Below are 259,633 nucleotides of genomic sequence, written 5' to 3'. Positions count from 1 at the left end.
CTCTTCCAAGGATTATTTTTGTCACTTATCACCCACTTTGGTTTTGGAAATATATTATTAATGTGAGAAATGCCATGTCACACCATCATCAGGCACCCACATAAAACTGTTCTTTCCCTTGTAATTGCCTGGGTAAGTTAGTTCAAAGATTGGAGTAAGATAGTGGCACAACTTAAGTATAACCAAGGTTAATAAAGTGTGTTAAAACCAACCTTTGGATGGATGACAGCTTTACCTTTGTATTACACTTGCAGGCTTCCCCTATTGGTCTGATTAAATTACAAGAAAATCATTGAGACTTCCTCTACCAGCCTCCACAATGAGTTGGGTAAACATGTGGCTCTGAATAAACCTGGGTTGTATTCTGTACTTAAGGGACAGATCTCACACTCGTAAAACCCTGTTACCCTATTTACCTGATTATAAGATAAGGTTTTTTCCCAAATTTGTTATTCGAAAAATACTATTATTGGGGTCATCTTACATTCACAGATGAAGCTTTGGTTATTGAGATTTCGTAAAAATTTATTTTGAGCAATTCTGAAGAGTATAGCTTAGGAAACAGTAGTACTTTCATTCGAATAGGCTTGAGATTTCCCAATACGCTGAAGTGCTCAATACAGTATTGATCTCACTCGAACAATCGTGACATCTGACTTGTGGCACTAGTGCAACAGATACATCAGAACTATGAACTAGCTACTACAACAATCTAATGCTCTGCTCAAAATATTGACAGTTTTGTGAAACACAGGAGCATTAAATTCTATCAGCTTACAAACTTTTGTTGCGTTTGAGCAGGTTTCCAATGGAAGTTCTCATACATGTATGGATAACATATTTTACATTGCTTTTTAAGTAAAGGTATCATTCAAAGAAGAAAATCTTGTCCTTCAAACATCATTATTTGATTCTGAGCCCAAGTCAATATTTTATTTGGTTGTGAGAAACTATTGATTTACAAAGGGGTTTACAAATAAGAAATTATGTTGCTGATCATATATTCAAATACCGGGGAAAAATGTTACCACATTTTTCTCAGCTTTGGAACGAGATGGTGACATACAGATGAAATGAGAAAGAAAATTAATCCAGAAATAAATGTCTAACAAATAAAACAAATCACATCCAGTTTGACTGCACTTGTTATTGCAAGAATAAATTACAGTGGAAAGACCAGTTGTGGAGACAGTATCAACAGACATCATTAGGTCACGGTATAAGTTAAAGTAGAGAAATGGACTGAATCGTGATTGCAATCTTTTATTTATGAATTATTTGCTGTTACATATGACGTGCACCCTTGAAGGTATTGCCATTCATGTTTCCCTGGTGCGCAAGCACAGCACTGCAGAAGGCTTGGAAGGTGAACAGTGATACCAGCTTGGCTGAGAACGATAATGGGTGTGAGGAAGAGAGAGGTGATTGGGCAGCATATTTCATCATGCTGCCAACCATGAGAATCTATGCTGTGTGCTTTGGCTTTTTATGAACATTTACCATGTTTAAACTGCAGTTTGCCTGAATCCATCTGTACTCGGAATCAAATAGCCTTTAAAATTAGACAAATACTCAACAACAGCACAAATTTCTGCAGGAGATCCTAAAAGTCTAGATTGGGGCCAGTGGCATACTTCTGTGTTACAAGCAGCAATGTTGTCGAACCTCATTGTGAGGTATGATGGGAACAATAAGGGGCGTGTCACCTTCTGGTTCTACACAGCCAATGAGTTGAGCGGTGGCAGACTGTGTTTGGAAGCAAAACACATTGTAACATTCTCATGTCAGTATAGAAGCGAAATGTGTTATGCATTCAGAAAAAATGAAATTGGAACATATTTCTAAGAAGCAGCCAAATATTTGTAACAAGAAAGATGTAAGTTTCACAGCTGCTTTGTTAGGATGATAATGGTCAACAGCAGTGGTACCCCAGACAACAGGCTAAGTAAACATAAAAAGACAGTGAAGATAAAAATTTCAATTTATTTTATTTCTCCGTGTATTATCAAAATGTAGAGAGCCAGTAAATGGCTAAGTTTAGAATAGAAAATCCAGAATGGAATGTAACAATAATAGAGAAGAGTTGAAGGTGTTGGTCTATGAGGGCAAAGATTCTCTCAGTGGGGGCACAGTAACCGGCCGCAATGGGGCATACTGGATGGTTGGGTTTATGGACTTCAGGAGTTTATGAACTCGTCGTGCCCTGAAATGAGAAATGTCCTGTCCACTATCCTTCCCACCCCACCTACAGTGGTATTCCACCATCCACCGAACCTACACAATACACTCGTCCATCCTTACACAACCCCTGCTCCCAATCCCTTACCTCATGTCTCATACCCCTGTAATAGACCAAGATGCAAGACCTGTCCCATACATCCTCCTACCACCACCTACTCCAGTCCGGTTACTAAAATGACCTATCCTATCAAAGGCAGGGCTACCTGTGAAACCAGTCATGTGATTTACAAGCTAAGCTGCAACTACTGTGCTGCATTCTATGAAGGCATGACAACCAACAAGCCGTCTGTCCACATGAATTGCCACCGACAAACTGTGGCCAAAAAACAGGTGGATCACCTTGTTGCTTAACATGCTGCCAAACATGATATCCCTCATCTCAATGACTGCTTCAAAGCCTATGCCTTATGGATCCTTCCCACCAACACCAGCTTTTCTGAATTGTGCAGGTGAGAACTCTCCTTGCAGTACATCCTACACTCCCCTAACCCTCTTGGCCTCAACCTTTGTCAGTCACTAGCCTCGCCCATCCAGCCCCATCGCTGTTCCCATTCCAGCAGTACACAGTCATCATTCCACCATCACACTCAGTCTCTTTTTACTTCACTCCTTTTCCGCTACTTCCCCCTCCCCTGCCCTCCACTTAACCTGCAGCACTTCACTGTCCACCACCCACGCCATACTATCCCTCCCCCTCCTCACCCCAGCCTCGTCCTTACCCCCACCCAGTCGCCACTCCCATCATTCACTGGTGCTGCTGCTCGCAGTGTGGTTTCAGTTGCCTGAGACTGCAGACGTTTGTGCAACTTGCGTTTGCGTGACTGTGTGTGTGTGTGTGTGTGTGTGTGTGTGTGTGTGTATATTGTTGACAAAGGCGTTAATGGCTGAAAGCTATAATTGTGTGAATCTTTTTGTTGTGCCTAGCGACTCATCATCTCCACTATATGGTGAGTAGCAACTTTCCTTCTGTAATATTGTAAGTTTAGAATAGGTGCGATTTTAACTTTTTAGGCAGATATCTTTACATCAAGAAAAGTTTGTAATTTCAATTAGTCAAAATATGTTCAAAAATAATTTTTGTCTCAAGTAGCCTCTTAAAAAAAATGGGGGTCATCTTATATTCAGGTTCGTCTTACGTTTGGGTAAATATGGTATATTTATTTAATACCAGGTAATTTCTCAGAGACATCGGATCTCTAAATGATTTTAAGAAATATATGAAAAGTTTCATTGAGTGAAATTAATTTTAAATGGGATTAACATGTAGTGTTTATTCAGTAAGCATCAGAACTGAAATTAATGGTGCCCATTACAAATTTACATTTACGTAAGAGTTATGTGCTACTAACTCACATAATTGAATTGGCATGCAGTAAAGTTTAATATTTCAGAACATGTGCAGAGCTGCTATCATTATTTCACACAATAAGTATGTAAATTTCAAGTGCCATTGTTTCTTAATTCACCAAAAATAAAACTTAGCAAAATACTGGAAAACAGTAAAACTTCTGCAAATGTACACTCAAATGAAATATAAGTTCAAGTTTCAAAATGCCTTACGCCATCCAAAGTTAAGAGTCCAAAACTTACATGAGATTTTGTATCATTGAATCCAGCAGTAAATTCAGCAAACTCCAAAATCTATGAAAATACAGGGCTATTCAAAAAGAAGGAACAGTTTTCAAACGTTTATTGCTTCCAAAGCACGAAAGATAGAAACACAGTTAATACGCTCCTGGAAAGTGAAAAGTTCAAATGTTTATGTACTCAACGTGAGCACCATGTGTTATCTAACAAATATCAAAACAGTGGCTCATTTCCAGCCACACGCAAAGCAAAGTCTCTTGTTATCAAATTCACAGCTGCTACAATGTGATGTTCCAAACTTCCAAGAATGTCAGGCATAGGGGGAATAAAAACGCGGTCTTTTACATAACCCCACATATAAAAGTCGGTGTGAGGTCTGAAGACCTAGGAGGCCACCGACAATTAAGTTCATCTTCTGCTCCTCCTCTTCCAATCCAGCATTCTGGAATGATGTTATTCGAGTAACGTCGGACATGCTTATAGAATTGAGAAGTGAGCCTATCGCCGATGATGTTTAATAGGTGCATTCAGCAGGCTGTGAAGGAACTCAAGAAGAAATGGAAACGCGCAGTCCGGAACCGCGGGACTGCTACGGTCGCAGGTTCGAATCCTGCCTCGGGCATGGATGTGTGTGATGTCTTTAGGTTAGTTAGGTTTAAATAGTTCTAAGTTCTAGGGACTGATGACCACAGAAGTTAAGTCCCATAGTGCTCAGAGCCATTTGAACCATTTTTTTTTTGAAGAAATGGAAAGGGAATTGAAGACAGCAAAGGATTTGGAGAGCAGCAAAGTAAGAATGGATAGTGTCTTGAGTATAAGATGAAAATCAAAAAAAGTAAAACAATGATAATGAAATGTAATAGAGTGAAATCAGGTAGTCCTAAGGGAATGAGATTAGAAAATGAGACAGTAAAAGTAATAGATGAGGTTTGCTGTTTGGGAAATAAATAAGTGATCATGGTGAATTAGGGAGGACATGAAATACTGATGGGCACTATAGTGGCCGGCACGAAAATAGGGCTTCAGGGTCATCTCGCTGTCTTATAGCATTGCCAGTTATCAATTTCGTATGTTCATAAAAATTTAAAAACAGATTGGGCAACTCTGTTTTTAGTTTAGAATATGATGGAGTACTTTCCCAAAGACAATTCTCACTAGCTGCTAGGAAAAAAAAAATGAAAACTGAAATTACAAGAAATTTTGGAGGATAATAATTTTTTTACTTCAACCTGTGGTAGCAACAGAATCACTAATGTAACTGGACTGAAAAAAATATGTATGAACATCCTCAAAGTTTACAGATGCATGTTCTGCGTCTTTTATTTTGGGAACATAAAAGTATTCTGAGATAAAAAATAAAATATTATGAGGTGTGAAACTGCACTGGCTGCGTAGCAAAAAATGTAGTACCTGATGAATTTTCATTCTGTGGGAGTGCAAAGAAACTTCCTGCAAGAAAGTTGTTAAGAAAACTACAAAATTATTTTTGGTAATATTTCAGACATCATTATTGCATTGTATCACATTCAGAGGCAAATTACTTATGGGATATTCCATGCACAGCAGCGCGCAAGTTGTAGGCTGTCACCAAGAGTTTTGTTCGGACGGCTCACTTTAATATGATCGAGAATATTCCCTACATCCCGAAAATATTTTACTAGCTGCTAATACATATCCTTCGTCGTTGCAACCATCACTCAAAATGCCAATATGTGCTACACAGAAGTAATTGGTAGTTCTTTTGAAGCCAATATTTTCACTGAAGTCGAGCAAAATATTTGTTCTAAAGGTTTTGTGAAACCCAAGTTTTATCTAAATTTGCTGTAAGCCTGTTATTCTCAGTATGCAATATGTGCTTGGTACACAAAAACCTGCAATGTCCCTGTCTCGTGTTACAAATTTTGTCCATCATTACAGTTTCTGAATTAAAAACCAAGTGGGCAGAGAAGACAGTGCATTGAATGTATTTCTCTAGCCATCTGATATTATCTTCTGTCATACTAAAGTAATACAATTCTACATTCTAGCTTTTTGTAAAAGTCATGTACGCTTTTCTTGGAGAATCAGAATAGGTGATGGGTCTGTTCTGATGTTACTGCACTGTTTATAGATACAGTCGATACAGAAGTACCACACTGTTTTGTCATTTTATGAACTGCATTACCCTTACTACGAAACAGCCAGTAAATCCTATGAAAAAAAATTTTGAATGTACAAGTAAACCGAATGCAGTAAGATTATAACCAAATGTAAAGACATTTGATACATGTTTTTAGGAAAAACTGTTGCTAATTAATGCAGGATTGACAATCTTTTTTTAATTGACAGTTACTGTCGAGTAAACTAATCACCACCACTTGTGATAAATTTATCAGACATCTACTGTAAGGGAAAAACATTCACAGTATGTCCTCTATAACTGAAATGAATAGACAAAATTTACATCAAGTCAGCTTTTTACATAGACGGCACTTACCTAAACTGAAGTTTCTTCTGGCTCTGTGTCTTCAGATTCACTGTCGCTTGTTTCAGCCAGGTGTATCATCACCGATTCCATTATGGTGTCTCTTAAACCATGGTTCAAAAAATCAGTTTCTTGCAATGCTTCTGCGTGTTTTACTCACCTCTCCCAGCCCTACTGAGTAACATTGTCAAGAGCTTCATGTGTTAGCTTCTCGACATCAGCAAGTATGAAAGTAGTATTAATTTTCACTACTTCTCTCTTTACTTGGGCCCACATCAATTCAATGGGATTATACTGGCAGTGATATGGTGGTAGATGTAGCACTTGGTGTCCCATTTTGTTTGCCAGTTGATCTAATTCGTAAGCCTTTTTGGCACCTACGATTTCTTCCTTAGACAGGAGTTGAGCCTTCTTTTTATTGACTGAAAATGAAACATTCTTTCTCTTTAACCACTCCATAATATCTGCCTTGCGCCAATTTGAATTTGGCATCTTTTTCTATCTCAGTGGAGTGGCAGCTGGCGTTATACATCACGATAATTGACAACAGTCGAATAAACTAATTCTTAAAAACTTCTCCATTCATTTCTGGATGGTAATCGGATTGGAAAGAACTTTTCCCACCACGAAAAACAAATTTGGCCTCTGGTATGAAGTCTATGGGTAATGAACCAGTGTGGGCAATGATTAATCAGCCACCTCTACCAGTAGGCACTTTCAAACTGCCCTTTCCTTTGAAGTCGTGCCATATATACTTATTGGAGTCGTTCTGTGAAACCCGAGTTTCATCCAAGTACACTATAGACCTGGTGTGTTCAGCACACAAAAACTTCGCTCTTGCTGCTGCAATGTCTCTGTGTTCCATTAAGAATTTCCATCCCTCATTACACTTCTTGAATCGGAAACCAAGGAAGCAGAGAAGATGAAGAATTGTGAGCCCAAATAATTAATTTTTTCATGGAGGTCAGCCTGTATTTTTTTAGCCTTTGGATACTCTCCTTTGTTGTAATATCCAAGTACAATTCTACGCGTGAGCTCTTTGTTAAAATCGTAAAAGTTGGTTGATTTCTATTCATGTTCAATCCCTTTCTTGGAGAATCGAAACACTCATTCATGTCTGGAGATTCTACCAATGATAAAGATTTGCTAATACAGCCTACAGTTGACTTGGAGATATCGCACGCTTTAGCAGTAAGCAAAATTTAAGTTATTCCTCACTTCTTCATTGTCGGTCGTATCAGTAAAAAAACTTTAGTATATTTAATATGATGATAATTTTCAATTGTTTATGAATGTCGTTCGACCCTTTATGCACACTGACCAGAAGAGTACTACAAGTAGACTGTTGCTCCTGCATTGTGGTTCACCACCAAACACACATCAAAGCACCTTTCTAAAGACACTGAGATCAGACACGAACAGTCGATATAGCGCGGCAACATTGAGCTTTCAGCTCCTCTAACCTACCGCACCGCTACCGGTACCTACACGGCAACAAAGCCGAGAGGCAGCAAATCACAGCCTGCAGACCCTGCTGGCGGCAGGCAGCAGCAATGACCTTGAGGACTCTACTTTCGTGCCAGCCACTGCCTGAAAAAGAATGGGTTAACATCTAATATTCATTTAAAAGTTAGGAAGTCCTGTCTGAAGGTATTTGTTGTGAGTGCAACTTTATATGGAAGTGAAATACATCCAGTAAGCTGTTCAAACAAGAAGAGGATAAAAGCTTTTGAAATGTGCTATAGAAGAATGTGGAAGACTATATGGACAACCAGATAACTAATGAGGAGGTACTGAATCAAACTGGAAAAAAGAAGGAATTTTTTGATAGGTAACATCCTGAGTCACCAAGGAATTGTCAATTTGGTAATGGATGAAAAAGGAGGGGATCTTAGAGAGAGACCAAGGCTTGAACACAGTAAGGATGTTTAAATGGATGCTAGCTGTGGTGGTTATGGAAAGGTGAAGAGGCTTATACAGAATAGACCAGCATTGAGAGCTGCATCAAACCATTCTTCAGATAGAAGACAACAACAAATAGTCCAAATTCGCAACATTGTGAAAGAGACAAATATTTTAAAAAATCAAATAAACTATCAATTACTCTGAGTCTTACCAAATTTTGGTAAGAGCCAAATCTTTTACATGTTAGTTGATTAATCATTAATAATATTATCTGAAAGCTCCTATTTGGACACATCAGGATGAAGATTAGGCAGAGCTTATTATAAATTTATGTTCTTAATAATGTTGATCACTGTATATGTGTGTTCCCGCCTTAATTGATTTCTTGTTGATTGAAATTGTTTTTATGCTGAAACTGGAAACAATACGTATATGTAAATTCTACCAGCACTGCTGAAACTATCAGCACCATTTAGATGATTTGTGACAGCAATAGTTTTATTGTTTTTATATATTTTCAGGGGTTAAAAATGTGCCTTAGATGCATCTTGTCAATATGAAGAGTTTATGATACTTACTTTTAATGTAGGTCATCGAATCGTGTAGATCAAACAGTGGAAAGTTTGGTGTGGAATACTGACAGTATTATGAAAAGGATAGATTGTTACTAACCGTATATCAGAGACACTGAGTTCCAGACGGGCCAAGTGAAATGACTGCTTTACAATTAAGCTTTCAGCCAAAATGCCATCTTCTGGAAAACACACACACACACACACACACACACACACACACACACACAGAGACACACACACACACACACTGGCCGTGGCAACCAGACTGTGGACTGCAACAGCACCTTATGGGAAATGCAGTATGGCATGGGGTGTGTGGGTGAGGAGGAGGCTGGGGCAGGGAGGGAGAAGGATAGCAGGGTAGGGGTGGGGGAAGGCGTAGTGCTGCTTGTGGAAGCATGCAGAGACATGGTGGGAACAGGGTAGGTTTGCCAGCTACAATCGTGAAGTTTGTTGGGTGTGGGTGGGGGGAGGGGGGGCAGAGGTAAGGGGAATGGGAAAGGAGAGAAACAGAGGAAGGGGGGGGGGGGGGAGGCTAGTGGGTGTGTTGGTGGAATAGAAGGTTGTGTAGTACTGGAATGCAAGCAGCAAAGGGGATAGGTAGGTGAAGAACAGGGACTAGTGACGGTTAATGCCAGTGGGATTATGGGAACATAGTGTATGTTGCAGAAAGAGTTCCCACCTCTGGCTGTGAAGCGTTCACTGAAAGAGCACATTGTGTTGGGCAGCATATTCAGCAACTGGGGGATCCAGGTGCCTCTTAGCCAGCCACTCAGGTGGCCAGACAGCTTGTTAATTAACAAGCTTGCACATGTAGAAAGTAGGACAGTAGCTGTAGCGCATAATGTAGATCACGTGATGCTTTCACAGGTAGCTCTGTCTTTGATGAGATAGATGCTTTGACCATACTGGAGAAGGTAACGATGGGAGGATGTACGAGGCAGGTATTGCAGCTAGGTCTATTGTATAGATGTTAGCCATGAAGCTAGGGGTTGGGAACAGGAGTAGAGTAGTGAAGAACAAGGATAGGGCTTAGATTTGGTGGGCAGCAGAATACCACTGTGTGAGGGGTAGACAGGATATTCCTCACTTCAAGGCATGACTGGTAGTCAAAACCAGGTGAAAAATGTGGTTCACTTGCTCCAGCACAGGAAGGTACTAAGTCACTAGGGAAGTGCTTCCATGTGGCTGGATTGTGGGTCTGGGAAGTGGTAAGTGACAGGAAAGACGTGGCCTAGGAGATCTGTTTCTGTACAAGGTTGGGAGGTTAATTTTGGTCCTTGAAGGCCTCAGTGATGCTCTTGGTATATTTGGAGAGGGACGCTCATGGACTACAGATACAACAACCTCGGGTAGATAGGATGTATGAAATGGGTGGCAGCTGCCAAAGTATAGAGATTGCTGGTGGTTGTTATGTCTGTTATGGACTGAGGTACTGATTTAGCCATCCTTGAGGTAGAAGTCAACACCGAGGTTCATAGGTGATGCCCTCATTCAAACGAGAAATAATTGTGGGTGAGAATGTGGTTGGTCATGGTGACCAGGAAGGAGGGTGTAGGTTTGGAGTCAGTAAGTCATTGGGAATGGTAGTATTCAATAGCAACAAGGACATGGAGATTGGGGATGTTATGTAGAGGCAAGTGGCATCAATAGTGATAAGCAGGGTGCCGTGTGATAGAGGAACAGGAACTGTGGAGAGTCAGTGGAGGAAATGGTTGATTTCTTGTCAATGGGGTGTAAGTACATGAGAGCAGAGATCCTCTAGCAAGGGTGCAGTAACATCCCACAGTGGGATGTTCAGTGTGGTTGGGTTTATGGACTTAAGCAAGCATATAGAAGCTAGGTTTGCAGGGATTAGCAGGGGTGAGAAGAGAGAGAGAAAATGTTGAAACTTGTCAGGATAAAAAATCTATTAAATCTGAGTACAGAAGGATAATAAACCAGTCAAAAATTCAGAAATTCAGGAAATTGCTCAAAGATATGAACTGGATAGATGTTTCCAATACTTCTGATTCAAATAGAAAATACGAAGCATTCATTAATAAAGTTACCTCGACTTTTGAAAATGGTTTTCCCCTAAAGGTAACTTGAATCACACAGAAGTCAAAAAATAAACCCTGGATTACACAAAGAATAAAGGTATCATGTGGGACAAAAAGGGGATGGTATCTACCATCTAGGAACAGCTCTGATGTTAGAATTGTAATACATTACAAAGAATAAAGCAAAATATTGAAGCAAGTAGTCCAGAAATCAAAGCAGCTTTATTATGAGAAAAATATGATTACATCAGGCAACAAAATAAAAACTGTATGGGATAGAGTGAAGACAGAGACAGGTGGGGCCCAAAAGGAAGAGGAACAGATAGCTCTAAAAATAAATGAGACTTTGGTAACAAGTACATGTAGTGTTGAAAACCTCTTAAACAAGTACTTCATTTCTGTTACTGACAACTTGGAGCTATCAGGTTCGGTGAACAGTGCAATGAAGTGTATGAGACCAGTCTTTAAAAATAACTTCAGTATAACGGAAATGACACTCACATATTTCAAAGAAGTAGCATCCATCATAAAATCCTTAAAATCTAAGTATTCCAGTGGGTATGAGAACATATCAACAAAGTAAATCAAAGAGTTCTCATGCGAGTTGAGTTCTATCTTAAGTTATTTGTGTAATCAGTCTCTTATCAGCAGAACATTTCCAGACTGCCTAAAATATGCTGAAGTTAAGCCTCTTTACAAGAAGGGGGATAAAGAGATACCATTGACCAATTTCACTTTTGCTGGCTTTCTCAAATATCCTTAAGCATCTGATTGCAAATGATATATTGTCCAAATCACAGTACGGATTTCTTAAGGCTTCTGATAAAGAGAAAGCTATTTACACTGACAGTGAAAATGTACTTAATTCATTAGATAATAAATTAGAGGCTACTGGCATTTTCTGTGACCTATCAAAAGCCTTTGACTGTGTGACCCACAGCATTCTCATAAAATTAGAATATTATGGCGTCACTGGCAATGCTGCGATATGATTTGAGCCTTATCCATCCAACAGGAAACAAAGGGTGTCATTGCTAAATACCTGCACAGTAAGCATTCAGTCTTCATCTGACTGGGAATTAATTACATGTGGTGTTCCTCAACGTTCTATCTTGTGTCCCTTGCTTTCTCTTGTGTACATTAATGACCTCTCATCTGTTACATTGCCAGACGATAAATTTGTTTTGTTTGCAGATGATACAAAAATTGCAATAAGTAGCAAGTCAAGTACAGATTTAGAAATACCTGCTAATCAAGTTTTCACTGACATTAGTAAGTGGTTCAAAGCTGATTCACTGTCATTAAACTTTGAGAAGACCCACTATATGCGGTTCAGAAACTGTAAGAGATTTTATTTTAAATTCAGTGCATTAGTATTTGTAAAATGACTTTCATATAGTGTTCATTAAAAAATGACGATCATTCCACTTGGGACCTGTGGAATGGTACATTAGCTTATTTGTTTTAGTTGTAAATATTTGTCATGTATTATTGTTTTTCTAACATGTTCCACATCCTGGAGGACCTCCTCACTACGGATCAATTGGAATGAAAGAAAATCTAATCTAATCTAATCCTTCCAGCATGTGAATAATGTATGAAGACATGCAGATTGAAGAGGTTGCCAGTGTTAAATTTCTGGGATTACAACTTGATAATAAATTCAGATGGAAAGCACATACCACAGAATAGCTTAAGCACCTAAACAACAACAGTGAGAGTGATGTCAGATGTAGTAGATATAAATATAAAAAAAATTGCAACTTTCATTCTATTATGTCATATGGGATGATATTCTGGGGCAACTCATCAAACCAAGCAAAACTTTTTAGGGTGCAAAAGCATGTGATAAGAATCATTTGTGGTGTAAATTCAAGAACATCACATAGAAACCTGTTCAAAGAACGTTGTATTCTTACCACTGCTTCTCAGTATATTTATTCCTTAATGAAATTAGTTGCAGGTAATACATCTCTATTTTCAACCAATAGCTCAATACATAGTATCAATACTAGGAATAAGAACATTATACATAAAGACATAAAATCACTTACCTTGGTCCAAATAGGGTTCCAATATTCAAGAACACACATTTTCAATAAATTGCCAGCAAACATTAAAAACTTGGTTTCAGATAAAGCATAGTTCCAACTGAGTTTGAAAGACTTTTTGATAGGCAGCTCCTTCAACTCCATAGATAAATACCTTAGCAGAGACTGTTAAGCCAGCTTAAGTAAAAATATCTGTTGTATTTCAGTTTTGACAGCACTTGGTCACAACAGTCAAAATTAAGTATTTTGTGTGTGATAAATTTATTTATAGTGCATAACAATGTTTCACTCTGACAGTGTGTTAATTCTGTAAATATTAGCTGTTCCAGTTTACCGCATTGTATTCACCTAGTTTGACAATCTCCTGACATATGATCAGGGTAGTAAGTATTATATTCAAATGTTTTATGTTATACTTTCTGACATGTTCCACACCCACGAGAATCATCTCATTTTTTGGGTCTGTGGTATGAAAACTGAATCTAATCTGATCAGCTTAGGGGAGAGGTTGTGGGATGGGCCTGCAGATTTGAGGAGGGACAGGAGATCCTATTGGATTTCTGGAATTGAGTCACTGTGGTAGGGTTTGCAGGTGGATGAGCTGACAGATGGTGGACTCCCCCTCAACAGGTAATCCGTGTGGTTCAAAACCATGATGGTGAAGTCTTTTTCAACAGTGGCTGATTTAAAGTCAGTGGGGGTGGATCATGGTTGGATGAAGGAGTGAACTGAGTCAGGTGAAGCTCTACATTGGCTTTGGCTCGAGTCTGATTGGTAGGGTTGGTGGTGGAAAAGTGTTTCCACTATAGGGTCTGGGGGAAGGAAAGAAGCTCTTTAACAAGTTCAGCATTATTGAATTTTGGACTGGGGTAAAAGGTAGAGCTTGTGGAAGGACTGCTACTTCTATGGAACTAAGCATTTTGGAGAAAACGTTCATGGCAGTATTTTGGATCTGTCTAGGATATGGATTCTGTATTATGGTTGGTGGGAGTTTCTGAGGGTGTGGCGAATGTGGTAAGTCTGCGAGGCAGGGTTTGCAGCTATGAGGAGATGTGGGTAGGTTTGGAGGCTTTTGTAGGGAGGATAAATAGTTATAGTCCATCACAGAACAGGTTGGAGAATTTTTTGACGCAGTGGCGTGCTTCCTGCTCTAAGTTCATGGAGTGTAAGAGTTTCAATGTGAGAGATAGGATGAAAGAATTTGGGATTACAGAGCAGGAAAATTTTACAGATGAAGGGGAGCTACTCCAAGATGGTTTTGGCCTGATTTACATATTATTGTAGGACTAGGTTGGTGAGAGCTGTGGACTGGTGTAATTTGAACAGATAGAGGTCATTATGTAATGAGAGGTTGCAGGTGGAGATGCGTGTGATATGCTCAGGCAACAATGCAGAAACAGTATGTGGAACTGGGTTCTGACTATGAATAGGGAAAGGTGTCTGTATTAGTGCAGAGGGAAGGAGCAAGGATCCCCAGTGGAGGATAAAAACATAAAAATATGTGGGGGAAAAATAATGAAAAGGGTGGAACAGATGATGTATGCAGAAAAAGATGAAACTCGAGGAAGCAAGGCCATTAGTGAAAGGCAAAAATGAACTAAAATTGAAAATACAGTGAGATAAAGAGAAAAATAAATTTAAAAATGACCATTATAACAGTGGGATGCAGGTCAGTGGCCAGTGTGTGGATGTGTGTGAAGAGAGGGGCAGCAGATGTAAATGGATTATGTGAGGTTATTATGTGTGTACTGGAGTAAGACAAGAGAGTGAAGGAGGGATGGGGTTGATAAGGTCATGGTTCAACAAGTGTGTATCACACAGAAAGCATGGAAAATAATATGCAAAACTAGAGAAGGGTGATTGAGAATGAGTGATCAATTTGTAGGTCTAGGATTAATTACATTGATTGGAATAATGTGGAAAATGCAAAGCTGCATCAACAATTCGAGCAGTCCTCAACTGAACAAGCCACCTTACTTGATGTTAACCTCCAGCTCCATGGTTGCTCCTTCAGTATGTCCATGAGTTCCATACCTACTAATCACGAGGAATACCTCTACTTCAATAGCTGCCACCCACTCCATACCAAGAAGTCCCCTCCATACAGCAAAACCACCCATGGTCTCACATCTGTAGTGGCAAGCAGTCCCTCTCCAAATATACTAAGGGTCTCACTGAGGCCCTCACAGAGCGAAATTACCCTTCCAACCCAGTAGATATGCCTTGTATGTCCAGTCACGTACTACCTCTCACGTATTCACCATCCAGTGACAAATGAGCACTTCCCTCATGACTCAGTACCACCCAGGAGCAACAGAATCACATTCTCTGCCAGGGTTTGATTACCAGTCATGCCCAGAAGTGAGGAATACCCTACCCACTATCCTCCCCCCCCCCTCCCCCCCGATCCACAGTGGTATTCTGCTGCCCACCAAATCTAAACAATATCCTTGTCCATCACTACTACACCTCTGCTCCCAACTCATTATTACCTCAAGGCTTATAGTTGCACAATAGACCTAGATGCAAGACCTGTCTCATACATCCTCCCATCACCACCAATCACATTCTCTCCCAGGGTTTGAGTACCAGTCATGCCCAGAAGTGAGGAATACCCTACCCACTATCCTTTCCCCCCCCCCCCCCCCCCCCCCGATCCACAGTGGTATTTCGCTGCCCACCAAATCTAAACAATATCCTTGTCCATCACTACTACACCTCTGCTCCCAACCCATTATTACCTCAAGGTTTATATTACCTCAAGGTTTATAGTTGCACAATAGACCTAGATGCAAGACCTGTCTCATACATCCTCCCATCACCACCACCACCTACTCCAGTCCAGTCACAGCATCTCCTGTCCCCTGTGAAAGCATCATGTGATCTACAATCTAAGCTGCAACCACTGTGCTGCTTCCTACATGGGTATGACAACTAATACGCTGTCTGTCCCCCAGAATGGCCACCAACAAATTGGGGAGACAGCTGGACCAACCAGTTGCTGAACATGCTACACCTTCCCCCACCATTACCCTGCTATCCCTTCCCATCCCGGCACCAGCCTTCACCTTAACCCCATCACCCACACCAGACAGATTTTCCCATCAGGTGCTGTTGCAGTCCATAGTCTGGCCATAACAGCCAGGTTCATGTGTGTGTTTTGTGCTCATGTGACTCTCTCTCTCTCTCTCTCTCTCTCTCTCTCTCTCTCTCTCTCTGTGTGTGTGTGTGTGTGTGTGTGTGTGTGTGTGTGTGTGTGTGTGTGTGTGTGTGTGGGCACATCTATCGTTCAGGCAGGTAGAGAGCATATTTTTGCAAGATAGTGTCCTAGTTTCATAGTGTGGTGGCGCATTTGGATGAGTCACAAATTACACAAGCAGAGGACTTCTTAAATTTACAGAGCTATGAGATTTTAAAAGCAGGTTTAATCAAAAAGTATTTTTTAAACCTGGAGAGCAGATTGCATAAACTGTTATAGGAGTCCATCGCTTTTTCTGCTTTGCTTAAGGGCATAGCTAGCACTATACCTGCAACAGAACTGCCTTGCCTGCCTTTACTGGTAATGCTTGGTTTGGGGCCATCAACCATTGTAGTCTGTTTGACAGTGTTATAACCTTTACACTCTGAATATTCAGCTATTGTCTTGGCTTTGTCAGCCAAAACTGCCAAGCATTGGTGGTAGCTGCCCAAGCCATAATAACTGAAGGGAAGTCTCAGGCAACAAATAATTACCAGCTAGTGATTTTAGTTGTGCCAGCATTTGTTTTGCCAGCATGTCACCAGTCAGCATCTCTGGTAAAAGTTTATTCAGTCTGCTCTGTGGGATTAAAGAATACCCTTTGATTAAATTTACTGATAAAACTGATTGATAAAATACTGTTACACTCTTTGATTAAACTTGCTTTTAGAATCGCATAATTCTGTGAACTTAACAAATCCTCTACTGCTGTAATTTGTGCCTCATCCAAGTGTGTCACCACACAATAGAACCTGTCAAGTGAAGCTAGGATGCCATGTTACAAAAATATCCTCTCTACCTGCCTGAACCCCAGGTGTGGTCATTTCATCCAGAAGGTGGGAGGTTTAACATGGTTGAAGCTCTTGCCATAAAATGTAGAGACTGTAAGTTCATTTTAAGAGCTTGCCTCTGCTATAGTGTCTCGTGTAGCTGCATTTAGATGTTGCTGCTGTGGCTCCAACTTGACAGTATTGTTACTCTTGATTCTACTTTGTCAGCAGGGTCACCACTTCAGCTATCTACCTTAAGCGGATAGAATTGATGGTGATAAAGAATAAGCCCCACACTTGCAAGGTACTTAATATATCTACAATAAAGTAAAAATTAAAAAACACTGTGAGTTAGCATCAAAACATATTTAGAGTGTGCACCAGAGCAACAGAACAAACAAGTATATACATAAAGATAAAACCCACTGAAACATATTGTTGCCATCTACATCCACTGATCGATATCGCTTCCAGCTACACCCCTAATTCTTCCAACTGCTAATTACAATTATTCCTATTGATACCATTTCCTTCCTTGTCTTTGCATATTTTTGCATTTTATTTTTCACACCTACCCCTTGCGAACCTCAACCTGACCAGTCACTCTTTCCCCCTCTCTTCCCTATCCCAAAACATGCATACTCCCTTACCTCATCTGTTCCTTTTGTCACATGTTTTTCTACATTTTTATTGTATTTTTGCATATGTAGATGTACTTTCATGCTCCAGTTCTCCTCCCAACTATCTAATTTTCATCTGACCATTTCTACATTATTCTCATTTCCCCTATGACATCCCTGCCACCGTGAACTCCTGCTCCATTTTTCTACAGCAGTTCAGAAAAGTAGCCTTTCCCCAGCTAAAACTGAGCCTCAATTCATGTTCCTTAAATGCTGAATAAACCATGGAATACCCCCAATGGCCTAACTATAAAAATTCCTTTCGCTGCATCTCACTCCTCCTTTCACAATGACCTTCATCTTTCCAGATACCACCAGTCCCTGACCCTCACAAACCTGGTACTGCAAAAATACATCTCCGTGGCACAAGCATTCCAGAACCACTTCTTCTACCTCCACAAGATCCTGCTACTGTTGAACTCCTACTACATACATCATGTATCTGAAATTGAATCCTTTGCTCAAGAGCAACGGGAGGGGCAATTCAGACACCACCTTCATAAGTTATCCAATCTGCTGACATCCTACTGCAGCCTCAGGGCACCACAATCTAACCCTTATCCTACCCACAGTGATCCTCCTTGTCAATGCCTCATAGCACGCAGACCCTGTGTAGATGACCTTTTCAGCTTGACATATCCCCAAAAAACCCCACCAATGTTCCACCAAATGCAAAGCCAAATCATTCCTGGAACAATGTTGTTCATCTTTCCATCAAAACCGTCAACCCCACAAAAGTTTCAGTCCTATCCAAAGGCCTCACCTCTAGTCCTGTGCCTACATTTAACCATGTTTACTAAGTTAAAATCTTCCAGGTTGTTAGGCCACATCATATTTCCTTCTAAAATAATCGACATTTCGACCCCTCTGCTGGAACCTTCTTCACGATGTTTCGATATCCACTATTGCTAGAACACTGTCAGAGACAAGTCTCGTATTCTCTTATAAAGGGGAGTTTTCCCTTTTTGTGCTGGAGAAGTGGGAGTATTGGTTAAAATTCTTGTGACAGCCATTGTTGGACCATGATCATTGGCTAATTTTCCCATTGTTGCAGAAGAAGGGGCGTTATTGGCTAAACTCATATGATATTATTGGTGGCCCATCATTATTCGATAGAAAGGCACTATTCCACACTTAGTGGAGAAGGGTTATTGGTTGAAACTCCTCCTACTGCTATTGGTTGGCCATTATCATTGGCTAGGTGCAAAACAGACAGAGCAAGAGAGGGGGAATGTTTACCAAAAATATTATTGTCAGCCGAGATGACTTGCAGCATGTTTTTAATATTGCTTGCACACCACAGCTGCATATTCACTTTCTTTATGGCAGGGAACCACGATGCCAGGAGCGTACAGCCATCGCCTCTATTGAAATTACGGGCATTCTTGGAAATTTCGACCACTTCCCGGACCTTTCTTCTATAAATGTTGGTTTCCTTAGCCAGCACACACACATTATTAAAGTAGATGTCAGAGCCACAGTTCTCATGATGTTCTGCTACTGACGACTTTACACTTTGTTTTAGCCGCGTATGTCGTTCGTGTTCCTTAATGTGTTCTTTATCAATTCTTCCCATTTCACCACTATACACTTTGCCGCAGCCACATTTCACTTGATAGATGCCTGCATTGTGGAGGCAATCAGGTGCATCCATTTTTCATCAGAAAAAAATCTTTTACTTTGGTTTGACTAAAGAAAGATGTCTGGATACCATTTTCCTTTAGAATTCTGCTTATGCGGTCAGTGACCCCAGAAAAGAATGGTAACCTAACAGAGGGAGAAGGTGGTTCCTCATCATTCTTATTAGTGTGATTAATATTCCGCTTAAAAGCCCTGTCGATTGAACAACTATCAAAGCCATTTGCCTTCATTGTCATTTTTAAAAAGTCCAACTCCAATTCGAAGTTGTCATCATCACTGATGCGGAAGGCACCTGAAGACAGTGTAGAGCACTGCTGGCTTCTGGGCTGGATGGTGGTGCAAAGTGGCATCTAAATAAGCAGGAGAGCTTCTGTAAAGTTTGGAAGGTAGGAGACCAGGTACTGGCAGAAGTAAAGCAGTGAGGACGGGGCGTGAGTCGTGCCTGGGTAGCTCAGTTGGTAGAGCACTTGCTCGCGAAAGGCAAAGGTCCCGAGTTCGAGTCTCAGTCCGGCCCACAGTTTTAATCTGCCAGGAAGTTTCATCTAAATACCTGTTTGTGTTGGTCGGCTTTCTATACGCTCTGTGCCCTAGAGTGTTATCAGATGTTATTTATACCAACACATCTAGAAACAGAAGACCGACCTCACTTGCAACCTCCAAAGTAAATTTGATTTTGGGGTGAATTCCATTTAAGAAATTGTGGAATGCATGAAGTTGTTCTTTGCTGTGTGGCCATATAACAAGTGTATCATCCACATAGCAGAGCCAACCCCCCCTGTCACCATGCACTCTCACATTCTATGTGGTCTGAAAAATCCACACACCTAACTATCCTGGATGCCCAATTGCAGATGTTGTTGTGGCCAGACTGAAAGAATTTTGGTCCTCATTGACCAATACCTCCAATCAATTGCCCATAATCTAGCCTCCCATGTTAAAGATACCAACCACTTCCTTCACTGACTCTACAACATCCGTAACTCTTTACGTCCTTGATCCCTACTCATCACTGTTGACACCACTTCCCTATCCACCAAGATCCCTCATTCCTATGGTCTCACCACTACTGAACACTACCTTTCTCAATCTTCAGACTTCAAACCCACTATTTCATTTCACATACACCTTGCTAACATTATCCTAACTCACAACTACTTCTCCTCTGAAGGGAAGGTATAGAAACAAAACCCGCGGCACCACCTTGGGCACCCGCATGGCAGCCTCCTATGCCAATTAGTTTATGGGTCATATAGAGACCTTCCTAGTCTTCCAAAACACCAAATCACTAATGTGGCTCAGGTTCAGTGACAATATCTTCAAGATCTGGACTCAGGGCCAAGACACCTTATCTTCATTCCTTCACAACTAGAACACCTTCTCTCCCATCCACTTGACCTGGTCCTCCTCAATTCAGCATACCATCTTCTGGGACTTTGACCTCATCTGCTCTGATGGTTCCACCCACATCTGTCTCCACATTAACAACCCCCAAAAGTACCTGCATTTTGACAGTTGTCATCCCATCCTCATGAAAAAAATCCCTTCCAAACAGCTTGACCGCCTGGGTACATCATCTCTGCAGTGACAAGTACTTTCTTGTCCAGTTTGCTGAAGGTCTCATCACGGCTTTCACAGACAGGCACTACCCCCAGACCTAGTTTGCAAACAAATTTCCCATGCCATTTCCCCACAGACCTCCAATCCTATCACTTCCAAGAACCAGTGACAAAGTAGTACCCCCATCAGCCAATACCATCGCGGACTGGAACAGTTGAACCACATCCTTCATCGGGTCTTTGATTACCTATCATTATGCCCTGAAATGAGAGACATCCTACCCAAGATCCTTCCCACCCCTCCTAAGTTGGTGTTCCATCACCCACACAATCTCCGCAACATCCCAGCCGAGCCCTGCACAACACAAAAGTAATCCAGGGCCAAACCCAAACTAGATCTAAAGCACAGGCCACAATATACCTCCTGGTAAACTCTGTTGAATATGATCTTTGAAATTAATAAAAATTCACATTGTACAACATAAAAAGGTACTTATTTGTTCACTCGGTATTAAATTCTCTACCTTCAGGCACAATTATTCACTTGCAGTTGTTGTCACATTCTTTCTGGCCACTTTGAAGTAAACATTAATAAATAAAACTCTTACTTTACCTTGCACGCAATGTAAAAGCAGAGGGATCATAAATGGCACAAGCTACAAATAAAGTGGTATGTTCACCCCAAGACTTATGAATTTGAACTTCTAACCATGGACAATAATTTTCTTCTTTAATCAACGTTATGTCAGCAATATTAATTCCACAAGAGTACAGTATCTTGGCAGTTTTTCCTCTTTCAACATTTTAGAAACACTTCATTATCACTTGAAACTGCAGCAGTCAGATGTAGTGTTTTCTGTCCACGTGAGATAGCAGCCAATCAAGCAGCTTCCCCCACCCTAAATCACCATCTGTGTGCCGCTTGGCAGGTACGCATAGAACCTGTTTAGTGGAGCGCATTAGTAGTGCAGTTTTGTTCCCACTACTGTTGTTTAATGATAGCACCAGTAAACCAAAGCCCATAATTGCCATCTTGTTGCATGCACTTCCATTACTGATAAGTTTAAAAATGTAATCCTATTTTTACCTATCTGCTCGGAGAGTTTCGTTGCTAATAAGTCAAAGAATTAAAAATGCTACCTAGATTTTTATCAGACTAGATTAATCTAAAAACCAAATAACTGTATCAAAAAAATTTGGAACTGATCATTCTTCTTAGAATTCTCCTGCAAGCCACAGTCAGAGACTTAACAGGCCCGTGGGCCATATATCGTGTGTCCCTGTGCTAGTCCATCCCTATGCCATTCCCAATACCAACATCTTGTCACAGGGATCACACCCCTGTGGAAGGCTCATGTGCAATGCCTGCCTAATCCTCCCATCCAGCACTTCTCATTCCAGTCCTGCCAAAGGTTTACAATAACCTGTCAGAAGCCAGGCCACCTATGAAAGCAGTCACGTCATATAACAGCTCTGCTGCAACCACTGCACAGCTTTTTATGTTGGTAATGATACCAACCAGTTGTCTACCAGGATGAATGACCATCTGCGAACTGTGACCCATACCAAAGAAGACCAACCTGTGAAACAAAATGCAGCTGAATATAAAATGCTCAGTTTCAATGGCTGCTTCACAACTGAGACCATCTTGATCCTCCCTGCCACCACCAGCTTTTCAGAACTGTGCAGATGGAGTTATCCTTACAACACATTCTCTGCTCCTGAAATTATCCCAGCCTCACTCTATGGTAACCTACTGTCCCCACACAACAGTTTCTACCCCATCTATTCTATCACCTTCTCCGTATTCACATCCCCTCAACCTCATTGTGTGCTGCCCTCCGGCAATGCACCCCCTTCCATTGTCCTTGTCTACTCCTCATTTCCCCATCCCCACCTCCATACCCCACAGGCTCTCAACACTGCACCTGATGGCAGTCTTCTCACACCTCCATCTAGTTCTGGCATGCTCCACCAGACAGCACTCTGCTCTCCCCCTTACCATGCTATACCTTCCCCTGCCGCCCCCTCCAGATTGCTGCTTTTGTTCACACACATTCCCATCTGAGTTGCTGGAGATGGTGACCATGTTTGAGTGAGGTGTGCTTGCTTGTTTGAATGAATGTTTGTATGTTCCCTTTTCTGAAGGCCAAAAGCTATATGTGTACTGTCTTTTTATTGTGCCAGATTATCACTCAGTGGATCATCTTTATGAAGATCCTTTTCCTTATATTGTGACTCTGTATTTACATGTTTAAGGAACTATTTTTCTTGTAAAATAAAAATGTAATCAAGTCAATATTAAGCTAGCAATATGAGATAAGCAGTAGTTATTCAGTATAATTAAATAATCAGCAGCTTCTTCTTTACTTTTTTTCTTTTCAAAATAGCACCTTCCTTTCTAATTTCCTCAGCTAAATTTAGTTGGCATTGACATAATTAGCTTTAAGCAGTACAATGATAGCCTATTGTCAATATAGTATTTATATTAAGTTTCTATGAGTTGTTTGTTAATGTATACCTTGATTCCTTCCACATCCCCACTCATAATTCTCATAGACATGATCCACAGAATGCAATGAATTAATGGCCAACCATAGTGATATTTATCATGAACAGCAGGTATAAACCACAGAAAGCAAAGTTTGTTGACAATGAACATTGTTATTTTTTTATGTAGCTAACAGGTATCTTCAATCAATTTGTCTAGATTATCACATAATTTCTAGGAGTAGTGGCTAATAAAGGTTTTGATTTTCATTTAAATTTAATGGAATTACCAATTTCTTGATTTATGTGTGATGCAAACTTGATAAAGACGTTAACACTAGAATACACAACCTCACTCTGAACACAAGACAAGAAAGTAAAGTCTGTATGGATATTGGCATTGATCTCAAACAATACATCATATAAAGAGGAGCATAAGTGTCAAAGGAAGGTGAAAATTGTAAACAAAACGTGTGCACTGAAATACTGAATCATACAGGCAATGAAACCAAAGAGCAGAACAGTCTCCTGCTTGCTCACAGCCATGATCATAACTTTGCCAGTATAATGAATGATTTTGTCCACCCAGGTTACCATGTCTCATCAGTTTACAAGCCTTGCACACTGTTAAAGGATGTGGTCTCAAATACAGACCAAAGGATGAAAGGTTTTTTTTATAAATGGTGCTGTCATCATTATTGGTGGAGCAAATGACACCAGAAGAAATACTAAGGGCTTTAAAAGTGCTATTAATGAATTTCTACAGGGAACAGTTAACACTAGAAGGAATGACTATACCAGGCATGGCATACATTTAGTTATGCAAGGAAAAAAAGAAGCTGTGCAGACATTTGAAGCATATAGTCCAGATCAGCTCGTCTGAGCCTGAAGTAATTAGTGTTCATTGTAAAAATACAGGCTGTTTCTAAAATGAATGTAAAAAATGAGAGTACTGGTAGAGTGGGTCGTAACAAGCAACTTTCAAATAGCAACTGATGTCTGCATCCCTTAGCATTCAGCACTGGCCATCATTTAACAGTGTCCCGCACCGCCACAAAGGTAGGCATACAACCTGCCACCTGAGTCAAAACAATGGCAGGTATTCTGGGAGGGAAAACACCATACACTTTCATGCGGCATTTGCTGGGACATGTACATATTGCATTTGGCAAAGCAAATGCATGTTTGGTTTGATGTTGCATGGACTGCAGCACCTGTGTCCACTGCAGAGTCAGGTCTGCTTTACATCAGTGTGTCCACAAACAGGGACACACTTGTGCTTGGTGCTGTGCTGAGCATATGGGAAAGGGTACACTTTTCTTAGGAGAAAGGGGTAGGCATGTACTGAGCTTATGGAAATGCTCTCACTGCTCAGTGGTTGTACGCTCAGCAGTCTCCAAATAGTCGAGTACCAGATCCATGCATGTTCACCGCTATCAATAAGTCCCTGAGAGAGAGAGGTGCTCTTGAAGTGAGCTGTCCACTGAAAAGGTGTCCTAATGGCCTTCATCAAAACCTGATGCATTCATTTTGTGATACAGATGCAAAGGCTGGATGGAAGTGATTGTCAATGCAAAGTGCACACACTGGAGTTAGAAGAGGAGGCATTGGCACCGCTGCAAAACACACTCTCCAAGGACACACAGAGTGTTGCTTGAGAAATGGGTGTAAGCGATTCCACAGTCTAACATGTGTGGAATGAAAATGATTTGCAGCCTTACAACCTTCAGAAAGTTAAAGCCCTTAACCCAGAAATTTTCCATGTTGCATTGATTTCTGCAAGTGGTTTTTGCAGAAGTGTGCTATTCAACCTGAATTCCCACATTTTGTATGTTTTATGGATGAGACATTCTTTACAAGAGTAGGTGTGTTGTTAAACGGCCACAATAAACATGTGTGGGCACAGGAAAATCTGCACACCATCTTCGTTTGTGGCCAACAAGAGTGCTTCACTGTCAGCATTTGGGTGCACTGGTAGGCAACTGGAACATTTGCTACTTAATGTGTAACTGCACACATGTTACCAACGTGATGGTGCATTTTTGCACTTCATTTGGGTAGTGTGAAATCATTTGGATGAGACCTTTGGTGAGAACTGGATAGGGCACATTGGGCCAGTGTCACAACCTGCATATTCCCTTGACCTGACGTGCTGGCAGCAGCTGAAATCTGTTGCTTATGGAACATCTATCAAAACAGATGAAGAGCTTATAGCGCAAATTATGGCAGCCTCTGATGCAATCCCCACTACGGCAGGGGTGTCTGAAAGGGCGTGACAATCATTGCCACACATTCAAGCAGAGGTTGTAATTCTGAGCAGTTTTTGTAACTGTTTGCAAATAAAGGTCACGAAACATCAATCCCATCACCTCTCTTTATCTTGCTGGCACAAAGAAATTGAAAATGTTGACCTACAGATCTGCTACATCTTGACTCAGATGGCAGAATGTATGCCTCCCTTCACAGCAGCATGCAACACTATTGAAATGACACCTAGTTCTGAGCGTAAGAGATGCAGACACGGGTTGCTACACGAAAGTTGCTTGTTACGACCCACTCTACCAGCCCTCTCATTTTCAACATTCTTTTTAGGAACATCCAGCATATTTTGGGTCTGTTTTTGTGGCAACTAAGCCAACAGCACCAAAAGCAGGGGCTGACATTGCAGAAATTCAAATATCTACCTAGGTCAGATAGATCTCAGCACTACGGACTGAGCTCTAATCAACCAAACGGGTCCCAGAATCATCACGAACTGCATCAGCACCAGGCCAGCAGCCGAGATGAAGACATGGGCCACAATCTTAAGATCCAGGAAGCCTATAAGCCTATACAGCTACTGGGTCAGGATATAGTATTTATTTTTTTACATACAGGAAGGAAAAAAGACAAAATAGTAAATATGAATATCAAGGTACACATTTCAAACATTGGAATCCTACATCAGAGAGGTCAGAATACTGTAAGGAAAGCAGACTAGATAGAAATGCTTACTGTTTCTGAGTCCCCAACATTTTCATTATTGCAGTGCGTGATCTACAAGAAAATGAAATATGGACTTACAGTGTAACTGGTTTCCAAGGAACTGATTCTTTTGGTAGAATGAAACATAAAGGTGATGCAAATGCTATATTCAACAGGTATTTTCAAGCAGTACAGAAATGTTTTTTTTTAAGACAGCCGCAATGGAGACTATGTTATAGGGACATAAATGCCTGATTCTCAGATTACACAGATCCCCAAGTGCCTTTGTAGACAGATTTCTTGAAGAACTAGATGTGTTTCTTCTAAATGCAGTGAGGCATATCCCATAGATTGCAGTGGCAGGAGGCATTAGTTAGCACTTTAACTGAAAATTCTTTTACTAGGCAGCTGTGTAATCCAATCAGCACTCCCAACTTAAAAACTTTGTTACATCAAATATACCATAGAACATGATGTACGTACAAATTATAAACACTGTAATAACAGAACACTATGGACTGCTAATACACACAACTGACAATACAGAGCACTAATGATATTTTCATGGAAGTCAGACTGACACATGCATCAAATATAAATTAATGGCATACAATGCTTGAAGTAGAAAACTGGTCAGGCATTTACACTTCTTGTTCATTAAACAAGAAAGAAAGTGGGGACAGCAAAGACTGTCTGGACTTACATAAATACACAAAGGAAAGGCTCATCTAGTATAGGGCATAGAAATATAACTAAGAAAGGACAATTTCTCAGACCTAAAGGACATCTGCTCCATTTTCAACTAGCACTATATACTTATTGTAAGCACACTGACAGGATGTAGAGCCCATAGAGTGAAGGAAGAAGTTAACACTGCTGAAGTAACAGAAATTCTGTTTCTGTTCCTAATAGTTGACCATGAAGTAGCAAAAATTACAAATCTTTTAAAAGGTAATAGTACAGAAGGACCAGATCATATATCTTCTAGGGTAATTAAACATTGTTGTCAGTATATGGCAGTACCTTAACTTTTCTAATCAACTTAACTCTGGAGCAAGCTATTTTTTTGTGAACTCTTCAAAAAAAAAAAAAATATATAAAAATCATTGCTTTATATAAGGGAGGTAGCAAAATGGACTCATAACCATTACTTCTGCCTGCAAAAATAATGGAAACTAATGAAAATCAATTAAGTCCATAGACAGACACAACATTCTAGGTGGAGCATAGCATGGTTTTCCAACAAATAGGTCAACTGAGACAGCAGTTGCTAACTTTGTATCATTTATTTCAAAAGTGTTAGATGAAAAAACAAGTTTTTAGTTTGACCTCTATAAAGCTTGTGACTGTCATGTCACATTCATGCAGAAAGTTCACCATTATGGTGTAAGAGAAAGTCACCCAATCATACAGACCTTTAGTAAAACAGAGTGAACATTGTTCTGAGATAAAATTAAAATAGATAACACTGTTATGAATACTTACTTTGGGTGCCATAAAGTCAAGTATGGAGCATCAGGATGTAGTACCTGAACCATTACTTTAAATTCCTTATGTAAATGACTTAAACAATATTGAAAGGGGCAAAGTCATCACATATGCTGATGAAACTTATTATTTACTGCAACTCAGTTGATAAACTTCAAAAACTTTGAGTATTGGAAAAAAAAAAAAAAAAAAATGTACACGAAGGCAGATTAGTCCATACTCATAGCTTTAGAATCAGTCTTGGAAGCCCAGACATACAAAAGGCAAACAGTTACAAGTTCCTGGGTGTGCTAGTGGACAGTTACATGAATTGGAAAACTCACACAGGTAAGACCTGCTAAAAATAAGCTCTGATATATTTCTTATTAAGGAAAAATATAAACAAAGACACTTTATAAAAATGTACTTCAGTCTCATATATCCACACTTAGCTTAGGCCTACTTCTTTCTGGCCTGTGATTGTGCAGCAAATTTGTGTATATAAAGCTTGTTAAAACTTCAAAATAAAGTCATATGATGCAAAAAGAGAATATATCCTATAATTTCTCGCAGAGATAAAATTAACACTTTCGAGGCAGCCCTCAGCAACTGTGGTAGAGGCAACCGCATGGCAGCTTTTAACACATTTATGACAATCACAGCATTGTAACTGCAAAAGCAATAAATTCTTGTTATGTGTCATTTGAAATGATGAAACCAGATTTAACTATTTGTAAACACTGGATTATGAGATACTCATAGTAGGAGACAAACAGTCTTATTGAACCTTGTTTTTATTCTGGAACAAAAGAATTGTACATGCCATTAACACACAATATGTCTAGGTGTGGTATGTTTTAAAACACTTCAGCATACAAAAAGCTACATTACAATTTGGAAACCACAAGAGTGTTTCTTTTTGGAACTTTTTCCCCTACTGGCTCTTACAGACAGATAAAAGCAGTGTGGACACAACAGCGTGCAAGCCGCTGTATTTGAGTACAGATAGGTCAGAATTTAAAAGCTTCATGGCAGCTCAAGGAAGAGACCCTTCCTTGTGCTTTCTAGGTGGTCACTGTAGAGGGAAGGAAGCACAATTGCAGCTATGAAGTTTAATTCACTGCATGAGCAAGACCTGGGTGCTGTCCATCTACAGTGTTACTTCACAAGTCCTACCGGGAACCTGTACAAAGGTGTTAAAGATTTCCAGATATTAACTATCCCAGCATTGTACACATTTGAAATCATTCTTTTCATAAAATAAATGATACTCATTATCACATAGAATGTAAAGGTTTAAAATTAATGGATAAAGACCCAGTAGGTGCAGGCAGTAATATATTCCCCCCCCAACAAGATTCAATCCAACATAAAGAATATCAGTGTGCTGTCTGGCTTCAAAAATAAATAAAACAGCACATGACTCTGGTTTGTCCACACATCAGTACGGAATACCTACATTAACTTTGTGACAGGAGACAGTCATGCATAACAAGTTAATAGCTTACAAGAATGCTCATTGCAGTTGTTTTTGTTTGCCAGCTGTACCAAGAAAAGTGCTTCGAATATAACACTGAGTGGTGCTTTGATTAGTTCTATTTCCCTGTTAGCTATGATATTGGTTTTGAAGTTGTTGCTATTGATATTACATCAAATGTAATTTACATTGGAGAGAACAGCAGTGAAATGTGGTTTCTCTGAGTAGGTTTTACATCCCTCACCAACCGTATTGATTAAGTTTTTCTGTGGTTTTCCCTATCTGCTGAGGCAAATGCTGCAATTGTTTCTTTGAAGATACTTCATTTCCATGTCATTGTAGCATGTGCTTTGTTGTACATATACATATATTTGTCTTAACATCTATGTAATCTTTTTACATTTATATGCAATTACATTTTTGAATAGGATAGTTGCTACTCACCATACAGCAGAGATACTGAGTCACAGATAGGCACAACAAAGAGACTGTCAGCAAAGCTTTCGGTTAACAAGGTCTTCGTCGGACATAGACAACATACAAACGCACACTCAATTGACCAACGGCTCATTTGCTGACGGTATTTTTTTTGTTCCTATCAGCGACTCAGCATCTCTGCTATATGGTGAACAGCAACTATCCTTTTCATAATATTGTTATATTCCAGCCTGGATTTTCCACTGTTCAATTACATTTTTTGTAATGTATTTCTTAACATGTCTCATACTGTAATTACAATGGTTCGTGGCAAACAAATAAATACTGCCTTACAGTTAAAAATATCACAGTTGTCATTATCAATAAACACAAGCATTGTCAGATAAGCATGAAAATTAATGGACAGTCTGGATGAATGTAACAAGTCAAAGAAGATAATCAACAAATTATTTCCCATACGACACCATTACTTAACACTTTTGAATGCCATGCCCGTAGTATTACATTGCATTCACTGCGGGAAAGAATACCATGCCCATAGTATATTAGGCACCTTAAGTGAGGGCTGCCACTCCTGTAATATTATGGGCATAGCAGTCCTCACCAAAATGTTCTTCCCAAAATATTACAGGCATGGCGTTCTTTCCAACACTGAAGGTAACTTAATACTACGGGTACGACAGTCAGTGTTAAACACATGGACAATTCAGGGAGATTGTAAGATCTGCTATTTTTTTTACTTATTACACTGTTAATATGAAAACACTAATTTGTAAGGTTACTTTTCTTTACAATGGTTAAGTATTTATAGGATAATGTACCCACAATGATCAGTGAAAAGCAATAACTAGTTGGTGCCAACAATTTAAAAACAAGCAAACTTTTAAAGAAGCACTCTTGTTAGACTGGTAAAATGTCTTTCCACCTAAATTAGGGAGTTCAAAAACATTGGAACCAAGCCCACTAATTCCCTTGTGGGACGAGGGCAGCCATAGTTCATTTTACCCTTCAACTATGCTAAAACCAAGCAAGGCAAAGAAATACCATTCTTACCCCTTGAGCAGATATATGAGGGTATGTCATTCTCGAAAACATGCAGTTACACTAAATGCAACACTTTTCATAAATCTAAAGAATCATATAAAAACTTGCAAATTTGCTAATATTCAACCTATCTCTTCGAAAAATTATGTTGTTAAGCATGATGATAAAAACTAAACAAGATTTAGATAAAGGTACTGCAGTGCCAACATAGTACTGCATTGGAAAAAAAATTACAGAATGGAACAATTAATCAAGAAATAAATATTTAATACTGTTTATTAGAAACATGTTTTTCAAAAAGAAATTTACAATCAGTGGCCAGGAATGTAGTACTAAATGCACACTCAGTTAAATGGTCAAGTGCAATATCTTTACAAGATCATGTGCATTGATTTGCGTAAAATTAATAAAACACCAAGTACCGCAACAGTTATGAAATTCTCTCACTGTCTAAATTTCATCTCCAGAATATAGGTTCACATTATGGAATATAGATCTTTCAAAAAAATATTTACAAAGTTTTAACAGATTATAACAATGTTATCCATTCACACAACAGTTTTCTGCACATAAAACTTAGCTGTCATAAATTAAACATGAAAGAATTCAGTTTGTACGAAGTTGGTAATCACCATTCTGAGTTATATACCTAACCCAAGGGAGCGCTTGGTAACCACTCTTTTCAATTATCTTAAGATAACGTACTTGTATTCCAGAAGTTGTGAAATATGGAATTTCAAATTTGACTTGAATAGGAGGCTTTCCTTCAACATCTTCGCCTTCAACACTTGGAAGACCAAAATGTGCACGCATGAGATACTCTTTACCACCAGGAAATGATTTGACAGTCCAGGTGATGGCATTCTGCTCTGGAGCATACTTCACACTCCCTATCGTTGTCTTGAATTTTGGTGAATCTGCATCAGCAGGCACAGGAATAACAATTTCAACATTATTTGCAGTGGATCTCCTTTTGAACTGTGACTTTGCTTTAATCATATATTCTACCCGACTGTGTGCATGCCTTTCAATAACAGATTCAATCCAAATTAATGGCTTCACGTGTGTATTTAAACGATAAGACATCAATTCAAATTCTCCATCTGGAGGAATGAAAGATATTGTACGATCATTCTCAAACCTGGATAAACGAACACACTGGTGAAATTTGACATCTTCCAGCTCTACTGACTTCGATTTACCTCTACCTGTGCTCTCAAAAAGAACTTTATCATTCAATCCAAGTCTCAACTCTGGCATCCCAGATAAGTACACCCTCATTTTTATTGCCCCCACTATTTCACTGCGGAGGACGTTTCCATTAGCATTTGCCAGCAAATTAACAGATTCAATGACATCCAAAAATACTTCGTTCTTCCTGTACTTTATACCCTCAGATCTCCATGACACTGCGTTTGTGACAGCCATAGGAATCCTAGGTTGAATTTCAAGTTTATGGCCTTCTTGTGTTATGTATTCTTGAAGAATTTTACTATCCGTAGTTTGTGGATAGCCAAAATCTATTAGCTCATCCAGCAACTCGTATATTACAACAAAATTGTCCCTTATACTTTCCTCTTCTAGTTCTTTGAAATATTCGATCATTACCTGCACTATTTTATGGAGAAAAACAAACACCAGGGCTATGTTAGCATTCTTCTTAGTGGTGGAAACAATATACAAGTTGTTATATTTTATATAGGCGAAAGTACATTCTGTTGTTTGTAGTATTGGTGTCAGCATTCCTTCTTCTTCTTTCTCCATAAGCAACGGCATAAATTTCTCAATAACACCAAGGTCTATGTCGCCTCGATAGTTCCTCGATATGAGAACTTTGCCTTTCACATCGAGTATATATACAGAAGACGACGACATTTTCTGTGAACTTCAATATACTGCTTCACAGTCACACAATAATCACATTCAACACTCCCTTTACAACTCGACACACACATAAAACCAAACAACTCCACACCTGCAAAGACACATTGTACGAATGCTACTCTTGTATGAAGATCACAGGTCACCAACGATAAGCAGACGACAATCCGGTCGGTTGACACAACTTTGTAAAACATTAAGACGCCGGGGGAAAAAAAGTTGCGGAAAGTTATCGTCAACGAACGTTTCAATAATTTGGGTCTGCTGTTTTTCGTTACTAGAAAATATCTTTAAGCTATAACAAAAAAACTTATTTAGAGATGCGAGAATCACGCGTTGCTACCTTGTTTTTGATTGTCACTTTGCGACTGCTGGTGAATGTGAATGTGTCAAGAGCAGCATCTGTTGACATGATGTTGATGATGCAGTTTATTCGGAATTGAGTCTGTAGTGCGTCGCTAAGCCTGTTGCAAAGTAAACGCTTTTATGAAAGTTTCCTAGAGGCACATATATACTATGATTTCAGTCGTTTACAGATTACCTGCGTACAAAATTCTAATCTGAAAATGAAGAAAAACTTATGTTGTCATTTGGGCATCATATAAGAAACTAGTTTATTTCAGTGTTTTGCAGCGAGTGGTGTTCCTAACGCCATTGGATTGTGGAAAGATGGAAGGCAAGGAAAGAAACGAGCACATTCTTGCTTTGAAAGGTAACGGATGGGTTTTATGGGTTGTTAACAGAATAATGCGAGTATCCGTATAATTTGCTTACGGTGATGTAGGATATGTGAAAATTTTATGCACCGTTTGATTGTTTTCTTTTCAAATGCCGTAAGCTTCCATCATAATCTTAACACGTTCCGCATTTTGCATACTGTATTGTCAGGGAGTAAGTTAGTTTTGTTACACTGCAAATTACTGCGTTTTGATGGAAGTCGCTCGTTTTAGGAAAATTTGTGTGTTTATTCACCCGACGACAATTCAGCACAACAGTATAGGACAGTTAAATTCCAGAAGTAATAATATATGTATACCAAGTAGGTGAAGATAGGGCAGGAGACCTGACATAACCTTATCAAAAAACCGTCTTAACATTCACGTTAGCAAGTTGGGAAAAATCTTGATCGCGAATTTCGGCCAGACGAAGACCTCCCTCCTTCCACAAGCGACACCAATGCTTCAACACTGCCGTAACGACTTCGCTTTGTATATAACTAAGAAAGTAGGTTACATGTAACTAGTCTACAACGAGCCAACATATTACACAAAAGTATATTCAGTGATATATCTAGACCATGAAACTGTTATGTTGCACTTCTGAAAAAAATAACAAATTTTATTACACTTCCGAAGGGTATATACATGCAAACACCCACATTATATCCATCTCAGCTACTCTTGCAGCTGGCACCATACTCTGTGGAGATATGTTGCATTGTATTTGAAACAGGAAATCAGAATTAGAAATATTTTTGTTCAATTACGCAAACACAACATAGATGGTACATCTGATAAGATTAAAAAGTACTCAACAGTAAATGAGGGTCTAGTATTTTTTCAAACTAAGATATTCACTTATGCTTCAAAAACACTTCCTAGCAAGAAATGTTTTTAACTCTGCTCTAAAAGAGCTGTTTCATTTTCGTATATCTTTATGTATGATGGAAGTGCGTTATAAAGTGCAGTTATAAAAAATGACACCAAAGCGGCTCACACACCTAAGTAAAAGTTCTTCTACATGGAGGGAACCAAAGGTTGTGTGTGTATTTATTTATTTGTTTGTTGGTCCTTTGAATCTTAAACAGTGTAAAAGAGATACTGGACCATTAATTACTATACACTTTTCTTGACTCTTACGTATGGTGTACCACCATTTTAGCAAAATTACACAATATATTATTGCTCTACATGCTTCACAGAGTCAATCTTAATTTGTGCTACAGTGTCTTCCACCCCATCCCCCCCCCCTTCCTCCTCTGTTTCCAAGATACACCTTTACTGTATTGAAACAGTGCTTGGCCCAGTAATTCTTCATGGTTGATTTTAAATTGTATCTGTTCATTACTGTTCTTGTGGATTGGGGTAATGCATTATACAGTTTGATGCTTGGAGAGTGTATGCCTTTCTGAAGAAGAGCTGTATTTTTTCATGTATTTGTACATCATTTATTTGCGTTGTGTGAAAGCTGAGTCAGATTTATTACGGGTGATGCATGGATTGCTGCTGTTTCATTTTCTTTTGTAATAATTATATTTTCTGGTATATAAATACATGGAAATGGTGGCATGTCATGTTTCCTAAATAGTGGCTTACATGTTGATTTTTGTCTATCCCTTCCATAGCTATAGTAATTGCTATTAGTTTGCGGGTCTCCATATTTAGGTCTTCTCATAAACATTTGTGTGTGTATAGGGAGGTTACAGGGGATTACAGAAGTATCCAATTCCACCTGTCAGCTTTGACACATGACGTCATCAATATGGCGGAAATGGCTATTCTTAGAATAGCATGATGTCACTACGGCAACAAATACGAAAATATGTATAAATAAGACAGTAACATTTCCCTCCAAAAATACAATCAAACTAATGGGGCAGCCACAAGAACTTGAGGGTTTTAGGGAGGGGGCAAGCTAAATATAACAGTAAAAAACACACACACCACAATTCCAAATCACACAAAATGACTAAAAAAAAAAAAAAATACTGGAATCGGACACTTCCGTTTATGTATGTAGGTAAATTGCAGCTGACGAAACGAAAACCACAAAAACATATATACCAACCAAAGTAAGTAGGTACACAAATCTGTTATCCAGCAATGGTAAACACAATATGCCGATCACACAGTCTCTCAAGTAGCAAGCATACACTTCTCAAACCGGGGACTCATCTGTATGGAATGCCATGTGTTGTCCCACCTACAAAGCCACATATACTGGTCACTGGTCCAAGGCGCAGCAACTTTGGTCAGTCTTATATCTTCTCCACAAACATTAACACTTCACACTTGCAGTTAAAGGTAATAACTGAAGGAATTTAATCTTGCTCAATATGTTGTCCCCATTGCAACAAGCAGGGACCTACTCATGAACTTCATTGTCACATCGATAAGTAACTAAAAACAAAACATAAAATTAAATCTCCAAACATAAACAGCACACAACAGTAATAATTCCAAACCTGAGAGCTGATCTATTGTGTATAACTGCCAACATCAAAGTAACTCACTAACGAACCACAACAAACTCTTCCAATATTAATACCAAATCAGCTCTCAAGGAGTTCAGTATCTCTAACACCACTTACAAATATTAGGAACATAAAAATCCTGCACTAGGGTGTGCCACTGCATACTCCAACTCACTCTCTCTCTCTCTCTCTCTCTCTCTCTCTCTCTCTCTCTCTCTCTCTCTCTCTCTCTCTGCAAACATGATGATACGTTTCAAATACACCACACCTCCATTACATAATTTGGTAGATCTTTTGTGCCAAAATTAATGTTGTCAACATTTGTAAGGGCGATCTCCTGCTGTTCTTGTGTCCCCCCCCCCCTTCCCCCCCCCTTCCCCCCCCCCTTCCCCCCCCCCCCTCCCACCCTCCCCCCCTTCGGATTGCTTGGCAGTGTTGTTATCTTATCTTTTCTTAGCAGTTTTGCCTTTGCAATTACCTGTCAATATATTTTCTTATAATTTTTCAGATATTCTACAAACAGGGTGCCTTTATGCCTTTTTTATTTGAGAACTGAGACTTTTTAGAGTCCTACTGGAAAACTTAATGCCTGCCGTATCTAGGTACTAGATGTAGTGGCCCCACATGAATGGGCTGTGGTTAGTTCCTTCAGAAAGCACATTTCAAAACTGGTCATGAATACTAAAGAGAAAGCATCTTTTATTATACATACAAGAGAAAGAATTGTATCAGGGTGTGAAAGCACTTCTAACATAACTAGCCTATTTTTCTGCAGAGAAATTCTCCTGTGACACACACACACACACACACACACACACACACACACACACACACACACACACAGAGAGAGAGAGAGAGAGAGAGAGAGAGAGAGAGAGAGAGAGAGAGAGAGAGAGAGAGAGAATATACACTTGTTTCATAGGGGTAGTTGGAATTGTAATGATGAGTGCATTATAATAATATAGCCCTATTGTAAAAAGACTTTCCGTTCTATTTGTTATTCTTATGAGGCTATTTATAAGAAGGAAACATGTTGAAGCTGTGCAGTATGCTAAGAAATAGTTGCTTTGGTACAGATCCATTCACAGTGTTTATACTGAAGTCCTCACAGGCAGTTATAGTGGCCTTTTCCAACAGAGACTGATATATTAATGAAAGTGTCTTATTTCCAGTTAAGTGACCTGCATATTGATATTATTATTACTACTTCACCCAGGTCCCCATGTAACTCTAATGCAGCACCTTCAAAATATTTTTTAATACACAACGTCACACCTCCTTTTATATTTAGCATTCCTAGAGAACTGACCAGCAAAATTGCAATGACTAATAATAACAATACCTATGTCTACAGTGTGTTCATTTCAACTGAAGACATTGAAATATCTCAAAAACTACACATTGGATAAAAAAAAAGTTGTAATTCCTGTTTGTCTCGAATTGTGTCATCCAGTGATACCACACTTGACCCCCCCCCCCCCCCCCCACACCACCCTGTGCATGTATGGTGAGGGGCAATTTTGAAATTGTCAGTGGGAACCACTATTTTTTTTTTTTTTTTATTGCAGATTCTATGGCAGAATCTACAGATGTTTTCTCTGAAGCATTTTCTTCATTTTACCGTAGATTGCTCTTTCACCGAAGAAATAGAAATGGGTACACAGTCGTAATTTATGGCGTGCTACTCTGTGGCCCTTGAATATCCAATGGCACATGGGACCCAATCTCCATGCTGTGAGGGTAGGACAGGCCAGTACTTCATAACTTCTAATTGGAAACCTCTTTCACAACATTGTATTTCTAAACTTATTGAACTTTGGACTACTTGATTCATCAGTGTGGCCATGGTTTGAGGCAAATAAACTGTCCTTTTCCTATTGTAGTATGTATTTAAACGTAGTACTACCAGCTCCTGTCCACTTAGTGATCTCTTTTAAAATAACAGTACACAGGATAGAAGCATATCTGGAGGAATATCAGCACAGGCATTTCTGATGCAGTCAACCATGTCCTCAGAGCCTGTTGACACTTGCTGGTACACCTTATCTTTTAAATGTCCCCACAGAAAGAAATCCGGCAACATCAGATCCGGTAGCCTAGCATGCCAATTAATAGGGGCACCTCAGCTGACCCACCAGCCTATGTAATCAAGGTTTAACACATCCCATGCTTTAATTGCGTAATGCACTGAGCAACCGTCATGCTGAATTCACATATGATATCAAACATGCAGGGCAGCATCCTGCTGTAGTACCAGTACGTCCTGTTCCAAAAACATTTGATATTTCCATCCATTCACTGTGCAGTTGATAAAATATAGACCAATGAGTTTGTTCCCCTTGATGCCACACTGTATGTTAACTGACCAAGGACATTGATGGTCAACTTGTCATAACTGGGGGGAGGGAGGGGGGGGTCTACACTCTAACAATGCATGTCATGCCTGTTAACAGTACCATTGTGAAAGTAGACTCACTGGAAAATAGTACTTAGCAAAGAACATGGGGGTCATTTGTATTTGTTGACATGCCCACTCACAAAACACTACCCAGTTACAAAAGTCGGTGCCTTGAAGTTCTTGATACAGTGATGATGTATAGTTGATACTTATGATGGTGTAGTATTATGACAATACTACCTATGAACCTACCGGAATAGTGGTGTAATTCTTTTGCTGGTCATTAATCCATGGGTTGTGGTGCACTGCCACTAGTACAGTTATTTCATTATCTTCTGTAACACGTTTGTTTCGTTTCTTTTTGCTGGTCTATATGCTGGCATCAGATATAAAGGTGTTCACAACCTTGTAAAAAATGAACAAGAGTGAACTTTCTGTGGAAAACACTTGGCATTTAAGGCAACAACAGCCTCAACATTTCTCCTACATTCTCTGTAAATCAGGATAATTTCATTTTTTTTCTTCTGTGATTGTAACAGTCATCGTCCACTTGCACATGTGTTCTCCAAATGAGAGATAGGTGTGCAGACAATAAACACTGTGTAAATATTGTAATGTTCAGAGCCACTATCTGTTCTAAGTGTGCACAAAATGTGAGCTCCAGTTGCAGTTTACTGCCATTTATGATACACTGTAGTTTGCTACATGGCCACAATGGCACATCGAATATGTTGGAGGAATATAATGTTGTGAACGAGGTTTCCACTTAGAAGTTACGAAATGCTGGCCTGTCCCACCCTCACAGCTTGGAGGTGTGGTCCCACGTGCCATTGGATATTCAAGGGCCATTATGTAGTACATCACAAATTACGATTGTGTACTCATTTCTTTCCTCCGATTATAGCGTCATCTGTGGCAGAACAAAGAAAATGTTTCAGAGAACATGTATGTAGATATTGCTGTAGAGTTGTAATCTGTAGTAAAAAATGGCAGTTCCCATTGAAAATTTTAAACGGGCACCCTACCACCCATGCATGAGGTGAGATGGCAGCTCGAGTATGGTATCTGTTGATGTCTCCCTCTGAGACAAACAAAATGAAATTTTTGATCTGATGTGTAGTTTCAGAGATATTTCAATAACTTCACTTAAAATGAGGGCCCAATATATCCCTGCAGCAGTGTTACATGTTACACATACAGTCAGTATTGGCATCATTAACTCAAAATTTAAGTTCAAAAGATTTATTTCTCAAAGTATAGGTATTATAGCTGAAATATGAAAACGTCTAGAACAGTTATACTAGTAACTGTTGTACTTATACTTCTCTGTGTCCCATCTATTGCTGTTTTGAGGTGGGGCACCGAAAATCCTTGAGTATTACAGATTGTAGGTACTTTTTAGATCTTTTCTTTGGTTGCATTGTAATGTCCACTGCAGCTGCTACTGATGAGGCTGGATTTAGTGCTGCCAGTAAAGTGTCTCTGTCTGCTGATGCCAGTACCAAGTCTCCAATTGCAGGCGTAGGGTCCTCCTTTGCAGTTCACTTGGCTTCAGCTGTAAGAGATCTAACACCATCTGCAGTGGGTGCTATATCTTCTTCTGTAGGTGATCTGACATCAGTGACTGTTGAACAGATATTTCACAGAATGTGCTGCCGTTTCTTTCTGTGTAGCCAAATTTGCAAAAGTCTGCCGAGACCAAATCAGGAGAACAAAGTAGGTGAGGAACATGTTCAGATATCAAATTATGTGTAGTCACCATTATGGCTACTGTAGTGTTGCTCTAGTGAAAGAGTACTTCCTTGTATTTTTTTGCAATCTACAAATGGTTCTAGTGAATCACATTAGAACCCAGTTATGTGTCTGTTTTTGTCCCCACAACGTAATCAAAATTAAATACTGGAAGCCAGAGGAATTGTCATTCCCAACCAACAAAATATTCCTTCATGAAGCCTCATAAGTCTTTCCCCACACTTTCAGTTTTTCTTGTAGGTATGATGACAGATCCATGTGTTCATATGAGTTACATAGTGGCTTCCATTGCAGTTTTCATAGTTGATGTGTATGTGCATAATATGCATGAAAATATCTGTAGCAAATTAATGTTTTCTAAAGTTACCTTCCAGTTTCTCTGTTATAGTGAAAATTGCCTTAAACTAAATGCAGTTCAAATGTAGACATTTAGATCCATTACAGATCAGTCCCTTGCCATAACCTTTATTTCTCAATCACATTTGTTGGCTTCACAAACTCTCAATCATATTGTCACCCTCCAAACTAATGCAGGTGTTGGGATAACATGTATGTTGGGACATGCTACATATCAGTCTGTCACAACAGCTAAGATTTTAGAGTGAAATTTGGAGGGGGTGGGTGGGTTGTCACTTGATTTTTGGGTTGGTAGCACTGGTGCCAGGCTAAAGCTGTGTTTGTGTTATTGGTTAAAAATAGTCAGTTTTCGTAGGATAAAGTGATTGTGCGAAGAATATTTTATGCATAAATTCATTTTTTATAACTCATTCATCTGGGCTGTTGAAGATCTTGGGATCAATGGTTTTGTTTTTAAATTGTCACATAAAATTGCATTGTGCTTAGGAGGCCATATTTTGCCGGAGTTATGTTTTTTAAGTGGAAGAATTAACTTGTCGTATTATATCGTACATCTGAATTGCTTTCCAGTAAGCCTAATTTTTGCATCTCATAAATTATGAAAATTTGTGGTACTGGAAAGTACGCTAATAGTTTTAATTAGATTTCTGTGTTTTTAAGTTGTGTTGTGGTGTGTGATAAGTGTGGTTGTTGCCACAGGGTAGTCAGGCAGAGTTGGTATGCGTAGTTGTGGGCTGGAATTTCACTGGGGCAACTGCGATGGAGGACTCAACAAGGCTCTCCCTCGGAACTGTAGGCTCTGCAGAAAAGATGGAGAATCGTCAAACAGAAGGAAAAGATTTGTACCCTTCGGGCCAAATTAGATTGTGCGAAATTTCAACTAGATAGGTTGAAGATGGAAAAAAACATCATGGGAACTCGGTTAAGGTAACAAGTAATGGGTGAAAGAGGAAACAGCTTTGCAACTTCATGTACATTTGACCTTTCTGTCTCTGGTAAATTTGACTTGTTACCTGAAGTAGGAGGGGAAGAGACTCATCTAGGTGTAGGTTACAATTGAGTTCAGCACACTTCTAGCAAAGAAACTAAGTGTAGGTTGTTATCAGTAAAGGGTATAAAGAAGAGTCTTGCTGCTAGGTAGTAGCCATGAGAGGGTGTAGGCCAGATGGTACAGGACAAATTAGGAAGAGGGAACCTGATCATAAGTATTGTGAAGCAGAGTGCTAGTCTTGTCCAACTGACAGAGGACACTGGGAATTTTTGTACAGATTTTGACTAGGAGGATCAGGTTATCTTAGAAGGTGGAACAGGGAACAGTGTCGCTAAAGGCAGAAATTACAGCAGTAGACGTGATTTTGATGAAATAAAAGTAACAACTACACACACAGGTATGACTTTTATGGAGGTCCCACAGCATCGCGGCCAGCTCTGTGTTATACTGCTGCAAGCCTTGTGAACACGGAGTTGAGCAGGCACTGCTGCTGCCAGAAATGAAATCACACATGAGTGCAGTGCTTGTTGCTACAATTGGGAGACAAGGATATACTAGCCAAAGCCTACACCTGAACCAGAGAGGGGAAGATAGGTTGGCTGAGCTTCTTTCAGAAAATGTGGTGGGGGGCACTATCACACAATGTGAGATCTCTGCGGTTATTGGTGTCCCAATGGTATCTTCCTTCAGTTAGAATCAGCATTCAGGCACCCTAGTATGAAGAAATTAAAATAACTGAAGAATCACATGAGGTGCTTAAGAATGCACAGAAAAGTAAGGCGTTTACCATACTTCATCAGAATATTAGATGACTGAGTAATAAAGTAAAAAAGCTTCTTGTTGGTTTAGAAAATTTAGAGCATCCTGTACCTGTATGAGCACACATAACCACAGTGTTAGAGAAGTTAAATATAAAAGATCGCTAGCATCTTACTCACGTAGAACTAATATGGGAAGAGGAGGAGTCGTTACATACATTAAGACAAAATTAAAGCTCAAATACATTGCGACTGGGAGCTTTTGTAGTGATTAGCACATAGAAGTGTGTACTTGTGCATTGATACTGAAAAACAGTTCACTTTTAATTGTATCTGTACGATCCCCACTGGGGAATTTTTAACTGCCTATGGGAATTTGGATTCCTTATTATGCCATCTGCCAGACAGTAGAAAGCAGTTAGTCTGTGGTGATATCAATGTAGATTTTATAAAAGATTCTGATAGGAAACCTTATTTATATCCTACAATTGAATTTCAGCAATCAACTTTCCAACACAAGCGGATAAAGATAATAGAACTCTAATGATAATGTCTTCTGTGTAGCTCAAAGCAAGGAAATAACTGCATACTCAGTGCTCTTTATGGCCAAGGTGGACAGCTAGTTAGGATAAATGAGATAGTTCTGTACATTGTAGGTACTTCTCAGTAGAAATCAGTGAGAATAATTAATGACTCCAGAACAAATCTTGTTGAAAATAGTTTGCAAGAGATGACCTGGGATGAAATTTACACACGTCAAAAAAAGTTTTGCATCACCCCGTTTCCCAGAACTCCTGAAGATAGATGTTGACTGTGGATATTGTATCACTGACACAGTCCTTTTGACTGTTCAGAGGTGTCCCAAAACCCGCCCAAACATGTAAACAACCATGCATGAGCAGTGCCTATTAGACGGATGGGGGTCAACAGCCGATCAGTTCAAGTCATTCCACCAGGAAGGAGGTACACGGCTTGTGTTGTCTGTTGTTCAACCACGCCTAGACCGTCAATACCATGGTTCTATCGCGTCCACATTGTTACTTTGCCCCAGGAAGGGCTCTCAACAATGGAAGTGTCGAGGCGTCTTGGAGTGAACCAAAGGGATGTTGTTCGGACATGGAGTAGAGACAGGAGCTAATGATGACATGCCTCCCTCAGGCCGCCTAAGGGCCACTGCTGCAGTGGATGACCGCTACCTATGGATTATGGCTCGGAGGAACCCCGACAGCAATGCCTCCATGTTGAATAATGATTTACTTGCAGCCACAGGATGCCGTGTTATGACTCAAACTGTGTGCAATAGGCTGTATGTTGTGCAACTTCACTCCTGACGTCCATGGCGAGGTCCATCTTTGCAATTGCAACACGATCCAGTGCGGTACAGATGGGCCCAACAACATGTTGAATGGACTGCTCAGGATTGGCAATACATTCTCTTCACCGATGAGTGTCGCATATGCCTTCAACCAGACAATCGTTGGAGACGTGTTTAGAGGCAGCGTGGTCAGGCTGAATGCCTTACACACACTGTCCAGTGAGTGCAGCAAGGTGGAGGTTCCGTGCTGTTTTGGGGTGGCATTATGTGGGGCCTATGTACGCCACTGTTGGTCATAGGAGGCACTGTAACAGCTGTACGATACGTGAAAGCCGTCTGACCGATAGTGCAACCATATTGGCGGCATATTGACAAAGCATTCATCTTCATGGATGGCAATTCGCACCCCCATTGTGCACACCTTGTGAATGACTTCCTTCAGCATAACGACATTGCTCAACTAGAGTGGCCAGCATGTTCACCAGACATGAACCCCATCGAACATGCCTGGGATACAATGAAAAGGGCTGTTTTATGGACGACATGACCCACCATCCACTCTGAGGGATCTACGCCGAATCGCCGTTGAGGACTGGGACAATCCGGACCAACAGTGCCTTGATGAACTTGTGGATAGTATGCCACAACGAATACAGGCATGCATAAATGCAATAGGATGTGCTACCGGTGTGTACAGCAGTGTGTACCACCACCTCCGAAGGTCTCGCTGTATGGTGGTCCAACTTGCAATGTGTGCTTTTCATGAGCAATAAAAAGTGCGGAAATGATGTTTATGTTGATCTCTATTCCAGTTTTCTGCACGGGTTCCAGAACTCTTGGAAATGGGGTGATGCAAAACTTTTTTTGATGTGTGTATAATGAACCAAATGCTGACATAGAATTTAATTTATTCCATATATATTCATAACATTATTTGAAAATAGTTTCCCACATAAGTTACTCAGAGAGGACATTAAACAGCCATGTAAAAACCCTTTGCTCACTTGAGGGATTAAATTATCTTGTGGAAAGAAAAGAGAATTGTTTCTCTTTGCAAGAACAAGTAAATATTGTGCAGTATTTGCACACTACAAAAACTACTCAGAATTACTAAGACAAGTTATTTAAAATCAAGGAACATACGCATTATGTCAGAAATCAGTAATTCAAACAATAGACTTACAGCTTTATGGAATGTAATTGAATGAGAGACAGGACAACTGACTAAAGAACAAGATCACATCACCATTGAATTAAATGAAGGGGCTATAAATCATGAGTCACAATAGCAAATGTGTTTAATAATTATTAATCATTTCTTAAATAGAGTAGAAAATATGAGGAGAAACAGTTCAACAGAAAAATCACAGCAGTATGTTGAAAAAGCATCTCTCACAGAATTCAGTCATGTGAATGTTTCACCAACTTCTCCCCCTAAATTAAGAAAACTGTACATTCCCTCAAAAATTAAGGCTCATATGGATTTGATGGTATTTCCAACCAGGTACTAAGATTTGTTCCCATATATTATGGCCTGTCTTATCAGAAATATGTAATGCATCGCTTACTCAAGGCATTTTTCCAGAGAGAATGATGTATGCCATTGTTAAACCACCGTTTAAGGAAGGTGGTAGGAGAAATATCAATAACTACTCACCTCTCAACAATAATGTCCTCAGCAAATTAAAGTTTGGATTTTAGAAGAGTTGCTGTAGTAAGAATGCCATTTACATGTTGACTCACCAAATTTTACAATCATTAAATAACAAAATAGCACTGATTAGTACAGGGTGACACATAACAGAAATGTTTGAAATGAGTAGTGGCAGCCGTGGGCAGGTGGCAGCACTGTGGGTTCTTGACAGTTAGCGAGTAAACTGTACACTATTTCAGTAATTATGGTGAAATGGACAGCAGCATGCATTAACCATAAAAATGGAGTGAGTTTCGACGTGTTTATAATTTAGGACGTTATGGTGCCATTCTGCCAATACACATGATAAAATGTTGGATTAATAACTGAAGAGACTGGATCCACCCACAAGAAGAAACCAACAGGATGAGCAAGAACTGTGCATTCTCCAGTGAACATCAATGTTGTACGTGCAAGTCTTGCTTACGGAGCCCACTGCGCTCAATTCGTAAGCAAGTAGCAGCGGTTGAAATGTCTCGGGAGTGTGTTCACAGAATTCTTCATCTTGATTAAAAATTTCATCTGTACGAACTACAGATGGTGCAACAAGTGAAGGAAAATGAATACCGGTTACGATTAGGATTCTGTCAACAAATGATAACAAAAATAAACAATTATGATGAATTTTTAAACAAGTTGTGGATGTCAGATGAGGCACTTTACATGCTAGTAAAGTGACAGTATTCAGATTATCGGACCATATTTTTTCACAAATGAACAGGGAAACACAATAACTTGTCAATGTCAATCGTTACATGGAAATGATATGAACTGTCATTACTCCTGCATTGAGCAACTTTCCAAACACTCAAGAAGCCTGGTTTCAACAGGACAGAGCGACATCACACACTGCATGGCAATCAATGGCATACGTGTGAGAATTTTTTGGCAACCGTGTGATCTTACAAATCGGTAACATTCCTTGGCTCCCTAGATCACCAGATTTATCTGTTTGTGATTTTTACTTGTGGGGCTACCTCAAAAGCAAAGTCTACACGACTCGACCAAGAACCCTGGATGAGTTAGACCAGAGAATTTGGGATGCAATTCACAGTATCCCAGGTGAGATGTTGCAGTGGTCAATGAGGAATCTCAACAGTAGATTTCATAAATGTATTCATGAGGAGGATGCCATCTAAAGGACCTAATTTAAAAAAAAAAAAATGATAAATGCTGTTTCTTTCCTTCATCACTTCTAGTTTCATTGGAGTGTGGAAATGTTCCCGTTTTTCTGTGTCACCCTATATTTTCTGTGGCCTACCTAAGACATTTGACAATGTGATCCACAATATCCTCCTAGATAAACAGAGGTTATATGCAATTTTTATAGCTGAACAATGGATAATGTGATATCTAACCAAAATAATGCAGAAAGTCATACTTGGGAATCCAACCAATGTAATTGGGGGGGGGGGGGGGGGGTTGTGATTCCATGTCAGTTCAACCAGGGGCTCGAGCTCATAGTCTCGGATTTGACTGGAATTCAGTACTCTAATTCTATGGAACACTCGTGTACAAAGTATTAGTTTCCCCTGCCAATTAGATCCAGAATTATAACTAGTGAAAGAAAGTGGCATGACCCGCAAATTGCAACCCGCATCTGGCAATCTATCTTCAGACCCAACTTCAGGTCTTAATAACTTTGGAACTATTCCACACAGTCTAGTGAAATTTTTACAACCCAGTAACATCCGTTTAGAGAACACACTCCATGAATCAAAACACCAACAACATATTTCTGAGGGAAAATAAAAAATTCCAAAATGTGATTAAAAAAATTAATATGTTGAAAGGTACATATTGTAGGTGCCCTCTATGCCAAGTATAATTCACTCAAAAAGGGTATAAATTTTTTTGTGGTAAGCTTAAGGTGGCCTAAACACACACAGAACTCATCATGCCCATATCAGTCACAAAAACTGAGTTACATGCACACAAAAATACAAAAATTTGAAAAATTGCCTGAAAAACATGGATTTTCAAAGTGTGGTAGCACAAAAGGGACAAGTGGTATCCAAGCCAGATTTCACACACTGCATAAGTAGACCATAATGATATATATCTGAAAATTTCAGCATGTTATTGCAAGACATTTGTGTACAATGGAAGTTGACAGATGTATTTGGTGATTGACCATTGTTCCACAACACAATTTTGTAAAAACATATTGTAAACTGTTCTGCTGCTTCTTATCGTCTCCCACAACTGTTTAATCACTAAGCAACAACGTATAGACAGATTAAGACAACCTATCATTAATGTTTACTGCATCTTAACTGCTAAAAACCAGTCGATTGTGCTTCGAACAGAAGTTCTCCCACTCTTTAGCTACTGTACTCTGTACATTGAGTGGCAAATTGTACTGTCTTCCTGACACTGTGGTAGGAACTGGAACTGTCATAAGAATATGTTCAAAAGGAATCCAACACCTGTCTGCCAAACATGGCCAATTAAATGATCTTGCTGGTGCCATGAAGTTCACAAATACATCACCTTCTGCTTCACAGCACTCTGCAACACATCCTAAGTACCATTTGTCATCATAAACACCTATAACATAGCAACCTGGTTGTATGTTGCTGCTTTTGCTTCTGAATCCTGAGTCAGACACACTGTGAAGACACATGTTGTGCATGAACCTTTAGTTATAACCAGATATTCTGCTCATCTGCTCATTGTCAGAGTCCACTGGAGAGAAGTGATGATGGCTCCTTGTGCCTGCAACAGTTTTAACGTGTTCTAGTCTGCTTTTTAGCAACTCTTCGACTGGTTTCACCTCATCTTTCGAAACATAGAATGATTGTATGCCAGAGACATTTTTCTGTACCCAGGTAAATAATTGAAGAGGTGTTAGAATGTGACCTTCTGTAGGGTGCTGCAGACTAGCTCGTGATGCCATGATTTGTTGTGAAAAAATTCCATTCTGTGTGAATCTGAAAATCATGGTAATGCATGCATAAATTTTTGAGATTTTTACAGTTTTTGTACTGACTAGCTGCCCCATCACTGAAGTATTTCGCAAAATGTATGTGAGGCAGCTTGTTTTTCACATGTCATGACAGTGCGAATGTGGGCATGAACTGGAATGGCATCATGAATTAAACAGTCACAAAAAATGCTCATGTTCATTACGGACACATCACCTACCTCTATAGTAAATCACAAATGGCTGGATAGTTGCTGGACTGTTGTCCCAATGATATCCTTGGATGGCATCTTGAACTATAAATGCATAATTTTCAGAAAAGTCTAGTATTACTATAACTTCATCTTGTTTCAAATTATCCTTACAAAACTGGAGGTAAGCCGATTCTGCTGTTGCTGTGAAGCTGTGTATGGTCAGTTTGTCCGTTTTTTGACAACACATTTCAACAAAATCTTCCACTGTACTTCACTTTGTTTCAAGACTTGTGCTGTCCATGTGTGTCCATTGTTTATAAGAAATAAGTTCATCGTCATCAATAACGAGTTCACCATACAGTTTGTTATTCATGTGTTCTGCAAGATTTGCCTTACCAGGACACTTTTCACACCTGTGTATCATGCACTGGTAGGAACTGATGTCACACACTAGCAGCTTCATTGCACCTTTGTAATCCAGACCAGAATCCTTTATAGCTGCAAACATCAGCTTAACATTTTGATGGGTCTCACATACACAAACATTATGTGTGCCCCTTGCACTTACAGGCACAACCCATTTTAGCCGAAGATTGAAAAAAGATGATAAACCTACTTTGGTATTGGGATACTTTTCCTTGAATTCTACATATAGTTCTGATATGTTGCATGGCAACAGTCTTTTTTGCATCTGTACACATACATTTCACATTTTCACTGTTACATAGTCTTTTTTTCCAGGCATTATTCGGCTGTAGTCATTATTTTCATAAAACTCTGACACTAGCACCTTTATTTCTGAACTCAGTTGCTTACCCTGATCCTGCTGAAGTTATGGAAGCATTCCTTGGGTTGCTTTGATTTTCCTAGCTTGCTTTACCATATATGTAGAAACATTGAGTTCCTTTGCAGTGTAGTCAATAGACCAGCTGGAAGGTGCAAGGGTAAGAATAGCTACTTTTTTCTGATGTGTGGATATGGCACATTTTTCTTTCAAATCATGCACAATTTTGCCCAAATCAGAGCATTTCTGGCATGATTTCTGTTCCTTTGGAGCAGATAGTTCTTCCTCTTCCACCATTAGTGTGTCAGCTATTTTGTGTTTTAATTCCATGCACTGATTCACTTTCAATACTGATTTTATATAAATTTCTCTGAGGCTACACTTCACTGTCTTCTTATGAATCCAAAATGGATCAAAACAACTTCTTTGTAGGAAAGAATACTTATCCAGAAACACTTTCATATGATGATAACAAACACTAAAGTTTCCTGTAACTCTACTTCTTGTGCCCACAGGGTGTATCCCGGATCTCCATAGCAACAAATCTTGGTCCGATTCATCCAGATCATACAGTACAAAGTGAATGCCACATTTTGTTCCATATGTTGTTTTATGACATTCAGATGCTTGTGCTCTACCAATACTGCAACTTGTTTGAACAAAAGTACCACTCGTACACTCTTCTGCCTCCATACAGACTTTCCACAACAGTATTGACCAGTCTGAACTAGAATCTTAAAAACATGAGTAACCTGTAATTCAGTACTTTAAACATAGCTGTGCTACAGCAACGGTTCCACGTAATCAGATTAAGAGCAGCCGACCAGTTGCAAAGGATAAAGTAATCTTTACCTAGGTTTCAATAGATATAACCTGTAATTGTCGCTTGTTTCCGTTGTTGTTCCTGCCTATGAATCATTCTGTCCCTGAAAACTACCATTGTTTAACTTTCTGTTCCCTAATGGTTCCCAACAATTGCTGCAGCTTTATCTGAAACAAGCTGTCTGCATCATCACTATTACTTGCTAAATCATGTTAAAAGAAACCTAACCAAATACATCTCTGTCAACTTTTATTGTACACAAATGCCTTGCAATAACAAGTTGAAATTTTGCCACATATTATATTATGGTCTACTTATGCAGTGTTTGAAATTTGGCTTGGATATCACTTGTCCTTTTTGTGCTACCACACTTAGAAAATCCATGTTTTTCAGGTAATTTTTCAAGTTTTTGTATTTTTGTGTGGATGTAACTCTGTTAGTGTGACTGATATGGGCAAGATGAGTTCTGTGTGTGTTTAGGCCACTTTAAGCTTACCAAAAAAAAAAAAAAAAAAACCTTATTGAGTGAATTATATTTGGCATAAAGGGCACCTACAATATGTACCTTTTAATTTATTACATTTTTTAATCACATTTTTGAATTTATCTTCCCTCAGAAATATGTTGTTGATGTTTTGTTTCATAGAGTGTGTTCTCTAAGTGGATGTTATTGGGTTGTAAAAATTTCACTGGACTGTGCAGAATAGTTCCAAAGTTATTAAGACCTGAAGTTGGGTCTGAAGATAGATTGCCAGATGCGGGTTGCACTTTCCGGGTCACGCCACCTTTCACAAGCCGTAATTCTGGAACTAATTGGCAGGGGAATTTAAAATTTTGTACATGAGTGTTCCGCACTTGGTAGCATTGGTGTGCTAAATTTCAGCCAAATCTGAAACTGTAAGCTGGAACATTTTCTCAAATTGGTTGAATTCACATGGAATGACCCGGGGAGGTTCCTCTGACTGGGGAGAAAACATAGGGAACTTGCCAAGGCTCAATCTTAGTCTGCCATTGTTCCTTTTACATGTAAATGATTTTCCATCTAATATACCATAGGCAGATTTTTTTTTATGGCACTAGTGTTGTAATCAGTCCAAGTGTGTGTAAAGCTATGGAAGAAATGGTAAGCAGTATTCTTAAAGTATTATTGGCCGGTTTTCTGTGAATGGTCTCATCCTCAATATTTTTTTTAAATATTCAGTTCTGCACATCTAGGGGTACTAAACCAATCGTGAATGTAACACATGATAAGGAAATGATAAATAAGGTGAAAATTTCAAAATTCTTGGATGTCCATAGTGATGAGAGTTTAAACTGGGAAGAGCACATTTTGCAACTCCTAAAACAACATATTTCATCCACATTTGCACTTAGAATCATTGCAAATCTTGTGGAGAGACAAATCAGTAAGTTTATAGATTTTATAGATTTTCATTTGATAGTCTCATATGGAACGGGGTAACTCATCCTTAAGAAAGTAAGTGTTCATTGCTGCAAAACATGCCATAAGAATAATATGCGGCACTCATCCATTATAATTTTGTAGACATTTGTTTAATGAAATCGACATCCTGACTACTGCTTCACAGTATATTGAATTCCTCAAGATTTCTTAAATAATCCAGTTCAGTTCAAAAGGAACAATGATGTATATAATTACAATATCAGAAGGAAAAACTACATTCATTATAGCACGTGAAGGTTATCTTTAGCACAAAACAGGGTTCACAGTGCAGAAACTAAAATCTTTGCTCACTTACGCAATGGTATAAAATGTCTGTCAGACAGAAAAGTAAAATTTTAAAACATACTGAGAAAGTTTCTCCAGGACAGTGTGAAAGGTGGTGGGTGGGAATCACTAACTCACACCTGTTTATTTAATAATAATAACAATAATAACAACAACAATAATAATTGCAACCATTCGAAATCAAGACTGGAGTGAGGTAGGGAGACAGGCACTTGTCCATTCTATTTAACTCTGTTTTGGTGAGAATAATCAGGACATGGGACAAAGGAGGGTTAAGGATGGGGAGACACAATGATAGAACCATCAACTTAAAATGTCTGACCTTTGCTGTTTATATAGCCATAAAAAAAAATAACAGAAAAGACGCCAACGAAACCCTACAGACATTACACAAAATCTCAGCAAAAATGGGACTACAAATCTCATATGAAAAATTGCAATACATGGACACACAATCCAAGAAAACCCATTGGTAAGAAAGTATGGAAAAATAACACAAGTAGATAGTTTACAATACCTGGAAGACATTGTACAAAAAACAGAACTGAACGCAACATCCAATGAACAAAGGATCGCAAAACTACAGAAAGTATACAAGCTTCAATGGAACCTTTACAAAAAAAGAGGTATTTCCATCAATACCAAATCAAGACACTGCAGTACATTAGTCTAGTCTTACCAGAGGCATTGTATGTCTCAGAAATAAACAGTAATAAAGGGAATAACAAAAGTAAAGGTGATAGAAAAACAAAAGAGGAAAATACTGAGAAAGATCTACAGCCCAATTCAGAAAGAGATTGTGTTGTAGCACTCTCCTTAACAAGGAATTAATAATAATAATAATAATAATAATAACTTATAAATGTAGCCAAGTGTACAAATTAATTTCCGATGTGCATGTAAAATGACTTGTTCCACATCATTACGATTTATCGTGCAAATAATCTGTGGAACATCAAACTTATTAACCAATCAACACTCTATGCAATGTTTCTTACACTTCGCAGATGTGTGTGAAACATATTGTGTATTGTAGCAAGTAATATCTATATTCTACATCCCCTTTTTATTGCAGCTGCCACTGAACATCTCCAGTGGAGAATATGTGATACCTACTAAATCGAAATGGCTGTAGAGTTTGATGACTTAGTCAGTTATTTTCAGGTCATCTATCGAAATATTATTAAGTTTTCAATTATTTTGGTGTAATTATATGGTGGTGTTACTATTATGCTTTAAGCCTGTGACATTTTTTGCAATCATAGTTGAACTAGATCATGCAGAAATAAATAGCTCTAAAAGTCACTGATGAGTTCAGATCAGTTAAATCTAGTTTATTCCTCATTTCATGAACCATACACATGATATTTCCTTATGATGATGAACATGTCCGTTTCTTTACTGAAATATACTTTTTTCAGTGAAAATATGGTAACACACTGACCATTTGCATGGAGTGACATGCTAAGAATTTATATAATTAGATTTTGCAAATCTCAGTCTATGTTATTGTACATTTAAACAATGGAAAATCCAGTATGGAGTAATGACTTATTATGTAGAAGATAGTTCCTGCTCACCATATAGCGAAGATGCTGAGTCACAGATTGGCGCAACAAAAAGACTGTCAAAGAAGCAAGCTTTCAGGCAAAAAGGCCTTCATCAGAATTAAACACACTCTCTCTCTCTCTCTCTCTCTCTCTCTCTCTCTCTCACACACACGCTTTCATGCAACTCACACACATGACCACAGTCTGGGTGGTGGGGGTAAGGAGGAGGTTGGGGTGGTGAGGGGGAGGGATAACAGGATAGGTATGGGAACGCTAAAGTGCTGCTTGTGGAGTATACAGGGTCGAGGTGGAGAGAGGGTAGGGCAGCTAGGTGCAGTTGGGACTTAGACGATGGGTGGGGGATGTAAAAGGAGAGAAGTAAAAAGACTGGGTGCCTCGATGGAATATAGAGGGGTGCGTAGTGCCGGAATGGGAATAGGGAAGGGGATATGTGGGTAAAGGACAATGACTGATGAACGTTGAGGCCAGGAGGGTTACACAAATGTAGAATATTTTCGAGGCAGAGTTCCAATCTGTGCAACTGAGAAAAGCTGGTGTTGGTGGGAAGGATCCAGATGGAACAGGCTGTGAAACAGTCATTGAAATAAACAACATTGTGTTAGGCATCATGCTCAGCAACTGGGTGGTCCAGCTCTTTCTTGGTCACAGTTTGACGGTGATTATTCATGTGGACAGACAGCTTGTTGGTTGTCATGCCCACGTAGAATGCAGCATATTGGTTGCAGCTTAGCTTGTAGATCACAAGACTGGTTTCACAGGTAGCCCTACATTTGATGGGATATGTGATGCTTATGACCAAACAGTCGGGAGATTAGACATAGGGTGGGGGTTAGCAAGAAGTAAAAAGATTGTGAGTGCATTGATGGAATAGAGAATTGTGTAGTGCTGGAAGGGGAACTGGGAAGGGTATAGGTGGGTAAAGGATGATGACTAACAAAGGTTGAGGCCAGGAGGACACGAATGTGAGCCCTCCCAGGGGGGCTCGCCACTCTTTAGTGGGTTCGTGCTTGGCTACCACTGGGCCCCAGCCTTTGCAGCAATTTTCCCCTTAAGTGCTGAATGTGTATACCCTTGGGAACATGTCTGGGGTATTATTGGGAATGTTCTGCATTCTGTTGCTGACATGCAAACAGTCTCACCTTTGTTTTTCGCTCCCTTTTCCTTTCTTTGTTTCCCTTCTACTCTTGTTCCTCCGCTTTGGCGTTTGAGGACCTTCTTTTCTTCTTCTTCTTCTTCTTCTTCTTCTTCTTCTTCTTCTTCTTCTTCCTCCCTGTGCACTCCTGAAGGCTGACCCATGCATCTGACGCGTAACAGTTGACTGGGTACCGCGTAATTCCCAGCCCCAAGTCGACAGGTAGAGTTCGCACGTACCCCATGGTACAGGCCAGGCCCAGGCAGGGGTGATTGCCTGAGCTGTAACCTTCCCAAATTGTCGATGGTCCCTCTATCAGGTGCTCGGGAGGTGTGACTTGAGATGTGAACAGCCACCAAAGGCTGGTGCACCCCCTTGTGAAGGGGGCCCCCAGTTGGAAGGAGCACACCATTAGAGACGCTGGCAATTGTGGGGAATTTCCTTGTGATGAGTCAATCAACTTTCCTCTTAGTGTCTACAAAACATAAACATAATGAGGCTATTGATTCGAAGACCCTTCCCACTGCCCCACAGTTCCTTGTGGTTTCAGGTACTAAGACGGTCAGTCCTTTGCCATGGTCAATCCGTTTATTATTCAGAAAGGTGTTGATGCAATTGCTGGCCCTGTGAAATCCTGCTTTCGTTTATGGAATGGCACTTTGCTTTTGGAGAAGGCTTCTGATTCTCAAGCGCAACTACTGCTTGCTGCCTTGCTTCTTCATGGTTACCCTGTTCGTGTCAGGGCCCACAGAGCTTTTAATTCTTCCTGTGGTGTAATTTACACCAGGCTGCTTGACGGTCTAACTGCTAAAATACAATGTTACCTCTCTGATCAGGGTGTCATTGCTGTCCATTGTGTAATGAAAAAATGAGATTCATCCTTAGTGCCCACCTACACTCTTTTCCTCACCTTCGATAGGGTGGCGCTGCTGTCCAAGCTCAAAGCATGCTATGAAATTATCACAGTCCGGCCGTACATTCCAAACCCAATGCGCTGCTACCAGTGTCATCGTTTTAACCACACCAGAACATCTTGTCTACACCCAGCCAAATGTGTAACCTTATCCCTGCTGTATCAACTGCAATGGCGGCCATGCCGCCGCCTCTCGGTATTGTCCCGTGTATCTAGATGAGTGGGCTGTCCAAGAGATTCGGATAAAGAGAAAAGTTCCTTACCCAGTAGCTTGCAAGTTACTGGCTAGTTGCAAACCCTGGGTTCTCCCGTCTGGCACCTATAGTTCTGTTCTTGTTACCCCTTGCTCCATGAAGGACATAGCCACACATACTTGCAACTTCAAATTCGGCTCTTGAGGTTGTGAAATCGCCCAGTGTCAAGGTACCAACGCCACCCCCCGTCCTGCTGTGCAACAAACCATCAAACTCTCACGTCAAGAGGTGAAGCCACTGCCTACACAACCAGTAGGCAGGAAAGGACTGAAGGAGTACTCAGATGAAGACTTCCTCCGTTTCTCCATCAAACAACACCAAAGTCTTCCTCTACCCGGAAAGGCTCGAAGAAGTCCGCTAAAGGCAAACAGTCTTCACCTTCGCCAACTCGAAGGTTCTGTTAGTGTTGCCACATGGTGCCTTAGGCCGGCCGGCCTCTGTCTCACCGATGCGCACCACCAACAATTTTTCAGCGTTGGACTCCGCAAACCGACCTTACAAGCAAGCCAGTGCTTCTGTGGACCCCATGGAGCAGGATCCTTCTGCTCCTGTGCCCTGTAATAACGACTCTATACCGGCTGTCAATTGGCGGTCGCCAAGTTGACACCCCTCCATCTCTTTCCTCATGACTGTCCTCCAATGGAACGTTCACGGCCTTCGGTCACACAAAGATGATTCATGGCTGATTTTAGCATTGCAGCATCCCCTTGTACTCTGCCTTCAGGAAACGAAATTGGGCCCTCACGACTGCTTTGAGCTTTCACATTACTTTCCGATTCATTTTGCCCTTCCCCCTGAGGTTGGCATTCCATCTCTTAGGGGCGTCATGCTGCTCGTACAGGATGACCTTCATAGTCAACCCATCTCCCTGACTACCTGTCTTCATGCTGCTGCAGTTCAGCTTTTCCTTCCCAGCCCGACTTTCCCCCTCTGTACCATTTATGGACCTTCGTCCTTTGATGTCACCAGGGCAGACTTCCTTCAGCTTATTGGGCAGCTAGTGCCCCCGTTTTAGCTACTCAGTGACTTTAATGTGCATCATCCCCTTTGGGGTTCTCCCAGGACCTGTCAGAGAGGTGCCATCTTGGCTGACGTTCTTAATCAACTTAACCTCTTCTTCCTTAATGCTGGAACACCCACTTTCATTACTGAACCCCTCGCATACCTATTCCCATTTGGACTATCCTTTTGCACTGCCCAGCTTGCCCATTGTCTTGAGTGGTCCGTTCTTTCAGACACCTACTTGAGTGACGATTTCCTGTGCGCTCTCCATTTGCTGACTCATAACCTATCTGCATGCACGCACAAATGGCAGCTTACTAAGGCTGACTGGCAGCTTTACTCCTCCCTGGCGACCTTCGCAGAACAAGATTTCCCCAGTTGTGATGACCAGGTGGACTATCTCACCGTTATCCTTACTGCTGCAGACTGTTCCATTCCTCGCACTTCCTCTTTACCACATTGTGTTCCAGTCTCTTGGTGGACTGAGGCATGCCACAATGCAATTCACCCACAGAGACGTGCTCTCCGTGTTTTTGACCATCATCCTATGATGGCAAACTGCATTCATTATAAACAGATGCATGCAAAGTGTCATCACATTCTTTGGGAAAGGAGAAGATCTAGTTGGATTTCATTCCCTGGTTCTTTTAACAGATCCACCCCTTCTTCTGTCGTGTGGGCCAACCTCCGATGGTTCTCTGGGACCAAGATCCATTCTCCAATTTCCGGCCTGGCAGTAGCAGACGATGTTATTGTGGACCCTATTGCTATCTCCAACACCTTGGTCCACCATTTTGCGGAAGTTTCGAGCTCTTCGCACTATCACCCTGCCTTCCTCCATCGGAAATGAGCAAAGGAGGCTCAGGCGATACCTTTCTCTTCTCCAAATCATGAGTGCTACAATGACACCTTTACTGTGAGAGAGCTCAATTGTGCTCTCAGTTCATCCTGATCCTGTGCTCCAGGGCCAGACACCATCCATATTCAGATGTTGCAGCGCCTTTCTCTTGCGGGCAAGCACTTTCTGCTAAACAAGTACAACTAGAGGGAACATTTCCCAGACACTGGCGTGAAGCCACTGTTGTATCCATACCTAAGCTCGGCAAGGACAAAAACCTTCTTTCTAGCTACCACCCCATCTCTGTTCTCTTACCGGTTGCATTTGCAAGGTGATGGAACTTAATGATTGATGCTAGCTGGTATGGTGGCTCGAGGCTCACAATTTACTGATGAATGCACAGTGTGGATTTTGAGCACGATATTCTGCAGTTAATTTGTCCACTCATGTCGTGAAAGGTTTTCTGGGGAAATCCCAGACTGCGACTGTGTTTTTGGATTTGGAGAAGGTCTACGACACCTGCTGGAGAACTGGCATCCTCCGTACTCTTTACATGTGGAGCTTCCGTGGCCGCCTGCCCTGTTGTTTACTTCAGGTATTTTTACAAAGTCAAGTTTTCAAGGTGCATGTGGGTTCTGCATTGTCAGACACCTTTATCCAGGAAAACAGTGTGCCTCCTGGTTATGTCGTGAGTGTCATCCTCTTTGCTATCGCCATTAACCCTCTCATGGCCTGTCTCCCACCGGGCATCTCCAGCTCCATTTTTTGTTGACGATTTTGCCATCTGTTGCAGCTCTCCATGGACCTGTCTCACTGAGCGGCATCTTCAGTGCTATCTTGATCATCTTGACTCCTGGAGCATCAACAATGGGTTTCGCTTTTCCCCTGACAAAACCCTCTATATGAATTTCTGGTGGTGCAAATGCTTTCTCCCACCATCTCTACATCTTCGGCCTGTTGCCCTTCCATTCGTGGAAACTACTAAATTCCTGGCACTCATGCTTGATAGGAAACTCTCTTGGTACTCCCATGTGTCTCCTGGCAGCCGCCGTACGCGATCCCTCAAGCTCCTACCTGTCCTCAATTGTGCTTCCTGGGGTGCTGATCGAACCACCCTCCTCCGTTTGTACCGGACCCTAGTCCGTTTGAAACTCCACTATGGGTGCTTTGTTTGTGTGTCTGCATGCCCATCCCTCTTACGCCGTCTTAACACTATCCACCATCATGGACTCGTTTGGCCACGGGCGCCATTTACACCAGCCCGGCCAAGAGTTTGTATGCTGAAGCTGCTGAACTACCACTGTCCTACCACCGTGACTTCCTCCTCAGCAGCTACACATGCCGTTTGTCATGTGTGGCCACCCCTCCTATGCCTCTTTCTTTGATGATTCCTTTGACGGTCAGTACAGATGCTTGCCCTCTTCTCTGTTACCTCCTGGAGCCCGCTTTTGCCACTTGCTACAGCGGCTTAACTTCACACTACCTGCAACTTTCCCGGTGAGTGTGAACCTTTGAACACCTTGGCTTTGTGAAGCGGCCCATATTAACTTTGGCCTTCATTCCCTTCCTAAGGACATTACTCCAGCCTCGGTCTATTGCCTCCAGTTTCACGACCATCACACAGAACTTGGTGATAGTACCTTTGTCTACACTGATGGCTCTCGGACTGACCGTGGGGTCAGGTGTGCCTTCGTCATTGGCACCCATGTCTTTCGATATTGGCTTCTGGCACACTCCTCAGTATTTACAGCCAAGCTTTTTGCCTTGTATCAGGCCACGGAGTACATCCGGTGACACACCCTTTCCAATTTTGTCCTATGCTCAGACTCGCTCGGTGCCCTCCAGAGTCTGTGCACTGCACACTGCTCATTCCTTAGTGTAGCCAGTCCAAGAAAACTGTCACTCGCTCACTCTTTGTGGAGCCCATGTCATGTTTATGTGGGTCCCTGGTCATGCTAGGAAACGAGGCTGCTGATGACGCTGCTGCCAAGGCTGCAGTCATCACAGCTCAGCCCACGAGTACCTATATTCCCTCCATTGATCTCTACGTTGACATCTGTCAGGAGGTGGTGTCCCTTTGGCATCACCAATGGTCCTCCCTTCACGGGAATAAGCTTCGGCTTATTAAGCACCTCCTTGCACCTTGGACAACTAGCTCTCGGCCCTCCCGCTGGGAGGGGATTATTTTAACTCGGCTGTGTATCAGGCACTGCCTTTTTAGCCATCGTCATTTGCCAAGTGTCACTACCTCACCACTTTGTACACATTGCACCAAAATTTTAACTGTCTGCCGCTTCCTGCTGGAATGCCCTTTTTTTAACAATTTATGTTCCAGCTTGGGTTTGCCATCTGATTTATCAGCCATTTCAGTGAATGATGCGCGGGCTGTCGACTGTGTTTTACTTTTTATCCACCGAAGCAATATGGCAAAGGCCATTTAATTTTTAGTTTTGGATCTCCACTTCTGTATGGTGTTTTTTTTTAGCCCTCTTTCCAGTTGCTTGTTTTTAGCTGTCTCCTATTCCTCCATTGGGACTGGCGTACAGTCATTTAACTCCTCTCTGTGTTCGTGTTCTGTAGTTTTGACTTGGGCATGTATGACCTCAGTTGTCTTTTGCACTGTAAAGCAAAACAAATGCGAGTAAAAATTTTAACAACTTGAAATTATTTTCTCCCCATCTCCTACAACATGCATTACACTAACCTCATCTGTTGTCTGTCAACTTACAGCAGCATGTCTGATTAACTGAAAATGCAGTCTCTTTGCATCCCTCAGAGACTACCATCTGGTATTGCATTTAAACATTTAGCAAATCTGCAAAGAACACTCAGTCCAATCCCATGTTACCCTTTCTGGTTTCTGCTCCTGTTGGATTGAACTTAATGATACCAGTTGGCGGTTTTGACCTGTTATGTAATGATGATTTCAGATTGGAAAAATGATGACTGTGTAGTAACAAGAAGCTATTTGCTGAAATGAAGATTGTGATGAAAAGGTGATCAGGAGGTGAACATTAGGTGAAAGGTACTTTGGTTGTTTCTAATTGTGAGGTGGCAAAATTTAGTTGTTATGAATTTAGATTTTGGTGACTGGTTTGTCTGCCACTTTCATGATGTCAAAGGTTAAAGAAGGCAGGTGATATAGAACAGATCAAGATTTGTGCTGCCCTGTTGGATTTTAATTTGTCATCTTGTATGCAAGGAGGGCACCCATGTGCTTTCCTATGTTGATTTTATCATAGGATTACACAGTCATTTTTTTTCCATAGAGTAAAGCTTTTCCCGTAACACAGTTTGAAGCAGAAGAGGAACATAATTTATACTTACAAATCACTGAACCTTGAGAAATGAGTAACCCATCTGAAAGAAAACAAAAGCTATTTTCAGTAAGTTAAAATTTGATACTGAGCCAAAATATGAACCCAGACACTTGCCTTTTGTATTCAGTGCTCTTAAAGTAAGTGTAGTTTTCTACTATCTCAGACTTCTAGCTTACCACTAGCTCCTCTACCATGAGTTAATGAATTTAATCTCAAAAATACACAATGTAAATTATTATTGTTATTATTATTGTTATTATTTTGAAACTTGCAAGACACTGTTGCTATGATCAGAACTAGAGATCATTACAGAAAATGGAGCACAGGAAAGGCCTTAAAATATCAGTGACTCATTCAGTGTACTGAATATACCTGATTACACATGAAAATATCTGACAAACAACAGGAGTGTTTTCCTTCAGCACTGTTTAGGAGCTCTTGAATAGAGTTAAGTAGTCAGTTACAAACTTGTAAATGACCAATTTACATTCAATTGTGTATGAGATATTTTGTTCAGTTGACATGTTCATCATCCATAAATCTTATTGTGAATATTATCTATGGAACTAACCAAGCAACATCATCTCTCTAGCAAACAACTACTAAAGCTGATGTGTTCACATTGGTAGACTCCATTAAGGCACATGCAGTGGGATAAAATAGAGTAGAATCTTTATTTGACTTTAATATGTTTTCCATACTGTTGGCTTCATCAGTGTGTTTAATACATAAAACAGTACTATTATTTATTTTATGTAAATATGCATATGCATTACAAGTAGGTATATATGCTAAAATAATAGTGATGATGCAAGAATCATATGAGGGGAGTTCAATAAGTAATGCAACACATGTTTTTCTTGGTCAGTTTTGGTTGGGAATATGCAAAACTTGTGGGACATTGTGGAATATTCCCACATCAGTCCCTGTTCAGATAGGAGACTGCACTATCGTAGCCTTGAAAATAGCATCTGTAACAGAGGTGCGTTCCAAGCAGAGAGCTTCATTGAGATTATTTTGGCAGCAAACCAGAGCATCACAGATATTTATAGACTCTTGTAGAATGTCTGTGAAGACCTAGCAGAGAACAAAAGCACAGTGAGTCATTGGGCAAGGCGTCTGCCATCACCACAATGAGGTCGCATAAACCTTTCTGACCTGCAGCGTGCTGGCCAGACACGCGCAACTGTGATTCCTACACTGTTGGAATAGTCTCATTTGAGGTGATCAAAGGATCACAAACAAACTCCTTGCTGCACAGCAGCATGTCTCTGTCCACCAGTTTTGGTACTCAAAGGTGTGTAGCTACTAGTTTCCACACTAATAGAAGACAATAAACAAAGGACCACCTCTGTGTAATTGCTTGTGAATTATGGGACTGATCATAACATTTTTTGTCCAACTTCATCAGAGACAATGAAACACGGCTTCATCGCTTTAAACCAGAAGCAAACTGGCAATTAATGGAGTGGCACCACGCCACCTCGCCCCTAAAGAAAAAGTTCAAAGGAGCACCCTGAGCCAGTAAAGTTACGGCGACAGTTCTCAGGGACTCTGAAAGGGTAATTCGGTTTGATGTTGTCACTCATTGTGCAATGACCAATTCTGAAGTGTATTGTGCTACCCTCAGGAGATTGAAGAAATGACTTCAGTGTGATTGTTGCCTCAAAAATGCAAATGAAACTTCTCCTCCATGGCAACGCAAAACCTCACTCACCTCACAAAATTGAGCACATGCAAGAGGAGCTCACAAAACGCCATTGGACTCTTCTCACTCATCCACCCTATAGACCGGATCTCTCACCTTCCGACTTCCGCTTGTGTGGGCCAATGAAGGCTGCATTCTGCAGGAAGCATTACATGAGTGGTGGGGAGGTTGTTGATGCAGCGAGATGTTGGCTCTGATGTCAACCAGTAGAGCAGTACCATGCAGGCATACAGGCCTTCCCATTAAGTTTACATAAGGCTGTCACATTGACTGGAGATTACATTGAAAAATAGTATTGGAATCCTGAATAAAACCAACCTGTTTTCAGAGAAAAATGTTTTGAGTTACTTATTGTTGCCCTCGTACATACAGTGGTACTATAGAGTGTTAATATAACAATAATTATTTTAATAAGACATTATATTAATCACATGTACAATAGTATAATACATAATTGTGTTTTGTTTTAAATATCCATGTAAAAAAGTGTGAATAACACATGCTTATACATTATTGTCACTCATATGTAGTTCATAATGTAATTATTGGCTTCTTATTGCATGTGTTATGTGTGTTGCTGTTTACAAACTCATCAATTGAATAGAATTGTGTATTCTGGAACTACTCTTCTGTGGTATGCTTGAATCAATTTGGGGATGGATTGCACACTGACTTTGGGAGTTAGTTATAGAATTTCAAACTTGAGTACTTTGCATCTTATGTGTTGATGTCAGTCATGAGTATGGAAGATGTACACTGAAGAGCCAAAGAAATTGTTAGGCCTGCCTAATATCGTGCAGGGCCACTGTGAGCATGCAGAAGTGCCACAACATGATGTGGCATGCACTCGACTAATGTCTGAAGTAGTGCTGGAGGAAACTGACACCATGAATCCTGCAAGGCTGTCCATAAATCTGTAAGAGTACGAGGGGACAGAGATCCCTTCTGAACAGCATGTTGCAAGGCATCCCAGATATGCTCAATAATGTTCATTCTGGGATGTTTGGTGGCCAGTGGAAGCGTTTAAACTCAGAGGAGTGTTCCTGGAGCCACTGTATAGCAGTTCTAGACGTATAGGGTGTCGCATTGTCCTGCTTTGAATTGCCCAAGTCCATCAGAATGCCCAATTGACACGAATGGTTGCAGGTGATCAGGCAGGATGATTACATGTCACCTGTCAGGCATATCTAGACTATCAAGGACCCCATATCACTCCAGCTGCACACTCACCACATTATTACAGTCCCCTGCTGACATGCAGGGTCCATGGAGTCATGAGGTTGTCTCCATACCTTTATATGTTCATCTGCTCAATCCAATTTGGAACAAGACTCGTCCAACCAGGCAACATGTTTCCAATCATCAGCAGTCCAATGTCAGTGTTGACGGGCCCAGGCGAAGCGTAAATCTTTGTATCCTGCTGTCATCCAGGGTACATGAGTGTGCCTTCGCATTTGAAAGCCCATATTGATGATGTTTCATTGAATGTTTCACACGCTGACACTTTTTGATAGCCCAGCATTGAAATCTGCAGCAATTTGTGGAAGAGTTGCACTTCTGTCAGGTTGAACGATTCTCTTCAGTCTTCGCTGGCCCCATTCTTGCAGGATCTTTTTCCAGCCACAGTGATGTCGGAGATTTGACATTTTACCAAACTCCTGATATTCAGGGTACACTGGTGAAATGATCATAGGGGAAAGTCACCACTTTATTACTACCATGGAGATGGTGTGTCCCATCACTCATGCGCCAACTATAACACCACTTTCAGACTCATTTAAATCTTCATTATCTGCCATTGTAGCAGCAGTAACCGATCTAACAACTGTGCCGTATTCTGCCTGTTTACATATCTCCTTTTTTGAATACACATCCCTATACCAGTTTCTTTGGTGCTTCAGTGTAGGTTACTATTATTTTGAGTATGAGTGGAACACACTTGTGATCTTAAGTAAAAATTCTTTGTTTTCTTTAGCATCATTTAAGTGATTTTTGCAGCTGGGTAAGAAGACGTCTGGTTCTACATTGTCTGTCACCTTTGCTGTATAAGGAAAAGCAATTCCAGCAAAGGAAAATCCAAGACGGAATGTAACAATTATGAGAAAGGAAAGTTGCTACTCACCATACAACGGAGATGCTGAGTTGCAGATAGGCCCAACAAAAAGACTCTCACAATTAAAGCTTTTGGCCCTTAAGGCCTTCATCAACACTAGACACACACACACACACACACACACACACACACACACACACACACACACACAGACTGCAGTCTAAGGCAGGATGGATAGCACAATTAGGGTGAGATTAGATTAGATTAGTTTTTCGTTCCATAGATCTGTGCTGAGGAGATCCTCGTGGATGTGGAACATGTCAGTTTTATTTCTTTTATTTTTAAAGCTGAAATAACAATACTAATAGTATGAATATATACAATACATCATTTGTTTCTATTAAAAAATTCGTCAATGGAGTAGGAGGAGTTGGCTAGTAGTAAGTCTTTCAGGCTCCTTTTTAAACTGATCTTTATTTGTAACTAAATTTTTTATGTTTGTTGGCAAATTATTGAAGACGAGTGTTCCTGAGAAGTGGGCCCGTTTTTTAACTAAAGTAAGTGCTTTTAAGTCCTTGTGCAGATAATTTTTGTTCCTGGTATTGTGTGTATGAACTGAGCTGTTTGTTGGAAAAAGAGATATATTATTTACGACAAATTTCATTAAGGAGTAAATATACTGAGAGGCAGTAGTTAGTATACCCAGTTCTTTAAGAGGTTTCTACAGTATGTCTGTGAATTTACTCCACAAATAATACGTATTGCACGCTTTTGAACTCTGAAAACTTTTGGCTTGAAGAGTTACCCCAAAATATTATACCATATGACATTATGGAATGAAAGTAGGCAAAGTATGCAAGCTTTTTCATTTTTATGTCACCTATGTCTGCTAACACTCGAATTGCAAATAAAGATTTTTTAAGGCGTTTCTGCAGTTCTGTGGTGTGCTCCTCCCAACTGAATTTATTATCTAGTTGTAATTCCAGGAATTTAAGACTGTCAACCTCTTCTTTCTGCTCTTCTTCATACTTTATGCATATGCTGGGTGGAAACCTCTTACAGGTTCTGAATTGCGTATAGTGAGTCTATTCGAAGTTTAATGTGAGTGAGTTGGCTTTAAACCATTTATTAATATCCATGAAAATATCCTTAGCAGATCTTTCTAGAACTACACTCGACATACTATTTATTGCAATACTTGTGTCATCTGCAAACAAAACGAACTCTGCTTCTGGCAGTATAACTGATGAGATGTACACAAGAAAAAGCAATGATCCTAAGATGGATCCTTGTGGGACACCACATGTAATTTCTTCCCATTCTGATGAAATTCACTAGTCCCTTGCACCGACACCCTTTGTTTCCTGTTAGCGACGTATGACGTGAACCATTTTGCAGCACTGGCCGTGACACCATAGAATTCTAATTTATTTAAAAGGATGTTGTAGTTCACACAATCGAATGCCTTTGACAGATCACAGAAAATACCTGCAGCTTGTAACTTGTTAATCCATTAAATAAGTACATTTTCACTGTAGGTGTAAATAGCCTTCTCCTTATCAGAACCCCTCAGAAATCCAAACTGTGTTCTTGGTAATATGTTATTTGTGGTCAGATGATTTAGAAGCTGCCTGTACATTACTTTTTATAAAATTTTTGAGAATGCTGGCAAAAGTGAAATTGGTCTGTAGTCTGATGGTATCTCTTTATCCCCTTTCTTGAATAGAGGCTTAACATCTGCATATTTTAGCCAGTCAGGAAATGTCCCAGTTATAATTGACTGGTTACACAAGTAATTTAGAACTGTACTAAACTCACAAGAACATGCCTTAATTAACTTTGTTGATATTTCATAGTAACCACTAGAATGCTTTGTTTTTAAAGATTTTATTATGGAAGTTATTTCTTTTGGTGAAGTGAGTGACACATTCATGTACCTGAAGCTATTTGTAAAGGCTAGTTTCAGATATTCAAGGGCATTATTTACTGATCCTGACAATTCCATTCCATCAGTAATGGATATAAAGTACTTGTTAAATAGATTTGCCACACTATGGCCATCGGTTACTAATGTGTCATCTACCCTTTGTGCTATTTGCTCCTGTTCCTTTCTGGTTCTACCAGTCTCCTGTTTCGCTATATCCCATATTATTTTTATTTTGTTCCCTGACATTGCTATCTTCTTCTTGTAGTGCATTTGTTTAGATGTCTGAATTACTTTTTTTAATGTTGTACAGTATTCCTTGTATTTAGCTAAATCATCAGCATTGGAGCTATTCTTGGTCGACAGATACGTTTTCCTTTTTGTCCTACAAGAAATCTTTATTCCTTGCGTAATCCATGGTTTTATTATAGACTTCTGTTTAATTTGAGTAACTTTTAGAGGAAAACAGTTTTCAAACATGGTACTGACATTGTTCATGAATGTGTTACATTTTTAATTCATGTCATGAGCACTATAAACATCTTTCCAGTTCATATCTTTGAGCAGTTTTCTAAAACACTCGATTTTTGGTTGATTGACTACTCTCCTGTACTCAGATTTAGCAGTCTTGATAATCTGCTTAGAATTTACATCTAAAACAAGGAGCTGCATGTCATGATCTGATAGTCCATTTATAACAGGTTTTATGATATGATTTTGTTCCTTTGATTTGTCTATAAAAATGTTATCAATTGGTTATCATTGGTGGACAATGAAGTGCTGCAGATCAGATGGTGGGTAGGAGTGATGTATGGAGAGGTAGAAGGAATGGAAAAGGAGAGAAATAAAAGGACTGGGTGTGGTGGTGGAATGGCGGCTGTGTAGTGCTGGAATTGGAACAATGAACGGGCTGGATGGATGAGGACAGTGACTAACAAAGGTTAGGGCCAAGAGGTTTACGGGGACGTAGGATGTATTGCTGGGAAGTTCCCATCTGCACAGTTCAGAAAAGCTGGTGTTGGTGGGGAGGATCCAGATGGCACAGGCTGTGAAGCAGTCATTGAAATGTATGAAATGAAGGCTGTCATGTTTGGCAGCATGTTCAGCAACAGGATGCTCCACATGTTTCTTGGCCACACTTTTGTCGATGGCCATTCATGTAGACAGCCATCTTGTTTTTTGTCATGCCACATAGAATGCAGCACAGTGGTTGCGGCTTAACTTGTAGACCACATGACTGGTTTCACAGGTAGCCCTGCCTTTGATGGGATAGGTGGTGTTAGTGACCAGACTTGAGTAGGTGATGGTTGGAGGATGTATGGGACAGGTCTTGCATCTAGGTCTATTACAGGGGTATGAGCCATGAGGTATAAGGGATTGGAAGTGGGGATTGTGTAAAGATGGATGAGTGTATTGTGCAGGGTCGGTGGGTGGTAGAAGACCAGTGGTGGGAGGGGTGGGAAGGGTAGTGGGCAGGACATTTATCATTTCAGGGAATAAAGAGAGATAACTGAAACCATTCCGGAGAATGTAATTCAGTTGCTCCAGTCCTGTGTGGTACCGAGTTATGAGGGTAATGCTCCTCTGTGGCCAGATGGTGGGACTTTGGGAGGTGGTGAGAGACTGGAAAGGTAAAGCGCAGGAGATTTGTTTTTGTGCGAGGTTGGGAGAATAATTATGGTCAGTGAAGGCTTCAGTGAGACCCTTGGTATATTTCAAGAGGGACTGTTCGTCACTGCAGATGCAACGACCATGGGCTAGGCTGTACGGAAGGGACTTTTTGGTATGGAACAGGTGGCAGCTGTCACACAATATACTTGTCCATCCATACACAACCCCCATTCCCAGTCCCTTACCTTGTGGCTCATGCCCCTGTAATAGACCTACATGCAAGATGTGTCCCATACATCCTCCAACCTCCACCTACTCTAATCCAGTCAGTAACATCACCTATCCCATCAAAGGCAGGGCTACCTGTGAAACCAGTCATGTGGTCTACAAGCTAAGGTGCAACCACTGTGCTGCATTCTATGTGGGTATGACAACAAAGAAGCTGTCTGTCTGCATGAATGGCCACCGATAAACTGTTGCCAAGAAACAAGTGGACCACTTTGTTGCTGAACATGCTGCCAGACATGGCATACTTCATTTCAGTGACTGCTTCACAGCCTGTGTCATCTGGATCCCCCCCACCAAAACAAGCTTTTCTGAATTGTGCAGGTGGGAACTTTTCCTGCAATACATCCTACATTACCATAACCCTCCTGGCATTAACCTTCATTAGTCACTGTCCTCACCCATCGAGTCCCTTCCTTGTTCCCATTCCAGCACTACACAGCCGTCATTCCACCACCCTACTGTCTTGTTATTTCTCTCCTTTTCCGCTACTTCTCCACCTCTCCTCTGCCCTCTGTTTGACCTGCAGCACTTCACTGTCTGCCACCCCAACCATACTATCCCTCTCCCTCTCCCCGCCAGCCTCCTCTTCATCCCCACCCAGTCGCCACTCCCATCATACACTGGTGCTGCTGCTCGCAGTGTGGTTTCAGTTGCCTGAGCCTGCAGTTGTGTGTGAGAGTTCCTTCTCATAATTGAAAAGCAATTCCAATATTTTTTATCCCGCAGGGGGCTCATGGTTCTTTCGTGAGCTCGTGCATGGCGCACACGGGGCCCAGAGCTATTGCAGCCATTCCATCCTTGGCCTCATTTCCTTCATGCTGCCCTCCCTCCCTCTCCTAATTTCATCCCCGTTGCACCCTCCTGCCCCTCTCTCAGTGTTCTGATTTGCGTCGACCTAGCTATCCACCTGGTTCCCTGTATTGCTTACAATTCTGTTCCTTCTGCCTGTTCTTTCATCCTTTTTGGCATTTAGGTCACCGCTTGAGGTTTGACCTCCACTTCTAAATTTTCTGTTTTTAGTGTGAGTTATTTGGGGAAGAGCTCCCTCCCTAGTGTCTATGGTGTGAATTCCTCTCCCCCCTTCCTTCTACCCTGTTAGGTCACTAGCACAGGTACCCCTTCCATGTGGTGGGGCTGAGCCTCCTGACAACACAGGGATCACACTATTGACACCTCAGCTGTTCACTCCCCATGTATGCCAAGGAGTGGTTCCTTGTCTTCTTGGAGCATCAGAATTCCCGACAATAACTGCCATGCCAGGTGGCCCTTGCTGTGGCTGAATGGCGCCCATAGGGAGAGCCCCTTGTCAGAATGGAGAATATCGAGGGCGAGATTGGTGAAGTGGAGCCTCTTAGTAAGATGCAGTTGAACTCCCTCTTGATCAAAGCCTTTTCTGCCACCCAATCTGCAGCTACTCGTGCTTGTGATCGTCTTGGCAATGTCGCAGTGTCTCTTACTCTTCACAAATCTCTGAATATGGTTCAGGTAGTGGTTTTTCATAGGGTCCTCATCCTGCAAATTGATGAGGAACTCTAGGCTAATCTGGAGTGATGCGGCGTTCATTTTGTTCGACGTGTGCAGATGGGTCGCAAAGACAACCGCACCAATACTAGTGCCTTCATCCTGCCTTGCGGAAGGGGTACCCTCCCAGAGAAGGTCAAGGTTATGTGACATGAAGCTGTACACCCCTCCACCTATGCGGTGCTTTTGGTGCTTGCGTTTTGGGCATATGTCTTCCCTCTGTACGGCGAACCCTTTGTGGTGACTGTGGCCACCCCCTCCATGAGGCAACCCCTTGTGTTCCGCAACCTGTGTGTGTTAATTGTGCTGACCATCACTCCCCTCGCCCACCTGATTGCCCAGCTTACAAGACAGAAAAGAAGGCACAAGAATATAAGTCCCTGAATCGCCCATCTTACACTGAGGCTCGCCAAAAGTATGAGAGACTCCATCCAGTGTCACTTATATTCCACTTTTGCCTCTGTTACATCCTTTCCCCCTCTACCTCTTCCTTATTCCAGCCCCGTCTCCCACTCCCCTCTCCCTCCCTTGCAGTTCCCACAACCTCCCATCCCAGAGTCACTTCCCCTCCCAGGCTGAAAGGCTGAAGAAGTGCTCCCTTCTTCGGCACCTGCCGGTGATCAGGCTGCCTCCTAGGACCCCTCTCCCAAGTGTGTCTCAGGCCGGAATACTCCTACCACCACTCGGCCATGAGATGCACCATCTGTGCACTCCAATGTCGTCCGCTGTCTTTCGGTTCCAGATCTTGCTGATGCCTGTACTCCCTCTGTGTCCTCCCCTCCTCCATCTATGAAAAAGAAGAAGAAAGAGAAGTCTCAAGACAACCCCCCCTCCCCCCGCCCGCAACCTGAGTTATGGATGTCCCCCCATCCTTGTCGGTGATGACCACTGATCGAGTGACGTGACCTCCTCTTGGCTTCTTTACATCTTACTTGGACTCACGGCACACAATCATCCAGTGGAATTGCAACAGATTCTATCGTCACCTACTGGAAATATAACATCTTGTCTCCTCATATTCTGCATTCAGTCTTGTTCTTTTAAAAAAAACCATTTCCCTGGTGACCACACTCCAACATTTCTTGGTTATCGGGCATTCTGTCGGAACCCTGTGACCCCAGGGTAGCATCTGGTGCGGTCTGCACTTTGGTTTGCTCCGATGTCATTAGTGACTGGATCCCCCTACATACCAATCTGGAAGCAATAGTGGTTCGAGTGCAACTGATTCTGGCAATCGCCATTTGCAAAGTCTACTTCACTCCAGGCAGGACACTTCATTAGATTGAACTGTCTACCTTAATCCAGCAACTCCCACCCCCTTTCTTCTCCTTGGGGACTTCAGTGCTGACCACCCACTGTGGGGGAGTGCCACTTCAGTAGGTAGGGGTCTCCTAGTTGACCAACTTATCACGGACCTCGATTTGTCTCTCTTCAATGATGGTTCCCCTACCCACTTCAGTCCAATCATGGCACCTTTACTGCTACCGATCGCATGATCTCCTCCCCTGCTCTTGTCGCTTCCCTACATTGGTCGCCCCATGATGATCATTGTGACATTGACATTTTCCAGTGATTCGATCGTTACCCTGTCGCTACCAGGCAGACAGGCCCCTTTGTTGGGCATTCCACAGGTCCAGTTGGCCTTCATATAGATCTGCTATTCACTTTGACACCTCCCTGTCGAATTCCATTGATGAAGTCACGCACGGCGTCTCTGCCACTATTCTTCATGCTGCTGGCACTGCTGTCCCCCTATACACAAGTCGTCCTCATTGTTGGCCGTTACAGTGGTAGACTAAGGATGTCACAGTTGCTGTCGAGGGTCTCTGACGGGCACTGCAGAGATTTGAATGACACCTTTCAGACACCAACCTCCTCGCTTTTAAGCTGCTCTCTGCTAAGGCTCATTACCTTAATAGGTAGAGTAAAAAGAAATGCTGGGAGCACCTTGTTTCCTCCCTGGGGACGTATGCCTCTTCACGACGGGTTTGGTCCAAGCTCCATAGCCTTCAGGGCTGCAACAGTCCAGGGTCTTAACCTCCAAGGTACTCTGTGCACTGGTCCATTTGTCCTTGCAGAACATCTCACAACACACTTTGTGATGCCATTGGTGTCCTCTTCCTATCCTACTACCTTTCTCCAGCAGAAAAGCCGAGTTGAAAAGACGCTCTCTGTTTCATCCTGCACCATGTTGAGCCCTATAATGAACCCTTAACTGAATGGGAATTCTTGCAGGCTCTTACCTATTCATGAGACACAGTCCCAGACCCGGATTCCGTCCACAGCTAGCTGATCCAGAACTTGGATATTATCCAGAGGCAACATCTCCTCAGGGTCTTCAAACCCATTTGGCTCATGGGTGCTTTTTTATCAGAATTGTGAAACACTATAGTTACCCTGTCCTTAAGCCTGGGAAGAACCCAACGTCTTTTGGCAGTTACCACTGAGTTAGCCTGATGAATGTACTTTGTAAACTGTTAGAGAGAGTGGTTAACTTCAGACTATGCTGGGTACTCTAATCTCGGGGCCTTTTGCCCCCATATCAGTGTCACTTCCGGGAAGGACGATCTCCAGCTGGCCATTTATTCAGATTGGAAACAGTCATCTGATGGCTTTTACTATCACTGGCATCTTGTCACGGTCTTCTTTGACTGGCATATAACATGGCTTGGTGTCATCACAATTTAGTTACCCTCCATGGCTGGGGCTTCCATGGCCCCCTTCTGATTTTTATCCGCAAGTTTTTATCTCAACGGCTCTTCTGGGTTTGAGTTGGCACTTCACTCAGTACCCCTCCGATTCAGGAGAACAGTATCCCACAGGATTCTGTATTAAATGTCACAATCTTCCTCATAGCCATCAATGGGCTTGTAACCTGTGTTGGGCCTCTGGTTAACCCGGTGTTGTACGTTAACGATTTTTGCATCTGTTGCAGCTCCCACTCGGTAGCATCTGCTGAGCACCAACTCCAAGGCGCCATCCAGTGGACCTTTGCATGGGCTCCCAGTTTTCTCCCTCCAAAATACGGGTTATGCATTTTTGTCAACGACCCACAGTACCCCCTGATCCAGAACTTTATTTAGGCACCAGCTCCTCTATGTTGTAGTACAGTCCCGTTTCTTGTTCCTTATTTTTGATAAAAAGCTGACATGGCTGCCCCATATTTGCCACTTAAAGACTACATGCATGTTGAAGCTTAATGCTCTCCGCCTCATATTCCACACATCTTGGGCTGCAGACCGTACCATTCATCTCCATCTTTACTCTGCTCTGGTCTTGTCCAGAATAGATTATGGTAGTCAGGTTTATGGTTCAGTGGCTCCTTCCACTTTGCAGATACTTGACCATGTTAACCATTGCGGGATGAGTCTGGCTATTGGTGCCTCTTGCACGAGTCCCGTTGACAGTATCCTCATAGGAGCTTGGATTCTCCATCTACAAATACGACGGAGCCAACTCCTGGTTTCTTATGCAGTCACCAATTGCCAATTCCCTGGCCATACCATGTACCCTGTCCTATTTGCAAATGAGGGGTGTCTCCCTCCTGATACCCTCCCACGGGTGGGATTGCCAGTTGGCATGTGTCTTACTTCCCTCTGTCAGGATCTCCATCTTCACTGACTGGAATGCATCCTGTTTATTTCCTCCCATACCCCCCTTTGGATGATGCCTACACCGTGGATTAGGAATCTGTCGCTTCTATGGTTTTCCAGCATCTTGTACATGCCACCCTTGCAGGGTTCCAGGGTGCCCCCTTCTTCTACACTAATGGTTCTAAGACAATCAGTAAGGTGGGATACGCTTTCACGTCTCATACTGGCTTAGAACACCATTTATTGCCAGGATCGTGTAGTGTGTTCACAGCAGAGCTTCTAGACATTCACAGAGCCCTCCATTTTGTTTTTCGGGCCTTCCTTCACAGCATTTCAATTTGTACTGACTCAATCAGCAGCCTGCAGGGTTTGAACGAATGCTATTCTCATCACCCTTTGGTCTCTGCTATTTCTGACCTTCTCTCTGCCCTTGGCCATTCTGCCTCCTCAGTTGTCTTTCTCTGGGTCCTAAGTCATGTGGTATCCCAGGGAATTAACTGGCTAACTGTTTGGATCCCCATTCCCTTTCATGATTCCAGCTGTTGGTATGCGGATCTACGTCAGATCTCTCTTTGCCCAAAAATGTAATGAAGTTTGGTGCGTTACTGCTCATAGTAATAAACTCCGCGCAATCAAGGAGTCGGCTGCAGCTTCGCTCTCCTCCTTCCGCTCCTCTCGGAAGAAGTCAACTGTTTCATGCCATCTATGCATTTGTTATACCAGGCCACCCATTGTGTTTCTTCCTATGTAATGGACCACCCCCACAATGTGGTTGTAGAGCCTGACTGACAGTGTCCCACACATTGGTGGAATGTCCTGTTCTTGTGGCCCTTCGTGCTAAGTATAGTTTCTCTGATTCCTTAAATATTAGCAGACAATTTAAGGATAGTTGAACTGGTCCTCAGTTTCCTCCGTGAAAGTGGTTTTTGTTTCCAGATATAAGGTTTTACATTACTCTTGGAGCAGGGGCAGGGTGATTGTGGTGGGGACCTCTGTGCGTGTCTTCTTGGTCTGGGACCCCTGACTACTCTCCCATGGAAAACTGCCCCTTTTTTCCAATTTTTAGATTTGGTCTCACTTTTTATGCTTATTACTATGTGTGTTTTAACTTCATTATTTTATAATTTGACTCCCGTAACTGGATCCATCCACCTTTAGTGGACCCTCTTTCTTCCATGAATAATTTTGGATTCACGGGACAGGTGACCTCGCCGCTTGGTTCCATAAACCCTTTCAATTAATCAATCAATCAACAAACATTTTGTAATTATTACACGGGAAGAATGTGTGATTGTGTGTTCACCTGCTCCAGTAACATACAACTGCAGAAAGTAAACTTAAAGCAAGCGGATCATGAAACACTGTAGGACTCAGATAACAGTTACACTTTATTGGTGCCTAAAACTTCAAAGAAATTTATTTTAAGTCAGTTTCATATTTGCAGAAAGTGTAATAGAGGTGGTTGTAATAATAATAATAATTTTTATTATTATTTTATTGTCGTTAGACCAGCACAGCAGTAGATAATGTTATATACATAATACAGTTAATTGATAATATGAAAGTACAATAGCTTAGGTTTTGATTTTACAGTTGCCTTATTTGACAACAGTAACACTCACACTCTACGCATCAACCTCAAGCTTGCATTCAACATTGCTTCTGTCTCGGGTTTGTTTCTCTGGGAGTGTTAGTTGTACATTAACAAATATATATGAAGAGTTGGCCAATATGAACCTTGTGTATGGGTTCTCTGAATGCGTGTCATGACATCACTAAGGTGAGCTGCTCCTGAAGTGATAGCAACCACATCACCTTTACGTTTTCATGTAGGTGTATGACAACAGGTAACAACTGAATGAATCATAATTACATTATTACTCTGTAGTGAACCACCAGAGATCACAGGTGCCTTGTACCTAAATACCCAGAAAATTTGCCTCGAGAACAGGTTCACATTCCAGAAATTTGGTGCTGTCATGATTTTTTGTTCAGAAAACAAAGGTTTACAGTGTACTGTGTAATGAAGAACAAGAAATTACACTAATAGCTTTAGTCTGCTGAATTGAGATGTCATGCACACAGCTAGGATTTCCCACAAAAGAATGGTACATGATGATATCCCATGGAAAAATAAAGCTTTCAGATTCACAGTTCATAAAGCATCTTAACGTATGAATTACTGTATGCGGTTTACCACAAATATATTATACATGTTGACCTAAGATAATTTATCATCTAAATATCACCTAAGAACTGAATACAACGAGGATCATATGTGGAGAAATTTGGTTCTAAAGTAAAAATCACCAACGCCCCTTTCCCCTCCCGGGCCCCCTACCCCTGTGACTCTTTTGTGTTCATTCATCAGGTATCAGTTTTCTCTAAACCAATAAGATATTTGAGTGATTGCATTTGCAGCACAAGTACTGAGATCATAACCGCTGTGAAGAAAAGGAGCTAACAAACAACTGGACATTTCCGTAAATAAGATAGTACCTTAGTAATTCTCTCTCTCAATGCTGTGGTTTCCTAGGAGTTGCCTAGGATAATAAATAACCAGAATGGTTGTGCTATGTTCTAACACGAATATCTAATGCAACCATTTTTATAATTGTGAATTATTGTTTATTCTAGGGCAACTCATAGGAAACCATTGTATAATTCATTTTGATGAAAGCACGAAAAAATCGTCTGATAATGAATTGTGAAAAATTCAAAATTGATAATGATACTTGATTCAAAAAGTATCCTAAAGTCAGTTTGCGTCTGGTTGCTGCACACCATCAATAATTTATTACAGGAGTCTCCATCTCTCCTCTTTATAGCAACCAATAAGATGGAGAACAGAAACCTCTTTCAGGTGAAGTGGGGCACCAATGGTGTCATGTACGTAGTGCGCAAGTGACTGCCTGAGTTCAGAAGGCCCCCACTGAAAAATGAACGTGCCAAGGTGCAAGAAAGTGGCATAAGCATGTTGTGAACTGTCATGACTGGTAAGTTTAAGGCCGTGATAGCTCACCAGCATGGCAGCATGTAGGTTAGCTTGTCCTCTCAATGTCTGCAGCAAGCACAAGGACAGTGGCAGAACCGATTAGCACTGTCAGCATCGCACCAATGCTAGCCAGGGGTTTTACCAAACCCATCTCTACTCCAGGGAGCAGCAGAAGAAAGGGTGTGCTTACTGGAAATGATACCAGGGCCAACATGCTAGAGGAGGATCAGTGAGATGATCTCCCTTGGGGGAAAACCCTGTAACAGTAAACATCACACCATGGCATGTGACAGCAGCGGCAATGCTATGAACCGCCATACATGCCAAGGAAGCATTCCACCATGCTACAGCTGCCACTGTTCCAAGTGAAAATCTAGTTTTGTTAATCGACTGCAGACAATGTTCTGCACCTTGCCGAGATGTTGCAGTGGGTCTCAGAAGACATAAAATCTGAAACAGGAAAAGGAGAAGACATTGCAAAAAGAGAAGTACAGGTTTATACATTTCACAGATCCAGAGGAGTAGCACATTATGCTCAATCTCCACATTGACCAGGGAAGATTCATCACCTGAAGGAGATCCTAGTATGCCCTTGCCTTTTTACCTCCGATGATGTCTCCTGCAGTTGGAGACAAAACTTAAGAATAGTTTTATGTATCAACCACTGCCTTTCAGCCCAGTGGTTTTAACTGAAATAAGCACCAGCTGTGAAAGCCTACATTGCGTGATTAATTGAAGCAATGAATAAAATAATCCAGAGAAGAATATACGCTGACTGGTACGAGAAGTGCAACATCTAATAAATGATGTGTAATCCTTGTGCTGTTAGCTATTTAATCAAAGTGAAGCACTTTAACTAATTTTTTGAGACGAGTGATATTATTGACGTTGCTTTGCAGGTAAACTATGAAGTGTTGATTGTTTATTGCTCTAACCACGGTTGTTGACTAATCATAAAATCCATGGTAAGTGCCACAACTGCTGTTTTGAGGAAATCGCAAAAAACTTCCAGAAAGCATTCCTTTTTGATATCCTTATTTTTTCATACCCTAAACAAATGAAGGCAGTTACTCTACAAACATTTTTTTAGAGTAAAGTTACTGTAAAAGATTTAACAACAACAACAAAAATTGTTGATCGAACAAAACAAGAGCAGGGTTATGTGCCAACCTCTCTAACATAGAAACTGGGCTAAGTCTGCCACTTATATCTGTAAATAAAGGGGTGTGGGAAGGATAATAATAATAATAATAATAATAATAATAATAATAATTATTATTATTATTTCTTTACTTTCTCAGACGTTAAGTCTGGTTAAAAATGGAAAGTGACGCGGACCTTGATCAAGCGTCACTTCCTTTTAACTGTATGGCATGTGTTATATTGCATTTAGGAACTTTCGGGTAATTGAACATGTATCAATAATTACAGATTTCTGTAGTTGTATATACAAGTTTGGATGCAGCTGTATTGCATTGATGTACTGGTGAATATTGTGTGGTATGACTCCTGTAGTTGATAGTATAATTGGTATAATGTCAACTTTATCCTGATGTCACATGTCCTTGACTTCCTCAGCCAGTTGGATGTATTTTTCAATTTTTTCTCCTGTTTTCTTTTGTATATTTGTTGTATTGGGTATGGATATTTCGATTAGTTGTGTTAATTTCTTCTTTTTATTGGTGAGTATGATGTCAGGTTTGTTATGTGGTGTTGTTTTATCTGTTATAATGGTTCTGTTCCAGTATGATTAGAATTCATCATTCTCCAGTACACTTTGTGGTGCATACTTGTATGTGGGAACGTGTTGTTTTATAAGTTTATGTTGTAAGGCAAGCTGTTGATGTATTATTTTTGCTACATTGTCATGTCTTCTGGGGTATTCTGCATTTGCTAGTATTGTACATCCGCTTGTGATGTGATCTACTGTTTCTATTTGTTGTTTGCAAAGTCTGCATTTATCTGTTGTGGTATTGGGATCTTTAATAATATGCTTGCTGTAATATCTGGTGTTTATTGTTTGATCCTGTATTACAATCATGAATCCTTCCGTCTCACTGTATATATTGCCTTTTCTTAGCCATGTGTTGGATGCATCTTGATCGATGTGTGGCTGTGTTAGATGATACGGGTGCTTGCCATGTAGTTTTTTCTTTTTCCAATTTACTTTCTTCGTATCTGTTGATGTTATGTGATCTAAAGGGTTGTAGAAGTGGTTATGAAATTGCAGTGGTGTAGCCGATGTATTTATACGAGTGATTGCTTTGTGTATTTTGCTAGTTTGTGCTCGTTCTAGAAAGTATTTTCTTAAATTGTCTACCTGTCCATAATGTAGGTTTTTTATATTGATAAATCCCCTTCCTCCTTCCTTTCTGCTTAATGTGAATCTTTCTGTTGCTGAATGTATGTGATGTGTTCTATATTTGTGGCATTGTGATCGTGTAAGTGTGTTGAGTGCTTCTAGGTCTGTGTTACTCCATTTCACTACTCCAAATGAGTAGGTCAATATTGGTATAGCGTAAGTAGTTATAGCTTTTGTCTTGTTTCTTGCTGTCAATTCTGTTTTCAGTATTTTTGTTAGTCTTTGTCTATATTTTTCTTTTAGTTCTTCTTTAATATTTGTATTATCTATTCCTATTTTTTGTCTGTATCCTAGATATTTATAGGCATCTGTTTTTTCCATCGCTTCTAAGCAGTTGCTGTGGTTATCCAATATGTAATCTTCTTGTTTGGTGTGTTTTCCCTTGACAATGCTATTTTTCTTACATTTGTCTGTTCCAAAAGCCATATTTATATCATTGCTGAATATTTCTGTTATCTTTAGTAATTGGTTGAGTTGTTGATTTGTTGCTGCCAGTAGTTTTAGATCATCCATGTATAGCAAATGTGTGATTTTGTGTGGGTATGTTCCAGTAATATTGTATCCATAATTTGTATTATTTAGCATGTTGGATAGTGGGTTCAGAGCAAGGCAGAACCAGAAAGGACTTAATGAGTCTCCTTGGTATATTCCACGCTTAATCTGTATTGGCTGTGATGTGATATTATTTGGATTTGTTTGGATATTAAGTGTGGTTTTCCAGTTTTTCATTACTATGTTTAGAAACTGTATCAATTTAGGATCTACTTTGTATATTTCCAATATTTGTAGTAACCATGAGTGGGGTACACTATCAAAAGCTTTTTGGTAATCAATGTATGCGTAGTGCAGCGACCTTTGTTTAGTTTTAGCTTGACATGTCACCTCTGCATCTATTATCAGTTGCTCTTTACATCCTCGTGCTCCTTTGCAACAGCCTTTTTGTTCTTCATTTATAATTTTTTTCTGTGTTGTATGTGTCATTAATTTCTGTGTAATGACTGAAGTTAATATTTTGTATATTGTTGGTAGGCATGTTATGGGGCGATATTTAGCTGGGTTTGCTGTGTCTGCTTGATCTCTAGGTTTCAGATAAGTTATTCCATGTGTAAGTGTATCAGGGAATGTGTATGGGTCTGCAATGTAACTGTTAAATAATTTAGTTAGATGTGAATGTGTTGAGGTGAACTTCTTTAGCCAGAAATTTGCTATTTTATCTTTTCCAGGGGCTTTCCAATTGTGAGTAGAATTAATTGCTTGGGTGACTTCATGTTGCAAAATTATCTCTTCAGGCATTTGTGGTATCATCTTGTATGTGTCTGTTTCTGCTTGTATCCACCGTGCATGCCTGTTATGTTGTACCGGGTTTGACCATATGTCGCTCCAGAAGTGTTCCATGTCTGTTATGTTTGGTGGATTGTCTATTTTAATGTGTGTGTTATCTATTGTCTGGTAAAATTTCTTTTGGTTTGTGTGGAATGTTTGGTTTTGTTTCCTTCTATTTTCACTTTTTTTGTATCATCTAAGTCGTTTCTTGTAATTTCTGCTTCTTTTCATCTAATTGCTCTATCGCTTCTTGTTGTGAGATTTTACCTAACCTTTTTCGTTTTTTTTTTTTCTGACATTTCATTTCTTATAAATTGTGTTAGCTGTCCGATGTCTTTTCTCAGTTTTTCTATTCTGATCTGTAGCCTGTGTTGCCATGCTGGTTTTGTGGGTTTCTTCTGTGTGTTGGTTGGTTCTGATCTCTGCCTAGTGTGTATATTTAGTGTAGTGAGTGCTTCTATATAAACCAGTAGTTGTAACTCTTCCATAGTTGTTTCCCTTTATTTTGTTGTGTATGATTGTGTTGATAGTTTTTATTGTTGTTTCGACTTGTGGGTTATTTGGCGGTCTATGCAAGAATGATCTAATGTCTGTATTTGTGTATTTGTATTCTATATATGTCAGCTGAGATTTTTCTTCTGTATCTAACATGTGTGTCACTTCGTGTTCTATTTGTGCTTGTTCTGGTGACTGCCTTAAGATTTCGTTTTGCTCTGATTGTTTAATTGATGCGTGTTGTTCTTTGTTTGTTTGCCCTGGGATGTTTGAGTCCATTACTGTATTTTCTTCTTCTTCTGATTCCACATTATTTTGTTCCAGTATTTGTTGTACTTCTTGTTTGATGTTTTCTAATTCTGACTGGGGTATCCTGTTATTTTTGATTATTACACAGATCTGATCAGCTAGTCGTTCTTCTGTCAAAAATTTTAATTGTGGGTATCTGGTAATAAATGTTATGTATACTTGTGATCTGTATCCAGTTGTGTTGGTTCCTAGGTTTGTTGCTTGGTAATAACAGAACATGAGGTGTCGATTAACTTCATCTGACCATCTCATCCTCTGTCTTTGTTTTCCTTCTAGGGTGGTTGCAGGAAGCATATCCTGCAAAACACCTCTATTTGGATTTAAATCATTTTCCAGTTGGCTAGCAGTGTCGTTACCATTATGGGCGGGCATAGGGTTCAAGCGTCGTCCCCGACCATGACGGCGCTTGTCCGGGGCTTCTTTAGTTCTGTCCTGAACCAACTAATCACACTAAAAGGGGGGTTAGCCCTGTTAGTGGTTTGTTCTTTTCGTCGCCTTTTACGACTGGCAGAACATACCGGGGGCATATTCTTTTCCCGGGCCTCCACGGGGTTTATTATTATTATTATTTTGCTATTATAAAAATCTGGAAACTACTGTTTACAGTTTTTCTATAACAACTATATTATTATGAAAAGTCAGTCAGTCCTACAGAAGTGCTGTGTTAGCAAACAAACTAGTTAAAGAACAAAGACAAAAATCAAGCACATTAATGTGTTCTTACAAGTTTTATTTCGAAATAAAAGCCTTTTACAAAGTTTAAAAAGTTACATGTTGTATTAATTTACCACTGTTTACTAACAAAATATTACAGTGTTACAGTCTATAAACAGCTGCTGTGTTTACTCAGTCATATTTTGGTAAAACAGTTTGTTTTCTTGTTTGAGATAAGGTATCATCTTTAAGTCCTCCTCCTCCTCACTTTTCAATCTGGCTGTTAGCTCAAACCGGGGGAGATCTAAGCCTTTCATGGTTTCCACCTTCACATCTTTTTTGAATACATTTGTTTGCTTTCACATTTCAGCTCCATTGAATTTTTTTTATTCTTGTCCTGGGTTGGTTTTGGAAACTTGAGCCAAACAGCCTTGGAAATTTCTAACTTTTTTGTGATGAAATGTTGTTTAGCTTCTTTGAAGAAGTCATAAAAATCATCATAGTGGCTAGAAAAGGAGTTTTGCTATTGGCATTACACAAAACTCTCACAAGATCCGAAGGAACTTCACATTTTTCTGCTCTGTTTCTTTTTTCAATTAGAACAAAGGCTCGGACACAGGATAAGTATGAGTGTCCAGAGACGACATACTTGTGGTGAACTTTGTCAAAGAAATCATTACGGACGAATTATAACCAGAGGAACAATACCATTGGATTTTTGTTTTGGCCACAGCTGTTGTCAGACCACACTATTAACTTTTTTTTCTGGGTAATTTTACTTTCAATCCCCCTAAACACAGCTTGCTATTTCGTTGCCTCCCCTGCCACTCATGCCCTTGTGCCAAAGAAACAAAAGACCTTTATTATTATCTGTCATATGCAACCCCAAATTGTAACAAGAAAGTTGACGTAAATAATACATTTGGCAGTGTGACAATGTTGGCAGAGAGAAAACCTGTTGCAAATCTATGGATGCTGTGCATGTATCACTTGTAGAAGTTGTAGAATATATATGATCATGCTCCATCTCTTCTCTAGCTTTTTCACTGTGTCTATGATGAAATTCTAGTGAAGTACATTGTACAGCTCTGTTGGTTGAGTCATTCAACATTTTACTTTTAAGCAGATCACGTCTTACAGGTATCTTTCCGTGGACTGTGAAATCTCCGTTTGGCAAAGTATTCTTTCAATAACTTTTTGTAGTACAAATATCTGATGTTTGAGTTTGGATAAAGCGTAACAAAAGCCTCATACATTCTGCAGTAATTTAAATCTTGGCTTGAAAGTAGAAGGGAGCTTTTAGTCCTTGTGTAATGACGTACGTCCTTAGGGAAACTTTTGATGTGTTCAACAATGCATTTTACATCAGCAGCCTTATATTTCCTTTCTTTTTTTTAATTTCCCCTATGTTCAATGTAGGTAACATCACCACTCTTTTTTGCATTTACCAAGGTTTCCACTCTTTGCCTGGTAATTTTGTGTATTTCCAGAAAGGATTTTTTGCAAACTTGAAAATGTCTATCTTCGTCATCAGGAACTGTATAAAAAACCCTAGCCTCTCTGCGACTCTCCTGTGTAAGAACCATGATGCCTTCTTCTAACATTGCATACACTTCAGTTTTTCACCAAATAAGAGTTTTGTTTAACATTATCACCTAGTTCGTAGAACTGATTGAATATGTTTAATTTGTGTTCCAATGCAATGTCTCTACATTGCGATCACGAGCTCAATTCAACGCACAGAAATATAAACCCAAATTTGTTCCCCTCCCTGGCCACACCATGGGGGGAATGTCAGGCTAAGGATGGCAGCAAATCTTATTCGCCCCAGTACCGTATGTTCAAGAGCTGATGGAGAATCTTTCATGACGATGAAGCCTCAGTTTTTTGTTGAGCGTTTAGAGGACAAGTTTGGGGAGGTGGAGGGCTTGTTCAAAATGAGGTCTGGGTCAGTCTTGATGAAAACAGCATCCTCTGACCAGCCACAGGAGTTACTCGCTTGTGACAAGCCGGGGGATGTTTCTGTAACCATCACGCCCCATAAGAGCTTAAATATGGTCCAGGGTATCATATTTCACAGAGACCTTCGTTTGCAGTCCGGCAATGAGCTGCGTGCCGATTTAGTGTCGAGGTGTACATTTCATCTGGCGTGTCCACTGGGGTCCAAAGGATAATCATATTACCACTAGTGCCTTTATCTTGGCCTTTGAGGGTGATCCATTGCCCGAGAAGGTCATGGTGATGGTCTACCGGTGTGATGTAAAGCCCTATATCCCTCCCTCATAGCGGTGCTTTAAGTGCCGGAAGTTCCGCCATATGTCTTCCCACTGAATTTGTAGCATCACATGCCGAGATTGTGGACGCCCATCCCATCCCATCCCATCCCATCCCAATACTCCATGTGCCCCGCCTCCCATCTGTGTCAACAGCGGTGAGCACCATTCGCCTTGCTCGCCTGACTGCAGGATTCTCCAGAAAGAAAGGAAAGTCATGGAATACAAGACTGTGGACCGACTGACCTACACTGAGGCTAAGAGAAAATTTGAACACCTGCATCTTGTGCGTATGACATCGTCTTATGCTGCCCGTACATCAGTTCTGCCACCATCATCTCCGCCAACCCAAGTTACCTCTCAGAGCCGGAAGACTACACGTGGCCCCTTGATAGTGAGGGCATTTCCCTCCCTGTTGCTCCAGCACCACCTACCTCAGTACAACACCCCTCCCTCCCCCCCCCCCCCCCCCCAAACCATTGGGGCCGTCCGTCCCCACTTCTAAGCTGGAGACACATAAGTCTAGGAAGGGGTCCCTTGTGTCACTCCCTTCCCAGGTTTCTGCTAGTGGGGAAAAAAGACAACCGCCAGTGGCTAAAGAGCTCAAAAGCAGCTGGTCGTAGGGCTTCACGCTCATCCTCAGTCCCGGGGACTGAACCAGTGAAGTCCTCCCAGCCAGGGAAACCCAAGGAACAGCGAGAGGGGGGCAAGCATATTCTATGAGAGCACCTCTGCCAATTACCCAGCCGTCGAAGAGTTCATTTAAATGTGCACATCACGACTGTTATGTGTGGGGGCCTTATTATGCTGCAACCACGTGCGTAGCCATATGTCCAGGTGTACATCTTCCAGCAGGTCAGATAGAGTTTCTTGCAAAAAGGGAAGATAATTTGCCCCAGTAAGTTGAGGAGTTAGACGGACCATCCCAATCAGATTGTCACCCACAATGCCTGCCCAAATGTTGAGCAAAAATCGTTCCTGATGTCTGTGGATGTACGTGACATGATGATTTCCCCTTGCCCAGTAATGAATGTTTCAAGTGTTGTAAACGCTATCCTGGTGGAAGTTACACTCGTTGGTAAACAACACAATGGCGGGGAAGCTAGGATCTCATGCAACACGTCGTGTAAACCATTGGCAAAACCCTAGCTTGTGTTCATAGTCCACCACAGGATTTTGTGAGTGCCACCCATGTCATGTCCAGCTGCTTGAGTTCTTGTCGTAGGTGCTTCCTCGAAGCATTCAAGAACAGTCTCTTCAAATGCAGCATCCTGTTGTGTTTGAGGTCTTCCAGCATAACCATGATATCCTGCTAATGAGCTTGTTTCACCAAGTCGCCAGTGAATTGCTGTAAACGTTTTCAGTTGTGGGTGGTGTCTTGGTGCGTACCATTCCTCATACAACCGTCGAGCTTCATGTGCGTTACCATCAGCTAGTCCATAAACAAAAGCCATATCTCATTGTTCTTCAAACGAATACTGTGGTGCCACGCTTACTGTATGACTAAATTACAGGTGACGCGTGTGTTCTCCAATGCGAAGCTTGCATGTGGAAGCCTCTGATGTGAGGTAGAGACAAATAACAAGACCTATTTGACATGTGTGCTTATCACATTGGGGCAGTGACGGGGGAGGGACGTTTGAATATGTGAACCGACAACTATAACGCTGCCCATCAACGGAGTGTGTGGCGCCAAGTTTCCATAGTTTAAAAATGGTGCGTTGTCAACCTACACAACATTTGTAATTTTCGTTTCTACTGGCATTAGGTATCCAAGGTTAAAATTTGTGACACAATTTTTCTCCACCCTGTGTATGTCCATTTTGCTGCTCCGTACAAGAAAGTACGAATCTATTCAGTTTTGTAGCTCATTATTTAAATTTTGAATGCCTTTATTGCATGTATTACTTTTTATTTGGTGTTGCAGAACAATGCTGAAAAGAGAGATGTAGTAAGTAATGAAGAGATCCTAAATTGAATTGGAGAGAAAAGAAATTTATGGCACCACTTCACTAAAACAAGGAATCACTTGGTAGGAAACTTCCTGAGGCACTGAGGAATAGTCATTTTGCTAATGGAGGGAAGTGTGGGTAGTGTAAAGGGAGACCAAGACTTAAGCAAATTCAAAGTGATAGACATTGCAGTAGTTTATGCAGAGATGAAGAGGCTTGTGCAGGCCATACTAGTGTGTAGAGCTCTGCACCAAACTAATGTTCAAACTGAAGACCACAACAAAAACCATGTTAGTTCTTATCTCTGTTACTGTTTATCAGCAGTATTGTGTTTTTGAGTAAGTGAAACTTCTATGAAATTTACTTTTGTAAATATTGATGTACGGAAGCTGTCGGCTTTGCTATCACAAACCTTAAGCAGCAGCGGCAATAACTACTACCTCATAAATAATGAGGTTTGTTAACTGTATGCAGAATTTGTAATGCAGTCAAATCCCTGATGGGAATTACTTTTGTGTATAGTAGCTGTATTGGCAAAATATTACTACAGTCTTATTTTATTTATTCTATAAGCATTCTTGGTAATTTAGCCATATTTAGGTATGCTCATGTGAAAGTGCCAATTCTAGACTTCAGAAATTTTTATTTAGAGCTTAATTGACGGGAGCTGTTTCAATTTGTATGATTTGTTTTTACTGTGTAAATGTGAATTCACCAGGAATTAATTGTCAGTAGCTCTTATGTGCACTGTAAAAATTGCCATTGTGTTTCATGTCAAATTTTTAAATTATTGTGATACTGGAAGGTCGTGACTGGAATCCAAATAATGGAAAGAAAAAGTATAAGCAATCACCATATAGTTGATGAGTTGAGCAGTTGACATGTACCTAAACTAATTTCAAAACATTGCTGAACATGTGAGCAACATCCTTGTAAAGAACTCTAAAATACAAAACACAAACAATGGAAAATATAGGGAGAAATTATAACAATGTGAAAAGGCTAGATTAAAGACTGCTAGATACTATTAGCTGTTGGCCAGTGCCCGAGCCCATGCATGCCTGCACTCTCCTCCCTACATCCCCCCCCCCCTCCTCCGTGCCCCCCCCCCCCCCCCCCCCCCCCACACACACACACACACACGCATGTTCTGTTTTGTCTACATCTGATGAAAGACCTAGTTTGATAGCTAATAATATCTGGTAGTCTTTTTTCAATGTCTCTGCTTGCCACTCAGCACCTTTTCTGTGTGGTGAGTAGCAATCTATTCGTTTCATATTGTTGTAAATACAAAAAACAATATTGGGGAATTATTAGTGACTATAAAAAACGAAAGGAGTAAATATACAACTCACCATACACACAGCCTGACAAAAAAAATGAATCTTCTTGAGAATGTGGTCAATTGTCAACATAACTTCGTACAGGTACACATCATCAGTGTGTATGTAAATTGTTAGATGCAATTCTCTGTGAAAGACAGAATGGCCTCCAGAGAGTATTCATGTGGTTCATGTTTAGTGTAGTTACCAGGCTTGGTAAGGTATATATGAGGCAAGAACACCAAGAGATACTGAGTGGTAACTGTGAAGGACACGGAGATGCCATGTACTCATATGAGCCAGAATTATCGGCACCTGAAAGTGCTGAAAGGGGCCTCATTGTGGGTATCCATTTTGTTGGATGGTCAGTCATACAATATCCAGATTTCTACAGCATTCAGATATGAGAGAGGATTGTTGTAATCCAAGCACATCATAACTCAACATCTGCACCTGTCAAGTGAGAACAAGTAACAGACTTTCTGAAACATTCTGTGTCTCAACATTCTTGGTAAACTCACACCCTTGGTCATATATTAGTAGCATCTGAACCAGGAAATTAATGTCCCATGTACAGAATTATATTAACACAATAACACAAAGGGCTTTTTTTGGAGTGATGACGGGGAAATGTGGACAGCCAGTTAATGGTGTCACATTGTGTTCAGTGATGAATTGCAGTTCTGCACTACCCTGAATGTCCATTGTCAGCAAGTATAGTGGCAACCTGTGTGGAGGTTTCAATGTTTTGGAGAGTATTGGGTATGACTTCAGGTCATGTTTAGTAGTGATTGGTGGAACTCTGATGACACAGTAGTATGTCACAGATGTCCTGTGTCCTCATATGTTTACCTATCCTGTGGCAGTATCATGGTGCCATTTTTCAATAGGACAGTGTTTGTCCATGCATGGCATGTGTGTCAATGAATTGTCTGTGTGGTGTTTAGGTATTGTCATGGCCATCAGGGTTCCCAGATCTGACCCCAGAAGAATGTGAGGGTCTACCTCGGATGCAGATTCCGTCCCATTGCGAGTATCCAGGATGTTAAGGACAAGTTCCAACAGATATGGGATAGCTTGTCTCAGGAGATTGTTCAACGGCTCATGACACCCTTCCCAGCTGAATCAGTGCATGCATTGAGGCACTGGGTGATGAATAGGTGCATAAACGAGAATGAAAACATTGTTGAGCTGTTGATGATGTCTTGTGTAGAGTAACAACAGACTGCAAATAAATGCATTGACTTACGTGGTTACATTGCATGGCCATTTAGATTTACTGTCACTGCAGCTAGACTAGTGTGAGAGTTTGTAGGTAGGGTGGGTGGCAGAATACTAAGTTGGGAAGGATGAGAGAGACTTTGGGGGGAGAAGTTCCTTATTTCTGGTTGTGGTGGTTGGTAACTAAAGCCTTGGGAAAGGATGTTGTTATGTTATTCTTTGTTCTTGTTGGTATTGTCTACTCTACAGAGCTAATTTCACATTTAGATATGCTTCTATTAAGAATATTCGTAAATCAAGAACATGCATGGGAAGCCAATCATAAGGGAAGATGAAGTAAATGAAGATGAGATGGTAGGTACAATACTGAGAGAGAAAATTGAGAACACTGAAAGATGGAAGTTGAATAAAGCCCCTGGAGTGGATGTCATTCCCTCAGAATTAATGAGACCATTGGGAGATATTCACAAAACTATTCCACTTGGTGTGCAAGGTATGCGAGACTGGCAAAATACCATCAGACTTAAGGAAAGTGTAATAATTTCAGTTCCAAAGAAAGCATATGCTGGAAGGTGTTAATACTACTGAGCCATAAGATAAAAAGTCATTGTCACAAAATACTAACATGAAATGTTTGCAGAAGAATGGAAAAACTGGCAGAAGCTGATGTTAGGGAAGACTGGTTTCAATTCCGGAGAAATAGGGTAACAACTGAGTTGTGTTGATACTAACCAGACAGGTTATTAGTTTAGAGTGAGTTTTTGACAGTATTAACAGCAAGACAGTGTTCGAAATTTTGAAGGTATCAGGGATAAAATACATGGAGTGAAAGGTTACTTACAAATTCTGTGGAAACCAGACTACAGTTGTAAGAGTTGGGGGGTGAAGAAAGACAAGCAATTGTTGAGAAGAATGTGAGATAGGTTTGTAATGATTTCCTGATGTTATTCAGCATGTATGTTGAGCAGGCAGTAAAGGTAACCAACGAGAAAAAATAAAAACTTTGAGGTTTGCAGACAATATTGTAATAATGTCAGAGACAGAAAAGGACTTGGTAGAGCAGCTGAATGGAATTAGAATGTCTTAAAAAGAGTTGGTAAGATTGACATCAATAACAGTAAAACAAGGGTAATGGAGTGTGGTCAAATTAAATCGGGCAATGCCAGGAGAATTAGACCAGAAGATGAGACACTAAAAGATGTAGATGAGTTTTGCTATACAGGGGGCAAAATAATTGGTGAGGGCCAAAGTTGAAAGGGTGTAAAATGCAGACTGGCAAGAGCAAGAAAATCATTTCTGAAAAAAAATTTGTTAATATCTCGTGTTAGGAAGTCTTTTGTGAAGGCATTTGTATGTAGTGCAGTCTTGTATGGAAGTGAAATGAGGATGACAAGCAGTTCAGATAGAAGAAATCAGAAGCTTTTGAAATATGAAGCTGTGGAAGAATGCTGATAAGATGTTGTTGTGTTGTTGTGGTCTTCAGTCCTGAGACTGGTTTGATGCAGCTCTCCATGCTACTCTATCCTGTGCAAGCTTCTTCATCTCCCAGTACCTACTGCAACCTACATCCTTCTGAATCTGCTTAGTGTATTGATCTCTTGGTCTCCCTCTACGATTTTTACCCTCCATGCTGCCCTCCAATGCTAAATTTGTGATCCCTTGATGTCTCAAAACATGTCCTACCAACCGATCCCTTCTTCTAGTCAAGTTGTGCCACAAACTTCTCTTCTCCCCAATCCTATTCAATACCTCCTCATTAGTTACGTGATCTACCCACCTTATCTTCAGCATTCTTCTGTAGCACCGCATTTCGAAAGCTTCTATTCTCTTCTTGTCCAAACTGGTTATCGTCCATGTTTCACTTCCATACACGGCTACACTCCATACAAATACTTTCAGAAACGACTTCCTGACACTTAAATCTATACTCGATGTTAACAAATTTCTCTTCTTCAGAAACGATTTCCTTGCCATTGCCAGTCTACATTTTATATCCTCTCTACTTCGACCATCATCAGTTATTTTACTCCCTAAATAGCAAAACTCCTTTACTACTTTAAGTGTCTCATTTCCTAATCTAATCCCCTCAGCATCACCCGATTTAATTTGACTACATTCCATTATCCTCGTTTTGCTTTTGTTGATGTTCATCTTATATCCTCCTTTCAAGACACTGTCCATTCCGTTCAACTGCTCTTCCAAGTCCTTTGCTGTCTCTGACAGAATTACAATGTCATCGGCAAACCTCAAAGTTTTTATTTCTTCTCCATGGATTTTAATACCTACTCCGAATTTTTCTTTTGTTTCCTTTACTGCTTGCTCAATATACAGATTGAATAACACCGGGAAGAGGCTACAACCCTGTCTCACTCCTTTCCCAACCACTGCTTCCCTTTCATGCCCCTCGACTCTTATAACTGCCATCTGGTTTCTGTACAAATTGCAAATAGCCTTTCGCTCCCTGTATTTTACCCCTGCCACCTTCAGAATTTGAAAGAGAGTATTCCAGTTAACGTTGTCAAAAGCTTTCTCTAAGTCTACAAATGCTAGAAAGGTAGGTTTGCCTTTCCTTAATCTTTCTTCTAAGATAAGTCGTAAGGTCAGTATTGCCTCACGTGTTCCAGTATTTCTACGGAATCCAAACTGATCTTCCCCGAGGTCGGCTTCTACTAGTTTTTCCATTCGTCTGTAAAGAATTCGTGTTAGTACTTTGCAGCTGTGGCTTATTAAACTGATTGTTCGGTAATTTTCACATCTGTCAACACCTGCTTTCTTTGGGATTGGAATTATTATATTCTTCTTGTAGTCTAAGGGTATTTCGCCTGTTTCATACATCTTGCTCACCAGATGGTAGAGTTTTGTCATGACTGGCTCTCCCAAGGCCATCAGTAGTTCTAATGGAATGTTGTCTACTCCCGGGGCCTTTTTTCGACTCAGGTCTTTCAGTGCTCTGTCAAACTCTTCACGCAGTATCTTATCTCCCATTTCATCTTCATCTACATCCTCTTCCATTTCCATAACATTGTCCTCAAGTACATCGCCCTTGTATAAACCCTCTATATACTCCTTCCACCTTTCTGCCTTCCTTTCTTTGCTTAGAACTGGGTTTCCATCTGAGCTCTTGATATTCATACAAGTGGTTCTCTTCTCTCCAAAGGCCTCTTTAATTTTCCTGTAGGCAGTATGTATCTTACACCTAGTGAGACAAGCATCTACATCCTTACATTTGTACTGTAGCCATCCCTGCTTAGCCATTTTGCACTTCCTGTCAATCTCATTTTTGAGACGTTTGTATTCCTTTTTGCCTGCTTCATTTACTGCATTTTTATATTTTCTCCTTTCATCAATTAAATTCAATATTTCTTCCGTTACCCAAGGATTTCTATTAGCCCTCGTCTTTTTACCTACTTGATCCTCTGCTGCCTTCACTACTTCATCCCTCAGAGCTACCCATTCTTCTTCTACTGTATTTCTTTCCCCCATTCCTGTCAATTGTTCCCTTATGCTCTCCCTGAAACTTCCTACAACCTCTGGTTCTTTCAGTTTATCCAAGTCCCATCTCCTTAAATTCCCGCCTTTTTGCAGATTCTTCAGTTTCAATCTGCAGTTCATAACCAATAGATTGTGGTCAGAATCCACATCTGCCCCTGGAAATGTCTTACAATTTAAAACCTGGTTCCTAAATCTCTGTCTTACCATTACGTAATCTATCTGATACCTTTTAGTATCTCCAGGATTCTTCCAGGTATACAACCTTCTTTCATGATTCTTGAACCAAGTGTTAGCTATGATTAAGTTATGCTCTGTGCAAAATTCTACAAGGCGGCTTCCTCTTTCATTTCTTCCCCCCCAATCCATATTCACCTACTATGTGTCCTTCGCTCCCTTTTCCTACTGACGAATTCCAGTCACCCATGACTATTAAATTTTCGTCTCCCTTCACTACCTGAATAATTTCTTTTATCTCGTCACACATTTCATCAATTTCTTCATCATCTGCAGAGCTAGTTGGCATATAAACTTGTACTACTGTAGTAGGCATGGGCTTTGTGTCTATCTTGGCCACAATAATGCGTTCACTATGCTGTTTGTAGTAGCTAACCCGCACTCCTATTTTCCTATTCATTATTAAACCTACTCCTGCATTACCCTTATTTGATTTTGTATTTATAACCCTGTAATCACCTGACCAAACGTCTTGTTTCTCCTGCCACCGAACTTCACTAATTCCCACTATATCTAACTTTAACCTATCCATTTCCCTTTTTAAATTTTCTAACCTACCTGCCCGATTAAGGGATCCGACAGTCCACGCTCCGATCCGTAGAATGCCAGTTTTCTTTCTCCTGATAACGACGTCCTCTTGAGTAGTCCCCGCCTGGAGATCCGAATGGGGGACTATTTTACCTCCGGAATATTTTACCCAAGAGGACGCCATCATCATTTAATCATACAGTAAAGCTGCATGTCCTCGGGAAAAATTACGGCTGTAGTTTCCCCTTGCTTTCAGCCGTTCGCAGTACCAGCACAGCAAGGCCGTTTTGGTTAATGTTACAAGGCTAGATCAGTCAATCATCCAGACTGTTGCCCCTGCAACTACTGAAAAGGCTGCTGCCCCTCTTCAGGAACCACATGTTTGTCTGGCCTCTCAACAGATACCCCTCCGTTGTGGTTGCACCTATGGTACGGCCATCTGTATCGCTGAGGCACGCAAGCCTCCCCACCAACGGCAAGGTCCATGGTTCATGGGGGGCTGATAAGATGAGTAAAGTGAATAACTGATCAGTAGGTACTGAACTGAATTGAAGCAAAAAGAAATTTATGATACAACTTGACTAAAATAAGGGATTGATTGATAAAACCCATCTCAAGGCATCAAGGAATTGTCTATTTGGCAATGATGGTAAGTGTGTGGGATAAAATTGGAGATCAGTAATTAAGCAGGTTCAAGTGTATGTAAGGTGTAGTGGTTATTCATAGATGAAAGAGCTTGCGTAGAATAGACTCACATGGAAAGCTGCATGAAACCAATCTTTGGACTGAATACCACAACAATTATGTATTATCAATCATTATTTCATATTATATATCTAAAAACAAAGATGATGTGACTTACCAAATGAAAGTGCTGGCAGGTCGACAGACACACAAAAAAACACAAACATACACACAAAATTCAAGCTTTCGCAACAAACTGTTGCCTCATCAGGAAAGAGGGAAGGAGAGGGAAAGACGAAAGGATGTGGGTTTTAAGGGAGAGGGTAAGGAGTCATTCCAATCCCGGGAGCGGAAAGACTTACCTTAGGGGGAAAAAAGGACGGGTATACACTCTCGCACACACACACACACATATCCATCCACACATATACAGACACAAGCAGACATATTTAAAGACAAAGAAAACTCTTTGTCTTTAAATATGTCTGCTTGTGTCTGTATATGTGTGGATGGATATGTGTGTGTGTGCGAGTGTATACCCGTCCTTTTTTCCCCCTAAGGTAAGTCTTTCCGCTCCCGGGATTGGAATGACTCCTTACCCTCTCCCTGAAAACCCACATCCTTTCGTCTTTCCCTCTCCTTCCCTCTTTCCTGATGAGGCAACAGTTTGTTGCGAAAGCTTGAATTTTGTGTGTATGTTTGTGTTTGTTTGTGTGTCTGTCGACCTGCCAGCACTTTCATTTGGTAAGTCACATCATCTTTGTTTTTAGATATATATTTCCTACGTGGAATGTTTCCCTCTATTATAACCATATCATTATTTCATATTAAGATGATATAATTCATATGATTTTCTTTTACTGTAATTCTTTTAAGTAAAGTGTAATCTGTTATACACATATACAAAATGTAAATAATGCAGTGGCTTTCTCTCAGGTAGCTATTATCTTTTTATATGATACATCATTGTTTAGTGAATATTTGTTACACCTAACACTCAGCTCATTTTACACTCAAATTGAAGTATACAAGCTTTTAGGTTTTGAGCTATTTGTAATATACAGTGGGTGTTTAACTCTTCATTAATGCCTAGTAAACTACCTAATAGACAGCAGACACTAATGATATCAAACAAAAAGATACCAGTTGTGATTTACATTAGACTAAAAGAGCTGGTTTGACAGAAAACATTAATTACTTCATTTGTGACAGCTTTGAATCATTGTAATCTCATCCCTGTGCAAGGATAAGGTGTCAAAAAATTATTGTTTAAAAGTAAGTTTAGAGCTTTAATGAGTAATGTAGTAGCAACTTCTGACACCAAATGTAACAGCAACACCAAAAGTAGTGGGAAGAGGGAGAAGGCACCTTATTAATACTTGTCCGAGCTTTCCAAGTGATTTATTGTTTACAACTACAGTGCCGCGTTCCCCTCGGTCTGCGTCATTGGGTCCCACAATGTTGAGGACACCACTTTGCTGTCTGTGAAACAGCTTGGCGCGGAATGGCTGCCTCAGTGACCCGTGCAACACTCCGCTGTATGTCGGCCTTGTACAGCCGCGACTCAGGATGCGCTGGCAGTCGACTCAGTGGTCTTCATCCCTGCGTCAGCGGCGTGCCGCACTGCGTGCTTCTTCACCGTCGTGGTTAAGATCGCAGTGACAACAAGCGCCCACGATCCGGCGTCCGAATCTATGGCCCTTGCCTCGGGATGCTTCCGGCATGTGTTGGGAGCCAACAAGACTGCCCGCAGTAGCAAGCCGTGGCGTGGCCCACCGCTGGTTGGCTACGGACCCTGCATTGGCCTCAGAGGGTCAAACCAACGACCTGCCGTGGACTGGAATGCTGGCACCCCATCTGCTGCTGTGTGTAGCTGGTGGTGTGATATGCCCCGCCGTCCAGGAGAGCTGTAACACTTGAATGCTTTGTTAGTGAACTGGCACCTATTTACATGTGGCTATGCACCTCTGTTTTGCTAAACGCGCCACTCTGCGTCACATACTCATAACACGTTGGCCAGTGGGCCTCTTCTACCTGTGACTTGCGCCATACAAAACACTGTGTGTACTTTTTCCGGCGGTTTTATGCCCCTGTAGCCTCCATTTTACTTTGCAGCTGCTGGTGAGCATAACTCACTGTAAAAAGGCCCGCGCCTGGCTGTAACTTACACGCTCAAAAATATTGCACCAATACTGACTTTTCCTATCCCGAATGGTAGTGCCACTACAGTAACTAAACGGACAATAGCAACAACAATCTCTATCCTTGTGTGGCAATTCTCAGTTATTCAAAAGTGATTGTATGTTTATAGTTTCACTTTGTTGTAAGATTACTGAGTGTATAAGGGAAACATCATGCACCAAAGTTATCATAAAGGAGCTGTTGTCGTGTTTGAAAAGGATTTTTATTGGTATGTTTGTAGCATTTTGGTAATTAGTTTGGTTTTATACAATATGAGCAGATGTGTGGTGCACTTTGTACACATGTAAAGAATAGCTGTTTTTATGTTACCAAGAGAAGCATGTATGAGCAAAATTACTGTTTAATCTTGGTTTAATTAAAAAATGATAAAATAAAGTTACATTATATGAGCTATATCACTCTTTAATCAAACAAGAACAAAATAAACTGTCATTATATTGTTCTGTTGCCACATACAATGGCTCAATCAACGTTAACTCCAACTATAATTAGCTTGCAGACAACTGCCTCATTGTGAGTTATTGCTGCTGGGTGGGAATGTGGATCTTTCCTTGCACGGATCATAAAGTTTTTCTCACCTACTTTATATTATCGCTGCTCACTTAGCACTGTTTTAGCTGAAGCTATAGTGAAGGAATAGGTAGATGCTTACAGTTGTAAAACAACAATAGAACAGTACAAGACAATGTTATTTGTGGTTGGCATGCTTTACATATAGATGCACCCACTCAAGGGTTAACACAGAATAACTACCATTTATTCTCCAAGATGTATTACGTGTATTTTCTTTATATATTTGTATAACAAAGTAATGAATGGCACAATGGTAAAATTATATTGTCCTCAAATTATACAGTTCAAGCTCCAGACTGTGTATGGTCAACACAATCTGCGATAACACTCCGTTAAAGTTTGTTGTGCTTATACTAAACACCATGCCACAAATTTCAATGTTTTATTGCATATTTGGTGCAGTAATTTCTGCTGTCGGTATTCTTATCTAATATTTTTTTGTTCTTCCTTACAGTTATGCGACTTACAAGACCAACTTTATCAAGTCCATTAATCGTGACAAGTGATGCGAAAGATCTGCCAGGAAACCTGTTCAACAATGATCTGAAGCATGACATTACTTCTGTATCAAGTGTTGAGACACTAGCTGCTGGACAGTTTCTCCTGTTACCACAAAGTTTTGGGTAATTATTGATCTTGATTAACATTGTGCAGCCTGCTCTCATAAAGTTTTGTTTCTTGTGACAACCAGGACTACTTTTTTTCAAACTGTACATTGACATTTTTAAGTGTGCACTTGTATGCATAGTTAATTATTTTCATGTTCTATTTGTCTTACCCATAGTATCTCTACATCAACATCTACATAAATACTCCACAATCCACCATACGGTGCGTGGCGGAGGGTACCTCGTACCACAACTAGCATCTTCTCTCGCTGTTCCACTCCCAACAGAACGAGGGAAAAATGACCGACTATATGCCTCTGTATGAGCCCTAATCTCTCTTATCTTATCTTTGTGGTCTTTCCGCGAAATGTAAGTTGGCGGCAGTAAAATTGTACTGCAGTCAGCCTCAAATGCTGGTTCTCTAAATTTCCTCAGTAGAGATTCATGAAAAGAACACCTCCTTTCCTCCAGAGACTCCCACAAGAGTTCCTGAAGCATTTCCGTAACACTAACATGACCAAACCAACCAGTAACAAATCTAGCAGCCTGCCTCTGAATTGCTTCTCTGTCCTCCCTCAATCCGACCTGATAGGGATCCCAAATGCTCGAGCAGTACTCAAGAATAGATCGTATTAGTGTTTTATAAGCAGTCTCGCTTACAGATGAACCAAATCTTCCCAAAATTCTACCAATGAACCGAAGACGACTATCCGCCTTCCTCACAACTGCCATTACATGCTTGTCCCATTTCATATCGCTCTGCAGTGTTACGCCCAAATATTTAATCGACATCACTGTGTTAAGCGCTATATTACTAATGGAGTATTCAAACATTATGGGATTCTTTTTCCTATTCATCTGCATTAATTTACATTTATCCATATTTAGAGTAAGCTGTCATTCTTTACACCAATCACAAATCCTGTCCAAGTCATCTTGTATCGTCCTACAGTCACTCAATGACAACACCTTCCCGTACACCACAGCATCATCAGCAAACAGCCGCACATTGCTATCCACTCTATCCAAAAGATCATTTATGTAGATAGAAAACAACAGCGGACCTACCACACTAACCATCGAGGACAACGTACTGGATTCTATTAGGGGCACAGAGACAAACGCTTTGCAGAAGTCAAGGAATATGGCATCTGTCTGATACCCTTCATCCATGGTTCGCAAGATATCATGTGAAAAAAGGGCAAGTTGTGTTTCACAGGAGCGATGCTTTCTAAAGCCATACTGATGCATGGACAGCAACTTCTATGTCTCAAGGAAATTCATTATATTTGAACTGAGAATATGTTCGTGAATCCTGCAACAAACCAATGTTAAGGATATTGGTCTGTAATTTTGAGGATCCGTCCTTCTACCCTTCTTATATACAGGTGTCACCTGCGCTTTTTTTCCAGTCGCTCGGGACTTTACGTTGGGCAAGAGATTCACGATAAATGCAAGCTAAGTAAGGAGCCAATGCAGTAGAGTACTCTCTGTAAAACCGAATTGGAATCCCATCAGGGCCTGGTGATTTATTTATTTTCAACCCATTCAGCTGCTTTACAACCCCAGGGATGTCTATCACTATGTCTTCCATACAGGAATCTGTACGAGACACAAACGGCGGTATGTTTGTACAATCCTCCTGCATGAAAGATTTCTCAAATGCGAAATTTAAAATTTCAGCTTTCATTTTGCTGTCTTCCATTGCCAGGCCAGACTGATCAGTGAGTGACTGGATGGAAGCCTTCGACCCGCTTACCGATTTTATGTAAGACCAGAATTTCCTTGGGTTTTCAGCAAGATCTTTTGCTAAGGTATGACGGTGGTAGTGGATGTATGCTTCGTGCATCGCTCTTTTTACAGCAGCATGAATCTCTACTAACTTTTGCCTGTCCTCATTCTCCCGACCTTTCTTGTACCGCAAGTGCAACTGTCTTTACTTCCTGAGCATTCTCCGAATTGCGCTGTTAAACCACGGTGGGTGTTTTCCGTCCATAACCCACATTTTCGGCACATACTTCTCCAATGCGTGATTTACGATGTGTTTAAAATTTGCCAGTAATTCTTCCACGTCCATCGTACCGGATTCATTTACTAAGTAGGATGCTAACAACTGCTTATCTGCTCTTTCTAGTAAGAATACTCGCCTGGCCTTCTTGACCAACTTTTTAACTTTCGTAACCAGACATAATGACAACATCATGATCACTAAACCCTGTTCCAACACTGACACCATCGATGAGGTCAGGTCTGTACGTGGCTACCAGATCTAAAATATTTCTATTACGCGTTGGCTGTCAATTTAGCTGCTCAAGACAGTTTTCGGATAATGTGTTCAAAAGCAATGCACACGACGGCTTGTCTGTACCAGCTGTAATGAATCCATAGACATCCCAGTCTATACTAGGTAGGTTGAAGTCGCCTCCGACTAATATAGCATGATCCGGGTACTTCTGCGATACAGTGTGTAGACTCCCTTTCAATGATTCTAGAACTGTCACGGTGGAAGCTGGTGACTGGTAATAATATCCAACAATTAACTTTATATCTCCTAGCCCTGTTAAACGTGTCCAGATAACTTCACAATCACACTCTACTTCGACCTCAGGACACACAATATTTTTGTCAACTGCAATGAAGACACCACCACCTACGGTGTCTAATCTGTCTTTCTGATACACGTTCCAACCCTCACTAAACTATTTCAGAACTTCCTATCTCAGGGTTCAGCCAGGTCTCAGTCCCGAGTATAATTTGTGCGCCACATGCTTCGTGGAGGGCAGTAAATTCAGGAACTTTATTCCGAACACTCTGAAAATTTACTGCCAATATCTTGATAGCTGAAGTGTCTTTACACTGAGCGTGTCCGGATTTCCCTGCCTGCACGTTGACTGCTGAGTGTTCATCAGAACACCTCGCACTACTGCCTAGCCTAAAATCCCCCATGTGCACGCCACAAGTACTCTGCTAACCAAGTAGCCACTTCCTTTGTGTAGTGCACCCCTGACCTATCTAGGAGCGACCTACAATTCCCCACCCAATAGCGCAAGTGTAGAAATCTGCAGCCAAGACCGTCACAGATTCGATGAAGCCTCTGGTTGAGACACTCCACTCGTCTCCAAACCAAAGAACCCCAATCCACTCTGGGAATGATGCTGCAGATAGAGAGCTCTGCTTGCACCCTGCGTGCGAGGCCAGCGGTCTTCACCAAATCCGCCAGCCGCCTGTACGAACTAAGGATCACCTCAGAACCCAAGCGACAGGCATCATTGGTGCTGACGTGAGCAACTACTTGCAGACAACTGCACCCCATATGCTCGATAGCCGCAGGCAAGGCCGCCTCCACATCTTGGATGAAGCCCCCCCGGCAGACAAACCAAGTGCATGTTAGAATTCTTTCCAGCCCTGTACGCTATTTCCCTAAGGGGCTCCATCACCTGCTTAATGTTGGAGCTCCCAATAACCAGCAAGCCTTTGCCCCCGTGTGCCTGCTCGGGCCCTGCTGAAGGAGCGGCTACCTGCCCACTGACAGGATGAACGGGCGAGGCCAGGCAGCCAGCCTCCACATTGACCCTCCGCCTCGAGTGACTCGAACGCGTTGCAGTCCACCACTCACCCTGAGGTGAGGGTGTCCCCAACGCGCCGGGTACACAAGAAGGTGCCTCAGTGGCTGAGTCAGCGGACGCAGCAAGCTACACCTGAGGTGTCTCAAGCGACGCGCCAGACCCTGCGCCATTGCTGCACCTCGAGGCAGCAGCCTGAATGCGGCTGACCGTGGCCAACAGCACGCTCAGCTGCTCGCGAGCCACGGTCAGTTCCTCCTGCGCCCGCACACAGCACGGACACACCCTATCCATCCTATTGCTAATATCTGGATGTATAGAGTTGCAACAGATGAAACAGCAATATGCGACTGCATAGTTGCGTCACCAGCACTAGATTGAGCTGCGATGTATGAACAATTACTTATGATCAAAGCAATCAAATGACCATGACTACACCACTATGCAGATATTACAATGCAATCCTACCCCTGTCTTAGTGCAAATGACAACCGCATATGCGATGTTACACTCTACTGTTATTAAAATTTGATACTACACCTTTCTAATCCAAAAATACGCAACGTTCCAAACAATTTCACCACACAAACACACAAAGTAATTTGAATTAAACGTGCAGAACTTATACGAAAAACTGAATATATGACTAGTTTCTGCTACTGCTGCTCGCACACGCCACTCTGCAAACACAGATGAAACAGCACTGGCCTCTGTCCGCTGCTAACTGACTCTACAAAATAAACTGAAAGCACTGGCTGTCCAAAACAAACAACTGACTAACAACTCTGCGAATTTATAATTTACAGCTATCAATAAACAATGTAACTCCTCTCAAATACGAGAATATGCAAGGATTTTATGTAATTAAATATGCAAGTGCACAAACACTAAGAAAGAAATTAAGAATCAAACTACAAAACAAATATGAAAGCTAAATATGCGACTCCCTGCTGCACTGCTGCTGCACTGATACTTCACCAGCGGCTGCTCAAAGCTCTCATTTATATCACACACACATACAGTGAAAAGGGAAGGTGAGGGTGGCATTCAGAGCACAGGTTTCCTTCATCTATGAGTAATTTTCCGTTCCACATTATTGAGCTCACTGCTGTACTTAGGAACAAAAAAAGGCAGAGAAAAAGCCACTATTTTGTGTTCTGATGACTTACTGTATTGTTGTGCATTAGGCGTTAATGGATAGGTAGGTATAAATGGATTTTTGTAAAAGGTGATCCTCACCCCTGCACTGATTAGTTCATTCACAATAAAAAAAACACACACACACACACACACACACACACACACACACACACACACACACACAAAGGTGTTACAAAGAACAGTTCAATTGAACTGAAGTCAGTATTCCCAAAGTACAACCCAAGCCACATCAGAGTTCAGTCTATTACAAATAAAGGACACCAGAAAATACCATGTTAGGCAGGATAATAGCAATCGCAGCACCATGAAGGCCATCCGTGGGCTGGTTTGTATGCCAGAGTCTGGTGTGATCCCTTCAGACAGTGTACCTGAGGGTCAGAGCCATCTGAATAGTGGGGCCATAGTTGTAAATAGTAATAATGTTGCACCAGTACTCATGGTGACTTTGGGTGGCACCTTCCCTCACCTCCCCACACCCCTCACCACCCCACACCCCTCACCACCCCACACCCCTCACCTCCCCACACCCCTCACCTCCCCACACCCCTCACCTCCCCACACCCCTCACCTCCCCACACCCCTCACCTCACCTCCCCACACCCCTCACCTCACCTCCCCACACCCCTCACCTCACCTCCCCACACACCTCACCTCACCTCCCCACACACCTCACCTCACCTCCCCACACACCTCACCTCACCTCCCCACACACCTCACCTCACCTCCCCACACACCTCACCTCACCTCCCCACACACCTCACCTCACCTCCCCACACACCTCACCTCACCTCCCCACACACCTCACCTCACCTCCCCACACACCTCACCTCACCTCCCCACACCCCTCACATCACCTCCCCACACCCCTCACATCACCTCCCCACTGCCCACTTCCCACCCCTCACCCCCCACCCCCCACCCCACCCACCTCTCATCTCCTCTCCCTACCCAACACCACCCCACCCGACCTCACCCCTCACCACCCCACTGAGAAACTAGATGGTCCCACTTACAAAGCAGTTTTAAATGCTGGCTATCTTGTACTGAGCAGTATCTGTAAGTAGGTGGTGTCTCTTGCCTTTGGCTAAAATCTCATAGCACCCCTTCATATGAAAGCAAAGCTGCACAGTGCTCATAGCCAGGTAAATGTCATACAGTGATTGCAGTCACATTAACCGAATGTCACGGTTGGCCCTGCTTCTGATGGGGTAGAATATACCAGTGACAGTATTGCAATAGTGTTAGAATGAGCACAAAAAATAAGTAAGTATGAATACAAAATTGCATGAATAAGGCAATTACATAAGAGCCTCGCATTTCAGTACATAGTTAAGGTAACACTGCAGAGTATACAAAACAGTCATGGAGCTCTACTGGACTCTGTGCAGTGTACTGTGCAGCCAACATATACACACATACAAGATATATGGACAGAAAAAAATTGCAACACCAAAAATATTTAATGCAAAGTAATGAAATTTTGGAAATACATTTCTCTAAGTAAAAAACAAACAATGGAAAATCCAGGCTGGAATGTAACAATATTATGAGAAAGTTGCTACTCACCATATAGCAGAGATGCTGAGACACAGATAGGCACAATAAAAAGACACTCGCAATTAAAGCTTTCAGCCATGGGCCTTCGTCAACAATAGATACACATATGCATACATTGGTGAGTAACAACTATCATAGTACATTACAATTCTCTAGGTAACATATTTAAGTGATTAACATTGCAAGATCACAGGTCACAGGTTAATGTAAGTGTGAGATAAGCCTTTGAAATGTGAAACGCTGTCACATTAATAACAGGTGTAACCACCAGAATGTTGAATGCAAGCATGCAAACTTGCATGCATTGTGTTGTACAGGTGCCGAATGTCAGTTTGTGGGATGGAGTTCCATACCTGTTGGACGTGGTCGATCAATACTAGTATGGTTAATCCTGGTTGTCGATGACACTAGAGCTGTCCGATGGTGTACCTTATGTGCTCAGTTGGAGATAGATCTGATTATCAAGCAGGCCAAGACAGTGTGTGACACTCGGTAGTGTGTGTTAGATTACAACAGCAGTATATGGGCGAGCTTTACCTTGTTGGAAAACAACCCCTGGAATACAGTTCATGAATAGCTGCGCAACAGGTCGAATCACCAGACTGATGTTACAGATTTGCAGTCAGGTTACATGGGATAACCACAACTGTGCTCCTGCTGTCATTCAAAATTGCACCCTAGACCATAACTCCATCTGTAAGTCCAGGGTGTCTAACTTGCAGGCAGGCAGGTTGGTGGCAGGCTGTCAATTGGCCTCCTGCTAATTGACACACGGCAGTCGCAGCCACCAAAGCAAACCCAACTTCCCTCAGAAAATACAACAGACCTCCACTGTACCATCCAATGAGCTCTTGCTTGACAACACTGAATTCACAAATGGCAGTTGTTTGGGATCAGTAGAATGCACGCTACAAAGCATCTGGCTCAAAGGTTCCTGGAAGTAACCACTTTGTAACAGTTTATTGTGTCACTGTGGTGCCAAATTCTGCTCAAAATGCTGCTTCAGATGCAGTATGATGCCTCAGAGCCATACACCAAACACAGTGGTCATCCTTCATGATAGTGCCAAGTGGCTGTCTGGAGCCTGGTCTCCTTGTGACTGCACATTCTTGTGACTACCATTGCCAGTAGTCATGTACAGTGGCTACATTACAGCCAAGTCTTTCTGCAATATCACAGAATGAACATCCAGCTTCTCATACCCTATTACACAATCACATTCTACCTCAGTGAGGCATTCTTGACTCACATCAATGAACCAGGTTCAGTCTCAATGGTCATTGACTCTCACAACCATTACAACATGTATTTAAAGCAAACTTCGTTCGATTTTTCATAGTGGCACAACTCGCATGACTCTTACGCTACTGGCACGAAATTTTATAGACATTATCTTTCACATGTAGAAACATGCCTACCAACTTTTGTGTATGTCACACATCTCCTCTATGGTGGTGTATTATTTTCTGTCTGTGTATATTGTTCACACATACCCAACACACCCCTTTGAAAAAATTTTGAATGTGACTTTCACGTGTCGAACCATATTGTTTCATTATTTTCTCAAATTTTCCCTTGTTCTAGGATTTAGTTAGTAGGTCAGCCGACGTCACTTCTGTGCATCAATACTCGACTTTGGTATTCCATTGCTCTATGTGATCCCTAATAAGATGGTGCTTTATATCAATGTGTTTGGTTTTGTCATTAGTAACATCATTTTTAGTTCCATTTATAGCTCCCTTGTTGTCACAGAAAATCTCGGTGAAATCCATACCGATATTTGGCTCTATCTCACTTATTAGAGTCCTGATCTACAATGTGTCTTGAATTGCATGTGACATAGCAATGTACTCAGCTTTTACAGTGCACATGGCTAATGTTTTGTGTCTTCTACAGAAACAGGATATAAGCCCTCCAATTAATCTAAAACAACATACTGTAATGGAATGTCCTATAACTCACTGTGCCAGTCTCCATCACTATAGCCCTTGAGTTTTATATTTCCCATTTTATATTATCTTAATTTATAGTATGTTGTTCCCTCTAGGTATCTAAATATCAATGTAATATTTTTCCAGTGTTTCTTTCTTGGACTTTTGCAGAATCTACTTATAAATTTTGTGGTGAAAGCAACATTATTATTGTGACAAATAAGAAAGGCTGCGTACTGCCTCTACATAGGGTACATTTTCATTGCACTCTACATCTTATTATTTGGTTGTTAATTTGGCTCCTGGTTTCAGTGGTGTAGGAATGGGTTTGCAGTCACTCATCACTCATACCAAACTTTAACAAAATTTTCTGTGTGTATGATGATTGGTCTATGCATAACACTTCTGTCTTCTTGTTTTTAATGTTCTTCATACCCAAGTATTGCTTTATCTCTCCTAGGCCATGCATACTAAATTTGGTTTTTAGTTGTCTTTCAGAATTGTTCATTTAATCTTCTTCTTTAGGTAGAATGAAGAAATCATCCACCCATACAGCCGTTATTGTGACCCCCTCTTTACTAATTGTATAACAGATACTGTGATCTATCTTAGGCTGTTTCGTACTCATCTTTATCAAGGTTTTGTGCAGATGTCTGTTCCAGCAGCAGCCACTCTGTTTCAATCTGTAAATACTTTTCTTTGTCAAATCTTCTCTTTTCCTAGGTGAGCGTTTCAGCTTCATCTGGAAGGGTCACACATATTTCCTCATCTACTTCCCCATTTGAGTAAGCTGTCTTCCAACACATTTGGTGTGTGTGTGTGTGTGTGTGTGTGTGTGTGTGTGTGTGCGCGCGCGCGCGTGTGTTTGTTAAACACCCATGAACCATGGACCTTGCCGTTGGTGTGGAGGCTTGCGTGCCTGAGTGATACACGTAGCTATACCGTAAGCGCAACCAAAATGGAGGGGTATCTGTTGAGAGGCCACACAAACCTGTCGTTCATGAAGAGAGGCAGCAGTGTTTTCAGTAGTTGCAGGGGCAACTGATCTAGCCCTGTAACATCAACCAAAACAGCCTTGCTGTGCTGGTACTGCAGACTGCTGAAAGCAAGGGAAACTACAGCTGTAATTTTTCCTGAGGGCAACAGCTTTACTGTATGGTTAAATGATGATGGTGACCTCTTGGGTAAAATATTCCAGAGGTAAAATAGTCCCCCCTTTGGATCTCCGGGCAGGGACTACTTAGGAGGATGTCGCTACTAGGAGAAACAAAACTGGCATTCTACAGATCGGAGCATGGAATGTCAGATCCCTTAATCGGGCAGGTAGGTTAGAAAATTTAAAAAGGGAAATGGATAGGTTAAAGTTAGATATAGTGGGGATTAGTGAAGTTCAATGGCAGGAGGAACAAGACTTCTGGTCAGGAGAATACAGGGTTATAACTACAAAATCAAATAGGGGTAATGCAGCCGTAGGTTAAAAAAAAATGTGGATAAGCTACTACGAACAGCATAGTGAACGTATTATTGTAGCCAAGATAGGCATGAAGAAATGTATGGTGTCATAAAAGAAATTATTCGGATATTAAGGGAGATGAAAATTTAATAGTCATGGGGGACTGGAATTTGATTGTAGGAAAAAGAAGAGAAGGAAAAGTAGTAGGTGATATGGCGTGGAGATAAGGAATGAAAGAGTAAGCTATCTAGTAGAATTTTGCACAGAACATAACTTAATCAATAGTTAACACTGGGTTTAAGAATCATGAAAGAAAGTTGTATGCGTGGAAGAGGGGTGGAGACAGAGGAAGGTTTCAGATTATATAATGGTAAGACAGAGATTTAGGAACCAGGTTTTAAATTGCAAGACATTTCCAGGGGCAGATGTGGACTCTGATCACAATTTATTGATTATGACCTGTAGACTAAATCTGAAGAAACCGCAAAAAGGTAGAAATTTAAGCAGATGTGACAGCAATAAACTGAAAGAACCAGAGGTTGTAGAGAGTTTCAGATAAAGCATTAGGGAACGGTTGCAAGAACAGGGGAAAGAAATACAGTAGAAGAAGAATGGGTAGCTTTGAGAGATGAAATAATGAAGGCAGCAGAGAATCGAGTAGGTAAAAAAATGAGGGCTAGTAGAAATCCTTGGGTAACAGAAGACATGTTGAATTTAATTGATGAAAGAAGAAAATATAAAAATGCAGGAAAAAAGGAATACAAATGCCTCAAAAATGAGATGGAGAGGAAGTGCAAAATGGCTAAGCAAGGATGGCTAGAGGACAAATGTAAAGATGTAGAAGCATATATCACTAGGGGTAATAAACATAGTGCCTGCAGTAAAATTACAGAGATCTTTGGAGAAAAGAGAACCACCTGTATGAATATCAAGAATTCAGATGGAAAACCAGTCCTTAGAAAAGAAGGCAAAGCAGAAAGGTGGAAGGAGTATATAGAGGGGGTCTATACATGGGTGATGTATTTGATGGCAATATTATTGAAATGGAAGAGGATGTAGATGAGGATTAAATGGCAGATATGATACTGTGTGAAGAACTTGACAGAGCACTGAAAGGCATATGTTGATACAAGGCCCTGGGAGTAGATAACATTACATTAGAACTACTGATAGCCTGGGGTGAGCCAGCCCTGACAAAACTCTTCCATCTGGTGACCAAGATCTATGAGACAGGTGAAACGCCTTCAGACTTCAAGAAGAACATAATAATTCCAACCCCAAAGAAAGCAGGTGTTGACCGGTATGAAAATTACCGAAATATCAGTTTAATAAGTCATGGTTGCAAAATATTAACGTGAATTCTTTACAGACAAATGAAAAAAGTGGTAGAAGCCAACCTCGGGGAAGGTCAGTTTCAATTCCATAGAAATGTTGGAACATGCAAGGCAACACTGATCCTATGACTTCTCACAGAAGACAGGTTAAGGAAAGGCAAACCGACATTTCTAGCATTCGTAGTCTTAGACAAAGCCTTTGACAATCCTCTCTTTCAAATTCTGAAGGTGGCAGGTGTAAAATAATGGGAGCAAAAGGCTGTTTACAGTTTGTACAGAAACCAAAAAGCAGTTGTAAGAGTCGAGGAGCATGAAAGGGAAGCAGTGGTTGGGAAGGGAGCGAGACAGGCTTGTAACCTATCTCCAATGCTATTCGGTCTGTATATTGAGCAAACAGTAAAAGAAACAAAAGAAAAATTTGGAGTTGAATTAAAATGCATGGAGAAGAAATGAAAACGTTGAGGTTTGCCAACGACTTTGTAATTCTGTCAGAGACATCAAAGGACGTGGAAGAGCAGCTGAACGGAATGGACAGTGTCTTGAAAGGAGGATATAAGATGAACATCAACAAAAGTAAAACAAGGATAATGAAATGTAGTCAAATTAAATCAGGTGGTGCCGAGGAATTAGATTAGGAAGTGAGACACTTAAATTCGTAGACGAGTTTTTCTATTTGGGGAGCAAAATAACTGATGATGGTCAAAATAGAGAGAATATAAATTGTAGACTGGCTGTGGCAAGGAAGGCATTTCTGAAGAAGAGAAATTTGTTAACATCAAGTAGAGATTTAAGTGTCAGGAAGTCCTTTCTGAAAGTATTTGTATGGAGTGTAGCCGTGTATGGAAGTGAAACATGGATGATAAACAGTGTAGACAAGAAGAGACTAGAAGCTTTTGAAATATGGGGCTACAGAAAAATGCTGAAGATTAGATGGATAGATCACATAATTAATGAGGAGGTGCTGAATAGAATTGGGTAGAAGAGGAATTTGTGGCACAACTTGACTAGGAGAAGGGACTGGTTGGTAGGACATGTTCTGAGGCATCAACGGATCACCAGTTTAGTATTGGAGGGAAGTGTGGGGGGTAAAAATCATAGAGGCTGATCAAGAGATGAATACACTAGGCAGATTCAGAGGGATGTAGGTTGCAGTAGTTATTCAGAGATTCCAAGGCTTGCACAAGATGGAGTAGAATGGAGAGCTGAATTAAATCAGTCTCTGGACTGAAGACAATAACAACACCTATTGTGCCTTTAACAGTTCTTTCGTTTCTGGTATTTTAACCAATTCAGAAGCTTCATTTTGCTGAAATTACTCCAGTTCACTTTCCATAGCTGCTTCTCTCTATTGTTGAGAATTCAGAACACTCATAGCCTCTTCAACTGAGGTTCACAATTAAAAGGTTGGGCTACATCATCGTCTACTTGTGTGAGTGAATGGTGTGTGTTTCTCTATTCCTGACAAAGGCTGTGGCTCACAACTTATGTGTAATTGTCTTTTAATTGTGCCTGCCTCCAGCTTAGCATGTTATCTTCACAGTAAATAGTAGTCTGTTTTCCTACATTGTAGACTTCAGTCATTGCTATTCTGAGTGAAAGTGAAGAAGAATTACAATGAACAATCTAATGTGTATAGAATGTGGATTGAGAGTAAATTGAAGAAAGATGAAAGAGACACTTAACATCAGGATTGATAGTCACGAAGAAGAGGAAGTTAAAGAATTCTGCTACCTAGGCAGTAAAGTAACCAGTGACGGATGGAGCAAGGAGACATCAAAAGCAAAATAGCAATGGCAAAAAGTGCATTCCTGGCCAAGGGAAATCTACTAGTATCAAACATGGGCCTTAATTTGAAGAAGAAATTTCTGAGAATGTACATCTGGAGAACAGCATTGTATGGTAGTGAAACATGGACTGCGAGAAAACCAGAACAGATGGAAATTGAAGCATTTGAGATGTGATGCTACAGACAAATGTTGAAAATTAGGTGGACTAATCAGGTAAGGAATGAGAAGATTCTGTGCAGAATCGGAGAGGAAAGGAATATGCGGAAAACACTGATAAGGAGAAGGAACAAGATGATAGGACATATGTTAAGACATGAGGGAATGACTTCCTTGGTACTAGAGGGAGCTATAGTGGGCCAAAAACTGTAGAGGAAGACAGAGATTGGAATTCATTCAGCAAATAATTGAGGATGTAGGTTGGAAGTGCTATTCTGAAATGAAGAGGTTGGCACAGAGAGGAATTCTTGGCGGGCCACATCAAACCGGTCAGAAGACCCATGACACAAAAAAAGAAAAGAAGTATAAGCATACATTACAACATTTTTAGCAAAAGGCAGATCACAACAGTAACATACCAATAGCATCATTTTAAAATGCAATTAGTGTGGTGTTTGATATTGGACTGCTTGAATTCAGATGTGATGTTGAATGTGATAAAGTGACTTTAGTCAGAGGTGCATATCGTTCTGTTCCACTTCATTGAAATCCCACATGTGCACTTTGAAGATTTGAATAGCTGTGTAATGCTATCAGGCCAGTAGAAAAATTTGTTGATCAGTTAGATAATTATATTAAGTAGAGGGAAGTGCATCAGTAAGTCACAATATTGAAATGTGTGTGTTTTCGATCCTGTAAAAATTTTTTTTTTTTCCTCTCTCCAAAGCTCTTCTCATAAACCTGGAATAGGTTAGCATTCAGATGTCTTTTGTGGTAAGATGCGTAGTTTTGCATGCAAATTTCTCATACTGCTGTTTTTAGGATGAGCGATTTATATTTTAAGCACAGTTTCATGTGGTTCTGAGTATTTAAAGTAAAACACTTCCCTTGTAAGGACAGTGCCTCAGCCACATAAGAACTACAGATTCACTGATGACATGTTTGTGATGTAGCAGTATGTGGTGGACTCTCCAGATGAATTCCTTGACTACTTCAATAAGATCCGTAAAAATGTTAAATTTACCATAGAAGTTAAGAAAAACAACTGACTGCCATTTCTGCATGTCAACCTGCAGAAGAAACTTGATGGCACTTTGGGAGCTAACTCACCTGTATCAACCACCATCCAGGAAAGTGCCACTCCTCTCTGATGAAGCAAGTACACAGTGCAAAGGCCATACTTGATGATAGCAAATTACTGATAGAGATGGATTGCCTAAAAAAGGCTTTCATTTCCAATGGCTATATAAATGAAGAAATTAAGAATGTGCTGGGGGATACTAAGAAACACATACATGATGATAGCAAATTATTGATAGAGATGGATTGCCTATAAAAGGCTTTCATTTCCAATGGCTATATAAATGAAGAAATTAAGAATGCGCTGGGGGACACTAAGAAACAATGACAAGCCCAAAACGGAGGAAAACAATGGAAGAGAACGAAAACTTGTATTCCTGCAATACATGGGTACAACATCTGCAAGAATCAGTTGAGCTCTGTCTATGAAAGGTATCAGAATTGTATTTTAACCACCTGCAAAAATACAGAATCTTCTGGGCAGCATCAAAGACTTCCTCAGACTGAATACGGTTGGGGTCCATCAAATTATATCCCCTTCCTTGCTCACACTCAAGAACTACATAGGAATTCTATTTCGCTAACACACCTATGTATTCCTTTCCCCTTTTTTACATCTCTCCCCTCCCTTTCCCTCTCTCTCTCTCTCTCTCTCTCTCTCTCTCTCTCTCTCTCTCTCTCTCTCTCTCTTCCTTTCCCCCTCCCACTCCATACTGTTGCCACCACGCCCCTGCCTGCTCTCACAGGCAGCACTAGTATCTTCTCTGAATCCTACCATGCCATATTTCCACGCCCCTGCCCCAAAACTTCCTTACCCGTACTATACATCCCAGCTAGATTGCTGCACACGTTAACGTGTGTGTGTGTGTGCGCGTGCGCGCGCGCGCGCGCGCTTTGGAAGAAGGACCTGATCCAAAAGCTTAAGCATTTTAGCATTCTTTTTCATCATGCCTGTCTGTGATTCACCATCCCCTAGCCCCCCTGTGGGTCTGGTGGTAAGAATAGCCCCAAGGTATTGATTCCTGTCGTAAGAGGCGACTAAAGGAGTTTCACATGTTTCAGCCTTTATGTGATGGTCCCCTGTATGGTTTGAACTCCATTTTTCAAAATTTTCCAGAAGAGCGAGCCAATTGGGGAAGGGTGCCTTACATGGTGCATAGTGTCCATCGTACATTGAGATCTTTAGCCGACTTACACTGAGGCTAAGAGAAAATTTGAACGCCTGCATCCTGTACGTATGACATCGTCTTACGCCACTGCTACGACAGTTGTGGCACCATCAGCTCCACCAAACCCCAGCCACCTCTCAGAGCCAGAAGACTACACCTGCCTCCATGATGGTTGGGGGCATTTCCCTCCCTGTTGCTCTCGCACCACCTACTTTGGGAGCAACACCCTCCCCTTCCCCAAACCATCGGGGACATCCGTCCCCACTTCTAAGCTGGAGAAGCATATGTCTTACTTGGCTTCTCTCACTAGGAAGGGGTCCTTTGGGTCACTCCCTTCCCAGGTTTCTGCTTGTGGGAAAGATGACATCCACCAGTGGCTGAAGAGCTCAAAAGCAGCAGGTCATACGGCTTCACGCTCATCCTCAGTACTGGAGACTGAGTCAGTGAAGTCCTCCCAGTCAAGGAAATCCAAGGAGCAGTGAGACAAATCCAAAAATAGGACCCCTAAGACCAAGGAAATTGCAGTGACACCCACACCCCCACTACCTACAAGCTATGCGTCTGAGGATGGGGTGAAGATTCTGACTTCCATTGAGGACCTAGATCTTGCCTGACCCACGGACGCAATGGATATAGACTGCTCAGGCAAAAAGTCGGTGGCAGCAGGTGACTCTGAGGCGTAAACTGCCTCATTGAATTTTCTATGCCTTACCAGTCTCGCGATGATATCATCCTCCAGTGTAATTGTGGCGGTTTTTCCCACTCCCTGGCTGAACTATGGCAACGGTTAAGCTTTAAACCTGCTTTCTGCATTGCCCTCCAGGAAACGTGCTTCCTGGCAATACAGAACCCTGCCCTCCATGGCTATAAGGGATATTACAGGAACTGTAGCGACTGTAATTGAGTGTCAGGTGGAGTTTGCGTTTACATCCTAAACTCAGTCGGTAGTGACACTGGGCCCCTTCAAACCCCTCTTGAAGCTGTGACTGTCAGAATAAGGGTGACACAGGAAATAACTGTCTGCAATGTGTATCTTCCTCCAGATGGTGCAGTCCCCCTGAATGTATTAGCTGCACTGATTGATCAACTCCTTAAATATTTCCTACTTTTGGGACATTTTACCGCCCAGTGGGGTGGCACTGTACTTACTGGCCAAGGCAGAGATGTCGAAACTTTACTGTCGCAAGTTTACTGTCATAAGTTGCTCTCAACGTATGGTGTGTCGGTAGTCGGGTCGGGTCACTCTGCCACTGATAATCTTGTGTCCCTCGAGTTTCCCATCCAAACAGCCTTTTGTGGACACCAACACCTGTTTGCTGTCTTTTTTGATTTACGTAAAGTATACAATATGACCTGGCCACATCATATCCGTGTCACATTGTATTAGTGGGGTCTCTGGAACCCCCGATTTTTATCTAAAACTTCGTATCACTCCGTACTTTCCGTGTCCAAGTTGGTGCCTCCCACAGTTTCCCCCATATCTAGGAGAATGGTGACCTACAAGGCTCTGTATTGAGTGTGTCTCTATTTTTAGCGGCCATTAATGGTTTAGCAGCAGCTATCGGGCCCTCCGTCTCACCTTCTCTGTATGCAGATGCCTTCTGCTTATCATACTGCTGCTCCAGTGCTGGTGTTGCTGAGCAGCACCTACAGGGAGCCATCCACAAGGCGTAATGATGGACTCTATCCCACGGCTTCCAGTTTTCAGCCGCAAAGTCGTGTGTCATCCACTTCTGTCGCCATCGTACCGTTCATCCGGACCCAGAACTTTACCTTGATGACGATCCACTCACTGTAGTAGATACCTATCGATTCTTAGGACTGGTTTTCAACGCTCGATTGATGTGGCTTACTCATCTTCATCAGCTTAAACGTAATGCCCTCCATTCTCTTGAGCAACACCAATTGGGGTGCAGATCACTCTACACTGCTGTGACTCTACAGAGCCCTTGTCCAGTGCCAAATTGACTATGGGAGTGTGGTTTATGGGAGTCCGGTGACCAGCGTACTGGTGAAGGTTGGGGTCCCTCCATTGCAGATCAGATGTGCACAACTGCTGGCCAGTTATGCTGGACACATTTGTAGTTCTCCTGAGCATCCAAATTACCATCCCCTTTTCTCGCCCGCGGTAGTCCATCTCCCACATCGGCGCCCCAGGTCGGGACTAACGATTGCGGTTCATGTGCAATCCCTTCTCTCCTAACTGGAGTTCTTCCCTTTGCCACCTCCACTAGCGGTCCGTTCACGTACACCTCCATGGTGTACGCTCCGGCCGCAGCTTCGTCTGGACCTTTTGTATGGCCCTAAGGACTCCGTTAACCCCACCACTCTCCGCTGTCACTTCCTCTCAATTCTTTACGTGTTCCGTGGCTCTGATGTGGTTTACACCAATGGCTCAATGGCTGATGGTGATGTAGGCTTTGCGTATGTTCATGGAGGACATATTGAGCAGCACTCCTTGCCGGATGGCTGCAGTGCTTTCACTGCAGAGCTGGCGGCCATATCTCGTGCTCTTGAGCACATCTGTTCATGCCTTGGTGCGTCATTTCTCCTGTGTACTGACACATTGAGCAGCCTACAAGCTATCAACCAGTGCTACCCTCACCATCCTCTGCTAGTGTCCATCCAGGAATCCATCTATGCCCTGTTTGTGTGGACACCAGGACACGTCGGAATCCCAGCAAAGAACTTTCCGACAGGCTGGCCAAACATGCAATGCGGAAACTGCTTCTGGAGATGGGCATCTGAGAAGCTGACCTGCATTCTGTCTTACACTGCAGGGTTTTCAGGCTTTGGGAGATGGAATGGCATAACAGTATGCACAACTAGCTTCGTGTCATTAAGGAGACAATGAATGTGTGGATGTCTTCCATGCAGTCCTCTCGCAGGGAATTAGTTGTCGTCTGCCAGCTCCGCATTGGCCATACATGGCTAATTTCATGGTTACCTACTGCGTCGTGAAGATCTTCCTCTGTGTCGCTGTGGCTCCCAAATAATAGTCGTCCACCTCTTGCTGGACTGCCCACTTTTAGCCGCTCGGGCTTTTAACTTTCCCAGCTCCCTACCTTCGGTGTTGGGTGATGATGCGTCAGCAGCAGCTTTAGTTTTACATTTTATTCATGAGAGTGGGTTTTATACTTCTATGTAGGTTTTAGCGTACATCCTCTGTCCCTCTGTGTCCTCCACCCTAGTGCTTTTAGGGTGGATTTGTTGCAGAGTGGCTGGCTTTTCCTTTTTATTCTCATGGTCGGCCACCCACTGTAATCTGCTTTTTTGTTTTACTTTCCTCTGTTTCTAATGTCTCTCTGTTGTTTTCCTGTCCTCTTTTGTTCCTTTTAGGGTTCATTGCCTCTCCTTCGTTCTTGTGGTTTTTGCTTTTTTCCTGTTTTGTGTTATACGTCTCATCCGTTTTATTCTCACACTTGTAGCATTGTTTTATTAAGAACAAGGACCGATGACCTCATAGTTTGGTCCCTTGCCCCCTTTTTTAAACCAACCAACCATCCCCTCTGTGTGGTTAGTAGCCATGTATCGTTTCCATATTGCTGTTATTCCGTCCTCAACTTTCAGTTGTTTGATTCTGCACAAATATTCAGTCAGATCTTGACAAGATTAGCATTGTGCTTTAAATGTACATAAATGTACAGTTATATATATTCATGAAATAAAAAGTAGTAGTATCCTAAAACTATAATATCAAAGAGTCACAGTTGGAATTGTTTAGCTATTAAAAATACCTGGATGTAACAGTTTGTAAGAATATGAAATGGAATGTAAATAGGTTCAGTTGTATGTAAAGCAGGTGTCAGACTTCAGTTAATTGATGAATTGATGGAATACTAGTATACAAAGAAGATAGGTTACAAAATACTCTCATCTAAACCCACATTCTGCAGACCACTGTGTGGTGCATGGAGGAGGGTACCTTGTACCATTATTAATAATTTCCTTTCTTGTTCCGCTTGCAAATAGGGTGAGGGAAAAATGGCTGCTGTATGCCTCCATATGAGCCCTAATTTCTCATATCTTCTGTTCGTAGTTGTTAAGAGAAATTTACACTGGCAGCTGTAGAATCATTCCGCAGTCAGCTTGACATGCTGATTCTCTGAATTTTCTCAATAGGTTTTCATGAAAAGAATGTCGTGTTTCCTCCAGGGATTCCTATTAGAGTTCATGATGCATCTCCGTTATATTTGTATGTTGATTGACCTACCAGTAACAAATTTAGTGGCTCGCTTCTGAATTGCTTTGATGATTTCCTTCAATCCATCCTGTTGGGGATCACAGACATTCAAATAGTATTCAAGAATGTGTCACACTTGTGTTCTATAAGTGATCTTCTTTATAGATGAATTACACTATCCTAAATTTATTCTCATAAATCCTAGGTGGCTATTCACTTTCCCTAATATCACACTTATAAGCTCATTCCATTTCATACTGGCTTGCAACGTTACACCTAAATATTTAATCAGCATGTGTCAAGTAGCACACTACCAATGCTGTATTTAACCATTACAAGATTGTTTTTCCTACTCATCTGCATTAACTTAGTTTTCTATATTTAGAGCAAGCTTAGTCACTCAATGACACCTTCCCGCACACCTCAGCATCATGAGCAAACGTTGGAGATTGCTGTCCATCATATCATTTGTGCTTTTAACTATAAGAGTGGTCCTATTGCATTTCCTTGGTGCACTCCTAGTGAGGACGATGCACTGGGTTCTATCACATAAGAAGTCTCAAAGCCATTTACATATTTGGGAACTGATTGCAAGTGCTCAGACCTTCATTAAAAGTTTGCCGTGGGGCATCACATCAAATGTTCCTGGAAATCTAGGAACATTGAATCTGCTTCATGCCCTTTATCCATGGTGCACAGGATATCATGTGAGAAAATGGCAAGCTGAGTTTTGCATGAGTGACATTTCGTAAGTATGTACTGATTTGTGGATGGAAGCTTTCTTTCTCGAGAAAATCTATTATATCTGAACTCAGTGTATGCAGTAGATTGATATTAAGGACGTTGATCTGTAATTTTATGGGTCCATTTATTTTACCCTTCTTGTATATTAGAGTCACCTCTTCTTTTCTCCAGTTGCTTGCGACTTTGTGCTGGGCAAGAGATTTATGATACAACCTAACTAAGGGACTAACACCGTCGAGTACTCTCCGTAAGACTGAATTGAGAGTCCGTCCAGACCTGGTGACTTATTTGTTGTCAGCTCTTTCATTTGCTTCTCTATGCCAGGGATACCTATTACTATGTCTTCCATACAGGTGTGTCTGTGATGGTCAAACTATGTAATGTTTGTACAATCCTCAGACAGAATGGCTTCAACCTGAATTTTAAAACTACTTTTGCTGTCTTCTATTGCCACACCAGACTGGTGACCAAGCCTTTGGCCAACTCAGCAGTTTCACTTAGGACCAGAAATTTGTCAGGTTCTCAGCAAGAGCTTTTGCTAAGATATGACAGTGAAAGTTGTTGTATGCTTTACACATCAAACTTTTTATAGCTTTACAAATTTCAGACAACTTTCGGCATGATCTTGCTTCCTGGCAGATTTCTTATCAACTCACTCTCTGCTGCAGAGTAAAAATTTCATTCTGGAAACATCCCCCAGGCTGTGGCTAAGCCATGTCCCCGCAATATCATTTCATCCAAGAGTATTAGACCTGCAAGTTTTGCAGGAGAACTTCTGTGAAGTCTGGGAGGTATGAGGTGAGGTATGGGGGGAAGTAAATCTGTGGGGATGGGTCAAGAGTTGTGCTTGGGTAGCCCAGTTGGTAAAGCACTTGCCCGGAAAAGACAAAGGTTCCAAGTTTGAGTCTCAGTCCAGCACATGATTTTACTTTCAGGAAGTTTCAGCATAATTGGTATTTTTCTGAAAACAGAAAACTTCCAGAAAGGCTTCAAAACCTTTGTATTGAAAACTGTTTTAGAGAAGTATTCTCACCTGTGGTGATTGTTAAAATGATGTAATTGGCAATAGGACTAAAATATATCTGGCTATTATGATTTGTGGTACACTGTAATCAAAGCATGCCTCCTGATTTAATGTCGGTACTACTTTCTATTACCTTTACACCCCTAAAGAATCTTATAAATCAGAGAAAATTGATCCTCTTTCCCTCAAGAAGTTGTTATATAGCACGTCAGGGGCTGTTACAGTGAAGCTTCGTGTGTTCAGGTAAGCCGGCATTGAATGTCTCACAGTGTGCTGCCACATCGATTGTTGTCCCCAGTAACATGACATCCTGTGGATTTCTTGGATGTGGAACTGTAGGAGACCATGATGATATTGGCGTAATAGACAGACTGCAGACATTTTTGTGTTGAGGTAAGAATGGAATAAGAAAGCTGGTACAACATTATGAAAAAAGATTCAGTTGCCATTGTTAACGTGTAGAAAAATAGTCTATATATTTGCAGAGTGTGTTTACATAAACAGTTTCTGATCGTCACATTTGTGTTAATTTCCATCAATATCGCGGGGTAAAAGATAGTTGAATATAATATATTCTGAAGTTCTTTTGGACACAGCTTTTGGAAAACTGTCTTGAAGGATTAGTTTGAGAGCCCACATGCAGTGAAAATATTTTAGGCCTTGCAGCTACAAACAGGCATGACCTTATTGATGGCAACAGTATACAGACAGGGCTTAGTGATCATGATGGCATCATAGCAACAGTGTTTACTAAAGTTAATAAATCAATCAAGAAGTCTAGAAGATTATTTTTTCTAGAAAGAGCATATAAGCAGTTGTTGTTGTCTTACACTGAATGGACATCATTTAGTTCCACTATGATGAACATAGAGTAATGATGGATGAAGTTTAAATCTATAGTAAATTGTGCTCTGGAGGAGAAGTATGAGCATAGTAGGTAGATTAAGCATGGAAATGACCCACCCCAGTTTAATCACAAAATTTGGAAAATGCTGTGGAAGCATAAACTGTTACTCTCTTGGTTCAAAACAGAATGTGTAAATGACAACAGGCAAAAGTTAGTGAGGATTCATGTGGCAGCAAAAAGATCAGTGCGCAAAACGTACATCTACGACCACCGTCATACCATCAAGAAAAATCTGATCCTACATAAAATTGCTAAGCAGGTCAAAGTCTTGTATCCAGCCACTCATTGACCAGTCTAGTGTGACAATACAAGATAGCAAAAGGAAAGCTGAAGTTTTAAATTTCATATTTAAGAAATCATTCACACTGAAGGATTGTTCAAACATACCAACATCTGACCATTGCAGAGACGTCCTTATGGAGGACATAGTAACAGGCATCCTTGGTACAGAGAAGCAGCTAAGAGAGCTGACAACAAGTAAGGCACCAGGTCGAGAAGGAATCTCATTTTAGTTTTACAGAGAATCCTCTACTGCATTAGTCCCTTATAGCTTGCATTCATTGTGAATCTTTCCCCATGCTCACTGTTCAAAGTGACCAGAAAAAAGTCAAGTAACTCCCTTATAAGAAGAGTAAAAGAATGGATCCGCAAAATTACAGACCAATATCCTTAACATTCGTTTGCCACAGAATCCTCGTAGATATTCTCAGTTTCAGCATAATAAATTTCCTGCAGATGGAAAAGCTTCTGTCCCCAAATCTGCACGGATTTAGTGAGCTTGCCGTTTTCTGACGTTATCCTGTGAACAATGGAAGAAGGGGCAACAGGCAGATTCCATACTCTTTAAGTTTCCAAAAATCATACGGCATAGTTCTCCAATGCAGACTATTAACAAAGGTATGAGCTTACAGAATAGGTTCCCAGATATGTGAGGCACGCAAAGACTTCCTAAATAATAGAATATAGTATATTGTCCTTCATGGCAAGTGTTTATTAGAGACAAGGTTATCTTCTGGTGTGCCCCAGGGGAGTGTGATAGGGTCACTTTTATTCTCTATATACATAAATCATGTGACAGACAGGGTGAGGAGCAATCTGCGGCTGTTTGCTGATGATACTATGATGCACAGGAAGGTATCATCATTGAATAACTGTAGGAGGATACTAGATAATTTGGACAATATTTCTAGTCGTTGCGATAAATAGCAGCTAGCTCTAAATGTAGAAAAATGTAAGTTAATGCAGATGAGTTGGCAAAACAATTACATAATGTTCAAATACAGCATTAGTAGTGTGCTGCTTGACACAGTCACATCGATTAAATATGTAGGCATAATGTTGCAGAGCGATATGGAATGAAATGAGCATGTAAGAGTTGTAGTAGGTAAAGCAAATGGTTGGCTTCAGTTTATTGGCAGAATTTTTAGAAAGTGTGGTTCATCCGTAAAGAAGACAGCATACAGAATACTAGTGTGACCCATTCTGGAGTACTGCTAACGTGTGTGGTATCCCCACTAGATCAGATTGAAGGAAGACACTGAAGCAGTTCAGAGGTAGGCTGCTGGATTTATTACAGGTATGGTCAGTCAGCACATATGATACAGAGATGCTTCGGAAACTCAAATGGGAATCGCTGGAGGCAAGGTGAAATTCTTTTCGACACTATTGAGAAAATTCAGAGACCAACTTTCAAAGCTGACTGCACAATGATTCTACAGCTGCCAGTGTACATTTTGTCAAGGAGCACAAAGATAACATAAGAGAAATTGGGCTCTACAAAGACATATAGACAGTTGTTTTTCCCTGGTTCTCTTTGGAAGTGGAATAGGAAAGGAAATGACTAATAGTGCACCATACAATAGCTTGTGGAATATGCATGTAGGCATAGAAGTAGATATTCTGATGGAATAATTGGTATGTCTGTATGATTCAAAGGACATGAAAACGTTTTAAACAGTATTTGCTTGCAAATAGAGCAATCTGCTGATAAACTGCTGTTCTATGTATTTTCCATGGAAAAACTTTCTTGAAATTTACATTTTTTATAAAAAGTTACAGTGGATATGATCTTTTGTTAGTTAAAGAATCTATTGTCGGTCAGTAGAATTATAAGCAAGCTCTTTTTTTTTTTTTAACTCAAGAACTACAAAGAGTAGATCTATATAAAACACATTACATTCTGCTAGTCAGCTGTTCTCAGATGTTTTCCTAGTTGAAGATCAAGGAAAATATTACATATTTTGCACAACCAAAGATTTAGTTACAATATTGTAATTACAAGTTTCCTTGAACGACTGGCTTATTTCACTAACTCAGTATTAACTGCAGTTCTTGATGTGAACTTTGTGTTAAATGCTGTGTTGAGTATCAAGAAAGACCTGTGTGGCTTATATATCTGGGACTCGTTTTCATCAGTTTTGGTATTGTGAAAGTTAATTTTTTCTTCAATGATTATGCTGTTATTACCTAGTAGAAGTTTATATTTGTAGCAAATAGATGCTGGCTTTGTAAGACAATACTGAATTACTTTTTTATAAAAACAGATTATGTCACTTCTAACAGTGGAAAATCCAATATGGAATGTAACAATGTAATAAAAGGATAGGGCTACTTGTCATATAGCAGAGATGCTGAGTCACAGATAGCCACAACAAAAAGACTGTCACAAAATAAGCTTTTGGTCAGCAAGGCCTTTGTCGAAAATAGTGCATCCGCCCACTATCCTTCCCACCCCTCCCACCTCACTTTCGGGAGGATGACGATTCAATCCCGCTTTCGGCCATCCTGATTTGGGTTTTCCGTGATTTCCCTAAATCATTTCAGGAAAATGCCGGGATGGTTCCTCTGACAGGTCATGGACAACTTCCTCCCCCATCCTTCCCTAATCCACTAAGACCAATGACCTTGCTGTTTGGTCTCTTCCCCCAAATCAAATCCAACCCCTTCCACAGTGGTATTCCACCGTCCACCGAACCTACACAATATACTCGTCCATCCTTACACAACCCTTGCTCCCAACCCCTTACATCATGGTCCATACCCCCGTAAGAGACCTAGATGCAAGACCTGTCCCATACATCCTCCCACCATCACCTACTCCAGTCAGTGGAGGGGTGACAGCAACTAAGGCAGCCAAAAGCATTTGTGCAGATACGAGGATAATGCCATTGGACAGTGCATGGTCACTAACATCACGTATCCCATCAAAGGTAAGACCACTTGTGAAACCAGTCATGTGATCTATAAGCTAAGTTGCGACCACTGTGCTGCATTCTATGTGGGCATGACAACCAACAAGCTGTCCATCCGCATGAATGGCCACTGACAAACTGTGGCCAAGAAACAAGTGGACCACCCTGTTGCTGAACACGCTGCAAAACATGACATCCTTCATTTCAATGACTGCTTCACAGCCTGTGCCATATGGATCCTTTCCACCAACAATAGCTTTTCTGAATTGCGCGGTGGGAACTCTCCCTGCAATAATACATCCTACATTCCCGTAATCCTCCTGGCCTCAACCTTTGTTAGTCACTGTCCTCACCCATCCATCCCCTTGCCTGTTCCCATTCCAGCAATACACAGTCATCGTTCCACCATCACACTATCTTTTTACGTCACTCCTTTTCCACTACTTCCCCCCCCCCCCCTCCCCTGTCCCTCCATCTAACCTGCAGCACTTCACTGTCAACCGCCCACGCCTTACTATCCCTCCCCCTCCCCACCCCAGCCTCCTCCTTACCCCCACGCAGTTGCCACTCCCATCATTCATTGGTGCTGCTGCTTGCAGTGTGGTTTCAGTTGCCTGAGACTACAGTCACGTGTGTGAGTTGCATTTGCTTGTGTGTGTGTGTCTATGCCTGTTTTAGACAAAGGCCTTAGTGGCCGAAAGCTTTATTTATTTGTGATAGTCTTTTTGTTGTGCCTATCTGTGACTCAGTGTCTCTGCTATATGGTGAGTGGTAACTTTCCTTTTCATAATATTGTTACATTCCATTCTGGATTTTCCACTGTTTGCTTTTCACTTCTTATATATATGAATTTTATGTCCAAAAAGATATGTAGCACCAGTGTTTTATGGCTGATGAAATGTGTTACCAAAGCAGTGAGAAGCTTTTTTTTCTTTATTTTCAGAAATATTTATCTTGGCGAAACCTTCTCAAGCTATATTTGTGTCCACAATGACAGTAACCAGGTAGCAAGTGATGTTTCTGTCAAGGTAATGATTTTTTTAAACTCTTGTGTTTCGTTTTGTGCTAGATATGTTGTTTGCCACATACACTTTCATTATGATGGAAACTGAACAGATTGTTCATAAACAAAATGCCCCAATGAACTGAAACAAATGTACAACATGGCCTAGTACTGCAAGTCTATGTATTTTTAGATAAAAAAATCCACTACATTGCAGTCTCTTTTTTGGGCAATGAACTTTTACAATTAGTAGATTGAAAATCAGCTTCAACTGTGAATATATCTATTATTGCACATCTAGTTTAGGAATTCCATAGCTCAATTGTCAGGTGCCACCCATCACATGGTTTCTTAAGTCACAGGGTGCGACAGGCAATCCAGTTAATTATAAATATCTACCAAGTGTACAAGTATGAAATGCAGATTTCAGACAACAGATGTCGCACCAATGCAGTGTGTGCTATAAAGATTTGACATTGTGCCATTTTGTTGTATCATAAACAAGTGAAAGACACTCACACGAGTGATAAAATGGAAACAGGTGTGTGTAGCGTTGTGTTGTTTGTTCAATATGTTGAAATTTGTACCGAACAAAGAGCATTCACAGGCAGAGTTAATTTTTTGTGTTCATTTGAAGAAAACTGGTGCTGAATCATACCAGTTACTTAGAGAAGCTTATGGTGAACATGCTCCATCGCAAAAAGTGTGTGAATGATGGTTTCGGCATTTCAAAAATGGTGGCTTCGATGTTACGAACAAGGAACGTGGAAAACTGCCAAAAAAATATGAAGATGTGGAATTGGAAGCATTGTTCAATGAAGGTATTCACAAACACACAATCGACTTGCCGAGCAATTGGATGTTAGTCAACAAGCTGTTTCCAATTGGCTATGAGAGATGAGAAAGATTCAGAAGACTGGTAGATGGGTGCCACAAGTTGAACAACAGGCAAATAGAAAAGTGCAAAAAAAATCTGAAATTTTGCTCATTCGGTAGTATAAAAGGAAGCCATTTTTGCGTTGTATAGTTACAGGTGATGAAAAGTGGTTCTATTTTTGAGAATTCCAACTCGTAGACAAAATGAAACAGAAAATTGAATATGCAAATAATCGTGAAAAAATTCAGTTACTTGCTCTTGTGCCACGAACTTGGTCTTGACAGAAAGTCAGTTCCCAATTTCAGGTTTCTGAATATTTGGTATGACAAGCAAGAGCTCTTTTAATGAAGAAGGGTATTTAATTATGGCTGAGCAGAAAAGAGGAAAGACATTGTCACATGATACCGTGCAAAGAGTAAAGAGTTTTTATTTGGATGATGAAAACACAAGAATAACGCCTGGGGGAAAAAAGACAAAGTGAGCACCACCAAAAATACCCATGAACAAAAGCATCTTGTTTTAAGTAATTTAACTGAACTGCATTCTCTCTCAAAAAAAAAGTATCCTGAAGACAAAGTAGGGTTCTCAAAACTTGCTTCTCTTTAACCAAAACAGTGTATACTTGCAGGATCATCAGGAACACATACTGCATGTGTGTGCATTTACCGCCAAAACATTAAATTGCTTCTGAATTCCATTTCTATTAAAGAAACATACCAAGATCTAATTAAAATAACAACATGTGATATAAATAGCCGAGCCTATATGTTTTGTCTGTGTGGAAAAGTGCCCCACCAGTTCATTGCCTCAAACCCACTTAGAAAATGAAATAGAAGACTATGATCCTGATGAGGTGGTTCAAATACAGTCAATGGGCATAAACTGATAGAATGACTTCTAAAGTGTTCAAATCAATTCTCTATCAGAATTCTGTGACACACTAATTAAGAAAATTGAAAAACTTACTCTTCCTTTTTTTTTCTCAATTACAATCTGATTATATGAAAATAAAGAAGGAAACACTCGATGAAGGATCACTGTTAATTTTAATGGATTTCAGTGAAAATCTCAATTTTGTTGCTCAAGATGAACTGCAGGGGTACCATTGGAACAATGGCAGCTGCACTCTGCACACTTCAAAAAGGACACACATTTGCATGCAAAAAGTATTTGTATTGTTCCTGATGATCTAGAACATGAGGTAGCCTTCTTGTACCAGACTAAGAAGATAATATTGAATTTTTTTAATTGTGAATTTCCAGAAATTTATCTTGTGTATGTTGAATATTTCACTGATGGTTGTGCTGCACAATATAAAAATTGTAAGAATTTCAGAAATATCTTCTACCATGAGCACGACTTCAACATAAAGTGCAGCTGGTCCTTGTTTGCTACCGGCAATGGCAAATCTCCCTGTGATCGTATTGGTGGCACTGTTAAGACTTGTCACAAAAACAAGTTTTCAAAGAGTTTATAAAGGTCAAATACCTACAGCTTCACAGGTATTTGAATTCTGTCACGAGAACCTGCAATGCATTTCAGTTCTCTTTGTTTCAAAAGATGAAATGGTACAAGTCAGACATTATCTTTCTCAGCATTTAACAAGTGCAAAAACAATTCTGTGCATCACATTGTACCAATACCACCAACCAAGATGGGAGCAAAAAGGCTGAGCTGTGGTAGGGATTTTACTATTGTGCATGATTTCTCAGATGCTCTTCTGCCACTAATGCCAGAATGCACTGTGCAGCCCAACTGCTATGTTGCATGTGCATATGGTTCTTCTTGGTATTTGGGAATTATTGAGAAGGTGAATTGCGAAGGAGGAGATGTTACAGCAAAGTTCATATGTCCTCGTGGACCAGCCCCATCCTTCTATTGGCCTGATAATGATGTTTGTGATTCTTTCTCTCATGTTCTGTGTGAAGTTGTCACAACAGCAACAGGCCGTACTTGTTCTCTGAGCAATGAGTCCTCAAAGTTGATGGAAGAAAAGTGGTTCTCGTACAAGAAAATATTGTCTAAGCATCAAAGTGTCTCGTCACATGTGTAGTTACGAACCAACTTTAATGCAGATTGCAGCACCAGCACTTAGTGCAGTGTCGACAATATTGGCTTTTGACAAAATGCTTAAATATTATAAACAAAATGCTATGTATTTTTACATAGAGTTAATTTGAGTTAATTTGGTTATGGCAGAGGTAAGAAAGTGTTCATATGTCATATAATGTACAAGTTGCCCTATATTTTATAATGTGTAATTTTGTTTCGTATATTGCAATTTTTGTTTAATTTGGATATTGTTATGTGTACTTATATTGTTAAAGTCTCTTGGGTAGTAATTTTATTTCTCTCTAGTGTGTGTGTGTGTGTGTGTGTGTGTGTGTGTATTCCCCAGTGCCATTCATTTCTCAAAACTGATTTTTTGTGTGATGAAACTTTATTATTTGTAGATCACTTTCCAATTTTTTTGAGTGTTTTCCAGAGGGGGCAGTTGTCCAAAATATTTTTTATAATTTAACAATAAAATTAAATAAAATTAATTTAAAAAAGTTTAATTGGACCAGTCTAACATGTTTTCAGAAACTGCATGTCCGAAAGGATATTCAGGGAGAAAACTGTCAGCTTACCATTTTTTATTTAAAAACTACAGCCAATTTTAAAATTTTTACAGTTTGCTTTGAAGTAACGCATTGCATAAAACTTTCAGCAATTGCTACCAACAGAATGTATGTAAAGCAATAAAAATTGGCAAGAGTTAATGATATTAGATACAAAAGCATTACACCAAATATCAGTTCACAAATAGATAATGGGTGTCAGGCCTGGATGACTTTACATGGAATGACCCTGAGGAGTAGATGGCTACCTTTGTGGCAATGCAAGAGCACATGAACTAGGTAGCAAAATAGTTCCCTGCCGACAGCACTCTGATGTGACAGACATGGTGCCTGTCGGCAAGGTTGGTGCTCTCAGACACTGAGGAGATGACATATAACTTTTTGGTAAACAGCCAGGCCATACAAGGAAAAATCTATTTATTGGTGAGAGCCATTTACATACTTCCTCCTGGCAGGGCGACTGCTTGGATGGGCTGCCCGGTGTGCCGAGGAGTCAACTACCAGGCAGATAAAACATAAACGCAAAAGTGCGTGGCTATTTTTAGAACAAGTACAGATAAAAACTAGAGTAAGCTAAGGTAGCCATAGGCATATTCAACACATGGGTGCATGCTCCTGAGGCTTGTTAGCACAGAGCTGGTTTCTGTTTTTCTGTCAGTTTGAACTGTTAGCAGATTTATTTTATATTTTACTGCCTTAATGAGCACTACAGACAGTTGTGTTATATATTGTAAGATCTTACTACTCCATCACCCTATTTTATTGCTTTAGTATGGGGGTTTTTAATTTAGTATACAGTTTTTTGTATGTATTATTTATTTTTATTGCTTAAATATGGAGTTTCATTTTAGTATGATTTTTTGCATGTATTACTGATATGTTTCACATTATACCGTGATTGTGTCTCCTCTTTATTGTCTGCACCTTTTAATAATGTAAGTGAATGATCCATCACTCGGGCACTTCTATAGTTCCCACGATTTTCTTTCCATCCCCAGCCACACAGTTCATATGCTGGTCACCTCTGCTGCCACACCATTTAGTTCATTGGATACTGGTGGGGCACGCACTCCTCTCACTGCTCTGGCACTTTGAAATGTGGCATATGCACGAATTAGATCTTTTGTGGGTAATTGGCCCACCTGTCCCATACCTATGACTTAACAAACACATTTGATGTGTGACACCAGGTGATGGAACTATAGGTCTCTGAAACTAGTCATGCAGTTAAGGATACATCATTCACAGCTGAAGTGGGTTTTCAGTCTAGTCAATATGATCCTCAGTTGCTATTGTTCTTCTGAGCAAAGGTTGTTTACGTTCACAATATTTTGCTATACATAGATTCCACCCTTTAGGTTCAATTCCAGTTCTCCAGAATACCCACTACAGATACCATAAACTGTTCATTGGAACCAAAATATTTTCCAGTCACAAGTTTCTTTATATATGGGAATCAATGCAAGTGAGTAGGATGCTGCGTGTGACCATGTTCCAAAAATACATTCTTCAAATGTCTTGGTTTTCATGTTGGCAAAGTGCTCTTCCTTTTCAGTTTCAGGACTTTTAATGCTGTTAACCCACATGTTACCACTGTCACTGAAAGCCACCTATATCCATCCTCTCCTGTGACTCAAACATTCTCTACCCCTCCTGGCTCCACATGTGTCCCCCCACCCTACCATCTGACTTAATCTTTTTCATGTTCTCCCACACCCAGGTGCTAAGTTGTGGGGTACTGTTCATAAGGAATCAGTGTGTGTGTGTGTGTGTGTGTGTGTGTGTGTGGTATTGGACACACCTTCCATGATGAACCGCACAAGCACTCTGATGTGCAGTGTTCCTCAGACCATTCCACCATAATTCGGGAACAATAAGTGGTGCATCAACCTTGTTGAAGATACAGATCACTTGTGGTATGGACAAGCCATTTATTTGAACCTCAGGTGCTGTTTCCTCTTACATTTCCTTCTATTTATTTTCATTTTTAATATTGTGCACTGACGTGACAGAAGCCATGTGATACCTCCTAATTCATGTCGGACCTCCTTTTGCCCAGTGTAGTGCAGCAGCTCAATGTGGTATGGACTTAACAAGTCGTTGGAAGTCCTCTGCTGAAATATTGAGCCGTGCTGCCTTTATGAACATTCACAATTGCAAAAGTGTTACCAGTACTGGTTTTTGTGCATGAACTGACATCTTGGTTATGTCCCATAAATGTTCGATGGGATTCATGCGGGCGATCTGGATGCCCAAATAATTCGCTCAAATTGTCCAGAATGCTCTTCAAATCAATCATAAACAATTGTGGCCCAGTGACATGGCGCATTGTCACCCGTGCAAACTGCATCATTGTTTGGGAACATAACATCCATGAATGACTGAAAATGGTCTGCAAGCAAAGATCCAGAGTGCACAGTCCGTTCCATGTAAACACGGCCCACACCATTATGGAGCCACTACCAGCTAGCACAGTGCCTTGTTGATAACTGGGGCCCATGGCTTCATGGGATCTGTGCCACACTCAAACTCTACCATCAGCTCTTACAAACTGAAATTGGGACTCATCTGACTAGGCAATGGTTTTCTAGTCCTTTAGGGTCCAACTGATATTGTCAAGAGTCCAGGAGAGATGCTGCAGGTGATCACATGCTTTTAGCAAAGGCCCTCGCATCGATTATCTGCGGTCACAGCCCATAAATGCCAAATTTTGCCACACTGTCCTAACAGATTCCTTTGTTGTATATCCCTCACTGATTTTTGTGGTTAATTCACGCACTCTAACTTGTCTGTTAGCTCTGACAACTTTACAAAAATGCCGCTGCTGTTGGTTGTTAAGTGAAGGCTGTCAGCCACTCTATTGTCTGTGGTGAGAGGTAATGCCTGAAATCTGGTATTCTTGGCACACTCTTGATACTGTGGATCACGGAATATTGAATTCCAAACAGATTTGGAAATAGAATGTCTCATGCATCTAGCTACAACTACCTTTCCTTGTTCAAAGTCTGTTAATTCCTGTCAAGCTGCCATGATCAAGTTGGAAGCCTTTTCACGTGAATCATCTGAGTACAAATGGCAGATCTGCCAATAGACTCCCCTTTAATATCTTGTGTACATGATACTACCACCACCTGCATGTGTTCATACGGCAATCCCAAGATTTTCGCCACCTCAGTGTATTTTACCTTACATCATATGATGCACAGTATACCTGATACTCAAGGTGCCAGTCCCTGCTTCTCAGATGAATAACACATAAAGCTTCTCTGCTACATGTCATTATATGTAGTCACTTACCCTTCCTTCTACATTTACAATTTCAGTGCTGCTTTGTTAATAGTCTGCAAATATTCTTGATTTATTATCATAGTAGGGTCTAATATTTTCTTTCAAAAAAACTTTCCACTGAATGCAAGCTTTCAAGACCAGTATTTGCATCATTACTAATATTTATGTTATGGACATAAGGCCATCATCCGACACAGAGAATTATACCTTGGACGACAGCCCACAAAAAAATATCGGCAATAATATATCCATTATTTTTTCAGTATAATATGATTTAAAAACATTTTTCTCTGACTTGAACCTGCCTTCATTTTGCCTCGCCATTTCAGATGAACTACCTTCATCCTGTCTAAAATGCAATTCCATGTATACTTCGTGAGAAAGCCTGCCTGGCTCTTGATAGCCCTCCCATTAGATTTATTGTAAAATCACTATCTGACAGTGACCTGTCCAGTATATAAGAATTCACCATTGTTGTCTCCGTTGGTTCCCAATTCCCTCAACACTGTAATCCTATAAAGTTATTGCACTGAAGTGCACACCTTACTTAACTGTTTCTGCTGTCTTTGCTAAATCCTTTCAGTCTGTGACAGGCATTTCCAGTCCCCCATATCTGAAACTGAAACCTTGTCCTGCAATAGCTGGAACTGAATATTCCCTATGCCATCTGTGGAAACTAATTAAAGTACTTACATTATACCCCCATCTGGTAGTATTACTGCCCATCACCAAGAATAATTCTCTCAGGCTGACCCCTCCCCAATCTTTGACACCCACAGCTTTCAGACCATACTTTTCAACATACTCTGCTTCATATATTCCCAGAAACTCTCATCACATCCTATTAAATTCATTACTCTCACAAATTCTCTCCAGACTCTAAGTACTGTTGCTGGTCATTCCTTTGAGAACCAAACTGACACAAAAAAAGGTGGTAGCAATGTCCAACTCAAAAAATTTAGATTAGGGCAGGCCCTACCAAGTAGACGAACATTTCAACAGCATGCTAAATTCAGGAGAAAGCATAACAGATAACTCTAACAGACATTACAAAAGTGTTTGTGGCCACATGGGAACAAGTTTGCTTCAAAGCCACAGCGAAGAAGATCATATCATTCAAACAAAGAACCTAATTTGATTATCCAGAAACTTCTATACAACCTGGTGACATTGTATATTGGAGATTTGTTAGTGAAAGCTGTGCATAGGTATTTAACGTCCGTTTTAAAGAACAATGCAATAAACTAAGTTGATCCTTGACAATTACAGTGGTGCAGCTGCACGGGCCTACCTCAACCAGTAAATAACACTATTTTGTAAATATCTCCATGACAATAGCTCAGTGTTGTCTTAGCTCTGTAGATGGCTGCTGGTTGTATCTGCATGGTTGACAGAATGACAGGTGTGTGTTCTACTTATGTTTACATTTGTCCTCAGTCAACATCAACATGTGGATGTGTTCCATTACTCTGAGTGGCTGCACTAAGCGCTGGGAGCGTCAATGTCAATGTTGTGTTATGTAATTGATAATGTTGTGTTTCAGTGAATTGTGCACTGTGATACATTTTATGAATAGGTCTTTAGGAGAGGAAATGAATTACCGAATAAAAAAAATGCAGGGTGCCATTTAAAAAAGTCATACTGCTGGTCATATCTTTGTAAAAAACAAAGCTACAATGAAGGCAATCATGCTGATTGATGTCCTCCTGATGGCTAAAGAACATTTGCCTGAAACATTTTGTAATTTGCATCTGGACAAACAGTTATTTAGGGTGGTCAAGATAAATGGGACACCCTGTGTAGAGAGGGAGATTTATAATTAACTAGCTGTTTCCTGTACACATTCGATACATATATTTCACCCAATTCCTCCTCCCTCTCTCACTGTACACCCCTTCCTTCCCTCATCTCTCTGAGTACACCCCTCCTCCTCCCCCTTCCTCTGTCCATATCCACTTCCTTCTCTCTGCCCAATTACTCCTCCCCCCTTCTCTCTATCCATACCTGTCTCCCCTTTCTGTTCATCTATTCCTCCTCCCTCTCATTCTGTACATCTCCTCTTCCTTCTCTCTTTCTGTTCTCCTCCCCCCTCCCCCAAACCATCTTTCTGCTCATCTCCTTCCCGTCTCCCTGTCCATACCTTCCTCATACATCCTCCCCTGTCCATCTCCTGTTCCCCTTTCCCTTTTCATTTCCTCTTGCCCATATATCTCTCTATATCTATCTATCTATATCTATCTATCTCCTACAGTCCATTTCTCCCTATCCATCTCCCCCTTGCCCTATCCAGGTCCTCCTCCCAACTTCTCCCTATCCATCTCCTCTTCTCTCCATATCCAACCATGTTGTTCCCTTTCTCTGTTCATCCCCTTCTCTAGCCATCTCAACCTTCCCCCACACATGTCCATCTGCACATGCAGCACCTGCAAAACAGTTCAATAAATCAAGCTGATACTACTCCCACAACACACCTGTTGAGCAAGGCAAGCTATATGTCAGAAGTTGGAAAGCCATTTTTTGCCCCTTCTGTGTAGGCTGTCCTGCAAAGCAGGCTGATAAAGAAAAAAAAATGTTCCTTCTGTGTCTCCACTCCTACTGCAAGTAGGAGGTTATAATTCCCACATTGCTGATAGTTGTGAATATTGCTGTGTGTGTGCCAAATTTGGTTGAAATCAATTCAAGGGTTTGGGAGAAGATCCCCATCCCCCCCCCCCCCCCCCCACACACACACACACACACACACACAAAAACAAACATGCACGCCTTCTCCCACAGCTTTGCCCGTGTAGGCATTCAACACATACATTGCACACATCTGCTCCTTGATCCTCACTGTATCTACCTCTTTAGTCCCCTTTCTCTCTGTTATATTCTCCTTCCCTCTGTTTGTCAATGTCCTCCTCCCATCTCTCTCTATAAATCTCCTCCCCTCCTTCTATCTGTCACTCTTCGCCTCCCAACTCTCTCTATGGGTCTCCTCCACCCCCTCTCTCTGTTCATCTCCTCCTCCCCACCAATGACGTGTGGCGCGCCATCCAAAGTAGTTCAATAAGGCAGGCAGGTACTACTACAGCAAAACACACCTGTCAAGCAGGGCAGACTACAATTTGGAGGCTTGAAAACCATTCTTGCTTTTGACCTCTGTGCTGCCCTGCAGACAGGTCTGTAAGGCAGGCCTATATTATCCCCACACAACACAACTATCATGTTGGGCAACCTATGTAGCAGGGCTGAAAAAAACCTCATTTCTACCCACATTTCCTCTCCTATTGGATCTAGGATATTATAAACCCCACAGTGCTGATACTCCTGAAGTTTTTGTTTGTGTAACAAATTTTGTTGAAAACACACACACACACACACACACACACACACACACACACACACACACACACACACACAGTGTGTCTGCTTTATATAAGGGGCATTCAAATGAAACCTGGCACTGGTGTAAAGTAATGGTAATGATTTTATTAACTCAAAAATGTAGTTATACACAGTCCACATACTCAAAAATAGTCGCAAAAACTGCTGCAATGTCATCTTCACCGCATTGGCTGTGTGTGGGCGTGGATTATAGTTCAGTAGGATAATGCCATTGGACAACATGCCTCGGTGTTTAGACTTGATGGCTCATCTAAGGTTCTGTAAAGTGGCTTGATAATGCTGGGCATTGATGGTGGTTCCCCGTTCCAGGAACTTGACAAGCAGTGGACCCTTGTGGTCAAAAGAGGACATCATGACCTTACCAGAACTGGTTTGCAGGGCCTTTGGTTTCTTTGGAGGTGGTGAAGTTCCACTGCTTGTTCTGATGCTTGCTTTCCGGTTCAAAATGGTGATGCCATGTTTCGTCACCTGTGACAATAAGCAACAGAAAGCTGTATTCCTCCTCATGATGACATTGCAGATGACTCAAAGACAGTGCCATTCGAGTATTGCGCTGTTTGGCAGTCATTTAGTGGGGAACCCACTGTGCAAAGATTTTTCAAAAGTTCAAGGGTTGATGCATTATGGTGTGGGTGGTGACCACGTCAGTCTCTCTACCAATAGGTGACGCCACCATACGCCCAATTACGTGTTGCCACCTTACATGTAAGGCAAACGTAGACACATTGACAAGGTTTCATTTGAATGAACCTCATATAATACAAAATGTTTAATAATGCACAGAAAAGTAAGGTTACCTTAGAAGAGAGAGTAGTAAGGTAGAAGAGCTTCTTGTCTGTTTGGAGAGTTTTGTGTGTTCTGGAGAGATAAATATCCTATGCCTGTCTAAGCCCCACATAACCACATGATTGGATAAGTTACATATACAAGATTACACTATTGCAGCTTACTCATGTAGAAATAACTGGGAAAAGGAGGAGTTGTTAGTACTTAAGGCAGAATACAAGTTCAAAAACATTGAGACAGGGATTTTGTAGTGATTAGCACATAGAATTGTGTGTTAGTGAATGAATGCTGAAAAATAGTTCACTTGTAATTGTAACCATTTACAGATCCTCGACTGTGAAATTTTGAACTATTTATGAGGAATCTGGAATCCTTGCTGTGCTATCTGTCAGACAGCTGCAAGCAATTGATGATATGCAGTATCTTCAGTGTAGGTTTTCTAAGGGATTCTGATAGTAAAAATGATATGGAAATTTTGTTTGGATCCTGCAATTTAATTTGAGTAAATGACTTTCTAACATCTATGGATAAAGACAGTAGGACCCTAATTGATAATGTTTTTGTTGATGACACTCAGAGCAAGAAATAACTGTTTACCCAGTAAAAAAATGCTGTCTCTGATCATGATGCACGGTTGGTTAGGATAAATAACAGTGCCTTACAGTATGGATGCTCCTCAGTGGAAACAGAATTATTAATGACTTGAAGACAAATGTTTTTAAGAACAGTTTATAGGAGATGACATGAGACGTAATTTGTAATGAACCAAATGTTAACATAAATAATCTGTTCCACGATAAGTTCATATCATTCCATGAAAATAGCTTTCCGCATAAGCTAATCAGAAAGGATGCTAAACAGCCATGTAAAAAACTGTGGATCACTTGTGGGATAAAGTATCTCCTGAAAGGGAAAGGGAAATGAATCTTTTGGCAAGAACAAGTAGGGATTGAGCAGTAGATGCATACTACAACTATTACTCAAATTTACCAAGAAAGGTTATTAATAAATCAAGGAACATGCACTTAATATCAGAAATCAGCACTTCTGCCCACAGACTTGTCTATATGGAATGTAGTGAAATGAGAGGCAGGACAACCAGCCACAGAACATGACAATGTCACTATTGAACTGAATGGAAGGGCTATAAATAATGACTCACAGGTAGCAAACTCATTTAATAATCATTTCTTAAATATAGTAGAAAGCATAGGGACAAACAGTTCAAGAACAAAATCACAACAATATGTTGAAAATGTACTTTTCACAGAATTCAGTCATACAAATATATCAGCAACTTCTCCTTCTGAAATTAAAAAAAATATATTTTCTCTCAGAAATAAAAGCTCATCTGGTTTTGAAGTTTTTTTTTCCAGTGGAGTACTAAAAATTTGTTCCCATTAGTAAGCCCAGACTTACCTTAAATAACCATCACTAACTCAAGGCATTTTTCAGAGAAACTGAAATATGATGATGATGATAAACATCTCTTAAGAAAGGTGATGAGGGAGATGTCAATAACTACCAACCTGTTTCACCCTAGATATCCTTTTCCAAAATCTTAGAAAAGGTGATGTGTTCTAGATAGTATCTCAGCTTAGCAACAGTAATATCATCAGCTAATCACAGTTTGGGTTTCAGAAAAGTTGCTCTACTGAGGATGCCATTTACACATTCACTCGCCAGATTTTACAAGTGTTAAATAATAAAATAGCTCCAGTTTGCATTTTCAGTGACCCCTCTATGGCACCTGACACTGTAAATCACAGTATTGTCCTACATAAATTGATGGTACAGTCAACCAATGAATAATGTCATATATAAACAAAAGAATGCAAAAAGTTGTACTTAATAATTCAAACATGTAGTCTAGGGACATAATTCTGACCGCAAAGAAATCACATATGGCATTCCTAAGGTTCAATCTTAGCTCCAATACTTTCCCCCTATACATAAATTATCTTCCAGCTTAGTATACAACAAGCAGAATTAGTTGTTTTTGCAGATGGCGCTAGTATTGTAATCAATCCAAACATATGTACAGAAACAAAAGAAATGATTAACAAAGTTCTTAAAACTATCATTGACTGGTCTCGCCCTCATTTTTAAAAAGAAACAACACATTCAGTTCTGCACATTTAGAGGTAGTAAACCAATGATAGGTGTACATGGTGAGAAAATAATGAACAGGGTGGAAACTTCAAAATTCTTAGGGATCCACATTGATGAGAATTTAAATTGGAAAAATCACATTTTGGAGTGCCTAAAACAACGTAGTTAGCCATATTTGTGGTAAGAATCATTACAAATCTTGGGGAGAGACAGATCAGAAAGTTTACACATTTGGCATATTTTCACTCAATAATTTCATATGGAATAATGTTCTGGAGTAGCTCATCTTTAAGAAAGAAAGTCTTCATTGCACAATAGTGTGCTGTAAGAATAATATGTGATGCACACCCACAATTATTGGTAGACATCTGTTTAATGAGTTGGGGATTCCGATTACTGCTTCAGAGTATATTTATTCCCTCATGAAGTTCATTGTAAATAATGCATTACAGTTCAAAGGGAACAATGATGAACATAATTACTATACCAAAAGGAAAAATGACGTTCATTACTCCACATTAATGTTGTCTTTATCACAAGAAGAGATGCACAGTGCTGAAACTAAAATTTTTGATCACTTACTCAATGGTATAAAATATCTGACAAAAGTAAAATTTGAAAACAAACTGAGAAAGTTTCTCCTTGCAATTAATTTGCAGTGTGAATGCAAAATGACTCATTCCACATCATTATGATCTATGGTGCAAAATGACTCATGGACCGTGTAATTAAAAAAAAAAGGACTCTGTCTTCAGGCCACAAGTGGCCGATCGGAACCATCCGACCCCCGTGTCGTCCTCAGCTAAGCATGCAGATTGGAGGGTCGTGTGGTCAGCACAGCACTCTCCCAGTTGTTATGATGGTTTTCATTGACTGGAGCCGCTGCTATTTGCTCGAGTAACTCCTCAATGGGCATCACGAGGCTGAGTGCATCCTGAAAAATGGCAACAGTGCATGGCTGCCTGGATGGTCACCCATCCAAGTGTTTGCCACGCCCAACAGTGCTTAACTTCAGTGATCAGATGGGAATCGGTGTATCCACTGCAGCAAGACCATTGTCTAACATGTAACTAAGGAACTAGTATTTTCCCCACAGCTTTGCTCATGTACCTGTTGGACACACACATTACACACATTGCCTCCTCTGCCCTCTCTGTGTCCACTTCTTCTCTCCTCCCACCCTCACCCCCCCTCCCCCACCCCATCTCTCTGCCCACCTCATCCTCTCACCTCCATCTATCTGCCCCCCCACCCTCCCACCCTGTCCATATCTTACTCCTTCTCTCTACCTGTCTTTGCCCTCTTACTTTTCCAATTGCCCACTACCTCTTTACACCTTCCACCTGCCTCCTGCAACTCCCCCTTCCCCTCACCCCCTGCAACTCCCCCTTCCCCTCACCCCCTCATCCCTCTCTCTCCGTCCGTGTCATTCTCCCCTCTCTCTGCCCATCTCATTCTCCCCCCTTCCCCTGTCCACCACATCACCCCGTGTCACACTAGCCTCCTTCTCCTTCTCAGCTGTGTCCATCTGCACTTTGACTTTTAGCCCTGCAAGGTATGTTGATACTACTGGTACAACGTGCCTCCTCCCTCTCTGGCTGAACGTGTCCCCTTCCAATTCTCTCTGTCCATTCTTTCTGCCCCCCCCCCCCCTCTCTGACAATCCCCTCTTCCCTTCTTTCACTGTCCACCTCATCCTCCTCTCTATCCATCACCTATTCATGGTAACTTACACAACTGGTGCTTGAAAATCACCTCACCTCCCCCCCCCCCCCCCTGAAAGCTGATTTGTAAGGCAGGCCTTACTAATGCAACACATTACACCTGTCATGCCTATGTGGTAGGAGCTAAAGAACATGTTTTTCCTGTATCTTCACCCATATTGGAGCTAGGTTATAAACCTCACAGTCCTGATACTGATGAAGTATGCTGTTTGTGTGCCCAAATTAGTTGATATCCGACGAGGTGTTTAGGCGGAGAACACCCCCCCCCCCCCCCCCCCTCTCACACACACACACACACACACACACACACACACACAGTCTGCTATATATAAATTGAACAAAATAATACTGTTGAAGTTAGGTCCACTAAAAAGAAAGGTATTTGAAGCACTAATGCAGAAGTGCTTTTGCTCGGTGGGTAAATTCATAAATGAACTGGTAATTTGTTTAAAACTTGACTTCTTGCTAATTAAATATGAAACAATGTATAGTCCAGGATGGAATAACAACAATATGGAAAGGACAGATTGCTACTCACCACATAGAGGTGGTGTTGAATCACGGACAGGCACAGTGAAAAAGACTGCTAAAGTATTGAGCTTTCAGATGAAGACCAACGTGCCCCAGCAGCTGGAGAAGTGGACACACACACTTGTGTGTGTGTGTGTGTGTGTGTGTGTGTGTGTGTGTGTGTGTTTCTTCTCTGATTTGTTATTGAATTTGTACATGAGAAATTTTATGTTACAGTTTCCATAACTAATAGTCCTTGTATGTTTTTCAATAGGTGGATCTGCAGACAAATTCCCAACGTATACCTCTATCGGGTGGCCACTCAGAAGCTGTCGCTAAAGAGCTTCATCCACAAGAGACTGTTGATGATGTGATTCATCATGAAGTAAAGGAGGTTGGTACACACATGTAAGTATTGTTCCAGATAATCTGTATTTTATTGAAATGAATTTCACTGATATTATACCATTTGAAACCATTTAACAACACAGTAAATTTATGTCTACTAAGTGAGATTGCTATTTAATTTGATTTTATAAGATTCAATTACATGTTGGATAATTTTTATGTTGTTGTTGTTGTGGTTGTCGTCTTCAGTCCTGGGACTGGTTTGATGCAGCTCTTCATGCCAATCTATCCTGTGCAAGCTCCTTCATCTCCCAGTACCTACTACAACCTACATCCTTCTGAATCTGCTTAGTGTATTCATCTCTTGGTCTCCCTCTACGATTTTTACCCTCCACACAGCACTCCAATGCCAAATTTGTGATCCCTTGATGCCTCAGGACATGTCCTACCAATCGATCCCTTCTTCTAGTCAAGTTGTGCCACAAACTTCTCTTCTCCCCAATCCTAGTCAATACCTCCTCATTAGTTACATGATCTACCCACCTAATCTTCAACGTTCTTCTGTAGCACCACATTTCGAAAGCTTCTATTCTCTTCTTGTCCAAACTATTTATTGTCCATGTTTCACTTCCATACATGGCTACACTCCATACAAATACTTTCAGAAACTACTTCCTGATACTTAAATCTATACTCGATGTTGACAAATTTCTCTTCTTCAGAAACGCTTTCCTTACCATTGCCAGTCTTCATTGTATATCTTCTCTACTTCAACCATCATCAGTTATTTTGCTCCCCAAATAGCAAAACTCCTTTACTACTTTAAGTGTGTCATTCCCTCGTCTAATTCCCTCAGCATCACCTGACTTAATTCGACTACATTCCATTGTCCTGGTTTTGCTTTTGTTGATGTTCGTCTTATATCCTCCTTTCAAGACACTGTCCATTCCGTTCAACTGCTCTTCCAAGTCCTTTGCTGTCACTGACAGAATTACAATGTCATCGGCGAACCTCAAAGTTTTTATTTCTTCTCCACGAATTTTAATACCTACTCCAAATTTTTCTTTTGTTTCCTTTACTGCTTGCTCAATATACAGATTGAATAACATCGGGGACAGGCTAATACCCTGTCTCACTCGCTTCCCAACCACTGCTTCCCTTTCATGCCCCTCGACTCTTATAACTGCCATCTGGTTTCTGTACAAATTGTAAATAGCCTTTCGCTCCCTGTATTTTACCCCTGCCACCTTTAGAATTTGAAAGAGAGTATTCCAGTCAACATTTTCAAAAGCTTTCTCTAAGTCTACAAATGCTAGAAATGTAGGTTTGCCTTTCCTTAATCATTCTTCTAAGATAAGTTGCAAGGTCAGTATTGCCTCACGTGTTCCAGTATTTCTACGGAATCCAAACTGATCTTCCCTGAGGTCGGCTTCTACCAGTTTTTCCATTCGTCTGTAAAGAATTCGCATTAGTATTTTGCAGCTGTGACTTATTAAACTGATAGTTCGGTAATTTTCACATCTGTCAACACCTGCTTTCTTTGGGATTGGAATTATTATATTCTTCTTGAAGTCTGACGGTATTTCGCCTGTCTCGTACATCGTGCTCACCAGATGGTAGAGTTTTGTCAGGACTGGCTCACCCAAGGCCGTCAGTAGTTCTAATGGAATGTTGTCTACTCCCGGGGCCTTTTTTCGACTCGGGTCTTTCAGTGCTCTGTCAAACTCTTCACGCAGTATCATATCTCCCATTTCATCTTCATCTACATCCTCTTTCATTTCCATAATATTGTCCTCAAGTACATTGCCCTTGTATAGACCCTCTATATACTCCTTCCACCTTCCACCTTTCTGCTTTCCCCTCTTTGCTTAGAACTGGGTTTCCATCTGAGCTCTTGATATTCATACAAGTGGCTCTCTTTTCTCCAAAGTTCTCTTTAATTTTTATGTAGAGATGGTGAATTTATAGTATTTCTTGTGAAACATGGTACACCATTAAAATGACAGCTTGCAGCTAGTAATGTTTGTGTTGGGGGGTGATGTAGAATATCTTTTTTTGAGCTTTACAGCTACATTACTTTCAGCAGGTTTTTCTGAAAAATGCAAAATTTAAGTACGTAATTAATTTCATACTTTTTCACAATAAGTAATCCTCTCTCTCTGTTAAATTTCTGAAGGGTGTAGCTGAATAATAGTTGCAAAAATAATTTAAGAAATCATCAAAACAATAAAATAGACAAATGGCAAATAGTAGTAGATTGCAAATTAACGTATCAAAGTTAATAAACATGAATCAGGGAAAGAGATTGAATTTAATTCTATCAAAGGAAAGTGCTGCCAAGAAAATAAATTTGAGACAGAATTGATGGTCAGTACTTCAGATGGCAAAGTGTTTAGTAATGCTGGTGGACACACATGAAAGTGATGACATTATCCTAGCTTGCAGAACTATTAGTTACTTCTCTGAGGAGGCAATAGGTTCAAAATAGGTTAAAAAGGAAATACAGGTCACTCACACCCCAGGATGAAAGAGACCCATCTGTAGTATATGTACATACATACTCAACAAGCTGTCACACAGTGCATGGCAAAGAATACCTTTTATCACTATTAGTTATTCCCTTTCCAGTTCCACTCTCAAATGGAGTGAGGGGAAAAATGACTTTCTATACACTTCTGTATGAGCCCTAAGTTCTCTTATCTTGTTCTCATGGTCATTATATAAAAATTACATTGGCAGCAGTAGAGTGATTGTGCAGTCAGCCACAAATACTGGTTCTCTAAATTTTCTCTGAAATGTTTCTCAAAAATAATATCGTACTCCCTCCAGGGATTCCCATTTGAGTTAAGAGAGCATTTCTGTAATACTTGTGTGTTGACTAACTTACTGGTAACACACCCAGCACCAAGCCTCTGAACTGCTTCAATGTCTTCCTTTAATCTGACCTGTTGGGATCCCAAACACTCAAGCACTACTACAGAAGAGGTCACGCTTGTGTTCTACAAGGTATCCTTTATAAATGAGTTACACTTTCCGAGAATCCTCCCAATAAACTGAAGCTGAGCATTTGTCTTCCTTGTTACTACCCTTACGTGCTTGTTCCATTTCATATTGCTTTGCAACATTATGCCTAGATATTTAATTGAGGTGATTGTGTCAAGCAGCACCACACCAAACGACATTCGAACATTACAGGATTGTTTTTCCTACTGATCTGCATTAATTTATATTTTTCTCTATTTACAGCTACCTGTGATTCATCACACCAAATAGAAATTCAGAGCCCTTCTGGATGCTCTTGCAGCCACATGGTAATGACACTTTCCCGTACACTACCATGTCATCAGCAAATAATTGCTGATTGCTGCTCACCGTATCCCTTAAATCAATTATGTACATAAAGAACAAGAAAAGTCCAATCACACTTCCCTGGGACACTCTTGACAATACCCATGTCTTTGATGATTGCTAGCCATCCAGGACAACATATTAGTTTATATTACTTAGGAAGTCTTCTAGCCACTGACATATTCTATAAACATATTCTGAAAACATATTCTGTATGCTCGTAGCTTCATTAACAGTTTGGAATGGGGAATTGTGTCAAATACTTTCCTGAAATCTATGGATATGAAATATGCCTGCTGCCCTTCATCTATGGTATGCTTTCTTTACTTACTTAGCTTTTTTTTTATGGGTGTTATTTATAAGGTCCAGAAACACAGCTGGTAGTATGTCTTTTGGACAAACTGGTAAAACCACAGTCATCAGCTTGAAAGGTAAATAGTGATTTTAATGTATTATTTTTAATGCTGTAATGCTGCTGATGACAGAAATCCAAGCATTCAACTTTCTATTAATAATTGAAGCATGTGCATGAATAATGCCGTATGGCACATTTTGCATCACCTTGATTCACTCACCATTCTAGTAATACACAGCATTATTTGTGCAGAGGTGCAAAAACTAAGAGTGTCTCCTTGTTGTTAAGTGCCACCCTTGGATGATAAATGGGTCAACTGTTACAACAGGTGATGCAGACTGCCATATACAACACTGTTCCATGCATTTCTACAAAATGTGCCATACAGCTTTATTCAAGGACATGCTTCAATTGACAAAATCTCATTCCCCCCCTCCTCCCACCAGTCATCTTGGCATGAAGAATGTAATGTTAGAGCTTAGCAACAACTATTCAACATGGTCTTAGATTGCACTGAATATGCTAGTGAATGTAGTGGCCATCAGTTTCAATCATTCTTGATATTGATACATACTTCTATTGACAATGGGTCATGCTTGGCCCAATCATCTGCTGTCTTTGTTAGTGAAATATGTGTGTGTTTCTGTCTTTTTACATCTGAATTCATTGAGTTGATGAACAATTTTGATGACAGTCTGAGAAGAATCTCCAAATCAGTTTATTCAAGTCACTGATTCCTCCTCCAGCACACCAAAATCATAAACAGGCATCACACGAAAATTTTGCAGTTGTTGTTCTACAGCTTGTACTGTCCAAACATTATGCCTTTCCACATGAAATAGTTACACATTGTTTAAACTTGCGATGAGAGATTAGATTGTATGACATGTGTCAGTGAAGTAGAATTTGATTATATATTGTTATACCCTAACTTCCTGGTGAACTTCATAGAGAGACAGTTTTTCAATAACTAAATGATGTGACCAGATCCAGATGCGACCTGTCATGATCTCAAACATCAATTTCTCAAATACACTCCTGGAAATGGAAAAAAGAACACATTGACACCGGTGTGTCAGACCCACCATACTTGCTCCGGACACTGCGAGAGGGCTGTACAAGCAATGATCACACGCACGGCACAGCGGACACACCAGGAACCGCGGTGTTGGCCGTCGAATGGCGCTAGCTGCGCAGCATTTGTGCACCGCCGCCGTCAGTGTCAGCCAGTTTGCCGTGGCATACGGAGCTCCATCGCAGTCTTTAACACTGGTAGCATGCCGCAACAGCGTGGACGTGAACCGTATGTGCAGTTAACGGTCTTTGAGCGAGGGCATATAGTGGGCATGCGGGAGGCCGGGTGGACGTACCGCCGAATTGCTCAACACGTGGGGCGTGAGGTCTCCACAGTACATCGATGTTGTCGCCAGTGGTCGGCGGAAGGTGCACGTGCCCGTCGACCTGGGACCGGACCGCAGCGACGCACGGATGCACGCCAAGACCGTAGGATCCTACGCAGTGCCGTAGGGGACCGCACCGCCACTTCCCAGCAAATTGGGGGCACTGTTGCTCCTGGGGTATCGGCGAGGACCATTCGCAACCGTCTCCATGAAGCTGGGCTACGGTCCCGCACACCGTTAGGCCGTCTTCCGCTCATGCCCCAACATCGTGCAGCCCGCCTCCAGTGGTGTCACGACAGGCGTGAATGGAGGGACGAATGGAGACGTGTCGTCTTCAGCGGTGAGAGTCGCTTCTGCCTTGGTGCCAATGATGGTCGTATGCGTGTTTGGCGCCGTGCAGGTGAGCGCCACAATCAGGACTGCATACGACCGAGGCACACAGGGCCAACACCCGGCATCATGGTGTGGGGAGCGATCTCCTACACTGGCCGTACACCACTGGTGATTGTCGAGGGGACACTGAATAGTGCACGGTACATTCAAACTGTCATCGAACCCATCGTTCTACCATTCCTAGACCGGCAAGGGAACTTGCTGTTCCAACAGGACAATGCACGTCCGCATGTATCCCGTGCCACCCAACGTGCTCTAGAAGGTGTAAGTCAACTACCCTGGCCAGCAAGATCTCCGGATCTGTCCCCCATTGAGCATGTTTGGGACTGGATGAAGCGTCGTCTCACGCGGTCTGCACGTCCAGCACGAACGCTGGTCCAACTGAGGCGCCAGGTGGAAATGGCATGGCAAGCCGTTCCACAGGACTACATCCAGCATCTCTACGATCGTCTCCATGGGAGAATAGCAGCCTGCATTGCTGCGAAAGGTGGATATACACTGTACTAGTGCCGACATTGTGCATGCTCTGTTGCCTGTGTCTATGTGCCTGTGGTTCTGTCAGTGTGATCATGTGATGTATCTGACCCCAGGAATGTGTCAATAAAGTTTCCCCTTCCTGGGACAATGAATTCACGGTGTTCTTATTTCAATTTCCAGGAGTGTATATATGGAAATTACATGTTGCATATGTGATTTTTTGCTGTGAAATTGTGACCCAGCTAAGGGAGTCCAAAGTCTACATAAGAAAACCTATCCATTTAGCTCAGAATATGAAGGAAAATTTAATTTCATAACTTTATCTGATTTTTCACATGCCTGACAGTGCTGAGACACTCACTAATTTTGACAGCTATGTTCCGTTCTCTCTTACCTGCTTCACAATTATTTGCTAAAATGAGAGTTTCATATCTCCTTTCAAGGTTTGCCATTGATTCTCAGTAATAATTAATGTCAGTTGATTGCTGTGCTAAAATATTGATTCATATAAAGTATTTTAACTGATCATTATTCGAAAAGTATGAACCATTTGTCTTCTTTATGTTCCCACTCATAAACTTGTACCATTTCTTTGCAGACTACTTTGTGAAGTGAGCTACAATTCACCCATGAAGAATCATTTATCATTTCGCAAGTTTTTTAAATTTGAAGTATTCAAACCTTTGGATGTAAAAACAAAGTTTTATAATGCAGAGGTATTTAACATAATTTTCTTATTTTCAACTAGTTCATTACAACTAAACATTTAAAAATCCCCACTTCAATATGAAGACAATGCTGACTGTCAGTGCTTTTAACTTCATGAAGTGCATCTTATAAACATCTATACAGGCTCAGTTTTAAAAGAAATTTTGGTATTAATGGAATTTTAAATGGCTAATTTAAGACTTTCTTTTGTTATAAGTGACATGTTATAGAATTAATGATAACCAGTCATATGATAGCAATGATGGAATAGTTGAATGATACTTAAAAACATTTTAATCATTCAGCACCTTTAAAGACTGTTCATCATTTATTTCTGGGTTTGCAAATTTCTTATAGAGTTGGTCCAATTGTTGATGCACAGGGTGTGTAAAAAGGTATTTTGTCTTCTCTGCTGACTATTAAAATTAAAACACCATGAAATGACATGCAACAAATGTTAACTTGCCTTGAAGTGTACTACATTTGCTTTCATATGCAAATGCTTAGCATTTCAGTGCAACTGTAAGAAGTAGGTAGGAGTAATGCCATCTGCATTTTGTATATAATGTAAGATCTCACAGCATATTTCTCATTCAGAAACTTCATTTGACTTTAAGCTATTTGTGAAAAGACAGTGTTATGCCTCATGTAAGAACCAGAAATGTTCGCCAGAATTTGTGCGAATTTGACAATGGCAGTATCATGTCCTATTGAGACTGCACTTCATCATTGTGCAATATTGATGTTCCCCTTGGTTGAGATCCCATGACTGTCATGCAAGTATGGAAACAGTGGGTATGGGAGGGGATACTCTATGCCATACAGGAGCTCAGCAGACCCACATCATTGCAAGAAGTGAGTAAGAAGAGGGTAATATCAAACAATGTAAACTCCAAGTAGGAATATCAACAATGTAGCAAATGATAGATTGCTACTTACCATAAAGATGACACACTAAGTTGCAGACAGACACAGTTTAAAGACTTTACACATAAGATTTCAGCCACAGCCTTCATCGGGAAAAGAAAACACACACCATTTATTGACACAAGCAAGCACACCTCACGCACATATGACTGCCAACTCCGGCAGCTCAGGCCAGAATGCATTTATCATGTAGGATGGAAGCAGCAGTCTGGATGGGGTGGGGAGGGGGAAGGGATAGCAGTGTATTGGTGGGGGAAGAGAGAAGTGCTGTCTTGTGGAGTGTGGAGGGACTAGAATGCCAACAGGTGCAGCATCAGGAGGTTGTGGAGCAGGGACATGGGAAAAACATTGCAAAAAAGGAGAGGAGTGGGGAAAGACGGGCAGGTGCGTCGGCAGAGGGTGGCAAACAAGGAGGATAGAAGACAAGAATGGAAGGAGATGACAGGACAGAGGGGTGGAAACTGTTAGTTGGAGGGTGTGGGGACGGTATGTTACCATAGGTTGAGGCTGGGCTAATTGCAGGATTCCTTTGGATTCTCCTCTCCACCACCAGCTTTTCTGAACTGCACAGATGGGAGTTATCCTCACAACAAATTCTCCACTCCTGTAATTATCCCAGCCTCAACCTACGGTAGCATTCTCTCCCAACACCCTCCACCTAACAGTTTCCACTCACATCTGTTTTACCATCACCTCCCCTTTCTTGTCTCCCATCCTCTGCCAATGCACCCACCCATCTTTCTGCACTCCTTTCCTCGTTTGCTGTGTTTTCCCCACCTCGCTGCCCACAGATGCCTGATACTGCACCTTTTGGCATTCTAGTCCCTGCAGATTCCACCAGACGGTACTTCCCTCTCCCCCGACCCATAAACTGCTATCCCTCCCCCTGTCCCGTCCCCTCCAGATTGCTGCTTCCATCCCACATGATAGTTGTGAGATGCCGGAGTTGGCAGTCACGTATGCATGAGGTGTGCTTGCTTGTGTGAAAGAATTGTCTGTGTACCTGTTTCTCTTTTTCCAACCAAAGCTGCGGCCAAAAGCTTATGTGTAAGTGTCCTTTAATTGTGCCTGTCTGCAACTTAACGTGTCATCTTTACAGTAAGTTGCAATCTATCTTTTCCTCTGTTGTTAATAAAAGGGTAAGATTTTTCATTCAGAAGTACAGCACTGTGCGGTCTTGTCACACACCTTGAATCGTGATAAGAGTTTGTTTGCAGCAAGACAAGTATCGGCATCGTCAGTGCTACAACTGCTGGAGCATTAAAGACTGTTTGCACAGCAATCTATGTTGTGCCTTCCTTCCACATGGCAACTGAGGGAAGCATGCCAAAGATGGTGCACCTAACAACAACACTGGACGCAGGAGTAGCAACAAGTCATTTTTCAGAGTAATCAGAGTTCTGCATACAGCATCAAATTGCAGGTCACCAAACTGCAGGTATCACTTTGCTGATGTTCAGAGTAGAACGATTGTTGCCACAATGCATTAGTCATCATCATATGGGTCCAACACATGATGTGATGTAATTGGATGCCACTGAGTACACAACATGATCACTTACGATTCAGACAGCATTAGCTATTACATTTTTGAAATAAGGCCAGAGTGTGTGCCTTATCTTTGAGGTCTCAGTGATGGTATCTTTTAACAAGATAATGCCAGACCTTATATTGCGCGTGTTGCCCTGACCTACCTTGAAACGGGGGTTGCTCAGCTGTTGTCCTGTGCAACACCTATTCCAGATCTCTCAGTCCAGAATGTCTGGTCACTGGTTGCTGAGAGATATGCAGGCCACTGCTTACCAGACACTATAATTGATTAACTCTGGCACAGAGTTAAAGTTGCATGGATTGTTGCACTTTTACCCATCATCCAAACTGTGTTTTACTTTTTTTCCAGACAGACTATAGGCAGTGTTCTGCCAGCAGTGACAACTCTATGTAGTAAATGTTGCGTCATATTTACCCCAAAATCTCCTACAAATGTAATCGTATATTCTTCCCAGTATATTGTGTACTCGCAGTAAGTAAAATTTTTTGTGTGCCATCTTTCTCAACATTTTTATTTTAATGGCCTATGTTATAATTACAGTTTGTATGATAACATTTAGACTGTTTGTTGTGGCTGTGGACCCTACTGCTACAAAAAAATCTGTTCATTGAAATGATAAAAAATCCTTTTATAGCTTCTCTGGTTAAGAAATTCTTAGCCATATTAGCTCTATTTTAAGTTATTTCAATGTAAAATCAGTTTATTTATATGTGATGGTCCCAGCCAAACAAGAAATTTTTGATTTTCACGTGTCACAGGTGCAGTAATTCCATGCTGTGTTTGCACCAGAAAAAACAATACAGGGCATGGTACCACTTCAGTTAAAATTCGGCCACAGTGATGTGTCTCTTAATGCTGTGTTATGTTTCCTCTATGCCCTGTTACTATGAAACAATAATGGGGAAATACTGTTTTGCCTCCAGAAATCGAAAAAGAAAGCATTGATTATTAACATGAAACATAATCATGTTAATCAGTATACATGCACAAAGTTTGCTGTTGCCCTCAATACTTGGTGTACAAATATTCTTACATTTTAGGTTGGAACTGAAAACTTTTAAGCCAAACCAGTTTTTCAAATTTCAGTCTTAAAAGCTGGAACTTTGAAAAATATTGAAAATAATCAAGACAGTAATTGTGGCTTTCTGTTTAGTCATACTCTATATTCTAATGGGTGGGCACCCTGAAGAATTTCTTCCAGGCAGACGAAGTTTAGTCAACAAAGTGAACATATAGCATTCAGTATCTGTAAACCAACGAAAACTGCATGAGGTACTGTTGCACTCTGGCTTATTGATAGTTTTGTGTGGAGTCCTGTGTTTTTGGAATTGCAAATTCCCTAAAAAACATAAAAAAGGTAAAACAGTTTGAATTCAGAATGGTATGTGAATATCTTGGAACATTTTGTTGAACCACACATGTAATGACTTGGCATTGGCCTGTACTTTTAACGTGTTGAGTGATGCTCCAGACCACATACAACATTATTGCCATTTGAAAATGAAGATGTGAATTGTGCTAGTTAAATATTCTGTGGTTGTCTTAAGTATTCTGAAACAGCACTCAATAAAATATTTTTCTTTAATTGAGTCAACATAAGAGGATCCCTCACAGCTAGGAGCACAGCTGTCAGCTTTAAGCTGTGAAGCACTGTGTATGGAGGTGTGTGAACATTGAGGCACAGCCTTAGAGAGAGTTACAAAATCACCTTACGTGATTGGTTGAAGTAGATGGGTGAAGGTGCTGCACCCAGCTGCTGTCAGGGATCAACGTAGGCTGACTCGACTGCAGGCCACCAGGGGAGCTTTCAAATGTTTTATTTCTTATTTTAAGTACATCTTTAGCATGCTTAGTCACTGAATCTTGCTGCCTCGACTACTTTCCTCAGTAGATTCCTGAAAACCATAATGTTTTGGAGGGATGTCTTGTTAAAGAAATCGGACCATCCGTTCTTGATTGATCAGGATCCAAGTAGCGTTCATTCATCACTGTGTTCTGTAGATCCCATCGAGAAGGGTAACCTTGAGGGATATTTATAACATTGTGAAGAAACACTAGTGAAAGTGCACTACTTCAAAAGTAGGTCATTTCTGCTACATAGTTTTTTAAACATAAGCATCCAAGTTTTAGATGGCAAATTGCCTGTGTCATTGAATTCAGTTATATTATTGTTCATTCATCCGTGTTTCTTCTTTGCCTTATCACCCTTTTGGACTGTACCACTAAGCTTGGTGCCATCTTCTATAAGAATTTTCTTTCGAATTAATTACTGGCATTACCTCACTTCCTTCAGAGAACTGACTGGATCAATTTCAACAAAGACTTGGTACAGACATCATTTTCTGTGTGGAAAGAAGCACTGCATGAGTAAGAACAACCTACGTTCCATAGGGGTGGTGGTTGTGGGTGAAAATGGAGTGACAGAGAAGCATAATTCAGGAATGTCTGGAGCAAAGAAATTTCAATTAAATTTTGGTCTACGTGACTCATTATTTACATTATATCTAAAAACAAAGATGATGTAACTTACCAAACGAAAGTGCTGGCATGTTGATAGACACACAAATAAACACAAACATACACACAAAATTCAAGCTTTCGCAACCAACGGTTGCTTCATCAGGAAAGAGGGAAGGAGAGGGAAAGACTAAAGAATGTGGGTTTTAAGGGAGAGGGTAAGGAGTCATTCCAATCCCGGGAGAGGAAAGAATTACCTTAGGGGGAAAAAAGGACAGGTATACACTCGCGCGCGCGCCCACACACACAAGCAGACATTTGTAAAGGCAAAGAGTTTGGGCAGAGCAAACTTATAAAAAAAATAAGAGACCTTACTTTTAGGATTGCCCTCGTACATAGTGTGTATATTTTCATTGGGGAAGGCCACATTAAGTATATATGTTATTTGGAGCAGAAAAGGCAGAGAGAAAATGACTGAATAACATGAAAAAGTTAATATGTTTTTGTTGAAATTTATGGTATTTTATAATACTGTGGTGCATGGCTAGTTGAATAGAGGTGCTTCATTAAATTAGTATTGTAAGCAATGTGTGAAATTTTGCCTTACTCAATGGTGAACTTACGGTATCACAGTGTATAATAAATTAGAGTGTTTTATTAACATTTTTGATCATTTTTATTAACATTTATTATAGAATAAAATTTGCTATTAATTTATACAAAGTAACATGTGTGACATACTGGAAACTAAATTTTACATTCATATAATCTTCTTTTTATGTTCACTGCATGAATCTTGCTGGTGCCTGCATGCTGCATTGCATGTTAAAAGGACTTCATTGTAAGTTTAACGCATTTTATTTTGGTTTTATTACCATCTGGAAATATTTAAATTTTTTAATCAAAATACAATCATCTTTAACAGTTAAGTACTCTTGTCATGTGCTTCACCTAAGTAATATTTTTTTTTCTATGTTACTGGGACTAAGGTTTAGTTCTTCCGTAGGTAATGTTGTAGGCACATTTTCATTGGCATTTATTAGTGGAGTGGGGTTTTTATTCTATGATTAGTGCATAGTAATATGGTGTCTAATTCATTTTTGTGCTGATGGCATCCCTATATTGGTAATATTAATCATGAAGATATTAACGGGTTACTTGTAAGAGATCGGGTTTTCTGTTTTTGGTGTCTTGACTAATAATCACCCTATCAATTGGCCAGTTTGGACACTTTAGTTATTATGAAGCATCCATCATAAATTAGACTGTGTATCGTGCCCCTTACAACCTGTTGGTATCAGGGTAAAATTGTGATAAAACACCATGAGAAGAAGCACTTCTGGGACTCAGTACGATCAGATGGAGTGGACTCACAGATGTGATGGGCAACGTCTGTCAGTACATAAAATGATAACAAAAACAATATTTGGCAATGGGTAGTGAGAACCAAGGACATGTTGTGGTGCTGCGGAGTTCTGAGAAACTGGTGTCTGGGGGAAGAACCCAGATGGCGCGTGTGATGAAACAGGCATTGAGATAATGATTGTCATGTTGTAGAGCATGCTCTGCAACAGGATATTGCGTGTTGCCCGTATACACCCTCTGCTTGTGCTCCTTCACCCTAATTGATAATTTGGTGGTAGTCATGCTGATGTAAAAGGCTGAATAGTGTTACAACAGCTTGTATATCAAGTGTTGTTTCACAGGTGACTCTACCGTAGATAGTATATGTTTTGCCAGTTACAGGGCTGGTATAGGCAGTAGTAGGAGGGTGCGTAGGGTAACTCTTGCAGCAGAGACTGTCACAGGGGTAGGAGCCAAAGGGTAGGGAGATGGGTGCAGAAGGAGCATAGGGTCTGACAAGAATATTGCAGAGATTGGGAGGGCGGCGTAAAGCTGTTCTAAGTGTGGTGGGTAAAATCTCAGGCAGAATAGCTTTCATTTCAGGGCATGATTTTAGGAAGTTATGGCCTTGTTGAAGTAGCTGATTAATACATTCCAGACCGGGATTTTATACTTCCAACAATTAATTCACCTTTGAGGGGCAGACATACAAACATATCAGGGGTATGGCCATGGGAACCAGAATGGCTCCTTCCCCTGCCATCCTTTTCATGGATCACTTGGAGGGGGCTTTCCTGGGATCCACAAGTCTTCAGTCCTTGGTTTGGTTTTAGATACATTGATGACATCTTTACCGTATGGACTCATGGTGAGGCTGACCTGTTAAAATTCCTGAAATCTCTTAATAACTCACTGAAGGCCAGGTACACTCTTCTGTCCACATTAAACCTACTAACAGACAACCCTACGTACATTTTGACAGTCAGCATCCTTTTCATGTCAGACGTTCCCTCCCATACTGCCTTGGCATTCAGGCCAGACATATTTGTAAATAACTATTTACAGCAATACACCACCATTCTCACTTCAGCCTTCACTGGATATAATTGGTCCTCCAGTCTAGTTCGAAAGATGATTTGCTGGGCCAGCACATCCAATCTTGGTATTGCTGATCCCTCCAAGAAATAACTTCTGAGCACACCACTGGCGATTCAGTATTATCCTGATCTGGAATGTATTAATCAGCTACTTCACAAGGCTATGACTTCCTAAAACCATGCCCTAGAGAGAGATCCATTCTGTCTAAGATTTTACCCACCACACCTAGAATAGCTTTTTGTTACCCTCCCAATCTCTGCAATATTCTTGTCAGACCCTGTGCTGCTCCTGCATCCATCTCCCTACCCTATGGACCATCCCCACTGTGAGACTTGCCCAATGCATCCTCCTACCACCACCTATACCAGCCCTGTAACTAGCAAAACATACACTATCAAAGGGAGAGCCACTTGTGAAATGACACGTCATACACCAGCTGTTATGTAAACACTGCTCAGCCTTTTACATCAGCATGACTACCACCAATAGTATGAATGGGCATAGGCAGAGGGTGTATACTGGCAACACAATATTCTATTGTAGAGCAAGCTCTACAACATGACATTCGTGATCTCAGTGCCTGTTTCATCACATGCACCCTCTTATCCTTCCCCCAGACACCAGTTCCTCAGGACTCTGTAGGCTGGAATTAGCGCTACAACATTTCCTTGGTTCTCGCCACCCACCTGTCCTTAATTTACATTAATTTCTCCTGTCACGGCATTTCTTCACAGTAACTACTCTTTTCTTCACTGTTTTTAGTTTTCTACATCTTTCATTGTCTTACCCATGTATTTTTCATCACCCCCCTCCTACCCCTCTTACGCACAATGCACTTAGCTTTTCATACTTATCAACTCGTACATGTTTAAACAGTAATCTCTCTCTTGCATATTACCTTGTCTTCCACCTATAAGCTATCAGGTTTTCAAAACTTGTCTGATGCAGTCACCACAATCAGTCTTTCCTTCTTATCCTGTACGGTAAGTCTCCTTTGACCTGCGGTTCTGGATGACTTTCCCGAAATCTACCCCTTTTCGTAGACTTGTCGAGTCCTTTTCCTTCACCCTTCATCCATTTTCCTACCCTTTCAACCCTTCTGTCTAAAGAAGGTGCCACAGGCTCCAAAATCTTACCTAATTTTAACTTCCTTTTACGTGTGTGTTCTGCTGCCACTTGTTGAGTAGATTTTTTTATCTGTAAATTATTTAGTACATAAAATGAATAAGTTTCTATTACAGGCTGCAATTAGAGAAAATTCAGTGACAAAAATATTGTTTTTATGGACTTGGAGACTGTCTTAATATTTGAGAAACAGTCTGAGAGTGTTTCATTTGGAGTAGTTTCATTGGAATATGTAGAAGGATACTGGATCCGTTATGAAACTGTAGCAGGCATCAGAAAGTGGGAGACATATAGTGGTAAAAAAAACCAAGTATTAGTGTAAATTCATGATAGGAGTCGGCACAAAGTGAAGAGAAGAGAAGGGAAGAGAAATTAGCATGACGAGTATCAAGGAACTTTTTAGAACAACTATTTCAAAATTAAAGTGGCTCAGAGCAAATACAGTGTTAAGATGTAGATAATAAAATTAATATTTTTATGTAACATAAAAGTAACACAATGGCAATTAAAGAAACAGCAAACTGAAGAAATAGGCTGAAAGTATTTGAAGCAAACAAATAGTGGAAGTGCTTTACAGACATATAGTTGGGGATCCCCAGACCTAAGTAACGGCGGGGTCAGGGATTTTCTCTGCCTCGTGATGGCTGGGTGTTGTGTGCTGTCCTTAGGTTAGTTAGGTTTAAGTAGTTCTAAGTTCTAGGGGACTAATGACCACAGCAGTTGAGTCCCATAGTGCTCAGAGCCAGCCAGACCTAAGTAAACAAAACTAAAAAAAACACACACACACACACACACACACACACACACACACACACACACACACCTTGCAGACACATGACCACTGTCATCTTTGAACACTGAAGCTGGACTAAGGTTACTGGTGATCTCAGCTGGGGTGGGTAGTAGGGTGAGGGAAACAGTGTGATGTGAGAAGGGGAAGGACAGCAGTGCAGAGGAGGAGAAAGATACTGTAGTGCTGTCTGTGGAATTGTGCAGGGATATGGAGGAAACAGGATGATGGGCTGGTAGGTGGAGGATCAGGAGGCTCTGCTGAGAAGAAAAAAGGGAGAGGAGAGAAGGAGAAAGAACTGTGCAGGTGCACTGCAAACGTAGAAGTCAAGTGTGATGCTGGAATGAGGGTAGGGAAGGTGATAGAGGCAAGTGGAGGACAGGGATAACCAATGGTTAAGGCCAGAGGGGTTACAGGAACAAAGGAAATGATGCAGGAAGAGCGCCCACCTGCATATTTAGGAAATCTGGAGTTGATGGGAAAAATCCAGATAGTACAGGCTCTGAAGCAGTCATTAAAATCAAGCCTCCCATGTTGCTCTACATGCTCATCAAGTGAGAGGTCCAGCTGTCTTAGTGATAGTTGAGCGGTGACCATTCAGGTGGACAGACAGTTTATTAGTGGTCATGCACACATACTATTATGCACAGTAGCTGCAGTTAAGTTGGCAAACCACTTTTCTGCTTACAAACGTAGCCATGCCTTTGATGGAGTTTGAAATGCTTGGACAGGACATGTTGATGGTGCAATGCAACACTGTGTGCTTGACTGCAGCAAGTGATTCACAGCCCATGCCATCTGGATTATTCCCACTAACACCAGTTTTTCTGAATCACGCAGCTGGGAATGATCCTTGTAATAAATCATTCATTCCCATTATGAGTCATTGGCAGTTAATTGGCTGCTATCAGGGTAGCTTGGCTTGACTCATTGTAATATGTGAGGGGTTGGCCATGCACCATTGCTAGAACCCCATACAGTAAACCCAAAATAAATCCTTCACCATTTTAAACAAAATATATGTAAATAAGAAAGTGGCTGGATAAATTCCATAGAACTAATGAGATTACAGATTTAGACAGTTACAGTTTAAACAAAATAAATGTTCTTTAACCAAAATTTTTGCATATGAGAATGGTGTCCTCACACAGATTACACATTCATAGGGAAAACAAGTAAACAATAATGTATGTATGTAGGTAGGTAGGTAGATGGGTAGGTAGCAGGTAGTGAGGTAGCAGTGCAAGCATCACATAGAGTACAGAAAATGTGTAAGCAAAGTTCATTTAACTGCACAGTAATACAAAAAAACAACAGAAAATACTCAGTCAGAAAGTGTAATTCCCCACTATCTATTGTGATGGAAACTAAAGTAATTTTATTCTAAATAACGACTGCAAGGAAATAGTGAAAATTTAAAAAAAATTATGCAACAAGTCCATTACACATGAATATAAATATAAAATGCAGAAAATAATTGTAGCTCACAGCTGTCTCAAATCCCTTAAACAAAACTGAGGTTCATACAGTTGCACAAAATCAGTCACTGTCTGTAACTCTTGCTCACAAAATCATACTTAAGAGGAGACCCCACAGTGATCATATGTCAGTCCACAGAAGCAGTCAAATTCCACTTCAAAAATTCTTGAGAAAATTGATTTTGCTGTTTTCTGAGTGTCTTTAATATCCTGAAGCAGGGTTGGTTGGGTTTTTTTACAGGCCGCATGCCTCTGTACAGGAATGTAGACTGCTCACATTGCATGAGGGTGGCACAAGTTCAATTCCCAGCTTAGGTAAATTTTTAAGCATAGAGCATTCAGTGAGCATTTCTGTGAAGAGTAAAATACATGAAGATGAAAATAAATTTGTAATTTAAACAATCTTTTATAAGCATCAGTGATTAAGGAGTCAAGGCAGTTGCCATTCTCAAGTGGTACTGATTCAGTTTTCTTTTTTTCTTTCTTTCCTTTTTTTTTCTCTATATATTTTAAGCTTTGTAATAATTCTACATCTACATTTATACTCATCAGGGTAAGGTGGGTGTCGGAGGATACCCTGTACCACAAGTCATTTCCCCTCCTGTTCCACTCGCAAATAGAGCTAGGGAAAGAAACAACTGTCTATAGGCCTCTATATGAGCCCTAATCTCTCGTATCTTATCTCTGTGGTCCTTACGCATGATGTATTTTGACAAGAGCAGAATCTTTCATCAGTCAGCTTCAAATGCTGGTTCTCCAGATTTTGTGAATGGTATATATGAAGATGGTATCTGTTCTTTCAGACATGTCTGAAAGAACAGATACCATCGGTGACCGTGCAGCTTGTTAGAATGAATTTACAATTAAATTAATACAATGAAATGAATACCCTTAACTGCATACAGACGTTGATATATGTCAACGGGGACAGTTGAAAATGTGTGCCGCGACTGGGACTCAAACCCAGGATCTCCTGCTTACATGGCAGACGCTCTATCCATCCGAGCCACCGAGGACTGCAGGGACTTATCTGTGACATGCCTCCCGTGAGACCCATATTCCCAACTTATTGTCCCGCACTATATTCATAGTGCCCCTGCCCATTACACTCATTACTCGTGGCTTTACCGATTCCTGTAAGAGTTTAGGCAATGTGTGTGTGCATCTGCTCAGAAGATGGTAAAATGGCCGGTGAACCTTAACTATACATATGTTAACTATATATCTCTTAACTATATATCCGTTCTTTTGGACATGTCTGAAAGAACAGATACCACCTTCATATATATCTGTTCTTTTGGACATGTCCGAAAGAACAGATACCACCTTCATATATATCTGTTCTTTTGGACATGTCTGAAAGAACAGATACCACCTTCATATAAATAGTTAAGGCTCACCATCCATTTGACCATCTTCTGTGCGGATACACACACATTGCCTGAACTCTTACAGGAGTCGGTAAACTTACGAGTAATGAGTGTAATGGGCAGGGGCACTACGAATATAGTGCGAACAATAAGTTGGGAATGTGGGTCTCACGGGAGGCATGCTGGAGGTAAGTCCCTGCAGTTGCACTATCCTCTGTGTCCTCAGTGGCTCAGATGGATAGTGTGTCTGCCATGTAAGCAGGAGATCCTGGGTTTGAGTCCCGGTCGGGGCTCACATTTTCAACTGTCGCAATTGACATATATCAATGCCTGTATGCAGCTAGAGGTATTCATTTCATTGTATTGATTTAATTGTAAATTTTTTCTCAATAGTGTTTCCCAAAAAGGATGTTGTTTTCCCTCCAGGGATTCCCGTTTGAGTTGCCAAAGCATCTCCATAATACTTAAGTTTCATTTGAACCTACCAGTAACAAATCTAGCAGCCCTCCTCTGTATTGCTTCAATGTCTTCCTTCAATGTGACCTGGTACCAATCCCAAACATTCAAGTAGTACTCGAGAATAGGTTACACCAGCAACCTATATGTGGTCTCCTTTACAGGTGAAACAATCTTTCCTAAAATTCTCCCAATAAATCAAAGTCGGCCATTTGCCTTCCCCATCACAGTTTTCACATGCTTGTTCCACCTCATATCGCTTTGCAACATTATGCCTACTTAAACAACTTGACACTGTCAATCAGTACACTAGTAATACTGTATCCGAACATTATAGGTTTATTTTTCATATTCATCCGCATTAACTTACATTTTTCCCCATTTAGGGCTAGCTGCCATTCATCACACCAACTGGAAATATTGTCTGTCATCTTGTATCTCCAAACAGTCACTAAACTTCAACACCTTACCATACACCACAGTATCATCAGCAAACAAGTGCAGATTGCTGCACACCCTGTTTGCCAAATCATTTGTTTATACAGAGAACAACAGCAGTCCTATCGCACTTCCCTGGGGCACTCCTGACAATACCTTTGTCTCTAGTGAACACTTGCCATGAGGACAACATAGTGAGTTCTGCTATTTAAGAAGTCTTCAATCCACTCGCATATCTGAAAATTTATTCCCTTCGCTTGTACCTTCGTTAACAACCCTCAGTGGGGCACCGTGTCAAATGCTTTCTGGAAATATAGAAATATGCAATCTGCCTGTTGCTCTTCATCCGTAGTTCGCAGTATATAATGTGAAAAAAGGGCAAGCTGAGCTTCACATGAGTGATGCTTTCTAAAAACATACTGATGCGTGGGTATAAGCTTCTCAGTCTTGAGAAAGTTTATTATAATTGAACTGATAATACATTCAAGGATTCTGCAGGAAACAGAAGTTAGGGATATTCGTCTGTAATTTTGTGGGTCCATCTTTTTACCTTTCTTATATACTGGAATTAACTGTGCTTTTTTTCCACTCGCTTGGGACTTTGTGCTGGGCAAGAGATTCACAATAAATGCAAGCTAGGTAAGGCGCCAATACCATAGAGTACTCTTTGTAAAATCAAACTGGGATTCTATCCGGACCTGGTGATTTATTTGTTTTCAAATGTTTAAGTTGCTTCTCTATACCAGGTATGGTTATTTCCCTGTTGTCCATAAGGGAGTCTGTCCGATGGTCAATGATGGTACGTTTGTATGGTTTTCCTGTGTGAATGATTTCTTGAACGTCAAATTTAAAACTTTGGCTTTCGTTTTGCTATCTTCAACAGCCATACCATACTGGTCAACAAGGGAGTGAATGGAAGCCTTAGACCCGCTTACCGATTTTACATAAGACCAGAATTTTCCTCTGCCTCATCTTTTCTAAGGTGTGTGCCGGTGGTAGTTGTTGTATGCTTCATGCATAGGTCTTTTCAAAGGCCCACAAATCTCTGCTAACCTTCACTAGTTGTCATTTGTGTATCCGCTTTTGAACCTAAAGTGCAACAGCCCCTGCTTCCTCAGCATGTGACGAGTTTCATTATTGAACCATGGTGGGTCTTTTCCATCCGTTATCCACTTACTAGGCGCGTAACCCTCCAGACCACAATTTGAAATCTGCTTAAACTTTGCCCATAATTCCTCTGCATCCATCGTACCAGTACTAAGTGATGCCAAACTGTCTGAGTAAGATGTTAATAACTGCTTATCTGCTCTATCTAGCACAAATACTCTCCTGGCCTTCTTAACTGATTTATTAACTTTCATAATCATAGTTGCTATAATGACATTGTGATCACTGATCCCAATTTCTATACTGACATTGTCAGTAAGGTCCAGCCTATTTGTAGCTACAAAGTCTAATATATTTCCACAGGGTGTGGGCTGTCGAGCTAGCTGCTCAAGACAATTTTCAGAAAATGTGTTCAAAAGTACGAGGTATGTCCACAAAGTAAGTTCAGTTTGGTTATATAAAACAAACGTGTAACAGATATAGAAAAAATATTTATTGTACAAAAATCTAAAACTGTTAAATTACTTTTCTACATAGCTTCCGAAATTTTGTAGGCACTTGTCATAGTGTGGTACAAAATTTTTTATGTCTTCTACATAGAAGGTTGCCGCCTGCGTATTTAACCATGTGGTAACATGTTCTTTCAGCTCATCATCATCATTGAAGTGTTAACCACAAAGGACAGATTTTAGGTGTAAGAAGAGATGAAAGTCGCTAGGAGCGAGGTCCAGCTGTACAGAGGATGATCAAATGTGTCCCAGTGAAATTCCTGTAAGAGTTGTTTGGTCACATTCACTGTGTGAGGTTGGGCATTATCATGGAAAAAAACAACACCTTTTGACAGTAATCCTCGGCGCCTGTTCTGTATTGCGCGGCGCAATTTCTTAATGGTCTCACAGCAGCCATGTGCATTGATTGTTTGGCCTTGTGGTAAGAAATCGATCATCAAAATGCCTTATCTATCCCAAAAAATGGTGCACATGACTTTTTGAGGTGTCCATATTTGCTTAGGCTTAACCTTCGCTGGGGATGAAGTGTGCCTCCATTCCACTGATGGCCATTTTGCTTCACGGGTGTCGTACGACACCCAAGTTTCGTGCCCTGTGACTACCCGAGAAAGAAAACCATCACCTTCTTCATTGTAGCGTGTGATTTCCCTAAATCGTTTCAGACAAATGCCGGGATGGTTCCTTTGAAAGGGCACGGCCGATTTCCATCCCCATCCTTCCCTAACCCGAGCTTGCGCTCCGTCTCTAATGACCTCGTTGTCGACGGGACGTTAAACACCACTAACCTTCATTGTAGCATGTCAAAAATTAAAATGCACTGCCCGTCCCTTGTTTTTTGTATTGTTCAGTAAGAATTTTGGGTACCCAACGTGAGCAAAGTTTCCGAAATTTCAGTTTTTCAGTAACAATTTCACAAATTAGTGATAGTGAGATTTGCAGAACTTCTAGGGCATTAAGTGTAAACTTACAGTTGTGCTTGATCTTCTCTTCAATTGTGTTAACCAGTTCATCAGTAACCACAGACGGGCGACCACTTCGTTCTTTATCGTGCACTTGATCGCGTCCTTCATTGAACAGTCTGACCCCCATCTTCTAACCATTGAATCACTCATAGCATTTTTTCTGTGAACCTCGCAGATTTGGCAATGAGTTTCCTTTGGTTTAACTTTCTTTGCATTTAGAAAACGAATCACAGATCTGATTTCACACGTGGCGTCATTTTCAATCATGGCTGACATTATAAAGAAGCACTACAGAACACATGTCGGCAGCAGCGATCTGAAAATCGCATACATATCTTCTCCTTGAGTCAGAGTTACTGCCGCGCATGCACAGAACTGCGATCGTAGCGCGTAGCGCTGACATGGATATAAATAGAAACGGAACGTACTTTGTAGATGACCCTTGTATTTCGCATGATTGTCTGGCTGTAACACTCCCCCCCCCTCCCCCCCCCCTCCTCCCCCCAACACACACACACACACACACACACACACACACACACACACACACACTCTCTCTAAATGAACCCATTGACATCCCAGTCTATACTCGCAGGTTTAAGTCACCTCCAACTAGCATTGCGTGATCTGGTTATTTACATGCTATTGACCGTGGACTTTCTTTCAATGACTCTAAAACTTTCACAGCGGAATCGGGTGACCTGTAAAAAGATCCAACAATTAAACTGGTTTCACCAACGCTCTTATGTGTGACCAGAGAACTTCACTGGCGCACTCTACTTTGACTTCAATAGAGAGAATCTGTTTTTGTCAACTGCAGTGAACATTCCACCTCTTATGGCCTCCAATTTGTCTTTCTGATATATGTTCCATGATTTGCTACATATCTCAGAACTTTCCAGTTCATGTTTCAGTTAGCTCTCTGTCCCAAGAATAATTTGAGCATGAGAACTTTCCTGGAGGGCAGTAAATTCGGGAACTTTATTACAAATACTTCGGTAGTTCACTGATAAAATTGTGACAGGTGAAGTGTCTTTATTCTGAATGCTGTTTGACTTCCCTTGCTGTGAATCGACTGGCGAGTGTTCATCAGAGCACCTAAAACTACCACCTAGCCTAAAAAAATCCTCACGTGCATTCCACAAGCACTCTGCTACCCAAGTAGCTACTTCCTTTGTGTAGTGCAACCCTGAACTATCAGGGGGAGTCCTACAAATCTCTGCAAATTTAACGCAGGTCCAGAAATCTGCAGCCAATACCATCACAGAGTCAATGAAGCTTTTGGTTGCGACCCTTCACTTGGCTCCAAACCAAATTGGAATCAACTCTGAGAACGATGCTGCAAATTGTGAGCTGTGCTTGCACCCCACAAGTGAGGCCAGCAATCTTCTTCACCTCCGTCAGCCACTTGTACGAGCTGAGGATCACCTCAGAACCCGTACGACAGGCATCGTTGGTTCTGATGTTAGCCACAACTTGCAGAAGATCGCACCTTGCACGCTCGATAGCCACCTGCAAGGCTGCCTCCACATCTCAGATGAGACCCCCCCCCCCCCCCCCGACAGACATACTGAGTGACAATTGGCTTCCTTTCTTGTCCTGAATGCTATCTGCGTAAGGGGCATTAGAGTTCCCACTCGGGCGACACGAATGCGTTACCACACGCCACTCACCCTGTTGTGAAGGCAGATCCACCGCATCATATGCTGTAGGAGGTGCCTCAGAAGCATAACCCGTGGGCAAAACAAGTGACACCAAATCTCCCTTGCAACACACCATATTCTCCGCCACTGCTACACCACAAAAGAGCAGCCTGAAGGTGACTGACCGTAGCCAACAGTACATTCTGTTGTTCGTGGACTGCAGTCAGCTGCTCCTGTATCTGCACGCAGCATGCATGCATCCTACGTGTCCTAGCAAGACTAACTGAAGAAGTGAACTATAAAAGCAATCCTAGATATGCAACTTGCTACCCACCTGGTGTCACCAGTGGACACTGATGGGTTAAAGATGGTGTTCAGTGGGCAACTATTGCGTTAAGGACTAAATGAATTTACACTCACAAAAATGCGAGATTAATGCTCTTAAACAGAGAAACATGCACAAAATTTAATATACTACATGGATAACACAGAGAAGGATAAACACTTAACTTGCTGCTCTGTATATGTACTCGTATCACAGCTGAGAGCTAAAGCCTGACTTATTCTCATAGAGCATGCACCTTTGTTGAAAATTTCATGTCGGGAATCAAAAACGGGTCACCCACTTAGCGGCCAAGCAGAATCGTACGACCCAGCAAAGAAGCAACTTTGCTTTACTGTATTAAAAATGCTCATTGTCCTTTAGGCTCCTCGCAAGCCCGACAAAAACTCCATAACTCCCACACTGCTTGGCTGCACAGCCATTTGACAAAAGCACTCTCATCAACACCAACCAAATACGAAGGAGTGCCAACCAGCAAAAGGTCCTGTGCATCCTGCCACTCCCCCTTAAATAATTTGTAATGTCACACACTGCTGAATCAAGTTAGACATTTTAAATCATGACCACTTGAAAAATTTAAAACTAATTATTGCAGTAATTTTTCATCCTCCTATTAAAATAACAGGACAGTATTAAAGAAGTTATGAAAGGATATTCCCAATGCATGCCGATGTCTGGTTTCGCAACGTGACAAGACTTAAAATTATGAATATGTATGAAATAGGAAGTTGTGGTTATTCAGCCAGTAGGAATATTAGGTAAAGATCTGGGAAACTTGTGCTGACTTCGTGCTGCATGTCACAGTTGAGGATTTATAGTTTTGACACATATGCTTATCGACTCATAATTAAATCATCTGTAATTCTTTATACATATGTCTAATTTGAAAAGAAGTTTGTTAGGTAGTTTTCCTACATTGACAGCTTTCATGTGACACGTCACGTGGTCAGATTTCTCCATTGTCTTATTTGTTATTACTTGTATAGTTACCGTAACAAAAACAATAGTAACTTCCTTAACCCCTTAAGCCTGAATAAAACTCTAGATGAAAGATAAAAATTAAAAATTGTTTTGCTTTAGAGCTACCCAAAACACTTGGAACGATGCAGCACTTGTCAGAAGTGTTGGTAGCTCCTCGGAGAATCAGCATCTACCAGTGCTGGCATTCAAAAACAGTTAACCTTCCAGTTATTAGCACAGCATTGGTATGATGCAAATTCACGACACTCGGGATTAAAGGCTTAATAATCCTACAGTCATGCCATGTTGCAATGATCTCGTCTCAACACTGTAGAAAGGGTCATGTTCGTTGTTCTGCATAATATGTTGCATACCAGGCATGTTTGAGCAAATTTTCCAAATGTAGTGCTGCAAACTGACAATGCACAAACATCTGAAGTTTAAATCTGAAATGCCAAAGAGCTATAGGAAATTATGTTATCTGACCATTTAGGCTGTAGAATTATTTTTTTATTTTTATTGAGAGGCTGAATCGCGCTATTAGTTCTTGATGGCATCCAGTTCACATTAACAGCTTTTTGTTGTCCTCCTAAAGACATGTATTGGTGTGTCCAGACCAAGAGTTCAACAAAAGCACTGAATTATTTTCTGCAACCGGTAAGAACACGTATCGGCTGCAATACTGAAACTTATTCTCTCCCATTTTTCTAGATTTTTCTTCATCAATTGCATCCTTGATCTTTCTGAAGAAAGATGCGGAAACAGTAACCCACAGATCCTAATCACTGGCATAGTTGTATACAAATGTGTCATAGCATTCATTGACTGCAAAGTGACTGTCTTTTTTCACTCAAAATGATAAAGCATATTTAGTGTGCAGTTCTTGCACAACACCTGACTCATTGTCTATATACGCCATACTTCATGGGGTAACAAGAAACTTCATCTTATGTCAGCTATGAAATTCTCTATAGTATTACCTATTAACGACATCTTCTCTACAAACATACTTGAAGTAAATTTCGTAATTTTGTGACTGCCATTCCTGTACAATTTCCTGAATCTGAAACTGGGTGTAAGAATTCTGGAAACCAGTAATGTTCATCTCAGTTGCGATTCAGAGGGCCCAGTTTCATACGTCTCTCTCAGTGATGTTACATTGTCTCTCATGTGCAGTTCTGAATCTTTTGAATAGTTCTTCTTTCATAGTTTCACAAGTTTCATTTTGGCATGTATTGCGTAGTTTGTGTAAATCTACCTTCCACTTATACAATTCGCGTTCAGATTTTATGAAACAAAACTGGCTTTCCCCACTGCTTCATTACAACCATTTTTCTCCCCCCTTCGTTCAACCAAAAATTTCATTGTTCAAACCACAATTCACACAATTGTCAGGGTTATTTCCTGTTTCTTGTAATGTTTCCAAAGTTTCTAACAAAATAATGACATCATTCAAATGAATGTCCCAGAAATAAACTCTAATAATAAGTGTGTTGGTCTTCAGGAGAATGGTGATTGTGTCTGTGTTCTTCATATTTCATCTTTGTGAAGCTAAAAACATTAATAAGATTCCACATTAGTGTGAAACTCTGGAAATTGCACAAAGATGGATGCTATTAGCAGGCATATACGAAGAAACCAAAGAAAATTAATTCAGTTTTTATCTCCATTCGTAACAGTTAGCAATTTCTCAAAGGCAACTGCTAATTATTATGGATATCAAATGAGCTGTTGATTAAAGCGAATAGTAACAGTGAAGAATTGCATCAAAGACACTATCAATGGACACTGAAATCTGCTTTACAAATTATAATTAAATTATGCTGTGTCATCTGTTTCCTGTTGCACCAGCAATCAAGGCTGTGCACCTGCCATGCTGTGTGTGTGCTGTCTGTTATAGTTACAGCAGGGTTGTACATTTCTACAGCTGCCAGGTGAGCTATGAATCACAATTTTCAAAATAAAAAATTAAAAAAAACTTGTAGTGTGTCTTAGCAGCAAAAATTTTGGCACAGTGTTTCTTTCAGTGTATGCTTTGTGTATAAATAATTTCAGAGCAGGTTTCGACACGTCAGATTGGACTGCTCCCTTGTAACCGTATATCAAAACAGTAGGCAAATGAGAAATGGAGGTGGTGTATGTAGCAGCCACAGAAACTAAAACCCACTGAGATAGAAATTGACTTTACATACAAGATTTTTTGGGACAGACTTGATATCAAGGGTGGTAGACTCACTCCCAAATGTAATCAAAAATTGTCACAAACTCCACAGCCCACTGGTGCATATGTACCCCTGTCACACTGTCCTTATTGGTGCAGAGTTTCAACACCCAACAGTTGAATGGGATAATTGCAGTTCAATATGTGGTGGACATGATACATTCCTTCCAAACAATACTAAATGCATTCTCAGAAAAGTACCATGAAAAGGTAGATTAGAAGCCCACTCATTATGGAAACCTGTTAGATCTAATGGCAGTGAATAGGTTGACTTCTTCTATGGCGAAACTTATATCAGTGAGCGTAAGGCAGTTGCACCAATAATGATTAATAAAGTACAATGGGTAACCAAAATAAGTAGAAAGATTTACATGTGTAATGAACTGGGTAGAGAGGCAGTAATGTAGAGGAATTTAAAATGCATAGCACTGGGCAGGAGCACTTAGAGAAACTGTGGCTGAAGTTTAGAACAGTTGATAAGCACTGAATTGATAAACACTTAGTAGAACAATTTGTGATAGGAAGGACCATCCATAGTAATACAGCCTCTGTAAAGAAACTTTTAAATTAGCAAGGACAACTACTATGTAATAGGTGTAAAGCAGAGCATAGGAGTAAATATAGAGATATTCTAAATGAAATGTGTTTGACAGCCAAAACAGCACTGTGTAAAGCCTTCTTCAATAATTACCGAAGGCCTTCTTTGCTTTTAAAGAAAACAAATATAAAACAGTAAGTTAAAACTTTTGATCTGTTATATATAACATTGCAAGTTGCTCATTCTTCAGGAGATGTCACTTTTTCGTTGTTTTGCTTGTTATAGTTACAGATAGCTTGTCTTCATAATAGTAGCCACTAGCCCAGCAAACAAAACTGTATGCTTCAGGAAAATGACATCCATATCTAAAGCGTCTGCTTTTGTAATTCATAAATGCTTTCTGCTTCTGTGCTGCTATAATTGACTGTGCACGTACACACACACACACACACACACACACACACACACACACACACACACACTGATATATATTCACGACTCGCTGTTATGATATAGCATATGCATGATGTTAGCCAGAGAAGCTTGCAATTTTGTTTATTGACAATATTATGGAAAGCATAGTTGCTACTCACAATATAGCAGAGATGATGAGTTGCAGATAGGGGCAACAAAAAGACCATCAAACAAAGCTTTTGGCCAAACAGGTCTTCCTCAGACTAGACAACATACACACACACTTACACAAATGAAACTTACATGCAAACAACCACAGCCTATGGCTGCCAAGGCACATTTGCGTGTGTGTGTGTGTGTGTGTGTGTGTGTGTGTGCGCGCGCATTTATGTTATCTATTCTGATGAAGGACTGTTTGGCCAAAAGCATTGTTTGACAGTCTTTTTGTTTTGCCTATCTGTGACTCGCTCTCCACTATATGGTGAGTTGCAACTATCCTTTTCGTAATACTGTCATTATTTCATCCTGTGTTTTCCATTTATTTTATTTATTGATTATTATGATGAATTGCTTCATAAAATTGTGATATTATTGTAAGTGTGCTAATATCTGTAAAAAAATTCAATTCTTTCCTTATATAGTCTGACGAAGTTTACCTAGAAGCCCAAGTACAGAATATTACGTCAGGCCCCATCTGTTTGGAGAAAGTATCTTTGGAATCTTCACATCTTTTTAATGGTATGTATCATCTTAAAACTGTAACACAGTATATGTTATAGGTTAAGAAGATTTATGTTTCTGACTGGTAACCCTTTTGTTTGGTATTTCACACAGAGTATTTTGGTCTTCAGATGTTACTTTCCCACACTTTCCTTAAAGCAGTATTACTGCTGCCTTTGAAAGTAATGAGGTTTCTTGATCACTGTAACAACAAGAAAAATTAAATGTTAACATTAGTATTGTGCTATAGTGGCAGATTAGAAATAAATATTGTAGGGAATTGCTGTTAGAATATGGTTCTAATGACATAAGAAAAAAAAAAAAAAAGATTGAGCCCTTTAATCCATACTGATGCTATAAATGTGAAAATAACTGTTACGTTTTGATGAAATTTAATATCGAGATAGCTTGAACCCTGAGGAAGACCATAGATTACTTTTTTAGAAAGTGGGAAAAAAAAACCATCTGTTGGATGGTGAAGTAAGGAAAGGAGCATCTGTTTTTATATCAGTGGACATAAACCATGTTAGAAATTCATAAAGTTTGTTATAGCTTGTAGACATGTGCTCTTCCCCGTGCCCCTCTGCACACCCCCTCAGAGGGCACAGCATTTAGTTGCTGGGTACGGGCTTGGCAACTCCAGGGTCCCTGAACTGGGGACTGGGAAGTGCCACCAGTCCTCAGTACCGTAAGCTCTGAGCGTGCTTCAATGGCCACCGTAAGGCGCGACGGTGGAACGTTGTACGCTACAGAGCCCGGGGATCTTGGCTTAACTGCCTGGGTCACGAAGATGGTATAAACCTCTATTAAAAAAATCCTCAATCTCAAGGTGTGCTGTACGCTGACGAGACGCATGGCTGTTAAGGTAGAACAGTTGCCAGCGGGCGGCCTCTGGGGAACCTGCCGCCGCCCCCCCCCCCCCCCCCCCCCCCCGCCCCTCCCCCGGTTGTATTAGGCTTACCCAGGCAAGCGGGGCTCTGTCTGGGTGGACATTCCTTCCCCTAGCTGCTCATGGGACCACCATGAAACGAAATACGAATAGTGTGCAAGCACGAGTCTCTAAGAAAGGAAAGTTCAATGCTTTACAGTATGACCCCCAATCGTTTCCTTCCCTGTCCACACCAGGGGAGGAACAGCGGTCAAAATTACCTGATGAGACGTATTCTCCTCGATTTCTGGTTTGCAGCCAAACAGATAGGGACTCATTTTTGGCCACAAAGGCTCAGTTTTTTGTGGAAAATTTAGAGGACAATTTGGAGAAGTTGAGGGCCTGTCTAAAATGAAGTCTGGAGCAGTCATCATACAGACAGCATCCCCAGCACAGTCGTGGGCATTGCTTGCTTGTGACAAGCTCGGTGATGTTGCAGTCTCCATTGCGCCCTATAAGAGCCTCAATATGGTTCAGGGACTTATTTTTCATCATGACCTGTTGTTGCAGTCTGACAACGAGCTCCGTGCAAATCTGGAACACCGCGGTGTCCACTTTGTACGACGTGTCTTCAGGGGACCTAAAGATAGTAGGGTTGCCACCGGTGCCTTCATCTTGGCTTTCGAGGTAGGCATCCTGCCCGAGAAGGTCAAGGTGATGATACATGTGATGTTAAGCCTTACGTCCCTCCTCCCATGCACTGCTTTAAGTGCTGGAAGTTTGGGCATATGTCATCTAGATGTGACGCCAACCCTACCTGTCGGGATTGTGGACGTGCCTCCCACCTCAACATGGCGTGTTCGCCGCCCCCTGTTTGTGTCAACTGCGGACAGAAACATTCACCTTGCTCGTCAGACTGCTCGGTTTATCAAAAAGAATGGAAGATTATGGAGTGTAAGACCTTGGACAGGCTCACATACACAGAGGCTAAACGCAAGTACGACCGACTTCACCCTGTGCGCTTTTCATCGACGTTTGCTGCAGCAGCTTTGATGTCGCCATCCCTGGCGATGAGCCCCCAAGCTCAGCCGCTTTTTGTGGGCCCTCCAGCCCGGCCGTCTATTCCTGACCCCTAGGTAGTTGGGGAACACCCTCTTCCGTTGCTCCACTGTTATGAACATCGGCACTAACTACCCCTCATTCTTTGGGAACTTCAGTCCCCACCTCTGAGCCGGAGAAGTGCGCGCCTCCTCCGTCTCCCCTCGTGTGGAAGGGATCGCTTGGTGCCCTCCCTTCCACGGTTACTGCCCCTCCAGATGTCAGCCAGTGGCTGAAAAAGCCACCACCTGAGGGCTGTAGGGGGGTCCAGGTCTTCTTTGGTCCATGAGCCTGGGTCAGAAAAGCCCACCGAGCCTGATAGACCGAAGGACAAACGGGACCCTACCAAAAAGAAGAAAAAGCAAAAGGAGAAGGACATAGAGACAGAAAAGGAGTTCACCACTACACCTGAAGATGATGTGGAGCATCTAGCGTCCCCCCAGGAGCTAGATATTGCTCGACCCGCAGCTCCTACGGATGTTGATCCGGCTACTTTGCAATCGGTGGCGGCGAGTGCTTCCTAAAGCGTAACCTATGCCCCCCCTCCCCCAGGTTCTTTCATGTCTTCACAGTCTGATACCTTTATCCTTCAATGGAATTGCCATGGTTTTTTCCACCACCTTGCTGAGTTGAAACAGCTTTTGTGCCGTTTCCCTGCCACTTGTCTGGCCCTACAGGGAACCTGGTTTCCTGTTCGGCGAACCCCATCCCTCCGTGGCTACCGGGGTTACTATAAGAACCACGTAGAATATGACAGGGTGTCTGGCGGTGTCTGTGTTTATGTTCTTGCCACTGTTCCTAGTGCCCCAGTGCCACTTCACACGGCTCTCGAGGCTGTGGCTGTTAAGAGTCTGGGCAGGAATGGGAGCTTACCATCTGTTCCCTTTACCTTTCCCCCGATGAGGTTGTCCCTCTTGCCAACCTAGCTGCCTTGTTTGCCCAGCTCCCCCCACCATTCCTCCTTTTGGGGGACTTTAATGCCCACCACCCTTTGTGGGGTGGGCCCCAGATCTCGGGCCAGGGTAGGAACGTTGAGACACTCTTGGCACAGCAGGACATTTGCCTCCTTAACACTGGTGCTCCCACATATTTTAGCTTGACTCATGGCACATACTCAGCCATTGACCTCTCTCTTAGTAGCCCAGGTCTTCTTCCTTACCTCAGTTGGAGGGTCCACGACGACCTCTGTGGTAGCGACCACTTTCCTGTCCTGGTTTCTCTTCTTCAATCCCAACCCCCTGACCAGATGCCACGATGGTCTCTTCGTGGAGCTGATTGGGCAGCCTACACCTCAGCTTCTACGGCCATTGCTCCGCTTCCTGGTGACATTGATTTGGAACTGGACGAGGTCACTATGGCCGTTGTTTCTGCTGCCGAGGCAACTGTCCCCTGCTCTTAAAGTACCCTAAGGTGTCAGTCAGTCTCTTGGTGGACACCAGAGATTGCAGAAGCTATCCGGGACCGCCGGCAAGCCCTGCAACGACACCGGGTCATCCTTCCCTAGAGAATCTGGTTGCCTTTCAACGGCTGTGGGACGGGCCCAGGCTCGGCGGTTAATCTGGCAGAGCAAACAGGACTTCTGGGAATGATATGTTGCCACCATAGGTTCTCGCACCTCCCCATCTCAGGTGTTGTTGCGGGTTCAGCGCATTTTTGGCTTTCGCCCTCATGCATCTGTCCCTTGCCTTTCTCTTCGGGGTACAATTTGTACTGACCCAATCGCCATCGCCGAACATCTGCCAGAGTACTTCGCTCGTATTTCTGCGACAGCAGGCTACAGCGCAGAATTCTGCACCATTAAAGAGCAGGCTGAGCGTATGCAGTTGTCATTTCGCATGCACCGTTGGGAACGATACAATGCCCCGTTTAGTGAATTGGAGTTCCAAAGTGCCCTTACAGCTTGCCCCAATACCTCTCCACGTCCAAACTGAATTCACAACCAGTTTCTTCGCCATCTCTCGGCACACTGTCAGGGTGAATTACTCACCCTGTTTAACCACATCTGGACAGAGGGCGTTTTCCCAACTCATTGGCAGGATAGCGTTACCATTCCGGTGCTGAAACCTGATGCAGATCCACTGGTGGTTGATAGCTATCACCCTATCAGCCTTACCAATGTTACGTGCAAACTCCTGGAACGGATGGTGAGTCGGCGGCTCATGTGGATCCTCCAAGCTCGGGGCCTCCTAGCCCAGCAACGGGGCTTCCGTCAGGACCGTTCAGCGATCGACAATTTAGTCTCTCTAGAGTCGGCTATTCGTAAAACTTTTACTCAGGGAGAACATCTAGTTGCTGTTTTCTCTGATCTTTGGAAGGCGTATGATACCACCTGGTGCCACCATATCCTTGCTACGCTGCACGAATGGGGCTTACAGGGTCCACTTCAGATTTTTCTACAGAATTTTCTCTCCAATCGCTCCTTTTGGGTTGGAGTTGGAACTTACTTTAGCTCTGCTCAAATTCAGGAGAACAGTGTCCCGCAGGGCTCGGTTCTCAGTGTTCCCCTCTTTTTGGTGGCGATTAATGGTCTTGCGGCTGCGGTGGGCTCATCGGTCTGTTCTCTATATGCCGATGACTTTTGTCTTTATTACAGTTCCCCAAGCATCAGTGTTGCTGAACGGCGGCTGCAGGGAGCTATCCGTAAGGCACATTTTTGGGCATCCAACCATGGTTTTCAGCTCTCAGCTTCTAAGACCCAAGTGATGCATTTCTGTCGTCGTCGAACGGTCCACCTCCATCCAGAGCTCTACCTTGCCAATGAACTTTTGAGGAGACGCATCGCTTCCTTGGCATGCTGTTTGACAGCTCACTTGGACACCTCATCTTCGCGAGCTTAAACACCTCAACATCCTTCGCTGCCTCAGCCTCACCCTCACCGTTTGGGGGGCTGCACGAACAACCCTCCTACAGCTCTATAAGGCCTTAGTCCAGTCCTGTCTCGACTACGGGAGCGTGGTGTACGACTCAGCAGCACCTTCAACATTGCAGATCCTCGATCCGATTCTCCATTATGGCGTCAGACTGGCGACAGGTGCCTTCCGCACTAGTCCGGTGACTAGCCTTCTTGTAGAAGCTGGAATCCCTCCCCTACAATTCTGCCAACAACAGTTTCTTGCGTCATAAATCGCCCACTTCCATGCCTTGCTCCACCATCCAAACCGCAGGCTCCTTTTACAATCTTCTGCACTCCCCTCTCCGTGACGGCGGCCTAGGTCAGGTCTCCCAATCGCGATCCGTGTTCATTCCCTTCTCTCGTCACTCGAGTCCTTTCCCCTTCCTCCATCCTTCTGGCCCTCTTCTTCTACCCCTCCTTGGTCCATCCCTCGCTTGCGGCTTTGCTTGGATTTGTCCTGCGACTCCAAGTCCTCCGTTCTACCTGCCAGTCTTCGTCAACAATTCCTGGCTCCTCTTGCCTCGTTTCGCGATGCAGATGTAGTCTACACTGATCATTCTGTGGTCGATAGATGCACTGGGTTTGCTTACATCCACAGCGACTACGTTGAGCAGCATTCCCTGCCTTGTGGGAGCAGTGTTTTCACTGTGGAGCTGGTTGCTCTTTATTGTGCACTCGCTCACCTTTCCTCCTGCCCGGGGGAGTCATTTGTCATATGCAGTGACTCTCTGAGTGGATTGCAAGCACTTGACCAGTGTTTTTCTCGGGACCCTTTGGTGCGTGGTATTCGAGATTTTGCTCTCGCCAAGTGTGGTCATTCAGCAACATTTGTGTGGACCCCACGCCTAATCAGCATTCCAGGAAACGAACGTGTTGATCAGTTGGCCAAGCAGGCCACCACTTCGCCACCCCTGGAACTTGGTCTCATGGAAAGAGACCTCCAGTCAGCCCTACATCGCAAGGTCCGCGATGTCTGGAGCTCTCAATGGTCTGTCTTGAACACGCCAAATAAGCTCCACATGGTCAAGTCGTCCATGGTCGTATGGAACTCATCCTTGAGGGGCACACATAGGGACTCAGTTTTTCTCTGCCGTCTCCGAATTGGACATACACAGTTGACCCACAGCTATCTCTTTCAACGTGAGAACCCGCCCAAGTGTCGCTGTGATGCGGGTCGGACAGTGGTCCATCTTCTGATGGACTGCCCCCTTTTAGCCCCTTTGCGGCAGTCCTTTAATTTACCAGCTGCACTTCCTTTAATTCTCGGTGACAATGCCTCTATAGCTGACTTAGTTTTACGTTTTATCCGTTCAGCTGGGTTTTATCACTCGCTCTAGTGTGGGCACTCTCGCATGGTTTCTAAGGCTACACCCATTCCAGCAACTTTTAATTGTGACGTGGATACCAAAATAGTGTCTCTTATGGTTACAAGTTGTGTTGGTACCTCTATCAATGCTTTCCAGCTGCAGGTTCTTGCGTCGTTGAGTGGTTGACCTTTTACCTGATCCATCAACCACTGTAGTCTGTTTTACTCTAGTCAACTATTAGCTCTGCTCCTTTCAAGTGTCCTCTATTTTGTGTTACTGCGGTGTTCCTTTTAGCCCTGTACCCCTTGGTGTTCCCTCGCTCTGGGTGTAGGGGCTACACTTTTACTGTATAGGCCTTTTACAAGTATGTCTGTTTGAAACTGGGGACTGATGACCTCAATGTTTAGCCCCCATCAAACCCCAAAACCAACCAACCTCTGCACACACCTCTTGGTAGCAATGCTGTGCATGCTGCACTGTGATGCATTGGGGCAGTTGATTGCGGGGAGGGGGGAGGCATATCGTGAGCTGTGCCTACTCAAACTGGCAGACACAGATGAGGCTGCATGAAGTTATTCCATGTAGAAATATTACAAAATTTACCCTGCACTGAACTAAAGGTTATTAACTTACTTTCTTTGACAGTTGAATGCTATTTAATAATTTTAAAAAGTGCACACCTTGTTTTCTTGAAACGGGAATCCATTTTGTAGTAGATGATAAATATTTTGTAATTTTTAAATTTATTTTTGATAGAATAGTCAAAAATTAAACAAGGTAAATCTTTACATTCTTGCAAAAGAAGGCAAGATTAAAAATGTTTATTGAACTATGTTAACATCATGCAATTAATAATAGATAAGAAAAGAAAGATTTTTTTAGTTCGTAATATTTTTTTATTACGATTTGACAGATGGCAAAATAAAGTGACAGCTATAAACCCAGATACTTGTAAATTACTAACTTAACACCCCTGTCTGCCCCCTCCCACCTCCCCGTCTGCCTCCTCCCACCCCCCTGTCTTCCGCCCCCCCGTCTTCCCCCCCCCTGTCTGCCCCCTCCCACCCCCCCCCCCCCCCGTCGGCCCCCTCCCACCCATCCCCGTCGGCCCCCTCCCACCCATCCCCGTCGGCCCCCTCCCACCCACCCCCCCCAGTCGGCCCCCTCCCACCCACCCACCCCCAGTCGGCCCCCTCCCACCCACCCACCCCCAGTCGGCCCCCTCCCACCCACCCACCCCCAGTCGGCCCCCTCCCACCCACCCCCCCCAGTCAGCCCCCTCCCACCCACCCACCCCCAGTCGGCCCCCTCCCACCCCCCCCGTCGGCCCCCTCCCACCCACCCCCCCCGTCGGCCCCCTCCCACCCACGCCCCCGTCGGCCCCCTCCCACCCACCCCCCCCACGTCGGCCCCCTCCCACCCACCCCCCCACGTCGGCCCCCTCCCACCCCCCCACCCCCCCCCCCCACGTCGGCTCCCTCCCACCCACCCCCCCTCCCGTCGGCCCCCTCCCACCCACCCCCCCTCCCGTCGGCCCCCTCCCACACCCCCCGTCGGCCCCCTCCCACACCCCCCGTCGGCCCCCTCCCACACCCCCCGTCGGCCCCCTCCCACACCCCCCGTCGGCCCCCTCCCACACCCCCCGTCGGCCCCCTCCCACACCCCCCGTCGGCCCCCTCCCACACCCCCCGTCGGCCCCCTCCCACACCCCACGTCGGCCCCCTCCCTCCCCCCCCGATTGCCCTCTCCCAACCCCCCGTCGGCCCCCTCCCACCCCCCGTCGGCCCCCTCCCACCCCCCGTCGGCCCCCTCCCACCCCCCGTCGGGCCCCTCCCACCCCCCGTCGGCCCCCTCCCACACCCCGTCGGCCCCCTCCCAACCCCCCGTCGGCCCCCTCCCAACCCCCCGTCGGCCCCCTCCCAACCCCCCGTCGGCCCCCTCCCAACCCCCCGTCGGCCCCCTCCCAACCCCCCGTCGGCCCCCTCCCAACCCCCCGTCGGCCCCCTCCCAACCCCCCGTCGGCCCCCTCCCAACCCCCCGTCGGCCCCCTCCCAACCCCCCGTCGGCCCCCTCCCAACCCCCCGTCGGCCCCCTCCCAACCCCCCGTCGGCCCCCTCCCAACCCCCCCGTCTGCCCCCTCCCAACCCCCCGTCTGCCCCCTCCCAACCCCCCGTCTGCCCCCTCCCAACCCCCCGTCTGCCCCCCCCACCTGTCTGCCCCGTCCCCCCCACCTGTCTGCCCCCCCACCCCCCCACCTGTCCGCCCCCTCCCACCCCCCACCGTCTGCCCCCTCCCACCCCCACCCCCCGTCTGCCCCCTCCCGCCCCCTCCCACCCCCACCCCCCGTCTGCCCCCTCCCAACCCCCACCCCCCGTCTGCCCCCTCCCAACCCCCACCCCCCGTCGGCCCCCTCCCACCCACCCCCCCTCCCGTCGGCCCCCTCCCACCCACCCCCCCTCCCGTCGGCCCCCTCCCACCCACCCCCCCTCCCGTCGGCCCCCTCCCACACCCCCCGTCGGCCCCCTCCCACACCCCCCGTCGGCCCCCTCCCACACCCCCCGTCGGCCCCCTCCCACACCCCCCGTCGGCCCCCTCACACACCCCCCCGTCGGCCCCCTCCCACACCCCCCGTCGGCCCCCTCCCACACCCCCCGTCGGCCCCCTCCCACACCCCCCGTCGGCCCCCTCCCACACCCCCCGTCGGCCCCCTCCCACACCCCCCGTCGGCCCCCTCCCACCCCCCACCTGTCTGCCCCCTCCCACCCCCACCCCCCGTCTGCCCCCTCCCACCCCCAACCCCCGTCTGCCCCCTCCCACCCCCACCCCCCCGCCTGCCCCCTCCCACCCACCCCCCCGCCTGCCCCCTCCCACCCACCCCCCCGCCTGCCCCCTCACACCCACCCTCCCGCCTGCCCCCTCCCACCCACCCCCCCGCCTGCCCCCTCCCACCCACCCCCCCCCCCCCGCCTGCCCCCTCCCACCCACCCCCCCCCCGCCTGCCCCCTCCCACCCACCCCGCTCGCCTGCCCCCTCCCACCCACCCCCCCGTCTGCCCCCTCCCAACCCCCCGTCGGCCCCCTCCCACCCACACCCCTCCCGTCGGCCCCCTCCCACCCACCCCCCTCCCGTCGGCCCCCTCCCACCCACCCCCCCTCCCGTCGGCCCCCTCCCACCCACCCCCCCCTCCCGTCGGCCCCCTCCCACCCACCCCCCTCCCGTCGGCCCCCTCCCAACCTTCCGTCGGCCCCCTCCCAACCTTCCGTCGGCCCCCTCCCAACCTTCCGTCGGCCCCCTCCCAACCCCCCGTCGGCCCCCTCCCACCCCCCGTCGGCCCCCACCCACCCCCCGTCGGCCCCCTCCCACACCCCGTCGGCCCCCTCCCACACCCCGTCGGCCCCCTCCCAACCCCCCGTCGGCCCCCTCCCAACCCCCCGTCGGCCCCCTCCCAACCTTCCGTCGGCCCCCTCCCAACCTTCCGTCGGCCCCCTCCCAACCCCCCCGTCGGCCCCCTCCCAACCCCCACCCCCCGTCTGCCCCATCCCAACCCCCACCCCCCGTCGGCCCCCCCACCTGTCTGCCCCGTCCCCCCCACCTGTCTGCCGTCCCACCTGTCTGCCCCCTCCCACCCCCACCTCCCCGTCTGCCCCCTCCCACCCCCACCTCCCCGTCTGCCCCCTCCCACCCCCACCCCCCGTCTGCCCCCTCCCAACCTTCCGTCGGCCCCCTCCCAACCCCCCGTCGGCCCCCTCCCACCCCCCGTCGGCCCCCACCCACCCCCCGTCGGCCCCCACCCACCCCCCGTCGGCCCCCTCCCACCCCCCCCGTCGGCCCCCTCCCACACCCCGTCGGCCCCCTCCCACCCACCCCCCCTCCCGTCGGCCCCCTCCCACCCACCCCCCCTCCCGTCGGCCCCTCCCACCCACCCCCCCTCCCGTCGGCCCCTCCCACCCACCCCCCCTCCCGTCGGCCCCTCCCACCCACCCACCCTCCCGTCGGCCCCTCCCACCCACCCACCCTCCCGTCGGCCCCCTCCCACACCCCCCGTCGGCCCCCTCCCACACCCCCCGTCGGCCCCCTCCCACACCCCCCCGTCGGCCCCCTCCCACACCCTCCCGTCGGCCCCCTCCCACACCCCCCCGTCGGCCCCCTCCCACACCCCCCGTCGGCCCCCTCCCACCCCCCCGATTGCCCCCTCCCACCCCCCGTCGGCCCCCTCCCACCCCCCGTCGGCCCCCTCCCAACCCCCGTCGGCCCCCTCCCAACCCCCCGTCGGCCCCCTCCCAACCCCCCGACCTGTCTGCCCCCTCCCACCCCCCACCGTCTGCCCCCTCCCACCCCCCCACCGTCTGCCCCCCCCCCCCCACATGTCTGCCCCGTCCCCCCCCACCTGTCTGCCCCCCCCCCCACCTGTCTGCCTCCCCAAACCCCCCCCCCCCACCTGTCTGCCTCCCCCACCCCCCCCCCCCCACCTGTCTGCCCCCCCACCTGTCTGCCTCCCCCACCCCCCCCCCCCCACCTGTCTGCCCCCTCCCACCCCCACCTCCCCGTCTGCCCCCTCCCACCCCCACCCCCCGTCTGCCCCCTCCCACCCCCACCCCCCCGCCTGCCCCCTCCCACCCACCCCCCCCCCATGCCCTATGTACTAGAGTTTTAAGAACCCCATTCCTCTGTGAAGGGTGGTGGCACGTTCACAGGAGCTCAGTCCGTCAGTTCACCTGATGATGGCGACATGTATGATCGCTGAAATATTGTGCCCATTGGACACTGTAGGCCGGCAGTACACCTGTGGATATTTTTATTATAGAAATATAGTGTTGTAATCATGTGAAAATTCTTAAAAAGGACATATTTCTCACATAATTGTACAATGAAATTAAAGAATGATTGTTTTGAATGAGGATTGTCCTGCTGCTCTCAAAAATTTTAAAAGAGCTCAATTAAGTTTAAGCCTGTAATTAACAGTAACAGTAATAGCTTATTGTGACATTTTCAGATGTTCAAAATTTCACGATATATTGCAATACACACACTGTATGCAATATATCATTAACGCACATAAGTTGTTTTCTAACCATAAATTATCAATAATTTTGCTTAGTAAATATTACTTCAGAAAGGCCAGTTTTTAATATTTGGACTTTTATTGTGGAAAATGATTTTCAGTGACAGCCTTAAACTCAACTCCAGCTGGAGAATCTGTTTTTGGCCGAGTGAACGTTCTTCAGCCACAAGCAAGCCGACAGTTTCTTTATTGCCTTGCTCCACAGCCGTCACTGACATCTGATTTGAGACTACTTGCTGGTGCTACAAATATAGGAAAACTTGATATAGTGTGGAGATCTAACCTTGGGGAACGGGGAAGATTACAGACAAGTCAGTTGCAAAGGATGGTAAGAGTTTCTATAGTCTAACACATTTATCTTTGATTCATTGATATTTGTGCCTTCTTTTTTAAACTTAACCACTCATCTTATAGTTGAGACATTAACTTTGTTTATTTATTTATTTGTGTTTATGTGGTCTCTATACAATAACCACCTTTCGGACATTATCATGACCTTAGTTTACATTTATGGTGAGATACAAGGTTCTACTAATTGTAATTATCTGTAAATTATAAATTCATACATTGATATAAAAACAGAGGATCAGTAATTATCAGGTTTCTCTTACAAAAACAAGCTAATGCGTATAAACACTAATAGATTTACAAGGGAACATTAAAATTTAGAATCTTGTGTTGAATACAATGATTTCTCTATTAACAAGTGATTTAGCTAATTCCTTAATTATTTACATCAGTTGTATTGGAATCAAATTGTAGTCTATTGTAAATAAAAATTGTCCCTATTATATGTGGACAGTGGTCTGCAGCCTTTTTATTACTTGTAATACTGTGAAAGTTTTCCCTTTCCTGTGGGTTGTAGTTATGTACATTACTGCTTATTACATTATGTTCTGGATTTAGTTTCACAAACATGTTTAGCTGCAGAATGTACACAGTATAGTTGGAAAGTATTTTATATTTTCTGAAAACATCTCTACAAGGCTCTTTCCTATTTACCTTGGTTACCATTTGTAATACCTTTTTGCTAGTCTAAAAATCTTGTCTATATAGACAACAGGCACATAAACAAAACTGAAAACGTTCACACACACACACACACACACACACACACACACACACACACAGCAATATTCTCTTTGCCACCTACATTGTCTAGGTGTTGCAACTTGACTAGTGCTTTTCCACCCTCTATCACCATCTGATGCTCTTGCGTAAAACTTTTTCCTAAAGCCCCTTAGTCTCCAATCATCTGATTGAGCTGTGCTCTTTCTCAGAAGAACCTGATAGCTTGATACCATGTTAAACATTCCTGAACTCTGTACCTACAACTCACTATGACTACTGCCTAACAACAGTACTTCAGTCTTCCTAATCTCCATCATTGTTCATAAGTTCTTAATCGCTTTAGGCGTCTGCTCAAAATTTTGTACTGATACAATACCGTGAAGTTCTGAGTGAACAATGAAAGGGGAGACCCACTCATTGTATAGACAAGGCATTGAGTGACTTGACTAGTGCACAAACAAGACAGAAATAGTTGCTAAGTTTTTGTGCAGTCTCATTTCTTGGTGATAAAAATCGAACAGAAACAAACACACACACACACACACACACACACACACACACACACACACACACACACACACATCACTACTATGTTGTAGTCGGACTGGTGTGAGCAGTTCTTAGGTGAAGTGGATGAGAGGTACATAAAGGAAGTGAAGAGTAAAGGGAAAAAGGGTATTAGGTGGAAGAGAGAGTCAACAAGGAAAAAGGTTAGGAATATGGCACTGAGCTTGGTTCAAATGGCTCTGAGTACTACGGGACTTAACTGCTAAGGTCATCAGTCAAATATGGCACTGGCAAACCCACCATCATGCAGGGGAAATTTGAATGTAGCTCACAGTGAGTTACGCAGGTAAGTTGGGGAGGGGATGAGGGATTGGGAGGGAGTGAGGGATTGGGAGGGAGTGAGGGATTGGGAGGGAGTGTGTTGTGTGGGCCACATATATCTCTTCTTCTCCCACCACTCCACGCTAACTAGCTGCAAAGAGCACCCCCTTCATCCCTTTATTACCCAATATAATCCCAAATGGAACATTTAACCAGATCCTATGTGAGGGTTTCAGTTACCATTAACTGTGCCTTGAAAAAGAAAATCCTCCGTAAAATCCTTCCCACCTGACTGAAATACCCCTCCAATCTACAAAATATCATGATCTATCTTTGTGTTACACCTGTTTCCAACCTCTTGCCACCTGGGTCACATTCAGTGGAAAATCCACATACAAGATGTGTCCAATGCATCTTCCCACTATCATCTATTCCAGTCCTGTCACAGGCTGTCCTCATCAGAGGCTGGGGAACATGTTACAGCCATCAATCTATCAATGTTGTACACCAACTGTACTGCGGCTCCTTGACAGCCTTTCATGTGGACTTCATTATAGACAAACAACCCATCCAATTGAGTGCCACTGCCGAACTGTGACCATGAACGGAATTAACCACCCAAAGCATGCCACTGGCAACATGTTCTACTTCAGTGACTATGTGACAGCCCATACCATCCTTATCACTGAGCCCCACTCCCTTCCCAAATACTAAGGTTCTCTGTATTATGTAAATGGTAATTGTTATTACAACAAATCCTTTAATCGTGCAATTTTCCATCTCTGCTAGACTCTGTCCCACATCTACCTCCACTGGTTCCCATTCCTCTCACTTTACTCCACTAATTTGTGCCCACACTGTATCTTCTGCAGTTTCCCTCATCTTTTGTCTTCCCCCCTTACCCCCCCCCCCCCCCCCACCACCCACCACCCACCTCTCCCCCTACTACCCATCTCAACCACCGAGCCCTCCACATCATTGAGTAACACACACTTCTTCCCCTGTCTGTGCCAGGGAAGGTTCATTGGCACTTCATTCGTTTCTTTGTTCCTGTACTATCTCTCTTGCAGACCTCATCCTCCCTTACCTCCAGTCATTTCTCTTCATCCTCTCTTCCTTCTGCTCTCACATGCTCTCCTCATCCGAGTTGAGGTGCTGTGCTAGGTTAATGCACAATTCTGTTTGGAGATGCTTTCAACTCAACTGCTACTGCTGGTTGACTTTTTGTTTTAATTTTTAAAATATTTTTATATTTTTTTATTATTTGAACAGTAAACTGCAAATATGTATTCTTTCTGCCTGCCTTGTTATCAGTAATTGTGTCATCCCCCCATTCTCTAAATTGTATTCTTGTGCAGTTCTTTCTCAGTTCCTTCCACTTATATCCAAGCCTCAAATCTTCCCTTTCCTGTCCCCTGTTAGCTTTTTTCAAATGCCTGACCTGCAGTACATTGACATAGTCTCATTGGTTTTTCCATTGCATTCACCCCTATCTAGCCCCCACCCCTAGTCCCACCACAGTTGAACTATTTACCACAGATAAACAAAACAATCACTGTATAATCCCCTGCAAAAATTCTAACATTTAACATTGGAAAATCCAGGATGGAATGTAAAAATATTATGAAAAGGATAGCTGCTGCTCGCCTTATAGAGGAGATGCTTTTGAGTTGCATATAAACACAACAAAAAGACTGTCACAAAGTAAGCTTTCAGCCAACAAGACATTTGCTGAAAACACACACACACACACACACACACACACACACACACACACACACAGTCTCTGGCAGCTGAAGCCAGACTCCGGCTGCAACTGCATGAGATTGTTGTGTGTGTGTGTGTGGGTGGTGGTTCAGTTTTTGGCTGAAGCTCACTTTCCGACAGCCTTTTGTTGTGCCTATCTGCGACTCAGCATCTCCGCTATACAGTGAGTAGCAACTATCCTTCTCATAGTACTCTCATATTTAACATCAATGCTAAAAGTAAGTGTGTGTGTGTGGTGGGGGGGGGGGGGGGGTGTAGGTAATGCTTGCTGTGTCTCTGGTATTTTGTATAAAACCACATATGCTCCCCAGGTCATTCTAAATTACAAGCACCTCAGGAAGCCTAGCTTTCATTTGCTGGATATCAGTTAGCGAACTTGGGTTGCCTGAGCTGGGGACTTGTAAGCACCACCATTTCCATGTAACCATAAGTCCCAGGCATGCTATGGCAACCACGGCACAGTGGTGAAGCGTTCTGTGTGATACAGAATCGGAATCTTGGTTTAACTGCCCGGATTGCGAGAATGGTATAGACTTCTATTAAAATGCTTGGGACTGAGATGGACCCATCAACCTTATCAACTCACAGTGCAGTGGCTGCATTACTGGGGCGTATCAGCATCTCACCTAATAAGAGGGCTCATGTCACCAGACTTGACATGTGGATTATTTCCATATATCGTAACATTACACATGCTGCTAAACAGAATGTGTCTGTAATAGTTAAAAAGAAAGAGGGCAGTTTTGAGGAAGTTTCACTTTTCTACACTCAAAAGGTTTTAGAAGGCAATGTTGACTCTTTAAAATCTATAAAGCAATTGAATACTGTTAGTTGAAACCTCTAGTTCCCAACAAGCAACAAGCCTCCACGCAACCGTAAGGTTGCGATCAAAAAGTTTCCATTTTCGAAGGCCATACAGTCCAGAATTGGTATGCCAATCAGGAAAAATCACCGTGAACACCAAGGCAACCATCGGACCAATGCAGCACATTGAAGATACCCTTTTGGTAAAACACTGTGTCCTGCTGCATGAAGAATCCTGTAACTGCGTGCTGCACATCTTTGACAGGGGTCATTGACACTGCGAGACCTTTTTTAAGGGACTTAATATTGGTAATTGCGTGAGGAGAGATCAGGACTTTAGGGCAGGTGCTCGATTGTCTTCCACTTGAGTTGGCATAACTTTTGTGTTACAACATTTGTGATATTGGGTGTCTTGTGTAAAACTGCAGCCAGCACGGAACTTGGCACACCATTCCACAAAAGTGGTTTTTGACAGTCTGCCCCATACGTAATTTTTATTCTCCAATTGATGTATGCCAGGGTTTGTCCTTTGGCGCCAAGAAAAGAGTAATAGTACATTTTGTAAATAGTGTCACCATAGTTCACATTCTCACATTTGCTCTAATATGCCCACAAAGTGGTTCCGCTATGTTGCACATATGCTGCAACGATGTCTTCAAATGAAAACTTTTTGATCTTCCCATATAAACACCTCGGGGAACATGCCATCGAAAAAGAGTTATACGAGGTGTGGCTAGAAAAAAACCGGACTAGTACTGGTGAAACAATAAAACGAATGCAATAAGGCTGAAAGTCACGTGGCCTGTCACGTGACTCTCGCTCCGCCTACTGCTCGAGTTTCATCTGCCTCCTGCACTCAGTCTGCCCGTGGCGTCTGTTTTAAGTAGTTGACGTTTTGTCTGTGCGTCGGAAAATGTTGAGTGTACAGAAAGAACAACGTGTTAACATCAAATTTTGTTTCAAACTAGGAAAATCTGCAAGTGAAACGTTTGTAATGTTACAACAAGTGTACGGCGATGATTGTTTATCGCGAACACAAGTGTTCGAGTGGTTTAAACGATTTAAAGATGGCCGCGAAGACACCAGTGATGACACTCGCACTGGCAGACCATTGTCAGCAAAAACTGATGCAAACATTGAAAAAATCGGTAAACTTGTTCGACAAGTTTCCTTGTCAGCTCCTGTTAACTCAGACACTGCTCTGATTGTTAAACGGCGATCTTGTCGAACAAGTTTACCGATTTTTTCAATGTTTGCATCAGTTTTTACTGACAATGGTCTGCCAGTGCAAGTGTCATCACTGGTGTCTTCGCGGCCATCTTTAAATCGTTTAAACCACTCAAACACTTGTGTTCGCGATAAACAATCATCGCCGTACACTTGTTGTAACATTACAAACGTTTCACTTGCAGATTTTCCTAGTTTGAAACAAAATTTGATGTTAACACGCTGTTCTTTCTGTACACTCAACATTTTCCGACGCACAGACAAAACGTCAACTACTTAAAACAGACGCCACGGGCAGACTGAGTGCAGGAGGCAGATGAAACTCGAGCAGTAGGCGGAGCGAGAGTCACGTGACAGACCACGCGACTTTCAGCCTTATTGCATTCGTTTTATTGTTTCACCAGTACTGGTCCGGTTTTTTTCTAGCCACACCTCGTATAATGCCTTGAACTACAGTAAAAAGTTGTCTTGTAGAGATGTTACAGGTATTCTAAAAGAGGAAGTGAAAGGCGAGTAGGCGCAAGAATGTGTCATTAATGTGTAAAGTATAATAAAATGGGTAGATGGTGAACTTGTAAAATCAAATGCCTTTATTCTTACATTCAGTAGCACAACACTCAGAGAGCATATCAAGGCAGGTTTTATTTACTTAAATGTGAGGCATGATATTCCCAACCTAGTGTGCTGTTTTAAATGCCACTGCTTTTAGTCATCACTTTATCATGGAAGGGAGAAGCCACTTGTGGCAAATGTGGTAAAGCCACCCACAATGATGTCATTTGTTAATTTCCTTTGAAATGCATTAACTAATCTAGTTATTACTCTGTCTGGAGTAGAGACTGTAGTGCATACCTTGAGGAAAGGAAGATAGAGGAGCTAGAAACAATTAAGTGTATCCTGTATGGTGAGGCCAATAAGATCTATAAAACCATGCAACCCCTCACTTACACCACTTCATTTACTTCAGCTCTTGAAAAGCCTATTCAGAAAATCGATGCCTCTACACAGACAGAAATTGCTAGTGTCTGCATTACTACCTGTATTCATTAGTGTAGATGCTGTTATTACAAAGCCTAAGGCATCACCCAGAGAACATCAGAAAATGTCAAAATTGCTGAATTGTAGAGCTTCTGGCACCTCAGTAGGCAGACTCTAGTAAACACACCAGCACTGCCACTGCTGCTGCCACAAACATTCATTTGAAGTCTCCTCTGGCAAACAAAGCAAACAGGAAGTATCAACCGCAGTAGAAGACAGGCCATAAACCATTGGACCATGTAAATCGCACTTTATCTGACAATTCTAATGATTTGCCTTATGAAATCTGTGTTGAGCAACCATCTAGTCCCTGGTCTCAGCCTCCATTCATTGCAGGGTCCCTACCCCAACAGAGAGACAGGATGAAAGGAAAACCTCATTGATACATAGGGTCCCAGACTTAAACATAATGTCTGTAGGTTCAGGATGCATGTGGAGAAACTGAAACTCCTAGTGCAGGGACCATCTGCTGCACTTATTGCAGTTGAAGTTTGTGTGGGTCAGAGGATCACTATACGCTCACGTATTTACCACCACAAGAAGCGTTAGATTCTGAGGTTCTCACAGATCTTATAGACCAACTTCCTCAAGAATTTCTTGTACTGAGAGACTTATTATGAGCCCCAAATTCTACTTGCCTCAGGGGTTGAATCTTGGAAACCATCATAATGTGTCTGGAACTGTGCTTCCTCAGCACAGGCAATCCCATTCATTTCAACATGCTACTGGATTATCCTTAACCAAGGACCTCTCTTTCTGCTCCCCAGCCATCACAAATTATGTTCAGTGAGAAGTTGCTGATAACCTTCATTCCAGTGACCACTCCCTATCCTGGATCCACCTGCCAGAAAGAGCAATCCTTGAAAGGAAGCCACCCATGTGCATGATCAGCAGAGTTAACTTAATGAAGTTCTGCTACCTGGCTGTGTTTGAACTAAGAGACAATGTCGAAAAATGGGTATACTAAGCTACAAGTGTGATCCACCATGCTTCTGACTATCTATCCGGAAGTTGTCAGTCCACCTGTAACTTGATGTAGGTAGCTCAGCTATCCTGGTCAGATGTGCAGCTCTGCAATGGTTTAAGTGCTACCCAGCAGCAGAAAACCTCACAGCCTTCGAGTAGTGAGAGCCGAAGCTTGACATATAATTGTGGAGAGCAAGAAAAGGTCATGGCACATTTTCCTGAATCCTACCATAGTTTCACTTGCTGTAAAAGTATGGGAATCCATCAAGAGGATTTCTGGCAAAAGAAATCAGTTACTTGTAGCAGAGATGCTGAAGTAGTTGTGCCTCCAAACAACACCCAACACCCACAGACATCATCCAGACAATGGCAGAGCATTTTATAATGACTACTGCTACTGGCAGCCAGGATCCAGAGTTTCCCCAATACCATGTGACCACAGAAAAGGTTGAGTTGGGCTTCAGATCCATCAATTCTGAGTCTTACAATTGCTCTTTCTCCATGTGGCAGCTGAATTCAGCACTGTTTGAGGCTTGTGGTTACTGCACCCAGTCACAACCAAATCTTATACAGCATGTTGCAAAACTTTCAAATAGAATCACATGAAATACACTTCGAATTTTTTTAATTTGATGTGGTGGACAGAACAGTTCTCCAGTTCAAGGAGGTAGGCAGTTTTGGTACCCTTCCTCAAATCAGGAAAGGACCAAACATGTCCCAGTAGTTACTAGAGTGTTGCTTTAATAAGCTATGAAGGAAAACCCTTATAGGAATATTTTGTTTTAAGTTTGTCTGCTGTACAATGCTACTTGGGGCACAGTATTCTAGGACAGCTCCACCAGTCAGGCTTTCGTGGTAATATCCCCGCATTCGTTCAGTCCTCTTTATCAAAACTCTTTTGAGATACCTAGTTGGTGATGTACTGTCATATAATTTTGAAACACAGAATCGTGTTCCCCAGGGAAGAGTTTCAAGTGTTACCTTCTTTGCTGTAGTAATAAGCAGTATAATGTCTATGGTAAGGCATCTTCTGCAGTGGTCCTTATTAGTGGATGATTTTATGCTTTTCTGTTCCTCCTCCAGCACTGCAGCAATGAGTCATCAATTACAACTTACAGTGAAAAGTTGGAGGAGTTGATTGCCTAGACTGGTTCTAAATTTTCTGCAGATAAGTGTGTCCATTCTCAACAAATTTTTAAATTACCTAGCTTGCATATGAGGGGCACCAGTCTGCATTTTAAGAACTCTGTGAGGTTTCTGGACCTCATTCTTTATTCCAAACTGTTTTAGCTACCACACGTAATGGACCTGAAGACAAGGGCCCGGAAAGCACTCAATATCATAAGGAACCTTAGGCCACAGGTCATGGGTAATGAACAGATTGACTCTGCTCCAGTTATGTAGGGCTTTTGTGTGATCATTGCTAGACTGTGTGTGCGCAGTGTGTGTGTCCATGGGGCCTTCTTACCTCAAAATCATTGATGCTATCCACCATGAGAGGATCAGGTTGGCCACAGATGCATGCAGGACCAGCCCCATACCTATTCTCTGTGCTGAGGCTGTGGAACTGCCTCTGACTGTGCAGAGGCAACTCCTCATGGTGCGTTAGCATAGAACGTCCTCCTTCACTGTTCCCAATTTGTCAGCATACCATACTGTTGCTCATCCAGCTGTGGAATGCCTTTTATCGAAGCATACAGAAGCAACAAGGCTGTTTGGGATCTGCATACAGCATTTTCTGGAATTGCGTGGTGTAGGGAAAGTACAAACCCAAATCCAGGGTTGGGATCATCTGTTACCATGCTAGCTGCAAAGGCCAAGAGTAATTTTAGATTTAGTTCAGTACCGGAGAAGCTGCACTCTTCCATATTTTTTGACGTTTTAAATGAGCACCCCAACTATGTAGCTGTATTCACAGATGGATCTAAAATAACAGACTCCATTAGTTGCTCTGTTGTTTTCCCCGATCATGTCCTCAAGATCAGATTGCCTCAAGAATTCACTGTGTTCAATACAGAATTATATGTGATCTTGAGGTCACTGGACCAAAAGAGATGTGTTGCAACTGCCGAATTCCTCATCTGTCTTGACTCTCTGAGTGCCCATAACTATTTACAGTACTTGTACATATCAGATAAAGTAGCTCAGAATATCCAGAACGTCCTCCTCACCTAGAAAGTCCTGAGGAAGGAGATTTCTTCTTGCTGGGTACCAGTGCAGGTTGGTATTAAGGGAAACAAAATGGTGGATGTAGCTGCCAAGGAGGCATGTCACGATAATCAAATAGTTCAGTATGTGATTCCTCCCCATGCTCTCATCTCACTGTTGAGATACAAAATCATATGTAGATGGGAGATAGTGGCTGGAATTGACAAACAATAAGCTGTGTCTAGTAAAGTAAATAATTTAGTCATGACATACCTCCTTCCAGCCACACAGAGGGGATGAGGTCTTTCAGTCACCTTCACATAGGACAGAGCCCTATGACACATGATTTCTTTGTTCCGGCAGGAGGACCTTCCAATGTGTGCATGCTTGTGGCACATGGCTCACATTGCACCACATTTTATTGACTAATATATATCAATGAAAATAATCAGTTTTTTAAAATATAATGTAACTGGACAGATAAAAAAGCAGAAGCAGCAGCAGCAAGGGAAAACAAACATAAAGTTATTTAAATTTGCAAGCTTATGGAGGCAGTGGCTCCTTCTGGCATAAAGGTTTGAAGGGGAAGGAAGAGGGTTGAAGGAAAAGGACTAGTGATGTTTATGAATTGGAGAGTGTTCAGTAAAGTCATCCAGAACCTCAGGTCAGGGGAGACTTACCAGATGGGATGAGAAGGAAAGAAGACTGTTGGAGACTGCACCAGAAGAGATTAGAAAACCTGAGAGCTTAAAAGTGGAAATACGGTATATGCGAGGCAGAAATTACTGCCGAAACATAGTTCATGAGTTAATAAGAATGGAAAGCTGTAAGTGTAACTGGAAAAACATACACAGGGTGCAGCAGAAAGAACCCCCTTTTAAGGAAGTTAAGAAAAACTAAACCAAATAAGGTAGGACATTTTCATTTCTACAAACACAAGAAAACAATATTAATTTGTTTCAAACAATACATCACTCAAATGGCTGCCTCCATTCTTGATCTATTGGTTGAGCTGTTGTGTGAAATTGTTCATTACTCTACAGGTAATTTAGAGCATGATTCAACTTCTTTAGTTACCATTTCCTTGAGGGCCTCTATAGTTTGAAGGTAATGTTGGTGCACCTTGGACCTGGGATAGACCTTAAAAAAAAAAAGTCACAGTGTGTGAAGTGTGGCGAACGTAATGGTCCCCCAATATCACCACGCAAAGAAATGGCATGTCCAGGAAACATTTCCCTCTCCAGTGCATGTGATTGACACACTATGTATGCTATAGCACCATCTTGTTCGAACCACACATTCTCAAGGTCAAGATCATTAAACAGTTCACCTAGTTTTTGCCGTAGGAAGTCACGGAGCAGGGCACAGTACTGACTGCTGTTTACAGTAACAATCTCACCATTTTCTTCAAAGAAATACAGCACACCACATTGTTACTTTGGGAGTATGGAGTGGTCATTGATGGAGTTCCTGGGGGTTGTTTTCAGACCAGTACCTGCAAGTTTGCTTGATTACTGCACCTGACAAATGGAAAAGTGCCTTGTATGAAAAAATCACATCTTCTCGGTGAACGTTCCCAAAACATATTTTGACACAGTGTTGTACTGACTTCGTAATCACTTCCACACAGTTGTTGAATCAACACAATCATGTAGGGGTGCATTTTAAAATCTTGATGCAATATTCTTCTCATGCCTCTATCAGATGATAGTGTGGGTAATGCACGCTTTCTTGCAGAATGTCAAGGTGATTGTTGAAATGAATGTATCACTGCAGCAACGTTTTCCAGGCCTGTAGCCGCCATCAATTTAAGGGTTTATATTTGAATGCAGAACCAATCTCTTGAAAATTCAGAATCCATGAATAAATGGTTTCCTTATCAGGAACAGGATCCCGTCGCCAGAGCGTGAAGTTACTGTGGAAGACACGTTGAGTAGTTAATGGCGATCCACCATTTTGAATAAACTGCTCAATGACAAAAGCACCATGATCATGTCATGGCGTACACTGAAAATGGCACAAATGCACCTATTAAAGAGCACCCCCACCCCTCTACTCTGTGGTTGCACGCTGCATGATGCCTTTCAAATCAGGGAGTTCTTTCTGTCTCACACTGTACTATCAAAGTGGGAGCCACCTGTGAAACGACACTCTTTGTATACGAGCTGTTACGTAAACACTGCTCAGCCTTTTACATCGGCATAGTTACCTCCAAGGTATCAGTTAGGATGAATGGGCATAGAGATTGTATATTGGCAACACACAGTATCCTGTTGTAGTGTGTGCTCTGCAACATGACAGACGTGACCTCGTTTCTTGTTTCACCATATGTGCCATCTGGATTCTTTCACCAGACACTAGTTTCTCAGAACTCTGTAAGAGAGAACTGGTATTACAACATGTCCTTCATTCTCACTGCCCATCGCACCTTAATTCACGTTAATTTGTTTAGTCTCCGCATTTCTTCACAGTAACTATTACTTTCTTTACTCCCTTTTAGTTTCCTGTATCTTTCATTTTCTGACCTGACTCCCCCACACCAAATCACCTTTATCACATATAATCTCTTAGTTTACCGCTCTTATTAACTCGTGTATGATGTTTTGTTAGTAATCTCTTTCTAGATTACTAACCTACCTTCCACCTTTAAGCTCTCAGGTTTTCAAATCTTGTACTGTGTAGTCACCAACAATCAATCTTTCCTTCCTACCCTGTTCAGTTAGTCTCCCTTGCCAGTCTTCTGTTGCTTGGTGAGTAGATTTTTTTGCCTATGTGTTATAATTGCTTATTTTAGAAAATCTGAGCAATTTTATGCCATGTTAAAGGATGTTGGATAGTTAATTGTGTGGTGATCAGGTGTGAGGTTGGGAGTGTATGGGTGCAATTATTTAAGACTTACTTTTACTTTTTGTGTGAAATTGTAGATAATTCACTTGAAACATTACTGTCATAATTTGTTTGACCTGTCCTTGCTGCCCTGCTGTGGCCCTCACATTTCATGTCCTATAAAACGTCAAATACTCTTCCAAACAAAATACTGGCTCCCATACCCATAAAAGCTTGTGTCAGTTCCTATAAAACATCAAACACTCTTCCATGCAAAATACTGTCATCAGCATATCTTTTATTTTACGTGTTTTGTTTTACTCATTTAAAACAACAGCAGTTGCATTTGTGTCATACTTCTGCTTACACGTGCCTGCACATTTTCCACCTATTTCTGCATTCAGCACATGTTGGCTTGCAGAATTTCACATTTCATGACATAGAGCACTACAAAAATATTGTGTCGGTAGTGTATGTTTATTTTCTCCTGGCTAAACATATGCGTGAAAACCTGATTTGTTCAGAAGTCTCACCCTTCTCAAAAGGCATCTTCTCTAGGTCTAAGCCTAACTTTATCCTTACTTGAATAGTCAAAAACCTCCTGTCCTTCACTCTTCTTCTAAGCAGAAACATTTCTTTGCCATCCACGCTAAACACCTCAACCAATCCAAAGTACATGTTGAAACATCTCTTATTCAGTTCCATTCTCACTCCAACCATAATTCTTCCACCCAGCCACCCTTTATAGTCTTCCAAAAATTCCTTATTTCCAACGTGGCTTTTCCTTTCCTCTCCAAACACCATTCTAGCAAGTCCAGCATCATAGCTATGGAGTGGTCTTCATATTATTACTGTTATTATTAACGTCGTCATTGCCATTATCATTGAGAAGTCCCCCACAGTGACTGCATGGGTAATATGTTTCCACCACTTTGTGACTCCTCCACTTCCAAGCCATATCACTGTTATCTCTTCCCAAATATCCACCATAAAACTAAGTCATCCTGAAATCTGTTACTTCAGATTGTGGACCTCTGTACAACCATTGTGTACCTGCTTAAAGAGCACCACTAAACCTGATACCACACACAAAGAGCCACTGTTAATGATGCCTGACATAATCCAATTATCGAGTCTCCGTTCCTACATCTATAGCATTAATCACTTCCTCCTCCATATTCCCACAGTTCTTGCAGTATCACCACCAAATTGCTTGCTTATCAGTGTATGAGGTGCAATTTTCTTTTTCACAAATAGTCACACAAAATATTCGAAACTTCTGTCTCTTCTTAAGCAATTTTTCTGAAGCCATATACAATTTTCACATTGTTGACACCATGATACCATGACTGCTAAGAATGCTTTTCTTAGAAATTTGTATTGTCCAGTGGATCATAGCAGCACAAGTGGAAAATGCGTAACTGTGGAGTTTGTCTTTCATCATTGGAGGCTGCCAGATTCACTACGGCCAGATTCACTAGGAGTCCTGTCAGATGAGCAAGGAGCATGAGAAACTACTTCAGAGTTGTATTTATATGGAAACTCCTATGTTGCATTTGCCTGATGTGCTCTGCATTGGCTTGGTGAAAAAGTACATGTGCAGCCTTTTCTAGCTGTTTCTGTCGCTATGCTGGAAGGAGCTTGTTCTTAAAATCATTTTAGTAGTTTGCACCTGTCACCACTGTGCCCTTTTCAACACAGAGAGCAAAGATTACATCATTGCTATTCAGGACTGGCCCTTGGCTGCAACTTTTTGGTGGAAGTGAGTCCATGTGCTTAGACTGAACTGACTGGTGCTTTGTTCAGAATTGAAAAATGGTGTCCACTTCTCATACATTGTCACAGTTGTTGAAAAGAAAATTCCATCCATGCCACCATCTTTTGTCATCATTGCCCAGCAATTTACCATGCACACAACCTTTAAGTCATCTGTCAGCATTTTTGCCACCCACCTGGAGTACACTTTCCATATTTTCAGGTATCGTGCAGGATTGTGTTTATATATCCCGCAGAAATTCCAACTTCGTAGGCAATACATTCCACACACAATCAGCACTCCACCAAAACAGCTTTCTCCACTCATTTGACCAAGTTGTTAGTGTGGTGTTTTGAAGCTAAGAGTTTTTTGGTTTGTTATCACACGACATTCAGCCTTTTTCGAACTGCTACATCCGTGAACACACATTCTTCACATTCATGGCAGCACCACCACATATCTCACTGAGATGCTAATGAACTTCAGTTGAAGCCACATCACACAAGTTGAGAAAGTGAGTTATAATGAAAATGTCACCATTTTGTGTGTCAAAATCTCTCCTCACTCTCCGTACAGCTGCTAGAGTTCCGTGTGCCGTACAGTACTGCTACCCACATCAAACATGCACAATGTGTGTCCACCTGTCTTAAGACAAACTATGTGTTTCTATCTGCTCATAGTCCTCAGGGAGGAAAAGAAATTTGAGACCTGAACTTAAAGCGCATCTTGTAAATGTTGTGTCCCAATACATAATCTCTTCATGATAGCCCATGCCCACCACCTTGTTACCATGGAATGCTACCTTATGGAACCTTCCTGGATATTTATCTTCACCTATATGATGGTACAGTAAATAATTTTATCAATGTCAAACACACCAATCACCAACCGTATCTCTATTTTGACAGCTGTCCTCAGTTCACATTAAAAATATCTTTCTCTACATTTAAATAATTCATGGGTGTCATGTCTATAGAGGCAACTAGGTGTTAGTAAAATATGGTGATACCCTCATTAGATCTACACAGACAGAATATACCTGTATATCAAGTTTGGGCGCTGATGACCTCGCTGTTTAGCGCCCGTAAACCTCAAACACACACACTATATCAAGTTGACAAAGAAGCATTCTACACCATTTCTGTCTCATCCATCACCCATCCAGTCACTAACAAAAACTCCTCTTGACGATGAGTGGGTGCACAGCCTTAGTGAAATTTTTGAATGAAGTCATTGCCTCTTTAGGCTTTTAAAATATTATTTATTGCAATTTCAATTTCAACATTTTTGCTGTCAAGTATTGTGGGATAATGGTACCTACTCAACAACATAAAGTTGTGGCATGCTGTAACATAGTTCCCAGCAGTATAAAACTAAATACATGTGATGGTATAAATCTATCCACTTTTACATACACTGTGAGATTTTTACTTCTACTCGAGATTTGGATTTTAGTGTTTATAGTGGACATTGTTCTTACTGTCATGTCAGCTGTTCATCTTTATTTTATCAGCTTTTTCATTCATGGTAACATGGTATACGGAACAGTGGATAGACTTGTACCACCTCATGTTGTTTTTACACTGCTGGGAGTTAGGCTCCAGCATGCCAACTTTGTGCTGTGGAGTGGGTCCCATTATCTTACATTGCTTGACGTTGACCATGTATTGAAATTGCAATCTCAGCAATAAATAATATTTTAACAGCCAACTGCCATGACTTTATTCAGAAACACTCCACTTGTCACCCTATATCATCTATGCCTTTAAAGCTCGACCACATGCTTTACAAGAACATTGGTTACCTTTTTGCTTGCCCTGAATTGAGGTATATCCTGTACCCAAAATCCCACTCCTCACATTCTGGCACTCTCACAATCTATGCAATTCCCAATTATATCTCCCAGACCCAGACCTATACTTCACGGATACGGACGGCAAAGTGTAAGACTTTTCAATACATCCCACCAATAGCATCTACAGCAGTCCAGTCACAGTCATTCATTATCAAAGCAAAGGTGATCGTCACCGCATCATGTACCATCTATGCTGCAATGTTACTGTTAGCCTTTCTATGTTGGTACAACAACTGACAACCTGTATAGTCAGTTGAATTGCCACACTGCCATACTCAGTATTGTGGTGCAGTGGTAAGACACTGGACACACATTTGGGAGGATGACAGTTCAAATCCCATCTGACTATAAGGATTTAGGATTTCCACAATTTCTCTAAATCATTTAAGGCAAATACTGGGATGGTTCCCTCAAAAGAGGTGTGGCCCTTTACAGCTCATCTGGCAACAATCTTGAAAATAATGAGTAAGATTAGTCAAGAAAGAAGTATATACACTCCTGGAAATGGAAAAAAGAACACATTGACACCGGTGTGTCATACCCACCATACTTGCTCCGGACACTGCGAGAGGGCTGTACAAGCAATGATCACACGCACGGCACAGCGGACACACCAGGAACCGCGGTGTTGGCCGTCGAATAGCGCTAGCTGCGCAGCATTTGTGCACCGCCGCCGTCAGTGTCAGCCAGTTTGCCGTGGCATACGGAGCTCCATCGCAGTCTTTAACACTGGTAGCATGCCGCGACAGCGTGGACGTGAACCGTATGTGCAGTTGACGGACTTTGAGCGAGGGCGTATAGTGGGCATGCGGGAGGCCGGGTGGACGTACCGCCGAATTGCTCAACACGTGGGGCGTGAGGTCTCCACAGTACATCGATGTTGTCGCCAGTGGTCGGCGGAAGGTGCACGTGCCCGTCGACCTGGGACCGGACCGCAGCGACGCACGGATGCACGCCAAGACCGTAGGATCCTACGCAGTGCCGTAGGGGACCGCACCGCCACTTCCCAGCAAATTAGGGACACTGTTGCTCCTGGGGTATCGGCGAGGACCATTCGCAACCATCTCCATGAAGCTGGGCTACGGTCCCGCACACCGTTAGGCTGTCTTCCGCTCACGCCCCAACATCGTGCAGCCCGCCTCCAGTGGTGTCGCGACAGACGTGAATGGAGGGACGAATGGAGACGTGTCATCTTCAGCGATGAGAGTCGCTTCTGCCTTGGTGCCAATGATGGTCGTATGCGTGTTTGCCGCCGTGCAGGTGAGCGCCACAATCAGGACTGCATACGACCGAGGCACACAGGGCCAACACCCGGCATCATGGTGTGGGGAGCGATCTCCTACACTGGCCGTACACCACTGGTGATCGTCGAGGGGACACTGAATAGTGCACGGTACATCCAAAACCGTCATCGAACCCATCGTTCTACCATTCCTAGACCGGCAAGGGAACTTGCTGTTCCAACAGGACAATGCACGTCCGCATGTATCCCGTGCCACCCAACGTGCTCTAGAAAGTGTAAGTCAACTACCCTGGCCAGCAAGATCTCCGGATCTGTCCCCCATTGAGCATGTTTGGGACTGGATGAAGCGTCGTCTCACGCGGTCTGCACGTCCAGCACGAACGCTGGTCCAACTGAGGCGCCAGGTGGAAATGGCATGGCAAGCCGTTCCACAGGACTACATCCAGCATCTCTACGATCGTCTCCATGGGAGAATAGCAGCCTGCATTGCTGCGAAAGGTGGATATACACTGTACTAGTGCCGACATTGTGCATGCTCTGTTGCCTGTGTCTATGTGCCTGTGGTTCTGTCAGTGTGATCATGTGATGTATCTGACCCCAGGAATGTATCAATAAAGTTTCCCCTTCCTGGGACAATGAATTCATGGTGTTCTTATTTCAATTTCCAGGAGTGTATTATTTGAATTTTTACAGTGTACAAGTAACTGTTGTTTCTTTACATACACAAGGTTTTCACATACCTGTTAAGCTCACGGTAATAGATGAACAGCATCTTTTTAGTATACCTGAAAGCAGGTAGCTTTTATGATAATTTTATCTATCAGCTTATTTATGCATGAACTCAATGCAGTAGTCACCAGAGATGTGTCAAAAAGACTTGCACAAGGCAGCTGAACAACTCCAGATGGGATCTCCTGACCAATAGTGCCATTCACTCATGGATACAGTATCGTGCAGCAATGAAGTGACATCTTATTGTTAATACCCTGTACAGGTTTTATTTCTGTTTCTCTTTCTTTGTGATTATCCGAGTCATTTTACATTCCTGAAGGCTGCTTCTTCACGATGAGGTCTACAAACACTAATAAATGATAAAATAATTTTTTTATGATTTTTGTAAGTTATTAAGCCAAAAAAACACTATATTTCTATTGGTTATTTGATGAAATGCAATGACACAAAAATTGTCGTCCACAAATCAAATGTTTGGTGCTCCATCATCAATGAGTCAGTGGAAATATGACTCTCATCAGTCAGAACAGTGGCTTCCAGTCAAATTCTGCATGGAATCCTCTCTTAAAAAAACTTTGTGCTGTATTCAGCCAGCATTGTTGTAAGATTTTACTGCATGAGCTCACCTAAGAGGATGCCCAGTGCAGCACACAACAGACTTGCAGCAAGAGCACATGTGCTCAAGTACCGCATGCACAATGCCAACTCGGTACGTCATGTATGTTCCGGGGGGTGGGGGCCTTAAATGTGAGAATTCACTTGAAAATGGTGATATGACTCTGCATCAGGATATCATGGCAGCAAGTTGCAAACATCCAGCAGTTTGCCCAGAATTTCATGGAACAATCTGTACCCTGGGAAAGTTTTAAATTTTACATCTAGCAAATATATGATGAAGAATTGATGCAGTCTATTCAAAGGTCCAATATGTGGAAGAAGAGCGAAATTACTGATCACTGTTGGCTTTATTAAGTTGCAGAGGCAAGGGCAATATTCTAAAATTTGTTAAAATTGTGCTTCTTATTAATACTGCTGCTGCAAATTACATGATTAGCAGAGTGAGCGGAGTGCTCATATGACAGAGAATTCATTTCAGTTGATGTGAATCAGATTCCGTCTTTGTCAACATGTAAGTATATTATTTGCATTTAGAAGTGGCAGCAAGACTGTCTTCATTGTCTTAGGACTGCGTGATTGGTGTGACACAGGTCAAAGTGAACTGCCTGCAAAGATTGACCAACTTTTGATATAGTCTTGCCGTGTGTTGGCAAGAGCCACAAAACTGAAGGGTGGCATTTCACCTTTGGAGGGGACAGCCCTCCTTAACTTAAGAGTGGACATGGGTACAGTGACACTCAAAGTGGATAAACATAATGGTACTGTGCTCACTGTGGGAGGACTATTATCAATAAGATAAATATTTTGGTATGTGATCAACATATCGCAAGATTGAAAAGTGATGAGAAAAACAGCAGAACTTCTGTCTGGCAGTTCTCTACAAAAGAACGTCATTAAGACATTTGAGACCAAATAGTTTAGTTCGACCTAGACTAGGCCAAGATCCACAAAGAAGATGCAGCTCTACATCCTATTGTGGCCAGTTTTGGAGTCTTCACTCAGTTCCATTGTAGGCTAGTATCCACATCATGTAAGAAATTATACTGATTTTGTCAGCAGATGTAAGTCACTTTAGCTGGAAAGTTTCACTTTTTACAAATGTGCCTCTGGTGGACTCACTATATTTCATCTGCAATAGCTTTTGGGCTAATGTTACAGTGTCGTTAGAGCAAAGTCTCCCTGACATACATTTTATTTATAAGAGAGCTTTTCAAAAAGTCTGACTGTCACCATGAGGATTCCTTTGTCTTGCCTGGTGGCCAAGCTTTTTATGGAATTTTTGAGGGGAAAGCCATCACCTCATCTATTTTAAACCAACTGTATATTGGTGATACATTGATGACACTTTCATAATTTGACATCATCATTTGAGCTGTCTCTGAGAGCTCCTTAAACATCTGAACTCCATAAATGAAAACATAAAATTTACTACGGAGATGGAGAGAGAAGATTGATTGCCACTTATAGATGTTTTTGTGCAACATAAAAGCGATGGAACACTTCAACATTCCATGTTTCAAAAGCCCACTCATACAGACCTGTATTTACAAGCTACTAGTTTCCACCGTCCGGTGCAGTGGGTATTCTGAAGTCCTTAATCCACCGAGCCCAAACGGTCTCAAATTCCGATAATCTGCTAACAGAACTGGAACACCTACAAACAGAACAAGAAAGAGGATGGGGCCTTCAGAATGACTGCTTGTCTATTGTATACTGGAAATGCTTCTGCAAAAATAGGCAGAATTTTAAGAAGACAAAAGGTTAAAGTAATTTTTAATCCTCCTTTCAAAATCTCTCACTTTTGGGATCTGCCAAAGATGACTTAGAATTGCGCAAGGCAGCTGTTCACAGGATTCCATGTAAATGCAGCAAATCTTATGTATGGCAAATGATGCACACTGTTCAGGATCACATTGTGGAAAATCAGTGTCATACTCACCTCCTCCAAGCCAATAAGTCCACTATCATCGAACACTATATTTCTACTGGTGATTCGATGAGTTACAATGAAACAAGGATTGTGGCTCAGCATCACTGAATGAGTGGTAACATGACTGGGTCCCTTATGAATCAGCAAGGCAGCTTCCAATGCCAACTGGGTACACTACACATATGCCGACAGGGTCTTGAATATGGGATCTCAGTGCATTTTCATCAGTATCCACCTATAAATATTTTGAATCATCAAACTGCATCTCAATGTGTAAATTATGATACTAAATATGGATGGGTGCAACTTGTTTACTGTTAAATTCTTAGAATCTTTTGAAATAATAATAGATTATATATACTGGTTAGTGTGAAGTTTGTGCAACTGTTTTCCCTCTCTCAGATGCACAGAGGCTTTTAGTTACTGAGAGTGAAATTTCTTGAATGTACTGCTCAGGTTAGATAACTATAATATGTATATATACAGCATAACATGACATAAAGGATAAAGGAGCTCAGAGAAGTTAAAGAATGAAATGATAACTACAGAGAAAAGCACTAACAGGATTGTCAGGCTCAACATCTTCAACCATCAGAGAGATTACTATTTACACTGTTGTATATTTTTCAGTTAATAATAAAATATTAAGCGATTTTGGATGTAATTATTTGGACACTGTGCACCAATCTTATTGGAAACAGTAAGCCACCACATGTCCCCATTCTTTGCTGAATTGAAATAGAAATTCCTTTATATCATCATAATTCAGTTCACTGATGTCCATATCAAATGTCACAGCATTATTGTTTTTTAGCTAAAAATTTTTGTGAATGTTTGCCGTCACATTTGACTGAGTCACTAACTGATAAGTATTAAAGTAACAGATCACTTGTGTAGTGTTCTGTAGATAATCTGCTGACACTGGACATTTATGTTTCATTGTTTTTTAAGTGTTCGACAATGTATGTATTACAAAAGTTTTTCTTTTTTTTTTCCAGGCACCAGATTATGGGGACATACGTTTGTCTGTGCAAGAACTCCCAAATATTGTGATTTTAGAGGAAGCCTTCACGATTGTGTGCAGGATAATCAACACATGGTATGTGAAATATTAAGTAAATATTCATTTGGTCAGGTGCCGATGGCATTTTTTTTCTAAATGTGTTCCACATATTGGATAATAGTGATAGTGATCCACCTGTAAATAACCAAATAGCAGAGCCACATTCCTCCCCTTCTTTCTGCCCATTCCTTACAAATGTGCCATTATCTGCTCCCCTTTTTCCTGACTGCCTTCCTGAAATTTAAGGTAGCTCTGAATCACGCAATCCAAGCTGCAGATGATATGGAATAAAACAAACAGCATTTGAATTGGATGTTTTAGACCCCTTATCAAACACCATGACTTGGCAACTCTGCACACTGGGAAGTTGCCATTAGGAGTTGTAGTCTAATGATATGCTTCATTCATGTTGCACTGAAAACTATTAGATCTGGACTAATTTCCTGTGAACTCTTTCTGTAGTGCCTCTGAGTTCCTTGAAGGAGATCATGCTTTCTAGCTTATTTGGTATTCTACTCACTTACATTGCTTATTGTCATGATATCTTCCAGTTCTGACTTTTTTACTTCCCTCTTCAGTACACCCCCCCCCCCCCCTTTCCCCCAGCATCTTCTGATGAAACCTTTCAACTACTTCTTTCCTTTTTTACAAGTTACTACCATTTCTTACTAACATTTTTTTTTCCATCCCTTCCGTAGCTTTGCACCTTCTTCACATTTTTGAGGAACCCGTTACTATTTTGTTGCTTATTCTTAAGTAACACATTCTTAGGTCTCTCTTTGTATAATTAGTAGGCCAGCATCCTCCTTTTAGAGCTTTAGAAACAAGTAGATGAACATGAACCATGGACCTTGCCATTGGTGGGGAGGCTTGAGTGCCTCAATGATACAGATGGCCGTACCGTAGGTGCAACCACAACGGAGGGGTATCTGTTGAGAGACCAGACAAACATGTGGTTCCTGAAGAGGGGCAGCAGCCTTTTCAGTAGTTGCAGGTGCAACAGTCTGGATGATTGACTGACCTGGCCTTGTAACATTAACCAAAATGGCCTTGCTGTACTGGTACTGCGAACGGCTGAAAGCAAGGGGAAACTACAGCCGTAATTTTTCCTGAGGCCATGCAGCTTTACTGTATGGTTAAATGATGATGGCATCCTCTTGGGTAAAATATTCCGGAGGTAAAATAGTCCCCCATTCGGATCTCCAGGCGGGGACTACTCAAGAGGACGACGTTATCAGGAGAAAGAAAACTGGAATTCTGCAGATCGGAGTGTGGAATGTCAAATCCCTTAATCGGGCAGGTAGGTTAGAAAACTTAAAAAGGGAAATGGATAGATTAACGTTAGATATAGTAGGAACTAGTGAAGTTCGCTAGCAGGAGGAACAAGACTTTTGGTCAGGTGAATACAGGGTTATAAATACAAAATCAAATAGAGGTAATGCAGGAGTAGGTTTAACAATGAATAAAAAAATAGGACAGCGGGTAAGCTACTACAAACAGCATAGTGAACACATTATTGTGGCCAAGATAGACACGAAGCTCACACCTACTACAGTAGTACAAGTTTATATGCCAACTAGCTCTGCAGATGATGAAGAAATTGATGAAATGTATGATGAGATGAAAGAAATTATTCAGGTAGAGAAGGGAGACGAAAATTTAATAGTCATGGGTGACTGGAATTTGAGAGTAGGAAAAGGGAGAGAAGGAAACATAGTAGGTGAATATGGATTGGGGGAAAGAAATGAAAGAGGAAGCCGTCTGGTAGAATTTTGCACAGAGCATAACTTAATCATAGCTAACACTTGGTTCAAGAATCATAAAAGAAGGTTGTACACATGGAAGAATCCTGGAAATACTAGAAGGTATCAAATAGATTATATAATGGTAAGACAGAGATTTGGGAACCAATTATTAAATTGTAAGACATTTCCAGGGGCAGATGTGGACTCTGACCACAGTCTATTGGTTATGAGCTGTAGATTAAAACTGAAGAAACTCCAAAAAGGTGGGAATTTGAGGAGATGGGACCTGGACAAACTGATAAAACCAGAGGTTGTACAGAGTTTTAGGGAGAGCATAAGGGAACAATTGACAGAAATGGGGGGGAAAAAATACAGTAGAAGAAGAATGGGTAGCTCTGAGGGATGAAGTAGTGAAGGCAGCAGAGGATCAAGTAGGTAAAAAGACGAAGGGTAGTAGAAATCCTTGGGCAACAGAAGAAATATTGAATTTAATTGATGAAAGGAGAAAATATAAAAATGCAGTAAATGAAGCAGGCAAAAAGGAATACAAACGTCTCAAAAATGAGATCGACAGGACGTGCAAAATGGCTAAGCAGGGATGGCTAGAGGACAAATGTAAGGATGTAGAGGCTTGTCTCACTAGGGGCAAGATAGATACTGCCTACAGGAAAATTAGAGAGACCTTTGGAGAAAAGAGAACCACTTGTATGAATATCAAGAGCTCAGATGGAAACCCAGTTCTAAGCAAAGAAGGGTAAGCAGAAAGGTGGAAGGAGTACATAGAGGGTCTATACAAGGGTGACGAACTTGAGGACAATATTATGGAAATGGAAGAGAATGTAGATAAGACGAAATGGGAGATATGATACTGCGTGAAGAGTTTAACAGAGCACTGAAGGACCTTAGTCGAAACAAGGCCCTGGGAGTAGACAATGTTCCTTTAGAACTGCTGATGGCCTTGGGAGAGCCAGCCCTGACAAAACTCTACCATCTGGTGAGCAAGATGTATGAGACAGGCGAAATACCATCAGACTTCAAGAAGAATATAATAATTCCAATCCCAAAGAAAGCAGGTGTTGACAGATGTGAAAATTACCGACTATCAGTTTAATAAGCCACAGCTGCAAAATACTAACACGAATTCTTTACAGACAAATGGAAAAACTAGTAGAAGCCGACCTTGGGGAAGATCAGTTTGGATTCCATAGCAATATTGAAACACGTGAGGCAATACTGACCCTACGGCTTATCTTAGAACCTAGATTAAGGAAAGGCAAACCTACGTTTCTAGCATTCGTAGACTTAGAGAAAGCTTTTGACAATGTTGACTGGAATACTCTCTTTCAGATTTTGAAGGTGGCAGGGGTAAAATTCAGGGAGCGAAAGACTATTTACAATTTGTACAGAAACCAAATAGCAGTTATAACTGTCGAGGGGCATGAAAGGGAAGCAGCGGTTGGGAAGGGAGTGAGGCAGGGTTGTAGCCTCTCCCCGATGTTATTCAATCTGTATATTGTGCAAGCAGTAAAGGAAACAAAAGAAACCAAAGAAAAATACGGAGTAGGTATTAAAATCCATGGAGAAGAAATAAAAACTTTGAGGTTCGCCGATGACATTGTTATTCTGTCAGAGACAGCAAAGGACTTGGAAGAGCAGTTGAACGGAATGGATGGTGTCTTGAAGGGAGGATATAAGATGAACATCAACAAAAGCAAAACGAGGATAATGGAATGTAGTCGAACTAAGTCGGGCGATGTTGAGGGTATTAGATTAGGGAATGAGACACTTAAAGTAGTAAAGGAATTTTGCTATTTGGGGAGCTAAATAACTGATGATGGTTGAAGTAGAGAGGATATAAAATGTATACTGGCAATGGGAAGGAAAGCATTTCTGAAGAAGAGAAATTTGTTAACATCGAGTATTGATTTAAGTGTCAGGAAGTCGTTTCTGAAAGTATTTGTATGGAGTGTAGCCATGTATGGAAGTGAACTCATGGACGATAAATAGTTTAGACAAGAAGAGAATAGAAGCTTTCGAAATGTGGTGCTACAGAAGAATGCTGAAGATTAGATGGGTAGATCACATAACTAATGAGGAGGTATTGATTAGAATTGGGGAGAAGAGGAGTTTGTGGCACAAATTGACAAGAAGAAGGGACCAGTTGGTAGGACATGTCCTGAGGCTGTAACGTGCGCGTTTGGCACACAATACTCATTAAAGCCTGTACTATGGTGAGTGGGGTTCACCTTACGAGACAGGATTTTTGTATAGATATTGACCGCGTGTACCTGAATGGTGGCAAATCAGACTTACACCCACTCTGTAATAACAATGATACGTCAAGCAAGTCCGAAATGCAACTACACGTCAGGACGGACAAGAAACAACACAGAAGATGCTACCAATTTGTTAATAATACGGTCGCCAGCCTAATTAGGCATTAACTGAGTTTCTTTCCTGTACAAGTTGGTGTATATTCATGCAAACCAACAAGTAGTAACACTGCATAATATAGTAAATTTTAGAACCAGAAAATCTATTGAACTGATAGTTTCACGTTCTGTACTGATATGGAAAAACCATAAATACATAACACTACACTATGATATGAATATAATAGAGGGAAACATTCCACGTGGGAAAAATATATCTAAAAAGAAAGATGATGAAACTTACCAAACAAAAGCGCTGGCAGGTCGATAGACACACAAACAAACACAAACATACACACAAAATTCTAGCTTTCGCAACCAATGGTTGCCTCGTCAGGAAAGAGGGAAGGAGAAGGAAAGACAAAAGGATATGGGTTTTAAGGGAGAGGGTAAGGAGTCATTCCAATCCCGGGAGCGGAAAGACTTACCTTAGGGGGAAAAAAGGACAGGTATACACTCGCACACACACACATATCCATCCACACATACACAGACACAAGCAGACATTTGTAAAGGCAAAGAGTTTGGGCATTTTTTGGGCAGAGATGTCAGTCGGGGCGGATGTACAGAGGCAAAGATGAAGTTGAAAGACAGGTGAGGTATGGGCGGCGGCAAATTGAAATTAGAAATTAGCGGAGATTGAGGCCTGGCGGATAGCGAGAAGAAAGGATATGCTGAAGGGCAAGTTCCCATCTCCGGAGTTCTGACAGGTTGGTGTGTATAGTACAAAACGTCGTACTGTCTATTGATCTGATTAAAATCGGGCATAGGTTACGCTAGAAATAGTAATTTCAAGCCACAAACAAAATGTCAATTTTAATAAAGAGAAAACACTGATAAATTTTGGCTTTTATATTGACTTTAACTTTTGCTGGTCAAATCAATTCAAAACACTTCAAAATTCAAATGAATAAAAAAAAAAGGGGGGGGGGGGACCCTGAAACTGTTATGATCACTATATAAAAAAAATTAATTACTGACACCATTATGCGCTCAAGATTTCCAATATATGAGTTACTACTCTCTTTATCTTATTTCCTACTCATTTAAATACCTTTATATCTGTCTCGAAATAATTAAACTTCATTACTAAATCAATATTAAAGTTATCCTCCAACTTTATCAGACCTTCGTTATTCATTTACTGGTTCATTAACAAAACAGTTCTTTAAACACCATTCTAACATAGTTAGGTCTGCAAGTAATTATTATTAACACACAATTTAATTTTTTCATTTCGGGACACTCGGATTGCACAACATTTGGAAAGGACCCTATCTAGGTTAGTTGTGAGGATAATTAAATGATAGGAAAGTTCTGGTAAAATTTAAGTTGTTATTGAACAGTATGGAACAAAAGTAACACTGGTCCATACGAATACAGTACTAAAAGTTTCAACCTGTTCATATCGATGCGGCGGTTGGCAGGCGGCGAGATGGCGAGGCACAAAGCACACATACAACCACAGCTATGGCTCTTGACGTATCGGCACTTTATTTCTTCATAGCATCGCAATACTTTTCCCTTTAGTGCCTATGGAATTTTGCCATGCTGTATGGGCGTTGGAACAGCATACCCGAGGCTGAATGAAACTACATCTTCCAGGAGAGCCTCCTCGCTCCAGAACGTGTTGCTCAGACCAATGCCAAACTCCAACTACTACTGCTGAGCCCGTTGTGCCATGCAGCGCCCACGTGCATTTTCCCGCGCTCGCCTGCCATCCACCTTTTACTGCTCCCTTACAGACAGGGTATTCACCCGAGGTTTTGCATTCTACATATTCTAACACATTGCCTACATGTGGACCAGACGCACAGTTACAATTTTAAACATCTTACAATAGTTTCAACATTTGTTACATCTCAATTCTATTACAATATTGCTTGACATTTGACATAAACATTAATATTCACATTGAAAATTGTTTACTGTTTCCTTAACATATTGGCATGAAACAAAAAAGAATTGAAATCAGAACATCAATTACTCAAGTTTAACGAAAAATCAGATGGAAAAAAAAAATTATTTATATGTACAATAGTACAACGTCGTTGTTGTTACAAGGCATCAAGGGATCACAAATTTAGCATTGGAGGGCAGCGTGGAGGGTAAAAATCGTAGAGGGAGACCAAGAGATGAATACATTAAGCAGATTCAGAAGGATGTAGGTTGCAGTAAGTACTGGGAGGTGAAGAAGCTTGCACAGGACAGAGTAGCATGGAGAGCTGTATCAAACCAGTCTCAGGACTGAAGACCACAACAACAACAGATGAACATTCCAGTTAACTTCCTGCAAGCTATGCTTCTAATACCTACAGAAAATTATTTTTATTTATTTCTTCCCAATTGTTCCCATGTTCTTTTTTTTAGTTTCTACATAAGGAACTATATATCTCTCTTATCAGTGCCTGTTTTTAACAGATTACAATGATTTTCTTGGAATTATTTTGTCAGTTGTTTTCATTATTTGCAGCAATAATTTAATATTCAGTAAGGAAATTGCATGCTACCACTTCATGAAGAAATTGTATGCCATTTTCATTTTACTCTTGATTTTTAATTGCTCCTTGTGAGACACGATTCAGTTATTGCTGAACAAATAAATTTTTTGAGTTGTTTTGTAGAGAGACTCCAGTTTTTGCAAATTTTAAACAACTGACCCCTTATCAGTTGAATTATTTATTGATGACACAACAGCCAAATAAAGCTTGGGAGAAAAACATAGTACCAGTTGGTAGCAGTCATATACACACACAAAAGAAGATAACAGATGAACAGGCTATATAATCTAGAGACCCTTCGTCAGGCAAAATGACAGCTTTACGTAAAACAAATTGTCTAAAGATTAGGTGATAAAGTCTTGGGTTTCAAGTCGGTAGCCACACAAACAGGACATGGTCAATTAATACTCCTCTTGCAACAAAATGCTATCAAAATTCACAGTTTGAGTATTTATAGCTGGCTGTTGACATGTTCAGTGGAAAGAAGTATTGTGAGTAGACATGTGGATAAAAAAGTGGACATAGTCATAAAAAATGAATCCACATGTGGGAATCAGTAATATGTTGCCAGACTGTTGTTGGAATATAAGTTCTCAGAATTATGACAGTAAACCTCTCAATCATACATAAAGCGTGACTGATGCTATCCTCCATCAGGGTACTGGGTTGGCCTCAGGTGTCTATGGACTAGCCTGGACCTGTACTTATCCTCTTTACTGGTACTGTGAGCTGCCAAATTCCTTATGGAAACAGTTCAGTGTGGTGTGTCAGTTGTATCAGTATTCATTTGTTCCAGAATCATTGGCATTACATATCATTGCTCACTTTACAATGAACTCAGTTTTCATAAATCACTCACAAGCAAAGACAAAATTTTTCAGCCAATCAAAGCTCAGTTTAATGATTTTTGGTGTAGGTCAAATTTCTACCTTAACCTACAGCTGCAACTAATTATAATACTGTATTCAAGAAATAATGTGATTGTATCCTCTGTGTAGGTTTAAAAATAAAAAAAACAGCGATAGACCATAAGCGTCGGCAAAGACATTAATTATGAATATGCGGTAAGGCACAGACAAATCATTCATTTTTCTTTGTACATGATTTTGTTTTTTCTCTCTCATATGTAGAAGGATGATTAAGATGTAGTGCTTAAAGTATGAAGTATTAAGAGTGTTATGTATTCTATGGATGTGTGAATAAGAGAAGACTTAACAACAGTATTAAGTATTTTTATTCATGTGAACTGTGGCCCAGTTAGGAGGATTTCCTCCATTTTTGGTCATGCACTAGTGTTCTTGAAGTCAGTCGCCTGCATCTACAATTGTAATGTAAGAGAGGAAGTCCGAATAGCCTAAATTCGTACAAGCAGAACATGTGAGTGGGGTTTGTTAACTATTGATGTAGTAAGAAATTTCTATGACATTGTTATTAGTCATAAAACTAATTGTTTGTATTTTCTGTTTGCATGAACTACAATGGGGAGCATGTAAAGCAAAAAGGCAAAAAGTAAGGAGAAAATTTTTGAAAGGAATAAGAATTAGACACAGGTTATGTAAAATTTTTCATAGTAAGCTTTTTTTTTTTTTTTTTTTTTTTTTTTCCGGCGCAGCATGGTTACTCTTGGTAGCGCCTCTTTTGATGTAGACAGAAACCTTTTCCCCATTATTCCCTTCCTTGAATTTTGTGGTGGAAAATTTACAGGAGTTTCTCAGTGCGATATGCGTTGTCAGTAAAACATAAATAATTGTGACACACTATTTTGCTCATCATAATAGATGTAAAACAGGCTTTGATATCGCGTAAATTATAATTATCAAGTGTAATAATTAGCATATGAAATTTTAACACTTTGTGTGAAATTTTTATTTTTGCATACTCATACAACATGGCAGAAAAATATATGTCCATTGATGATAGCAATAGTGAAAATGCAATTGGCCAAGGTGGCGTAGAATTGCGCAATTGAACAATGAAAGTTCAGGCACCATGCATGCCTACTGCAGAAGGTTTAAGTAGGTCAGAGATGAGTGTCGCAGGAGTGACAAATTATAGCGACGCTCCACAGCAGAATAACGTTCACAACACAATGTTTACAATTGATGAGACAATGTCACAAATCTCCCAGAGTGATATACTGCTCATGAATGAAACATTGGAGAGAAATACAAATATCAGGCTTGACAACATGTTACAAACACCACTTGTTCACAACTCAAACATTAACTTGGAAGGTACAGCTGACAGCAAACACAGTAATACAAATGAAGCACTTCTATGACAGTTATTATCTAACATAAGCATGAAATTTGATAACATGAACACGAATCTCAGTAATATGAAACACAATATGAACACCAATTTCAGTGATGTGAAACAAGATATGAGTACCAAATTGATAATTTGACACACAATCTGAATACTGTCACACAAGATCTAAATACAATGAAACAAGAACAAAAATGAGTAGTCAAGTATTTGAAAGACACGGTCTTACAGAAATTCAATGACTGAGCCAAAAATTTTCGCACTGAAATCAAAGAAAAATTGAATGATATGAAAAAACAAGTAAAGCATCAAGTGCTTTCTGAAGTTAACAGTAATATTATGGAGTTAAAACAGCTGGTAGATTCTTTTAATGACCATCATGATCTAGTAGAGCAACAGATAAAGAAAATCACAGATGCAAACACTTTTATTGAAGCCACACAAAACCAGTTGTGTTAGACAGTAAAAACGGTAAACACTGTCGTTAACAAACAAAATAAAAACTATGAAGGTGTACCTCTGTCTGTAGAAGAGCTTACTTTAAGGGTAGCAAGTTGACTCCATGTGCTAAGAAGGAGAGAAAGAAAATCAATGAAAATCTGAGGGATATCATTTGTCAAGCTGAAGTAGGTACATTAGATAAGAGTAATACCATGCAGAGAAGTTAGTAACAGATTGTAAGCTATACAGAGATGTAATAGAAAAGGCTAGTCAGAAAAAAGAAAATGAAATACTGAACAAGGTAAACATTAATGTACAAGCCATGGAATGTAGGCTCCGCAATCTTTTAGAAGAAAATATTACGGGATCTCGAAACATGCACGTAAATAATACGCAGGTTACAGAGAACAAACCACAACCTGTTTGTATTTATCCACAAACTGTCAAAAGTCCCACAGCAGGTACCAGTGACAGTTGTGGAGCACAAAATATTAACATACCCACAACTCCAATACCTGAGCAATTACCAACCGGAATTACAGGTACCTCCAATAACAACATAATACAACTGAAAATTCCACTATTTTTGCAGACAAAGGTTTGCTGAGAACTTGACAGTTTCCCATATTCACTACCGAAGGTAAAAGAATGAATCCAGTAGTAGTTATCAGTGCTTTTCATCATGCATTTCCACGCAACTGGATGGAAGCGCACAAAATTGGATTTGTCATGGGATATATGCAAGGTGACATTCTTTTATGGGCAACTGAAGTGGCCGAACGTTGCAGGACTTATATCCAATTGGAATGAGCTTCCCTCAACAAACACTGGTCTGAGGCTGTGCAAGAAAGACTCAGATGTGAGGTTTTCAACCCCGTGCCATTCAATGGCGAATACGGTAACGTACGTGGATACTTTGAAAAATACCTGAACAAGACATGCTACTGGACGAACCCAATGTCACAGGTAGACATGTTAACAATTTTAAAAAGTCGTTTACCATTGCACATTAGAGAAAAATTAGTCACAACGCCAGAGCACGACACTGAATGCTTTCTGTCAGTGCTCGATTCTATCGACTTAATCTATGAGAAAAGACCTGTACCCAAGAGTACAACAGAAAATCAGGCACGACAACAACATAATTATGTAAATCATTCAGTAAAGTGTGATCTAAACACACAGCAAGGATGGCACACACAACGTTTGGACTGAACATTAGCGCAGGAGTGTTTATATCTGCATTGGACAAGGTTTTGGGACCAGAATTGCTTAGCAAAGTCAATGTTTATGTTGACAACGTGCTAACAGCCACACCCACTTGGTGAGAACATATCAGTCTAATTGAACATGTGCTTCAATAATTTGCAGATTACGGAGTAACAGCCGATTTAAAAAAGTCTAGCTTTGGTAGGGAGCAAGTCAGATTTTTAGGACATGTATCAGAACAAGGTGTCTTACCTGATCTGAAAAAACTTCATGCCATACGCAACTGTCCAGCTCCAAGGAACAAAAAAGAACTAAAAGCTTTTTTAGAACTAGCATCCTTTTTTTCGAAAATTTGTACAGTAACAACTGATGAATAATGATGCATTACTCAACTTGTTACAAAAAAAAAAAAAAAAAAGGGCCTTGGTTATGGAATGATAAGTGTCAGGAGGACTTAAATAACATTAAGCAGGCATTAGTCAATGCAAACATCCTTAGCCACCCTGGCATGTCCAACGATTTTTGTGTATGCACAGGTGCTTCATCTCAGGGGCTGGGGCCATGATTGTTCCAGATGCGAGAAGAAGAAGATAAAGAAGAACCCAAGGTTATCAGTTTTGCTAGTCCACTTTATCAGAAACAGAAAGATCTTACTCTGTGTCAGAATTGGAAAGTTTAGCTGTAATATGGGCATTTAAAAAGTTTGAATATTTTTTGTGGGGTAAGAATCAATCACTTTCATTTCTTTTAACATGTAAACTATTGCATTGTAGATTAGCTAGGTGGTGTCTATATTTACAAGAATTCAATTTCGAGATCATTTATATTAAAGGAACTCAGAATGTTATTGCAGATGCCTTGTCTGGGTTACCACAAGGTTTAGAGGAATTTAGTGAATTAGCAGAGCAAGATGCAGAAATCAAAATGTTATTAATGCAAGATACAGCACAACAGTCTGATTCCCATACATTTTGTAAGCAAATGAAAATTATGCAACAGCAAGATCACTGATGGAGTAAAATCATGCAAAACCTCAAGCAAGATGAAGGTGGAAGGATAAGTAAGTGGTATCAGGAGTACAAGGGCGTTTTGTTTCATAGAAAACATGAAAAATCTGGTCAGTGGTGTGTGTGTGTGTGTGTGTGTGTGTGTGTGTGTGTGTGTGTGTGTGTGTGTGTGTGGAGTTGGCAAATGTACTGAAAAAGTTGCAACACTTTCTTATTTTCCAAATTTGAGAAGGCAAGTCCTACAGGTATTAAGGTGTGCAATATGTCAGAAATCAAACCAGTCCAATTTGTCAAAATATACTGAGCTACACCCAATACTCTCAAAAAACCCTCTAGATATAGTATCCCTGGACATAGCTGGTCAGTATTCAAGAAGTAGAGGAGGAGTAAGATACATAGTAGCACTACACAATACTTTCTCAAAACGTATCAAAATGTATGCCATTAAAAATGCAACAGTCACAAATATCAGAAAAAGAACTGAGGGAGACCATTTGAGAAGAGTAGGTAAACCAAAGTTACTACTAACTGATAATGCTTCATATTTCGTTTGGGCAAAAGTGTAAACAATTTATGACCTCACAGGGCATGAAACATGTATTAGTAAGTTTTTTTTTTTTTTCCACCACCCAGAAGGTAGCCCAGTAGAACAAGTCTTTAAAGAATTTAACCGGTTTATTAGGGCACATGCCCCTCACAAACACACCTGATGGGAAGAATATGTAACTACTTTCATGCAAGTTGTCAATATCCACACTCTTAATCAGATTTCACACGTAACAAATTGACGTTCCAGACAAAACAAATGAATGAGTGGGAGTTGCCCGTGCCAAAGGTACCCACTACAGGAATAACAGTAAAAGACAAAATGAAACAAACCATGGTTGCACTAGAAAACAGGGCCGAGTATTGAAGGAAAATTTATAATAAGAAACGGAAATGTGTTTCACAGTTTCTTGAAGGTCAGCGAGTCCTTTTACGGACACACCCTAAATCGACAAAATTTGGTGAACTAAATAGTAAGTGGCAATTACTCTATTCAGGACCACATATAATTTCCAAAATACCATACCCTGGGATGTACAGATTAGCCTATGACAAAATAGGGAGAGACAAGAATCTCCACTCTCACAAAGATATAAACGCTTTTATAGAATGATGAAGCTAGGTAGCATTTTCTCTTTCTATCACAAGATAATTGTACATAACTCTAAATGTAATTTTTTTCTTCTGGAGTATATTTTGAGATAAAGTAATGTGTATGGGCATAAGTAATTCAGCTTCAAGGGGCTAACAGAAGTGGTAAAGGCTGCCAGTCTTGGTTACAAGATGAAAGCAGAGCTCACCATTTGCAGCATAATTGAGAAGACAGATTGCGGACCTCTGGTACAAAGCCAAGTGGAGGGTCTGAATCAGAGGCTCAGACAGTTTTGCAACCATGTAGGCTGCAAATTCCTCGACTTGTGCCAAAGGGTGGTTGGGTTTCGGGGTTCCGCTGAATAGATCAGGTCGCAAAATTGAAGTAGATATTTCCTGTGAGTTAGTGTGGGCAGAGGTCATTGTTGGCAACTGGAATAAAATAATAATTGGATCCTTTTACCAACCTCCCAATTCAGGTGATACAGTTGCTGAAAGGTTCAAATAAAATGCTGAAAGGTTCAAATGAAATGCTGAAAGGTTCAAATGAAATGCTGAAAGGTTCAAAGAAAACTTGTTTGATTTCAAATACATCCCCAACTCATACGATTATAGTTGGTGTGGTGACTTTAATATACCTTCAATATGTTGGTGAAAATGCATGTTTAATTCCGAAGGTACGCATAAACATCATCCGAAATTGTGCTAAACGCATTCTCTGAAAATTATTTCCAGCAGTTACTTCCTGATCCCATGCGAATAGCAAACGGTTGTGAAATCACACTTGATCTCTTAGCGGAAAATAATCCTGAGTTAATAATGAGCATCAAAATGGATACAGGGCTTAGTGAACACAGGATTGTCATAACGAGATTGAATATTGTAACTCCCAAATCCTCCAAATATAAACGAAAAATATACCTATTCAAAAAAGCTGACAGAAATTCACTTGGCGCCTTCTTGAGAGACAATCTCCATTCCTTCCAAATTAATAATTTAAGCATAGACCAGATGTGACTTGAATTCCAAGAAATAGTATCGGGAGCAATTGAGAGATTTATACCAAATAAATTAACAAACAATGGAGCTGATCCTCCTTGGTACACAAAACAGGTCAGAACACTGTTGCAGAAACAACGAAACAAACGTGCCAAATTTAAACAGACACAAAATCCCGAAGATTGGCAATCTTTTACAGAAGCTTGAAATTTAGCGTGCAGACTCCAATGCGAGATGCTTATAATAGTTTCTACAACGAAACTTTGTCTCGAAACCTGGCTGAAAATCCAAAGAGATTTTCAGGTCGTATGTGAAGTATGTTAGCGGCAAGAAACAATCAATTCCTTCTCTGTGTAGAATAGCAATGGAGATACTATCAAAGACATTGCTGCTAAAGCAGAGTTACTAAACACAGCCTTCCGAAATGCCTTCACAAAAGTAGACAAAGTAAATATTCCACAATTTGAATCAAGAACAGCTCCCAACATTAGTAACATAGAAGAAAATGTCCTCAGAGTAGTGAAGCTACTTAAATCTCTTAATCAAAGCAAGTCTTCTGGTCCAGACTGTATACCAGTTGGATTCCTTTCAGAGTATGGTGATTCATTAGCTCCATACTTAACAATCATATACACCATTCGCTCGGTGAAAGATCCATGCCCACTGGAAAGTTGTACAGGTCACACCAATATGCAAGAAAGATAGTAGGAGTAATCCACTAAACTACAGGCCCATGTCATTAACGTCGATATGCAGCAGGATTTTGGAACATATATTGTGTTCGAACATTATGAATTGCCTTGAAGAAAACAGTCTATTGACACACAGTCAACATGGATTTAGCAAACATCGTTCTTGTGAAACACAACTAGCTCTTTACTCGCATGAAGTGTCGAGTGCTATTGATGAGGGATTTCAGATTGATTTCGTATTTGTGGATTTCCCCATACAAGCAGCTTGTAGTGCAATTGCATGCTTATGAAATACCGTCTCAGTTATGTTAGTGGATTCGTGATTCCCATTCCCTGTCAGAGGGGTCACAGTTTGTAATAATGGACGGAAAGTCATTGAGTGAAAGAGGAGTGATTTCTGGCATTCCCCAAGGTAGTGTTAAAGGCCCTTTGGTGTTCCAAATATATATAAACTATTTGGGTGTTTGCAGATGACACTGTCATTTATCGACTAATAAAGTCATCAGAAGATCAAAACAAATTGCAAAACGATTTAGAAAAGATATCTGAATGGTCCGAAAATTGGCAGTTGACCTTAAATAATGAAAAGCATGAGGTCATCCACATGAGTGCTGAAAGGAATCCATTAAACTTCGGTTACACTATAAATCAGTCAAATCTAAAGGCCATAAATTGAACGAAATACCTAGGAGTTACAATTATGAACAACTTAAATTGGAAGGAACACACAGAAAATGTTGGGAAGACTAACCAAAGACTGCATGTTATTGGCAGGACACCCAGAAAATGTAACAGATCTACTAAGGAGACTGCCTACTCTACACTTGTCCGTCCTCTTTTAGAATACTGCTATGTGGTGTGGGATCCTTACCAGATAGGACTAATGGAGTACATAGAAAGAGTTCAAAGAAGGACAGTACTTTTTGTACTATTGCGAAACATTGGAAAGAGTGTCACTGAAATGATACAGGATTTGGGCTGCACACGATTAAAACAAAGGTGTTGCGACGGTATCTTCTCACGAAATTCCACTCACCAATTTTTTCCTCTGAATGTGAAAATACTTTGTTGACACCAATCTACATAGGGAGAAACGATCACCACAATTAAATAAAGGAAATCAGAACTCATATGGAAACAGAGGGGCAGATGTGGACTCTGACCACAAGCTATTGGTTATGAACTGTAGATTAAAACTGAAGAAACAGCAAAAAGGTGGGAATTTAAGGAGATGGGACCTGGATAAACTAACTAAACCAGAGGTTGTACAGAGTTTCAGGGAGAGCATAAGGGAACAAATGGCAGGAATGGGGGAAAGAAATACAGTAGAAGAATAATGGGTAGCTTTGAGGGATGAAGTAGTGAAGGCAGCAGAGGATCAAGTAGGTAAAAAGACGAGGGCTAGTAGAAGTCCTTGGGTAACAGAAGAAATATTGAATTTAAATGATGAAAGGAGAAAATATAAAAATGCAGTAAATGAAGCAGGCAAGAAGGAATACAAACGCCTCAAAAATGAGATCAACAGGAAGTGCAAAATAGCTAAGCAGGGATGGCTAGAGGATAAATGTAGGGATTTAGATGCTTATCTCACTAGGGGGTAAGATAGATACTGCCTACAGGAAAATTAAGGAGACCTTTGGAGAAAAGAGAACCACTTGTATGAATACCAAGAGCTCAGATGGAAACCCAGTTCTAAGCAAAGAAGGGAAAGCAGAAAGGTGGAAGGAGTATATAGAGGATCTACAGGGTTATTACAAATGATTGAAGCGATTTCACAGCTCTACAATAACTTTATTATTTGAGATATTTTCACAATGCTTTGCACACACATACAAAAACTCAAAAAGTTTTTTTAGGCATTCACAAATGTTCGATATGTGCCCCTTTAGTGATTCGGCAGACATCAAGCCGATAATCAAGTTCCTCCCACACTCGGCGCAGCATGTCCCCATCAATGAGTTCGAAAGCATCGTTGATGCGAGCTCACAGTTCTGGCACGTTTCTTGGTAGAGGTGGTTTAAACACTGAATCTTTCACATAACCCCACAGAAAGAAATCGCATGGGGTTAAGTCGGGAGAGCGTGGAGGCCATGACATGAATTGCTGATCATGATCTCCACCACGACCGATCCATCGGTTTTCCAATCTCCTGTTTAAGAAATGCCGAACATCATGATGGAAGTGCGGTGGAGCACCATCCTGTTGAAAGATGAAGTTGGAGCTGTCGGTCTTCAGTTGTGGCATGAGCCAATTTTCCAGCATGTCCAGATACACATGTCCTGTAACGTTTTTTTCGCAGAAGAAAAAGGGGCCGTAAACTTTAAACCGTGGGATTGCACAAAACACGTTAACTTTTGGTGAATTGCGAATTTGCTGCACAAATGCGTGAGGATTCTCTACCGCCCAGATTCGCACATTGTGTCTGTTCACTTCACCATTAAGAAAAAATGTTGCTTCATCACTGAAAACAAGTTTCGCACTGAATGCATCCTCTTCCATCAGCTGTTGCAACCGCGCCGAAAATGCAAAGCATTTGACTTTGTCATCAGCTGTCAGGGCTTGTAGCAATTGTAAACGGTAAGGCTTCTGCTTTAGCCTTTTCCGTAAGATTTTCCAAACCGTCGGCTGTGGCACGTTTAGCTCCCTGCTTGCTTTATTCGTCGACTTCCGCGGGCTACGTGTGAAACTTGCCTGCACGCGTTCAACCATTTCTTCGCTCACTGCAGGCCGACCCGTTGATTTCCCCTTACAGAGGCATCCAGAAGCTTTAAACTGTGCATACCATCGCCGAATGGAGTTAGCAGTTGGTGGATCTTTGTTGAACTTCGTCCTGAAGTGTTGTTGCACTGTTATGACTGACTGATGTGAGTGCATTTCAAGCACGACATACGCTTTCTCGGCTCCTGTCGCCATTTTGTCTCACTGCGCTCTCGATCGCTCCTGCGGCAGAAACCTGAAGTGCGGCTTCAGCCGAACAAAACTTCATGAGTTTTTCTACGTATCTGTAGTGTGTCGTGACCATATGTCAATGAATGGAGCTACAGTGAATTTATGAAATCGCTTCAATCATTTGTAATAGCCCTGTATACAAGGGCAATGTACTTGAGGACAATATTATGGAAATGGAAGAGGATGTAGATGAAGATGAAATGGGGAATATGATACTGTGTGAAGAGTTTGACAGAGCACTGAGAGACCTGAGTCGAAACAAGGCCCCGGGAGTAGACAACATTCCATTAGAACTACTGACAGCCTTGGGAGAGCCAGTCCTGACAAAACTCCACCATCTGGTGAGCAAGATGAGACAGGCGAAATACCCTCAGACTTCAAGAAGAATATAATAATCCCAATCCCAAAGAAAGCAGGTGTTGACAGATGTGAAAATTACCAAACTATCAGTTTAATAAGTCACGGTTGCAAAATACTAACGCGAATGGAAAAACTCGTAGAAGCCGACCTTGGGGAAGATCAGTTTGGATTCCGTAGCAATACTTGAACACGTGAGGCAATACTGACCCTACGGCTTATCTTAGAAGCTAGATTAAGGAAAGGCAAACCTACGTTTCTAGCATTCGTAGACTTAGAGAAAGCTTTTGACAATGTTGACTGGAATACTCTCTTTCAGATTCTGAAGGTGGCAGGGGTAAAATACAGGGAGCGAAAGGCTATTTACAATTTGTATAGAAACCAACTTGCAGTTATAAGAGTTGAGGGGCATGAAAGGGAAGCAGTGTTTGGGAAGGGAGTGAGGCAGGGTTGCAGCCTCTCCCCGATGTTAATCAATCTGTATATTGAGCAAGCTGTGAAGGAAACAAAAGAAAAATTTGGTGTAGGTATTAAACTCCATGGAGAAGAAATAAAAACTTTGAGGTTCGCCGATGACATTGTAATTCTGTCAGAGACAGCAAAGGATTTGGAAGAGCAGTTGAACGGAATGGATGGTGTCTTGAATGGAGGATATAAGATGAACATCAACAAAAGCAAAACGAGGATAATGGAATGTAGTCGAACTAAGTCGGGTGATGTTGAGGGTATTAGATTAGGAAATGAGACGCTTAAAGTAGTAAATGAATTTTGCTGTTTGGGGAGCAAAATAACTGATGATGGTCGAAGTAGAGAGGATATAAAATGTAGACTGGCAATGAGAAAGAAAGCGTTTCTGAAGAAGAGAAATTTGTTAACATTGAGTATAGATTTAAGTGTTAGGAAGTCGTTTCTGAAAGTATTTGTATGGAGTGAAGCCATGTATGGAAATGAAACATGGACGATATATAATTTGGACAAGAAGAGAATAGAAGCTTTCGAAATGTGGTGCTACAGAAGAATGCTGAAGATTAGATGGGTAGATCACATAACTAATGAGGAGGTATTGAATAGTATTGGGGAGAAGAGAAGTTTGTGGTACAACTTGACTAGAAGAAGGGATCGGTTGGTAGGACATGTTCTGAGGCATCAAGGGATCACCAATTTAGTATTGGAGGGCAGCGTGGAGGGTAAAAATCGTAGAGGGAGACCAAGAGATGGATACACTAAGCAGATTCAGAAGGATGTAGGTTGCAGTAAGTTCTGGGAGATGAAGAAGCTTACACAGGATAGAGTAGCATGGAGAGCTGCATCAAACCAGTCTCAGGTCTGAAGAACACAACAACAATAACAACAATGGAAAGATATAAATGTTTGTTCTATCTGTGTGCTATACGAGATTGGAATAATAGAGAATTGTGAAGGTGGTTCGATGAACCCTTTGCCAGGCACTTAAATGTGGTTTGAAAGAATATCCATGTAGATCTAGATGTAGATGTAATTCTTTTGCTTTGTGCATGTAGGCATAAAATCAACAGCAATGAGAAGTAATACGCCGCTTCAGGCAAAGCAAAAAGTATAAGCAAAATTAGATGACAGCTCAGCAGTCCACACTCAACAATACGTGCTGACGCCAGTAGTAGGAGAGGAGGCATTGTCCTGTGTGCATGCACGACAGACTGGCAGAAGGCACAGCCAAACAGGAATGCGATATGTGCATGTACCTAACTTAAATACTAAGAATTGCATCTATTGTCTAAGAACTAAGAAACCTATTGATATATGTACACAGAGATTTAATTAAGTACTAAGTTATATACAACATATTTACAAGCAAAAGGAAGCGTTATGAAAAAACATATGTGACGTGTAAGCTAAGAAGAAACGATAAAATACCATAAGAAATGTAAAATATTTTTCTTTGCAGGGTAAATGAATCATAATGGGTAACAGAATAAATGAATGTCTATGAATTTAAACAAAGTATGGAAATACCTGTGGACGGATGTAATTATCAAATGTATCAGTGGCCACTGAGCTAAGTAGTGCAATTATTTTTAAGTTGTTTTTTTTTTTTTTTTTATTTCTATGACCAGTGCATTGTCATGGTGCAGAAGGAGAGAATTACATCAAGAGTAGTAGGTATCAAATAAAGAAACGGGCCGCATCTCAAGTGAACAATTTAGTCGCTATAAGGTTATTTATACAAATGTCATAAGGCAAATGAAAAATGCAAATATGCATTGTTGCAGTATATGGAGTATGGAGTATTATATGGAGTATGGAGTATTATGAGTGTTATGTATTATATGTGTGTATGAATAAGCGAAGACTTAACAACAGTATTAAGTATTTTTATTGAAGTGAAGTGTAGCCCAGTAAGGAGGATTTTCTTCATTTTTTGACATGCACTGGTGTTCTTGAAGTCAGCTGCCAGCATCTACAATTGAAATGTAAGAGAGGAAGTCCGAATAGCCTAAATTCATACAAGCAGACCATTTCTAATAATGCAATTGCATTATCCTTTAAATTCTTTTCCATTTCTACGTATGTGTATATATAAAACACCTCTTGACTTCTACATCAAAGGTTTACTGCCCTTCAGGTCATGCTGACCATGCTAATAAATACTGAGTTACAATCTAAGTTGACAGCTTGTGTTTTCTGAATTGCATTCATATGAATAACACTATTTGAGGTTGTCAGCTTCATCCACCATTGAAGTGATTGGTCCATTAAAATTAATAGAAAAAATTAATGGTAATAAGCAAATAAAAAATTAGGATGTCTGTCATTAAAATTCAAAGAAGCAAAATAGAAATGGATGATAAGTTTTGTCAGTTGATAAGGACCAGCAGGACAGAAAGAAGAACAAGACTTTCGTAATAAAGGGAAGAAGTTGGACACAATAGATTTTTACAAGGAATGGTCACAAAGTTTTATCATCACCTAAAGTAATATCAATAACAATAATAATAATAATATTGACAATAATAAAGTTACGACTATGAAAGTTAGTGATGGTGTTACTCCTTCTATAAATATTTGTCTCTCAATGCAACCCATGTTTCCCAGTGATGGATGATCTACATCTACATCTACATCTACATTTATACTCCGCAAGCCACCCAACGGTGTGTGGCGGAGGGCACTTTACGTGCCACTGTCATTACCTCCCTTTCCTGTTCCAGTCGCGTATCGTTCGCGGGAAGAACGACTGTCTGAAAGCCTCCGTGCGCGCTCTAATCTCTCTAATTTTACATTCGTGATCTCTTCGGGAGGTATAAGTAGGGGGAAGCAATATATTCGATACCTCATCCAGAAACGCACCCTCTCGAAACCTGGCGAGCATGCTACACCATGATGCAGAGCGCCTCTCTTGCAGAGTCTGCCACTTGAGTTTATTAAACATCTCCGTAACGCTATCACGGTTACCAAATAACCCTGTGACGAAACGCGCCACTCTTCTTTGGATCTTCTCTATCTCCTCCGTCAAACCGATCTGGCACGGATCCCACACTGATGAGCAATACTCAAGTATAGGTCGAACGAGTGTTTTGTACGCCACCTCCTTTGTTGATGGACTACATTTTCTAAGCACTCTCCCAATGAATCTCAACCTGGTACCCGCCTTACCAACAATTAATTTTATATGATCATTCCACTTCAAATCGTTCTGCACTCATACTCCCAGATATTTTACAGAAGTAACTGCTACCACTGCACTCATACTCCCAGATATTTTACAGAAGTAACTGCTACCAGTGTTTGTTCCGCTATCATATAATCATACAATAAAGGATCCTTCTTTCTATGTATTCGCAATACATTACATTTGTCTATGTTAAGGGACAGTTGCCACTCCCTGCACCAAGTGCCTATCCGCTGCAGATCTTCCTGCATTTCGCTACAACTTTCTAATGCTGCAACTTCTCTGTGTACTACAGCATCATCCGCGAAAAGCCGCATGGAACTTCCGACACTATCTACTAGGTCATTTATATATATTGTGAAAAGCAATGGTCCCATAACACTCCCCTGTGGCACGCCAGAGGTTACTTTAACGTCTGTAGACGTCTCTCCATTGATAACAACATGCTGTGTTCTGTTTGCTAAAAACTCTTCAATCCAGCCACACAGCTGGTCTGATATTCCGTAGGCTCTTACTTTGTTTATCAGGCGACAGTGCAGAACTGTATCGAACGCCTTCCGGAAGTCAAGAAAAATAGCATCTACCTGGGAGCCTGTATCTAATATTTTTTGGGTCTCATGAACAAATAAAGCGAGTTGGGTCTCACACGATCGCTGTTTCCGGAATCCATGTTGATTCCTACAGAGTAGATTCTGGGTTTCCAAAAAGACATGATACTCGAGCAAAAAACATGTTCTAAAATTCTACAACAGATCGACGTCAGAGATATAGGTCTATAGTTTTGCGCATCTGCTCGACAACCCTTCTTGAATACTGGGACTACCTGTGCTCTTTTCCAATCATTTGGAACCCTCCGTTCCTCTAGAGACTTGCGGTACACAGCTGTTAGAAGGGGGGGCAAGTTCTTTCGCGTACTCTGTGTAGAATCGAATTGGTATCCCATCAGGTCCAGTGTACTTTCCTCTATTGAGTGATTCCAGTTGATTTTCTATTCCTTGGACACTTATTTCGATGTCAGCCATTTTTTCGTTTGTGCGAGGATTTAGAGAAGGAACTGCAGTGCGGTCTTCCTCTGTGAAACAGCTTTGGAAAAAGGTGTTTAGTATTTCAGCTTTACGCGCGTCATCCTCTGTTTCAATGCCATCATCATCCCGGAGTGTCTGGATATGCTGTTTCGAGCCACTTATTGATTTAACGTAAGACCAGAACTTCCTAGGATTTTCTGTCAAGTCGGTACATAGAATTTTACTTTCGAATTCACTGAACGCTTCACGCATAGCCCTCCTTACGCTAACTTTGACATCGTTTAGCTTCTGTTTGTCTGAGAGGTTTGGGCTGCGTTTAAACTTGGAGTGAAGCTCTCTTTGCTTTCGCAGTAGTTTCCTAACTTTGTTGTTGTACCACGGTGGGTTTTTCCCGTCCCTCACAGTTTTACTCGGCACGTACCTGTCTAAAACGCATTTTATGATTGCCTTGAACTTTTTCCATAAACACTCAACATTGTCAGTGTCGGAACAGAAATTTTCGTTTTGATCTGTTAGGTAGTCTGAAATCTGCCTTCTATTACTCTTGCTAAACAGATAAACCTTCCTCCCTTTTTTTTATATTCCTATTAACTTCCATATTCAGGGATGCTGCAACGGCCTTATGATCACTGATTCCCTGTTCTGCACTTAAAGAGTCGAAAAGTTCGGGTCTGTTTGTCATCAGTAGGTCCAAGATGTTATCTCCACGAGTCGGTTCTCTGTTTAATTGCTCGAGGTAATTTTCGGATAGTGCACTCAGTATAATGTCACTCGATGCTCTGTCCCTACCACTCGTCCTAAACATCTGAGTGTCCCAGTCTATATCTGGTAAATTGAAATCTCCACCTAAGACTATAACATGCTGAGAAAATTTATGTGAAATGTATTCCAAATTTTCTCTCAGTTGCTCTGTCACTAATGCTGCTGAGTCGGGAGGTCGGTAAAAGGAGCCAATTATTAACCTAGCTCGGTTGTTGAGTGTAACCTCCACCCATAATAATTCACAGGAACTATCCACTTCTACTTCACTACAGGATAAACTACTACTAACAGCGACGAACACTCCACCACCGGTTGTATGCAATCTATCCTTTATAAACACCGTCTGGACCTTTGTAAAAATTTCGGCAGAATTTATCTCTGGCTTAAGCCAGCTTTCTGTACCTATAACGATTTCAGCTTCGGTGCTTTCTATCAGCGCTTGAAGTTCTGGTACTTTACCAACGCAGCTTCGACAGTTGACAATTACAATACCGATTGCTTCTTGGTCCCCGCATGTCCTGACTTTGCCCTGCACCCGTTGAGGCTGTTGCCCTTTCTGTACTTGCCCAAGGCCATCTAACCTAAAAAACCGCCCAGCCCACGACACACAACCCCTGCTACCCGTGTAGCTGCTTGTTGCGTGTAGTGGACTCCTGACCTATCCAGCGGAACCCGAAACCCCACCACCCTATGGCGGAAGTCGAGGAATCTGCAGCCCACATGGTCGCAGAACCGTCTCAGCCTCTGTTTCAGACCCTCCACTCGGCTCTGTACCAAACGTCCGCAGTCAGTCCTGTCGACGATGCTGCAGATGGTGAGCTCTGCTTTCATCCCGCTAGCGAGACTGGCAGTCTTCACCAAATCAGATAGCCGCCGGAAGCCAGAGATGATTTCCTCCGATCCATAGCGACACACATCATTGGTGCCAACGTGAGCGACCACCTGCAGGTGGGTGCACCCTGTACCCTTCATGGCATCTGGAAGGACCCTTTCCACATCTGGAATGACTCCCCCCGGTATGCACACGGAGTGCTCAATGGTTTTCTTTCCCTCTCTTGCTGCCATTTCCCTAAGGGGCCCCATTACGCGCCTGACGTTGGAGCTCCCAACTACCAGTAAGCCCACCCTCTGCGACCGCCCAGATCTTGCAGACTGAGGGGCAACCTCTGGAACAGGACAAGCAGCCATGTCCGGCCGAAGATCAGTATCAGCCTGAGACAGAGCCTGAAACCGGTTCGTCAGACAAACTGGAGAGGCCTTCCGTTCAGCCCTCCGGAATGTCTTTCGCCCCCTGCCACACCTTGAGACGACCTCCCACTCTACCACAGGTGAGGGATCAGCCTCAATGCGGGCAGTATCCCGGGCAACCACAGTCGTAGTCCGATCGGGGGATGCGTGGGACGAGCTGGCCGTTCCCGACAAACCCCAATCCGGACCCCCACAGTGATGCCCATTGGCAACAGCCTCAAGCTGTGTGACCGAAGCCAACACTGCCTGAAGCTGGGAGCGAAGGGATGCCAACTCAGCCTGCATCCGAACACAGCAGTTGCAGTCCCTATCCATGCTAAAAACTGTTTTGCAAAGAACGTCTGAACTAATCTACAGAGAGCGCAAACAAATCGACAAAATTTAAACGGTTATGATTTGACAGAGACTGTGATTGTAGGAGTCTGCATTTTAACTGTTTGGAAATGTTTGTGAGGTAACGGGCGAATGGTGATGAATGGGAAGATTCAGTGGTTCAAAAAGAAGTTAAAGAGGAGAGGAATTTTGTGAAAGCAAATTGTGTGGAGAGTTCTGAAGAGGTAAGAGCAAATAGTAGCAATTGCAGTAGAAAGTATTTTTGAGTTTGTGAAAAGCGTTGATGTTAGTGAAGGCGGCGTAGCTTTGGTCTCTTCAGCTGCAAGTGAGGGTGATTGTATTTCGGCGGAAAGAGTCAGTGTTACTAAGGGAGGCTTAGCATTGGTCTCGCCAGCAGTTGAAGTAAAAAATGTATCAGCGGAGGTAGAGGATTTCTGTTTAAAGAAACAGAGTAATAGTAATTTATGTAATGTTGTAAAAGCTACTGGCATTGATACTTCGGAGGAAGGAATTTACGTGTTTCTAGTCACAAATCAAGGTGAAATGAGACTTACTGACGAATGTGTGTATCTAAAACGTTTGTCAGTGTGTGAATGTGAAAATGTATGTAAAGTAGGATTGGGGGTTAATCTGGATAAAAAGTGTGTAGAAATGGCAGTGTGTACTGATTTTTGTACAGTGGAATGTAGCAAGTCTGGAAGTCCCAAAATTGTACAACAAGGTAGTAGCAATTTGTGTAATGTAGCGGTGGAGGATAAAGTAGTGTACGATTCACGTACAGTTAATTTGTCGAACGGAGGAAAGTAAGGTTTCTTATGTGAATTTTTGTTGTGATTTAAATGGTGTATCAGCAGATAAGGTTGCCGAGATGAATATTTATGATGATGATGGCTTAGGCATCAACGTATTATTTCAGGAAGATAAAGTCTTTGACAGTGAATTGATGTGTAGTTTTGTTGAAGCTACAAGTGTCAATATTTTGGAGAGGAAAAACAGTAAAGTTGTGCATGCTGTGGGTAGTGAATCGGCGAAATGTGTGGAAGAACTAACAGAAAACTTAGAGGGGGCTGAAGTAAATAGTGTGGATGGAGATAGTTTGTGTAATGAAGTTCGTACAAATTGGTATACGAAGGAAGAGTGTGATTCTAGCAAACTGATTGGCGTTCGTATAGTAAAACATTATGGTTGTTGCTGCCACATATGTGGAAACGAGAGAAGTTTAAAATTGCTAAAGGTATATAGAGAAAGGGCAGAAGTGAAAAGCTGTTCTAATCTGTAATTAGTGGTAGTAATTTTGGAGGGATAATTTATATGTTTATTTGGGAATTCATTAGTAATTTGTTAGTTTATTGTGGTATTGTATGTGTGCAAGAGCGACACCCCAAACTAAAGGAGATTGATAACGTAGGGCCTAAAATTAACCACAGTACTTCATTGTTTGTAGTGTTTAAACTGTACCTTAAAAACATTCATTTTTTAAAACTAGTGGATTTTTGAAGATGCCTAAGAATTTTGTTCAAAATAGCTCCGAATTAGTAGATGCTCATGTAGGACGATAACATTTACGGCATCTATTTGACGATGCCCCCAGATAAAAACAGTAAAAATAATCAGGAGTGGCTGGTCATGAAAGGAATGGGCATTGAGAAAGAAAGAATGATTGAAACAAGTCTCCCTCTTGTAAGCAAGGGCATCCATACTCTAGTTTGCCCGCCCCCCCCCCCCCCCGCCCCCCCCCCCCCCCCCCAGTGCAGTGGGAAGGTGGGTGGTATGTAGTGTCCCTCCCTCCCTCCCTCCGTCCCTCCCTCCGTCCCTCCCTCCCTCCCTCCCTCCCTCCCTCCCACCGTCCCTCCCTCCCTCCTGCCCCTGTCTCCCCCCCTTTGTTTACATATTATTATTTAATTCTTTGCTCTGATTATCTGTCTATATTTTTACAAAAAAGAATTGAAACAGACATTATGAAGGGTTAGGTGTAATGAAGCAAGTGAATCTGAGTGAAAATTTGAGAGAACATGATTCTGAACTGACTTTATATCTCAACCATTACCCAGTTCTTCACATTTATCCTAGATATTTTTAGAAAGTATGCAGAGTATCATACCATCGAGATCCCATCATATAATAGCATTCTTGTCATTTACAGTGAAAGATCAATGGACCTCGTGTTGGGACTCGAGTCATCAGCAGCATCTGGTCTTGTTTGGAGTGGAGTGTCTGGCAGGCAGATGGGTAAATTGGAACCTGGGGCTTCAGTATATTTCTCTCTCTGTTTAGTTCCTACAACACCAGGTTTACAGGTAAAAACAAACATTTTTTTTAATAAAATAGCTGGTGTTTTTTAATCTACTTATTGGCAGTATTGTGAACTTGTATGTATAACATTAAAATACTGTTACAGTGAAAGAATTTATGTTTGAACTTGAACATGACTGAAATGTTGCAAATAGGTGTATGAGCTTGGCAGTAGCCCAACTAATGTCAATACGGAATGTGATTACATAAGGCACTGATGAAACACACACAGAAATGTGTGACACTAATATACATGGGGTACATAAAGTTCGGGAACACTTTCCATTATTTATTGCACAAGAACTAAACATTGTACAGATGTAATACATATTGCATTTTGAAGAGAAACTCTGAAAGTTTTTTTTTGACAAACATTCGATATGCGAACCATGAGTGACCCAGAAGATGTCAATACAGTAAGCGAATCCTTCCTATACCTGTCGCAGCGTGGCATCGTTGACTGTTGCAGTCGCTTCCCGTATTCTCTTCCTGAGTTCTGCTACATCACGTGGTAGAGGCAGTACATACACCATATCTTTAATGTGTCCCCATGAAAAAAGTCACACAGAGTGAGATATGGTGATTGGGGAGGCCATTTCATGAGACAGAGCTGTTTCCTTCTGTAGCAAGGCCTATCCATCGATGCATCAGCTCTGTGTTCAGGTACCCACGAACTTCACGATGAAAATGAGGTGGAGCCCCATCCTGCTGAAAGATGAACAGAGAGCCCTCCTGCTGAAAGGTGAATGGAGAGTCCGATTGCATTTGAGGCATCAGCCATTGCTGCAACATGTCCAAGTAGGAATGTACAGTTTTCGATGTGACAAGGGACAAAAAACATTTACCTTTGGGGAATCACACTAAAATTCAATGCATTCGTGTGGATGCTTTGTACCCCAGATTTGGCAATTATGCTTGTTTCACATTCTCATTACTGTGAAAGATGGCTTTGTCAATCAAAAATGCCATCCCCATCCTCATTCAGTTGTTGCAACTGTGAACAAAACTCAAAACGTTTATCTTTGTCATCATCATTGAGCTTCTGCACTAGCTCCAATTTGAATGGTTTCAAGACAGCTTCTGTTGTAGGACTTTCCACACTGTCATTTGAACCATTTCACGTTCAGGGGATGCACGATGCACCAATTTCTTTGGACTCCTTATGAATGTCTCTTATGTGCTCCACATTGACTTCACTCACACTGGGACGTCCACTTCTCTTTGCCGATCACAAACAACTTGTCGTAACAAATTTGTTGTGCCAGTGGTAAATGGCCTTTCTTGCTGGTGGCTGCTCACCGTACTTGGTTCTAAACATTCGTTGAACAGCTGTAGCACACTTGTTTGTTGAACTCCAACACACAGAGAGCTTGCTCTGCACCTGAACTCGCCATGTTTGTAACTAGCTCTATTGGCAAATTACCAAACTACACTGTCTCTGGCGGTATACATGAAAAAAACTTTCTGGGTTTCTCTTCAAAATGACATATGCACAGTGTTTGGTTCTCATGTAATAAATAATTGAAAGTGTTCCCGGACTTGATGTACACCATGTAGACGGTATCTCAGATTTTAATGGAAATAAGTTCTACTATTCTTACAAATCTGCTATCAGTACCCCAAGGACCCATGAGCATGTCAATCATGCTGAATATAGGATTCGGGTTTCAAATTATTTAATGTTTTGTATTTATTCATCCAATAATCATCTTACAATGTTACTGGTTTTGTTATCACAATACATTGAAAATAAATAGCTCAGAATATACATACACGCAGAACATATAATTACGTTTTTATAAGGATATAACAGGTGTTTAGCTATGGCCTTTGTGAAGGAACCATCACATCATTTTCCTGAAATAGGAACCTAAATCAATATGGCTAGACAGAGTAAACTCTGTCCTCCCAAATATGAGATCATTGTCTAAACAACTGCACCGCTTCATCCAGTTAGTCCATATTGTACAATGTTCTTTGAAGTACATACAGTGTGCTCCAGATAGCTTGTAATATAAAACATAGTTCGCTCTTCATTGCTGCTCACTCTAAGACCTTTTGCTGGTGACTCCTGGATCATGAACATGCTTCTGTGCCCTTTGCACTAATTACAGTTCTGTTCAGAAAACATGATTTCAGGCCCATAAACAAGCAACAACTATCCACAGTGAACATCTTCATGTTCTCCCCTTACTCAGCTGAAAAACTGAGTCAGCATCCCCCCATAATGAATGAGATTTTGAACTCAGGAGAATGATAAGACATTACTACCAGGCACTAGAGGTTGTGGCACATTATTTTCTTGTAAAAGCATTACATTGTGATCATGTACGTAATGTTACAGGGTGACATACCCACCACCTTTCATTATTAACCACTACTGTGAGTGCTGTATGACATCACCAATGGATTTGGCATATATTAACATATAACTTACATACCGCCTGAAATGAAAGACTCTTAAGATATCCCCCATTTCTTAGTAAAACCATCCCTAAAGTTCATGACGCGCAGTTGTTCAGAATTGATGGGATCGATAGTTAATTGAAAATTGAGCGTTATTCATCATCATATATGGAATCCACAAATGCTTATTTTCATAAAAATTGGAAAATTTACAGCCATCGCAGATTTCAATGTGAATAAGTTCTACTATTCTTACAAATCTGCTGTCAGTACCCCAAGGACCAATGAGCATGTCAGAGAACCTGTATTCAACTACCAAATGCATTGTACAGTCTCTACATATCGTAATTGGTGGGAGTAATAGGGTTAATGAGATGAGTAAATTGAGAAGCTATAACAAGGTAGGCCAATAAATTTCTCGAACAGCTTGTATTAACAAAGAATTAAACTTTTAATCCATGGTTGCTTTGCAATGGCTCTCTCTCACTCACTCTTTTACATGTCAAATAAGTAGATAGACAGTGCTTCTCTTGTAAACATTTGAAGAAAACATACTTGCAGCACCAAGAACATCTTCCAATTGATGAACATACCATAACTGCTGGAAATCCTCATTGAGTTCAGAACAATAATATGATGAGCACGCAATGAGAATAATATAACTGTCCCTGGGTGCATTCTGTCCTGCACCTCGCTACAAGAAGTGATGAGCAGTCAGCTGTCTGGGGTCCCTCATGATGGATTTGCAGCAATCTTACTCAGAATTGTTTACACACAGTAAGGCTTAAAATTTTAATCTTTTATAATCCAAGTAGTACCTTCTTATTATTCCTTAGTGATTTATTCATTTAATTAACCCTCCTACTCTTACCAATTTCAATATGGAGAAAAAAACAAATGAAAACAAATGAACTGCAGAATGCCTGTGGCAATCAAATATGGTTGTCTTTTCCCCATCTAGCCACTAGTGTCGCTTTGCCAGCAGCACTTTCATTGAACCAGGTTTATGTTATTGGTATGTAAGCAGTAGTCGTATAAGTTTATTTCCACAATTTCAAGGAAAATATGCATTTGTTAACTCTGTATATGATGACAAAAAGTGCTCGGTTTTCCGTTAATTATTGACCCCATCAGTTTTGAGTCAGTGGTACACAAGACCTCTAGGGGTTGTTTTCTCGAAATGGGTAGTACTGATCCAAAGTATCTTATAGAGTCTTTCATTTTAGGTTATACAAAAGTGATGTGACAGATACTAAGCTGAATCATTTGGTGTATCTAAGGTCTTCTCGTTGTAAGTAATCTTTAGTTGTGTAATATGCATTACTAGTGAAGAAGAATGCCTTTTTAAACAGATGTATTTTAGCATCTTTTTCTTCTCCTTCCTGGGACGTTTTGTAATACAATTTTGCTCTTTGGTAGAACATGCTGTTCCGAGGTTTTCCTTCTTGGTAAATATAAGTCCAAACTGACTTGTTCCATGATGACATATAGAACTATTAGTGAAATACTTAGTAATTTTTTTCTGGATATACTCAAAAGTTTGGTAAAAGTATTCACTTGCTGCACTAAAGATACCAAGGTTTTTAAGCAGCTCGTTACAGTGAGCCTGACTCCTACTTCTGTGTATTATTCTTGGCCTTTTTTCCAAATTGTGTGCATGTTTTGTGCTTTCAGTCCACAGAAAAGAATCCCATAGCTGGAAATGGCCCATACAGGAATAGTATGTCACCACTGGACATAGGCTGATACAGAATGATAATAGGACCCTAAGAGCATAACATGCTGATGATATTCTCTTTTTTCACTATCTTTGCATGTTTTTTCCGTGCTCAGTATTCACCCCCAAAAACTTTGTGTTTGTCACACTTCTGTAGATTAGTCATATACGCTTAATGTGACAGTTGTTTTCCCACTTTATGCCAAAGTGGGTACTGTTTCTTTTCTTTATATTTGATGTTAATTCATTACCTGCTGCCCAATAATAAACATCCTTGTTGTTTTCATTTGCTTTCTCTAATAAGAGTTCTGGTGTTTCATCAGTGACTGATTTTTGCTGTCATCAGAAAAGACAACTTTTCCCCCCTGAATTATACTGTCTGGAATGTCATTGATACGTATTAAAAACAGAATTGGATCCAATACACTGCCATGAGGAACACCTGTCTGTGTGTGTGTGTGTGTGTGTGTGTGTGTGTGTGTGTGTGTGTGTGTGTGTGTGTATGCTTCTTGTCTGACAATTGTTTTTCTATAAATTTAGCAGCAGAAGGTGTGTGAACACACTATACCTTTTGAACACTGTTTTCCAGGCAACTTTCATAACTGATTCAATTATTTTTGAGAATGTAGAAACTGATCTGTAGTTTTCAATACTTTCAGCAATACTGTCCTTTTGTAAGGACAGACTTCATACTTTAGGTATTCAGTAAAAATAACTGAACTAAAGTACTCTAATATTATGTTTATTAATGGGTCTTGTATGCTGTCCATGCAACGTTGAAAACAGAGACTGGAACCTCATCTATGGCTGCTGACTTCTCATTTTTAATTTCTGTATTACTTTCCTTTCTTCAAGCTCTGTTGTGGAAAACATTATTGTGTTGCTGTGAATGTCATATTGGGTGCTACATGTGTTTTAGGAAGATTTGATTGCAACTCCTTCTCAATACTATATAAATAGTCATTACAAAATTTGCAAAGCATTAAGGATTTTCTGTTATCCTATCCCCATTATAGTTATGTATACCTTTTCCAGTTTAGTGTTTTATGTCATTTCACCTTACTGTGCTTTTATTTTTTGCATTTTATTTTATTTTGTCATTTAATGACTTTTTGGCAGCAAGCGCAATCCTCCTGCATATTTTTTTTATATCTGTGATAGTAATCTAGGAATTGTGGATTATGTCATGCTTTTGTAAAGAACCAAGAAATTTAAATGTTTGGGACACTATTCTAATACCCACAGCTGACCATCTATTTTCCTTAGGTGCTGCTGGTGAAGCGACTAGTTTTGGAAATATCTCCTCAAATGTTAATTTGAACAATGTGCAGAATTTAGAAAACTGAGCATATACATTATTTTCCATATAGCCCTCACCCCACCTTTGAATTGCCAATGTCCTAGAAAAAACAGGTATGTAATGTGTCAAGATTATTCTTTTGGAGATTAGTTGTGTACAGATTTTTATCCAGCATGTCTTTAGCTTTATCATCTGACTGTATACCCCCAAGGAGGCTCTCCGCTCTTTGGAAGGTTGTGATTGGCTACTACGGTGCCCCAGCCTTTGCAGCATCTTTTTCCTTCATGCTGCATGCCTATCTTCTTGCTATTATTTTTCTCCTCCATTGGGGTATATGTCTGGGATAATATTGGAAATGTGTTCTGAATTTTCAGTGGCCGCTATAAGAACAGTCTCTCCACTGTTTTTCGTCCTCCCTCCCTTTTTTCCCCCTTCTCCAATCCTTCCTCCATTTTGGTGTTTGAGGTTTCTCTTTTTCTTCTTCCTCCCTGTGTGCTCCTGAAGCCCAGGCCACATGTGACGCATAACAGGTGACTGGGTAATGCTTAATTCCCAGTCCCAGGTTGACAGTTGGGGTTCACATGTACCCCCTGGTACAGACGATGCCCAGGAAAGGACATTGGCTGAGCTGCTACCTTCCCAAATTGCCGATTAGTCCCTTTGTCAGGCCTAAGACGGTGCGCCCCCTTCTGAGGGGATGGGGGTCTCCCAGTTAGAAGGGGCACACCATCAAAGAATGCTGGCAATCATATGGGGTTTTCTTGCAATGAAATGATCGTCATCTTCACATTCAACATCTACCAAATGTAAAAGGAATTAGCCTAACGAGTACTCCCAGCTGCACCACAGTTCCTCATCATTTCACATGCTGAAGACAGTCAGTTCTTTGCTGCGGTACATCCCTATATTATTCAGAAATGTGTTGATAGAATTGCTGGCCCTGTGAAATCCTGCTCTCATTTACAAAATGGCACTTTGCTTTTGGAGATTACTTCTGATTCTCAAGCACAACAACTGCTTGCAGCTTCACTCCCCCATGGCCATCCTCTTCATGTTGAGGCCCATCAAACACTGAATTCTTCCCATTGTATTATTTACACTAGGCTGCCCGATGTATTATTTACACTAGGCTGCCCGATAGTCTGATCGAGGCAGATACCCAAACGTACCCCTCTGATCAGAGTGTCATTGCAGTACATCGGGTGACCAAAAAGGTAGATGCATCCTTAGTGCCCACACACTCTTTTTCTCACTTTTGTTAGAGTGGTGCTTCCGTCAAAGATCAAAGCAGGCTATGAAGTTATCACAGTCCGACCATACATTATGAACCTGATGCAATGCTACCAGTGTCACCATTTCAACCACATCAAATGTCCTGTCGACACCCGGCCAAATGTGTAACCTGTGGTAGGGATGCTCATGAGGGCAATAGTCGACCTCCTTCTCCCTACTGTATCAACTGCGATGGTAATCATGTCGCCTCGTCCCGTGATTGTCCCATGTCCCATGTTTCTCTTTATCCAGGAGATCTAGGTGAAGGAAAAAGGGCCATACCCAGTCACTCGCAAGTTGTTGGCCAGTCAGAAACCATGCATTCTACCATCCAGCACCTACAGTAGTGTTCTTGTTACATCTCGCTCCATGTAGGACATGACCAAGCAGACATGTGACCTCAAATTCAGCACCATGGTTGTAAAATTGCCCAATGTCATGGTAGCATCCCTGACTCCTCCTCCAGGTGTGCAACAAGCCACCAAACTTTCATCTCACTGGGCGAAGTCACCTGTTACACAACCAGCAGGCCAGAAAGGGCAGAAGGAATACTCCCATGAAGACTTCCTACGTCCCTCCAGCCAACAAACATCTGAGTCTTCCCATGCCAAATGTAAAGACTCCAAGAAGTCAAGCAAAGGCAAACAGTCTTCTCCTTCACTGACTCAGAGATCTACTTCAACGGTGTTGCCATGTGATACCCTCATCTGGCCGGCCTCCATGTCACCGGTGTGCACCTCAACCATTTTTCTGCCCTTGACTCTACAGACTAACAGAAGGAGAATGCCTTTGTTGATCTCATGGAGCAGGATCCTCCAGCCTCTGTGCCCTATAGGAATGAGTCTTCAAAGGCAGCCGCTGAGGTGACACTGCCTCATTTTTCCCTCCTTCCCTTTCATCATTATGACTCTCCTCCAATGGAATGGTTGTAGCCTTCAGTCCGACAAAGACGACTTATGGCTGCTCTTAGATCACAGTATCTGCTTGTTCTCTGCCTCCAGGAAACAAAATTGTGTCCTCATGACCGCTTCGAGCTCTCGCATTTCTTCCCAGTCCGCTTTGACCTTCCTCCCGAGGAGGGTATTCCATCTCATGGGGGGAGACATGCTGCTCATCGGAGATGATGTTCATAGTCAACCAATCTCCCTGACTACCCGGCTTCAAGCTGTTGTAGTCCACATTTTCCTTCCTCACTTGATCTTTCCCCTTTGTACTGGATCTCCATTGTTTGATGTCACCAGGATAGATTTCCTCCAGCTTATTGGGCAACTCCCTCACTCCTTTCGGTTCGGTGACTTCAATGCACACCATCCCTTTTGGAATTCTCCCAGAACCTGTCAGAAAAGTGCCCTCTTGGCTGACCTTCTCAATTAACTGAACCTCATCTGCCTTAACACAGGAGCACCCATGTTCCTATTCGGGCCTCTCCTGCACTGCCCAGCTTGCCCATTATCTCGAGTGGTCCATTCTCTCTAACAAATATCGAGCGACCATTTCCAGTGTGCTATCGGATTGCTAACTCCTACCGCACCTACATGCACATCCAAATGACAGTTTTCTAGGGCTGGCTGGAGGCTTTACTACTCCATGGAGACTACCAACGAATACCACTCCCCCAGTTGTGAGGACCAGGCAGAATATCTTACGAACATTACCCTTACTGTTGCAGAATGTTTCATTCCTCGTAATTCCTCTCTGCCGCTCCGTGTCCCGGCCCCTTGCCTTCCTCCATCGGAATGAGTGGAGGGGGCTTGGGTGATACCTTTCTCTTCTCAGAATGATGAGTGCTACCATGCCACCTTTACATAGATCATGCTCTCACTTCATCCTGATCCTCCATCCCAGGGCCGGACAGTTTTCACATTCAGATAATGCAGAACCTTTCTCTTGTGGGCAAGCACTTTCTCCTTCATATGTACAATCGCATCTGGGCAGAGGGCACATTTTTCAGATGATGGCGTGAAGCCACTGTAACACACATACATAAGCCTGGCAGGGACAAACACCTTCCTTCTAGTTACTGCCCCATGTCTCTCACCAGCTGTGTTTGCAAGGTGATGGAATGTATGATTCTTGCCTGGCTGGTATGGTGACTAGAGCGTCACAATTTACTAACCACTGCACAGTGTGGATTTTGAGCACGCCGTTTAGTGATTGACCATCTCATCACTTTGTCAACCCCTGTCATGAATGGTTTTCTGCGGAAATACCAGACTGTAGCCATGTTCTTCGATTTGGAGAAAGCCTACGACACCTGCTGGAGGACTGGTATCCTCTGTACTCTCTGCACGTAGGGCTTCCATGGCCACATGCCCAGTTTCGTTCAGGAATTTTTAAAAGACCGAGTTTTCAAGGTAAGGTGGGTTCTGCCTTGTTTGACATCTTCATCCAGGAAAATGTGCCTCAGGGTTCCGTCCTGAGCGTCGCCCTCTTTGCTATTGCCATTAACCCTATAATGGCCTGTCTGCCACTGGGCATCTCTGGCTCCATTTTCATTGATGATTTAGCGATCTATTGCAGTTCTCCACATACTTGTCTCCTTGAGCTGCATCTTCAGCGATATATTGATCATCCTTACTCATGGAGCATTCAACAGTGGCTTTTGCTTTTCCACTGACAAAACCATTTGTATGAATTTTTGGTGGCACAATTGGTTTCTTCCACCGTCTTTACATCTTGGACCTGTTGCTCCTCCATTCGTTGAAACTAAATTCCTGGGGCTCATGGTCGATAGCAAGCTTTCTTGGTCTTCCCACGTGTCTTACCTGGCTGCCCACTGTACATGGTCCCTCATTGTCCTCTGTGTCCTCAGCTGTACTTCCTGGGGAATGGATTGGGCCACTCTCCTCTGTTTGTATCAGTCCCTTATCCATTTGAAACTAGACTGTGGGTGTTTCATTTATGCATCTGCATGTCCGTCCCTCTTACACCGTTTCAATACTATCCACCATCGTGGCATTCATTTGACCACTGGCGCCTTTTACACTAGCCCAGTTGAGAGTCTGTATGCCAAAGCTGATGAACTACCGCTATCATACCACCGTGACTTTCTTTTCGGCAGATATGCATGTCGTTTATCTGCCATGCCTGGCCACTCATCCTATGCCTCCTTCTTCAGTGACTCCTTTGATCACCAATATGGGGCATGTCCCTCTTCTCTGTTACCTCCTGGAGTTCAATTTCAGCTCTTGTTCCAGCAGCTTGACTTCATGCTACCTGCCACTTTCCCGATGGGTGTGACCCCTCGGCTTCATGCGGCAGCCCGTTTTCACCTTGGCCTTCACTCACTTTCTAAAGACACTACGCCAGGCTCAATCTATCACCGTAACTTTCACAACCTTCGCACAGAACTTTGTGATAGTACCTTTGTGCACACTCATGGCTCTTGGACGAACTTTGGTGTCGGGTGTGTCTTCATCATTGACACTAAAATTTTTCAGTATTGACTTCCAGAGCACTGCTCAGTATTTACAGCAGAACTCTTCACCCTGTGTCAGGTGACACAGTACATCTGGAGACATGAGATCTTCAATTGTGTCATCTGCTCCGACTCTCAGTGCTATTCAGAGCCTCAGTATACCATACACTGTTCCTCCTTTAATGCAAGGGGTCCAGGAAAACTGTCACTCTTGATGAAGCTGCTGTGATGTTATTGTGGGTACCGGTTCACATTGTTCTGACAGAAAATGAGCCTGCTGACACTGTTGCGAAGGCTGCAGTCCTCATACCTCTGCCCGCTAGTTCTTTCATTCCCTCCCATGATCTGTGTGTTGCCATCTGTCAGCAGGTGGTGTCACTTTGCCATCATCCCTGATCCTCCCTTCATGGGAACAAGCTCCAGGAAATTAATCCTCTCCCATTCGCTTCAATGATCTCCTCTTAGCCCTCTTGCCACGAGGAGATCATTTTAGCCAGGTTGCATATTAGACACTGTCTTTTTAGCCATCACCATTTGTTAAGTGGTGCTACCCCACCACTATGTGCTCAATGCCCTCAACCTGTGACTGTTTGCAATTTTCTGATGGATTGCCTCTTTTTTAACACTTACGTTCTCATGTTTGCCATCAGAGTTATCGGCTGTTTTGGCAAATGACATGCAGGCTGTTGGCTGTGTTTTACTTTCTATCTGTCATAGCAGTATAGTGAAGGACATATAATCCCTAGTTCAGGACACCGTTTCTCTAGGACGTATTTTATCGACCTTCCTCCGAGTGCCTGTTTTTGGCTGTCTTTCCTTCTGTCAGTTGGGCGTAGTGTGTAGTTGTTCTGAACTCCTCTCTCTAGTTTTTGCAGACAAAGATAAAATAAAAACAATTTGACAGTAATTATCGGAAAGGCCAAGATCTCGCACAAATACTTCACAATTTTCCCTGTTGGTATCTGTAAGCACATGGTCTAAGACTGATGCTGCTGAACTTTTTGATACACTCATTTGTTCCACAAGATGTGCTCAAAGTATTTAGGAAGTTGGTACTAATTTCATCATCAATACCTGTGTTAATATAGATGTCTCCACATCTCATAATGTTAATTTTGATGGCTGCTGCCCCTTCCAGGACTTGAGTTGATTTATTGACGAAAGTGTGCTCATTACCACTATGTGAGCGGTACACACACTATCTCCTTATGAATGTCTAACTTCATTAATTTTACTGGTTGCCAGTTCAAAATATTAATCTACACTAATTGTGATCATATCATTTCCAGCTTGAAAATGTGTGCCACCTATGATACAAACACACAATCCTGTACCTACCCTTCAAAGCAGTTATACAGTAGCAACTTCGACATTCATATGACTATAGCACTAGATGCTGTATTTCATTGTGTCTATACAAGTGTTCTGCAATGCATATCACCAAGATTTTTGAAGAATTTCGAAGTCTGTAATTCAACTTCAAGCTGGTGTACTGTATTTTCAATAGAGTGCATGTTTTGATTAATAACAGATAATTCTGAGCAAATTTCTGTGGTGTTTGTGCACTCCATTGTGGTACTTTCTGTCTTTCGTATACCATTGAAGAAATCTCCCAAATGATTGAGATAGTCTTAAGGCTGAGAGACTGTTGTAATAATTTATCCTAAAAATAACTTAATCCTCCATCCCATGACAAGAGGTATTTGACCATGTGATGCCCACAACCTCCTGCTATGCTCTCACTAATAACTCCACCAACCTTCCTTTCACAGTCCTGTCGAGGTGCAGACTGTGCCTAGTGTAGTCACACCTCTCAATAGTCCCCATCAGCACCAGTGCAATGTGCACCCAATAGCCAGTCATCAGCACCCTCTCAAGTATCACATTAACTTGTCATATGGCATGCTAAGATGAGGCTGATCATGCTGTTGGTACAGCTCAACTATCTCACATTGGTTCTACCAGTTAGGAAAGCTATCTTACTCAGTTACAGATCCTGTCCGTATCCAAGCTGCACCCTGCCTGTTCATTATCACTACTTGATAATCTCTCTTGAAATTCTTACAAAAAATCTTAACTCTCAATTTCCTGATTCATCTTGGCACTGAGCTTGAAAAAGCTCCCCTAATTTCTCCTGTAATTGGTGACTACACTTCTGTTACATAGCATCAGTGCTCTCTTCTTCCACACATTTGTGGTTTTCCTATCTTTACTACTCAAGGGCAGAGTCTGCAGCACAGTACCTACTTCTACCAGGCCCCTCTCCCCTTACCTCAGCCAGCTACCTGTTCCTGGTAGACACAACAAAACTGTGAGAGCATGCCTTCCTCCTGCTAGCCTTCCTGCCAACAGCTAATTTCCGAACATCTCTGTCACCACAGCTTTCCTTCATCCTCACTAGCTCTCTCTTAGCTTCATCCAAATGTGTATAAAGTGCATGGATCTTCCTTTCCTGCTCCTCTATTGACCTATTCCAGCTGCATATTTTGCAGTTCCAAGAGAGGGCATCACTGACCTCCACAGAGCTCTCCCCGGTATACTTCCAGACCCCCTCCAACCCCACCTCTGTGAAAGCATTTTATTACTATTTGTACAACTTACACAGTTCCTATTCATAGTCAAAAAAAGTATCTATAGCAAAGGGAAAAACTCTGAATATGTGAAACTAAAAGAATATTCTGTGGTGTATTTAGTCCCTTTCACTATAAAAGAATGTAACAACCAGTAATGTGTGGAGTTAACTACAAGCCTCAGTTTAATTATGTCAGACATATGTAAATGAAATGTTAGTCAGAATTTGCACCTAACAGAAATTCACAATAACACAAGTTAATTCCTAAACGTATTGTAGAGATACCAAATCTTCACTTTTGTGACAATCAAGAGATGCTATTGTAGGTATTCACAGCAAAAGGTATTATAAAAGTACACAAGGATGCGCATGGTTCACTTCGTGAGTTCAGTACACAAACAAAAGTTAGAACAGATAATGACAATCATAAATTCAGTTTACACATAAACTTTCACTATAATAACCATGAAATATACTGAAAAGGTTATCAAAATGTGAAACAGACAAAAATCAGGTAAAAACAAGACGAAAACTTATGTTTCAGCAAATATTAAAAACAGGCTTGTCACTCAAGTGCTATCTAGCCAAACTTGCTGCTCTTGAAAACAAAATGTCGAAGGAAATTTGTCTACAGACTGAGACCCATGCAGTGAAGTTGTGTCATGATGTAGTATAACATTATCAGGCTGCAGTGACACACTCTGTATCCAGAGTCTGGTCTCTGCAGCTGTCCTGTGAGGCCAAAGTTCCTGCCTTAACACAAATAAGATATCTCCTAAAGACATATTTTTCATGTATGTTTGATGGATGATAATTGGACCTAGCTTCCTACCATACCACAGCAATATGCTGTCACATTGTGATATAAACTTTAAGCCATCATAGTAATGTGCTGTCACTTTGTGATATAAACTGTGAGCCATCATTGACAAGCACAGTAGTCATTACAGCACACAAATTTCATTACAGCACACAAATTGGGATGTTTAATGTAAGAGCTCACTTAGGTGACAAGTAGTATCCTGCAAACACATAGTTAATTGTCTTATATAATACTGTAGTGCAGGGGTGGGCAGGAATCCTGCACGTGTGCGGTGCACTTGCTCGTGTGCAGTTAATGGGTGTTCTGCATGCACACAGGAGCAAGCTGACCACCCGCTTCTCTCTCCTCCCCCCCATACCGTCTCTCTGCTCCTTCCTCTGTAATGCGTTTTTATTTCCTGGCTTGCTTTATTGAATGAAGGAATAAGGTTAGTAGCAGTGCTTGAAAGAAATCATGGTTTGAAAGAGTACCTATTACCTATGATACATTTTATTTAATTATCACAGGTGGGGTTTACAATACGGTTAATGTCTGGAACAAAATTTCTACATGCAGACAACGCAAACAGTTATGTAAATTTTCATGAGTGATGTTTGCTCTTAACCGAGACTTATTAATTTTCATAACATAAAAAATCTCTCACAAACCTATGTCGAGCCAAACATTGACAATATCTTCGCGGCTTCACGATGGAGACGAGGAAACAATTGCTGTGGAAAGTCATGATAAAAGTCTATTACACGTATTGCCAAAAGGAATTTGTCTCTCAGTCAAGAAATACATTCCTTTGTCCTTTAAATACTGATTTATTGGTATTCTCAGCTCAAAACATCTTTTGAGTACATTACCGCGGCTAAGCCAGCGGACTTCACTGTGGTATGGTATGTCACCGTACTCTTCCCCAGTTTCAGCTAAATATGTGTGAAACTGCCTATGTGTAAGCCCGTGAGATCTCAAATAATTAACTGCCCGAATAACCACTTGCATGATGTCCCCCAGTTTTGCTGCTTTTGCACTGAGTACTTCTTGGTGCAAAATGCAGTGGATGCTGTACAATGATTCTTTTGTACGCTGTAGCCTTTTTCTTAGCAATCCAACAAATCTCATTTGTTCCCCTTTCATTGCAGGTGCTCCATCTGTTGTCACCGACACCAAATGTTCCCAGTTTAAGCTAGCTGAATCGTTAGCTTCTTCAACGGCTTTTAGAATGTCTGCGCTGGTGGTCGTGCTTTTTAAAGATATCATATCTAAAAAAATCCCCTGTTATGTGCCGAACAGTGTCCACGCCGCAGACATAAATCACTGATTGCGTGGTGTCTGAAATAGCTGTGGATTCATCAAGTGCGATGGAAAATTCAATAAACTCCTGCACTGCACTCCTTAATTGACGGTAAACGTCACCTGCCATGGCACTTATTCGACGACTTACAGTCCGCCGAGAATGAGTGATAGCTTGAAACTGATTTGCATTCAATGGGAAAAGTAAATCAGCAGTGTCTTTGATGCACTCCTTTATAAATTCGCCATCAGCAAATGATTTTCCAGCTATCGCTATATTAAGCGCAATCTTATAACTTGCACGTACCGGTGGGCTATCATTGTTGTCATCCTGAAAAATTGAAAACAGTGCTCCATAAAATGTTAAATCAGTTAGATGAGAGACATGACGAAAGAAGGTCGCAGATCTCTCGTGACAACAGCAACTTACGTCAGATTCATCTAGTATCGTCAGATCGCTCTTCTTAAGCTCAGTAAATTTCCTCAGCCACTCAGAATCCGAAAATAAATAGTACTCGTCCTTGTGAAATGTGTTATATTGGCGCTCAATACCAAACTTCCGCTGACCAGCGAGAATACTGCCACATATTAAAAATTTCGAATTTTCACGTTTTTGCTCAAAGAAAAAATGATTCTCCCACTCATTTTTAAAAGAAAGCAAATCTCCACGTCTCCGTTTCCTTGTTTCACCTTGCATTTTCCGATTCTTGAAATACAACGTTCACTAAGTAGTGGTCGCTTCGCATCAATGTATGCAGCTTAGCCTGGTACTATACTACCGCAACCTGCCGGCTGTCGCCACTGCCCCGGTCGACGATTGCACGCGAGCAGCACACATGCAGCGCTGTGTACTCATGAGCCGAGTGCAACGTTTGCCCGCCCCTGCTGTAGTGTAATCATCTCTGATCAATGCTCAATTAGATCATCCTTGCAGGGAATGCAGACTTCAGCTAGGTCGTGATGCAACAATCTCTCATATGCTGACCTGTGTATGCTGGTAACTGCATGGCCAGCTTATTTCATTAAGATATGCTTATGCCATGTGCCAGAGCATATCCTATGGGAGTCACACTGGAAAACATACTTTACACAAATATCTCTGAATCAGGTCCAAATTCAGTGCAGCCTTCTTCTCGTTGTAATACCCCTTCAGTGTACAATGATACCAGTCCTAGTTTGGTTTGGCTGCACAATGTGGATGTGGTTCGTGACAGGTTCTGAAACAAACATTTTACACCATTATTCTTATTTATCATGGCATTAAATACTATTACACATCGAAATGTACTGGCAGATTAAAACTGTGTGACAAATTAAAACTTTAAATAGGGACCTTTTCTTTTTGTGGACAAGTGCTCTCTGAGAACTCAGCATGACTCAAGAACCACCTCCACAGTTTTGCTTCCACCAGTACCTCATTCCCTACCTTCCAAGCTTCACAGAAGTTCTCCTGCAGAACTTGCAGGACTCCTGGAAGAAAGAGTATTGTGGAGACATGGCCCAGCCCCAATCTGGGGATTGTTTCCAGAATGAATTTTCAGTCTGCTGTGGAGTGTGTGCTCATATCAAACTTCTTGGCAGATTGAAACTGTGTGCACAAGGATAGGTCTTGAGACATGCTTTGGTAGCTCAGTTTGGTAGAGCTCGTGCCTGTGAAAGGTACAAGTCCTGGGTTCGGGTCCGGTTTTGCACACAGTTTTAATCTGCCACGTAGTTTCGTATCAACACACACTCTGCTGCAGAGTGAAAATTCATTCTAGAATCAATCCCCCAGGCTATGACTAAGCCCTGTCTCCACAGTATCCTTTCTTCTGGGAGCATTAGTCCTTCAAGTCTCACAGGGGAACTTCTGAAAAGTTTGGAAGGTCTGAGATGAGGCACTGGCGTAAGTGAAGCTGAGAGACCAGGCTTTGAGTCATACTTGGGTAACTCAGTTGGCAGAGCACTTTCCCACAAAAGGCAAAGGTCTCAAGGTCAAGTCTCTTTCCAATACACAGTTTTAATATGCCAAGAAGTTCAACATCAGGGGACACTCCGCTGCAAAGTGAAAATTTCATTTTGGACTATTACGCGTTGTCTCTACACACTGCCCTATCACTTTAAACAAAATTATTCGTAATTGTGTAAAAGTACTGCACAGTCTCCATAATCCAATCCCAGAGTTGTGATTTGGGTTATATTTAAGTGCAGGTTTTACCATTTCCAACACAGCAGTGATGTCTTGAATGACTCGGTGTATTGAGAGGTTTTCCCATACAACAACAGAGACCCATTTGTTATTTATTTTTTTACACATTTATTACCACAGTTTTATCTCCACATTGGAGCACTTAATCAATCCATGTACACAAAAGTCATCAGAGTATTAGCCTGATATGCTTTTTGGGGCTTGTCTTCTGTTTTCAAAAATGTTTCGAGTTTGGAGTTTGGAAGGTAGGAGAGGAGGTACCGGCTGAATTAAAGCTGTGTGTGTGTGTGGGGGGGGGGGGGGGGGGGGGGGATTTGCAAGTCGTGCTTAGACAGCTCAGCTGGTAGAGCCTGCGAAAGGCAAAGGCCGTGAGTTTGAATCTCAGTCTGGCACACAGTTTTAATCTGAAAGTTTTATGCTTCATTCTTTATGTCCTAGCTGCCATTTCTTCATTAGTAATTGAGTGTTGTTTCCATTCAGATGTTTTTAGTTTGTCTTACATCCCTGATCCAAAGAATTCCCATTTCTTTTCTACCTGATTTGCTACAGTGTTATATCAGACTATTCTATATCATCCTAGACTTCCTTGGAGGAACTGATTGTGGTTTTATTTTTTCAAAAGGTGTTGAATAGTCGTTTTCGCTAGTCTGGTGTTTGATAGTCTTGATATATATGGTAGAAAAAGGCCATTCTCATTTTTTCCATTGTTTTCTCCAACTGACTCATTTTCCTAGCAGATAATTTCATTAGGCAACAATCTCAGTTTTCTGTTGTTTGATGTTTCTAATTAATGATTTTCTGATGGTTCTTCTGTTTACTTTCTGTAGTTTGTCTGTTTTTCTTTTGGTATTGGACATAATGTTTCACTAACACACATTGTTTCATATTTAATTACAAATCCAAACTATTTACTGTTGGTGTTCATCAATAATTTTTTTTTTTTTTTTTTGTAATAAGGTGGACCAGATGATTTGTCGTGGTTGTTTCTCTTCCATTGATTTCTCTCCTATTAATATTTCCCATTGGAATTGCAAGCTACAATTTTGCCAAGAAATTTGAACTTACGTACAACTTTTATTTTTTTATTGTTGTTTAGTCAGATGAAAGGTGCTTTAGTATTGAAGGTTGGCATCATTTATATCTTTTTGAATGAAATTTATAGTTTCCCACTTACCCTGCTATGTTTCTAGTTGTTTATTTTGGAGTTTAGACTCTTCCACATTATTTGCTGATATTGCAAGGTTATCAACAAAAGCATGGCAATTAAGTTTATAAATTTTACCAATCTTCTTGCATGGTGAGCAAATCTTTTTACATTCTCACATGAAAAGCGTCTACGCACAATTAAACAGTATCAGTGAGAGTCCCTCCCCTTATCACTCCAGTATGGAACATAAATGGATTGAACAAATCACCTCTAAATTTAACTCTTGATTTAGTATACTTGAGGGTGATTCCTGTGAGGTAGGTGAGATTTTATGTATACACATGTTCTTTAAGTGTTTCCAGCAATGACTCCTATTGGACACTGTCATAAATTTTTTCAGAATCAAGAAAAGTGATGATTAGGCACTTGTTTTTAACTCGTCAGTATTTAATGATACACTTAACACTTATTATTTGGTTTGGACAAGTTTGTGGTCAAGTTGTTCCTAAGTTCTTGTGTGAGTAATCTATACTACTATACAGAGACAAGCTGTCTAACGTTGTTATCAAAATTTCTTGAAAATAATTTGGTCAATTCAGTTCAGGTTTTTACACAATACTCTAATAAAAAAACGTGCGTGCGCGCGCGCGCGCGCGCGCGCGCGCGCACACACACACACACACATACACACACACACACACACAAGCAAACAAGTGTGCATGCACTGATCAGCTAGAACATTATGACCACCTACCTATTAGCCAGTATGTACTCCTTTCGCACAAACAATAGCAGTAACACATCGTGGCATGCAAGCAATGAGGCCTTGTTAGGTCACTGGAGGGAGTTGGCACCACATCTGCGCGGGCACACACACACACACACACACACACACACACACACACAACCTAATTGCCATAAATTGTGGGGAGGGGGCAATCAGCTCTGACATCATGTTCAATCACTTGCCAGGTGTGTTTGATCAGGTAATATCTGGTGAGTTGGAGGGCGGGGTGGGGCAGCATATCAGTTGGAACTTGCCACTGTGTTCCTCAGACCAATCCATCACACTCCTGGCCTTGTGACATGGCGCATTAGCTTGTTGAAAAATGCCACTGCAATTGGGAAACGTGATCATCATGAAGGGGTGTACATGGTCTGCAACTGGTGTACAATATTCCTTGGCCATCATGGTGCCTTGCACAAGTTCCACTGGACCCCCTGTATGTCCACGTGAATGTTCCCCAGAGCATAATGGCACCACGACCAGCTTGTCACTGTCTCACAGTACAAGTGTCAAGGAGCTGTTCCCCTGGAAGACGGTGGAGTCACACCCTCCCGTCAGCATGATGAAGAAGGTATCGGGATTCATCAGACCATGCAACACTCATTCCTGCATAGTTGCCGATTTCATGGTGTTAACATTGGCACATGCAGGGCTCGTCAGCTGCGGAGGCCTATTGTTAGGATTATCGGATGCAATGTGTGTTCAGACACACTTGTACTCTGCTGAGCATTAGTTGGATGTTTTTTCTGCTAGAGTTCACCGTGTGTCCTGTTTTATCAGTCGGCCCAGCCTATGATGTCTGACATCTGTAATGAGGGGTGGACCAAGGTTGAACTTACTTAATTTGTGAAGCTCTTTTGGAATTGTAACGATCTGTTTGTCTGTACATGTACATTACATCCACCAATTTCTGTCCCATGTGGATAATTCCTTTGTAGTGTGTAGTGTTCTCCCCCACCCCACCCCCCTCCCCCTCCCCAATGTATACAAATATGAAATGGGGGAAACATTGTTAGCAAAATTCCAGAATAGTTCCTGACCAATTTACTTCAAAATTTTACATGACACTCCAGTAAACATTTGAATGGACATAGGGTCTGTATTTTTTAGCAAGAATCCCAAAAAGTTCATGATTGTTTTAGTCCAAGTTTTTCCATGATACTCTAATACATATTTTTCAGGAACAAAAATGCTGTGCTGTCTGTGAAAATGTGCGAGTTCTTTTCTTTCTCACAGACAGTTTTAACTTCAATAGCAGAGCATTTAAATCATTAGACAAATCAGTTCTCTCATATAAATTCTTTCTCCTTATGTATAATTTTCGACAATTGTATACACAGGAATGTGCTGTTTTGTTTTCTTCCTTGCAGTTAGTTTTAACAGAAAAGAGAAAAAATTGTATTTATGGCTAACTTAGTAATCCTACACATTAGCAGCTTGAACAGCTACTAGCCTCACAGATCCAGCAGCCAGAGAGATATGTCATATGCCATATACCAGTATTCCTGATTTACTGATTCATTTTAAACTACTTCAGTTCCCAGTCAAAGATTTAATTTGCAGTAACAAAGAACAAGGATCAGGATCAGAGAGGAGGAGGAGGAGGAAAATGAGATGGACAGAGAAGAAAAGAGGAGGGGAGGGCAGAGGCAAGAAATGGACATAGAGAGGAGGAAGGAGAAAGTGGACAGTGAGAAGGGAGATGATGAGATGGAGAGAGAGGGTGAGAGACAGGGCCGGGGGGGTGGGGGTGGGGGGTGCTGGGAGGAGGAGATGAACAGCGGTAGGAGGGAGAAAGAAGAAGATTAGGACATATATCGAATTCCCATGCATATTTAGCAATTGCAAAGCACCACTGGATTCAATAATTTTGGATAAAATCATATTTGCAACACAGCATCAAGTCGGAATATCCCTTGATAATTAGTCAGATCTGATCTGTCACTTACTTTGTGTAATGGGTGGATTATCACTGCATCCAATTCCTCATGCATTTTTTCAATATTCTAGATATAGATAATAGGCTTTACAAATGGTGAAGGGTTTGATAATTGGCATATTTTCCATAACACTGCAGCTACTTGATTCTTTTCTTCCACTCTGTATTTGTTGACCAAGCTAATCACAGTGGCCACTTTGTTGTAACTTGGAAGTGTCACCTTTGGTAGTAATGTTTGTCTGCTTTAGATCTCCATTCTTTTGTAAACTTTTTAAGGTATTCTGCCCAGATTTTGTATTATCTGCCATTTCCCCATTTTGTTTCTCACCATAAGCTTCGATGGATTATTTCGTGACTTCGTGACATGCTCTTCTAGTGCAACAGCCATTTATTACACTCGCATAAGTACATTGTAACATGAAACAAATGCCAATAGGCTCACAGTAAAATAAAATAATTGTTCTGAGCTGCAAGATAATTAAAGAACTCTCACAACTAATTCAGTGTGCACACAGCTTAAAGTGAGTACATGCCAGTTGCCATATAATAAAATAGATTTGGTGATAGTTACTTCCCTTGGCTATATAAATGTAGGAGGCCGTAGGTACTGAGGCACAACTTCACTTTGCCAATCTCACTTTCAGGGTTATTTAACTTGTACAACAGTAAGAGCAGTCTGCTCCATTATTTGGCAGGGGGTGGAAATATACTCTCAGTGGCTAGAAGAGAACACAGCGTCAGCTGGTCACACATGATCAATCAGCCATTGGGGCTATGTTTTCCTTCCTGGTAGTGCCCTCCCGAAATGCAGACATAATGTCACTTATCAATAGCTTCAATCTTGGATTAGTACATCTGGCAGGATCGTTTAAATGTTTTGTAATACTCCATTGTCTTATGCTGCCTGAAAGTTCACTTGTCATCTAGCCTTAGTTCTTCTCTGAATTATTTGTATTTCTGTTGTTGGCAATTTATCTTTATATGTTGTTTAAATTTCTTTATCTACTAGGCATGTTTCTTCCTCTATTTAATAGTATCAGTTTCAACTGTGGCGTTAAACTTGTTAATCATCATCTGGTGCTGGTCAAGTAGGTATATTTTGTACCTCTCTGTGTATACTTTATTTTTTATTAAATAACTGGTGTGAAAATTCTTATTCCTATTGGCTTGGGAAGAATTATGTTTCCTTTTTGCTGTTAACTTAATTTTCATTTCTCATGTAGAATGACCTAAGTCAGTGTCAACCACTTATAGGAATTTGACATTATAAATTTCCTTGTAGGTTTTGCCCATGGCAGCATGATCAGTTTGGAACTTTCCTAACTTTATATTATTACATTTACTGGTGATTATTTTAAGTGGTTGCCTGATAAATCTGGTAATTTCAAGGATAAAGTCCATTAATCATTGACCATTCTTCTTTGTCAGTTTATAAGTTGGTCGTTTTCCTACCTATGTGTGACCACCTTTCTTATCCTATTCTCACACCAAAATCTTCTAGAAACATTTTTATTTGTACATTAGCTCTATTTAATTTCATTTGATTGAGCTCTTCTCAGTTTTTCCCCATTTCTCCTGTATATTTGTTTTTATCCCTTGTTGGTGCTTACACATTTATGAAAACATGAAGGTTTTATTCTCTACTTTAGTTGTGAAGATTGCTGTCCTTGAAGAGTTCAAGAAGTAATCCTCTGTCAAGTCTGGTATGTTATTATGGACTGATAACCCCCACTGCATTGAGGGACATTCTGTGTTACTCTTTCTCCCTGAAGGTCCTTTGTAAAGAGAATATACCTGTGATTCAAGTTGGTCCTGATCTGTATTGTGAAGTTCTTGAAGAGCTGTTATTAAGCTGTTGTGTTGATCCAGTACATCTGTAAAATGCTTCAAATTGCCAAGTTTCACTAGTGGTTGTCACAAAGCTTAAAATTTACTGGTTTGTTGAATTTAAGTTATTCTTAGTCTGCCTATTATCTATTGAGCTAACCAAGTGCTCCGACTTGCCTTTTTATTCTTTTATACATGTGGTCTTCATTGTATTTCTTTATTCAATTTTGTAAAAAAGATTTTCTGTTGCCCCCAGTATTTCTTCTTCCTTTTGGATCTCAATCTTTTTTCATCTGAAATAACCAGTCCTATTGACAGTCTGTTGGTCTTGGTTTATAAACTGGTTTGTTTGTCTGGGAGTTTCTTGATTCAGTTCGTGCAAAGCTCTTTGCCACTGAACAAGATCTCTGGGCCTTATACATGCTGTGAGCACAAGTAAAGTTATTTGGATCTTGTGTTAAAATAAGAAATGCGATTGCTGTAATTTTAGTCTGTCAGCTTACTTGGAAGAAGATTGAAAGATATATATCTGAAATATCAGTTAAGTTTCTATGGCTGCATACCCAAAATCTAGTGGATCAAATTTAAACTTGTTTGTAACTGTTCTTCTATAATGATTTTTTAAAGAAGTAATGGGTAAAATAATTCCTGGCTGTTGTAGGGGCAAAGAAATGGTTACATTTTTTAATTACCCACTTTTTGCTGAAGTCCAATGTTCATTTATTACATATAACTCACATCATTTAATACTGTTTGTAATGTATACCTCAATTACTTCAGCTAAGAGATTCACTAGGTGGAACTTTATTGGTCACCACAAGCACTTGTTCATTGTGTGATGAGAACTGAATCAAACCATTTTGCAGAATCTCCTGTGACACTATAACATTTTTAATTACTTAAAAGAAAGTTATTTACGCACTGAAATGCCTTTCATGGATCAAAGGATACTCCAGCAACCTATAATTTAGTATTGAATGAACTAAGTACTTCTCACTATATATGTTTGTAACCTCAGTATGAGAAATCTTTATAAATCCAAACTGCAACTGTGGCAATATGTTGTTTATAGTGTTTGTTTAGTTTCTAGTAGTCCATCTGACAAAATTTTGTGTTCTATTATTTACAAAAGAAGTGTAGTTACATAACAAAAATGTGATTGAGTGACACTGTTTCATACTCTCCATAGTTTTAACTACTGTTCATTACTTTGAATCATCCACTATTGTTATATTCATTAAATGTGATTTTCTTCTTGTGTGTTTCAGAACATATCAGGAATTCGCCTCACAGACATTTTTCTAAAAAGGACATATGATTATGATGAGCTGGCACAAGTATTTGTTACACAGAAATCGAACTGAATAATACAGAAATGATAGATAAAACAAAATTCTTGAAATTCTGTCTAAATGAATAATTATTTAAAATACTTTTCACTGTAAATAATGGGAAATATATTTGATCTGCCAGATCTATTATTTTTTTATTTTATGCACACACACACACACACACACACACACACACACACACACACACACACCAAAAAAATTCTGCATCATCTCGGTTCTGAGAGTTCTGGAACATGTACAGAAAATTGGAATAGAGATCAACATAAACATCATTCCCGCCCTTTTTATAGTTCATGAAAACCACACATTGCATGTTGCACCACCATACAGCTAGACCTTTAGAGGTAGTGGTCCAGATCGATGTACCTCTAATACCCAGTACCACGTCCTCTTGCATTGATGCATGCCTGTATTCATCGTGGCATACTATCCACAAGTTCATCAAGGCACTGTTGGTCCAGATTGTCCTACTTCTCAACAGCGATTCAGTGTAGATACCTCAGAGGGGCTGGTGGGTCACGTCAGGCATAAACATCCCTTTTCAATCTATTCCAGGCATATTCGATAGGTTTCATGTCTGGAGAACATGATGGCCACTCCAGTCGAGCAATGTCGTTATCTTGAAGGAAGTCGTTCATAAGATGTGCACGATGGGGGGCAGTCTGACCAGGTTGCCTCCAAACACGTCTCTGGCGATTGTCTGTTTGAAGGCATATGATGCGACACTCATTGGTGAAGAGAATGTGATGCCAATCATGAGCAGTCTATTTGGCATGTTGTTGGGCCCATCTGTACTGCTCTGCATGGTGTCGTGGTTGCAAAGATGGACCTCACCATGGACATCAGGAGTGAAGTTATGCATCATGCAGCCTATTGCACACACTTTGAGATATAACACAACGTCCTGTGGCTGCACAAAAAGCATTATTCAACATGGTGGCATTGCTGTCAGGCAGGTAGATAGCAGTCATCCACTGCAGTAGTAGTCCTTGGGCAGCCTGAGTGAGGCATGTCATTGCATTTCCTGTCTGTATCTCCACCATGTTCAAACAACATTGCTTTGGTTCACTCCGAGATGCCTGGACGCTTCCTTTATTGAGAGCCCTTCCTGGCACAAAGTAACAATGCGGACCTGATCGAACCGCGGTATTGACCATCTAGGCATGGTTGAACTACAGACAACGCAAGCCGTGTACCTCCTTCCTGGTGAAATGACTGGAGCTGATTGGCTGTTGGACCCCCTCCATCTAACAGGCTTTGCTCATGCATGGTTGTTTACATCTTTGGGCAGGCTTAGTGACACCTTGATCAGTCAAAGGGACTGTGTCTGTGGTAAAATATCCACAGTGAACGTCTATCATTAGGAGTTCTGGGAAACGGGGTGATGCGAAACAGTTTTTGGTGTGTGTACTATGACCAATTAGAGATCATAATTCTGTTACATCTTCAATGGGGTAGTACTGTTATTTTCTCCAATTCCCTGTTATGGATTTATAATGCTGCCAATGGCCTTGTCAAAGAGGGCAGAGGAACAGAGGTTCAGGGTACTCTGTTACCACTGGGGTGGCTAACTGCCCCAAAGGTCAATGAACCAGCAATGATCAATGGCATGAGGATGCAGAAGGCAATGGAAACCACTGCATTAAAGACACATCATGCATATCTACAAGTGGCCTATTATGAAAAAGTGTCATGATTATCTCTCCAGTAACAAAAAACTTCCAGACTAATCCCCCATTCAGATCTTCGGGAGGAGATTGTCAAGTGGGAGGTGACCATGACAAAAAGATTGAATAAATAATGAAAGATTAATGCTCTAAAAATTGGGGAGTGTGGAATGTCAGAAGTTTGAACATAGTAGAGAAGCTAGAAAATCTAAAAATGGGAATGCTAAGGCTCAATCCACATACAGTGGGGGCCAACGATTGAAATGGAAAGAAGACATGGATTTCTGATCAGATATACATAGGGTAATATCAACAGCAGCAGAAAATGATGTAACAGGAGTAGAATTTGTTATGAATAGGAAGGTAGGGCAGAAAGTTAGTTACTGTGAACAGTTCAGTAATAAGGGTATCCTCATCAGAATCAGCAGCAAATGACCACCAACAACAGTAGTTCAGGTATAAACATGTCAATATCACAAGCCAAAGCCAAAGATGAAGAGATGAAGTATATGAGGGTACCCAATGAGTAATTCTGTAAGTAAAGGGAGGTGAAAATCTAATGGTCAATGGGAATTGGAATGCAGTTCTAGGGGAAGGAGTAGAAGAAAGGGTTACAGGAGAACATGGATTTGGTACTGGTACTAGGAATGAGAGAGGAAAGAGACCAGTTGAGTTCTGCAATAAATTTCAGTTAGTGATAGCAAATACTCTGTTCAAGAATCACAAGAGGAGGAGGGTACTTGGAAAAGGCTGCGAGATATGGGAAGATTTCAGTGAGATTACGTCATGGTTAGACAGAGGTTCTGAAATCATACACTGGATTGTAAGGTGTTCCCTGCATGTAAAGACTCAGATTGCAATTTAGTAGGTGAAGAGTAGGCTGAAGTTTGACATTAGTCAGAAAGAATCAATACGCAAAGAAGTGGAATATGAAAGTACTAAGGAATTAAGGGACACACTTGAAGTTGTCTGAGGCTGTAGATACTGCAATAAGGAGCAGCTCAGTGGGTAGTTCAGTTCAAGAGGAATGGACATATCTACACAGGGCAGTCACAGAAGTTATAAAGGAAACCATAAGTGCAAAGAAGGTAACTGAAGAAACCAGGATTAACAAAAGAAGGAAGTACAAAAATATTTCGGGAAATTCAGGAATACAGAAATGCAAGTCACTTAAGAATGGAAATAAATAGGAAGTACAGAGGAAGTAAGGCAAAATGGCTGAATGAAAAATGCAAAAAAAGAAAAAAGAAATGATTGTCAGGAGGACTGACTTGGCATATAGAAAAGTCAAAATTACCTTCAGTGAAATTAAAAGCAAGGGTGGTAGCATTAAGTGAGCAGTAGGAATCCACTGTTAAATGCAGAGGAGAGTGTGAATAGGTAGAAAAATTACTCAGGGTGAAGGCTTGTCTGATGATGTGATAGAAGAAGAAACAGAAGTTGATGTAGGTGAGATGGGGGATGCAGTATTAGAATCAGAATTTAATAGAGCTTTGGATGACTTAAGATCAAACAAGACAGAAGTGATATATAACTTTCCATCAGAATTTATAAAATCATTGGCGGAAGTGGCAACAAAATGATGATTCACTTTGGTGTGTAGAATGTATGAGACTGGCAACATACCACTAGACTTCTGGAGAACCATCATCTATGTAGTCCCGAAGATAGCAAGAGCCAAAAAGTGCAAGAATTATTGCACAATCAGCTTAACAGCTCATGCATCCGAGTTGCTGACAAGAATAAAATACAGATGAACAGAAAAGAAAATTGAGAATGTGCTAGATGATGATTGGTTTGGCTTTAGTAAAGGGAAAGGCACCAGAGACTCAATTCTGACATTGTGATGGATAATGGAAGCAAGACTGAAGAAAAATCGAAACATGTTCTTAGGACTTGTCAACCTAGAAAAAGTGTTTGACAATGTTAGATGGTGCAATATGATTGAAATTCTGAGAAAAAAAGGGGTAAGCTGTAGGGAAAGAACCAAGAGAGAACAAGAAGATTGGAAGATAGAGAACTAACTGCTCCAATTAAAAAGGGTGTAAGACAGGGATGATCATCATTACTGTTCAGTTTATACATCAAATAAGCAATGATGGAAATACAAGAAAGGTTCAAGACTGGAATTAAAATTCAAGGTGAGAGGATAATAATGATAAGATTCACTGACAACATTGCTGTTCTCAGTTAAAGGAAGGAGAATTACAGGATTTGCTAAATGGAATGAACAGCCCAATGAATAGAGAATATGGACCGATAATAAATTGAAAGAAGACACAAGTAATCACTAGTAACAGAAATGAGAACAGTGCAAAACTTGGCATCAGGATTGGTGATCAAGAAGTAGATGAATTTTAAGGAATTTTGCTACATAGATAGTAAAATAACCCATCATGGATGGATCAGGGAGGACATAAAAAGGAGACTGGCACTAACAGAAAGGGCATTCCTGGCAAGAGCTGTCTCCCACCATCAATATAGACCTTAATTCGAGAAAGAAATTTCTCAGGCTGTACATTTAGAGCACAGCTTTGTATGATAGTGGAACATGGAGTGTGGGAAAGCCAGAACAGAAGAGAATTCAATCCATTTGAGATGTAGTACTACAGAAGAATGTTTAAATTAGGTGGACTGATAAGGTAATTGAGGTAGTTCTCCAGGTAATCGGCAAGGAAAGGAATATATGGAAAACACTGACAAGAAGGAGGGGCACATGGTACTATAGGGAGCTGTAGAGGGTGAAAACTGTAAAGGAAAACAGAGATTGGAGTACACCCAGCAAATAATTGAGGATGTAGTCACAAGTGCTACTATGAGATGAAGAGGTTGGCACAGGAGAGGAATTCATGTAGGCTGCATCAAACCATTCAGAAGATGGCTGACTCAATAAACATTTTCAGCGAAGGTGTTCCTCAGCCCATTACTTGTAACTTTCCCATAGGTAAGATGTTAAAGCCATCATTACTCACTTTTTATTTGTTTTGTCTCTGGAGCTTCTTATCCCTTCATGATTCTATTTCACTGTCAGAAAGATCACTGAACATCAACAATATTTTGAGTCTAACATCTATAAAAAGTTATAATAAAGTAAATACGTAGTTATCAATAATGAACATTTTGTATTTGCATTAAATAATGTGCACCTTGTTTCTACCTGTAAACAGTGACATAAAAGTGTAAGAAAGGACACAAGTGACGGTTTTATAGATTCAGATATATTTTGCAGGATGTTATACATCTGGTACAAGCACTGAACTCGTATTATTAATGGAAATACTTTGTATAACACTTGTCGGTACCGGTTTGAATTACCACGATCGACGGTTAAACATCTGCGGTGTGCTTGTAGGCTGAATAAGAGAAGTAGGCTAGTCTCAGGTGGATGTAATAATTTATTAACGAAACCCTGCGGTCAGCACAGACACTGCAACCGATAACTCGTGCGAAGGCGTGAGAAAAGTTCAGTACGGTAAATTATTCCGTGTCTAACACACTTGGATTCATGATTTCGCCAGGGAGTTGAATGTGGAACAGAAAACAACAATTAAAGAATAAAACACAGAACAAATGTTGCTTGTGTATAGCGTCTCTGACAACCAGCGGGAAAGTTTCACAGCACTGTACTATCAAACACCCGAGCATGTCATGGCGCTAGACAATGACAGAAGACGCCACATCAGCCCCCATGGTGGAAGCGGAGCGTCATTCCAAATAGTGTGCTGGAAAATTGACATGTCGTCCGTATCTTGAGGTGCGTGGTGGTGGGTCAACTGCGGCCCCCAGTTGCGTCTGTCGGCAACGATGTTGACGGAGTGATTGCTGAGTCAGGCAGAAGTCGTGGTAGGTCAGACGTGGTTGCTTCTGGAAAGACTTACACTTTTCACACGGTCAATGAAGACTGTAGTCGGTTTCCCGTTGATCAAGATGTCCAAGGTCTTGCTTCCTCTGGTTACGACACGGTGTGGGCCGGAATATGGTAGTTGGAGTGAGGGTTTAATACCTTCCGTTCGTAACATGACGTGTGTGCAGGAGGATAGGTCACGATAGACAAACGTGGCAGGAGTCCCGTGTCGGTGAGGTTGCTGCGCATGGAGGCGAGCCACACGTTGTCGCAGTTGGCGGAGAAATTCCGGCTGGTCACCCGTAGGGTTCGGCAGAGCACCGGTAGCCATGAATTCTCCCAGCAGGCATAATACTTCACCATAAACCAATTCGGCTGAAGAAGCATCCAGGTCTGGCTTGAATGTGCTTCGGAGTCCAAGTAATACCACAGGAAGTGCTTTGGTCCATCTGGTGTCATGACACATTAGAGCAGCTTTTAGGGTATGGTGCCATCGCTCTATTAAACCATTGCTGGCAGGGTGATAGCTCGTTGTCCGGTAATGAAGTGTGCCACAAAATTTTGTCAACTCTCGAAACAAATCGGACTCAAATTGACGTCCCCTGTCTGTCGTAATGTGCAGCGAGCAACCAAACGTGACACCCAGTGTGTGATGAGGGTGAATGCGATAGTTTCTGCCATAACATTGTCCACTAGTGCAGATTCTGGCCATTGAGTGTACCCATCAATCATCGTAAGTACATAATGGTGACCATCGGATGATGACAGTGGGCCAACAATGTCAAGGTGGACATGTGTGAATCATGCTGTCGTGATTGGAAAGCTTCCTACCGGTGAGTGGACATGGCAATTTATCTTGCTATGCTGCCATTTCAAGCAGCATCTCGCCCATTCACCAGTCCGTTTGCATTCCAGGCCACACGTAATGCGTTGTTACTAAGTGTGTCGTAGCTCGTATGCCTGGGTGACATAAGTTGTGCGGTGAATGGAAAGCGTACTTCTGAAATTCCAGAGGTAGGAAGGGTCTCAGCTTTGACGTGGACATGTCCCAATGTAGCTTTACATCACTTCCAGGAATGTCTACCAGCTGCAGATCCAGCGCTGATTCACCATTTGACAGAATCACTTGTAATTCCGCATCGGCTTGCTGTGCTGCAGCAAGGTTGACGTAATCGATCGTACTGGCAATGCTGCTGACTCTGGACAAACAGTCAGCCACTACATTGTCGATCCCAGACACATGACATATATCAGTGGTAAACTGAGAAATAAACATGAGCTGGTTGTGTTGTCTGGGGGAACTGTTCATGTTGTTCTGTTCTCGCGGAATGCGTATGTTAGTGGCTTGTGATCCGTAAAGATAACAAAGTCATGTGCTTCTAGTTGCGGTCTGAAGTACTTGACAGATTTGTAAATGGCCAGAAGTTCTCTGTTGTATGCGCTCCAAAGTCTTTGTGAGGTTGTCAACTTGCGTGAAAAAAATGCGAGTGGCTGCCACGTGTCACTGCATTGTTGCTGCAACACAGCGCCGACTGCGGCCTGGCTAGCATCGACTACCAGTGCTAACGTGGCGGTAGGATCCAGCCAGCAGGGCTGCGTTGGCGATGCTTTTCTTGGCCGCTTCAGATGCGACAGTCATTTCGTGAGTCCAAGTTATGAGCGCGTTGCCCTTGGCTTTCGGACCAGTTAGCGCTGCGACTAAAGGTTTCTGTAGCTCAACAGAGTGTGGCAAATGGCGGCAGAAAAAATTTAACATCCCGAGGAAACACCGTAGTTCCTTGGCTGTAGCGGGCCTCAGAATGCGCAAAATGGCTTCCACCTTTTCTGGTAGTGGTAGCGATCCTGTCGCAGAAATTCTACGTCCAACCCTGTGGTTGGAACAATCATACAATGCAACCGATAGCTCATGCGAAGGCGTGAGAAAAGTTCGGATTCCGTATCTAACACACTTGGATTCACGCTTTCGCCGAGGAGTTGAATGTGGAACAGAAAACAACGATCAAAGAATAAAACACAGAACAAATGTTGCTTGTGTATAGCGCCTCTGGCGTCCGGCGGGAAAGTTTCGCAGCACTGTACTTTCAAACACCCGAGCATGTCACGGCGCTAGACAATGACAGAAGACGCTACAACACTGTTACACATACTGTTTTACGTATACTTAAAGTTTTTGCTTGTTTCATTGGCCTCTGCTTGCCCCTTTCATTTGTACCTATAATAGTCAAACACCCTCTATAATTTAGGAGTAAAAGTAATGACACACCAAATAGCTGTGTCACTGAGTCATCAACACACACTCAAACAAGACTGAAAACTCTGCTAGCTTTTGCCCGTCTGACAGAGTCAGAGAGGGGAGAAATGAACTGGGGAGCAGAATGGACGGTTGGGGACGGCTGACTGATGGCTTGAAGGGAGATAGCAGATCCACAGAATAATAATGTGGAAGAGAGAGGCAGCAGGTGCACACAGAAGGAATGCAACATGGGACCTGGCACTGGCAAGGTCGTGCAATGCACTAGAT

At 41.6% G+C, this 259,633-nt stretch overlaps 2 protein-coding genes across 3 annotated transcripts; one reads left to right on the top strand and one right to left on the bottom strand.

Annotated features, from left to right (window-relative positions):
- Positions 1-28,447: 28,447 nt before the first annotated feature.
- LOC124615356 (AP-1 complex subunit mu-1) lies at positions 28,448-32,622 on the bottom strand. Its single transcript, XM_047143170.1, has one exon. It carries the CDS (start codon positions 32,503-32,505, stop codon positions 31,237-31,239), a length of 1,269 nt encoding a protein of 422 aa, XP_046999126.1. The 5' UTR covers positions 32,506-32,622; the 3' UTR covers positions 28,448-31,236.
- A 239-nt stretch (positions 32,623-32,861) lies between these two features.
- LOC124615357 (trafficking protein particle complex subunit 13) lies at positions 32,862-251,723 on the top strand. 2 transcript variants are annotated; one of them, XM_047143171.1, is made up of 11 exons: positions 32,862-33,223; positions 96,247-96,415; positions 122,584-122,668; positions 138,223-138,356; positions 144,868-144,985; positions 150,746-150,754; positions 167,351-167,447; positions 178,759-178,985; positions 200,465-200,565; positions 227,427-227,580; positions 251,518-251,723. In XM_047143171.1, the coding sequence occupies exons 1-11, from the start codon at positions 33,181-33,183 to the stop codon at positions 251,611-251,613; spliced, it is 1,233 nt and encodes a 410-aa protein (XP_046999127.1). In that variant the 5' UTR covers positions 32,862-33,180; the 3' UTR covers positions 251,614-251,723. The 2 variants fall into 2 exon arrangements, with proteins under 2 accessions (XP_046999127.1, XP_046999128.1); XM_047143172.1 differs by lacking the exon at positions 150,746-150,754 and having other exon boundaries at positions 32,863-33,223.
- Positions 251,724-259,633: the final 7,910 nt, after the last annotated feature.

Source organism: Schistocerca americana, chromosome 5 (genome assembly GCF_021461395.2).
Source record: "Schistocerca americana isolate TAMUIC-IGC-003095 chromosome 5, iqSchAmer2.1, whole genome shotgun sequence".
In the NCBI taxonomy this organism is placed as follows: domain Eukaryota; kingdom Metazoa; phylum Arthropoda; class Insecta; order Orthoptera; family Acrididae; genus Schistocerca; species Schistocerca americana.
Note: the sequence above shows the minus strand (reverse complement) of the source record. Positions and strands in the feature narration are given on the sequence as shown.

What these genes read in the sequence shown, in the direction of transcription:
- LOC124615356 (XM_047143170.1), bottom strand. Translation starts at nt 32,505, where the DNA reads ATGTCGTCGTCTTCTGTATATATACTCGATGTGAAAGGCAAAGTTCTC.
- LOC124615357 (XM_047143171.1), top strand. Translation starts at nt 33,181, where the DNA reads ATGGAAGGCAAGGAAAGAAACGAGCACATTCTTGCTTTGAAAG. An exon ending in ATCTTCACATCTTTTTAATG is followed by an intron (nt 167,448 to 178,758) that starts GTATGTATCATC and finishes AATGATTTTCAG; the next exon opens with TGACAGCCTTAAACTCAACT. An exon ending in CTACAACACCAGGTTTACAG is followed by an intron (nt 227,581 to 251,517) that starts GTAAAAACAAAC and finishes TGTGTGTTTCAG; the next exon opens with AACATATCAGGAATTCGCCT.